This window comes from Dermochelys coriacea, chromosome 13 (assembly GCF_009764565.3).
Source record: "Dermochelys coriacea isolate rDerCor1 chromosome 13, rDerCor1.pri.v4, whole genome shotgun sequence".
Taxonomy (NCBI): Eukaryota; Metazoa; Chordata; order Testudines; family Dermochelyidae; genus Dermochelys; species Dermochelys coriacea.
Genome location: NC_050080.1, coordinates 2,288,819 through 2,531,953, shown reverse-complemented (window position 1 = coordinate 2,531,953; position 243,135 = coordinate 2,288,819). Strand labels below are relative to the sequence as shown.

The 243,135-nt window shown below is 50.9% G+C and overlaps 9 protein-coding genes across 18 annotated transcripts; 5 read left to right on the top strand and 4 right to left on the bottom strand.

Moving 5' to 3' along the window:
* Positions 1-6,953: 6,953 nt before the first annotated feature.
* On the top strand, positions 6,954-24,037 carry MYLK2 (myosin light chain kinase 2). 3 transcript variants are annotated; one of them, XM_043495815.1, is made up of 14 exons: positions 6,954-7,298; positions 8,548-8,762; positions 9,159-9,249; positions 10,304-10,685; positions 11,282-11,949; positions 12,996-13,101; positions 15,065-15,158; positions 15,489-15,598; positions 16,376-16,517; positions 17,644-17,714; positions 18,171-18,299; positions 19,009-19,161; positions 19,951-20,083; positions 21,418-24,037. In XM_043495815.1, the coding sequence occupies exons 3-14, from the start codon at positions 9,198-9,200 to the stop codon at positions 21,496-21,498; spliced, it is 2,121 nt and encodes a 706-aa protein (XP_043351750.1). In that variant the 5' UTR covers positions 6,954-7,298; positions 8,548-8,762; positions 9,159-9,197; the 3' UTR covers positions 21,499-24,037. The 3 variants fall into 3 exon arrangements, with proteins under 3 accessions (XP_043351750.1, XP_038226460.1, XP_043351751.1); XM_038370532.2 differs by lacking the exon at positions 6,954-7,298 and having other exon boundaries at positions 8,487-8,767; positions 9,163-9,249; XM_043495816.1 differs by lacking the exons at positions 6,954-7,298; positions 8,548-8,762; positions 9,159-9,249 and adding an exon at positions 9,804-10,011.
* A 15,415-nt stretch (positions 24,038-39,452) lies between these two features.
* FOXS1 (forkhead box S1) lies at positions 39,453-43,310 on the bottom strand. Its single transcript, XM_043495798.1, has 2 exons — positions 41,258-43,310; positions 39,453-41,217 (listed from the first exon to the last, which is right to left on the bottom strand). Exons 1-2 carry the CDS (start codon positions 41,274-41,276, stop codon positions 39,797-39,799), a joined length of 1,440 nt encoding a protein of 479 aa, XP_043351733.1. The 5' UTR covers positions 41,277-43,310; the 3' UTR covers positions 39,453-39,796.
* A 1,700-nt stretch (positions 43,311-45,010) lies between these two features.
* Positions 45,011-53,742, bottom strand: LOC119841974 (interferon regulatory factor 4-like). Of its 2 annotated transcripts, XM_038369830.2 has the most exons (8): positions 53,229-53,740; positions 52,577-52,763; positions 51,727-51,830; positions 51,198-51,309; positions 49,057-49,176; positions 47,454-47,849; positions 46,541-46,659; positions 45,011-45,759 (listed from the first exon to the last, which is right to left on the bottom strand). In XM_038369830.2, exons 1-8 carry the CDS (start codon positions 53,400-53,402, stop codon positions 45,619-45,621), a joined length of 1,353 nt encoding a protein of 450 aa, XP_038225758.1. In that variant the 5' UTR covers positions 53,403-53,740; the 3' UTR covers positions 45,011-45,618. The 2 variants fall into 2 exon arrangements, with proteins under 2 accessions (XP_038225758.1, XP_043351734.1); XM_043495799.1 differs by lacking the exon at positions 49,057-49,176 and having other exon boundaries at positions 53,229-53,742.
* An 11,475-nt stretch (positions 53,743-65,217) lies between these two features.
* Positions 65,218-84,741, bottom strand: DUSP15 (dual specificity phosphatase 15). 2 transcript variants are annotated; one of them, XM_043495679.1, is made up of 7 exons: positions 84,313-84,741; positions 77,885-77,918; positions 74,828-74,910; positions 74,213-74,262; positions 73,151-73,225; positions 72,389-72,560; positions 65,218-69,775 (listed from the first exon to the last, which is right to left on the bottom strand). In XM_043495679.1, exons 1-7 carry the CDS (start codon positions 84,331-84,333, stop codon positions 69,563-69,565), a joined length of 648 nt encoding a protein of 215 aa, XP_043351614.1. In that variant the 5' UTR covers positions 84,334-84,741; the 3' UTR covers positions 65,218-69,562. The 2 variants fall into 2 exon arrangements, with proteins under 2 accessions (XP_043351614.1, XP_043351615.1); XM_043495680.1 differs by lacking the exon at positions 73,151-73,225 and having other exon boundaries at positions 84,313-84,577.
* A 172-nt stretch (positions 84,742-84,913) lies between these two features.
* Positions 84,914-117,185, top strand: TTLL9 (tubulin tyrosine ligase like 9). The gene is given in 15 exon segments (XM_043495678.1): positions 84,914-85,159; positions 87,656-87,702; positions 89,775-89,867; positions 90,863-90,974; positions 91,870-92,055; positions 108,431-108,499; positions 109,267-109,357; positions 109,983-110,023; positions 110,116-110,203; positions 111,676-111,734; positions 112,683-112,879; positions 114,290-114,403; positions 115,019-115,029; positions 115,032-115,142; positions 115,764-117,185. Coding segments are annotated over 15 exon segments (1,536 nt in total). The 3' UTR covers positions 115,835-117,185.
* A 1,982-nt stretch (positions 117,186-119,167) lies between these two features.
* Positions 119,168-125,465, bottom strand: PDRG1 (p53 and DNA damage regulated 1). The gene is made up of 5 exons (XM_038369379.2): positions 125,318-125,465; positions 124,577-124,652; positions 124,041-124,115; positions 120,772-120,852; positions 119,168-120,173 (listed from the first exon to the last, which is right to left on the bottom strand). Exons 1-5 carry the CDS (start codon positions 125,399-125,401, stop codon positions 120,085-120,087), a joined length of 405 nt encoding a protein of 134 aa, XP_038225307.1. The 5' UTR covers positions 125,402-125,465; the 3' UTR covers positions 119,168-120,084.
* A 22,863-nt stretch (positions 125,466-148,328) lies between these two features.
* XKR7 (XK related 7) lies at positions 148,329-179,893 on the top strand. The gene is made up of 3 exons (XM_038369993.1): positions 148,329-148,891; positions 177,995-178,194; positions 178,779-179,893. Exons 1-3 carry the CDS (start codon positions 148,329-148,331, stop codon positions 179,705-179,707), a joined length of 1,692 nt encoding a protein of 563 aa, XP_038225921.1. The 3' UTR covers positions 179,708-179,893.
* An 11,778-nt stretch (positions 179,894-191,671) lies between these two features.
* CCM2L (CCM2 like scaffold protein) lies at positions 191,672-203,576 on the top strand. Of its 3 annotated transcripts, XM_038369875.2 has the most exons (10): positions 191,678-192,211; positions 193,607-193,774; positions 195,973-196,056; positions 196,456-196,639; positions 197,751-198,256; positions 198,351-198,486; positions 198,945-199,008; positions 199,613-199,745; positions 199,896-200,034; positions 202,491-203,568. In XM_038369875.2, the coding sequence occupies exons 1-10, from the start codon at positions 192,182-192,184 to the stop codon at positions 202,760-202,762; spliced, it is 1,716 nt and encodes a 571-aa protein (XP_038225803.1). In that variant the 5' UTR covers positions 191,678-192,181; the 3' UTR covers positions 202,763-203,568. The 3 variants fall into 3 exon arrangements, with proteins under 3 accessions (XP_043351741.1, XP_038225802.1, XP_038225803.1); XM_043495806.1 differs by having other exon boundaries at positions 191,672-192,211; positions 196,459-196,639; positions 199,613-200,034; positions 202,491-203,576; XM_038369874.2 differs by having other exon boundaries at positions 191,674-192,211; positions 199,613-200,034; positions 202,491-203,573.
* A 7,066-nt stretch (positions 203,577-210,642) lies between these two features.
* On the top strand, positions 210,643-242,154 carry HCK (HCK proto-oncogene, Src family tyrosine kinase). Of its 4 annotated transcripts, none has more exons than XM_038369708.2 (14): positions 210,643-211,836; positions 220,150-220,204; positions 226,720-226,837; positions 227,560-227,602; positions 228,407-228,506; positions 228,837-228,932; positions 229,962-230,065; positions 230,862-231,011; positions 231,847-231,999; positions 232,620-232,802; positions 233,446-233,522; positions 238,697-238,850; positions 239,199-239,330; positions 240,482-242,154. In XM_038369708.2, exons 3-14 carry the CDS (start codon positions 226,721-226,723, stop codon positions 240,682-240,684), a joined length of 1,512 nt encoding a protein of 503 aa, XP_038225636.1. In that variant the 5' UTR covers positions 210,643-211,836; positions 220,150-220,204; position 226,720; the 3' UTR covers positions 240,685-242,154. The 4 variants fall into 4 exon arrangements, with proteins under 4 accessions (XP_038225636.1, XP_043351980.1, XP_038225635.1 ...); XM_038369707.2 differs by lacking the exon at positions 210,643-211,836 and adding an exon at positions 218,964-219,189; XM_038369709.2 differs by lacking the exon at positions 210,643-211,836 and adding an exon at positions 219,559-219,819.
* The last annotated feature ends 981 nt before the right edge of the window (positions 242,155-243,135 follow it).

Below are 243,135 nucleotides of genomic sequence, written 5' to 3'. Positions count from 1 at the left end.
GTGGGGTTGAGCCATGCAAACTTTTCCAGCAAGAGCAAACTCTCTAACCTTATCTTGAGGCAGTGGTAAGAAGGAAACAACCATTTCTAATGATGCCATCATTGCAGAATTTTCCATCCTGGGTCTTCGCTCTCTAGCAGGAGACTGAGGGTATGTCTACACTACCCACCGGATTGGCGGGCAGCGATCGATCCAGCGGGGGTCGATTTATCATATCTATTCTAGATGCAATAAATCGACCCCCTGAGTGCTCTGCCATTGACTCCTGTACTCCACCGCTATGAGAGGTGCGGCCGGAGTCGACAGGGGAGCGGCAGCAGTCGACTCACCACTGTGAAGACACCATGGTAAGTCAATCTAAGTACGTTGACTTCAGTTACATTATTCATGTAGCTGAAGTTGCGTAACTTAGATCAATCACTCCCCCAGAGGACCTTTTCAGAGGAGCCTAACTCCTTTAGAATTTCAGCAAGTTTTGGGTGATCTTCAAAGGAGCGAAAGAGATGCTCTGGACAAATCCCCAACAGACATTTCCCTGTGCAAAGGGAGAATAAATAGAGGGCTGAAATACCAGAGTCATGGCTGTGTCATGCTTGGAAGTAAAGGCAAGAGTGAATCCTGTACGACAACATCTTCAGAAATGTAGAATTATAAGGTAGGTCTCTTCCTTCTGGTTTGCAGCTTCTTAACCTTGCTATTACTTTTACTTCAGTGACAGACCAAGTCCATATTGTGACTGAGTAGCTGAGAACTACTTAGTTTTAAAACTTGGTAAAACCTCTCCTTTCTGTTGCTAAAAGAGCTAGACTGTCAGCTGGCTGATAATTGGGCTGTTTAGTGTCTGTTTGCTTCCCTCCAGCCTTTCCGAATTGCATATTGGCTAGCTAATGCTGTGGCACTAACTTGGGCTGAAGTCAGACATGAGTCACTCTCTGGGAGAAGTCTTGGTACCTCTCTTGCTGGCAGTCCATTTAAATCTTGGCTATTGAATGTTCAGAGCATTTAGGATACATATCCTCATAATTCCATCTTCCCAATAACTTCAGATCAACACTTGGTATTGCCTAGTAGCATTGCGCAACTCCGGATGATTTCTACAATGCCTGGATTTTTTCCTTCTTTTCCCCATTCCCTTAACGGTATCCGTCACAATATGTTCATAGCTTGTCTGGGGAAATCCTTAGTGCTGATAGAAGCAGTTAAGAAGCTGTTGACTACATAGCTGAGTTTTTTCTCAGCCAAGTCAGGCAGACTATCTTAAGTTTCAGTGCAGCGGCTAGGATTCAGGTAGGGACGCTGTTCTCATTCTGAATTGACACCATCTGCCTCGCAGCCTGCTGCAACACTCAATTTAGACCAGGTATAAAGTTTCCTGGGGAACAGACAAGGTCTGGCTGTGTGGAGTTTCTCAAGCCTATGAAAAGAGCATAAAGGTTAAAGTGTGTGGTGCTTAGAGCTGTGACGCTTGTGTAGCTAGGGAACTGGCGTGCTTGATGCTTTGCCAAGTATCCCAGGACACTCTGTTTTCCAACAAGAGCCAATGTGGATGCTGGCTCAAGTTCCTAAGTGGAAAAACACTTGGCATTTTCTTGTTCATTTCCTGCTCTCAAGAGCAACCTGGAGCACTGTTATAAAAAGTCATTTTGAGGTGTGACTTTTTGTTCTTAACCTTGGACTCCTAAAGTGACAATTGGCCCAAGTGCCTGAGGAATCTGTATCTAAACAGAATCCAGCCAGCATTCCCATTCGTAGGTATTGACACACTTGCTCATGAGCGCTGGGGTAGGGAGAGTAAAAACACTGCCCCCAACTTTGCCTTATTCCCTCTCCACCCCCTCCAGTAACTACATTATATAAAAAAGTCTAAGCAGGGAGGGGGTGTTCCTCTAACTGTGCCAAAAACCTGGGCCATCCTAAAGAGAGCCCCTTTCACGTCTTATCTATGTAAACGATTTACGGACTCCATGCTACCCATTGGTACTTTCTAGCACAGTTTAGAGGCTCCATCCTGTAATGCTAATCCTGCCTGCCTGCACATCTTTGTCTGATACTGAAAGATGAAAACTATAACTGCATCGCCTGTTGTCTGTACTCCTGGCTCTCATAGTGTTTGTTTTCCCGGAGCCTCATTAGGCAATCTCACAACTCTGTCACTGGCTGTTGAGACAAGCTCAAAATGGAGAGGAAGAGTTGAATGAATAGCCTTGGACTGGTGTGTGTGCTATGCCATGAAAAGCAAAGTACCTCACTCTTCCAAAGGGGATTTGGTGCAGGGACAGAGCAGACAATTGGGAAAAGTTGCAGCAGTATGTGGTTGGAATGAGTCTTGAGAGGTGGCTTCTAGGTATCTTGGCTGCTGCTCTAAGGAAAGGAGAGAATTTCTAACAGCATATTGGTAAGAGGCTATAGTTGGCTTAGATGTCCCCTATAGCCATCCAGTCCCCTTGGCAAGTTTTCCTGCTTGCTTGCTGTCACAGCGTCCCCAGGCAATGCTCTGGAACTGCTCCCTATGAAGCCAGTCAGGACTCTGGGGAAGTCTCCTTTCTGGGAGCAGCCTGTCTGCAGGACACACAGCTCACCCGGCTTCCCCCTTCCTGGGTCTGACCTCGGAGCATTCAGCATCCTCTGCCCCTCCATGCACTTCCCACAGCGAGTCCACCCACGTGGGGTCCTGGGAAAGCCGGAGGGTCCTGCCGCCCAGCTCCACTCTCAGCCAGCCAGTAAAACAGAAGGTTTATTAGACGACAGGAACATGGTCTAACACAGAGCTTGTAGGCACAGAGAACAGGACCCCTCAGCTGGGTCCGTTTTGGGGGCAGTGAGCCAGACAACCACGTCTGCACTTCACTCCATGTCCCCAGCCAGCCCCAAACTGAAACTCTCTCTAACCCCTTCTCCTCTGGGCTTTGTCCCTTTCCTGGGCCAGGAGATCATCGGATTCCTTTGTTCTCCAACCCTTTAGCTCTCACCTTGCAGGAGGGAAGGGCCAGGCCATCAGTTGCCAGGAAACAGGGTGTCGGCCATTCTCTGTGACAAGACCCCTGCACATACCTGCCCTCTAGGGCTCTGCAACGATCATACACCCTTATCCCACCACCTAGATACTTAAGAACTGCATAGGGGAAACTGAGGCACCCCCACAATATTCAGAGGAAACATTAAGAACAGTCCCGCTTCGTCACACTTGCCCAAAGCCAATAAAGTAGTGCCCCTCTCTACATGCCTCTGGTGTGTGCTCTGAGTGAACTGGTCTTCTGGTCAATTGACAGCATAGCTATCATTCCTAGTCTCATACAAATTTAACTCTATAGTCCATGTGTGCAATGGAATCCATTGATGAAAGCTAAGCTTCTGCCTCATGTATAACTGAATTGCCACCTTGAGTAACCTTCTCCAAGTGGCAAGAGCTGGCCCTTCAGGAGCTTTAAACCAAGCTGCTCTCCAGGTCTCCTATGATTTCTGTTCTCTTCGGCAATACCCTTGTTTCTGCAATAAAGGATTTAGGTCCAGATCCTCAAACAGAGGTGGCTAGTTTCCACTTATTTCAGTAGAAGTTAGGAGCATAAATACCTTTTAAGGACTTGTGCCTTAGTCCTTAACCATGCTAGGCCAACCCTGTGCACTCTGCCTGCTTGGAAATGCAGCCAGGGATGCTGAAACAATAATGAAAATGTGAACTAACTGCACAAACTACTGTCATGTTAGCTTTTAAGCCTTATGATGCATCAAACTGTAATCACTATTAATCTTGTTCCAATCGCTTTGGAAGAGAAGTTCACCGAGTCTCCTTATCCACCCACCATTGATGTCAAAGCTGAGTCGTTGACCCCTTCCTTGCCACTGCAGGATTGTTCTTGCAGGCAATTCTCCAGATTCATTTTTTAAATGACTTCACCAATGGAGCTACCACTATCTCAATTGAGTCTCTCCCTTCCTCCCCCCAGCAAATGTTTTCTCATTCCCATCTTCTCCTGTTAGCCAAAACTTTCCTTAATTTCCACCCCATTCTACATGTGCTGCTGGGCTGCAAGTGAGTTACCAAGGGAGGGGCCAGAGAATCAGCAATCGGGTTAGGAAGCTGAGTCCAGCTGGTAACTAACAGCATGACTGTGAGGACATAAGATTACTTCCGCCTCCCCTTCCACTGAAAGGAATCAGTGCATCACAATAGTGGACAATACAGGAACGTGCTGGTATCGAACAGTTCATGGTCTTCAGTTCCTATGATGCCGTGTTATCATGTGAGTTGACCACCAGTTTTTAAAAAAATACATCTTTTGCTTTCTTCCTGCCAGAGCTGATCCAAATACTATAGCTAGACTGTTGCCTTGAAGCACTCAAGAAGCACCATGGAGTTAAATGGCTTTAGTGGTCAAGTTCAGTGTGTATGTTTGGTGTGATTGTAACAGCATCTCTCAGATATGGACCAGCCCTGCCTGTCACCTGGATATCAAAATGTGCTCTTGGAGTCTGCCTGTGCATGGCTTTTCCTTTTAAAACCTGATATTTTATTCACTGACAGGTTACAAAGATGATAAATTGCTGTCAAAGATGTTCTGGTCCCAGCAGCTCTCATGATGAGCCTTACTAGAAACCCAGTTGTTATGGGGCCATGTCCCATGCTAGGTTTGAATGCTGGCTGTGAGCAGAAGACTTAGGACAACAACGGGAACGGGGAATGAGGGTCGAGAGAACAAAGTGACGGAGTGTGGCATATTTCTTGACTTGCCTTAAGACTCATAGATGCACAGGGCTGGTCTCTAGACAGATATGCATCAAACTATCATGGTGTGAACTGAAGCTGACTTACCTATTTTGGTGCCAGTCTGTGTAAATGCATTAGTTTAGCATAAAACCCATCAAAAGGGTTTGACTTTAGCAAAGTTACTTGAGTCACATTTGGTCTGAAATATGCATCCCCACACAGACTTGGCCAAGGCCTAACTGACTAGGGCAGGTCTGGGCATAGCTCAGTCCTTCGGGCTTGATCCTGCAGGCACTTGCTTGGTCCCATTTGAAGGGAATGGTCCTCCTGAGCTGAGTAAGCCTTACTTATCAGAGGAAGGCTGTGCAAAATCATCTGCCAACAACCCCAAAACTGGCTTCCTTCTATCCCAGCTTTCTGAATTGAGCAGGGCTGACTTTTCCTTGCCCGGTGGCCCAACTAGCCAGGCAGCAAGCTGCCTCTGCCCTCTCTGGCTAGAAGCCAGGCAACTGCAGCAGCCTGTTGGATACTTAGCCAAACCCATGCAGGCTTTCCTTGCACAATCCTCTCGAGACTTTGCACACTGCTGCAATTCCCTCCCCCCCGCCAAAATCCTAACCTTGAGGCAGAGTAAAGGCCCCTGGATCTGCTGGATCCCTAACCTAAACAGAAAGGGTGGCGCACAAGTGGAAAGGGAACAATGTAAACTGCCCCCCATAAACAATGCTCTCGTCATTCAATACAGTCCGACCTGAATCCTGGCTTATCTGTTAGTTAAATCTTGACTCCCAGCACAAGAATTAGGGGACCTGCTGCCTACTTAGAAGCCTGCAGCATGGCAGAGCATAGTCACTTGGGCTCTGCATTATTCGCTTTGAGAATGTGAGGGCATAGGGTGCCTGGCACTGAATACTAGCCCTGTCTCCTGGGAAGCTCTTTGCTGGGTTGGGCCCCCTATAGCCTAGGGGCAAGAGAAGCTTTCGTGGCTGTGCGGAGGGCTGGCTGCAAACCTTGCCTCTCCGATATTAGGCACTGGGGCATCAGCTAGTTGTGTTGTAACTGAAAAGGTCATTCTTTAAGTTCCACTGCTTCCATTTTTCCAGTGCAGCTGATCAGGGAAGAGGGCAAGCCAGGGCAACACATCTCCTAACCAGTTCCTTTTAAAGACCCTACTCAGCGTCACCACCTCCCAGGGCTGGGGATGTTTCCAGGCCCCTTCTGGCAGTTGAGCTTCATGCCAGGATCAGGAGTGACTGTGCAAATGAGTGTCTTCCTCAGCAGGCTTTAACTGCTTGCCTGCTGGAGGCTGAGGGGCCAAAGCTGCCCAGGCTGCCTGAGCTGTGTTATCATGCTTCATTCAGCCCTGGGTGCTATTTGTACACCTCATCCCACTCCCTAGGAGGTAGAGCAGTGCAATAAGACTCATGGTACATAGCCTGGGCCTCAGTTTCCCCCTAACTGACTGGTCCTAGATCACACTGGAACTAGATGGCTAAGCAGGGAATTGAATCCAGGTCTCTTGTTCTAGGCCAGGCCCTAACTACTAGACCATCCTCACTCTCTTCCTCTGAGAACAGCCCTAGGGAAGGTTGCAGTAGGGCACAGCAGACTTCTGAGGGGCATCACTTACCACCCAAACACCTCTAAAGGCTGTGCCCTATCCCATGTGGTCCAGCAGTTTCTAGGTCTTTGGCGATCACTGGAAGCCCAGAGCATTGTGGGAGTGCTGACGGGGTGCTTGCTACCCTTGAAATAGAAAGGCACGGTCCTCCTTCAATGCTTCTAATCTAGCAGCAGACCCTACCTATCTTGGATCTCCAGTCTAGCCTGGTACATGCCGCATATTGTGGGCTGGCTCTGGCGAGGGGATCACCAAAGAGTTGGTGGCAAGGATGTGGTCTAAGGAGGGAGGGGAGGCTGTTTGGGATAGGAGAGGTATTTAACTAATCATATAACAGCTTAGAGTAGTGCCAACCTGCACCACCTACTGCAGCTTCTACTGAATCCACCTCTTCCTGCCCTCAGTGTTGTGTGCTACTTAACAGCTGGTACATTCCACCCCAGAAGTAGCTGCCTTCTTAGTGATAGAAGAGGGAAGTTGAGTGCACTAGGTGAGAGGTGCTAGACGACCCTGAGTCATGAGTTGTTATTGACGTTGGCTCAGAAGCAGGCAGTGGGCAGCACAGTTATGTCTTGAGTGTCCAGTGCTTTTGTGAGGAGGAGAGGAGGGAGAAGCTGGGGAGTGTTAACAGGGATGACTCAAAGCTTATGAACTCCAAGCAGTAGGAGGCTGGAGACCTATCAGAGGAAGACCGCAGCAGGCAAAGGCCAATGTGTGGGAAAGCCAGAGGTAATCCCAGAGCTCTGATGCCCAGCCTCCACTGGGAACCTTGCCAGCATTGCAACAGCTTGAATTGCACCTTCCTAGTTGCCTAAGTGAGCAACAAGGCTTCTGTCCTGGGAGACTCTAGCCTCTTGCCTTCTGAGGTACCCAAAGAGCTGCCACCCCTCCACAGCCACTGTCCTAATTGCAACTGCTGCACCTTCCCATCCACTGTCTCCATGCACTGGTGGAACCTGCCCCGCAAGGCAGGTAAGTGAATGCTGCCCCCTCCATTTTACAGATAGGAAAACTGAGGCACAATGTGACTTGCCTGAGGTCTCACAGCGAGTGTATCAGAGCTGCCAATAGAGCCTGGGGCTCCCACTTGCAGTCCAGAGCTGCAGCCGCTAGACCCTGCTCCCCAACTGATGCACCCACCCATAGCTCTTCTTTGCTTTATATCCAAAGGGTAAAAAGTCCAGGCCTCTGTGCTCCCCTTTGTTTTAAGGAGTGGAAGAAGCAGGCGTGACTTAGCCCCTTTCTTTACCCTGCACTTGCTGCCCTAGCATTCCTGGGGCCAGTGGGTGAGCAGTCAGCATGTCTCCAGTTATTAATACTGCACAATAAACCCAATAACCCTCTAGGGGTTAGACGCAAAGACTGGACACAAACCTCTAATTAAACTGCAAATTGTCTAGCTCCACCCACCCAGTCGATGATCCGTTCTCTCCAGGTGTAGGGGGGTGTGTGTGTGTGGGGGGGGTGTTAGTCTCTGGATCTTTGTTGAAAGGGAGCTGGAGCGTTTTACAAAACGGGAAGGGGAATATGGGCAGAGGTGGGGCTGCCCCCCACAGGGCCACACCCGCAGTGGGGTTTATTCTCTCCTAGCTCCGAGATTTTAAGGCTCGCTAGGCTGGGACATGACATGCGTTGGGTTCCCAAGTGAAGCTGGTTTCACTCCCGGTTTGCTGGGAGCACTGGAGGGTTCTCTTGGCTCTTGCCACGGGCCTGCTCCTGCCTTCAGCTGGTGCCCCTGTAACTGGAGCGCTCCCCGGACCTGCCCTGGGCAGCCCCGCGCCTTGGCTCGGGCTGGAGCTGGGCTGTGAACGCTCTGCCAGGCTGCCGTGTAATCGGGCTGCCCTGGGCCGAGCGGGTCCTTAACAAGCTGGGCCGGGACTGGCAGTGGCGGCCGCAGAGCGCGCAGCGGAGGGGCTCTCCGGGGCTGGTGCGGGGCTCCCGATGGGCTCCCCGGGTGTCTCGGAAGCACCGCGCCGGCCGTGCATGGGACAGTTCGAGTCCAGGCGTGAGATCGAAGCCCCCCTTCCTGCGTGTACCCGTTTCATGCTCAACGGGGCGCGGGGGCGCTGAACTTTAGCTGTCCACGCCCCCCGACCCCTCTAGTGAAGGATCGTTTCCTGAGCGGGGTGGGTGGGTGCCCCCTCAGGCGGGGCGGGTGGCAGAGTCAGGGGGCGGCTCTGGCATCTGTTCTCTGTTTGTTTGAATTCCCGTCTGCCCCAAGCAGGGGGGGCCGGGAGAAGAATGGAGCGTCCTTTGAACGCGCTCCAGCAGTGACAGGTGGCCTGAAAGGCGACGCGTAACGGTCTCACCCTGGTGTAAAGGATACTTCTCTCCCCACACTAATCCGGCTCCGTCCCACTCAGTATAGAAGGGGCCGGCTCCGTCCCAGCATTGGCACAGCTCGGACGCTGCTCTGAGTGCTGGCTGCAACGGGGACCCAGGTAAGCGGGCCCTCTGCCCCCCAAGGGACACTGCTTTTGGGCAGCCCAGGTCCGGCTCAGCGGTGGCTAGGGGCTGCACTCTGCTGTGCCCGCCGCTCTCCGCTCCTCTCTGGCTGGCCAGGGAGTTCTCCGTGGCAACCCAGTGCCCAGCCCCGGGGGGAAGGAAGGGCTGGCGGGCTGCAGCCGCTGCCCCGGGGCTCGCCCTGCTCTCGGTGCTAAGCAGCCCTGGCTCCCTGGCTGGCGGGCGGGACGTGCTCTCCCAGCCAGAGGCTCCGTTCCGCGGGTGTCTGGATTCCTGGCCCGGGGGGCCAGGCACGGACAGTCCGCCCGGGGAGGGGTGTTGCCAGGGACGCCCCGGTGCATTTGGCCGTTGACATTCCTGCCCCTCTCTCCAGGGCATGGCGGGGGGGTGCTAGGACTCGCGCTCCTGATGGCCGCGGCAGAAGGAAGCGCCGAGCACTTGCTGCGGAGCATGGAAGCAGGTAACTGGTCCCGCGAGCTGGCCGGGGAGGGCGGCTGGTCCCCCCAGGACACCGGGGAATCCGAAGCCGGGAACCTGCCGCGACAGGTGCTGCCTGCACCGCGGAGTTTCCTTGGCAGGGTGCTGCGGGGGGGAGGGGGGTCTCGCTATGCTGCCTGGTGCGGCTCTGGCTGCTGCTTCCTCCACCCGGGGGCTCAGTCCTGCGAGTTAAGCCTCGGACACCAAAGGTTGCGCTGCCGCCTCCCCAGGGCGCACGGGAAACCGCCCCATCGGAGACCTCAGAGCAGCGGCTGCCCGGTACGGGAGGTTGGATTCCCCGCTGCAGGGAGCGCGGCCATGCCCCGCGTCTGGCCCTTGGGCTGTCCTGGGCCCCCCACCTGCGGGTCTGCACGCTCCTGCTGGGACCCCCCCGCAGCCTCGGAATTGCTGAGTCCCCACCTGGTGCCAGCGCGAGAGCGGCCAGGCTGCGGGGCTTGCGAGCAAAACCCCGGGTGAAGGGCGCTGGGGAGCAGAGTGTAGCCAAGGCAATGGCGTGAGCCCCCCACTGAGCTCCTGGGCCCCAAGTGGGGGAGGGCTCAGCCCACCTGCCCGGCAGCCTGAGGCTTCGGGGCAGCAGCGGGTCCCCACTCTCCAGGCAGCTCAGCTCCCTTCCTGCAGAGCAGCTTCCTCTTGTGCTGATCCGGCCAGGAGCCTGGGGGGAGCGGCTCTGGCCTTCAGCCTCTTGGGCTCTGTCTCCCAGTGAGCGCCAGGGGCCCCGCTCCCGGTGCGTGACGGGGGGCGCCCCTTCGCCCTGCCAAGGTGCCATCGACCCCTTGTTGCAGGCCAAAGGCAGCCGGAAGGGCAGGAGGCAGCCCTATGGGATGCCCTCTGGAGCCAGGGGGTCGGGAGTGAGAAGGGAGAGCAGGCCTGTCTGGCCGTCTAGCATGGGGTCTGAACCGAGGGACCTGCCTATGTAACAAAGGGTAGCTGAGACCTAGGATCTGTGTTTGTGGGTCTCTTCCCTGGGGGTGGATCAGCCCCCTCTGGGGAGCTATTGACTTTCTTCTCTTGTACAGAAGCCTCACCAAAGCCTGCAGAGATGCCCCAGGCTTTGGAGGGCCCCACAGGGCAGCCAGCTGCTGTCACGGCTCCTTCCGAGGGGGCGCCAGTGGGCCAGAACGCCAGGCCTTGCACCAGCGTGGGGGAGGGCACGGCCCCCGGAGGAGCAGAGAGCCACACTTGCCAGTCGGCCCCAGCAACCTTGCAGCCAATGGAGAGAGAAGGAGAAAAGGCAGAGCCTGGAGAGAAGGGCGTCCCCATGGCTGGGAAGGGGATGAAGGCCAGTGAGAAGAAAGCAGTGGCCAAGGAGGGGGCAGAAAGCCAGAGCCAGCCTACGATTTCCAAGCATGAGCCCCCAGCTCCCCAGCGGAGCCTGAGCTGCCCAGTCAGCAGCCAGAGGTAACATCTCACTTCTCTCTCTAGGAATCTGATCCCCCAGGCAGCTTGGGAGGCTGGCCCTGCTGGTTTGGTGGAGTGGGGAGCCCCTAGCTTGTCTCCTAATGCCAGGGTCCCCTCCCTTCATCCTTCCTCCCTGCTCTGCACCCCAGTCCTCCATGTGTGCCTGGTTTGCAGCGTTCGCACCAGGATGGGCTCCCTAGAGAACCACATGCCAAAGGGAAGTCACCGGGTGGGGCAGAGACTCCTCTCTGGGGAGGTGCAGCCTGTGCTCCCCGGTTGGATGCTCTTCTGAGATCCTAGCCTCCCTGGGACTGTCTCCTCTTGGGCCCCACCCTGCAACTGGAGTCAGCCTGTTCCTGGGCACAGAACATCCCTGACGGGACCCAGTCTCTGGGATCCCCTTCCGCTCACATGCTTGACCTTCTGAGGGGCTTCCCTCACCTCCCCCCCGGGCATGGGACCTTTCCGTGGCGGGGATGTTTCCTTACACGCAATGAGGTGCAGACCAGGGCGAGCAGCTCGGCTCCCTCTTCGGGGACGTTAATGGCGGGTTGGATCAGGTGTGCCAGGCCCACACTGCTACGTCTCCCTTTCAGACCAGGGGAGGAACCCCCAGCTGTGAAGATGGGAGCCGAAGGGAAGACCCCGCAGGGTAGAGCAACTCCTGCCAAAGGAGTCAGCGCTTTGCCAGCAGAACCCAGTCTAGCGGAGGTGCCTGGCCCTGCTTCGGATTCCCCCAGAGACCAGACTTGTCCAGAGAAACCCACCCTAAGTGAGGTGTCCAGCCCAGCTAGCAGCAGTGGGAACCTGAGCCCTGCAGAGCCCCCCAGCTTGGTGGGGCTACCCCACCCGGCTTCAGATGAGACCCCTGCAGAGCTCCCCAGCTCAGTGGTGCTACCCCACCTGGCTTCAGATGAGACCCCTGCAGAGCCCCCCAGCTCAGTGGTGCTACCCCACCCGGCTTCAGACAAGACCCCTGCAGAGCCCCCCAGCTCAGTGGTGCTACCCCACCCGGCTTCATACAAGACCCCTGCAGAGCCCCCCAGCTCAGTGGTGCTACCCCACCCGGCTTCAGACAAGACCCCTGCAGAGCCCAGCTCAGTGGAGCAGCCTCCTCCAGCTTTGGACAGCCCTGGAAATGTGGGGAAAACAGGCCCTGTAGCTGGGGAACAGCCACCTTCACCAGAGGAGGAGGAAGTGGAGCCCCCGCCCGGCCCCTACCTAACGCCAGACTTCGGGAAAGAGGACCCTTTCCAGATACTGGGTAAGGCTGTGCCGTCTCTTAGGCATGTAGGGTGGACGGACTCTGTCCAGCAGAACCGGGGTGCCGGTGTCTCTGATTCACCGCCCACCAATGGCGCTCCAGCTGCGGGTTCGCTTTAAAGAAAGGTGACCTGTCCCCGAGCCAGGCTGCTGCTGCTGCTGCGATGGGAGCCTTGCGCCCGCTCTGCGTCTGGCATGTTCTTGCAGCTCTCCTTTGACACATAGTGCGAGACCCAGAGAGAGCCTCTCCCTGTGATATCTAAGAGCTCCCTGGGACGTGTCACTCAGATCTTTGCACCATCAGCATTGCCTGCCTAGGACAGCGTGTCCTGGAGCTGGGCAGAGTGACAGTGCAGGCGGTGCAGGCATGTTCAGGGGGAGGGCAGGCTGGGGCCCGAGCTGTGCGCGGTGGGGAAGGCAGGGTTGGACCATGGGGATCGGAGGGCCGGGAGCGAAGGGCTAGCTCTCCAGAACTGAAGTGTGGGTGGCCCAGCATGGAAATGCCCTGGGGCTGGGCAGTGGGCCCAGGATCAGCAGAGCGGGAGGGACAGTGCAGGGTGGAAATGTGGGGTGTGCACAGGGCTGGGGGAATGCAGGCTGTGGCTTGAGGGGAGCTTGGCGGTCAGCGTGGAATCAGGGGTCTGTGACTGCAGATGCGGCTGTGAGGATCTTTCAGGGGCTGTCAAGGAGCCTGCTGGGGTCCAAAGGGGTCTAACAGGGTTATGGAACGAAACTGGAGCTGCTGATGGGCTCGTGATTTATTGTCAGGCTCCGGGGTGGTCTGCGGCATCCTTTGCTATTTATAAAGAGGGGGCCACATACTGTGACCCACAGCGAAGTGACAGGAGTGGGAGGCGAGGAGGGGCTGGCTGCAGGCTGTACCCGGCTTTGCCACTAGGTGCCGGCATCGCCCCAGGAGTGGCTGAAGCTCTGGTTCCACCAGCCGGGGGGGGAGGGGGGCTGCTTCCTGAGGGTCTCCCCAGCCCCATAGGCTCAGCTGAGAAAGATGGAAGCAGCTGGGTGGTCCCATGTATCTTGTCTCCGCAGACGATATTCCTCCACCGCCCGCTCCCTTCGCCCATCGCATTGTCTCCCTGAAATCCGGCACCGTGAACAGCATGTTCAACATCAACACCAAGGAGATGCTGGGCGGGTAAGAGCCAGCTGCCCAGGGAGATGTCATGGGGCTGGGAGATGGCCCGGGGTGCACAGGCAGGCCCTAGCCGTGTTTTCTGTTTTGTGAGAAACTCCGTGATTTTGAAAATTTTGTTCCATTTAGAAATAGGGAGGGGAAGCTCCCAAACGTCGACATTTCCTGCAAAATGAAGTTTCCCAAACTCTCCTTTGGACCCATTGAAATAGTTTGTTCTGACGTCATTTTTTGAACCTTAAAAAATGCTTGTAAAACAATGGGGTTGGGTTTTTTTCATTTCAAAAAGCCATATAAAGACCAAATCAAACCGCTGTGCTCAGAAAACAGCGATCTGGGACATTTAGACGCTTTCAAAATGTTTCCTTTGTCTTTTTTGAAAATAACCCAACTTTGTCCCCGTTGCCCTGTCTTTACAAACCTTCAGACCTCGTCTGGCGATTTCAATGAAACGTTTCCACCAGAGCTGCTCCTGGTGGTGGCCCTGGCTTGCCACCACTCCCCTTCTCCCTCTCTGCCCACTTTAAGCCCACCCCCCAGGGAAGGTGACATGCACAGGGCAAATGCACGTTACTCAGGGTGAAGGTCTGGGCCAAACACAAGGGTGATAAAGTCAGGGAAGCTCAGCAGTGAGTGCCAAACATGTTATGTGTGTGGTACCCCCCAGGGGCCCTCTAGTGGTGCAGGAGAACAGGGTGGCACTACCCCATTCGGCATGGGCTGGTGCAGTCACTCCCAGCCAGGCAGCATGTCTGCACCCTCCAGGCATGGTCCCAGGCCTGCCCTGTCCAGCAGCAGCATTGCTGGTTCCATTCAGGAGGGAGACTTGTGCTCAGGCTGCCTGGTAGCCCAGCTAGCAGAAGGCACTGATGGGGCAGATGTTCTGCATTTGGTACTTGGCATCTCACAGGGACAAAGTGCCCCTCGCTTGGCAGACTGGAGAGACCAGGTGTTCAGCTGAAGTTTCATCCCAGCTCAGTATAGTGGGTACAGTCCCGTCTCTGCTACCCCTCTAGTGCCTGTCCAGGACCCTGTATGCCCCTTTCATTCCTATAACAGAGGGAGAACCAGAGGTCACCAAATGAAATTAATAGGCAGCAGGTTTAAAACAAATAAAAGGAAGTATGTCTTCATACAACATACCATCAACCTATGGAACTCTTTGCCAGAGGATGTTGTGAAGGCCAAGACCATAACAGGGTTCACAAAAGAACTAGATAAGTTCATGGAGGATAGGGCCATCAATGGGTATTAGCCAGGGTGGGCAGGGATGGTGTCCCTAGCCTCTGTTTGCCAGAAGCAGGGAATGAGCAATGGGGATGGATCACTTGATGGTTACCTGTTCTGTTCATTCCCTCTGGGGCACCTGGCATTGGCCACTGTCGGAAGACAGGATACTGGGCTAGATGGACCTTTGGTCTGACCCAGTAGGGCCGTTCTTATGTTCCTATTAGCCCACTGTCTAGTGCCCTGCCCTGCCATGTGGGAGAGCTGGACTGGATCTGTAGAGTCCTGCCCTGTGTTAGCAAGGGCTGGGCATGCTGCAGAGTCCTCCTCCCTGGAACGGAAGTGCTGCTTCTTGGTCATCGGTGCCCTCTTGGAGGAAGGAAATCTATGGGTCAGCTCTGAGGGGAGGCTTGCCCAGGGCTTCTGGGCTAAAACCAAGCTTTTCAGCTTAGGAACACGCCTTCTCCAGGCTTGGAAACCCCAAGAATCCAGTGACCCCCTGGGACTGAGCTCATGTGAGTTCATGTGACTGGTCAGTTACCCTGAGAACTGGTAACTCACCCCCCTGCCCACTCCTTTCTATGGGGATGTCAGAAACGGGCATTATAACCACTTATGTCCCCGCTAAGTTTGGTCCCTCTGCAGCTAGCCTCTGAGCTTGCCCTCTTGCCTCTGGCTAGATCATGGCCCTGGGTGGGGGGGGATTGCAGCCTCTACTATCTGCTTTTCTTTGCCCTAGGGGGAAGTTTGGTGAAGTTCGCACGTGCACCGAGAGAGGGACAGGACTCAAACTCGCAGCCAAAATCATTAGGAAACAGGGCTCGAAGGACAAGGTGTGTCCTGTGTGTTCTCCTGAGTCTGCCTGTGCACGTGTCTCTGTGTGGCTGTCTGCGTAGCCATGCATTAGCCTGGACAGAGACAGGTGTACATTTGTGCACCTGGGGCTGCGTCACTGGGTGTGTACGTCCGTCAGTCCGCATGCACATGAACCAGCATGTGACGGTGTGCGCCTGCGGCTGTGTGTGTTGGCCAACCACCGGAGGGGGGTGCCACCTGACCTGTGCTTGAGCCGGTGACTTGGCGTGTTGACTCTGTGGGCGGTGGCTGCCAACTCCCCTGGCCCTGCCTGCGCTCCATGCGTTGACCCGCTGTATGTCCCACAGGAGATGGCCTTGGTTGAAATCGAGGTGATGAACCAGCTGAACCATAGGAACCTGATCCAACTCTACGACGCCATCGAGACGCCACGGGAAATCGTCCTCTTCATGGAGTTGTGAGTAGCACCCATCGGCGTCGCGTTGTGGGGCTGCGGCTGGCCGGCATCCTGGGCAGCTTGACACGGGAGCTTCCTGACGGTGCCGTGCTTGTTCGCCGAGGGTGGGGAACCTCCTTCCTCCTGGGCAGATTTGCTCAGCCACTGTCCCCTGGCGCGAGTTACGGTGCAGTGACAGGTCCCAGCAAGGGCTCTTGCACCCCCCGTCCCCTGTGTTCTGGCTAGGGGATTCACTGCCCAGGTAGTGCTTGTCTCTGCTTACATCCCAGTTCCTGGTACCCTGCCTGGAAGAGACGGTCTGTAGCCCATACCCCTGAAATCAAGGCAATCTCACTAACCTCCCTATCACTCTGCCAGGATCTTGGCTAGGATAGTCTCTCCACTAACCTGCCTGGAACTAGGATGGGGAGCTGCCTGCCCCCGCCTCCAGCTTCCCTCTGACTGTTCCCTGTTTGGGGTCTCCCTGCAGAATTCCCCTTCTCTCGCCCACCTGTACCCAGAACGAGTGGCCTCCTGCGCTACCCAGTTCCTCTGCCACGCAACCTTGGCCAGGGGTCTCCTCAGTAACCCACCCTCTGCCCCCCATGCCTCAGGAGAGGGGCACCCTCTGTAACCAGCACCCCGCTCTGTCTGTGCTCAGGCCAGGGGGAGATCCTGGACTCGCGTAGGGGAGCGTCTCTACGCAGGGCAGGGCGGCTCGGCTGTAACTTGCCCGGGCCACGGTGGCTAGGGTCTGCTTGGCGCAGTCTGGTGACGCTGTGGCTGGTCTGTGTGCAGCGTGGAGGGCGGGGAGCTCTTTGAGCGCATCATCGACGAGGATTACCACCTGACGGAAGTGGACTGCATGGTGTTCGTGAGGCAGATCTGCGACGGGATCACCTTCATGCATCAGATGCATGTCCTGCACTTGGACCTCAAGGTGCCGTGTGCGGAGGGAGAAAGGGGGTACAGCAAAGCTACGCTCCTGGGCTGGGGGGCTAGAGGGGAAACCTTTGTAGGGTTCTGAAGCTGGGCTGAAGGGCTCCTCTCGGTGAGAAGAGAGCCCCTGGCTGTGGGGCCTGGGTGCGAGGAGGGCGCACGCTGCCTGGGGGGAGCTCAGTACATGAGAGGGTGACAAGCCCAGCCTGGATCGTCTCTGGGGAGAGGACGAGGCCTCCAGAAGCAGAAACTTCCAACTCTTGCGCACAGGGAGTCTCGCTGTTAAGTGGTGGTGGCAGCACTGGGCTTTCCTTCGCTTGCCCACGATACCGTCACCCTGGGCTTTGTCCCGCAGGCCGGCGAGGCTGGAGTCTTGGCTTTGCAGACCAGCCTGGGCCAGGTCATTGTGGATTGTATGCAGGTAGAGCCTTGGGCTCCGTTCAGACCCGGGGTCCGTTCCAGGTTCCAAGCTATTGGAAGGGCAGATCTCAGCATGTGAACCGGGAGCAGGGCTCTAGGGGCCTGGGGAACACTGGGGGGATCTGTGTGCACATTGCTGCGGCTGATCTGGGTGGGTCTAGGAGCAGGGTTAGCAAGGGTGACCGTCTCTCGTTCAGTGCCTACAAACCGCAATCCGTGCGTCCGCCGACATACTCTGATGTCAGGGGGCTGGCAGGGGCTGCCCAAGGAACAGTTTGGGAGAGGCGATTCTCTCTGACTTGCTCCAGTCACAGCATGGCCCGGGAGACACTGGCAGTCAGAACTAGTGACGCGATGGCCTTGGTGGGACTGAGTGTTTGGGAAGGTCGTGGATTTTAACTCCTCTGGGGTTCTAAGCCTCTACGTCACTCCAGTGCCTAGTAGGAGCTTGGGGCAAGGATGTTAAAGGTGCAATGGCCTCCACTGAGGTGCAAGGACTGGCCCTGTATATGTTCTGGGAACCAGGCAGACTACATCCCTGACCCTTCTAGGGACAGAGGGGGAAAACTGTCCAAGCCTCCAGCCGGCCTTTCTCCGTCAAGTGTCTCAAACTCCTCAGCGGGTGGCCTGTAACCGCACCCTGGGCTGGGGTAGGCAGGCGCGTAGCCACGAGTTGGGTTCTAATCTCAGGAACTTCATCCCTGCAGCCTGAGAACATCCTGTGTGTCACCTCCACAGGGCACATGGTGAAGATCATCGACTTTGGGCTGGCACGAAGGTAACTCCCCTCCCTCCGGGACTGGGCTCGCTCCTTCTCGCTTCCTGATTTTCTCCCTGCCCGACATCCTCTGTTCTCCCTTCCCATGTCCCCTGGAGATGGGCAAAGGCCACGCTCAGGGACCAGCTGCACTGGCCTTACGCCTGACCCTCCTGCGGGCCTTAGGGAAGGTCAGGAAGGAATCCCAGCAGGGTGGGGTGGAATCTGCAGTCTGGACTTGGCAGCAGCTCTGCCGAGTCAGCCGTGCCCCACAGGGGATAATGGTTTGGGGCCGTTATAATAACCAGCTTGGTTCTGGCTCAGGCTGGGGCCAAGCCAGGATGTTTCTTTCCTGGGTTGGAGCAGCATAGAGCCAGGGTGACGTGTGGGCGGACGTGGTGAATGTGAACGGGCGGGGGTGCTGGCACCGGGACCAGTGCCAGGTGCTCTCACTGACCTGGCTCTTCCTGCCCATAGATACAACCCCCGGGAGAAGCTGAAAGTGAACTTTGGGACCCCCGAGTTCCTGTCCCCGGAGGTGGTGAACTATGACCAAGTCTCCTATTCGACAGACATGTGGAGTCTGGGCGTGATCACCTACATGTTGTAAGCGTGGTGGGCACAGGTTGGGTGGCATTAAGGCTGGGGTAGTGTGAGAACCATTCTGAGCTTTAACTGTAGATGTGGGCCAGGCTGGCGGCAGAGCTGTGTGGGAGAGGAGTATGAGGCAGCTGTCGAGCCAAGGGCTGGCAAGAGAACTCCTGGGTTCCATTCCCAGCTCTGCCACTGAGTCGGTAGGTGACCTTGGGCCAGTCTCTGAACCTCCGTGCCTCAGTTTCTCCATCTGTAAAATAAGGCAGGCCCTACCTCCTTGAGTGCCTGAGGCAATGTGGCTAGAGGGCACCAGCTTTCAGGGCTGACCCTGCCCTTTGGCACCGCTCCCCAGCACTGACTGCCCTTTCTCAAAGGGAGTGGAAAGCCGTCCAGCGGCTGCTCGGAGCTGGGTGGCTGGAACATCTGGGAGGGGCAGGCTGTGCGCGTGGACAGGAAATGGCTCACCTCTCCAGCTGAGACAGGATGGGAACGCAGCAAGATGCCAGCTGGGAACACACTGGTTCCTTTCTAAGAGCACTGACCGCTGGCTTCCCTGCCTCTCTCCTCATGATCCCAGGCAGAGGGAGGGAGGGAGCGAGTGGCTTTGTGCAGAAGGAATTGGGAACCCGCTGAGGAAACAGGGCCTGCGTCTTGTCCCTTCCTGAGGCGGTCCGAGCACAGCTTGAGACCTGTGATGGCTCCCTCCCTCCTCTCTTCCCAGGCTAAGTGGCCTCTCCCCTTTCCTGGGAGACGACGATGCGGAAACCCTGAACAATGTCCTGGCAGCCAAGTGGTACTTCGACGAGGAAGCCTTTGAGGGCATCTCGGATGAAGCCAAGGACTTTGTCTCGAATCTGATTATCAAGCAGAAGAGGTTTGAGTCGAGCCGAGGGTGGCCCAGAGCGATTGGGTCCGGCCAGCGCAGCTGGCACCAGGCGCACAGGCCTGAGGCCAACCTACGGCAGCAAGCCCCCTGCTGTGCAGTCCATCACCTCCCACCCGGGCCAAGCGCCCCGCTCCTTGCCAGTGGGAGCACTCCCGGGGCCTGGCCTAGGGCAACGGCTGGATGCTGCTGTCTGAGCCTTGCCAAGCTCGCTGGGGGTGCAGAGACAAACAGCCCCAAGAGGACAACACGGATCCCTGCCCCCATGTTGATTGATGACCCGGCCAGCCTCCTCTTGCCCGTTCCCCTGGCTGCACCCCGTGGTCACAGCAGGGGCCATGCAGCATTGACTGCTCAGCCGGATCCTGGCCCTGGGGAAGGCTTCTCATAAGCAGGGCTCTTGGAAAGAGGGAGGGGACTGGAGGCCTTTCCAAGCAGGGAAGGGAGGAGAGATCAGGCTCTGGTGCCTGGCCCCTGCCTCCACGGGGGATCTCCGGGTCAGAGGAGACTGACCCTGCCCCGAGGAGGCAGCCAAGGCGCTAGGCTCACATGGGCAGCAGCAGCCTCAGGCCCTGTGCAGGAATGTGACTGCACCCTCGTTCCCCCCAGTGTGTTCTTGGGGTAAATTAACACAGGCCTGGGCCCAGCTACAAAGGGCAGGTGGCAGCACCCATGGGTTTCGGATGTGGAGTGGAAAGCAGGAGCAATGCGGGGGGGGCTCCTTGGGACGATTGAACCCCACTAGGAGACAGGTGTCACCTACATTCCTCTCCCCCGCAGCGGCCGGATGAGTGCGGCCAGGTGCCTTCAGCACCCCTGGCTGAACGACCTGGCTGAGAAGGCCAAGCGCTGCAACCGGCGCCTGAAATCCCAGGTCCTGCTCCGGAAGTACGTCATGCGGCGGCGCTGGAAGGTATGAAGGAGGCTCCCCCTTGATCGCTGTGTGCAATGGGGACAGTCTGTGTGGGGGGTGAGCTCCCTGTGCTGGGAGCAGGGGGTCACCGAGCAGGGCCAGCCCATGGGGTGGGTAGAAGAGCGGGCTGGGGCACTGGCTCCCTGAAGGGAATGTGGGACAGGAGCACCCAGAGCGAGCACTCTGCCCCCACTCGAGTGCACAGAAGAGGAAGCAGAGAGCCATGGTAGGACTCCTGGGGGAGAGGAGGATGGGGCAGGGTGGTTTCTCTGTGCCCTACCTCTGTCAACAGTATGGGGCAAGGAGGGAGAGGAGGGAGAGCTTGAGGGCGTTTGCGTTTCCTACGGCCTGGGGGAGCCACTGCCCCGACTCTCACTGCCCCCGATCCCTGATTTCATGGATTTGTCCCTCAGGGTGACCCCCCATCCCTGATATTAAAACGATGCTGGGGACCATTTTAAACATGACATTGAAGTGTGTGGTAATTGCGTGGCGTACTCGAAATGGTCTCTGCAGTGAGGAATCATGCTGTGCTAAGGGATGTGGAGTTTTCTGAAACATCTCTTATTCCTCATGTAGTTCTTCCCTTTCTTCCGTCCCCCAGGTCCTGTGGAAGGGGCACCCTGTGCGTGCACCTCACATCAGGGATTGCTCCTTACGTACGGGATCCTCTAGGATCTCTGCCCCTGATTCCGTGCCTGCCCCAGGGCTTGGCCACAGGGAGGAATCGATGTCACGATAGAGCGACTGTGATGGGGGGAGCCACTCCCTTTGCTTGCAGCCTCACCCCTAGCCTGGATCTGTGCTGTTGGTTTCCTCTCGGTGGGGGTTGGGCTTCGCTGCCAGCAGCCCCCACCAGTCTCCTCTCTCCAGGGTGCTCTGTACTTTGCTTCTGTCTCTGATTCAATCCTGGCTGAGTGGGTGCCGGGAAGCCATGCAGGGGCACAAGGATGTCTGTGGGTGTCCAGCTTATTTGGGCTAAGAAATTTCTGAAAACCTTCCAGGCTTCTGAGCATGGGTGGCAGGCAGCTGGAAGAGTCACTGCTCAAAGACTGGCAGATGGTCAAGAGAAGCATCTCTGTGGCCTGGTGGAAAGAGATCAATAGATCCCCAGTGGCCCATAAGGGGATCCCCAGTGATCCTCTGGCTTTGAGAATCATTGCTGTCTACCACTTCCTAGCGCACTTGCGATGTCCTGTGCTGGGAGAGTTAGGGACTGGAGTATCTGAAGTCCCCACCGCCAGGGGTCCTACACCATCCCCAAAAAAGGCCTCTTTAACAACTGCTGTCCAACCTTCAAATGGGGAATAACTTCTTTCTTGTTTCCCTAACAGAAAAACTTTATTGGTGTGTGTGCTGCCAACCGATTCAAGAAGATCAGCAGCTCAGGATCCCTGACGGCGCTGGGTGTCTGAGTGTGGGGCTGAGCTGGGTGGGATTTGAGCAAAGTGTGAGTCAAGGACAAAGGGCAATCCCCTGAAATCTGAGCTGTGCACTGAAGGCCTGCTCCCTGGGGCCTGCACAGGAAAGTGGCATGTAGTCCCTGCTTTTGGAGGCAGGAGCATCTCCACTTGGGTTCGGAATCAATCCGCTTCCCAAACACAAGGAGTTCACTGCTGGGGCAATGAATTGAGATATCCCAGTCCTGTACAGATGTGAAATTCCTGCTCCCACTGCGGTGAGATTACTACTGGATCCCATCCTGCTGAGAGTCCTGCTCTAAATTCTGTCTCTGCCATGAGATTCCTGCTCTAGATCCTATCCCGCACTGTCACTGCTCTAGGGTCCAGGCCACCGGGATAATGCAGCTCTGGATCCTGAACTGCTGTGAGCTGACTCCTCTCGGTCCTGTGCCCTGTGTGAGGCTCCTGCCCCGGATCCCAAGCTGCTGCAAAGCTGCCTTTGTGGATCTCCTTCCGGTTCAATACCACCACCCTGGAATTCTCGTTCTCTGTGATGAGGTGCCTGGATCCTGTACCACTAGGACATACTACTCCTTTGATCCCCTTTGAGATTACTGGTCTGGAGCTCACACAAGTGTGGTGTTGCCATCTTAGCACCCTGTATCCCTGCTACAGATTCTGTACTGCTGTGACAGCTACCACTCTGCATCCCATAGGCTCCTGCTCCTAACCAACTGTGCAATTACCAGTCCCGGTCTCTTCTGCATCCCCTAGTACATCTGGATTGTTACTCTGAGTCCCACCCTCCCTGTGCTGCGATTAGCCTGGATCCTTTGCTGTCGTGAGACGACTGCGCTGAACTCGCTGAGCTATGGAATTGCCAACTGGAATCCCAGTGCACAGTGCGACCAGAGGTGCAGAGAGCACCTTCCAAATCCTAGACTGCAGCATCCTTAGACTCCACATTGCAATTCCCCGTGTTCTGCTGTTTGTGTTCAACTTCCATTCTGTGACTTGCAATGGGACACGCAGACCAGCCTACTGAGGGGGCAAGGTCCGTGCACCACACACCAGTCTCTACCTGAGAACCAAGATTCCTGCTCTCTGCCTCTGAGTGCAATAGGAGACACACCATGGCTATGTCACAGGACTGCTGGTCACAGCCTCAGAATGCAATGAAATCTGTGTACTGCTGTCTGGATCTGTGCTCCCAGCTCCTGAGTGCAGGAGGAGTAATGTAACTGTGTGCTAGTGTCAGGATTTGCACTCCAAGCCCTCTGAGTGCAGAGTGTACTCCCCGGCCTGCTGGTAGGATGCCTACTGCCAGCCTCTGGATCTGCTCACCGCTGGACTAGCATGCGAGACTGCTGCTTGAGCAGAAACCCTCCTCTTCCCATGATCGGGGTCCTAGAAGCCGGCGTGCAGGGCTGAGTTCCTGTCAGTGCCGGGAGGCTCCACGCACAGGAAAGGAGGAAGTGCAGAGCACAGATTCCAGGCGCGTTCCCCAGATGGAGGCCAGGGAAGAAAGAAGGAGGCTTTGTGCTAGTTCCTAACCTCCCTGCCCTTCTGAGCTGCTAGCGGGGGGGAGAACACAACCTTCCCTTCACACGTCCCCCAGAAGATAAAGGCAAGAGAGCATCCTAATGCAGACCAGCTGGGCTCGCCGCTCCCCCTCGCACATATGAAAGGACTGCTTCAGCATTGACCACCAACGCACAGGAACTACCCTTTGCTCGCTGGGCCCAGGGACCCCCGATGGGAGGAGAGTGTGGGAGCTCCCTCAGGTTCTGGAGTTTCCTTTGTGTTCCATTTTGAGCCTGAACCATTGTGCTCAACAGCGGGCAGGGCTTGGTCCGAGGGAAACCCCCTGCAGACCTGCCATCAATGTCTGAGCTGCCCGGGGGGATCTAGGCCCCTCTAGGGTGGGGTGTAATGATGAGAGTTGCCTCCCTTGGTGATGCGGGAGCTCCTGTGTGGCCCAGTGTACTGACGTAGTAGCTAGGGGAGGGGTGGGAGGATCCTCCATGGAGTCTGAGGGCTCGTGCCTCTCTTGGGAGGGGGTTTGCAGAACGAGTCTGAGGCCACGCCCCTCTCTGCCCAACTGAACCCCGGGCTTGGTGTCGTCCACGGGCGATTCGTTATGAAAAAGCAGGGTGCTAGCTAACGGGCAGCATGTATCTGTTAGGCACAGAAACAACCAGACAGCACTTGACCCAGCCCAAAAGTGCCTCACACAGAGCATGTGCACTGAGCCACACCCTCAGTTGGGGTACATTGGTGGGACTCCATTGACCTCAGAGGATCTGCACCAGTTTACCCCAGCTGAGGTCTGTATCTTTTCGCTAAAACTCTTCTCCCTCTGCCCCATTTTCACCCTGGGTCCACTGGATTTCCTCTGCCCAGCAGAGCACAAAGCCCGATGTTGCACTCTGGCCCCTGTGTGTGTACCCTCCCTAGCAGCAGTCCCCCATAGTGCGGAAAGATGTACGTTCTCTTGAGAGACGCCAGAGCTCTCGGCTTAATGTAAATACATGTACAGGTCCGACGCCAAGCGCTCGTAGTGGATTGTGTTGTACGAGGTGGGAGGGGCTGGCTTTGAGCCCCAGGCTGCCTCATGCTAAGGTCTTCATGTCCCAGTCAGGAGCAGGCCCTGAGATCAACGAGTGGGTTAAATCTTTTCACCTCCCTCAGCATTTCCTCCCTGCCCATGTGAAATGAGCAAGTGATGCTGGGCCTTTATGGAACCCTTCTGCATTAGCTGGGCCTCCCCCAGCTTCTCTGGAGTGACCTGACCTATCTCCCCAGCTTTCCACTCGCTCGCTGCCTTAGACTGAAAACGGCTTCCTGGCTACCAGCCAGCTGCGGTACCAGCCTGGGGCCTGAACCTTTGAGTTCCTCTTCCCTGCAGATGCTAGGAGAGCTGAGGATTGATCCCCAGCTCTCTGTAGATGCTCAGGATTCAGTGTCTCAGGTCCCTGGCTCCTGTCCACAGGGTGCCCTGGGCCTTCGTGCTGGGTGGGTGAGAAGCTAGGTGTTGAAGTGACTCTTGCATTTATTCTTAGGCCCTAGCCCTTAGAGCAGGATCCTTCCACTGCAGCTTTGTGTCCCCCTTCTCAGGGCCCCAGCTCCCCCCATCATTCCCTGCCCTGCTCCCTCAGTTCTGTCTGGGCTGCTGGCTGTCATCTCCCCTCTCCAGACACTCGGGGCACGAGGGGCCGGCGCTCCATCTCTCCGGTGCTGAGTGCGGGATAAGAATTTATATCCAATGAAATTGGGTCCCCAAGCTGCTAGGAGGGGGGTGGGGTACTCTGTATGCTGGGATGGGGGACTACGCGGGCACTGAAACTGCTCTCTGCTTAGCTGGAGAGTGGGGGCTTGGGGGAAATAGCAAGGGCCAGGCTCGTTACCATCTACCTGTAGGGGGCCTGCGTCAAATGAGCCTGGGTCTCACTCCAGCTACCAGTGGGGTGGTGTCCACAGCCCAAACCCCACCACCTAACTGGCATCCCCAGCTGCGAGGACAGGGCTGCCTGAGCAGGGGGCTCGCTCCCCCTTGGCTCCCTGCAGGTTGGAACAGAGGCTAGTGGCAGGGCAAGGTGGGCTGTTCCAGCACCGCTGTCTGTGCTGTAGCTATTCTGTGGTGGAGCAGAGGGCTGAGGGTCCAGGCCTGCCACCCTCGCCTATTCTTGCAGCCGTTATATTTACACACCAACAACCTAGCTGCCCATGGGGCTTTCTCCCCAAGCGTCCCTTGTCCCCATATGCCACGGTGAGGCTGTGAAGGGCAGGGAGCCCGCCAGGGGCTGAGTAGTGGGCTGTCCCTTTCCAGCCAGGGGCTGAGCCGGTAACGTGCCAGGGCCGGCTGGCCAGGACTGGGGCTGCAGGCTGGCCTCACGGTTTGGTGGAATATGCCCCCCGAGGCACTGTCTGACGGGGATGTTGGATGCTGCTGTTTGAACGGGGCTGAGACAAAAGGGGATGGTGCAGTTGGGGGCTGGGGCTCAGGGATGGGGGTGGGGGTGTTATAGTGCTGGGGGGAGGGGGCTGGGCCGCGGAGCCTCAGTTACAGTACTCTGCTGACAGCTGCCCTGGATGAGGTGTTTCCCTTGAACGCGGCAGTGGGGTCAGAGGGCCCTGCCTGCCCCAGGCTTTGCCCCCACCCCGGCTGGCTCTTTGCTCTCTGATCTCGCCCGCTTCCCCCGCTTGCTGGCAGTCTCTCTTTCTCAGAGATGGGAGCAAGGCCCCGCTCTGTGAGAGACCAAAATGCACCTCTCTCCTTGCCACCTCGGCACTGGAAGCTGGCCGCTCAGGGCTTGGCAGCTCCACGTTCCCTGTCACTTTCACCACATCTCTCCCTCTGGCTAATGGAGCGGGAAAGGGGGAGAGGCTGTTTCCCACAGCTGGAATCAGACCGAGGAAGGAGAGTGAGTCAGGCCGGAGGCTTGGCCTTTCCAAGCATCACCTCCCTGGCAGCACTCCCCTGCGAGACCAGACGCGGGTCTCCCTCCCCTTCCCCCTCATGCTCTGCACTGCCCTGCTGCTTGAGAGGTGGCTGGGTTGTAGGCGGAGACGAGGGGCCGTGCGGCACAGGGTCAGGCACTGCTGCCCTTTTAGCCAATATGGACTGGGCTCCAGTTCCACCGCTGGGAGCTTCCCTGCAGCAGTGCCCAGCTGTGCCTCCAGCATGAGCTTTTTCCTGTGGGGGTCCAGTTCTTCTCTTGCGGGGAGTCTCTGTGTTCTCTTTAGCCAGGGTTTGTCTCACACCTTCGCCCCGGCCCTGCTACAGGGCTGGCTGCACCAGGTGGCCAAACCTCCAGCTGCCCTAACTCAGGGTGTGAGGCCAGAGCTGGCCAGGCAGCGTGGGTGGGCCAGAGTTCTGCCCCTTGTGGGGGCCCCAGCTGTATTTCCACACCCTTCTTCCCAGGCCCCGGGTGCTTAGTAAAAGGGAGGGCAGCGTTTGAGGCCCCTGTGTGGGCGGTTTGAACAGAGCTGGGTCGAGCAGTGGTGGTAAGTACCAGTGGCACTGAAGTGGTTAAAGCTGCCTGTGAACTAAATTCCATCTCCCCTCCGGCCTAGGGAGTTTCCTCCCAGACCATTTCCTGCTGACAGCCTTTGACCAGTTCCTGTTGTGACCACCCTGCGGTCCTGGCAAACATAACAGCCCCATCTGCTTTGAGTTACACTCGGGGTTGGTGACGTCTCTTTCCTGTCTGGTCCCTGGCAGCTGAGCTTTGCCTGGGATTCTATCAGCCACCTTGGGGCCGGGCTGGAGGGACCGGGGAGAGCGATAAAGCTCCTACCCTGGCAGACAGAGACCTGGACAGATGGACAAATAGACATTAAACACCAGAGGGCAGGGAACATGCAGACAGATGGCTGGATGGACAGACCAGAGCCTGCCCTGTGTCCTTTATCTTCCAGCATGGCATGGGGCTGCTTTCGTTAGCCTTTCCATCCTGAGCCTCCCCCGGGACCTTCCCAGCCCAGTAAGTGGCTTTGGGTTATTGATTCCCATCTCTCAGATGCAGAGTAACCCCAATTGCCAACCCTGCTCGGCTCCAGGCTAAAAACAGCCCGGCCCTGAGCCATGGCCTGCCCAGGCAGAGAGGCAAAGCCACTGTCCCCCAAGGGCTGAGCCAGTGCACTCCCTTGCAGTGACTCGGTCTCTGGGCCCAGAGAAAAGGGGAAGAGTGGGGAGCACGTACTGGAGGTGAGCTCCTGTGGTGCCTGGAACTGGGTGGTGGGGTGGGTGTCTGCTTCTTCCATGTATAAAGCACATGTACAGTGACATCTTGTCCGCGAAGCCATGGTGGGTGAGGAGGGATGGGGGGCTGCTGCTGTGCAGTGCAGTCTCCCCCCCCAGGGGCCAAAACATTATTGGCCCCTTAAGAAAGCAACCTGGACTCTGGCTTGTGAACTGTCTGCTGGCGGCGTTAATCCTACTTGCCAGGAGCCCCTGGCCCTGGGACCATCCCAGCCCGAGGAGATGTGACAGCAGAGGGGGAATTTCACGCTGTCACCACTTTGGGCTCCTAGCTGAGCTCCAGCAGCCCCCCACCCTGACCAGCTCCTGGGGCTCTGCACATCTGACTCCCCGTGATGGGTGCCCCCGCAGTGTAGCCCGAGGGCTCGGATCACTGGGGTGCTGCCGTAGTTCCAGCTCTCCCTGTCTTCTGATGGCCCGGGCGGGGATTGGTTTTCACGCAGCAAGCCCAGGCTAGGCCAGAAAGGCCAAGAGATGGGGGTGGAGGGTCAGGTGACACTCTGGGGAGCAGCTTGCTGCAGCAGTGTGGGCCTTGGCACTACAGCGAGAGCCAGTGAGCACGCTCCAAAATGAGCGTTCTGCTCCCCACAGCTGCAGCTGGCCCGGCGCGCTCCAAGCCCGTTGATGCTGTGGTCCGCGGTTTCTTGGATGCTTCTCCCACCCCTGGGACAAAGTGGTGGCGGTGGCAGTTTGGACTTTGGCTGACTTTGCCCTGCTGAAAGATGGTGGCAACTCAAGCCTTCTCTAGCCAGAGAACAGTCCCTGTCTGCATGGTGCCGGGGCAAGAAGGCACCGCTCCCACCTTGGAGACTCTCACCAGCCAATTTGTGGCATGGACCCCTAGATACAAGATTAACAGTCTCTTCTCTTTCCCCCCCGGGCCCCCAAAATCCACAGCTCACCAAAACTGTCAGCTGGGAAAGACATTGAGCGATGGGGGCCCGACGCTGGATTTGACCCAGCAACCTTGGACGAAAGGTTCCCTAGCGCATCACCACTGCCCTGAGCCAACCTGGCCCTGCTCCTTCGACGTGGTTCCCCTTAATCGAATGCACTCTGAACAGCCTGAGGCATGAGCTGCACAACTGGCTGCTAAGGGCCCTACTGTCTCATCGGGCGGGCAAATCTGCCCCACCAGCAGCAGGGCCAAAAGCAAGGCAAGCAAACGTGCTGGCCCCTCCTCACCAATCGGGGCTTGTCTGCTTGGGCGGCTAGTGCAAGATAAGCTAGGGGGTGACCTTCAAGCACAAGGACCGTTCTGCAAGAGCCCTACTTGGGCACTGAGGGCTTGTCTAAACATGGAGCTGTTCCTGGTTAACTCCCTATGAGGACACGATTATTGCGGACCAAGAGAGCCTGATTCCTGATTAGCTGAACTCACTTTGGCTGTGTGTGGACAATCAGGAATAGCTATTGCACACTACATTCACACCCCACCTTAATCCACCTTAATTTGCAAGTGTAGACAAGGCTGAAGAGTGCCTTTGTGCAGTTTAGCTGAATCCATCTGGGAAGTGGATTGAGCTAAAAGCCCCTCCTAGCTGCCCCACTGGGGATTCTTATTTTGCACTCTCTTTGCACTTCGGCTATTTCCCTGTGTAGCTGAGCCGGCTGCCTGCTCCCTACACTGAACCCATCAGAAGGACAGAGGCTATTGAGGTTAGCCCTGACCCCATCACTACAGCTCCCACCTGAAATTCAGCCCTGCCTCCCTACTTTGTTTCATGCTGTGGTACTTTCCAAACCCTTGAAGGAGGCCGTCCCTGGAATCCCGCTACATCAGAGTCTAACTATCTTAAACTATCTTAGCTGGGGGGGGCTGTAAACACCCCCATTCCTCACCTCTGCCCCACTGGCTTGCTTTCCCCCTTTGCCCTGTGGGGCCTCTGAGCCTGGCTGCAGGGTCTGACAGCCCCAAGGGGAGCAACACAGAAATGGGAGGTTTCAGAGTAGCAGCCGTGTTAGTCTGTATTCGCAAAAAGAAAAGGAGTACTTGTGGCACCTTAGAGACTAACAAATTTATTAGAGCATAAGCTTTCGTGAGCTACAGCTCACTTCAAAGCTTATGCTCTAATAAATTTGTTAGTCTCTAAGGTGCCACAAGTACTCCTTTTCTTTTTACAGAAATGGGAGGAATTTGTGCAAAGAACCGTCCAGCGACTAGCCTGCGGGGCAGGAAATGGCTGGCTGGGGACTCGCCGCTTCCTGGGAGGCAGTGAGGAGGAGGAGGGTGGGTAAGGCAGGCAGTGGGAGGGGCTGGTGCAATGGAGGCTGATCCGGTTCCTAAGCAGGGCCGCACGTGCCATGTCAGTGCTGGCGGCTAGGTCACTCCTGCAGCTGCCCTAGTGCCCCTTTGGGCCACGCTGCTGTGCGAGTGTTTCTCCTGCCCTGCCCTGCCCTGCCCTGTACGCAGTAAAAACGTGCCATTGTCTCTTCATCAGCTCTGCCCTCATCACTCTCAGGGCCTCGGCGGTGGCGGAGGGACCGTCACGGGGCATCTGCCTCAGCTCCAGGCTGGCCTAGGCCCATCAGGTCGCCCCAGCCACGGTACTGAGGACCCCTGAGTGAGAGCGTCAAGCCGCCCTGACCCCCAGTGTTGGCAGTGCTAGGTGGATATGAGGGGGGGAGGATATGGCAGGGGCCCCTGGGCTGCTGGTTTCATTGTTTCCCCTACTTTGGTTGGTTTTTAACCTTTTCCCCGTCACTATGGTGCAAGCCTGTTACTCCCTGGCTCCTCCTCCTCCACATCCTTGGAGCCAGGAGGAGACCTCTCTACCCAGCCCCCTCCTCGGCTTGCTCACAACGCTGGTGCGAGCAAGTTTAACCGTGGTTTGGCCTGGTCCATGCCCACACTTAGCCTCCGTTCAGCAGCAGCGGCATGGTAGCCTAGGGGCATCATTTCCCTAGAGGAAGCTGTAGACCAGGGTGGCACTGCCACTTTCTCCTGGTGATGCCGGGAGGGAGCCAAGAACAGGACCAGAGGGCAGTGATGGTGCCAGCACCCGTCTCTCCCATCCTGGGCTCTGAGCAAGAACGTGAGGGACGGCCCATGCTCTAGCCAGCAGCCCATGGCCCAGCGCCTTCCTCTGTCTCACCTCAGCCAGCTGGAGCGTTGATCCTCCCCATGAGAAAAGGGGGAGAGGCCTCCTCAGCTGCCCCGCCCTTGACCCCAGTGGGGCTAGGCCACCTAACGCCAGCCCAGAACTCTGGCCCAGAGCTTTGCCCCTCCAGAAAGTCAGGAGGGGCTAGAGTCAGGCTCGCATGCCAGGGCCAATCTGGAGAGGGGCTCAGCCAGGGCTCCCAGGACCTGCCATTCGCTCTGACCGGTGACACCAGAACATGCACACGCACGTAGAGAAATCCCAGCTCCCCTCCAAGCAACGCAAACCCCAGCAGTGCCCAGCATCTCTCCAACACGCTGCCTGCTCCCACTCCCTCGCTTCTCTCCTTCCTCCTTGCTGCTGCTCTGCGCTCGCTCGGTGGGTGGGCTGGACAGATGCCTGCGTTCTCCTATGCAGCCCCAGCTCCCAGGATGATTCTCGCCTCATCCGGAAGGTAGAACTGTCTGGGTGGGAGGAGGAATTGCTCTGTGCTGAGCGCTGGCTGGTCGGGAGTGACAAGAGAGCAGGGTGCGAGCGGCAGGTGTTTGAACCAGGAGCTGCAAGCACAACAGCTGGGATCAAAGCGTTCAACTCTCGAGCCTCAGCTCCTGGAAGCGCTGCTCCTGGGAAAGGGACGTGAGGCCTGCATGGTCGCTAATGAACGAAGGTGGAAAAGGAATTCCCCCTCCCCCTAGGAGAGAGCAGCCCCACTCCTGCTCAAAGCTGGGCCTGTTGTGGAAGCTAAGTGAGAGAACAGAGCCCTGAACTAAACAGAGAATGACTTCCCACCCCACTCCACCGCACCCCAGGCTGAGCTTCTGGGGGCTGCATTGGCAGGGTAGCACCAGAAGTCACTTCCCGCCAGCATGGCCTTGTTACGAGACAAGGTCTGGGTCTACTCCCAAGGCTGCTGCGAAACAAACCATCATTATTCCCCTTGAATTAAGCTCTCCCTTGGAAAAAAGAAAAGGAGGACTTGTGGCACCTTAGAGACTAACAAATTTATTTGAGCATAAGCTTTCGTGAGTTACAGCTCACTTCATCGGATGCATTCAGTGGAATGCATTTTTCACTGAATGCATCCGATGAAGTGAGCTGTTGCTCACGAAAGCTTATGCTCAAATAAATTTGTTAGTCGCTAAGGTGCCACAAGTACTCCTTTTCTTTTTGCGAATACAGACTAACACGGCTGCTACTCTGAAACCGGTCTCCCTAGGGAGGTTTAAGAACAACTGTCATGACGTTCTAGTGAGGATCTTGCCTGATGCACGACTGGCTGTAGAGCAGCCGTAGTGCGGGCGGGACTCAGTGTGGAGGTTGCTGGATGCCACGCTGCAATGCAGCACAGACGCTGCTGGCTCAGTGCCCAGGGGGTGTTGGTGCTGGAGTGGAATCAGACAGAGGTGACATAGGTGTGGTTGCCCACGGCAGGTTGCCGTGTCCTATGCTGTAGAGGGTGACTGAGGCAGTCACAAGAATGCAGCTCTGGCCAATAGTGCAGGATTCCCCGAGTTTTGCTGTAATACCATGAGCATAAGACCTATGCCCAGAAACCCAGCCCCAAGTGAGGACATTCTGTCTGTATGAGGTAATGACAAACCGTCTCCCCAGGGTACCGGCTGAATGGAGAGCAGCCCTGGCCCCTGCACACAGAGGCTCTGGGAGCTCTAGCAGGATGTTTTCCTTTCTTCGTGGCCTTGATGGGGCTTTCAAGGGTTTGAATCATTTGTGGGTTTTATGGTGACTTGAGCAAGTAGCAAGGCTCTGAGGAGCCGAGTGCAGCATGCATTCACGCTTGCTCAGACTGGACTAGCCAAAGCACCAGAGACTAACATAGGAGGGAACAAGCTTGGCAGAGGGGTGGACTGTACCAGTAGCTTCCAAGTACTGACCCAGGTACCAGTTCTGATCCTGAAAACTTCTGCTCCCTCCTAGCCACCCTCCCTTGCCTAGAGATTCCACTTCCTAGCGCTATCCTGCCCCGCCTTAGAGATGAACATAGTGGCCAGCCCCTACCTCGCGATCTCTGCCTCCTCCAAGCCCAGGGCTGCTCCAAGGTCAGACCCAAGACCGGAGCAGTCCTTGGCTTTCCCAGGCATGGACTTATTGGGCAGCTCTTGTGAATTTAGTCACTCAACAGAGAAAACGAGCCAGGAGGCAGCTGGATCTTGGGGCTCAGCAGAGAGGGTGGGTGTTCACCATTACTCGAGACTGTGGAGTGCATGGAAAGGGGACTGAGAGGAAACTGATGACCAAAGAAGGAGGATGAAATCTCTGGCCACAGGGGAGGAGGTGGCAAGCCATCGGAGAAAGGGGGAGGGCTGGTGAAGGCCTTGGCTACAAAGGATTAATAGTTCCTCTGAGCTGTGGTCTTTCAGGCCGAGCACCTATCAGCGTCCTCCAGGCTGGGGAAGGCAAAGGGCCTGGTGCCGCTCTCATGCTGGGAAAGGAGGGTCTGGCTAAGGGGTGAACCCTGGCATCTCAGTCCAGGTTCCTGTTCTCAGTAAAATGCATTCCAACGCCCATGGCAACACTAGAGCTGAATCTCTGCCCCAGCCCGGCTCGCCCGCCGGTGGGTGGGCACCATCTCTGCCCCATTCACTGCAGGAGGTTGGGAGTGCCCTGGCCCTGCCCTGTGTCTGCCCCAGCCCCACTCATGGCGCTGATTGGGTTTCACAGCCGTTTGCCTCTGCTGTGTGATCTCACAGGGACTGGAGGTCAGACGTTCCCCGGCAGGAATGAGACACACACGGGAACAGCTCCAAACTGATGTGCAAAGCCCCAGCCCACCATGGACGCTGTACCAATCAGATAAGCAGCACTCACAGCCCGTACCACACGCATGCAGACAAAGCCCATGGCTCAGCTTTTGGGGTCCCGCCGAAAACTCACTCATCCACCCCCACAAGCCTGCGGCCTGCGGTGCCTGGAGCTCCCGCTTCTCGCTTATCTTGTGCTGCTCGAGATTTCAGCCTCTGGTGGAAACTGTGGGGGAGGAGGGTGGGAGAGAGAGAGGCAGCTGCCGGGTGGAAAGCACATTCCCAGCGACGATGCTGGAACCCCTCAGCTCGGGTGAAAGGCCTGGCCTGGATCTGTGGGAACCAGACGGCCCCTGGGCACAGCTCAGCAGGGCTTGTTTCCTCCAGTGCCCCCGGGGAATGTGAGAAGGAGGGAGCTGAGGTCAGACGTTCCCTTCACAGACAGCTTTTCAGACGCCAACATGATCTATGGCCCAAAATATTGTTTTTCACTGGGAAAAAAAAATAAAAGGGAGAAAATAAAACCTGGACCCAAGTCCCATCCTGCTCCTTGGATGACGAATTGCACCCCCTCGCTGCCTCTGCCCCTGGGCACAGCCAGGATCTGGGGGGTGTTTGGGCTTATTCACAGGGGGTGACGCAGCTTGAAATGCATTTGGTCTCTGAGTGATGCCAGTCCCTCCCCTCCCCCACTAAGCCAAGTGTATGTTCTCTCTGGTTTCGGCTCTTCTTGGTGAGAAACTGAGGAACAGCCGGGGCCGATCACCTGGCTGGGCCCCTCACCCAGCCAGACCCTGCCTCGTGGCTTTCTGGAGGAGCCAGGGTGAAACGCAGACACGCCATGCTAGGCTCCTCACTATTTATGATTCGAGTCGGCCCAGTGGGCCCTTGGAGCTTGGCTTGTTTCCTCTGGTTCCGTTTCGTTTGCAGAATGGGTGAGGAGCGGCAGGGCAGGTGTATGGGGACAAATGGAGGGTGAAGCGCGTTTGTAGGGAGCCCCACACACTCCCCCAAACACACACACGCTTCCCCAGTGTTGGACCCGTGGGACAAAGTCCCACCCCGCGCAGAATCCCAGCCTGGCAGTGCTGGCCACAGGCATCGCTGGGACATAGGACCCAGCACATCTTGTACAGACATGGGACGTTCGGCACCCCGTGTGGGAAAACCCTGTGAGAGAAAGGTGACTGCTCACCCTATTCACGCAGCCTATGGGGCTGGCTGCTGAACAGGTGCACCGGGCACTCCAGGCCTGCAGGATTGAGCCCTATATGTGGTTGTCTCCCCTTTTCTGCCCAGCTCCCTGTCTAGCCCCGATGCTGCCAGCCCTCTGGGCCTGGGGCTGCCACTGGGTTTGTTCAGCGTTGGGTCTCCTCCCCCACCCTCACGCTCCTTTGCTTGCTCTCCTCAGACCTCCCACCCTCATCTGTCATCCCTCCGTTCACCACGCTGTCTCTTTGCCCTTCTCTTCCGATCGCTTCTCCGTTCCGTCCTTTCCAGTGCCGCTCTCTGCTCTTCCCTTGCCTAGGTGCCATAAACCTCTGCCCTGCCCCATGTATGGCCTAGGGGGCATTTAGAGAGGTCACAGGCTCTGACATTTCTGGATTTAGGAAAACAGGGGAGCAAACGTTTCTCTCCTCAGTTTGTGGCTTGGAAAATAAGGCTTCTTGGGCTTGCCAGCCCTGTGTGTCTGCCTGTCCTGCCTTTCCCAAAGGCACCAAACATAGACTGGGGAAGAGGCACTGATGCTGTGCTCAGCATCTAACCTGTGGAATTCACTGCTAGAAGATATTGTCAAGGCAAATGCTTGGTGTGGGGAAAAATCCTAAAATTGCATGTCTATCTTAGGCCATTGCTATGTCGTTCAGACAGGATTATACAGCAGCTGGTCATGGTTCTATTCACCCACTTTATGGTTCAGTTATCGTCGGTGATCATGGGAAAGGTCAGTGAAGAACTGTCTTTGCCTCGGCAGGTACATTTTGATTGTTTTTCAAAGCTGTTGATACACACTCCTTGTAAGTTTCAGAGTAGCAGCCGTGTTAGTCTGTATTCGCAAAAAGAGCTGTAGCTCACGAAAGCTTATGCTCAAATAAATTTGTTAGTCTCTAAGGTGCCACAAGTCTTCCTGTTCTTTTTACTCCTTGTAAGTGCGCAGCCAGCTAGTTCGAGGGGCGGGCCTATGCAGACACATTAGCGAGACTGACAGGCGGATTAGCTAGCTTGCTTTGGGACATCAGGGGGGCACTGCCTGACATTTCGCATCCTGGCATTATTAGGTGAGATTCTGGGGGTTCGCTGGCCTCTGAGGAAGGCTCTGGATGGACTCTGGGTATGGCCTGGCACAGAGATGCTAATTTCTCAGGTGCTGAGCAGAATCTGTGGTCTTGTCTACACAGCAAGTTACTGTGCAGCAAGGCAGGGTGTGAATGTGCATCACACCAACATGCCCCTGCTGAAAAAAATACATGCTGGGCTTTTCATTGCATTGTAGCACTGTCCACACATGGCGGGGCTGTGCGGCAAGCTAGTTCGCTGTAGTCACGCCCTTGTGTGCCACTCAGTAACACACCATGTGGACAAGCCTTGTGTCTGGTTAGACACTGATTCAAACACATATATGGTGACTATTGAGGAGGACACAAGACACTCGTCAGTGGTGCCAATGCTCATTTTATTGACAGTCTTGCAATATTTTGTGTTTTTTCTTAAAACCCCAGCTCTTGGGGTCAGGTTATTACAGGAGACTCTCCGCTTTCATTTTAAAAGAGTAAATTTCTAGCCCTCACGCTTGCGGAGAAAAGCTTTAAATGTAGCCCCTCAAGGCTCAAACCCTAGAAGGCAAAGACCCCACAATGTGCTGCTGTATAAAATCTGCTGATTTGCAAGTGTATCTCTGATTTTGTTGGGCCTGGCTCTTGGGTTATGAATGCCAGGGGTTGGGGCAAACGTGAGACCACCTGCTCCGAGCAGCCTGGCAGGTGTTGCTGCGTTCGCCTGGCATTTCCTGGGGGCTGCGGCTCCAGGCTGGGGTGGCCCTGGCACGGTGTTTCTCGCAGCAGCAGGCTGGGTTTTTGGAGCTTTCCTTTCCACACCGCGGTGAAGGAGGAAGGAATTGTCCTGCCATCTGCCATGGAGGCGCAAAACGGGGCTCAGCCAGCACTTGGCTTTGCCATGTGGCCCTGCCAGGGAGAGGCCAGAATAACTAGCCCTGTTTTCATTCAGGCCCAGGAGTGTTAGAAGATCATCCCTGGATGCCCCAGAAAGGCCCTGGGGCTGTTCTTTCTCAGCCAATGCCTGTGGGGGGGGGGCGGGGGATGGCTCTGGCAACAGGATCCCCTCTTAGTCTCTAAGGTGCCACAAGTACTCCTTTTCTTTTTTCTGTCCACTGGGTAATTCCAGCTTCCTTTCCTGGTTCGTGGCCAGGAGCTCAGCGGTTTCAGCATTTCCCTGTTTGGCAGGTGAGGAGAGGGACCAGCGTCTCAGCCGGAGCAACAGAGAGGTCCATTCCTGCCTGCTGCTCATGAAGGGGGCACCCTGGCTAACCTCACGCCCTGTGTGCCATTCCCTAGGGCCCCGAGCCGAGGGGGTGACTTGTTCAACCACTCTCTTGTTCACCCCCATCCCACCCTGAAAGTCTGGAGACTTCTCCACAAATGCATCTCATCCCTGCACCCTGGCATTGGGGGGGAGGGAGGTAGGATGTGGGCTCAGACTTGGCACGGACTCTTCCTCAGTGCAGGCCTGTCCCCCCAGACTCCCGCCTTCCACGTGTGGCTGGGAGCTGCTCTGGGCCCATCTGACATGGGGTGTCCAGACAGTGCTGCAAAGAAAAGCCAGGCAGCCTCTCGGAAGGGGCCGGTGCGAGGGGCCGTGCTGCAGCCCAGGATGTGTATTGGTGCTGCTGAGACATCAGCCCAGATACTGGTGACCAGACAGCGAGCTTGGCTGGGACCTGCTCGCACCCCCAGCAAGGAACCATGTCTAAGAACAGCCCGCCGCTCCGGGGCGGCACCGTCTGGGGAGGGGTGGGATGCTGCACACCCTCAGTGCGGGGAGAGGGAGGGGATTAGCCTGGCAAACACTTCTCAAGGAACTGGGGGCTCCCTTGCCCCCCAGAGTTTAGCTACAGCTGCAGCCAGAACAACTTTCTTTTTCTCTGACTCAGCTGGCAACTCGTGATTTGGGCCTCGGCCTCCCCACAGAAACCCTCAGACATTGTATCCCAGCCCAGCTCCTGCCCTGCTACTTGCAACCTTCAGCCCGGTACAAATATTGTCCTGCTGCCCACACGTCCACCCAGCACCTCTCCTGTGGAGTCCCACAGCGCGCAGTGAGTCAGACCTGTGTGTCACGAGTAAAGCTGGAAGAATGCTGCAAACCCACATTCACTTTCCCCTCTCCTGCTGCTGCTTTCCTCTCTGCTCTGAGCTGTGCCAAGGGCTGCTCCGGGGCTGTCCCGCGCCGCATCCTGTCGAACGCTTAGCCTGGAAGCTCTTTGGGTTAGGTCTGGGCCTTTCCGAGCGGGTTTGCAAAGAGCTTAGCAAGGTAGACTAGATCTGGGATGTGGTTTCTGCACACTCTCCCTACCTAGGGGGGCTACGAACATGATACAACCCCCACCCCACCCCAGTCCCTGCCAAGGGTACTACTCTCCCTGCTACCTGGAGGGTTTGGAGTTCTATTAACCCTGCCTGCCGGGTGCCCCACGACCTGCAGGATTCCTTACGCTCACAGCTGGCTGTTGCTCTGGGGCTCAGGCCGTGGTACAGAAACGCCCCGTTCCCAGCGTGTTGACAAAGCTCCATCACACATTGGGCCCGCTGGCTCAGAGGGGACTGAACTGTGCTCAGGCCTGCGGCAGGCTGCAGTTAACACTCACACTGATCCCAAGGCAGAAGATGAGGCTCAGTCGTGTTCTGCGCCAGGTGCTCACCTGGCCGCCAGCACCGCACAATCTCCCCCGGTGGGGCGGGGCACGGCTCTTATCTCCAGTGGCTAGCACGGGATCAGATGAGCCTAACGCACGGGGAATCTGAAGCAGAGCAGCCAGCTGCACCAGGGTCTCCCAAGTCCCAGACTTGCAGCCTATCCTCTCTGCGCCAGCCTTCCCCAAGATGGCTCAGGGCACTGGCCTGCTGGAACTGCAGCTGGGCACTCGGGAATGCAGCTGGGCGCAATCTCTCTTCCTCCACCCCACCCCTGTGTCCTGATAAATGGAGATCAGGACATACGTTCACTAGGGGCCTTTTTGGAGACAGGTGAGCAAGCCCCACCCAGGGGATGGGGTGGTTGTGGCCCCTCCCAACAGCCCTGCCCAGGAGGAAGGGGCACCATGGCTCCTGCCAGCTGAAAGTGGAACCAGCTAAAGGAAGTAGGATTCCTCCCCACTATCCCCCGGGTGCAGAGGAAGCCATATGCTGCCTCAGAAAGCGCTGTTGCCATAAGGGGCACTGCCAGGTGGGTGGCTGCAGCAAGCTCTGCCCTTCATGGTTTAGTTCATTATTTGATTCAAAATCATTGTTAGGATGCCCTTTCTGCCCCCCGGCAAGTGCAACACAAACACCAGCCTGCTCTGCCTGTCTCTGGGGTGGGCACGGCCACAGCGCTGGGCCTCGCAGGTCCCCGGGACGCACGTGTCCGTGTCCCTGTTTTACAGAGGTGGTCTCAGCCATGCCGAGTTGGGCAGGCACATTTCCAAAGGTGCCCATTGATTTTGCATCTCATCATCACTGGGTGCCCAGCTTGAGCCACCTCGCAGGTGCCTGGTTTCCTGGAGATGCCGAGCACCCGCCACCCTCTGAACATCGGCCTCTTTACAACGTCTCCATTTAGGCCCTCAACAGCACTAGTCATGCTGGAAAATCTGGGCCACGGGCCTTAGCGCTGGGCCTAGACTCCTCAGTGGCGAGCTGGGATTTGAATTCAGCAACTCATGACCTAGGTTTTACCCAGGAGCCTGCACTCCTCCCTCTAAGGAACAACCGCCCGAGGCCCCATGTGACTCTGAGATGTCTACTCTGGTGTGGAAGCCCCACTGCAGCGCAGAGAGCTGACGGCAGAAACCTTCTTACAATACAAACCACGTGGGTCCCTTTAACACTCTGCTTTAGAGAGGCCAGTAAAGCCCCAGGGGCTGGGTCCCCATGCCATGCTCCCGCAGGGGTGAGTGGAGAACACCTGTGGTGCCAAGAGGTGTAAATGACAAGTCAAGGTGCAGGGCATGGGAGTACCAGCTGACTCCAAGCAGCACCTTCTCCCCCCCACCTCCACCTCTTCAGTCCCACCTGCCCTTCGCACGATGCTCCCAGGCCGCCGAGGCAGAGACACCGAGGCGAGACGCAGTTGGGGGATGTGTTTTATTCCACAAGCCAGGACACAGTTCCATTCAGCCCCTGTCTCCCATGCAGCGTTCTAGTTTTGTGGGATAACAGCCATGGCAAAAGAATGCTGGCAGTGGGTGGTACGGTACCCAAAGTGATTTCTCCTGGGAGCCAGGGTCCCTCTTAGCTCCATCAGGCAGTCACCACTGGGCAGGAAGCAGTAGGAGAGAATAACTTACATGGAGAGTCCCTTCCTTGGCATCAGCTCTCCGAAGGGCAAGTGGAATGGCCAGGGATGTCCTGGGCACAGCGGTGGGCAGCAAGAGAGGCTGTGAGGGCACAGTCTGTCCTGGGCGGGGCCTGTCACTCAAAGAAGAACATGCCAGGTGTCCTGTAAAGACAGTGGGGGAGTCCCAGCTGGTAACCATTCCCTCCTGGCAGGGAGAACGGGCTCCCAGCCCACGACTCCTTCTGCTCCCCCTGCAGCTGGACGGCAGGTCTGAAGGGGGGCGGCTGGATGGGAGTCACGGGAGCTGCGCTCGGTGACGATGTCAAGAGGTGCTCCAGGGCCGAGTTGCATGCCCTCTCGTTCATGCAGAAGCTCAGTGCCTGCACCCGGCACTGGTAGTTCCCGCCCAATGTGTCAGAGCCCGAGCAGCCGAAGGAGCTGAAGACGGGCAGTGTCGGCTTGATATAGCTGTCGCCTTCGAAGGAGGGGAAGCAGGCTGGCGAAGGCTGCCGGCTGCAGGGCAGCGAGGGCTTGCTGGGCCCCAGCAGGGCTGGGAACACGGGGGCCACCTGGCTGAATGGCTGGGACAGCCCAATGGTGCATGTCCCAGACTCCTTACCCTCCTGTTCACTGTCGGGAGACACGGTCAGGGCTGGTGTGGCTTGAGGCGGTTCCTTGATGTCCCTGGTCAGCTGGGGGTGCTGCGGGGTCACTCGCTCCCCCGGGGCAGTGTAAGGGGGTTGAGCTATCTGGATGGGGGGCTGAAGCCCCCCAAAGACAGTCTCCTTCAGCCGGGGGCTCTCTTGCCCCTGGGTCTCCAGCAGGCGCCCCTCGAGGCCTGGGTAGCAGGGCTGCTTCTCAAAGAGCTGGGGTTTGGGCTCCGGCCCCTCCAACGGGTACAGGCACGCCTGCCTGGGTTTCTGCAGGTACTTCCTAGGGGTCAGCAGGCTGGCCTGGCCTGGCTGCTCTGGGCAATGGATGCTGGGCTCCTTGCTGCCCTGGCCACACTCCTTGGTACCCATTTGAACCTCCAAGGTCAGCGCCTGTCTCACTCCCGTCTGCCCCCCGCACGAGCTGAGCAGCTGGCTGGCGGGAGCAGGTGAGGAGTAGTTGCTCTCTGTCTTGATCTCCTCGGCCAAGAGGGCCAAGGGCTGGGGGTGCTGCCGGGCCCGGTACTTGGGCTGTTTCTTCCGCGCCCCCTCCGCCCCTCCCTCCGGCACCTCCCGTAGGCTACTCTTACGGGTGAAGCGGCGCCGCCGGCGCAGGAAGCTGCCGTTCTCAAACATGTTGTAGCAGTCGGGGTCCAGGGTCCAGTAATTGCCCTTGCCGGGTTTCTTGTCATCCCGGGGCACCTTGACGAAACACTCGTTGAGCGACAGGTTGTGGCGGATGCTGTTCTGCCAGCCCTGCTTGTTGTCCCGGTAGAAGGTGAAGCGGCCCATGATGTACCGGTAGATGCCGTTCAGGGTGATCCTCTTCTCCGGGGTGCTCTGGATGGCCATGGTGATGAGTGCAATGTAGCTGTAGGGAGGCTTGGTCACCTCGCCCATCTGGGGGGGGGGCCCGCTGCCCGCACTCGGCCCACTGCTCTGGGTTGGCTCTGAGCTGGGGCATGGAGCTAGCACCATCCCCAGGTTGCCGCAGCCTCCTTGGTCGCTGACGGGAGGCAGGCTGCGCAGAGAGGAGGCAGGGATGGGATACTCCAATTGCATCCTTCCCGGGCAGGGATCCCTCCCGTCCTGTCCCGTCCAGAGCAGCTGGCCGCTGCGAACTCCCAGCTCTGACTCCTGTGAAAACCTGGTTCCAACTCGGTTAAAACTCCACTGCAGCCCAGCCTCTCGCCTCTGAAAAAGGCGAAAGGGGGCGGAAAGTCCCTCCTCTTGCCCAGAGCAGCATGGGGGCCACCTAGGGCGGAGCGAGGGGCAGTGAGAGCTGATAATCCATCTCCTGTTCGTTCTCCGAGGTTCCTGAGCCAGGCGGCTGGGAGGAAATACAACCAGGCTCCTGGCCGATCCGGCGCACTCAGCATTGCTGTTCCCAGACAGAGTGGGTGGGAAGCAAGGGGGGTTGAAGGGACAGGGAGGGAGGGAGGTGGGGTTCAGTACCAGGCTTTCTGTCCTCAGGGGAGCTCTGGGGCAAGATAGCCTGGGTTTTGTGCCCGTGTTCTGTCTGGGCATCCCAGTCTCTGACCCTCACTCATGCTCCCTCTTTCGAGGGATCTTTCCTCTTTATCTCCCCTCACCCCGTCTTTTCTGGGTGTCTCAGATCTGCTGGGAATCTGCTCACCCATTTGCTCTCCCGAGCTACGTGCACTGGCTTTGTTAGCGAATGTTTAATGTCCAGTGCCCCCTGCCTGCTCCCCCCAGCAAGGGAGACTGGGGGAGGGAAGAGAATGGTGTGGGGAGACTTTGGGTTTTTTAGGGGATCCCCAAGGGGAGGAGGAAGGGGGTGCAGAGCTGGCAGTCACCTGGCTGGTTTTTTGACCAGCCTGGCTGTTTTTTCTGTGCCCATGCCGCTTGCCAGTTGGGGGACGTGGCATGCCAGGTTTTTTGTTACTCACAGAGGTAACTTGGCAGCTGGCCACGTGCATTGCAGCAGTGGGCACACCCGGGTCCAGTGGCTGGGGACCAGTTTGGGGTGAGGTAGACCCATTGCCCATGGGTGGGGCTTGTGGACAGTGGGGTGAGGTTTCTGGAGAAGTGCTGTGGGGGGGAGGGAAGATCAGCTTGGGTGTGAGGGGGCATGGCCAGTGGCCTGATTTTCTGTGTTTTGGAGGTGGCACCTGAGAGTCAAGGCAAGGCAGGGTAGGGGGAGGCTGCAGGTGTGGGGTAGGCAGAGTGTCACCATGCACTGGGCTGCTGGGGTCACTGGCACCCTTGGTAAGAAGTAGCTAGTTTGTCCTGGCAGAATAAACTCCTCTAGGCTCCTGGCTCCCTCTGGCGGAGATCTGGGATGTTAATAACAGTAACATTGAGCCCTTCTCTAGGTAGACTTTACAAAGGATTACTACTGAAGTATCATTATCCCCATTTTACAGATGGAGTGGAGAAACTGACACATTGGGCAGTGCAGTGATTTGCCCAAGGGAACCCAGCAGGCCAGTGGCAGAGCCAGGACTTGACCCTAGACTGGGACTCAGTTGTGCTCAATCCACTAGGCCACGCTGCCTCCCAATCCCTGTTTCTGAGGCCTGGCTCCCTCCCACCTCACTAACCCAAGTGGCTGCTCTCTGCAGCCAGTCCCTGCCTCCCTCTGTGCCAGGTGCTGGCCCCAGGGCAGTCTGGTTCTCGTGTCCTATAGCCCAGGCCCTGGCTTTGGAGCCCTTCGGGGGAGCATGCCCACTGCCCAGAGACCCCCTTTGCATGGAGCGCTGGTGATTTAACAGCAGGGAGTCAGTACCAGGGATGCTCCCGGCTGGCACTGGGCACCCTGGTGCAGTGGGTTTTCTCTCTCCGTTGCTCACTCAGCTGTTTCCTGAGGTTTATGCTTCTTGTTTTCCCTGATTTACTCTCCACGGGGGTCTCCTTGCTGTGCTCACCATGAGGCTCTACCCGTGGAGTAGCATCTGGGGGCCTCCCACCCTCTGACAGGCTCGGCCCTGCAAGCACAGCTGTGCCCATCTCTGGGCACTCCTGTGGAAAGAGTCAGTGACAGCCTCTCCCAGGGAGTGAATCTCAGGGCAAGCTCTTGCGGCCACACATTCCTGACTTTTCCAGCATTTTCCTGGTGTTGGGCCAGGTCCCGTCCAGGGCCCAGCTAACCCCTCCGCTGTGCGGCTGGTGCCTGGCAGTCAAAGGAGAAGGGCTGGGGGAACGAGTGCCGTGCCTTGTGGGTAGGCTGGAGACTGAGCGAGTGGCAGGACGGAGAGGTGGGAGGGGAGGCGTGTGGAGGCCCCATGAGTAGGACAGCAGGTGATGCGTGGCTGAAGCGAAGGCGAGCGGGAGCCAGGATGGAGAGGGAGGCCAGGTGTGCAGGACAGGGATGAGGGCTGCCCCACAAGCAGCGTGTTAAGACTTGGCCTGGAATGCAACGAGCCCAGCAAGCCGCTGCTCTGCCTCCGGGTTGTACGGCAGGGCCAGGGGCCAAGGCGCCTTCGCTCCCCTGGGAAAGGACACGAGCAATCCAGGGCAGAGCCAGGTGCCCGCAGAGCTTCCTCAGGGTTGAAGTTGATGAAAACAGGAGGGGGGCGCTCTAACCGCGGAGGGGGTGAGTGCTGCTTACCCAAGGCAGGAGGAGGAAGGGGTGCTCCCCTGCGAGCTGCTCGTCACCCCCACTGCCTGCCCCCTCCCCAGAAAGTCTCCCCAAGGCCCTGTGGGGGAGGGGGGAGGACCCTTCTTTGCGAACCTCCGCTCTCAAATTCACGTGCTGGCTGCTGCAAGCCAACAGGCGCTGGTGAGGCGAAGCCAAGCGTGCTACCTATGTTGCACTCAGGCTTGAGCCAGCGCACCCAGCCTGGGCCCAGCAAAGAGCCCCCTCCCCTGTCTAGTCCCCGCTCTGTGCCCCTCTTGGCCAAGCCGAGAGCAAAGCTGAAATACATTGCGGGGGTGGGAACTGGCTCCTCTGGTGCTGTCCTTGGGCTTGCAGCTGGGGCTTTGACATGCCTGTGACCTTTCCTGGGAGGAGGAGTCCCTGCAGCAGGCTCAGCCAGTAAAGATCCTGTGCCCGTTTTCAAAGCACTTTGCAAAGGGCGTCCAATCAGCCCAGTGATCGGGGCGGCAGTTATGTTCCCTTGTTACGGGGGGAAACTGAGGCATGGAGCGGGGCTGTGACACCCTCAAGGGCACACAGTCACTACCAGGCCTGGGGTTAGACATCAGGAATTCACGGCTCCCAGGCCCAATCCATGCGCCCACACCAGCCTCTCACCACAGAGGATGTAGCCATCCCAGGAGCTGGGCACTGAACCACCCAACTCGGCACAGGGCACCTCAGAAAGTTTCTTCAGGCCATGTCTCCAGGTGGCAAAGAGGAGCCCTAGGCCACCCCAGCATTGATCCCAGGAGCCTGGCAGAGGCAGGCCAAGGGAGCGCACTCATCTCCCAGCTGGGAGAGCCAAGCCTGTGATCCCCTGGGGAATGAGCCCTCGCTTTAACCTCTCCTCAGACCCTGAGCTAATGGCTGCTGTGGCCCAGCCACTCCTGCCTGCTCTCCGCTAGATGGCACCGGCCGGCCGCAAAGCCACTGCGGGGAACTCCCTCTCCTGAGCAGCCAGTGCCTTCAGCCGGGAATTTCAGTGCAGCTGCTCGGGGCTGAACGCACCTTCCCCGTGGCACCAGCAGGGGCTACTGGGCCCTAGATTCAGTTTGGAGCTATTGCTCCCCAGCCCGGGGTGGGGGAATAGAGGTAAGTTTTACTGTCTCTGTTTGACTTTATTGTCATCAGCTGCTCTGAACCCACTGCCCTGCCCTGAGCTCTGTGCTTCTGACCCAGAGCAGTTTTATTCACAGCCATTTCGGAAGGGCAGGTTTCTAGGGCCACAGAACTAACCATCACCCTGCTGCAGCCAGAGACATAAAATCACATAAAATCAGGGTACAAAAATCAACACTTCTTCTGTATCAGCGTAACCTGCCATGTCCCAAATCCCGTGCCGTATTCCAGCAGAGCAATGTCACAGCTATCCTGCCACGCATTAGTCTGGGATGAAGTCCCCATGCCTGAGCTCCGGATAAAGATCATGCTCCCCCCCAGAGAGGGGCTAATGCCAATAGCTCTACAGGGCCGATTCCAGGATTACCCCTGTCGATCTATCCCAGGCTTTAGTCCTTATGTGCAGAGGCTGGCTGGGTAACTCCATGCTGTGTTATGCAAGGCTACTCCTGAGTTATAGGGCCTCTGTTAGAGACAGGGCTAGTGGGATGTGTGCGAGGTGGGCACGATCTTTTCCATGCTACAAAAGCTCGAGTGTGAGTGGGGTCGAGGCACCTTGCTGGCTCCGTCTTCCTCTACCAGGGGCTCAGGGCTGGCACAGCTGCTTCAGGATCTGGGTGATGTGGCTGGAAGCATCAGTGGCATGCAGCTGTGAGGAGTCGCGCTGTGACAGTGGCCCCATGCGCTGGGCATGAAGGAAGAGCTCCCGCGCAAACACGGGCTCAACCTGCAGGGCAAGAGCACAGTCGGGTCATTGCAGGCAGACAGGCCCTGCAGCACACCCCGGTCACTTCCCTCACTCCACGGCACTCAGTGGCTGACTTTTTCTAGCACGCGCCGACCTGGCAAGCTGACTCTGTGCAATCCTGCGTGCCCAGCACAGGGTGTGCTGGGATCTACAAAACCTCTGGGCGGCCGGAACTCAGGCTTCCTCTCCAGCCTGCCAGCATGCCCTGCAGCAGCCTGTGTCAGAGCTGCCAGGTGCCCGCTGCTGTGCCCTGCTTTGTTCCAGGGCTCAGGAGCATGATTTACAAAGTAAAACTATTTCCTCATGTTTATTTCCCACTCCCTGCTGTTCCTCATACGTTCTTGTCAACAGCTGGAAATGGCCCACCTTGATTATCACTACAAAAGGTTTTTTTTCTCTCCTGCTGGTAATAGCTCACCTTACCTGATCACTCTCTTTACAGTGTGTACGGTAACACCCATTGTTTCATGTTCTCTATGTATTTCAAATCTCCCCACTGCATTTTCCACTGCATGCATCCGATGAAGTGAGCTGTAGCTCACGAAAGCTTATGCTCAATTAAATTTGTTAGTCTCTAAAGTGCCACAAGTCCTCCTTTTCGATTTACAACCTGTAGCTCAGGGCGATGCGGGACAGCCGCGGAGAAAACAAAAGTCAGCACTTGTGCCCCACCCCGGGGATCACAGGGGCCATGTGACAGACCCCGGAAAAACAGCCAGCCAAGTCCAGCAGAACCCCCATTGCTGCCCCAGATACTCACATGGGCCATGATGAGCTTCTGAAAGTTCTGACTTGGGGTAGGGGGATACTCCTCTCCGAAGCACAGGTGGATCTGATACTGGGGTGTGGGCTCCCCACGACTCAGGTAGCTCCGTAGTTCTGAAACCCACAAGCATTTCCAGCCATGACTTGGAGCACCCTCAATAGCCTGACGCACATGGCCGGGGGCTGGACAGACCCTGCCAAGGGGCTGATGGAGACACGACAGTCCAAAGGGTCTGCACCGGGGGAGGACCCTGCAAGGTCACTGGATCTTGGGGCACAGAGAGATTTCACTGGGTCATGCACAGTCCTCAGGAGGAAGGCATGGATCTCTTCGAGGGAGGGAGGGACACAGCAGCAGGGGTGGGTCTCATGCTAGTCCTCTCTCTGGGCCATAGAGCCAGCAGGCTCCTTACAACTCCCAAATGGGGGTCTCAGTGGGAAGAAACCTATGGGTCATACTGGTTCATCCTGTCCCAAAGCTTTGACCTCCCAGGTCACTACAGTGCATCGTAAGGCTACTCAGAACTCCCCGGCCCAGCACAGAGAGAGAACTCCTGCTCCTAAAACACGGGCTCTTAGCACTGGAGCCCAAGGAGAATTGCTGCTAGCAGTACAGGGCACATAACACACGGCTGAGTGGCTCTGATTCAACCCAGCACAGGCTAGCAGGGCACAGACATTCCAGCCAGTTCAGTCCCATATTCCCTATTCTGTAACGTACTAGAGAACAAGCGCCTCTCAGGCCCTGGTCACTGAGGCAAAGAGCAAGTGCCCAGTGACTAGGGCAGGACGAGATGGGCTGTATGCTCCTCTTCTCCCCATACCCTTTGCCCAGATCTCCCAGCCTCCCCGAGCACGTCACTGCCATGCCCTTGAGCTGCCCCCAGGCACGCTGAATGGGCACGTACGCTGCAAGAACTGCTGGGTGTCCAGGAGCTTGTAGGTTTTCTCCCTCTCCAGCTTGTTGGGTCGGTTGTTGTGAGGCGCCATGGGCCCATTCCAGTACACCCTGCCCTGGCACTGCCGTTTCATGAAGACGCCTTCGGGAGCCACCCACAAAAGGACGCCCCGGTCCAGGTGGGGAAGAAGCCGTTCCAAGATGCCCGTCACGCCTGCCATCCTGCTGTCGCCGGTCAGCAGGCGAGGGGAGGGGAACTGGATCTGCTCCATGGAGGATGGGCCGTAGAGCCGCTCGTTGTCAGCCGGCACCAGGCGGTAGGTGATGCGGCAGCCCTCGGCGGTGCGGGTGGTGAACTCCTTCACCAGCACGTTGCAGTAGTAGAGGCGGACGTGCAGCCAGCAATCTGGGGGAGTGGGGGAGGGAAGAGGGGTCAGGAAGTGGGGAAGCTCCCAGTGACAATGGATGAAAGTTGGGGGGCGGGTGGGTCGCAGGAACCCAGTATTTGGGTCACTGACACTCAGTCATAGCCAGGGCACTGAACGGGCCCCTCAGCCACTGATGGCCCTGGGCTCAGCTCCCCGGCTCAGACAGAGCCGAGCCACCTCCCGGCAGCAATCCCAGGGAACCACCTGGAGGCATGGATGGGGCTGGAAGGCAGCCCAGTGCTGCAGGGCTCTAGAGTGCAGGTTAACATCCCCTGCTCCATGCCGCTTCAGCAGCGAACCTCCCCAGCCCGCCGGAGGGGAGCGGTCAGTGCTACGAGGAGCAGGCGCCATGTGCTCAGCGCTGCCCTGAACCACAGAGCAGGTCGGGGCCCTGTCCCCAGCTGAGCTGGACGTTGCTCCTGGGGGTAGCTTGCAGCAGTGAAGGGTGGAGCTGGGGACCTGCTAGCTGCCTGCCTAGAGTTAGGCCAGGAGGTGTTGAGGAGAGGAGGAGGGATGTCAGCGCTGGGGCCAGCCCCTCCCAGACGTGGGCCAGGCCTGGGAGCTTAGGCACCGTTAGCTGGAATGGCAAGCACCTGGTGCTGTGAGGGGCAAGTTCCTTGGCAGAAAACCCAGCCGGGCCCAGCTTGCCCCGGATGTGAACACCCGCCCCCATAAGAAGGCAAAGCCAGGCAGAGCAGGATTTATACTCCCTTCCCGATTCTGGGCTGCTGCCGGGACGATCTGGTAAGTTAGAGCAGCCCCAGGGTTGCGAGCTGCTGCTCGGTGTTTGTGATGGGGGAAGGGGAAAATGAAGGGCCAACCCCTAATTCCCCTACGTGAACACGCTTAACTGAAAAACCAGAATGCGCCTCGGAAGGGACAGAAAGCCAGGGGTCAGCCCTTAATCCCATGTCCATGCTGGAGCCCTGGTAGGTGTGTGCGCATCTCTCCAGCCAGGACTGGGATCCCCATGGCAGAGCCCCGCAGAACCTCAGCACCCAAACTGCAGGAGGGCACTTCAGTTCCCGATGGTCTGGAGACCCCGAGCCCCAGAATCCCAGTGATGGATGAAATTCTGGCCTCATTGAAGTCAATGATTTCAATAGGGCCAGGGTCTCCCGCTCTGCCTCCCTCCCCTGTGCAACAGAGAGGGGGATCCCGGGCTGCCCCCCTCCAGTCCTCTACCTGAGTTGTTGATGTCTGCAGTGGGGATGTGATTGGAGTTGGGATCACCCAGCTGTGGGCTCTGCAGAAAGCGAGCATGTGTTGGGCTCCAGCCACAGAAAACCCCTTTCACCTGATACCCTAGGAACAAAACAGAAACCGAGCTTGCAAAGTTATCCACTCTCAGAGACGGGCCTGGGGCAGTCAGTCCAATGCCCTCTCTTTGCCTCCGGAGAGCGGGGGAGTTTCTCATGAGCACAGCACTTGTTATTGGGTGCCCAGGCTTCTCCCAAGGGCGGGGGCAGAGAGCCCGAGAACTGGTGAGCTCCTCTCTGGCAGTCTGTATGCCCTGCAGGAAAAAACATCTGGGGAGCAGCGGAGCAGTGCTCAGAATGGTCCATGTTTCCATAGATTCGTGGCAAATCTCTTCTCTCTCCCACCCATGCAGCCCCACAGAACAGAGTAAGTGTCTGGCTGGGAGAGGGAGAGCAGGACTTAGATGTTCGGTCTGTTAGGCAACTGGGCAACAAATGCCCTCACCTGTAACTCCCTCCCTGTTCTTCCTCTCCTACCCCTGCTGTACTTTCTTCAGCCATGTATGTTCCCGAGATCTACGGAGCATGGAGCTGCTCTGTCTGCATGCACCTGGCATTTCTGACAGCAGCCAGCAGGTTGATTATACGGCTCCCACAGGCAGCTGAAGGAGACTAACAACAGAAAATATTGTGCCCTTCATCCACGCAGCTCAAAGCACTTGCCAAACAGGGCTGGATCAGGGCCCTAAGTGCCCCATCACAAAGTCCAGTTGCACTCGTTATACGGAGGAGTGGAATGAGGCACCAAGAGGTGACTAAGTAACTTGGCCAAAGTCAAAGAGTGAGTTAGTGGCCGAGCTGGGAACAGAACCCAGGAGTCCTGCCCGTGCTCTGAGCTCCACTCATTAGACACACTCCCACAGCAGCTCTGAATCGGGAGCCAAAACCCAGCCAGGCTAACAGCCCTTTGCTCGCTGTTCAGGAAACTCTTAAAAGCCCCTTGAAGTAAACTGATCAAAAGCAGGTTTCCAGGTTCTGGCCAGCACATTACCCAGTTCCTTGTAACTCCGCTGCTCTTCACTGCAGAGCACTTGTGTCCTAGGCAGTGCCTGTCAGTGAGCGATGCCCTGCATACACTGTCAAAGTTGTCACCACAGCAAGCGTTACCCAGCATGTGCTGTAACTCAGTGGTTCTCAATCAGGGGTCGGAAGTACAGGGCCAGCATTAGGAGATAGCAAGCAGGGCAATTGCCTGGGGCCGCACAGCACTGGGGGGCCTGTGAAGCTAAGTTACATGCTTCAGCCCCAGGTAGTGGGGCTTGAGCTTCAGACAAGGTTCACAAGTGAAAAACAGGCTCAAGTATCACTGAATAAGTGAAATGTACGTACGGTATTTATATTCCAATTGATTTATTTTATAATTCTATGGCAACAATGAGAAAGTCAGCACTTTTTCAGTACTAGTGTGCTGTGACCCTTTCGTATTTTATGTCTGATTTTGTAAGAAAGTAGATTTAAGCGAGGTGAAACCTGGGGGTGTGCAAGACAAATCAGCCTCCTGAAAGGGGTACAGGAGTCTGGAAAGGCTGAGAACCACTGCTGTAACTAATAACCCAAGTCAGTGCAGGGACCAACCAAGGGTATGTTTCTTTCCCAGACTGCTGACAAGAAGCACTGAGTAAAGTGAACCAATTTAGCTCTGAGTTGGGGCATCATCTGTTAGTGTAGCTAGCATCCTGGCTGGAATATAGTTACAGAGATGGGCAGAGCTACCATGGTTTCAGAGCCGGACCCAAAGTGCAGGGGTACTTGGATCGCAGGTTCTAGTCTGTGCCCATTTCTCATAGTGACTGAACTCACTCAATTAAAGGGAACTCTGAAAAAGAGTAGGGGATTCCTGTAATCATTGGGGAACTAGAGGGTATCAGAAGCCACCTCAAGCCCTGGAGGATTTTGGGCCCAGACTTTAACGCTCAAGTCCATCCCTGGTCAGAAGCAGTGATGGGGGTGAATAAGAAATGAGTGAAACTAATCTTTAAAAAATCAAAAATAACATCTTTAGCAACTGCTCTCGTGGGTACTGGTAAGGAGATGAGAGGCTGGGAATGGACAAGTCCCCTTCCTTACCCCAATCTGCCGGATGGCTTGGTAAGTGGGAGACCAGTGGGACTGGAGAAGTCTGGCAGGTCTCCATCAGATCCTTCTTCCCATCCTCTTCCAAACCTGAGGACATGCTAGTCTGGGAGGAAGAGAACAGAACCCATGAGAACAGGACGAAGGGAGGAGTCAAGCAAAGACCTGGGAATCAGGTGACCTGAGTTCCATTCCAGGCTCTCTGGACAAATCACTTCCCTGCTGTCCATGCCTCAGTTTCCCATGTGTAAAATGAGGACAGTCCTTGCCTACCTCAAAGCAGTGCTGCAAGGCTCTCAGCTAGATGTTTGTAAAGCTTTTTGAGATCCTTGGATAAAGGGCACTAGACAGGTACAAAGTATCATGAAATGAAAGTAGCCAGAGACCTGCGTGGGACACCCGTAAAATACCAAGACTTGTTATCAAACCTGGAACCCATGTTCTCTGTGGGACAGACAAAAGGAGGAAAGAGGACTGGACAAGAGAAAGGTCAGTGCAGATGATAACCTCAACCCACTCGCACCTTGTCTGGCCCGCAGTTAACTCCCATCTCCGGGTCCCCGGGGGCTGGGGGCTGGCTTGCCTCCTGTTCTTCTGGGGAAGGGGACTCCAGGCTGCCTTCCTTCTCTGCAGAGAGAACATGAAATCTGTTACTCGCCTGAGAGCAACAGAGCTGCTGCGAGAATACTTGCCCTCCCTGGGATCGTTGCCCAGAAGAACACGACTTCATGCCCTTCCTTTCACTGAAAATTGTGGCTCCACAGTTGCCTAAGGAAATCAAACCCAGCACTTCCCCAGCTCCCAGCAACCTCGAATGAGCCCTGAAAAGCTGAGGGACGAAGCTTCCTGCAATGTGAACGTATTCTGCCTGCTAAGTGCTTGGCATTGCTGAGCTATGGGCATGCTCCTCGTAACCTGGACACGCTCCATCTTCCCACAGCCGGCTCCAGGGGATGCTGAGCAACTGGAAGAGCCGTGCAGTAGAATCAGGACACATTTCCTCTGCCAACGCCCACCCCGGTGGTAGGGAGGGTTTGCTGCTGGAGGTTATTTCCTTCCGAACATGGCCATGTGCCAGCATGGGCACTGCCCTGCCTACCTCCCTGGGGATAAGAATGTCCCACTTGGCATTTAACAGTTCCCATCCCTCAGGCCCAGACCTGCGTGCTATCTGGAAACGAACTAATTTCCGCAGGGCAGACTGGATCCTGGCAGAGGAGGATTACTGGGAAGGGACCAGCATAGGGAAGAGTGACTCTGGGTTTGTGAAACAGGAGGGATGGGAAATGCTTCCCGAAAAGGAACAACAGACTGTGGCTCCACCTCAAGTTGGAAGAGGCAACCTCCCTACTGAGGTCCCAGGGATGCCATACCGGAGTCTCTGGCTCCATCCGATAGGATCTGGTACACTTTGTACGGCTCTGAGATGTCCAGCTGGCTTCTTTCGGGGACCTCCTGAAAATCGGTGCTTTTGTTCAAGGCGCACCGGAGGCGGGTTTTCCAGGTGGAGGGGTCTGCCTTTGTACCTTCCTGGTACTTCCCCTTGTAGACAGCCCAGGCCTGCAATGGCAAGGAAACGGGCAAAAGCTGCCCCACACTTCACCCTGCAACCACGGGAGGTGCCACCCCCCCACACCCCCCGAGACTCTTCTGGGCAGGCCCACGACCAGGCAGGTCACAGCTTAGCAGGTGCCTTGCACAGCACAGGTGCATGCTGCCAGGCCTCTGGGAGAAGGGCACCAGCGCCCAGTCCGAGGGGCTGCGGTGGCGCCGGTCAGGGTGTGGACGGCAGGAGGGCTGGGGAGGTGGCGGAGAGCCGGGGCGGGGGGAGAGGCAGAGAAGGGAGGCGCTGGAGCTGACGATGGGAAGGGAGGAGGGGAGCAGGCGCTGGGCGCTGAAGTGTCTCACGCTACGATTCGCCCCAGAGCCTGGCTGCAGGCTCCGATCTCGTTCCCCGGGGACCTGCGGCGCGCCCCCCGCCGGCACCGGGGCTCCTGCCCGCCGCCCCACGTGCCCGCCCGCTACCTTGAAGAGCGCCGCGTCCTGCTGCTGCCGATAGTCCTGCTTGGCGGCGTGTTTCCAGGGGATGCGGAAGATGGTTTTCTCGCGGTTCTCCCAGCGCAGCCCCGGGTACCTGCCGCTGTCGATCTGGGCGATGAGCCATTCCTTGAGCCGCATGTGGCTCCCTGCCTCCGCCATGTGCGCGGCCCTCGCCAGCCGGACCCTGCCTAGCGCCGGGGCCCTGCGCCTCTCCCCGCCAGGGCGCTGCGCCCGGGGCTCTCCGCGGGACCCCAAAGCGCCCGGCCTGGACACCAGCTCCGAGCCCTGCTGTCTGCTTGCGCGGCTCTCCCCGCGATCAGCCGGCGGCCCGAGGGCTGCTCGGCTGCCCCAGGCCCTGCCCTGCGCGCTGGCCGATCCCCGCGGGAGCTGCGGAGCCAGGCGGGCGTGGGATGAAGGGTCCACGGGGTGCAGGCACAAGCTGTGTCCCCGGAGAAGGTGCTGGAGCAGGCAGGACGAAAGCGAAAGAGCGGCGCAGGAGCGATTTCACTTTCTCTTTCCTGCGCTGGCTGCTTTCACTTTTGTGTAAGGACCAAGGGGCTGGAGCCCTACGGCTCAGGGGATAAGGGGCTGGACCCCCCTATCCCCAAGTAACATGGGTCAAGGAGCACCCCACTTTCCCGGGATCATGGAACAGGGGCCCCCATCCTCCAGGGGACTGGGATGGGGATTGTTCTCCCCCAGGTGGCATGGGGCTGGCCAGGGCTGGATTACCCACTAGGCAGACTAAGCACCAAACAAGCATTGAAGTAGTCATCATGGGAAAAATCAGAACTTTGTTAGATTTCCTTACACTGCACTACACACTCCTCCCCCGTTTTTCTGTTCTTTTTTACCACACAAGTCAAGCTCTCCAAGAAAAGAATTGGATTTGAAAACGTGTGCAGACCTCTGTCAATCATTAGGAGACCACTTACACACTTTGAGGAATTCAGAGTAGCAGCCGTGTTAGTCTGTATTCGCAAAAAGAACAGGAGGACTTGTGGCACCTTAGAGACTAACAAATTGATTTGAGCATAAGCTTTCCTGAGCTACAGCTCACTTCATCGGATGCATTTGAGGAATGATTTTGAAAGATTTGAAGACATATCTAAAGATATCTTGCCTGATACTAACTACAAAGAAGCCCAGTCCCGCAAGCGAATCAGGAAAAAACAAGCAAATGATAGCAGTGCAACAGAAACAGCATTGAATCCTAGAGACAAATTTCACGTATCTACTTACTACACTATAATTGATAAACTTGAAGCTCATATGAAGGGGAGAGGTGAAGTGTACAAAGAAGTATCAAGTAGATTTTCTTTTCTAAACAATATGGACTTATCTGACAAACAATATTCGCAAGGTTACCAAAAGCTAGTTGACTCGTACCCTGCTGACTTGAACATGAATCTCTGTGGAGAAGTACAGCAGTTCCACTGTTATATGTGCGCAAAGTTTAATGAAACAGGAAAAATGAAATTCAGTCACATTGATCTTCATGACACAATACTGAAAGACGGAATACAATGTGTATTTCCAAATATAGAGATTGCATTACATGTTTTTCTAACATTGATGATTACTAACTGCAGAATGCTCTTTTTCTCAGCTGAAAAGAATAAAAAACCCTCAGAGAACAACGTGTCAGGACAGACTTGATTCACTTTCCCTATTGTGTATGGAAGCGGACATGCTTCGTCGAGTCACCTTCGATGAACTTATCCAGAATTTCGCAATCAGAAAATCTAGAAAGAAGCTGTTTTAATTTCAGCATACATGTAAGTTTTGTGTCATTTCAAAAATAAAATTTTATTTTACAGTATAGTATTGTTTTTATTTTGAATTATATATGAGGGGGGCACCCTAATCTTTTCAGTGCTTAGGGCCTCTAAAGGTCTTAATCTGGCCCTGGGGCTGTCACTAGCCAGACGGCGACCCCTGGGTCAGGGCCTAGGTTCTAGTGCCCACGATGTTAGCTCAGTCCATACTTGTGTGGATGGGACCAGGACAGGGCTCAGTTACTGCTTCCTGCCGCCTGTAGAGCTCAGGGGGGTTGGGAGCATGGGTAGAACAGCACTGTCTATGCAGGGAATATCACGGCCTGTGACAGCTCTTGTGGAAGAGCCTGTTCTAACCCCATCCGCCAGCCTGAGTAGAGCCTGGCAGTGTAGCAGTCTCTCCAGGGGCTACCAACAATTGGTTGCCTGCTAGCTGTGGGTCTTTAAGAACAGGTGGGAGGACATTGCATGGCAAACATATGGAAACCTGGACCCCGACCTGGTTGTTGCCTGGGTCCAGCTTTCCCTGTATTTCTCACAGCTCCTTGCTGTGGCTGAAAGCCAGAGATGCAGGGTTATTATTGGTCTTCTCCTCTGAACAATCAACTTTTTCGTTTTTTTCATTTTCTGTGCAGTAAGGAAAATGCAGCTAGTTTGGCCCTGTGTCAGTCACCAGCTGCTTATTGTAAAGCTACCGTTCATCCCTGTCATCTTTGGGGTTGTCTTGCTGCCCCGCCCCACAGCCTGAGGCTGCAACTGCAGTTTTATAATGGGAAACAATGGAGCAAAATCTATAAATAAAAAGGTGACCGTGTCACTGTCAAGCAAGTTACCGAGAGACGGGTGCATTTGGGGCTATAGCTGGTAATTCGCTGAAATGAATCATTGAGCCATTTCCAGCTAGTAACTGGATAATAATGGAAGGAGCCTCTCACTGAACCATGGACATGGACAACCTTCGAAGGTCAGGCCTGTTTGCCCATTACTAATGTGTTGATAATGGAAATACGTTCAGGAGCTGGAAGATGACCAGTTTGGGCCGGGCCAGCGTATGGCATTGGCTGTGTCTTAACGGCCAGAAGCAGAACATTGCACAGCGAGAGAGCCCTGTAGTTTTTAGCTCGATGTAGCTAGTGTGATACTGCCATGCCCAGGTGAGTATATTGCCCCATGTCCAGACATCTTCTAAATATTCCACCCAATGGAGGACATGTGGGGTCTCTGCTGCAAGCGAAGTCCTGGGCATTGCAAGAGGTTTGCTAGAGGGAAACAGTTTGAGAGCCATATAACAAGTAGAATATTATGTTCCAAATCCACTGGGAATGCAACCTGACGAGTGGGAGGCTGAGAGCTGACCCAATCAACATGGGAACAGTGAGCACTCGTGGAGACAGCCTGTATTTACTGTCTCAGCAAGATGCAGGCTGGAAGGTTTACAAAGACAAATGAACCCCACGAGAGTTCTGGCGGGAGGGAGGCTACCTGGGTTAAGCGACAATAGTTGTGATTGTTTAAGAGCACAGGAAACGGCCCAAGTGGTTTCAGTTACAGAGGAGTGACTTGACCAGCTGGCGCTGTCTCATGAAAGTTGAGTCCTAGCTTCTGGAACTAGAACAGTGCTGCGAGAAATGACCAGTGGGTGAGAAATACCTTGTCAGACAGGAAGGTAATTTGTTATGAAGTACTGGCTACAGCTTGCAGTTTATGTTGTTCTTGCCCTGTACCCTCATGTTTCCAAGTCCTTCTCCTTGCTTTCAGCTGCATCTCTATTTTCAATTCTGTTAAATAAACTTCAGTTTGGTTTTACTATAAATCGGTCTAAGTGTCTTGCCCTAAGAAGAGTGTTGAACGCAGGTGAAACCAGTGAACTGGGGAGCACTGCTTCCACGGATGGTTGTGCCCAGCGGGGGTCCACAAGATAAGGGACTGAGCACTCAAGTGTAATAAAGTGTAAAGAACTAACACAGAGCCCAGAGCAGAGCGCTTGTGTCTCCAGTAGCCAGTGGCTGGGGAGAGTTTGCCCTGGTGGGCACGGACAGGGCTCTGTCCCACTGTAAGCAGGTGGTAGTACTTTGCCATGGACACCTGGGCCAACCTCCAAAAACGTCACAACTAGTCAATGTCAAGCCTATACCTCCCACCTGGGGTTAATCTCAGCTGGCTGCACTAAAGTTGAAACTACCTTTGAGTATGTCTTCACTGCAAGAAAAGGTGTATTCTGAATGGAGTTAGCTAGTGAATTAGCTAACCCGGGTTAAAATAACAGTGAAGACACGGCAACTCACCTCTTAACGCAGGTTAGCAGCTCAGGGTGAAGCTGCAGAGGAGCCTGCGAACTGCTAACCCCACTTTAAAGCTGAGTTTCCATGTCTTCTTCACTGCTGCTTTAACCTGAGTTAGCTGACCCAAGTTAAAAATACACCTTTTCTGCAGTGAAGACAAACCTTCAGTCTTGTCTCCGCTAGGGTTTTACCCTGAGAGAACTATCCCAAGTTAGCTCTCTAGATATACAAACACACTGCCCTTTGCAGTGAAAACAAACCTGCTGAGGATCAATGCAGGCACCTGCTGGTAAGTACATCTTCATGCCGTGACTAACCCTGGCCAAAAAATGAAAGCCAACATTGTGAAACATTTCTAAGCTGTTCCTGGTCTGCAGGGTTGAGAACAGCCCCTTTCCTGTGTTTTGCCAACTTTCGTGCCACATTTTTGACAAAAAGTTCAACCAATATTTGTATCCATGTTTTGATTAAAATCATTTAAAGACAATGTGGTGACCAAAAGCCTGGTGTTTAGTCAGAAACTGAGGCTTCTTGTAACTAAAGAATGTGAATAACACTTTTCAGAGTAGCAGCCGTGTTAGTCTGTATTCACAAAAAGAAAAGGAGTACTTGTGGCACCTTAGAGACTAACCAATTTATTTGAGCATAAGCTTTCGTAGCTCACGAAAGCTTATGCTCAAATAAATTTGTTAGTCTCTAAGGTGCCACAAGTACTCCTTTTCTTTTTGTGAATAACACTTTTGAAAGTGATTTCATTTTTCAACCAAAACCTTTTAATGCAAAATATTTTGGCCAGGTCTAGTTTTAATTTCATGGTCTTCTCCTTGCCCTGCTTGTGCCAGCAAAACCCTCTCATGCTGGGGGCGGGGCTGATTTCAATGAGAGCGATAAACATGGGGTCCAGCTTGCTGCAACAATATTGTTTGCAAATCATTTTCCTGGGCAGCCACCAATATGCACCCCCCTCTGCATTCTCACCACGAGGTGGTTTGTTGTTTGGTGGTCTGCTCAGAGGGGCACTTGTGTGCTTTGTGTCTATGGAGCACACGCTGTCCAACAGCTTTCATATACATTTCTGCTCTTCTCCATCTCACATCCAGATCTTTCCTCCCTCCAGGGCTGGACTGTTTTGTAGTGAGGTGAATGCTGGTGAAAGGTGCCAGATTAGCAGCCGGGGTAAAAATCATTTATCCATAGACCAGTGAGAGCGTGGGTCAGAGCAGGACAAGATCCCCCAGGCTGCCCTGCCAGTGTCTCTCAACCCTGGTCCAAGGAGGTCTGTCTGCCCCGGCACTTCACAGCCCTCATCATTCTCGGTAAGACTCACTGGCCCATTCAGTCCTTGAGCAGCACCATCACCACTTAGTGCTGGTTCTGATGCTGGTTTATGTGAGGTGGACACTTTGGCCCATAGAAATTTGTCAGAGCCCCGCCAGACTCATTTGGCACAGCCCCGTGACAGGGTGCGCTGACCCCTGCTGGAGCAGGGAAACAAGGGGTTAATTCCCAGCAGGACCTGGCCTGGAACCTGTTTCTTGCCATTTGGTGTGAGAAAGCTTTCAGCTGGTGGGCATTTAACCAGGAACAGGATGGAAGTGAGGGAATAGCTTGCTCAGAGGGGAAGGGGACTGGACAGGAACAAAGCCAAGAGACCTGGCATGCCCCAGGACTGAACTCTCCCTGGAGAGGCTGCAGGTGAGAGGCTCAATCGTGGGTTCTGTTTGTTGGAAAGGCTGGAAGGAGCCTGCCAGAGCTGTTGCTGCCCTGACTCAGGGCCCAGAGAGCCTTGCCTTTGGGGGCTGGGGCTGTAGTTTTCCTTGGGGTGTTTGTTCTGTCCTTACTGGGGAGCCGGATGCTGCCGCTCCAGGGAGCCCTGCTCCAGCCCTCAGAGTGGCACATTTTAGTCATCACCAGTAACTGAGAGGCCAAAGGCTCGTGTCCCGTGTCCTGTTGGTGCCCAGCAGGTAGGTGCCATTGCTCATCTCTGCCTGCCCCAGGCCTGGCTAGATGCTTTTCAGTTCTGAGTAAGAGAAAGCAGCCTGAAGTCTGAGGGGGCAGGTGTGGGGCTCCTGAAACCCAACCAGCTCAATTCAATGGAAATCATTGAAATGAATAAGCCATGGCATGCCCAGGCTGACTGACACCCTTGTGTTCCCCCATCTGTCCCCATGTGCCGTAGACTCCAGGACTCTGTTAGTCTGGCTTTGGGGGTGCTATAGAGACCATTGGTTTCTGGAGACACAGAGACCTGCCCAGCTTGCTCTCCGGGGCCCCTGTGCATAGCTATGGGTGCTAATTGTGCTTGGGTTAGCAATGGGCCTCCCCATGCTGTTTAACTGAGCCTGACCCTGTGCAGTGTTGAGAAGGGGCAATGAGCCTCTCTGCAATGGACCATGCGGATAGACCAGCAAGAGACACCCCCACCCCCGGACTTTCAGTAGGCTTCAGTGCTTCTTTGAAACATCTTTAAGTGCCTGGGGACCTGTTCAATCAGCCTTGCCTGTGCCATCATTAGCTGTCTCCCCTAAGGGAGCGAGACTTCTCCTGGGTCAGGTGGCAGCATGATGAACTCCTGGGCCTCACAGAAGGGCCAAGAACTCAGGGTGGGGCAGGAACCCCAGAGAGCAAGTTTAGCCTGGGAGTCAGCGTTTTCTCCAGAACAGAGAGACTTCATGGGAGCCCAGGAGGCTGGGTAGCAGGGGGAAGTACTTTGTGTGGTCTGGGCTCCTGTTACATGGAAGGAGTTGGCTGAAGGGCTGAGCCATGGCAGCAAATCAAGCCTGCGTGGGGAAAGCTGAAGGGCCCCACCTGGGAGGAGAAAGCTGAGGCAGGGAGCGCCTGCAGCAGCTCTACAAGGCAGGTGGGCCCTAGGACTAGGATGACCAGATGTCCCGATTTTATAGGAACAGTCCTGATTTTTGGGTCTTTTTCTTATATAGGCTCCTATTACCCCCGACCCCTGTCCCGACTTTTCACACTTGCTGTCTGGTCACCCTACCTAGGATGGATGCCCTTGCAGACGGGATATGTTTCTGGAGCCCTTGCAACCTGTCTGGCAAGCTGGAGTGTTTCTGATCTGTTCCAGCAGGGACATGGGACACTGCTGAGCCAGAGTGATCACTCTCCTTATGCAATGGGCCTGATCTGGCACCTCCATCCAATTCCACTGAGAGTCAGCTGTACCCCCGCCTGCCCCCCGGGCCTGCTCCAGCTCCTCTATTCAGCAAAAGCCAGGGGAGCTTTCTATTAATTTCAATGGGACTGGGCTCTACATTGCCAGTGGGTTTGGATGGGTGTACCTGTGGGCAGAGCTGAGACCAAAAGATTTCCTGAAGGATTTGCCTGGCATTGAGGCAACTGCCCTGCAAGTGTCACAGGCCAGGATGCGTCAAACACCCTATGAGTCACAAAAATGGGGCACTAGGAAAAGCAAATAATAATAATGTGACAGATTTCAGAGTAGCAGCCATGTTAGTCTGTATTCGCAAAAAGAAAAGGAGGACTTGTGGCACCTTAGAGAGTAACAAATTTATTTGAGCATAAGCTTTCGTGAGCTACATCTCACTTCATCAGATGCATTCGGTGGAAAATACAGTGGGGAGATTTATATACACACACACACAGAGAACATGAAACAATGGGTTTTATCATCCACACTGTAAGGAGAGTGATCACTTAAGATGAGCTATTACCAGCAGGAAGGAGAGAGGGGGAAAGAGGAAAACCTTTTATGGTGGTAATCAAGGTGGGCCATTTCCAGCAGTTAACAAGAACATCTGAGGAACAGTGGGGGGTGAAGTGGGGGGGAGAAATAACATGGGAAAATAGTTTTACTTTGTGTAATGACTCATCCACTCCCAGTCTCTATTCAAGCCTAAATTAGTTGTATCCAGTTTGCAAATTAATTCCAATTCAGCAGTCTCTCGTTGGAGTCTGTTTTTGAAGCTTTTTTGTTGAAGGATAGCCACTCTCAGGTCTGTAATCGAGTGACCGGAGAGATTGAAGTGTTCTCCAACTGGTTTTTGAATGTTATAATTCTTGACATCTGATTTGTGTCCATTTATTCTTTTACGTAGAGACTGTCCAGTTTGACCAACCTTCCACACAAATTTCCTCGTGGCTGGACTTTACAAAAACTACACAAGCCATCTACAACACACAGTTTGCTTCTCTACAAAAGAAAAAGGACACTAAACTATCTAAACTACTACATGCCACAAGGGGCCACAGCAGTGGTTCCCTTAACCCACCCAGCAATATTGTTAATCTATCCAACTATACTCTTAGCCCAGCAGAAGAATCTGTCCTGTCTCGGGGCCTCTCCTTTTGCCCCTCCACCCCCACGAACATGATACAGTTCTGTGGTGATCCAGAATCCTATTTTCAACATCTCCGACTCAAGGAATATTTCCAACACATCTCTGACCAACATATTAACCCACAGAGACCTTCCTACCAACACTACAAAAAGGATTCTGGGTGGACTCCTCCTGAAGGTCGAAACAGCAGACTGGACTTCTACATAGAGTGCTTCTGTCGATGTGCACGGGCTGAACTTGTGGAAAAGCAGCATCACTTGCCCCATAACCTCAGCCGTGCAGAACACAATGCCATCCACAGCCTCAGAAACAACTCTGACATCATAATAAAAAAGGCTGACAAAGGAGGTGCTGTCGTCATCATGAATAGGTCGGAATATGAACAAGAGGCTACTAGGAAGCTCTCCAACACCACTTTCTACAAGCCATTACCCTCTGATCCCACTGAGGGTTACCAAAAGAAACTACACCATTTGCTCAAGAAACTCCCTGAAAAAGGACAAGAACAAATCCGCACAGACACACCCCTAGAGCCCCGACCTGGGGTATTCTATCTGCTACCCAAGATCCATAAACCTGGAAATCCTGGACGCCCCATCATCTCAGGCATTGGCACCCTGACAGCAGGATTGACTGGCTATGTAGACTCCTTCCGCAGGCCCTACGCTACCAGCACTCCCAGCTATCTTCGAGACACCACTGACTTCCTGAGGAAACTACAATCCATCGGTGATCTTCCTAAAAACACCATCCTAGCCACTATGGATGTAGAAGCCTCTACACCGACATTCCACACCAAGATGGACTACAAGCCATCAGTAACAGTATCCCCGATAATGTCACAGCTAACCTGGTGGCTGAACTTTGACTTTGTCCTCACCCATAACTATTTCACATTTGGGGACAATGTATACCTTCAAATCAGCGGCACTGCGACGGGTACCCGCATGGCCCCACAGTATGCCAACATTTTTATGGCTGACTTAGAACAACGCTTCCTCAGCTCTCGTCCCCTAATGCCCCTACTCTACTTGGGCTACATTGATGACATCTTCATCATCTGGACCCATGGAAAAGAAGCCCTTGAGGAATTCCACTCTGATTTCAACAATTTCCATCCCACCATCAACCTCAGCCTGGACCAGTCCACACAAGAGATCCACTTCCTGGACACTACGGTGTTAATAAGCGATGGTCACATAAACACCACCCTATATCGGAAACCTACTGACCACTATTCCTACCTACATGCCTCTAGCTTTCATCCAGATCACACCACATGATCCATTGTCTACAGCCAAGCTCTACAATATAACCGCATTCGCTCCAACCCCTCAGACAGAGACAAACACCTACAAGATCTCTATCATGCATTCTTACAACTACAATACCCACCTCTGAAGTGAAGAAACAGATTGACAGAGCCTGAAGAGTACCCAGAAGTCACCTACTGCAGGACAGGCCCAACAAAGAAAACAACAGAACGCCACTAGCCATCACCTTCAGCCCCCAACTAAAACCTCTCCAACGCATCATCAAAGATCTACAACCTATCCTGAAGGACGACCCATCACTCTCACAGATCTTGGGAGACAGGCCAGTCCTTGCTTACAGACAGCCCCCCAACCTGAAGCAAATACTCACCAGCAACCACACACCACACAACAGAACCTCTAACCCAGGAACCTATCCTTGCAACAAAGCCCGTTGCCAACTCTGTCCACATATTTATTCAGGGGACACCATCATAGGGCCTAATCACATTAGCCACACTATCAGAGGCTCGTTCACCTGCGCATCTACCAATGTGATATATGCCATCATGTGCCAGCAATGCCCCTCTGCCATGTACCTTGGTCAAACTGGACAGTCTCTACGTAAAAGAATAAATGGACGCAAATCAGACGTCAAGAATTATAACATTCAAAAACCAGTTGGAGAACACTTCAATCTCCCCGGTCACTTGATTACAGACCTGAGAGTGGCTATCCTTCAACAAAAAAACTTCAAAAACAGACTCCAACGAGAGACTGCTGAATTGGAATTAATTTGCAAACTGGATACAATTAACTTAGGCCTGAATAGAGACTGGGAGTGGATGGGTCATTACACAAAGTAAAACTATTTCCCCATGTTATTTCTCCCCCCACCTCACCCCCCACTGTTCCTCAGATGTTCTTGTTAACTGCTGGAAATGGCCCACCTTGATTATCACCATAAAAGGTTTTCCTCCTTCCCCTCTCCTCCCCCGCTGGTGATGGCTCATCTTAAGTGATCACTCTCCTTACAGTATGTATGATAAAACACATTGTTTCATGTTCTCTGTGTGTGTGTATATAAATCTCCCCACTGTATTTTCCACCGAATACAACTGATGAAGTGAGCTGTAGCTCACGAAAGCTTATGCTCAAATAAATTTTTTAGTCTCTAAGGTGCCACAAGTACTCCTTTTCTTTTAGCCACTGTACAGAGACTGAACTGTGGTTAGTGACAGAATAAAGGCAACACTTTGGAGCCTGAATGGTTTGCCCTGCAGAACTTGCTGCTGCCATGGTGCTGCCCCCTAGGGATGTGGCAGATGTGCATTTCAGGGGGCTTGTGGATGAAACTTCAGGTTAGGATCAATCCATTGTCACAGAGGATAAATGTTCGCAGGCAAAGCTTGCGCTAGTGACGGCAGGCAGGGGCCTCCTCACTGTTAATCTCTGCCTGCACGCTCAATCTGTGTCACACAGCACATGGGGAAGCTTTCGCTTGCATGAATTGGTTTCGAGGCGGTTGGGTGCGGAAACTCGAGCAGCACAGGAAATCACTCTTCTTACCGCACTCACTACAGAGGGGAATTCCACCAGGCTGGTCTCTCTCTGACACAGAGAAATCTCAGTGTGACTCAGGCTAGAAGCCAGTGTCCCGACCAATTTCCAAGAAAGGAAGAACAGGCTAAAAGGGAGGTGACGGTGATGTGTATGGGTGGTGGGCAAGGATGGCTTTTGACTCCAGCATGGTAACACTTTACCCAGGTAGCTGGCATGACGCACTGCTCTCTCCTCGACAAGGGCAATTCAGACCACTTCATTCCATCGAATTTATCATGTCTATTTCACTGAAGAAGCACTTACGTCTCTCCACCTCTCCTGTGAAGTGTATTATGAAGACCCCAAGGCATTAAACACCCCATTCCAGTAGCCTCCATAGATCAAATCCAGAGGCCAGGGGATAATCTGAGCTCATTAACTTGTCATCCAGCCACATATAAATTGGGGAGCGTTTCATACTGTACATTCTTATCAGCCAGGGATTTCATGTGTTCTCCTAATAGCTGAGGCAGTGACATACTGAACAGGAGAGATCTAATTATCCCCTGTCTGGATTCCTAGGCAGCATTGCTCTATTCACTGCAGGAGGAAAGTGGGGCTGCGTAATAACCCTTATACTTTGTATGCTAATGAACGAGTGTTGCAAAAACGGAGTTAAATATTAACCCACAATTAATCCTGCCCTCAGTTGCACTTCAAATACACAAAATCACATCTACAAATATAAACACATTTCTGCTTTACCAGCAAGGGCTGGATTTTAATAGTTTAGGTGAATACTGCCTGCACAAAATGTGCCTAATTGGTAACTGTGTTTGACACTTTTGCATGCAAACTAGGAAAGTGCATATGTAAATACATCTGCTTAGTTATATGTGTGCAACAACCTGATCCAGGTGTGCAGCTGCATTATGCACAAGTGAGGTGTGCAATTGCATATGCACCTCTGTGTCTTCACTGGCTGAAAATCAGGGCCTGAAACTCTATAACTGGCCAAGTAAAGCAAGTTCTACACTCATCTCAGCAGCATTTCTGCATCTGTAACATGAGAACTCCTGACAACTGCATCTGATCAATTCCAAAATTCCAGGGAAAGTTCTAGGCATCCATGGGCAGAACCCTATTGATTTTAGTGACAGTCGGAAAACCAGGGGAAATGGTGAACACGCTGCACCCTTTGCATCAGGTTAGCACACCCATCAGCTTCAAATAAGTCTGTTAATCGACTATAGAGCAAAGTACTAGGTGATAGTAGCCATTGACACCTTCTAGCACGATGCCCCCCATCTCTAGTTATACTCTAGCTCAATCCGAAATTAATTCAGGGAAGTCCAGTGTTGCCAACTCTCAAGATTTTGTCATGAGTCTCCTGGTAATTATTGTTTTCCTTAAAGCCCCAGCTCCTGGAGTCAAGTGGATCTGGGATGACCTCAGCCTTCATTCTTAAAGAAAAAGTAAGTTTCTAGCCTTTGTGGCTGTGGAGTAAGCTCCAAAATATGACCCCCAGTGCACCCCACAGGCTCAAAAAGCAGAAGGCAAATAATAAGAACACCATATCTATTATGTTTACATAATCTCATGATTTTTGGTGAGCCCGAATCATGATTTTTGAACATGTGGGGCTGGCAATCCTGGAAGTCCTATGGCCTGTGTTATACAGAAGGTTAGACTAGATGATCAGAGTGATCCCTTAGGACCTTATAATTTATGCATTTCAGCTCAGCCCATCATCCCAATGGGATTTAACATGTTGACACCCTGAATGACTCCTCTCCCTGCCAGAAAGAAACTAAATAATAATGGGGAACATGCAATGGCTCGCCTGGGAGGAGAGAGTGTGGGACCCTGGCATGAGGAACATACCACCACAGGCATGGGGAAATCTCTGTATGTACAAGTAATGAATTCTGGTTGATGCTTTGAAATTGCTGTAACATTGGATGCCTCCGTGCAAGTGGAATACATTGGATGCCTCCATGCAAGTGGAATCCTCCATGTGCTGTCAGGGCTGTGCCACAATATCTCCTAGTCCAGGGACAATGGAGGCCCGTTACGCCTGGATCGCTCCCATTCCAGTGGGAGCACTTCAGAACAATGGGATGGCTGAAGTCAGAGAAACCAGCCGGCCACGTTTATCTGTGGAGCTGGAGTTTGAAGCCATGGAATTTTCCCAGAAAGGGAAACCAGGGAACCAAGAAACCACAACCATTAACCACAACCCCCAAAGGCTGAGGAATTGAAGAGGGGAACTCAGAGGAACCCGCAGAGACACAGGAAGTTTGGGTCAGTGGCTAGGAAGGAAGAACAGAGGGACATGTTGAAGCAGAGGGGTCCCATGCAATTGCATGACCTGCTATGGAAGAAGGAAACTCTCTGCACATGGAGAGGACAGTGACTCGGAGGAGATGCGGTGTGCAGGAGGGACTGTTTTGGGAACTGTCTGCTTTCACTAGAACATGTCCCAAAAGAGATGAACGGTAAACCCGGAGTGCCTACATGGCTGGAGACTTGGGAGAGGGTGGGCTTAAACTGGGCAGTCAGCACAGGGCTTGGGGCAGTTGGGCTGCGGGTCCCATTTCTGTGAGTGGGGAACAGATGGAGATTGCAGCCTACTCACACCAAGAGCAGACGCCGGGCCCAGTGCGGTGGGACCTGAACACTGTAGCCTGGGGACTGTCCAGCAAAGTGAGGGTTGGATGCCAGGGGCACGTCTGGTTTTCAGAATGTAACACTGCCTCAGGCGGGCTCTGAGCTGTTATCCAGCCTCTGCCGAGCATAAGAACAGGGCTGCTGAACAAGGGTGCAGTGTGTGCAACACAGAGCCTTTGCCTAGCACAGGTGCTCAGACTATGGCTATGTCTACAATACGAGCATGGGGCGTGATTAGCCCCGCTCAGATACACAGACTCACACTGGAGCTAGTGTGAGAACCAACAGCAGCGCAGACACGGTTGCACAGGGGCAGCAGCAAGCACCTATCCACTGGTCTCAGGAGAGTTTGCACGTGGCACTGCTCAGCCATGCCTCTGCTGTCGCTCCCTGTGCTGTCCTGGCTATGAGGCCCAGCACTGGTGTGTGTGCACAAGCAGGGGAATCACGCTCGTAGCTCACAGTGTGGGCATAGCCAAGGGCAACACCCGTAGGAAAATGCTTGGCACTGAAGCATAGAAACCCAGCATGCTTATGGAGCACGTCAAGATGACTGGTATTCCATTCGTCTGCTGTAACGCTGAGGGAGGGTTAAGGCACCAGAGTCCTCGGTGCTGCACAGACATATAGGAAGAGAGAGCCCATGTCCTGAAGAGCCTGAGGCTATGAATCCCACCAGTTTCATGTGTCCCGCCAAAGAGCTCCTTGCACAGGAATCTCCTGGGTGTCACGCAGCAGCCGCCGTTCTGATGATGTTCTGTCATCTGATTTTACTGGATGATGTAGAGGCAGGACTATGGGGCCCAAGGTGCAGGTTTGTTGGGTATTTAACTCCAGTGTGGCAGGGATAAAGTCAACGTCCTTTTGCTATCCAGGCGCATGGGGCGCTTGCCAGGTATGTCCAATTGCTTTGTCAGTCTGCACTCGGGGACACAGCTGTACGAGTTCTTTATTCCACTCTTTTTTAAAATTGCACTTTCACGCATGGGCCTCCGAGCTCTCGTCACCCAGGACTGGGACATTGCTGCCATGGGAGGTGCAGTACTAGAGGTCAGGACAGAGGGTGAAGGGGGACACTCCTAAATAGAGTTGTTTTTACACTAGTTTATTAACTTTAATGTCCAAAACAGCTGGAATGATGCCTGGCTCTGATCCCGAGCTCTGTGCAGACAGAGCCCCATGTCTGCATTGTCTCCTCTAATGTCCATAGAGCTCTCTGCAGATGCAGAGGTTCTCGTGGGTGAAGCTCCCTGCGGGCCTGGGGCCATGGGCTGTGTAAGGTCTTCAAGGCAGAGAGTTTGTCTCTTTATTTGCTCTGCAAAGAACCTGGTGCACATTAGACACTGTGTAAATAAATTAGCAGTAAGCATTAATAATTAATGTCCTAGTCCACTCTGCTGCAACCACACGGGAGCGTTCGTGGCAGGGATGTTACATACTCCCAAAGGCTTTCTGGCTCCAGAGAGCCTGCTCACTCCCAGCCTTCCCCAGTTGTCACACCCCCTTTTTCCGATTGAACTCTGCCCTGTGCTGAAATGTACATAAAATTCTGCACTGAGAAGAAGTTTATTAGGAAATAAGTATGTAAAAAGTCTTCAAACAAAATGGCTTAATATTCAGCTCTAGCAATACCCGGCCCTGTGTTAAATATTATTTGCCCCCTGTGGGAGACCACACCAGGATCAGAGGAAATGTAGTGCAACTCTGTTAACACATAATTCACTCTTGATTTCTACTTAGCCTGTTGCTTACAGCTGGGACCTTTGCCTGCATGAGAGCTGTCTCCTGGCTGGTGTACTGGGTCTAATGGAAAACACACACACTTCTTATCAATCCCCCTGGACAGTGGAAACCACTTGCTGATGAAAAAGTCTCGTCTATAAAGAGACATCCCCCCCACGCTTTATTTTATTTTTATGGGTTCAGTGCAGCATTTATTGAAGTATTACAACCTGCTGCCAAAGTCCATCCCTGGCTGCTACTTTCCAACACAGTCTCTTAGCAGCAGGAAAATCCCCTCCTGCACAGCTGTTCTGATCTGTAGCACTCAGTAAGCTGGGGCTCAGTGCAGTGTGCTCAAGGCCCTTCTGTTTACTGATGATGATAGTCAGCACATCTAACCCTCCCAGTGCCCTTTGTATATTTACTAACCAATCCTCACAGCAGCCTGGGAAATAGAAACCCCCCCACACCCCCCATTAATTAATTAATTAAACCCCCACACGTTAGATGTGGAAACTGAGGCAGATGTTTGGTGACTTGCCCAAAGCCACAGAGGAAGACTACAGAGGTTGGATGGGAACCCAGGAGTTCCTGGCTCCCAGGCCTGTGCTTGCTCCACTGGACCATACCTCTCCCCGACACACAATAGCAGGGATGTCCCTTTCCAGGCCTTGGTGTTTGCCAGTCTGATATGTTAGGCTATGCACTTTCCCAGAATGCCTTGCTTCCCTCCCCTCTGTGCCTCAGCTGGACTCACTTCAAACAGATGGGGATGCAGGAGAATGTCTGCTTCACCCGCAGCAGAAACGGGACTGTGTTCTTGATGTCTCTGCTCCTTGGCACCAGTCCCTGCAGAGGTCCATCTGTTCTGGATGTGCCTTCTCTGTCTGCTGGAAGCAGGAGTCTTATCTCCTCCTCGTCATTGAAAATGTCGGCTCCATATCTCTGCTCCAGGTGTCTGTGAATCTGCAGGGTGCAAGGAGAACATCAGAACAGCCAGGCTGGGTCAGACCAAGGGTCCATCTAGCCCAGTATCCTGTCTCCTGACAGTGGCCAATGCCAGGTGCTTCAGAGGTTTGTGATGGCCCAGTTCAGCTGGGTCACAAAGTGCGGAACGCCTGAGGCTGAACATGTGCTGTAATATATTGGGGCCTATTCTCCTCTCACGGAGCTCCTAGACCCCTCTCCTGTCTCTCTCTTGCACTGAGCTACATGTTATGGGCCAGATCCTCATTGGGTATAAATCTGGGTAGCTCAATGGAAACCAATAGCGATACTGATTTGCACCACTGAGGAACTGGCCCCAGTTAAGGGAAACGTATTGGCTCAGTATTTAGATAGGTGACCTCTGGGATATATTGCGGTGTAACAGGTGTTGATGGCTCTGTAGGTGGTGCTTTTCCTTTGCCATCAGGAGCAAACCAATAACCCAGCTTGGGCTGCTGCAGGTGCCGTATTTCAAATGGACAGAAATCCAAGGTCCTGGGAATTAGTGATCCTGCCACGTTTGATACAAGGGAGGCCTGGAGGCGATATGCACGGTACTGGAGGAGTGGGAGAGTGTACCGCTCCACAGAATTGATTAGAATTCGGTCTCTCCTGCTTTGCTTTCTCTTTTCCTACTGACCCTCTCCAAGATGCTGGTGATGTGGGAGCTCCATGTGTCCCTGCTGGCCCCACCCCTGCTTCAGTTAGTCCAAGTATTGGGCCTCCTTGATCTTCCTGCCTCCCTCAGAGAGCAGGGAGCTAAGTGCCACTCGGAGGAGTGCCCAGATGTTGATAGGTTCACAGATTGCAAGGCCAGAAGGGACCATTGTGATCATCTAGTCTGACCTTCTACATGAAATGTCCCCCAAATCATTCCCAGAGCAGATCTTTTAGAAAAACATCCAATCATGATTTTAAAATGATCAGAGATGGAAAATCCACCATGAGCCTTGGTAAATTGTTCCAATGGTTAACTACCCTCACTGTCAAAAATCTACACCTTCTTTCCAGTCTGAATGTGTCCAGCTTCCACTTCCAGCCATTGGATCATGTTAGAGCGTTCTCTGCTGGACTGAAAAGAGCATTATTAAATATTTGTTCCCTATGTAGGTACTTGTAGACTGTAGTCAAGCCCCCCCTTAACCTTCCCTTTCTTAAACTAAGTAGACTGAGCTCCTTCAATCTATCACTCTAAGGTGTGTTTTCTAATCCTTGAAACATTTTCATGGCTCTTCTCTGAACCGCCTCTAATTTATCAACAGCCTTCTTGAATTGTGGGCACCAGAACTGGACACAGGATTCCAGCAGCAGTTACATCCGTGCCAAACACAGAGGTAAAATAACCCCTCTGCTCCTGCTCAAGATTCCCCTGTTTATGCATCCCAGATCCACTCTTTTGGCCACAGCTCTGGGAGCTCATGTTCAGCTGATTATCCACCATCAGAGTCACTACTTCTAAGGATAGAGTCCTCCATCCTGGCAGTGTGGCCAGTGTTCCTTGTTCCTAGATGAATACATATCCATTTAGCCATCTTAAAATGTGTATTGTTTGCTTGCATCCAGTTTACCAAGTGATCCAGATTGCTCTGAATGGGTGACTTCTTGTTCTCCATTATTTATCACTCCCCCAATTTTTGTGTCATCTGCAAACTTTATCAGTGATGATTTTATGTTTTCTTCCAGGTCACTGATAAAAATGTTAAATAGCATAGGGCCAAGAACCGATCCCTGTGGGACCCCACTGTAAACATACCAACTAGATGACTATTCATTACATTTTGAGACCGATCACTTAGCCAGTTTTTAATCCATTTAATGGGTGCCATGTTAATTTTATATCATTATAGTTTTTTAATCAAAACATCATTTGATACCAAGTCAAATGCCTTATAGAAGTATATATATTAGTTTGACGGAATCTATTTTCCATAAACCCATGTTGCTTGCATTAATTACAATACCCTCCTTTAATTCTTTATTAATCGAGTCCTGTACCAGCCGCTCCATTACCTTGCCTGGGATTGATGTCAGGCTAGCAGGCCTGTAATTACCTAGGTTGTCCCGTTAAATGGGGCAAGGAACATGCCCTTGGTTTGTGCTTGTGGTCATGTGAGTGACCAATAGGAATAAAGTGGCAGGGCAGTGCAGAATGGTCAAGCAGGCGATGAGTGCTACAGTGACCTGCCTGGGACCTGGTCCAAGCTGCAGGCTGCGCTACTACAGGCAGGAGTCTGGGTCCTATCGGCCTGGCGAGGTGCTAGCCCTGGTGGCCTGGCCATATGCTGTGTTTGGAAGGAGGGTGCATTGTGTAGCTCTCTCATTGGGAATCTCTCTCAGGACAGCCTCTCTCTTTCTGTGGGGGATTATAGATTTCTCTGATGTCTTCGGCCACCATTGGATCCCACGTCTTGATCTGTCTCTTTCTAATGACCACCTTTTCTCTCTCTTGTTCCAAGCTCTCCCTTGCTCTTTGGGGATCCAAGTCCCTCTCTGGATTCTGAGTCCTTCTCTCCCTGGGCTTGTGCAATGCCTGGGAAGCTATATAAGGACTGACCATAGTTACCATGGCTATACGCAGCCTTCTGCTCTCACCTTTTGTGCAGGGCCGTGGCCGAACTCCTCCAGCTGCTGCTTGAAGCCGGGGTTGGGATTGGCAATCGGTCGCACTGCTCTTACCGCCTGCAATACCTCTTGCCAGCTTAGCTCCGTCACTGCCATGACATAGGCAACAACAATGGTGGTGCTCCGGGAGATCCCCGCAAGGCTGGAGTCAGAAGGGGGGAAAATCAGGGCCTTGATTTTGCTGTTTCTTCCTCATCCCCACCCCCACTCACAGCCATCCTCCTTCGAGCCCATGGGCACCCCCACCACCATGCCCCCCTTCTTTCTTCATGGCTACTTCAGTTCCTCCTTAGAGAATTTCTTCTCCTGGAGATGGGACACTTCCACCATGACCTCAATTAGATCTATATACACATTACAGCCCCTAGAAGAAGTGAAAACATGAGCCACTTCCTGAAGTCCTGCCCCCAAATCAGTTCCTCTTCCTCTCCATTACAACTGAAGCTAATGCTGCCCTATTGGCTTGGTAAACAGTCCCCTAACCCAATGGCATCCTTAAATCAAGCTGGGCTGGGGAGACACTTGCATGATCTCTGTCTCCAGGCATCACTCCAGTCCTAACAAGCAGAGCCCATCAGCACACACTTGCTGTGTTTAGTAAGCTGAGCCCAGCATGTGCAATCTGTTTTCTACAAAGCCTGGGCCTTCTGGGGACTCTGCTGCCCAGTCCAGCTTCCCACAGCACTGTACTTGGGAGAATGCTGCACGAGGGTCATTGGAAGGGAGCATTACCAGTGAACAAGGCAGTTCCCTCCATGCAGGCGACAGTAGTGGATAAAACTGATACATTCTTTAAAGTGCTTCTTGCTAGCAGGAAAAATAAAATAGAATGAAGACTCCAGGCTAGGGTGACCAGATGTCCCGATTTTATAGGGAAAGTCCAGATTTTTGGGTCTTTTTCTTATATAGTCTCCTATTACCCCCCACCCCGTCCTGATTTTTCACATTTGCTGTCTGGTCACCCTACTCCAGGTTGTGAAATAGGATTTTACCAGGAGCCGCAGGTGCCCCATGGCACGCAGGGCAAAGCGAGCAAACTAAAATAGTGATCATTGTTTCTCTTCTAGGCACCATTCACAGCTGCTGATTTAACAGCGTGGTTCATCAGTGCTTCCAGAAGAAGTAGTCATGCCAGGGGGCTGATGCTCCAGGCTATTCAGCGAACCCTGCAGCAGAGGGCTCCAAAGCAGCAGCTGCCAGGCTTCCGGAGGGCACCCGTGCTCTACGCAAGAGTCCAGGCACAACCGAGGACTGAGGGACACTTTCCAGGAGTTAATGAAAATGAGCCAATGTCTGGTCTCAGGCAGCTTGTCTGCTTGAGCCCTCGGTTAGTGCTCGCATACCTCAGTGCTGGGTGCATCGCACACAACTCCACAGCCCTGCTCTTTTATTCATACCTCCAAAGTAGGACCTTTTTACCCTCCTCCATCCCCCCCTTATTCAGCTAAGCATGCTACCCCTCCCTCGCAGTGGTCTGTGGCCACTGGATTCTCTAGTGGTGCTGTAACCGGGCTGCCACCCATCCTGATTTTAAGGAGCCTGTAACTAGCTTGTGACACCTCTCAAACTAAGCTCAGGCAGGGTGTTGCATTGTGACTGTGACACCGTCCCAGTGGCATGGTATGATTGTTTCATCCTACGGGTCTCTCTGGCAAGGTGCCATCCTGAGTGTCCACTTGAGACAGCTGGTTTGAGGCCTCAGCAGTGCAGTTAGTGCCTATCCCCCAGTTTGTCCTGCAAGCTCCATGGTTCCCCGTGACTCTGATTCTGGAGCAGCCTTGGCTTGGCACTTACATGTTGGCCTCAGGTGTATCTGGCAGAGGAATGCGAAGATACGTCATTTCCTGAAATGCACAAAATGCACAGGTCAAGCTGAGGACCCGCGAGAGATCTGAAGGTCTTATTTTCCAAAGGGCGGCCCCCAGAGCTGTTCACTCTACAAAGACACCTCTCCTTTAGCCTTTAGTTACTACTTCCCTATCCCAACCCCAACTTTCCCATGACAGCAAAGCAAGTACCACCTCCTTCTGCTCCTGAAAATACTTCCAGAGTCCAAGGAGCAATGTCCACTATCCACCTGGGAATGCAGACCATGGAATGAGTGATCAGGGAAGGAAACCAGTGACTTTGGATAGCGACTGGATAAAGAGAGAGGAGGACACAGTGATCTCTAACTAAGGCCAAGGGCAGACAGTCCCTGATCATTTTGCTTTCTGAGCATATCTTTGGGACTCTTGGATTTGGGGGCTATAGTCACAGGAAGGCCGAAGGAGCAACCCAGTTCCTTTGAAACTGTAGAAGGGTGGGTAGCTATCACTGTGGCTTTTCTTCTTGAGAGAGAAGGAGGATGTTAGGGGCAAGTGGGTGAGCAGAAGGCAGAGGGGTGATGTTAGGGGCTTAGGTACCTACCTGCAGTAGTGGCTGGGGAGATTCATGGATTGAAATAATGTGGGTGATCTTATTCCTGCTCAGTTGTTCCAAATCTTTGGCATCTGAAAGAAGGAAAAACACAATGAAATTGCAGTATGTACTTAATTCTTACACGTCCCACGAGCATGCACACTCCTGCAGACAAATAAGCATGCATACACCTTGCTGCAGAGAAACACATAGCTGCATTATACACACACGCACACAGAGGTGCCAATACACACTGCAGGTGAGCAAATGCTGCCACAGCTAAAAACAACCTATAAATCCCTATGTGCGTGCACACATATAATGAACACATGCTTGGAAAAATGTGTGCAAACACACATGCAAATACATTCGCATACCTGCTTGCAGCATGCACACATCCAAATGCTCCCATATGAAGGAACACACTCTTCCCCAACATGCAAACGTACCATAAATACTAGCAGCTTGTATTGCTACATATGCAATTTACCCCATCCATTAACAGCAGCAGTGGAGCTGCACCCACTTACAACATGTCTGAGAATGGCCCTGTCTGCCTGAACTCTTTAATGTTTGAACTTATCTCAACGGACGATTGTTCCCCAATTCTCCTGACATACGCTCAACTAGCTTTGTTGCATTTGTCATCTTTCGAATTGTACCTACCTGAATGAGGATTCCTAGATGTCCTCCCCTTTCCTACAGAACAGTGACCTAGCTTCTCTAACAGGTCTCAGTATTTTCTGGTTCTGGTCATTAGTTCAGGACCTTGGGTCAATCTTCTAGAAGATGAGCATGCTGTTCTGGCCAACTAAGCATCTTTGCAGCAGGTTTTTCTCTTATGATTTTAGCAACTGTTAGTTTGCAAGCTGCTAGTTAGGCACTGCTTTTTCCCATCTCAAAGCGTTGGGATTCTAAATGTTCAAGTGGTATAAAGCATTGGCTTGTAGTTCTAAAGCACCGTATGCTAATGCCACTATATAAATATTTAATACAACAGAGAATCTAAGAGAGCCGTTCCATGTCAGAATTCAAGGGGGGTGGAAGGAAGAGCAAGAACTACCCATCCCTTTATCTGTTTGTATTACCTTAGTATGGGGGTCTGGCATGATGGTACTTAGACTGACATGATTTTAATGTCCAGTGTTTTGTGACCTACCAGGACAGAGGATGCTTTCAGTTGGAAAACATGTCTCTAGCTCTGGCAGTTCACAAGATATTGAACTTTAAATCTATGCCATGACTCACAATTTCTTGGTTGAGCAGTGCTCTTGTGGCACCAGTCCAAGACTGAATGTAGCAGGCCTTGGACTTGTTTTAACCCTTCTGGTTAACCTGGAGTCTGAGTATTCTGGATGCTGTATACTGTAGATATTGGGCTCAGTACAGGATAAATGGGTGAAATACTCTAGTCTGTGATATACAGAGGGTCTCACTGCCTTTTGGAGTCTTGGTCCAAACTACTTTCGAATCCCCTGTGCATTGGACAAAGCTTCTGAGAAGGCTTTTCAGTCAATGAACTGCCTGTCTTAATACACAGAAACAAAGTCAATGGCCTTCTTGAGACAATTGAGTGTCCTATCAGATGCATCCTCCATTGAGGGGATTGTATCATAGAAGATTAGGGTTGGAAGAGACCTCAGGAGGTCATCTAGTCCAACCTGCTGCTCAAAGCAGGACCAACCCCAACTAAATCATCCCAGCCAGGGCTTAAAAACCTCTATGGATGGAGATTCCACTGTATCCTCTCCTGGCAGGGGCATGGCCTCACTCATTGACTAGGCCTCTTCCACCTGTAAATCCTGAGATCCTATGAGTTACTGAGGCCCCTAAGGGGGAACAAGAGGAAGAATTGTCTTGTTTTCCTTTCCCAGATCTCCTGCTCTGAGCCGGTGGAAATAAATGGTTACACTCTGCTGCTCATGTGCCATTGTCATTGTAGAGAATCACAATGCCTGCAAACACCACACAGTGAGATTTTGCAGCAGGCGGCCAGCTGGGTTTCTGACACCATTCGCCAGAGGGGAAGCAGGTGACCACTGGTACACTGCATGAGCTAACAAGTTTCCCTGTCTACTGCTAGTTGTCTGTAGGGCTGAAGAATTGCCATCCCCAGTGCTGTGATATTTATAGCCGGTATCAAGATGTTGTGTCAGAGTGGGAGAGGCAGAGTCATGGTGTTGGAACAAAAACACTTGGAGTCACACATGGGTGGTGCCACTTCATGATGCCCAGAGTCAGTATGGCGCTCTTTAACCCTTTGTGTGCTTGTCCTGACTGTCACCTTGCTCCCCAACATCCTCACAGCTGTGGTTCACATCCCTGAATTGAACGAGAGCCCCTCCTACCTGTCTAGCTTTTTACTCCTCTCTCTGGGCACCACAGTTTCATGTCCCACCCCTGCATCGGGCTGAGAACACTGATCACACTGGGGAATAAAGCAGGTGAGAGGAGAGAGCCTTGAGTGGACAAGGGGGAGAGCGCCTCTCCCAAGAACCAGGGGAAGAGTGACAGATGGAGAAAAGGGAAGGGGGAGAGGAGAGCAGAGGTAGGTAGGAGAGTAGGCAGGGCCTTGCAGGTGAGGATGTGGCACTTGAGTTAAATGCAAGAATCAGGAAGTGAGAGGAAGGGATTTTTGCAGGGGTGCTGACATCTCTCTGCCTGCCATGATGGAGACAATGCCTATGACAGAGTGACCCAGGAGCACAGGAAGCTTAACGAGATATGATGGTGCTTCTTAATCATGACCAAGCCAGGGAGAAATCTCTCTCCCTCGTCCATGCAGCACAAAACAATCCCTGAACGTCCCTGTCTTCTGTAGGACAAGTTGTGTGGTTGAGCATCTCTAGCTCCTATGGATGTCACCTCTCAGGATATTAATCACTTTGATACCAGTGCTTCTGGTCTAAATAAGCACACACATTGTTGTCAGGGCCTAGAGAGAACAAGGCTCCCTTGTAATGGGGGACAGTGGGGCAGAGGACTACATGCATGTCATGCAACACAGACTATCGGTAACTTCCCAGCTCAGACAGTTCTCTGGGTGCTCTCAGCAGTGCTGCTCACCTATGAAGTTCCCAAGGTAAAGTCCAGGGAGAACCTGCAGGACACAAAAGAGAAGATTCAGCCTGAAAGAGGGTGACCCCTGGTGTGTTGCATCCCTTCCCCCCCCCATCCAGCATTCAGACAGAGAGGAAGCATGTAGCATGCTTGCCTCCGTGAGAACAAGCCAAGAAGAACCAAAACAAAGGAAACCACCACTCTGCACCACCAACCCTCCCCCTTCCTGGACCCCTGCCAGTGAAGTCACTAACGCTAGTCCTGTGATGAGGGAGAGTGCGCATGGTGGCTCAAATATCGTGAGGGTCCTGACTCTGGCTGCGTCCGTGGATCCCAGTGAGATGGGTCTCCTGTGTAAGGAGGGCTAGCAGCCCGTCCCGTCCCTGGGGATCAGAGCACATCTCACAACTTGCTAATTCCATAATGTGGCGCTCAGAGAACGGGCTCCTCAGTGCCTGGAAAGATCAGCTCCAGTAAAAACAATGGCATGAATCACGTCAACAAGCCCCATAAATGGGAAGTAGAAAAACTTCTGTTCCCTATGGTCTGTCTTAGCTCTCTAACTGGTCACTTAAAGAACACCAACGTCCCTTGGCCTGCACCACTTCCCGCAGCCCCCATTGGCCTGGAGCGGTGAACCGCGGCCAGTGGGAGCCGCGATTGGCTGAACCTGCGGACGCGGCAGGTAAACAAACTGATCCGGCCCGGCAGGGGCTTTCTCTCCACAAGCAGCGGACCGGCTTTGAGAACCACTGAACTAGAGTGCCTCGTGTTCAAGGAGGATATTGATATAATAGGCATCACAGAAACCTGGTGGAGTGAGGACAATCAATGGGACACAGTCATTCCGGGGTACAAAATATATCGGAAGGACAGAACAGGTCGTGCGGGGTGGGGGAATGGCACTATATGTGAAAGAAAATGTAGAATCAAATGAAATAAAAATCTTAAATGAATCCAGATGTTCCATAGAATCCCTATGGATAGTAATTGCAGGCTCTAATAAGAATATAACAGTAGGGATCTCTTATCGACCACCTGACCAGGACAGTGATGGTGACAATGAAATGCTAAGAGAGATTAGAGAGGCTATCAAAATAAAGAACTCAATAATAGTGGGGGATTTCAATTATCCCCATATTGACTGGTTACATGTCACCTCAGGACGAAATGCAGAGACAAGATTTCTCGATACTTTAAATGACTGCTTCTTGGAGCAGCTGGTATAGGAACCCACGAGGGGAGAGGCAATTCTCGATCTAGTCCTGAGTGGAGTGCAGGATCTGGTCCAAGAGATAACTATAACAGGACTGCTCGGAAATAGTGACCATAATATAATAACATTTAACATTCCTGTGATGGGAAGAACACCTCAACAGCCCAACACTGTGGCATTTCATTTCAGAAAGGGGAACTATGCAAAAATGAGGAGGTTAGTTAAACAGAAATTAAAAGGTACAGTGATTAGAATGAAATCCCTACAAGTTGCATGGACACTTTTCAAAGACACCAAAATAGAGGCTCAACTTAAATTAAAACCCAAATTAAAAAACACAGTAAAAGAACTAAAAAAGAGCCACCGTGGCTTAACAACCATGTAAAAGAAGCAGTGAGAGATAAAAAGGCATCTTTTTAAAAAGTGGAAGTCAAATCCTAGTGAGGTAAATAGAAAGGAGCATAAACACTGCCAAATTAAGTGTAAAAATGTAATAAGAAAAGCCAAAAAGGAGTTTGAAGAACAGCTAGCCAAAAACTCAAAAGGTAATAACAAAATGTTTTTTAAGTACATCAGAAGCAGGAAGCCTGCTAAACAACCAGTGGGGCCCCTGGACAATCGAGATACAAAAGGAGCACTTAAAGATGATAAAGACAATGTGGAGAAACTAAATGAATTCTTTGCTTCAGTTTTCACGGCTCAGGATGTTAGGGAGATTTCCAAACCTGAGCCGTCTTTTGTAGGTGACAAATCTGAGAAATTGTCACAGACTGAAGTGTCACTAGAGGAGGTTTTGGAATTAATTGAGAAACTTAACAGTAACAAGTCACCGGGACCAGATGGCATTCACCCAAGAGTTCTGAAAGAAATCAAATGTGAAATTGCGGAACTGTTAACTATGGTTTGTAACCTGTCCTTTAAATCAGCTTCTGTACCCAATGACTGGAAGATAGCTAATGTAATGCCAAAATTTAAAAAGGCCTCTAGAGGTGATCCCGGCAATTACAGACAGGTAAGTCTAACATCAGTACCAGGCAAATTAGTTGAAACAATAGTAAAGAATAAAATTGTCAGACACACAGAAGAACATAAATTGTTGGGCAAAAGTCAACATGGGTTATGTAAAGGGAGATCATGTCTTACTAATCTATTAGAGTGCTTTGAGGGGGTCAACAAACATGTGGACAAGGGGGTTCCAGTGGACACAGTGTACTTAGATTTCCAGAAAGCCTTTGACAAGGTCCCTCACCAAAGGCTCTTATGTAAATTAAGTAGTCATGGGATAAGTGGGAAGATCCTTTCATGGATTGAGAACTGGTTAAAAGACAGGGAACAAAGGGTAGGAATAAATGGTAAATTTTCATAATGGAGAGGGGTAATTAGGGGTGTTCCCCAAGGGTCAGTCCTAGGACCAATCCTATTCAACCTATTCATAAATGATCTGGAGAAAGGGGTAAACAGTGAGGTGGCAGTTTGCAGATGATACTAAACTGCTCAAGATAGTTAAGACCAAAACAGGCTGTGAAGAACTTCAAAAAGATCTCACAAAACTAAGTTATTGGGTAACAAAATGGCAAATGAAATTTAATGTGTATAAATGTAAAGTAATGCACATTGGAAAAAATAACCCCAACTATACATACAAATATAATGGGGGCTAATTTAGCTACAACTAATCAGGAAAGAGAACTTGGAGTCATCGTGGATAGTTCTCTGAAGACGTCCATGCAGTGTGCACCGGCAGTCAAAAAGGCAAACAGGATGTTAGGAATCATTAAAAAAGGGATAGAGAATAAGAAGGAGAATATCTTATTGCCCTAATATAAATCCATGGTACGCCCACATCTTGAATACTGCATATAGATGTGGTCCCTTCATCTCAAAAAAGATATACTGGCATTAGAAAAGGTTCAGAAAATGGCAACTAAAATGATGAGGGATTTGGAACAGGTCCCATTTGAGGAGAGATTAAAGAGGCTAGGTCTTTTCAGCTTGGAAAAGAGGAGACTAAGGGGGGATATGATAGAGGTATATAAAATCATGAGTGGTGTGGAGAAAGTGAATAAGGAAGTTATTTACTTGTTCTCATAATATAAGAACTAGGGGCCACCGAATGAAATTAATGGGCACCAGGTTTAAAACAAATAAAAGGAAGTTCTTCTTTACACAGGACACAGTCAATCTGTGGAACTCCTTGCCTGAGGTGGTTGTGAAGGCTAAGACTATAACAGGGTTTAAAAGAGAACTGGATAAATTCATGGAGGTTAAGTCCATTAATGGCTATTAGCCAGGATGGGTAAGGAATGGTGTCCCTAGCCTCTGTTTGTCAGAGGATGGAGATGGATGGCAGGAGAGAGATCACTTGATGATTACCTGTTCTGTTCACTCCCTCTGGGGCACCTGGCATTGGCCACTGTCAGTAGACAGGCTACTGGGCTGGATGGACCTTTGGTCTGACCCAGTATGGCCGTTCTTATGTTTTTAAGGTTGTGACTCTGGGAAACTGCTGTTGCTTTTTAAAATAATCATTAATAATTAACAACAATTTGCATGTTGCTAGTGCTTTTCATCCGAGAACCTCAAAAGTCATTTATCAATTAAGTCTCAGACCTCAGGGAATTAGGACATAGTTTCCCCATCTCTAAAATGGGGATATAATAAGGCACAGAAGTTACAAGACTTGCCCAAGGCCAACTATGAAGTCAGTGGCACAATCAGGTACAGAGCCCAGCAGTCCCCTACTCGGACCACTAGATCACACTCCCTCCTCCATTTAGCCAAATAGTGCCAGTCCTATAAGAAATCCTTCCTTTTCTTTCTTTTTCTTCTGAAGAAAACTTGTTCCCAGCACAAGAATAGCAGGCCAGTTTGTCACAGAATTTAGGAACACAACTGCATGTCTGATCTGTGCATGCAATCGTGGTAATTGTGCATTCAAATGAGGTGCACATTTTGCACATGTAATTGTGCACCTAAACTATCTCAAAATCTAAAGTTTTAAATACTTTAATTCCCACAATTACTCAGTTCCAGTAATCCACCTACTGTATTTCCCATAGTGAGAAGACATCTGTTGCAGACTTAATTTTTTTAGGGACAGAATGAACTTCCAAACCGTAGGTTGGAAACAAACATTTCTTTACCTCCCTTACTAATAGCACCTTAGGCTATTAGAAGTGAGATGTTTAAAATTCAGTGTACTCATAACTTCTTTGTTTATATTTTTACATTTCTCTCAGCCTGGACAATGAAAACTAAAGGAGTCGTTTTCACTTTTCATAGAAATGTAAGGTTGGATAAGACCTTGAAGCCATTGAGTCCAGCCCCCTGTGCTGTGGAAGGACCAAATAAAGCTAGACCATCCCTGACAGGTGTTTGTCCAACTTGTTTTTAAAAGCTTCCAATGATCTTCCATGACCTCCCTTAGAAGCCTGTTCCAGAGCTTAACTATCCTTACAGTTAGAAAGTTTTTCCTAATGTCTAACCTAAAATGTCCCTTTCTGCAGATTAAGCCCATTACTTCTTGTCCGACCTTCAGTGGTCGTGGAGAACAACTGATCCCCATCCTCTTTAAAATGCCTCTTAACATATGGAAGACACTGATCAGATTGTCCTTCAGTTGTCTTTTCTCAAGACTAAAGATTCCCAGGTTTTTTAACCTTTTCTCATAGTTCAGGTTTTCTAAGCCTTTGATCCTTTTTAATGCTCTCCTCTGGACTCTTTCCAATTTGTCCACATCCTCCCTAAATTGTGGTGCCCCAGAATTGGACACAGTACTCCAGCTAGGGCCTCACCAGTGCTGAGTACAGTGAGACAATTACCTCCTGTGTGTTGCATACAATGCTCCTGCTAATACACACCAGAATCATATTAGCCTTTTTTTGCAGCTGCATCACATTGACAACTCCTATTCAGTTTGTGGTCCACTATAACCTCCAGATCCTTTTCAGCAGTATGACCACCTAGCCAGTTATTCCCCATTTTGTAGTTGAGCATTTGACTTTTTTTTATCTTCAGTTTAAAGTTCTTGATGCTTCAGTGGTTGGTTTGCAAACACTGCAGGGGAAAGCTTAAAACTACAGTTTTACTTTTTTTAAAAAAAGTAAATTTGGAAATGTTTCTATTGACCTCATTGTTCATAAGAGTTTTTTTTTAATATTTAAAATTTGGATCAAATTTATATAGACAATGTGCCTTTAACAAACTAACTTTCAGCTATCATAGAAATTAGATGCTAAGAGATTGCTGTAGTGAAAGGACACATCCAAAGGGGAAACTGCAATAGCTATGTATCCAGGAATGTCCTTATTATACAATAACGTGTCTCATTCAGTCCTACTCCTCCATGAAATGCAATAGCTTGATATATTGCATATATATTGGATATATTCATCCAAATTATCACAAAACTCTTTGCTGTGCAGTGATAGCGCAGAGAGGGAGACTGCTTTAAACAAAGGGTTAAGAATGGAGGTTCTTTCACGGGCAAGTCACTTCCTTGCAACTTGGGAAAACTTCACTGAAGGGGAAGCAGTGGCTGCCCTCTCCGATAAGCTATGCCTTGGATATTGTATACAGCAAAGCCTGTAGTGTTAGAGCAGCTGCTACTGGGAACGCTGAATAGCCGAGTGGCGCAGTACAAAGGTCACGCCTTACAGATCTCTTGTCATGTGCTTATCTCATCTAGTTCTCTGAGGTAGTGTAAAACTTTTCTTTCACCTTCACAGGGTAATGTCCTGGGCCGTGCACTGACCTTCTGGCCTCATTGGTGGCACTGCTGTAATCTCCTGGGGAGGAATCCCAGGATCACCATTGATCAGCTCTGATGTCCATCTACTTATTGCTGTCTTCCTAGGGTAATAGCACAGCTGCTTAGAACCCTTACTGACACTCTGGACCTGTACTAAGGACCTCGCCTACTGACTTACATGACCTCTAAAGAATCCCCATGTGGTTTCTTGTCCACCTTTGCTCAACCTGTAGTTAAGACCCACTTCTACTAGAGAAGCTGGTTTTTGCTGGTCCCTTAAAGTAGATATCACAGTAAAATTAAGCATACATGAGGATGCTTTGAAATCTAACATGAAGTGGCGCCAGGCTCTTGCTTTCCAAGAAACGGAGTCCAATAAAGAGAGCTAGCACCCTAAAAGCTCTGAAAAGCCTGTCTCAGAGGGAACAGAGATCCACAAAACTAGTGTCTCAGAGTGTTTATCTTTACCTTGTTCATGCCATTTCCCATGGTGCAAAGCAATTACTGTGGAAGGCAAGGGGGGCGCAGGTGTTGTCTCTTGATGCTGTGGCACGGCGTTTCCCCAGTTGAAATCTTAGCTGCCTCTCTGAAATGTTCAATGACAGGATGTCAGTGTTGGTCATGAAGAGATTTACACCTCCAAAGTCACTGGTTTTTGTGGGAGTTTGTTTGTTTGTTGTAATAGTGGCGGCTTGCTTGTTTTTTCTCTTCACTGGCACCAAAACGGATCTCCTGGCAGCAGCTGCACATCTCAGGGGACAGAATAAATCTTCACTGAATCCCACGGCCAGCTCCTTCAGAAGCTCTTCTCTGTGGATCTGCCTCCCTCCCAGATGGTGAAGCTACTCTTAAAGTGCCTTGTACCAGTTGTTCTCTTGCCCAGGGCAGAGACAATAGAGGAGAACCTCCACCCCTCAGCACTCGTGGGAGTGCTAAGGCCATGCTGTCTGCTGACTTAGTGCTGCTGCTTTCCAAGCAAATCTGAACAAAGCCTCAGTGTTGGAGAAATAACAAAACCCTTTGTCCCCCTTGCTCTCTAGAAGGAAGGTCTGTTAAGCCATGCAGCTGAATGCTCAAAGGGATGCCCACTCCTGCCTGTACCCCCCAGGGCAGTCAGTACTATGAGACCAGAACTCCTGCCTCTCAAGAGAAACTTGCAGCTTGGCAGCAATTCCAGCTCTTGCTACTCACTCACACACAGGCAAAATTTCCCTTCCTCTTGGGTAATTTCTTGCTTTGTACTGCCAGGCGTGATAATGCAGCCGCTGTAGAGTGGAATGCAAGGTCAAGGGATCAGAGAGAAAGTGGCGATCAGGTACTGTCCACCAATGCCAGGGTGTCTGAGAACATACTACAAACTATGTTCATGAGTACATACTACATTCATCACTACACTCCTTATTTACAGACATACCTCCATCAACGCACTCCCCAGGGCATGCCAGCTGACAGCAGTAACCACCTGCCCTGTTTGCTACATGCTCATGCTCAGCATTGAGAGGCATTCAGGCAAAACTCCTGATCCAAACATTTCTGAACTTTGGAGGACTTTTGATCCGGTTGGGTGCTAGCCTGGAACTGAGACAATTGCGGTTTGATTTTCGCCACAGGTACTGCCTGTGTGACCTTGGGCAAATCCCTTAGTCTCTCTGTGCCTCAGTTCCCCATCTGTGCAACAGAGATAACAGCCGTAAGTCATGCTGTGAAGTCGAATCCATTAAATACTGTGAGGTGCTTGGCACGATAGTAAGGGGGGGACATGCTTAGATCCGTGTGACTGTTACGTTATACCGTACTGTATCCACTGTGCCTTGAGGACTCTGGGGCAGGGATCCTGTTCGCCAAGTTTCATGCACACGGAACATTGCACATAACCCGCCGGCCGGCCCCAGACAATGGCGTCGAAAGAAGGGAGCGGGCACTTGAAAACTGGCTGCAGGTAGGTTCCCCTTCAGTCCTTTTAGTACAGAAATAAGGTTGCGTCTCTCTAGCACCCAGCAGCTGCGGCTGTCAAAGCGCCTCCTGACACCGCTGTGCCGCGGGGAAGACACGTGATCTGCCTTGGGAAGGTGGGGAAACTGAGGCAGAAAGCGCCATTGACGGGACAACGGTCTGACCATCCGCGGCAGAGGCAGGAAGAGAACCCGTGACCCTGCGGTTCTTCCTCAGGCAAGGCGCCCAGTGCAGTCAATGGGGATTTGTCTGGACTCTGGCGCTCCCCCCGGAGCCCCCGGCCGCCCGGGCACGAGCCGCGGCACCTGGCCCCGCCCGCAGCGCGGTGGGCGGGGGAAGAGGTTGGTTGCTATGGGGACGAGGCGCGCAAGATGGCGGCCGCGCGGGGGTGACCCCAACCGCGGGGAGGCGGCGCCATGGCGATGAGTAAGGTGAGGGCCGCGTGGCCCCCACCCCTCCCCTCGGGGTCACGCGGACGGGGGGCCCCCGGCTCCCCCCGCCCCTCGGGGTCACGCGGACGGGGGGCCCCCGGCTCCCCCCGCCCCTCGGGGTCACGCGGACGGGGGGCCCCCGGCTCCCCCCTCCCCTCGGGGTCACGCGGACGGGGGGCCCCCGGCTCCCCCCGCCCCTCGGGGTCACGCGGATGGGGGGCCCCCGGCTCCCCCCGCCCCTCGGGGTCACGCGGACGGGGGGCCCCCGGCTCCCCCCGCCCCTCGGGGTCACGCGGACGGGGCGGCCCGGGGGCCCCCGGCTCCCCCCTCCCCTCGGGGTCACGCGGACGGGGGGCCCCCGGCTCCCCCTGCCCCTCGGGGTCACGCGGACGGGGGGCCCCCGGCTCCCCCTGCCCCTCGGGGTCACGCGGACGGGGGGCCCCCGGCTCCCCCCGCCCCTCGGGGTCACGCGGACGGGGGGCCCCCGGCTCCCCCCGCCCCTCGGGGTCACGCGGACGGGGCGGCCCGGGGTGCCCCCGGCTCCCCCCTCCCCTCGGGGTCACGCGGACGGGGGGCCCCCGGCTCCCCCCGCACCTCGGGGTCACGCGGACGGGGCGGCCCGGGGGACCCCCGGCTCCCCCCGCCCCTCGGGGTCACGCGGACGGGGGGCCCCCGGCTCCCCCCGCCCCTCGGGGTCACGCGGACGGGGCGGCCCGGGGTGCCCCGGCCCCTCTGCAGCTGGGCAGGCCGCCCCACGGGCTGGGTACACGCGCTGTGCCCCCCGGAAGCGCTCTCCAGCCTGGCTAGCCCCCAGACCCCCTAATAGCAGCCAGGCCTGTACAAATCTAGTGTTCCTGGCACTTGTCATTGGGGCCCTGCGCGGATACAGAATGTGTGTCTGCATCCAACCCGCCATCCCCAAACATGGGCTGCGGGTATAAAGCAGATCTCCACCGATTTGCCGGGCTCTGTTTGTAATAGTTGGTGTGTGCCTTAAAGCCCCATCTCCTGGAGGCAAGTGATTACAGGAAAATCACAGCTTTCCTTTTTATTTTAAGGTAAGTCTCTAGCTCTTGTGGTTGCAGGGAAAAGCCTGGAAATGGGAACCCTAATAGGCTGAAATCCAGAAGGCAAATCAAAAGAACACCAAATGCATTTTAAAAAAATCTCATGAAGTGTTGGCATGGTTGTTATTTAAATGCCAACAGTGTGCTTGAAAACAGTCCTTGCTCTAAAAAATTTGGGTCAGGTTCAGCCCTCATTGGCAAGTGCTGTATATGCCAGCATCCTAGTGAAAACTGTAAAGATACTGGTGAAATTGGACAGGACAAAGTGCCCTCCAAGGGGCTGTCCACAACTTATTCTGCACCAGCCTTATTCTCACCATTTAATTGTTATAAATTATTTTTCTACTTGTCTTGTTGCAGAATGCAGGCCATAAAGGGTTTTATGGCTACCAGAAGCTGAAAGAACGGTGAGTGATTCTTTTTCTGAAGGGTAGATTGAATGACATGTTTGCATGTGGACATGAAGAGGGTGGGTATATGCTGTGTATTACTTCACATTTGTTTCTCATTGCAAGAATTGGTCAGTGGCCTTTGTGCAATCACTGTTCCCTCCACAACTATTCTGATAAACAGGGTTTTGCCTGCCTTTGATGGTCATGCTTCTTTTCAAATAGGAATTGGTATTGTCACTTCAGTCATAGATCCTTGGGCTTGTATATTCCTTACTAATATATCTTTGTGATAATGATTTGAGTTGGTTGGAAAAATTCTGACAAAACATTTTTTTGTCATAACTTAAATATTTTGTGGAATCAGTGCAATTTTGACATAGTTCCTCCGGCAACTAGACAGGTCTCAAATATTTCCATCAGAAACTTGCCTGTTTTTTTGCCAGCTTGCCTGCCCAGATCCTTGGCAGGCTGCTGGGAAGGATGGGTTTCCAGCGTCCATGGCTCTGGGGTAGCCCTCTAGGGGGATTATCTCAGAGTCTAGGACTTCAGGGCTCCAGGGTCTGCAGTTCCAAGCAGACTACCCCAGAGCCAGGGCTCCAGAATTTCAAAATGTTGGGGTTTTGTTCCAAATTGGAACGAAACTAAAATTTCAAAATCCCCCTGAAATGAGATCTGTTTCTCTGCCCAACACTAATCATGATCTTGCATCATCCCAAAGAATCCCAAATGTAATAAACTGATGTTCAAACTGTGTAGGGAATCATTTCATGCAGCACTAAAATGCAGCTACCTCTGGGGTGAAGTACGGCAAATAGTTAACAGTACTTGGTAACAGTGCATAACAATTTAGCACAAGAAATAGACAGTATCAGTTGAATCAGCAAGGGTAATTCTAGGAAGGCAAAATAATTACTTGAGATGGAACTTGACCAGGACACTGAAATTAACCCAAAGTTTTGTGGTGTTTTTAATGACCACAGGTGGTCAGTACCTTGTTTTTATATTTATTTGAAAAAAAGTACCTCCAGCACCATAGCACTTCATAATACAATTAGGGGCATTGATTATTTACAGACTTAGAGGAAAGAATCAGAAGGACCATTTCTTGCAGCACACAGGTGTTCCTTGGTAGCTTACATCCAGTAGTGCATCACTGACCAACCTTTTACTTAATCTGCAGGGTTGGATGGGATCATAATACAAGGTGGTATGGCTGAAATGTAATTTTATCTAATATGTAGGCTATCTTATTGATTAGAGCAGCAGTTCTCAACCAGGGGTCTGAGGCCTTCTGGGGGTCCATGAGACATTTCAGGGGGTCCCTAAGCCACGGCGGGCAGAAGATCCCAGCACCCTGTGGGGATAAAGCCGGGAGCCCCGAACCCTGGAGTCCTGTGGAGATAAAGCGCCAATCCCCCCCTTTCCACTCCGCAGAGCTAAAGCTGGGAGCCCCAGTGGGCAGAGGCCCTGAGCCTCCAGCCCCACAGGGCTAAAGCCCAGCATCCTATGGGGCAGAAGCTCTGAGCCCCCCATCTTCTCCCCCTCATACCCCCACAGCTGAAGCTTGGAGCCCCTCACCCTTTCCGGAGTCTGCTGGGCCCTGGAAATTTTAGAGCATGTTGGGGGGAGCCTCAGAAAGAAAAAGGTTGAGAACCCCTGGATTAGAGGCTAACTAGAAGATCTGAACTATCAACATAAAAAGGGGAGTGAGATGCTCTGCACTTCAGGAGATTACATTATATTTACATATACTGATTAAGGTGTACATGAAAATGATTTGGGTTGTCTCAACATAGTTCATTTTAAAATTAATTTTCTTTATAGGCTTCCCTATGATGCTTGTCACTTTAGTATATAAACGCCTTGCTTATATTAATGAATTTATCTTCTCAACACTTCCGTGAGATAGGGAAGTATTATTATCATTATTGTACAGAGCCTGAGGCACAAGAGATTAAGTGAGTTTCCTAAAGTCATACAAGGAGTCTGTGGCAGAACAAGGCACAGAATCCAGATCTGCATTTGTGGCAGGCTTGCTCTTGGACTTCACAGAGTGTATGGTGTCTTTTCTCTCACCCCCCCCACAGAGAACCAAGAGCTTGCATCCGATTCAAATGTGCGCTCACAAACACCATCTTAGATATCCTGCGCCAGAGACCAGGATGGGTTGAAGTAAAAGAGTAAGCTCTAGATTCTTTCCCTTTGCAACTGGTTAGCCTTCCCTATTCTTTTGTCATGTTCAACTCTGGCTCCACTAGAATTTTCAACCATGTTTGCAAATGTGTGTCTAACATAACTCCTTGTCAGTTCATGCTGAATTTTGTTGTATCACTGCTGTGGACCAGGTCATATGAGTTCAGCATCCTTTCAACAAAGTGTGCTCAACCCTTTTTAGAATGAAGGCTGGTTGATTGGTTTGTTGAAGCTGAGTGACACTGTGCACATCAGCAGAACAATTGATCTCAATGCTGCTTCAATGAGGGAAAAAGAAGCTGTGTTTGACCACTATTGTTAAATGTGGCTGAAAATTACAGTGCAGTACAGTCTCTTTTCTCTGCCAGTCTCTCTCATTCCTGCTTAATTTATCCTGTTTCTAGCTTTTTCTTTCTTTCACTGATTTGTTGTGTTTGAAGACTAGGAACTGCTGACTATAGTTTTTCAGTTTCAGTTCTGTTGCTATTGATCTGTTATCCCTTAAATAGGATCTTATAAATACAATTAAATAATGTAGTACTGACTCAGGGGGAAGACTGCCACACGTTGAATTTGTGGGAACTGACTTCAGTGGAGTTGCCTGGTTGTAGATGACTCTATTCTAAGTCCTGCTTCTGCTTTTCTAACTAATTGGATGATTTCAGTTGAACTCCTGGTAGTCAAGAATCAATATGATAACTGTTTTTTTTTTATATCTAATACATTGGTATGTTCAGACCAAACCAGGCTTGGTTATAATGGGAACCATTAAAATTCAGAGCCTAAACTTTTAAAGAACAAAATAAACAAAAACATTGATTAATCATGCGTACCAAGACTTTTTATTGGTCTGTAAAAACTGCAAGGAGAGAAGGAAGCAGTGGTGGTGATGACAGGTGGTGGCTGTCAAGAAGAGTGGGTGTGGTGATGACCTAGAACTTAGTGCTTGCCGTACTGGCTGTCTCTCTGCCCCTTTCTATAGGGAGGGTGAGTGGGATTTTTACTGGTGTGATGTCAGCTGGCTTCGGGAGAATTTTGACCATACCTACATGGATGAACATGTTCGTATCTGCCACTTTCGGAACCACTACGAGGTAAGAAACCACTATGAGCGAAACATATGGGTCAGGATGGTTTGGGGAAATAGTTTTGGGGAAATAGTCAGTAAACTTCCATGGGAAAAGCTTGTTGATGGAAAATACCTTGGAATATTCCCTGCCATGAAACCTAATACCCTCCTGACTGCTGTGCTAACTCCTCCTCAGAATTTATCAACCTCTGTCACTCCAGGAAACAGAAGAGTGGCTTTGCCCAGGAACATTACACTAGATTTATTGTATTCCACATCTGATTAATCTCATGAAGGCTGAGCTGGACCATCTCAGGAATCCAGGACCAACGCTACACTACAAGGACAACTGTGTTGTAGCAAGTTCTTCCTTGGGACAGTTCTAGCATAGTTCCAGAATGTAGCATGTTCAGGGCTTTAGCAGAAGCAGAAAGGCATATAAAGTCCCATGTGCACTACAAAATGGAACTGTGTTTTAAATATATCTGAGAACAATTGCATTACAACCAGGTCATTTGAGATGGTTGTATTTTCCGTATAGACAGGCCCTAAAACTTGGTGTTTACCTTGGAAATCAACATAGCAGCTACACCTAAAGGCTTTAGACCAGAAATAATGCACTGGGGATTGCTACAGCTTCCCCTTGCTCCTCCTGAGAACTAAAGAACAAAAACAAAAACCCAAACCAAAACCCATGCACACACCAACCATGCAGGCTCCTCCACAAAGAAGGAAAGAATCCCTAACTTTACCCATTGTTTTTCTCAGTTAGTTAACCTCCTGTGGCATCACTGCTGAGATCTATTACCAGATATCACCAGAAACATCTCATCTCCTGGACAATTCCAGTGAAAGAAGAGTGATGATTAATTTGTGTTAACATTTGCAGAGTCTGCTCTTGTATTTCTCTTTCCACTCAGCTGACTCGTAAGAATTACATAGTGAAGAACCTGAAGAGGTTTCGGAAGCAGATAGAAAGAGAGGCAGGAAAGCTGGAGGCAACAAAATGTGACTTTTTCCCCAAGACCTTTGAGATGCCATCAGAGTACCACTTGTTTGTGGAAGAATTTCGCAAGAATCCTGGCATCACCTGGATTATGAAACCAGTAAGTATGGTCCTGTCCGAGAGGACAATTCAGAGGAGACATTGGTCACTTGGGTGTTCTGTGGAGAGAGAAGAGTATGCACACGCATCCATATCAGGCATTGCTTAGCCAGGTGGTCATAGGTGCCGACTTTTATTTTTCCTGGTGGGTGTTCCACCCCCACTCCGCCCCCTCCCTGAGGTAAGTGGGAAAGCGGGATACCGGGAGGAAGCACAGGCAGGAATGTCTGTGAGGGGAGGGCTCCTGCCTCATACTGGGAATGAGGGGCGATCAACAGGTTATCTCAAGTGCTTATATACAAATGCACAAAGCCTTGGAAACAAGCAGGGAGAACTGGAGGTCCTGGTGATGTCAAAGAATTATGACGTGATTGGAATAACAGAGACTTGGTGGGATAACTCACATGACTGGAGTACAGTCATGGATGGTTATAAACTGTTCAGGAAGGACAGGCAGGGCAGAAAAGGTGGGGAGTAGCACTGTATGTAAGGGAGCAGTATGACTGCTCAGAGCTCCGGTACGAAACTGTGGAAAAACCTGAGTGTCTCTGGATTAAGTTTAGAAGTGTGCAACAAGAGTGATGTCATGGTGGGAGTCTGCTATAGACCACCGGACCAGGGGGATGAGGTGGATGAGGCTTTCTTCCGGCAACTCACGGAAGCTACTAGATCGCATGCCCTGATTCTCATGGGTGACTTTAATTTTCCTGATATCTGCTGGGAGAGCAATACAGCGGTGCATAGACAATCCAGGAAGTTTTTGGAAAGCGTAGGGGACAATTTCCTGGTGCAAGTGCTAGGGGAGCCAACTAGGGGGAGCGCTTTTCTTGACCTGCTGCTCACAAACCGGGTAGAATTAGTGGGGGAAGCAAAAGTGGATGGGAATCTGGGAGGCAGTGACCATGAGTTGGTTGAGTTCAGGATCCTGACGCAGGGAAGAAAGGTAAGCAGCAGGATACGGACCCTGGACTTCAGGAAAGCAGACTTTGACTCCCTCAGGGAACAGATGGCCAGGATCCCCTGGGGGACTAACATGAAAGGGAAGGGAGTCCAGGAGAGCTGGCTGTATTCAAGGAATCCCTGTTGAGGTTACAGGGACAAACCATCCCGATGAGTCGAAAGAATAGTAAATATGGCAGGCGACCAGCTTGGCTTAATGGTGAAATCTTAGCGGATCTTAAACATAAAAAAGAAGCTTACAAGAAGTGGAAGGTTGGACATATGACCAGGGAAGAGTATAAAAATATTGCTCGGGCACGTAGGAAAGATATCAGGAGGGCCAAATCGCACCTGGAGCTGCAGCTAGCAAGAGATGTCAAGAGTAACAAGAAGGGTTTCTTCAGGTATGTTGGCAACAAGAAGAAAGCCAAGGAAAGTGTGGGCCCCTTACTGAATGAGGGAGGCAAGCTAGTGACAGAGGATGTGGAAAAAGCTAATGTACTCAATGCTTTTTTTGCCTCTGTTTTCACTAACAAGGTCAGCTCCCAGACTGCTGTGCTGGGCATCACAAAATGGGGAAGAGATGGCCAGCCCTCTGTAGAGATAGAGGTGGTTAGGGACTATTTAGAAAAGCTGGACGTGCACAAGTCCATGGGGCCGGACGAATTGCATCCGAGAGTGCTGAGGGAATTGGCGGCTGTGATTGCAGAGCCCTTGGCCATTATCTTTGAAAACTCGTGGCGAACGGGGGAAGTCCCGGATGACTGGAAAAAGGCTAATGTAGTGCCCATCTTTAAAAAAGGGAAGAAGGAGGATCCTGGGAACTACAGGCCGGTCAGCCTCACCTCAGTCCCTGGAAAAATCATGGAGCAGGTCCTCAAAGAATCAATCCTGAAGCACTTAGAGGAGAGGAAAGTGATCAGGAACAGTCAGCATGGATTCACCAAGGGAAGGTCATGCCTGACTAATCTAATCGCCTTTTATGATGAGATTACTGGTTCTGTGGATGAAGGGAAAGCAGTGGATGTATTGTTTCTTGACTTTAGCAAAGCTTTTGACACGGTCTCCCACAGCATTCTTGTCAGCAAGTTAAGGAAGTATGGGCTGGATGAATGCACTATAAGGTGGGTAGAAAGCTGGCTAGATTGTCGGGCTCAACGGGTAGTGATCAATGGCTCCATGTCTAGTTGGCAGCCGGTGTCAAGTGGAGTGCCCCAGGGGTCGGTCCTGGGGCCCGTTTTGTTCAATATCTTCATAAATGATCTGGAGGATGGTGTGGATTGCACTCTCAGCAAATTTGCGGATGATACTAAACTGGGAGGAGTGGTAGATACGCTGGAGGGGAGGGATAGGATACAGAAGGACCTAGACAAATTGGAAGATTGGGCCAAAAGAAATCTAATGAGGTTCAATAAGGATAAGTGCAGGGTCCTGCACTTAGGATGGAAGAATCCAATGCACCGCTACAAACTAGGGACCGAATGGCTCGGCAGCAGTTCTGCGGAAAAGGACCTAGGGGTGACAGTGGACGAGAAGCTGGATATGAGTCAGCAGTGTGCCCTTGTTGCCAAGAAGGCCAATGGCATTTTGGGATGTATAAGTAGGGCATAGCGAGCAGATCGAGGGACGTGATCGTTCCCCTCTATTCGACACTGGTGAGGCCTCATCTGGAGTACTGTGTCCAGTTTTGGGCCCCACACTACAAGAAGGATGTGGATAAATTGGAAAGAGTACAGCGAAGGGCAACAAAAATGATTAGGGGTCTAGAGCACATGACTTATGAGGAGAGGCTGAGGGAGCTGGGATTGTTTAGTCTGCAGAAGAGAAGAATGAGGGGGGATTTGATAGCTGCTTTCAACTACCTGAAAGGGGGTTTCAAAGAGGATGGCTCTAGACTGTTCTCAGTGGTAGCAGATGACAGAACGAGGAGTAATGGTCTCAAGTTGCAATGGGGGAGGTTTAGATTGGATATTAGGAAAAACTTTTTCACTAAGAGGGTGGTGAAACACTGGAATGCGTTACCTAGGGAGGTGGTAGAATCTCCTTCCTTAGAGGTTTTTAAGGTCAGGCTTGACAAAGCCCTGGCTAGGATGATTTAACTGGCACTTGGTCCTGCTTTGAGCAGGGGGTTGGACTAGATGACCTTCTGGGGTCCCTTCCAACCCTGATATTCTATGATTCTATGATTCCCTTGAGGCCCCACCCTCACTCCGCCACTTCCTGTCCCCTCTCCCCCGAGGCCCCATGCCAGCTGTAGAACAGCTGAACAGCTGTGGCTGGTGGGTGTTGACCACCCCAACTATTTTTTTCCAGGGGTGTTTGAGCCCCGGAGCACCCTGGAGTCTGTGCCTGATTCTCTCCTCACTTGCAGCAGTGTAAATCAGGAGCAACCCCAGTGAAATCAGTGGACTTACACTGGTATAAAATTAATGAGCCATAGGTGGTTCACCAGCCCAGGAAGTAGTCTAATGAGTGACACTGTGATTCAGCAGCAGATATAAACCCAATCTGACAAGCCAGAGAAGGCACGTCAGACTGGCAGTGCCAGCAGGAATCTGAAACGCACTTCTTGAATTGAAGAGGGTACTACGAAGGGGTAAGTCTAGCTGGCATAGCTATACTGGCAGAAGCACTATAAACAAGACCTGCATTAACCATGTTTTGGGGCAGTTAATTTCACTTGTTTCTTGAGGAAGAGGAGCTAATGAGGGGGCATGATTGGAGGGCACCTGTGGGAGGGGAATGATCTACCACTTTAGCTACCAGCTCTGCCCTCCTCCTGGCCCCACCATGCCTCCGGTAGGGCTGAAAGGGCCATGGGAAGAAAGGAGGATGGTAACTGATGGGCTGAGGAGCACATCCACTAGCTGGAGGCAGCAAGAGGAATAGCAGGGAGCCCCAAACTTTGTATCTACTTCAGGGAGCTAGTGCAATGGAACGGGCTCTGCACAGCCCTCTGCAGTACAGGAGTACTGTTGATGTGTGGAATGGCCCTCAGTAGGGTGTGCTCAGATGAATTAGGATGCTCCAAAGAATAATCTGACATAATAACAACAAGGAGTCTGGTGGCACCTTAAAGACTAACAAATTTATTTGGGCATAAGCTTTCGTGGTAAAAAACCCACTTCTTGAGATGCATGGAGTGAAAATTCCAGATGCAGGCATTATTGAAGAGAAGGGAGTTACCTGACACGTGGAGAACCAGTGCTGACAAGGCCAATTCAATCAGGTTGGATGTGGTCCACTCCCAATAATTGATGAGGAGGTGTCAAGACCAAGAGAGGGAAAGTTGCTTTTGTAGTGAGCCAGCTACTCCCAGTCCCTATTCAAGTCCAAATTAATGGTGTTAAATTTGCAAATTAATTTTAGTTCTACAGTTTCTCTTTGAAGTCTGTTTTTGTAGTTTTTTTGTTTCATTTCGCACAATAGCTCTGAGTGGTGTGAAATGACCCATTCATCTCAATGGGAGTTCGCCTCTACTTCAGTTTCAGTTGTGGAATACCATTGTTCAAGGCAATCTCACCATGCAGGTCAGTTTTAGAGCAACTGGAATATTAAAAAAATTTCTTATTGAGGAGGACAGTATCTGCGGAATGCCTGAACCAAATTATTCCAAATTTGCACCATTGCCCCCTGTTGAGGCATACTAGTATCCTAGATAATCTCATTATGCGTGTCGATTTTAGAGTACTTTGCAAATTAGAAGAATGCAGGGGAAGGACATATATTGGGAACCTCTAAATCAAATGACCTAAATTTGCACCACAAATTCTACCCCAGTCCCTGAATAGCTTTTTAATTATTGCTTCCCCAAAAGGGAAGTGGGTGGTGGAAATTATCCATCAGAGCCATAATTTGAGCCCCAAGTATGTGTAAAAAAATGTTATAGGTATAAAATCTGGATGTCACAGTCCCACTAAAATGATCATAAAAAGAAAAGCAGTACTTGTGGCACCTTAGAGACTAACAAATTTATTAGAGCATAAGCTTATGCTCTAATAAATTTTAGTCTCTAAGGTGCCACAAGTACTGCTTTTCTTTTTGCGAATACAGACTAACACGGCTGCTACTCTGAAACCTGTTAAAATGATCATGTATCTCACTTAAACGTTACAAACCAACCCTGTGGCTATATTCAAGACAAGATTTTTTTTGAGGGCCTCTTTCCCCTAAACAGCTTTCTCATACCCTAACCCATTCTGTTGTGCTCCCAGCACTCTGTTCTATATGTATGTGCAACGGTAGAAAGGGACCAATTTTCACACCCAGATCCAGTCTTTCAGCCCCACAAAGTCAGCAGTTACCCTGATTTGGAGGAATTAGGAATGTAAAGGATAATTTCATTTTTAAAGGTGTTCTGTAAAGGGGCAAAAAAGAAAAGGAGTACTTGTGGCATCTTAGAGACTAACAAATTTATTTGAGCATAAGCTTTCGTGAGCTACAGCTAAGTGAGCTGTAGCTCACGAAAGCTTATGCTCAAATAAATTTGTTAGTCTCTAAGGTGCCACAAGTACTCCTTTTCTTTTTTGCGAATACAGACTAACACGCTGCTACTCTGAAACCTGTAAAGGGGTAATAACTGAGACTGCCTTTGATTTTCTTCTGATGTGTAAAGAAGGCATGAAGATTTGGGGGCTTAGGTGGTTTTGTTTGTTTGTTTGTATGTTTGTTTGTTTTAGGGAAGGAAGATACGTTTATGTTGCCTCCTTTTATGTTAAAAATCCAGGTCTTGTCTAGCCTGGGGGACTCATGCTTTGGCTTTGTCTAGACTAGAGTTGGTGGCCCTGTTATAATTTGATCTAATTGATTGTAAATGCTAATTGTGTTGATAACTGAGTCTCTCCGCAAATGTTTGTTCTGGGGCACAAATTTTGTGGTTTGCCAGAGGTTGAGCCACCATGTCCTGATAGGTTTCAGAGTAGCAGCCGTGTTAGTCTGTATTCGCAAAAAGAAAAGAAGTACTTGTGGCACCTTAGAGACTAACAAATTTATTTGCGCATAAGTTTTTGTGAGCATTCAGTGGAAAATACAGTCCTGATACGTTGCAAATGCTTGCTTCTAGATTAGAATTTACAGCCACTTAACAAGCAATTGGCAAACAATTACAATAGGCGAACAAATGGTAGTCCAAAGCCTATAAGGCTGTGTCTGCACTGCCACTTTCAGCGCTAAAACTTTAGTCGTTCAGGGGTGTGAAAAAACACACACACACCTGGAGTGAGAAAGCTTTTAGTGCTGAAAAGTGCCAGTATAGACAGCACTTTATTGATGGGAGCTGCGTGCTCTGGTGATAAAGCTATTTGGGGTGGTTACTTTTTATTCCCAGGAGAGTTCTCCCCTGGCGATAAAGCGTGACTACGCTGCCCATGTCACAGTGCTGCGGTGGCCAGTGTAGACATACCCACAGATAACAGGAGAACTAGTGAAATGATAACATGTCAAGAGACAGACAATTGAGCAATGGAGAGGGGAAGGGATTTTAAATCCCTCTTTGAAAAACTTTGGTCTGATTTTGTTAACACCTATTTAACTTCAGTGCCAAATGAGTATTTTGGATAAAGGATGCATGGGTGCAAAGGAGGGATGAGAGAGACAAATATGCCCCCAGATTTTTACTATCCTAGGGGCCAGGACAGTCTCCCAACCCTTCCTCCCCTAAATGACACCCCTGAGGACAGACACTTCCCCACCTAGGCAGAGCAGAGCAGCGTGGCACTGGTAGAAATGGTGGAAGGCAGTGGCAGTGACTCTGTATGTCCCCGCACTCCCAAACTGCGCCAATGGTGGACTCTCCTCTCCTTGTCCTGACACTGCAGCAGGCTCCCCCGGCTCCCTCTGCTTGAAACAGGACTCACGTAGTGCTTCCTGCAGTTGGAGCCTGTTGGGAGCTGGAGCCTGCCCAGGAGATCTAGGTAGGAGGTTGGGCCACCCGACCCAGGTGAGCAAGATCTCATCTCTGCTGATCAGGCTGGGTTTCTCCTCCCCCCCCCCCCCCAGCAGTGGAGCAGCTCCCTGAGGCTGCTGGAGGAGGGGCCCCATGGGGGGGGGAGGGGCTGAAGTAGGTCCGCCTCTGCTTTAGCAAGCCCAGCAGCTACAAAAGCTGAGCAGCTTTTAGGCAATTAACACAGCCAGCTGATCAGTGGGGGACAGGCTGCAAAGGAACTACTGATCCCTGGCTGAGGCTGCAGTTCTATTGCTGGTGGGTGTTAAGCACCCGCTAATTTTTTTCTATTGGTGCTCCAGCCCTGGAGCACCCACTGAGTCGACGTCTATAGTCATTGGTCAGAAGTGCTGTTTCTCCTATCTTCTGGTTGATGTTCCTTCTTTTGTAATAACTTATTTCAAAAATTGAAAAATAACCCCATTTATTTGCAGAGCCAAAGTAACCTAACTGTAAAAATAATGTGTGGATATTGGTGGGGAGAGTCTGTGAACATAAGAAGTTGCTATGTTAAGATACAGGTTTCAGAGTAGCAGCCGTGTTAGTCTATATTCTCAAAAAGAAAAGGAGTACTTGTGGCACCTTAGAGACTAACAAATTTATTAGAGCATAAGCTTTCGGATGCATCCGATGAGTGAGCTGTAACTCACGAAAGCTTATGCTCTAATAAATTTGTTAGTCTCTAAGGTGCCACAAGTACTCCTTTTCTTTTTATGTTAAGATACAGATTGTGCTGATTTGCTGAAGCAACAGGGAAATCCCCAGGGGCTCTCACTGTGAGGGGTATGGCCAAATTCATCCCTAGCAGAACTCTTCTGAAGTCAGTCAGTTAAACCCTGTGTGTGCACAGATGTGAGTGCACAAAGTATAACTGATTAACTGCACCTTTGTGTTAACCAAGTCTATTGTGACCCCTGAAGTAATACTGGAGAAGAAAGCCAGTAGCTTTAAAGGAAACACTGCATCTAATGTAACCCTTTTAAATCCAGCCAGTTTAAAAAGCTGATTTGCATTCTGTTCACTGCATTCTGGGATGAGGGACCCCTTGCGTGTAACCTTAGCAAAGCCAGCTAGTCTGTATCTGGCTGGCATTTCTTCCTCATTGTGCTTTAGGGTTGAGGAACAAGAACCTTTTCTGAATCCAGTGGCTGGCTCCTCCTGCCTTCTGAAACCCCATTTCTCCCCTGAGACCCAGAGATAAACGGAGTTATGCTGTCTGCAGTAAATTCCACTTGAATGTGTATCCTTGGGACCAAGAAAACATGTGCTTCTTTTAGAAATTGCCAGTGTAGTGAATGGAGCCTAGAAATGCCATCCTGCTGCCAGATGACTCAAACCATTTAACATCATGAACATTGTACCATCGTGCATAATTAAATGTACATCCATCTGTGAGTCTCACAACATGGGTAGTGATAAAATAGGTATCACAGAAACTTGGTGGAACGATGATAATCATGGGACATGGTAATACCAGGGTGCAAAATATATAAGAATGACAAAGTAGGTTATGCTGGTGAGGGAGTGGCATTATATGCAAACGAAAGCATAAAGGCAAATATAGTAAAAATCTGAAATGAATCAAACAATATAATAGAAACTCTACAGTAGAGATTCCATGCTTGACTAGTTTCAGAGTAGCAGCCGTGTTAGTCTGTATTCGCAAAAAGAAAAGGAGTACTTGTGGCACCTTAGAGACTAACAAATTTATTAGAGCATAAGCTTTCGTGAGCTACAGCATCCGATGAAGTGAGCTGTAGCTCACGAAAGCTTATGCTCTAATAAATTTGTTAGTCTCTAAGGTGCCACAAGTACTCCTTTTCTTCATGCTTGACTAGTAAGAGTACAGGAGAAGAATATATTACTGACCACCTAACTCGATGACTGTAACATGCTAGGGAGAATAGAGAGGCTACAAAAATAGAAAAACCAATAATAATGGGAGATTTCAGCTACCCCATGTTGACTGGGAACATATCACTCAGGATGGGATACAAAAATAAAATTGCTAGACACCATTCATGACTGCTTCTTGGAGCAGCTAGTCTTGGAATCTGCAAGGGGAGACACAGTTCTTGATTTAGTCCTAAATGGTGCATAGGATCTAGTCTAAGAGGTGCATATAGCTGAATCGCTTGGTAATAGCAACCATAATCTAATTAAATAGAACATCCTTGTAGGGAGGAAAATACCAAAGAAACCCACCACAGTAGCTTTTAACTTAAAAAAGAGGAACTACACAAAAATGAGGAGGCTAGTTACATGGAAATTAAAAGGAACTGTCACAAGAGTGAAATGCCTGCATGCTGCATGGAAACTTTTTAATGATACCATAATAGAGGCTCAAACTACATGTATACCCCCAAATAAAAAAGAAACAGTAAGAGGACCAAAAATGCCACTGGGACTAAACAACAGTAAAAGAGGTGGCTGGAGACAAAAAGACATCTTTTAAAAACTGGAAGTCAAACCCTACTGTGGAAAACAAAGGAACATAAACTTGGGCAGTCAAGTATAAAAGTATAATTGGGCAGTCCAAAAAAGAATTTGAAGAGCAACTAGCAAAAGACACACAAACTAACGGTTTCAGAGTAGCAGCCATGTTAGTCTGAATCTGCAAAAGAAAAGGAGGACTTGTGGCACCTTAAAGACTAACAAATTTATTTGAGCATAAGCTTTCGTGAGCTACAGCTCACTTCATTGGATGCATGTAGTGAAAAATACACAGAGAGCGTGAAACCATGTTACCATACACACTGTAATAAGAGTAATCAGGTAAGGTGAGCTATTACTGGTGGGAGAGGGGGAACACGGACCTTTTGTAGTGAGAATCAAGGTGGGCACTTCCAGCAATTGACAAGAACGTGTGAGGAACAGTGGGGGGAGGGAATAAACATGGGGAAATAGTTTTATTTTGTGTAATGACCCATCCACTCCCAGTCTTTATTCAAGCCTAAGTTAATTGTATCCAGTTTGCAAATTAATTTCAATTCAGCAGTCTCTCATTGGAGTCTGTTTTTGAAGGTTTTTTGTTGAAGAATTACCACTTTTCAGTCTGTAATCGAGTGACCAGAGAGATTTAAGTGTTCTCCGACTGGTTTTTGAATGTTATAATTCTTGACATCTGATTTGCGTCCATTTATTCTTTTACGTAGAGAGTGTCCAGTTTGGCCAATGTACATGTACAAACTAACAGCTACATTTTGTTTAAGCACCTCAGAAGCAGGAAGCCTGCCAAAATATCAGTGGAGCCACCAGACAATCGAGGTGCTAAAGGAGCACTCAAGGAAGCAAAGGCTTTTGCAGAGAAGCTAAATCAGTCCTTTGCATCAGTCTTCACTGCAGCAGATGTGAGGGAGATTCCCAAGTCACTCTTTTTAGGTGACAAATCTGAGGAACTGTCCTAGGTGGATGTGTCAATAGAGGAGGTTTTGGAACAAACTGATAAACAGTAATAAGTCTCTAGGCCCAGATGGTATTCACCTAAGAGTTCTGACGGAACTACTAATTGTGTTACTTTACCTATTGCTTAAAATCATCCTCTATACCAGATGACTGGTGGATAGCTAACGTAACGCCAATTTTTAAAATAGGCTCCTGCAGCAATCCTGGCAATTACAGGCCAGTAAGCCTAACTTAATACTAGGCAACCTGCTTAAAACTGTAGTAAAGAACAGAATTATCAGACACATAGATGAGCACAATATATTGGGGAAGAGTCAATATGGCTTTTGTTAAGGGAAATCTTGCTTCATCAGTCTATTAAAATTATTTGAGGATATCTATAAACATGGATGAGTAATCCCATAGATAGAGTATACTTGGACTTTCAGAAACCTTTGGCAAGGTCCCTCACCAAAGGCTCTTAAGGAAAGTAGGTAGTCATGGAATCAGAGGGAAGGTCCTCTCATGGATTAAAAATTGGTTAAAAGATAGGGAAAAAAGGGTAGGAATAAATGGTCAGTTTTCACAGTGGAGAGAGGTAAATAGCAGGATACCCCAAGGTTCTGTACTGGGACCAGTGCTGTTCAATGTATTCATAAATGATCTGGAAAAAGGAGTAAACATTGAGGTAGCAAATTTTGCAGACAATACAAAATTTCTCAGATAGTTAATTCCAAAGCTGACTGCAAAGAGTTACAAAGGGATCTCACTAAACTGGACGACGAGAACTGAGGAGGATAGACGAGTTACCTGAGGACTGGAAAAGGGCAAATACAGTACATAGCTTTAAAACAGGGAATAAGGACAACCAAGGGAATTATAGACAAGTCATCTTAACTTCAGCACCTGGAAAAATAATGGAGCGAACAGTCAAACAATTTGTAAGCATCTAGAAGAAAATAAAGTGATAAGTAACATTCAACATGGATTTGTCAAGAACAAATTGTGTCAAAGTAACTTTATATGCTTATTTGACAGGGTAACAAGCTTATGAATAGTAGGAAAGAAGTAGATGTGATATATTTTGACTTTAATAAGGCTTTTGATACTTTTCAGAATAGCAGCTGTGTTAGTCTGTATTCGCAAAAAGAAAAGGAGTACTTGTGGCACCTTAGAGACTAACAAATTTATTTTTGATACTGCCTCACATAAACAAACTGTCTCATAAACAAACTAGAGAAATATAGCCTAGATGAACCTAAAGGTGGGTGCACAACTGGTTGGAAAACCATACTCAGAGTATAGGTTTCAGAGTGGTAGCCATGTTAGTCTGTATCAGCAAAAATAATGAGGAGTCCTTGTGGCACTTTAGAGACTAACAAATTTATTTGGGCACAAGCTTTCGTGGGTTCATCAGATGCATGGAGTGAAAATACAGAAGCAGGTATAAATACATGAAAGGATGGGGGTTGCTTTACCAAGTGTGAGGGGCTGTCTGTAAGCAAAGACTGGCCTGTCTCCCAGGGTCTGTGAGAGTGAGGGATCATCCTTCAGGATAGGTTGTAGATCCTTGATGATGCGCTGGAGAGATTTTAGTTAGGGGCTGAAGGTGACGGCTAGTGGCGTTCTGTTATTTTCTTTGTTCGGCCTGTCTTGTAGTAGGTGACTTCTTGGTACCCATCTGGCTATGTCAGTCTGTTTCTTCACTTCACCAGGTGGGTATTGCAGTTTTAAGAACGCTTGATAGAGATCTTGTAGGTGTTTGTCTCTGTCTGAGGGTTCGGAGCAAATGCGGTTGTATCTTAGAGCTTGGCTGTAGTCAGTGGATCGTGTGATGTGGTCTGGATGAAAGCTGGAGGCATGTAGGTAAGTATAGTGGTCAGTAGGTTTCCGGTATAGGGTGGTGTTTATGTGACCTTCGCTTATTAGCACAGTAGTGTCTAGGAAGTGGACCTCTTGTGTAGACTGGTCCAGGCTGAAGTTGATGGTAGGGTGGAAATCGTTGACATTTTGGTGGAATTCCTCAAGGGCCTCCTTCCCATGGGTCCAGATGATGAAGATGTCATCAATGTAGTGCAAGCAGAGTAGTTGTGTAAGGGGACAAGAGCTGAGGAAGCGCTGTTCTAAGTCAGCCATAAAAATGTTGGCATACTGAGGGGCCATGAGGGTACCCATAGCAGTCCCGCTGACTTGAAGATATAAATTGTCCCCAAATCTGAAATAGTTGTGGGTGAAGACAAAGTCACAAAGTTCAGTTGCCAGGTTTGCCTTGATGGTATCGGGGATGCTATTCTCAGAGAATATCAATAGTTCTCAGTCAAGCTTGAAGGGCATATTGAGTGGGGTCCTGCAGGGATCTGTCCTGAGTCTGGTTCTACTCAATGTCTTCATAAATGATTTGGATAATGGAATAGAGAGTACACTTATGAAGTTTGCATATGATACCAAGCTGGGAGGGGTTGCAAGTGCTTTGGAGGATAGGATTAGAATTCAAAATGATTTTGACAAACTGGAGAAATTATCTGAATTAAATACGATGAAATTCAATAAGGACAAATAAAATACTATGTTTAGGAAGGAATAATCAGTTGCTAGGAAGTACTCCTAGGAAAGAGTACTGCAGAAAAGAATGCACTAGTTATAGTGGATCACAAATTAAATGAGTCAACAATGTCATACTGTTGCAAAAAAAATGAATGTCATTCTGGGATGTATTAGCAGATGTGTTGTAAGCAAGACATAAGTAGTAATTCTTCCTCTCTACTCAGCACTGATAAGGCCTCAACTAGAGTATTTTGTCCAGTTCTGGGCACCACACTTTGGGAAAGATGTAGACAAATTAGAGAAAGTCCAGAGGAGAGCAGCAAGAACAATTAAAGGTGTAGAAAACATGACCAATGAGGAAAGGTTGAAAGAATTGGCTTTGTTTAGTCTGGAGAGAGAAGACTGAGGGAGCACATGAGAACAGCTTTCAAGTACATAAAAGGTTGTTACAAGGAAGAGGGTGATAAACTGTTCTCCTTAACCACTGAGGACAGGACAAGAAATAATGGGCTTGCATTACAGCAAGAGAGATTTAGGTTCGATTTAGATGTTAGGAAAAACTTCCTAACTGTAAGGATAGTTAAGCACTGGAACAAATGACCTAGAGAGGTTGTGGAATCTCCATCACTGGAGCTTTTAAGAGCAGGTTAGACAAACACCTGTCAGGGATGGTCTAGATAATACTTAGTCCTGCCTCAGTGCAGAGGACTAAAATAGATGACCTATCGAGGTCCCTTCCAATCCTACATTTCTATGATTCTATGATTGAGCAACAAAATGGCAGATGAAATTCAATGTTGATAAATGCAAAGTACTGCACGTTGGAAAACATAATCCCAACTATACATACAAAATGATGGCATCCAAATTAGCTGTTACCACTCACAACAGAGATGTTGGAGACACTGTGGATAGTTCTTTGAAAACATCTGCTCAATGTGCAGTGGCCATCAAAATAGCTAATAGAATGTTAGGAACCATTAGGAAAGGGATAGATAAGAAGACAGAAAATGTCATAATGCCACAATATAAATCTATGGTACACCTACACCTTGAATACTGTGTGCAGATCTGGTCACCCCATCTCCAAAAAGGTGTATTAAAACTGGAAAAAATACAGAGAGGGACAACAAAAAATATTAGGGGTATGGAACAGCTTTCCATGTGAACAGAGATTGAAAAGACTGGGACTGTTGATCTTAGAGAAGAGACTGCGGAGGTGGGACATGAGAGGTCTATAAAATCATGACTGGTGTGGAGAGAGTGAATAAAGACGTGTTAGTTACCCCTTTACGTAACACAAGAACTAGGGGTCACCAAGTGAAATTAATAGGCAGCAGATTTAAAACAAACATAAAGTAGGACTTCTTCACATAACATACCGTCAACCTGTGCAACTTGTTGCCAGGGGATGTTGTGAAGGCCAAAAGGATAACTGGATTAAAAAGAATTAGGTACGTTCATGGAGGTTAAGGAAGTGGGGACTGGATGACAAGGGATGGGGTCACTAGATAAATTGTCCTGTTCTGATCATTCTCTGAAGCACCTGGCACTGACCACTGTTGGAAGATGGGACACTGGGCTAGGTCTGAAGCAGTATGGCCAGTCTTAGGTTCTTAACAGCACAGTCACTTTGCTCTGCACAGCAGGTCTGGTAGGAGGGGACAAGACAGTTTGTCTCACTCTGCAGATCAGGCCTATCAATAAGAGTGGGCTTTATGAGTAGTGAATGGGAGGCAATTATGCAAACTAACAGTTTAATTACAGCCATGAGGATAACAGCTAGTGATTATCCAAGTCTACAAATGTTAATTTGGGTTAATCAGCAACAAGAAACCTTATATTAAGCTTATATTTTGTGCCCACAACCTCAATTATCATTGGAAATAACCTGAATACAATAAATGAGAATATATTAAAAGATTGTGGTCACAAAAATTATACCAACAACTGAAATGAAGTAGTTTGTGGCTGACCTCAAAACACACAAATAAAGATAAATTTTGCGTTACTTCTCACGGTCACTCTGTGCTCTTGAAAGGACCTAGATCTTGGAGTCTCAGATAGACCCTGCGTGTGTTGCAGTTGTGTTTAGAGGGGGTGTGCGCAATTCTGGTCCCAGGCCACTTTACTACTTTTCCCACAAATGTGCAGCAGGGAAAATGAGAACTTAAACGTGGAGAGATGATACATTGTCTTGGCTCAGTGGCAGTTTGAAGCTAGAAACACTTGTTTTATCACATTGGAGAACTGGGATTCCAGGATTTCCAATGGTGTAAAGCAGGTTGTTTCTATCCTTGGCCTATCTTCCTAAGGTCTTGAAGGATTGGATCTTAAAATCATGTCATCCTGGATTTATAGAAAATTGCTTCATTTTTAGAGGTTTTTAAAATTTAACTTTACTGTCACTCCAAGGCCTGTCGCTAGTAACTAAGGCAACCTGGCTTTACACATAGACAGATGTGAAAAATAGTCCCAATAAAAACTTTTTAAACTACTTACAAAATCTAAGGTAACTATTGACTAAAATGTGGAATAACCAAAACCCATGATGGCATGTAGTGATGTAAAGGTTTTATTGCCTCTCCTTTGGAATGGCTTGTATAACTCACAGCATTCCCACTCATGAATACTGTCACCATCCCATTAAAACCCTTATATCACCACACACCATAAAATATTTGCTTTTTATAGCTTTACATAAAATAGCATCTTCAGCCTTTTTAAACACAATATGGAAAAGCACTGACTTATTCTTCTGAACTGGAATTGTGTGGGTTTTTGGCTGACTTTTTATATAATTAATATTATAGCTCCTTTCATCCAAGGAGCTCAAAGTGCTTTACAAAACTTTAAGCCTCACAATATGCCTGCATAAATATAAGGACCAGTTCACTCACCACTCAAATAGCAGCATTTAAGGTCCTGATTCTGAGATCCTTGGCCTCTTAGGATTAGGTCCAAGCAGCACAACACAACAGTTCAGGACAGGAAGTGAAATAGGATACAATTACCTATGTGAAACTGCCGGGAGAACTTAGTTATCTGAGTAGGAATTTGGTTAAGACTGGGGTTGACACTCTTATTCTTACAGCTGTTAAATGATGTTAAGTGGCTAGAACCCTGGTTTTGTCTTTTACCCAAAAGACAGTCCTTCGAATAGATCCATGACTAGGGCTCTTGGGTGTTAAGGTAACACAAATTAATAATAATAAATGCTGTAACAGTGCCACAGTATGGTGTTACTGACCTCCTGCGGAGTCTCCTGTTTTTAACTTTTTGTACAGCACCCACCATGCCAAATGGGTGCTTAATAAATAAATGATGAATCAGGGTGTGCAACAGATGCTTCCATAATCACCTTTTAGAGAATAGCAGCTGTTCAGAAAGGGAATGCTAACTGCTGTGTGTGAGAGTTGCCAACAACTATAAAAAGGGCAGCAACCTGGATCTTCTGTTAGCTGCCATGGTGCTACAAAAATAAGATTTCTTTCAGTTCCCAGCTGGAGGCGAGTGAGAAAACTTAAGAATAAAGCGACTAACACTTTCCTTCTCCTTTATGCTACAGGTTGCCAGGTCACAAGGGAGAGGCATTTTTCTGTTCCGAAAACTCAAGGATGTCATTGACTGGAGGAAGGTGAAATGTGTACTTTCTCTTCTCACGCCACCACATTTTTTTTTTTTTGGGAAGGTCCACCTAGAGCCACCCTACTGGGAGGTGGAGGACCATCCAGAGGAGCGTGGCGGGTCCCAGGCCAGTCCCCACAGGGGCAGAGAGGGAGTGCAACCAGTCTGTCCCCACCCCCAGCTCTGCTACAGTCTAGCCCCCAGCCGCATCCCCAGCTCCCGGCCCCATGTGTGTGTGGCCTCAGCCTTGGCCACGGCTCTGTTCCTGGCCCAGGGCCAAGGCTGGGAGCAGAGCACCTGTTCGTTGGTCCGGCTGCTGGCTCCCACCGCAGCCCGGCTGTGGCTCCACTCTGGCCCCAGACCCACCCCCAGCTGTGGCCCCAGCCTCCTTACCCCGTCCACGTACCCCAGCCATGGTCCCGCTCCCGGCCCCAGCTCAGAGGGACACAAACAGGGGTAAGGGGGGCACGACCCTCAAAAGTTTGGGGACTGCTGACTTAGAGCTTTGGTCTTCCAACTGTAATTTTATCTTCATACCTTTACTAATCACTTACTGTCCCCATCTACAGCTTTCACATGTAACACATATCACCATCCACCAGGATTAGAACAGATTTTCTCACTGTGCAACAAAACAAAAGGGGGGATGTTTTGTCATTGATCTGAAATCTAAAACTGGGACGGATTGACTGGAGAATCCTGTGAGTGCTTGTGATTTGATTTTTCTCCTCGTTCAGTCTTGTCCATGAATAAGAAATAACTTGTTTTATTTTGCAGGATGGGGTCCGTACAGATGATCAGAAAGATGAAACTCAAGTAGAGAATTATGTAGCTCAGTGTTATATTGAAAACCCATATTTAATAGGAGGTAAGATGCTTGTTTCAGTCTGTATCTGCCTGACATGTGGAGAGAGACACTCCCCCTATGATGTTCCTGTCACATAGGGAGAGAGATCCCCAGAACACCTCTCTGATGAAGGTTAAGACTTTATATGGTCAGTTCTTGCCTGAAATTAGCTACTTATGGATTTAAATGTAAATGCAGTCAGTGCTGCTGGTGCAGTAGTTCAGTGGTCCTGCCCCAAAAGATTTTGAGAATAGAGGTGATCCAATGAACAAAAATTAGACCTAATACAAGCCACACACATTAAAGATAAGCCCAGCCCCATATGGTAGCAGGTTCCTCTCTAAGAGCTTCTTTTCATACAGTCAGACACGAAAAGGTTTTAGCGCAAATCTTGTTTTGGTGCAAGTCTGTATGTGGCCACTTATTTGGATCAAGAGCATCCTATTGATTTAAATTGTCTTAATCCGAAATTCATGTCCACACACAGATTTGTACCAAAATAACAAAAGGTGTGACTTAAGACCAATCTAGTTATTTTGGTGCATGGCTGTGTGTAGATAAGTTCTAATTTGGGTTTTTGTAACACTAGGTATGACTAGCACAAACTTCACTATTATATTGCTATATATTTCTCTTTGATTCACAGGTCGAAAGTTTGACTTGAGAGTTTATGTTCTAGTGATGTCTGTAAGTGCAGAAGTCCATTTTATTTTTATTGCAGTGACTGGATTGGATTTTCTTGCTATTCACCCTCAGCTTCTCTCTCCCCTTTCTCTCAGTACATCCCACTGAAGGCCTGGTTATACCGGGACGGCTTTGCTCGCTTCTCCAACACACGCTTCACTCTGAGTAGCATAGATGATAATTGTATCCTGACCTGTCCTTGTGCGATACCGGGCAGTTGCTAAGGAATGGAATCTATCATTTTAGTATATTTTGGGAGGTGGGGAGTGAAGAAGGGATCCAGAAGAACAAGTTTCCTTATATCTTGTCTCCTGCCTTCTGGATACTTACAGAATACTCATCCTTTGCTATTGTTTCTCACTGGCTGTTCCGCTGTCATCTTGTTTCACTCTCACCCTCTGTCATTGGAATACTGGTGTCAGTGGATCTCCAGAAACGTCAGTCAGCTAGGACCAAACGTGGGAGATCAGTCCCACTTTAGTAGTACAGGTGCACTTATTGCAGCCTGCTTTTTCAATGGATTCATGGAGTTTAAGGCCAGAAGGGTCATCTAATCTGGCCTCCTGTAAATCATAGCTAGGGCTCCATGTCTGTCACAGAGGTCATGGATTCTGTGACTTTCCGCAACCTCTGTGACTTCTGCAGCAGCCAGTGTGGCTGACTCCAGGGCTGACCAAGCAGCTGACTCCAGGGCTAGCTGCTCTGGTGACCCCGGGGAAAGCCACACCGGCTGCTGCTGGAATGGCTCTGAAGCCAGCTATTTGGCCCAGGGGCCAGCCGCACCAGCCGCTGCTCAGGCAGCCGGCCCTGAGAACTGCCTGAGCAGTAGTCCTGGGGGCGGGAGCAGCCGCTGCTTGGCAGTCCCAGGTGCAGCTGGTGCTGCTGCCCCCCCAGTAGCGGCTGCCCCCCCAGTAGCGGCTCCCCGGGGTGCCTGCCCCCAGTAGTGACCCCCACCCCCAAGATTTAGTCCGGGGTATTTATAGTATAAGTCATAGAGAGGTCATGGGCTGTGAATTTTTATTTATTGCCCATGACCTGTCCATGACTTTTTTATTAAAAATACCCATGACTAAATCATAGCCTTAATTACAGCCCATTAAATGTCACCCAGTTACCCCAGTACTAAGCCCAATAACTTGTGTTTAACTAAAGCATAATTTGTATTTGGCTAAAATTAAGCGTATTCTTCCAGAAAGGCATCCAGTCTTAACTTGAAGACATCGAGAGAATCCACCACTTTCCTTAGTAAAGTATTTAGTAACTTGCTCATTCTTGCTTAGTCTGATCAAAAGGTAGGTTGCTTTAATGAGGCAATCCAGAGTGGGTGTACATCCAAGGTTCTTGGCACCGGTGCTCTGCATGGCAGTTGGGTTGCGTTCCCAGGAGAAGAGCTTCCATGTAAGTCCATCACAAGAGCCAATGAGGGCTAAAACTTGCTCTGGGCTTTACTAGTTGTTCCAGATTTCCACTTTTATCTGTATTTATTTTCTCTTAATTTTTCACTAAGATGTCTCCCTGCAGTGGTGGGTATAAGCTCCACAATTAGGGAAGGGAGGAGAGATTCATTGGCATAAGGAGCACAGGAGGCTGGTTTAGGACCCAAATTCAATTTCTCATTTTCTGTCTCCATGATCCTTACCTCCTTCTCGTGCCAGATGTGCATCTCACCAATGTAGCAGTGCAGAAGACTGCACCTGACTACGATCCAGAGAAGGTGAGTGAAAACTTACTGGCTACTTTAGCTGACCCAGCCTGTGTCCAAGCGCAAACACTATGCTGGGTAGTTCAGGGAATGCAAGCAAGTAGCTGTTCTGGCTTCATTGTTCCAGCTACTGTGCAATATATATGGCAGGTTTGTAGTCCCTGAGGATGTGCTGTATGGATGCTCTGCCTTGGCTGTCCTCTGATACCCCATGAATGTGTTCATTGATGGATGTTTCAGGAGATCCAGGAAGCAAGAGCTCTGCTCTAACTGTTCCATTACAACTGTGCACTACTTTGTGGGGTTGAGCATTCTGACTCCACAAGTAATTCATTTTTGGATAATGCTTGTCAGAGACCCAGACTTGTAGTGCTTAGCATTCACTGCTATTACCACATCTATAATATGAGCTTAGCATCTTCAGAGATCATCTGTGATTGCTACCCCCCTTTTCTGAGGGACCTGCAGTTGCAACAAAGAAAAAATCTTAAACAAATGAGATCAGCTTTAAATATTCTTTGTGAATCTGAGATAGTTAAAAGTTCACAAACAAAGGTTTGCATTGAACTTTCCATTTTATATGCTTTTCCTCTAAATCTCTAGCCTAATATTTCTTGGTCCTTTGAAAAGGGAAGTCCTAGATGTGTATCTTGTGAAACTATGATGGAAAGAGAAGGTGGGATGGGGATCACTATTAGGATATCACTCCCAGTTTTGAGGTTAAGTATTGGTTTTACTCCACTTTCCAAGCAGAGACTGCAGTTTCTCTCTAGACTAAGGTTAAATTACTCCTTTCCAAGATGCACTGAGGTGAGTAACATCTGATTCTGGATGTTTGGCTTCTTATTCAGAATTGTCCTTTGATGGTAGAGAATATTGAGTGATTATTTCAGGTAGGCAAGGAAATGCATGGTCACATATGTAGGAACAGCTTGTTATCGTTGTCTTTGTATGTGTTAGGGCTGTAAGTGGATGATTCAGCGGTTCCGACAGTACATGACTGCCAAGCATGGGGAAGAAGTGGTGGAGACTCTCTTTGCAGAAATGGACAACATTTTCATCAAGAGCCTACAGAGTGTTCAGAAAGTGATCATCAGCGACAAACACTGTTTTGAACTGTATGGATACGACATCCTGATAGACCAGGATCTCAAGCCGTAAGGATGTTAGTGAGCATACAGGTGGCATACAGTGAATGGAAGGCTGTCTAAACAGCTTAGCAATGGCCAGTGAAGGGAGGCTCACTGGAAACCCGCTGCTACTAACTCCTCCAGTAACTATGTATTACAGCAGTACACCCATGAACACTGAGATTCAGCCAAGCACCACTATTAGACTGATAGGACTAGATATTAAGTACACTTGCCATAACCTAAAAAGTAATCTATGTGAAGTGTTGGCTAAGAGGTAGCCTTCATTACAGAATTTTAGACTGTGGTGGGGTACTTCTCCTATTGAAGACTATGGGAAACAGACTCCACAGGAATCTAAGATTGTAACAAGAAATCATACATTCAAATTTGGTTCAACTTAGATTTTTATAAAAACAAACTTTCGCACAATGTGACTACTACAAACAATTCAGTTGTTTTTTAAATATACATCAATTAAAATGTGCCTTTAAACATATAAACCACCTTCTGCAGTGTTTGCAACCACAATATTGCAACATTGGGAACCTGAAAATAGAACCGATTTTCACTGCAAAAGTAAACAAAGAGCAGCAAAAGCAACAAAATTAGATTTAAGATTTTCAGTTTTAATCACATAAAGAGCTATTAGTAACATTGATAAGGAAATTTGTATAACATATGATTTAAGTTGACAGTGCCACTTTAAGTGTCCTCGCATTTCTTCCTCTTCCTCCCTCTAACAATGTGTGGTAGCCGGTGTTCCAGTTACAACCTTCAATGACTGGTCAGCATCAGTCTGATGTCTCTGCAGTGCCACTGGGGACAGCTTTATTTGAAGTGAGCTAATAAACGCTGCTTAACTGTGGTCTTGGGTAACAACCCAAATTTGTACAAGCTAGTCTGCTGTAGTCATAGCTTCAAACCAAACTACTGCTTCTGCAGTGACAATCTGCACAGAAAGAGCTTGTGTAACTTCTACTGATCAAGAAACAAATCAAGTTGAGGTGAACTGGACTGAACCACTGTGATGTAACTATAATACTATAGTTTGCTGCTGTCATATGAGCAATGTATTGGGTACTTCCAGATCCACGTAGTCATATTGCACAGTTTGTTAGGAAACTACTTCAAAGACACATTCGAATCCCTGCACTGAGGAAAGGGTTAAAACTTACCCTGTGATGTAATGGGGTAAGGTGGGGGAGAGTTTCATCTAGCCTTTAGTTTTACTTGTATGCTTTTTAGGGTGCTGGAGGGGCTCTCTCTTTATTACAGTTGAGCTCAGAATGTTCTTTGTGTACAGGATGATGTTTGGGGTTTGATTCCCTGTCACTTACTCCCTCCTGCCAGCTCTGCAGCCATGCAATGAGGGTTCTATAGACAGTCATTTGTTAGGTGGACAGATTGCTTAGCTGTCTGCTGTTCTCTCTACAGCTGGCTTCTGGAGGTTAATGCTTCTCCCTCACTCACTGCCAGTAGTCAGGAGGACTATGAGCTCAAATGTTGCCTTCTCAAGGACACATTGCATATTGTGGACATGGAGGGCAGGTGGGTGAAAAACGAGTTTACTGCTCTCCATGAATCTTACCAAAGCATGTGAAATGTATCTGAGCTAGTCCTCTAGCTTCTGTAGACAAAAGATCGGACTCAAGGCTGCAGGTTTGTCATGCTGGCATTTGCCTCTCCCACTTAGTGTCACTGCCCTGTGACATATCTAGAACCTTCCAGTGATCCACTGGTGGGTCAGGATCCACTGTTTGGAAAACAGGTTATATAAATTTCTATTTTACACATCAGGAAACTTAACCACTGAGAACACTGTCCCAGTGGCCTTTTCTGAGGGCCACAGATGAAGGTGGTGTGAGAGCTGGGTCTTGAACTGAATTCCTGGCTTCCAGTCTAATGCTCAGACCACGTGTCTCTCCTTTCATGCCTCATGTCTCCAGCCTCCTGTTCCAGGAACCTTGCCTTGCATCATTTTATGATTGACTGTGCAATTGTGCTAACCCAAGATATTAATAGTAAATAGCTACCCATTGGAGCTCTCAGCTGTTTGGTTTTCTCCCTGATCTGCACAGGTTTCCAGCCAATGTGCAGACAGTGAATCAGATAGCTACACAGCCATTGCACATGTACTTTAATACCTTGTATTTGATATTGCAGGCTGACTGGGAAGGGAAGCGTATTGGGGGCTTTGACCTGATGTGGAATGATGGTCCAGTCAGTAGAGCAGAAGGGAACGTGGATACACCAGTAAATGGAAGCTTCATGGCAAACACACATTTAGGTACTTCACTCATACGCAGATGGCAGGGCATCCCACTCAAGGTCCTTAACTGTTTGGACATCACCAAAAGTGCAAAACATATTTTTCCCTCAAGAGTAGAAGGACCAGCTGTGAATTATCACATAGTGCTAGTAGAGTGTAGTACCCATGTGAGGCTAAGTGTGAGGGGGTGAACATTTTCCAATTGTGGATGTAAATGATCAAACAATAGGAGTGTTAAAAGCTGATGTGGTGGCAGTAGTTAGATTTTTGGAACTCCTTACCGCGTGAGCCAGCACAGGTCTTCTTCACCTGCCAGTTCCTTTTAAAAACTAATTCCCAATTAGCCCAAAGTCCATAATAAAATTGTGACAGCTGTTTATTGTGCACCTTTCTAACGTTGGTTGCATATTCTTGTTTTAGTAGCCCATAATAATGTCCACTTCAAATCAGGCAGAAAGTGCCTATTGCAGGTTTTCACATAGCACTAAGTAGCTGAATATGCCTTCAGTATTTTCTCTGGTTGTAGCTTCATGCTAACTGATTGGAGCATGGCTTTGTCTGAAAGCAGGCGATTATCTCTACTCTTCACTCTTTGGAGGGACTAAGTCGTATGTCACTTTGTTAATGCTTTCATTTCAGGCTACAATAATGACAGGAAAAAACAACTGAAACAGCTCTTCAAACGTCTTCATACCCAGCAGAAAGCTTAATGCTGATCCAGAGCATCAGGCAAGAGAAGTCACTGAGGCCAGAGCTCTTTCACTCCCTCTTCCTCATATTGTGGAGCTGCAGTTCTCATTTGTCTCTGGACAGTTTTGCTGCCTCAGCATAGGACTGCTGGCCATTTCTTGGTTCCCTAAGATTTTCCCTGCATGGGAACCTTAGTTAACAAATGAATCCTGTTCATAAGCCAGAGCAACAATAGATGTGGGTTGCTTTTACCTTGGACATGATGCAATCAGGTATTTTGGTTATGTTCCGTTGTGGCTGACCAGTTCTTCAGTAAAGAATTAATCTGTTTTGTTCCACAGTGCAGGCTGTTGCAAGGCTGTCAACTGGCTACTGCATATGACTATAGATAGCCGTACACTCCACATTGCAGACAAAAAGCACTCCTATCTATCACTTTGACTCTGTATACATTGCAATGGGTATGAATAAAATATTCAATACCTCAGTGCTGTTAGAAATCCAGAAGAAGTGCTCCTTCACTGGTCCTCAATTTGAGGTTGACGACTTCAGTAGTTTTCCTTTGAAGTGTAAGCTATAAAAGAGGCTATACAGACTCTACTCAGTAAAATGGAAGCTTTTAAGAAGAGTGGGTATTTGAGCCTCATGCTGCTACTACTATAGAAACGTGTCAGATCGAAAGACCTGTTGCCATGATACGGTAACAATAACCTTACCGTTAGATTTTATGAAGGCACTGAGAGTGGCTCCACTATGCTGGTTACATGAAGAGGGCTGTTATAATGAAGGGGTTTAGTACCTTTGAGACAGGAAAAGTAACTTTACCACCCTTTTACAGAAGAGATGTAATTTTCTGGGAAGCTACAAGTGAGGCTATTCGCTAATGGGAATTATTTTTAACTTAGAAATGTGGAATTTAAGCGTTAAGCCTAGAGTGCATAGATTTGCATTTAGCAGTTGGAAGCTTGTGGCTATAGCTCTAAACCCTACACACTTGCTAGTTAAATACAGCCAACTTCTTAAAAGAGCAATCAAGCAAAGCTGACAGATTTATCAAAACAGCCTCTGTCTTTAAGGAGAGTGGAACAGGCCTATTCTGGTGCAAACCCACTCCTCCTGAGCTCCATATAAATGTTATACTTGTGCAAAACTGAACAGGGCAGTGGATAGTGGTGTGTATGTGTCTGCCTAGCTGGCTGGGAGACTGGCTGAGGAGCTAACAATTACAGTTCTGTTTAAAGTGTAAACGCCTGGTGCTCAAAGCTGTTTACCCAATACAGCAGGAGGCTGAGTGCTAGACAAAGATGAAGGGTCAGTTACAGTTCTCTAAAAAGAAAAGGAGTACTTGTGGCACCTTAGAGACTAACAAATTTATTAGAGCATAAGCTTTCGTGAGCTACAGCTCACTTCATCGGATGCATTTGGTGGAAAAAACAGAGGCTTCAACAAAAAGCTTCAAAAACAGACTCCAATGAGAGAGACTGCTGAATTGGAATTAATTTGCAAACTGGATTCAATTAACTTAGGCTTGAATAGAGACTGGGAATGGATGAGTCATTACACAAAGTAAAACTTTCCCCATGGTATTTCTCCCTCCCACCACCCCCCACTGTTCCTCTGATATTCTTGTTAACTGCTGGAATTAGCCTACCTTGCTTGTCACCATGAAAGGTTTTCCTCCTTCCCCCCCCACTGCTGGTGATGGCTTATCTTAAGTGATCACTCTCCTTACAGTGTATATGATAAACCCATTGTTTCATGTTCTCTGTGTGTGTGTATATAAATCTCCCCTCTGTTTTTCCACCAAATGCATCCGATGAAGTGAGCTGTAGCTCACGAAAGCTTATGCTCTATAAATTTGTTAGTCTCTAAGGTGCCACAAGTACTCCTTTTCTTTTTGCGAATACAGACTAACACGGCTGCTACTCTGAAACCTGTGATTACAGTTCTCTGTGCTGAGTGTACAAAATTTCCCCAAACAGATGCAGTTGTTTCACTGGCTTACTAGCTATGCCTACTCTCCAGCCCTTAAATTTAAACCAGTGTTTTAAACTAAAATTCCACACCCAAAACCCTAATTTTGGGTTTCACTAAAATTCACTAATTTAGGGCACACTTTCAAGCAATACAAACACTAACAGTGGAAAAAAGAGTGAAAATGATTCTTCTAGGCCCCAAACTCCCTTTGCTGTATTCAGAGTGAATCAAGTCAGTTTCAACAGGTTTCAGAGCAGCAGCCGTGTAGTGTGTATTCACAAAAGAAAAGGAGTACTTGTGGCACCTTAGAGACTAACAAATTTATTAGAGCATAAGCTTTCATGAGCTACAGCTCACGAAAGCTTATGCTCAAATAAATTTGTTAGTCTCTAAGGTGCCACAAGTACTCCTTTTCAAGTTTCAACCTTATCTCTGACTTTTTCAAAATTAAATAGCAATTACAAGACATAACACACCTACCACTGTCTGCACTATTGAAGCAGTGGAATATGAAGGAGAGCTGCTCAGGGTGGAATCACTAATTCTTTTCCTTTAGTTTTTGCATTAACTGAAAAGTTGTGTTTTGTAGAGGATATTAATATATGATTAATATTTACTAAAGTTTACCTGAGCTAGTGTGGGGAAGAAAATCTTCATTTCTAGAGAGAGGACAGCAGGCTTTTCTTGTCACTTATTGTTCCTCTTCCCCCGGCCCGTCCAAACATAAGCAGTCATATTTACCATTTCATTAGAGCAATTAGGAACAAAGGAATTACTAGACATGGGATTTATCTAGTCCACTATCCTGTTGCCAGTAGCAGCTGCTTCCAACCACTTCAGAAAGGTTCAAGAAACCTCCTGTAGGCAGTTACGGGATAATCTACCCCCAGGGAAGTTCCTCCTAATTCCCCATCATACACACTCCTCCGTCTCCACTCCAAATAGTTAGAATTTGTCTAAAACCATGAAACAAGGGTGTAATTTTTTAAACACTACTATGGCTCTGGCGAGTCTTGTTATCCACCAGTGTTTAATCCTTTTTTGAACCCTGCGGTTAGTCTCAATGGTATATTGTAGCAATGGATTCCATGTGCTAATTGTGTGAAGAAAGAAAAGCAGTACTTGTGGCACCTTAGGGACTAACAAATTTATTAGAGCATAAGCTTTCGTGAGCTACAGCTCACTTCATCGGATGCATCCAATGAAGTGAGCTGTAGCTCACGAAAGCTTATGCTCTAATAAATTTGTTAGTCCCTAAGGTGCCACAAGTACTGCTTTTCTTTTTGCGAATACAGACTAACACGGCTGCTACTCTGAAACCTGTGTGAAGAAAGTATTTCCTCCTTTATCAGTTCTGAATTAATCATTTATCGGCGTCATTGAATAGCCCCTTATTCTTGTATCGAAACAGGATGAGTAGAGACACCTAATCTCTCCTCTGAACCATTCATTGGTTTGCATACTTATGTCCCCTTCCCTAATGTAAACAATCCTACTTCTTCCAGATCTCTTCTTACAAGTTTAGACACAGGATCCTAGCTTAGAAGTAGACCCTTCAGATTAACAGGCACTCAAGTATCTATTAAAAAGAACAGGAGTACTTGTGGCACTTTAGAGACTAACAGATTTATTAGAGCATAAGCTTTCGTGGCTACAGTCCACTTCAAAGCTTATGCTCTAATACATTTGTTAGTCTCTAAAGTGCCACAAGTACTCCTGTTCTTTTTGCGGATACAGACAAACATGGCTGCTACTCTGAAACCTGTCAAGTATCTATTGTACACTTAAAAAAAATCCAGGAATTTTCTTAAGCGTACAGTTTAATTGATTCACAATTTCCTACCACCACAAGCTTACACAACTCAAAGTTATTTATTCTTTGAAGACGCTATGGATTCACAGTTCTTCCCTCCTACTCCCTTTCTTGCCAATAGAATGCACTAGTTACAGAAGTTCTTACATAAAGAGATGCAGTTAGGAATGTCCTGCTCCTCTGATTCCAATAATCCCACTCCCACCCCAGTGATGGCAGACTGTCAAATAACTAAAAGGGCCAGTGTTCTAGCAAGTCTCTGCAAACTGCAGTGTTTAATCCATAACCAACACTGGACCCGAATGATTCCTACCGTGAAAAGATTTCAGAAGCCAAATACTTCTTAGGAAATTTACCACTCGAGAGATACCAGGAATAAATATGTCTTCAAGAAATCTGGAGATTGTCCACAGATTTTGTACTGTGAGTGACAGTCTGAATGCACCTTATCAGCAACGTTGACGTCTCCGTGATGAAGGTCTAGTTTCGTCCTTCCAATATCTGATTGATTACTCTCATTTCCTCATGGGTCATGGAGTTCAAGTTAAATCCTTTCAACTCAGGTTTACCTGAGGAAGAAGAACAAGCAGGAAATAAAGATATTGTTAAAAAGCATGCTCGCTGGCGCCTGGTAAAAGAATTCTCTAAACAACTGCCAGAACAAGTAGGCTGGAGAAGACACTGCTGTATTTGGCTGCAGAATTGTTCCCATAGTCATCCCTGACTGAACGACCAGCAATGAGAAACAACTGATAACATAGGTTTCAGAGTAGCAGCCGTGTTAGTCTGTATTCGCAAAAGAAAAGGAGTACTGTGGCACCTTAGAGACTAACAAATTATTAGAGCATTTTTTTTCCACCAAATGCATCCGATGAAGTGAGCTGTAGCTCACGAAAGCTTATGCTCTAATAAATTTGTTAGTCTCTAAGGTGCCACCAGTACTCCTTTTCTTTTAACTGATAACATGTTAGTGGTGCACAGTGGGGTCTGCAACTGAACTGTCCCAGGCACATGCCCACAAAACTGGGCACATATGTGGCTTTTGCTGTAAAGAGAATGGAGGGGAGTTACTCTTGGAATATAGTTCATGGATTTTTGGACCTCTTCCCTCCACCCCTCACCTGATTTGTGCTCACAACCAAATGTTTCCTGACCCTTTTCAAATACCTTGAGCTTCAAAGAGACGGCTGACCTTCACTCTCAGCTCTTTCCGAAGTTGGTTTATTTCCTCGTCTAAGTGCTCCTGATCTGAGAAGATAGTGATGATGGTGATAATGAAGCATCCTGGAGTACAGTGAGTTACAGCAACATCAACTCTGAGTGAGGGGGAACGCTTCCCTGCTGCCTATTCCTTGGATTCTCACTCTCATTAAACTTGCTGCATTTTTTTTGTCATATAAAAAAAACTAGGTATACAGTTTTCTTTCTACAGAATATACTCATGCCAGATAATCCCTTCCAGCTAAGTATAATGAATTGAATGGTAAGAGAAATGAGGTTCTGGAGCCCAAACAGGCTCATCTGTAACTGCATTACAGCCTGTCAGAAAAGATATGTGAATACAGGGAGCCAAACCGACTGTTTCTTAAAAGTAACCGCAAGCTATCTGGGACAGGTATTGTCTTTTGTTTGGGTGGGGAGGTGTGGGGGAATGTACGTAACTAATTATCAGGGCCTCTGGGTACTACCACAATACAAACAATTAATACTTCTAAACCCACCCATTTTCATAAATTTTTAAGGACAGAAGGGCCCATTATGATTTTTCCAGGCTGACCTCCTGCATAATATACTCCTGGGGGGATTCTGTGCCAAAAAAATTAAAATTCTACAAAATTATGCATATTTTGTCAAAATAATACAATATAATCACACCAGTTTCAACTGTTTTCTTAATTTATTCAAACTAAAATAAAGAAAAAAAGTCTCAGTAACTATTCAGCATTTCCTAAACAAATGAAAGTTAAGTTACAAGCACTTGGTAACTAATCCCCTGCATTTCAGTTATAATCCTGGAATTTCATTTAAAGTACATGACAGAACACCAACAGAAGAAAGAAGAAAAAAAAAAAGTAGAATATCATTTTAAATTGTTCAGACTTTCACACATGAAAGTCATACAGTTTTGCTAATCATTGTCCTGGACCTGGCTGGTACTTTGGAAAGTGCTTGGTTCTTATTGTCCGGCCTTTTTATTGACTGGTTGGTAAATGTTTTATTTGCCCTCAAAGTCTTTTTTCTTTATAGGTAAGTAAAATAAATCCTGAGCTGTAATCTAACCCCATGGTGCCACTCTGACACAGGAAAAAAAGTGAGAAAGCACATAGATCTTCTTAGCTGAGGATTCCCTTACTGTCGTTTATAAAAAGAAAAGGAGTACTTGTGGCACCTTAGAGACTAACAAATTTATTAGAGCAAAAAGCTTTCGTGAGCTACAGCTCACTTCATCGGATGCATTTGGTGGAAAAAACCACCAAATGCATCCGATGAAGTGAGCTGTAGCTCACGAAAGCTTATGCTCTAATAAATTTGTTAGTCTCTAAGGTGCCACAAGTACTCCTTTTCTTTTTGCGAATACAGACTAACAGGGCTGCTACTATGAAACCAGTCGTTTATAAGACTCCTTTACATCACTCTGGCAGTGTAGGGGCCTTAAAACTTTCACAGATTTTCATGCTCCTGGGGGAACTGACTGAGAATGGGAACAGTTAACTAACAATAGGCATGCGGCTACATTTCTGCCTCAGAGAATGAGATCAATTAACTCAGGCAGGCCGCTTCATTTGCGCCTCTAGCCTGCCTCATCCATAATAAAAAGCCTTACACTTACACACCAGGGAATTGCAGTCACGAGGGACAGAGTCTCTCTCTCTCTCTCTCTCTCTCTCTCTCTCTCTCGTTGGCACGCACTTATGCCCAGCCCCGCACCCCTCCCCCCCGATGGTGATCACCAGGCACGCACCCAGCCCCCCCCCCCCAATCTCTGATGCAGGTTCAGGCACGCTGGAACAGATGCGCTGCCTGGGCTGCCACGGAAGAGACACGTGTCCCCCAGCAGATTTTTTTTGTGTTTTTCTGCACGGGGGGGAGGGGGGGGCACAGAAAAATGCAGACCATATGAATTCTGTGCCGCCGCATGGCGCAGAATCCCCCAGGAGTACAGGCCAGACCATTTCACCCAGTTACCCCTGTATTGAGTCCAGTTTTAAAATGTGCCACCTTTCAATTTCATTGAATGCCGCTTTGTTCCTCGTATTGTAGAGGCAAACTGAATACAAGTTCCCGATCCATCAAAAAAAGGAAGGGCGAGAAAGATATACTTTTATCACATCCCCTCTCTACCAAGGTGGAGAACTAACTCATCTTCCTTTCATAGCAGAGATTTTCTTGTCACTCATCTTTGAAGCCACTCTAATTCTGCTGCATCCCCTTTGATATGGGGTGGCCCATACCGCACACAGTATCAAAGGGAAGGTGCCCCATTGATTTATAGAATGGTATTCAGATATGTTCCATATTATTCTCCAGCCCGTTCCTTATGCATCCTAACATTGTTTGTCTTCCTCACAGTTGCTGCACAGGACTTATAGAACAATACCCAGTGATGCCCAGGTTTTCTTCCTGAGGGGTGACAATTAATGTACACCCCAGTGAAATGTATGAGGGGTTCAAATTATCCCCTCTAATGTGTATTTGTCACCACTGAATTCCACCTGCCATTTTGCTGCCCATTTACCTAGCTTGGCTGGGTCCCTCTGAAGTTCCTCATCAGCACTACTCCCTCACTTCGACCTAATTTGTTCCTGTACAATTTATATCCAAGTATTAAAATATTAATTTAGTTTTTTACATTTAATCTCCTAATTCCTTAGTAAAAAGTGTAAAGCCTGCACTGTTAAACACTCAGCACAACCTGGACAGAGGCCACCTCACTTCACAGGCAAGTTAAGTGCTTCTTGCTCTGAATTGCACTCAAGGAAAGTTGTGGGGCACTTTGGAAAGTGTATGCAGGGTACATGGCTCACAAAGCAGGTTGACGAGGTAAAGCACTGAACTGGGTGTCAGGAAATTCCAGTTCTACTCCTTGCTCTGCCACTGACAAGCTACTCCCCTTCTCAGTGCCTCAATTTCCCCATGTGTAAAACACAGGTACTGGTACTTAACCTTCTCTAGAAAGCACTCTGAGGCCTAGGGATGAGAAGTGCTATCTAGGAACTAAGCTTCCAGGCAGTGGTGAGAATAAAAGTTCTAGATGTAAAAGCTCTAAGTCAGTAAAGACAGAATGGCTCAGCAACCAAATTAGCGCAAGTACCATACTTGTGACACAAGACACCAGTATATATGTCCAAGGGTACGCAAAAAAAAAAAACTTGTTCAATCCTGGCTGAAACTTGAGAGTTTACAAGCAGGTTTTAGAAATCTGGCATCTGTCTTACCTTTCTGAATCATTTCCTTCGTTTTTGAATTTGGAAGCTGAATAAACATGTTTCCAAAGCAAACCATTGCTTTATCTGAAACAGAAAGACAGCCTGTTTAGATATTTTCATAATGAAACATGCTCCTCTGCATCCTGCTGGGTACAAAATAAATGCAAAATCTAACCAGCAGGCTAGTTTTTGTAGACCCTTCTGTGCTCCACAACTGTCTGCAGAATCGTTTAGGTGTGTGTCTAAGAGCAATTAAGCAAGATTCAGTCTCATGGAACCTGTGCAAGAAGAGTGAGTTAGTCACAACAAACACTGTAATTGGCCTTTCACTGAATCTACCTCCACTCTGAGACACAAACTCGCACAATTACATCCGTAGCTGCAACTGTGTTTAATCTGCATGTGCCGTTTTGGAAATGTGGCCCTCCATCACTTTGCAGGCAGGGTGTCAATTAGAAAGATAACCCAGCAACTTTGTGTCAGGCGTGTCAGATAGCTGAAAGTTTCACAGATGTGAATAGCAGCGCGAACACTGGATCCCTCACCAGAAGGGTCCGGGTCCTTCTGCAGAGCCCTGAGAGCTTCTCGGTTCTGATTCCGCTTTAGATCCAGGTCCACAATCTGGAAAAGAAACACCAACATTCAGATTTCTCCAGCCTGAGGTGAAATCATAACTGTTAAGAGCTGGGTGAAGCCTTGTTTCGGGTTGAGTTAAAATCCCACTGAGAGCCATAGGTCTGGACTCACCCTGCAATTACCATAACTGCAAGTGCAAGCCCCTGCCCAGGATAACAGGTGAGGGTGAGTCCCCTGGGACTTTCTGGCTGAGCATGGTTTTGGGGAGGAGTGTGGGATGAGCAGTTGGACAAACGCCTGTCAGGGATGGTCTAGAGAATACTTTGCTCTGCCATGAGTGCAGGGGCCTGGACTAGGGGACCTCTCCGGGTCCCTTCCAGTCCTAGGAGGGAACACGGGGAAAGGGGGAACAGCCCAGGGCAGAGGACGAGGCAGAATCAAGCGGCGGCCGGGCGCCCAGCAGAGCCCTGGGAGAGCCGGCGAGCGGGCCGGCGAGCTTGGGGCTCTGGTGGCTAAAGAGGCCGGGGGCTGCGGCCCGGTTCCCGGTTCCTCCTGCGCTGGGGCGCGCCGGGGCTTCCTACCGGCCTGTAAATCGCCCGTTCTCCCGCCAGCCGGGGCCCCGCCCTGGGCCAGCTCAGCTCCCCCAGGGGCAGCCCCAGGGCCGCTCGGCCTGGCTGGCTGGGGCTCCCCCGGGGCGCCGCCCGCGGTACCTGCCGCCGCCCCGCCAGCACCTCCTCCGCCAGCTCCTCCACCTCGGCCAGGCAGCGCAGCACGAACGCGGGCTCCCGCGCCATGGCGCCCGGCCGGTCCGCCCGCAAACCCGCCCGGCCGGGAACCGCGGCCCGCAGGCGCCAGGGGGCCGGAGCCGGGCCCGCCCCCGCGGCCCATCGGGTCCCCGGCCGGAGCCCGGCGCCCCGTCGGCCGAGCGGGCGCTTCCCCTGCTCCTCCCCGGGGGCCCTGTTGCTGAGGGCTCCTGCCTGGGGCACCCCCACTCTGCGGGGCTCGCCGGCCAGGGGCTCCCCCCCCGGTGGGGGTCTCTTGGGGAAGGCGGCCCTGTGCTCTGTCCCAGGAGGGGCCGTTGCCTGCCCCCGGGTGACCAGCCCGCCGGTGTGGAAGATCGGGACGGGGATGAGGGGGCATCGGCGCCGATATCTGGGGGGGAAAGAAAAAAAAAGTCCTGAATATCGGGGCTCTCCCTATAAAATCCCTACATCTGGCCACCCTCGGCCACGGGCGCCGACCCCTCCTCCCCTGTGCTTGGAAATCACTTACAATATTAAGTGGGAAATATGTCTGGCTGGGAGGGTGGGAAATGTGTCTGCAAGCTGCATGGAAACTTTTTAAAGACACCATAATAGAGCTTCAACTTAAATGTGCACCCCAAATTAAAAAAAAACATTGCCGGGCGCGTCCCACTGCCCAGGGAGCCTTTCACCCGCCGCTGCCATGCGTCTGCCTCTGGGGTGGGCGGTAGCTATTGTGTAAGGGCAGGCCCAGGCCCTGGCCCTGCAGAGCCGCCTCGGGCAGGAGCCTGTCACCGGCGGGGACGTCCAGGGGGCTTGAATACAGTTCCCCGAGTCATGACTGACCTGGGCACTGGGGCTAAGGACACAACACTTAAAAGCGCCATGGAATGGCTAACGACCACCAAGTTACGGATTTCCTGCTCCCTAAGTCCCACTCAGAGACCACAGAGGTGCACCTGGTCAAAACAGATGCCAGAGGTCTGTAGATTATTGATACCCCTAGATGCTATGCACTTGCATAATTCTTCCTTCTAATTCTGAATACAGCAGTATTAGGGATAACTTCAGCTGTCAGCCTAGATATGTGAACTGACTTCTTTACCTTTGGTCCTTGTTACAAGAACTGAATGTTTCTCTGTGGAGAATGGAGACATGCTGAATGGAACGGAGGCATTCTGAGTGCGTTTGCGGGGGGCGTTCGTGCACGTGTGTGTGTGTGAGAGAGAAGCAAAAAATCTTCGGTCAAGATGAAGTCGTGTTTATATGGCAAAAACCACTTGAAATTAAACAAATATGTTTTAGAGACTTTCCAGTCAAAAAGAGGATGGCTTGAGTAAATAGCCTCTGAGTTTGAAATAATTGTGAGAAAGGACAAAGGTTTTGTTTGCAGTATAAGAGCAAAAAGTGATGTCAAATACTTGGTAAGGGGTAGGGACTTGGTAGCATCCCCCTCCATGCCCCTTCTGCTGGGTCATTGCCTGAACACTCTTTGTTGCCAAAATACTCTATAAGGGTCTTCTTTACTGCAGCAGTGACAGCTGAATATTTAGCAACTCAGGATAGGGAGAGGTTTCTATGGAAGTGAGTCAGCACCACTCTTGATGAAGCAGCAACTCTGCTGCGTGAAAGAGTAAATTACATTAATGTAATTAAACAGGGGCACTCAATTCATGAAGAGCATCTGTTTAATGCACAACAGCAATAAAAGTCAGGGATCATGGCTTTTCCAAGACTGGTCCCTGCCAAGTCACTGAGCAGTTGTCATTAAAGTATTGAAGGCTCTTCCTGGCGTTAAGAACCACTTCAGCTGCTGCTGAAATCCCTGGAATAATGCAACTTCATGTAACTTTGGAGTCCAGTTCTGGATTGCATAAGTGAAAAGATTTTGCCAAAGAAATATGTAGGGAAACCTCACAGAATCTGGATGTAAACTAATATTAATGATTGATTTGCATTAAAAGTTTTTTTGCTGTGCTTGGAAATCACTTACAATATTAAGTGGGAAATATGTCTGGCTGGGAGGGTGGGAAATGTGTCTGCAAGCTGCATGGAAACTTTTTAAAGACACCATAATAGAGCTTCAACTTAAATGTACACCCCAAATTAAAAAAAACATAGTAAGAGAACCAAAAAAAGAGACACTGTGACTAAACAACAAAGTAAAAGAAGCAGTGAGAGGCAAAAAGGCATCCTGTAAAAAGTGGAAGTTAAATCCTAGTGAGGAAAATAGAAAGCATAAACACTGGCAAATGAAGTGTAAAAATACAATTAGGAAAGCCAAAAAAAGAATTTGAGGAACAGTTAGCCAAAGACTCAAAAAGTAATAGCAATTTTTCTTTTAAGTACATCAGAAGCAGGAAGCCTGCTAAACAACCAGTGGGGCCATTGGACGATCCAGGTGCTAAAGGAGCACTCAAAGACGATAAAGCCATTGCGGAGAAACTAAATTAATTCTTTGCATTGGTTTTCACGGCTGAGGATGTGAGGGAGATTCCCAAACCTGAGCCATTCTTTTTAGGTGACACATCTGAGGAACTGTCCCAGACTGAGGTATCATTAGAGGAGGTTTTGGAACAAATTGATAAACAGCAATAAGTCACCAGGACCAGATCATATTCACCCAAGAGTTCTGAAGGAACTCAAACGTGAAATTGCAGAACTGCTAACTGTAGTCTGTAACCTATCATTTAAATCAGCTTATGTACCAAATGACTGGAGGATAGCTAATGTGATGCCAGTTTTTAAAAAGGGCTCCAGAGGTGATCCCGGCTATTACAGGCCTGTAGGCCTGACTTCAGTACTGGGCAAACTGGTTGAAACTATAAAGAAGAACAATATGTTCATCTGTATGTCTGACAATAATTTGTTGAGGGAGAGTCAACATGGTTTTAGTAAAAGGAAATCATGCCTCACCAATCTACTAGAATTCTTTGAGTGGGTCAACAAGTATGTGGACTAGGGGGATCCAGTGGATATAGTGTATTTAGATTTTCAGAAAGCCTTTGACAGTGTCCCACACCAAAGGGTCTTACGCAAAGTAAACTGCCACGGGATAAGAGGGAAGGTCCTCTCATGGATTGGTAACTGGTTGAAAGATAGGAAACAAAGGGTAGGTATAAATGGTCAGTTTTCAGAATGGAGAGGAGTAAATAGTGGTGTCCCCCAGGGTTCTATTCTTGAACCAGTCCTATTCAACATATTCATAAATTATCTGGAAAAAGGGGTAAACAGTGAGGTGGCAAAATTTGCAGATGATACAAAATTACTCAAGATAGTTAAGACCCAGGCAGACTACAAAAGGATCTCTCAAAACTGAGTGACTGGGCAAAAAATGGCAGATGAAATTTAATGTTGATAAATGCAAAATAATGCACATTGGAAAGCATAATCCCAACTATACATATAAAATGATGGGGTCTAAATTAGCTGTTACTACTCAAGAAAGAGATCTTGGAGTCATTGTGGATAGTTCTCTGAAAACATCCACTCAATGTGCAGCAGCAGTCAAAAAAGCGAACAGAATGCTGGGAATAATTAAGAAAGAGATAGATAATAGGACAGAAAATATCATGTTGTCTTTATATAAATCCATGGTACGCCCACATCTTGAATACTGTATGCAGCTGTGGTTGCCCCATCTCAGAAAAGATTTATACCGGAATTGGAAAAGGTTCAGAAAAGGGCAACAAAAATTATTAGGGGTATGGAACAGCTTCCATATGAGGGGAGATTGATAAGACTTGGACTTTTCAGCTTGGAAAAGAGACGGCTAAGGGGAGATCTGATTGAGGTCTATAAAATCATGACTGGTATAGAGAAAGTATATAAGGAAGTGTTGTTTACTACTTCTCATAACACAAGAACTAGGGGTCACCCAATGAAATTAATAGGCAGCAGGTTTAAAACAAATAAAAGGAAGTATGTCTTCACACAACGCACAATCAACCTGTGGAACTTCTTGCCAGACGATGTTGTGAAGGCCAAGACTATAACAGGGTTCAAAAAATAACTAGATAAATTTATGGAGGATAGGTGCACCAATGGTTATTAGCCAGGATGGACAGGGATGGTGTCCCTAGCCTCTGTTTGCCAGAAGCTGGGAATGAGTGACAGGGGATGGATCACTTGATGACTCACTGTTCTGTTCATTCCCTCTGGGGCACCTGGCATTGGCCACTGTTGGAAGGCAGGATATTGGATTAGATGGACCTTTGGTCTGACCCAGTAGGGCTTTTCTTATTAAATAAGCTGAGGTGAAAGGGCACAAAGCAGACAAACAGTGGTACCCCTGTGTCCACAAGCCCTCTAGAACACCAAGGAGTTAGTAGGGTAATTAAAGGAGATGAAGCAGTTGGAGAGAAGGTAAATGAATTCCTTGCAGCAGCCTTCCTAAAGCAGAGGAATTTCCTGTCTCAAGGGCATTCTTTACAGGAAATCATAGTATGGCATGAACAGAGCAAGAAGTCTCTGAGGAAGAGATTATGGAACAGCTCAAGTAACTTGAGTGCAGGGAGTCCCTAGAACCAGATGGCATTCACACAAGAGTTCTTAAGGAACTGATAGGTGAGGCTGCCCTAAGGTTCTGTGACAGATCCCTAACCATGCTACTGAACCTGAAGAATGGAAATTCACCACTGTGATTATCTTCTTCCAAAGAGGAGCCAGGGTGACAATGAGAATTACAGATTAGCAAACCTCATGTCAGTGCTGGGAAAACTGACTGAATGTAATTTCCAAATAATACACCATGTAGAAAAATGTTAAATGAATACAGTAAAACCAGCACAGGTGCTGCAAGGGTAAATATTGCTGCTCTGACCTGCTAGAAATTTTTGGCAGAGCTATTAAAATAATGGAGGAAGGGGGAATTGAGCAGATATAGTTTACTTGGATTTTCCAAAGCATTTGCCAAGGTCATTCCAAGATGCTGTTAAAGAAAATAAATAGCCATGGAGTAAAGAGGCAAAATCCTGTATGGATCTGAAAAGTAGTTAAGTGATAGGAAATAGTGTCATAATTAACAGCTGCTTTTCATAGAGATAAAATGTTTAATAGTGGGAAACCATGGTGATCAGGGTTGGAATCAGTCTTAAATGTGTATGAAAGATTTGGTAGAAAGTGGGAAATGTGGAGTGATATTTTCTGATGACTGAAACCTATGTAGATCATTAACAATTATCAAGGATTGTGAGACTCTTCGGAAGGAGTAACATTGGTGTTTGGGCATCACAGTGGCAATGACATTTGCTCATCTCCCCTCTCTTTAATTCAGATAAAGGGGGGACTTTTTAATTGAGGTGTATGAAATATCAAAGGGTCTATTGAGATCCTTCTGGTTTCAGACACTCATTTTCTTGCTGAACACTGGATGTGAGAACACAATGGTACTCAGAGCTGAAAGGCAGTACATCTAAAATAATGGGGGTTTTCTTCTTAACTCATTGTGCAATCAACCTACAGAACTCCTTGCAGCAAGAAGTGACAGTTGGTTACACCTAGTGACAGTTGTGGAAAGAATGGACTAATTTCCTTGGAGGATTTCAACAAATCCATCACAAACTGAGTCTGACTAAACAGATTTCAGAGTAGCAGCCGTGTTAGTCTGTATTCGCAAAAAGAAAAGCAGTACTTGTGGCACCTTAGTCTCTAAGGTGCCACAAGTACTGCTTTTCTTTTTGACTAAACAGAATGAATGAATGAATGGAGTCTCATATCAGTGCATCCGATGAAGTGAGCTGTAGCTCACGAAAGCTTATGCTCTAATAAATTTGTTAGTCTCTAAGGTGCCACAAGTACTCCTTTTCTTCTCATATCAGTGAGCATCTTGCAAGAGAATGGCTTCCATGTAAATTTTGGAGAGGAGGGAACTCTCTAGGAAGCAATTCTTGACTGGGCTTTCAGTAACAGAGCTGAAATGAGTGGACCTGTACAGGTGTAGTAGCAATCACGGGCCAGATTCTGCTGTTGGTCACACTGGAGTAAATGTAGAGTAATTCCACAGAAATCAATGGATTTAGGCCACATCAACACCATTGTAACAGAGCATAATCTGCCCCAGGAAGACACGAATCTAGACAGACTGGTAGTGAGGTCTGAAATGATGCCAAAGACAGGAGAATAACTGTTTAATTTCAGTAGGATACATTCTGAGAGACTCCATTAAGATATGGGCAAAATTGAGAAGAAAAAGCAATGGAGGAAAAGGACACAAAGAGGAAATGGAAAGAATTGAAGATAAATTACTGTATCCCCAAGTGTTCTCCATGCATCATACAGCTCAATAAATACCCTAGGAGCAGAAAAAGGCAATGAGAATGAACAAGGAAGTACAGAAAGTAGAGAGAGAAATGCCCTCAAGGTCTAAAACATCAGGTTTTGGAGGAGGATGGGAGGGGTGTCAGCAAAGGTAAGAGTAAATCCATGGTAGGAAAAGAGAGGATGACGGATGAAGGGAAAGCTGTAGTGTTTTAGTGTAAAAGGTAAAGGTGACTAAAACAAGGAAATGAATCCTTGATTATAGATTTCACAAAGCAGGGTGAAAAGGGAGCATTTCTGGCATGTTCATGTTCCCATCCGGAACGCAGGGTGCAGCTGGGTTGATGCTGAAATTACAAGGGAATCAGGTTTCAGAGTAGCAGCTGTGTTAGTCTGTATCCGCAAAAAGAAAAGTAGGACTTGTGGCACCTTAGAGACTAACAAATTTATTTGAGCATAAGCTTTCGTGAGCTACAGCTCACTTCATGCTCACTTCATCGGATGCATCCGATGAAGTGAGCTATAGTTCACGAAAGCTTATGCTCATATAAATTTGTTAGTCTCTAAGGTGCCACAAGTCCTTTTTTTTTTTTTTTTTAAGGAAATCAGAGACATTGAGGGGGGAATGAGCAGCTTGTATAAGAGTCCAGTCCTGCAAGCAACTACTCAAGTAAGTAATCCTATTGAAGGCAATGCCACTGCTCACATCGGTAAGGTCTGCTCCTGTGAAAGTGGATTTGCAGATTGAGATGCTTATCTTGGAGCACAGCTATTTGGCCCTTCAGTGTTGCTTCAGGCTTTCCAAAACCAGAGCTAGGTAAGTGAATTTAACACAACCAGAGACAATAGGCTTGTGCTTGTTCACATCAAAGCTGAATTTTGCTCTTTATTTTTGCGAATAAGACCCCCCCCCATGGAGGCTATAGATCTGAAATAATTAGACAGGAGGGATGAGCTATGTGAGTAAGAGGGAGGAAGCCGGGGGCAGGTGAATGTAATATAGCAAGGGATACACCAGTGAGGTTAAGCGGAACTTCTGTGACTAGTCATTGTATGGAAATGTTTACCAGGAAGAACCACTTGTGTATTTAGAACAAAAAGAAATTGTAGGGTAAAGGTTGCTTCCGTGAGACAAGAGCACACATGAAGATGGACTTTCTAGCATCTTATGGAAACATAGCTTTGTGTGGCCGAACAATCATCTCACCGAAATCCTCTGTAATATAGGCAAAAACCTGCCCTCATGTATAACCATGCGCCCCCATTTAGGTCATGGGTGCATGTAAATTTGATCCATGATTTTGAACACAGTGAAGACCCAACTAGGACCTTAGAAGGAAGACCCTGCTCCCATGGCATTCAGATTCACTGTGCAAACTATGCATCTATCATGCATTCCTACAACTACAATACCCACCTGCTGAAGTGAAGAAACAGATTGACAGAGCCAGAAGAGTACCCAGAAGTCACCGACTACAGGACAGGCCCAACAAAGAAAATAACAGAACGCCACTAGCCATCACCTTCAGCCCCCAACTAAAACCTCTCCAACGCATCATCAAGGATCTACAACCTATCCTGAAGGACGACCCATCACTCTCACAGATCTTGGGAGACAGACCAGTCCTTGCTTACAGACAGCCCCCCAATCTGAAGCAAATACTCATCAGCAACCACACACCACACAACAGAACCACCAACCCAGGAACCTATCCTTGCAACAAAGCCCGTTGTCAACTCTGTCCACATATCTATTCAGGGGACACCATCATAGGGCCTAATCACATCAGCCACACTATCAGAGGCTCGTTCACCTGCGCATCTACCAATGTGATATATGCCATCATGTGCCAGCAATGCCCCTCTGCCATGTACATTGGTCAAACTGGACAATCTCTACGTAAAAGAATGAATGGACACAAATCAGACATCAAGAATTATAACGTTCAAAAACCAGTTGGAGAACACTTCAATCTCTCCGGTCACTCGATTACAGACCTAAGAGTGGCTATACTTCAACAAAAAAGCTTCAAAAACAGACTCCAATGAGAGACTGCTGAATTGGAATTAATTTGCAAACTGGATACAATTAACTTAGGCTTGAATAGAGACTGGGAATGGATGAGTCATTACACAAAGTAAAACTATTTCCCCATGTTATTTCTCCCCCCCACCCCACCCCCCACTGTTCCTCAGATATTCTTGTTAACTGCTGGAAATAGCCTACCTTGCTTGTCACCATGAAAGGTTTTCCTCCTCTTCCCCCCCCCCCCCCCCCGCTGCTGGTGATGGCTTATCTTAAGTGATCACTCTCCTTACAGTGTGTATGATAAACCCATTGTTTCATGTTCTCTGTGTGTGTGTATATAAATCTCCCCTCTGTTTTTTCCACCAAATGCATCCGATGAAGTGAGCTGTAGCTCACAAAAGCTTATGCTCTAATAAATTTGTTAGTCTCTAAGGTGCCACAAGTACTCCTTTTCTTTTTGCGAATACAGACTAACACGGCTGCTACTCTGAAACATGCACAGCCAAGACTCAGCGCTTATCTCTAAAGGACCCTCTTTCAGTTGAGCAGAGGGACAAGAATACTCTGTCCAGAGCTGGGCCAATCTGTTGCACCATCACCTCTGCCACAGAGCTGTTATCAGTGGCAACACACACCAGCCACTGGTCATTTGCAGCTGATCTGTGAGGACATGAAGAGGAGGGACTGATCCATGCTCATGATTTGCCCCTGCTTCCCCCCACATCAGGCCTTAGTTTGTGCTTGTGCTCACACACACACACACAGTAACTTTTTAGATGAAAGCCAATTGCTTTTCCACATGTCTCTGCAGCTGTAAATAATTTATGCTTTGTCATAAATAATCCCCCTTTCTCTCTACCCCCAAGCAGTGCTCACTGGGCTTTGCTTATTCTTGCTGCTTTCTAACAATACATCCATGTCAGGCAGATGGGCTCATTAATAGCAGAGTGTTGACTGTTGTGAGGTTTTTTTAACAATACGTAATAAAGCGAGCATTAGAAGACACAGTCGATGAGATCAAATTTCATTCACTGCAGCTAGGCTGCTCTTTCAGAGCTCAGTCGGTTATCTGCTCCTGACAGTTCCCTGGGGAAGGGGATCTATCTGTGAAACAGGGCAGCGCCCACCAATAATACAGAACCCACATTAATCAAAGACGCAGTAATCTGCACTAGGAACTAGGCTTCATTCACTGTAAAACCTGCCTGATTACAGACATTTAGTGAGTCAGTGGCAACAAATCTAGCAATGAGCAGAGAAGTCCGAGGTGGGTGCCCAACCATTGCACCTATGGACCACACTGGTAGCTTGCCAGGACCTTGAGAACATTATAGGACGTGTATTTAAATCTTCAGACATTTTAAAATGAGAACTACATTCACATGCTCGTACTGTTCCTTTGTACTAGTGTTTGAAACATCACTAGCAATTGCTGCTTGTTTGAGTTCACTGAGATTAAAATTCCACTGATGATCAATTTTGTGGTCATCCTTCTCTTACAAGCGGAGCGCGACTAGGGGCTAGATTCAGGATGCTATAGCTCTTCAAGCTGCTCTTTCTGTGCCGTTGTTCTGAGGCATCCCATTTGTGGGAATTGGGAGGGATCTCAGAAATCAGAAGCGTTTTGGTTCCCATTTTTCCTAGTCCACCTGATTTATGACAACCTGGTTATCTCCACTCTGCTGGGCTCCTATGATTGTAATTAGTTGTGCACGGACTGCACCTAGAGCTGTACAAAATGTGCAGCATGCAGGGCCTCTGCCACACGGATCTTTGGAGGCTAATAAAATTAACGAAAAGCAATAAATCCATCGCACAGCATTTCTTCTGTATATAACTGAGAACTAGCCATGCTAGGTGTTTGGCTAGTGTGATGATGGGCATGGAGTAAATATGACAGATTAGAGGGATGGGTTATCCCAGATAGGTGGCATGGTAGAAATTTATTTTGAAGGAGAGATTTGGGGCATCATGGAAGAATGCACAAAGAAGAGAAGAATACAGAGGGAGGGAGGTGTTGGTGGAAGAGGGGGAGTGGTATGACAGGAAACCAGAGATGATGGCCAGAATAGAGCCACTTTCATAGAAACATTAAAAATACAGATAAATTCCCATAAACATGCATCCCACTTCAGACAGTGCAGGATTGATGTTAAATGCCACAAATGATGGTGCTTTTTCTTTTGGAAGACTATTCCGCCTCTTAATAGTTTGCAAAGTTAACAAATTGTCCTCAGTGTTCATCCCAAATATTTTTCTTGCTTTCATACCAATTACCATTTATTGATAACAAAACTTAACATTTAAATAGTGTTTTTCAAACATGAACTCATTGATCTTTAACCAGTTTAGTGCTTGAACCATCCTTCAGAGTGCCTTTCTCCCTAACCCTGATCTGTTCTCCAGATTAGGATTCATTTTAATCCCTAATAGTTATGGGTTCTTTTAGCCACTGAAGCATTTCTTCCAAGTTTTCTTAGCATTAACTATAATTGTGAATATTCTTGTTATCCATGTCAATGTCCACACTTTAATTCCTTTTCCTTTCAGTAGAATACTGTTCAGTCTTGGCTTCTTAGGTACAGTCTTTCCAGTTGAAGGCAAGGGATTCATTACAGCTACCCCATCCCCAGCTCAGTGGAAATAAAATCATTTCTGTTCATTTTAATTTCATTTTTATTCCTTGCAGTAAGTTTGATGCTGGTGCCACATTGACAGCTGTGGAGACTGGCCCGCTCTTCAGAGACTAGGGGAGGGAGTAGCAAGACCAGTGTAAGCTGCCCCACACCACCTAGCCAGTGCCTTGGAAGACAACTCTAGGGATGAGGGGGAAGGTCACCCTCCATGGCCCATTCAGTCCTTGGCCCTTCTGCTGAGACTGCCGGTAAGGAGGCCAATTAATGCCAGTTGTAATGGTAGTTTTAATTATGTAGGTATCTGTCCCGGACTCAGGACAAGCAACTCCATTCACATTCATCATCAACTAAGTGTCAAGAAATACCAAGTGTAGACTGGACCATTTCTAGCGATGACAGGCTAGTGAGCTTGTCCTTAGTGAGCCACCCAGTCCCACTTCTATTCGTTTTTAGGAGCCGCTGGCTGCTCTGCAATTCAGCAAGCACATTTTAAAATTCAAAAAGTGCCTTGTGAGTCTTTAAACATTAAAATGCTTCAGAGTGGTCATTATACCCTCCCCTTGCAATTCTAGCTCAGTGTCTCATGATTACAGTCATCCCATTCTGTCACCCACAGATTGCTGAGGGTCAGGGGGAGAGAGTGGGAAGAAGCCAGGAGGATAAACAGGTGCATTCCAAGAATATTCTCTCCAATCATCAGTCCTCTTTGGTATGATAAGTACAGGAAATGGGAAACAAAACAAGGCATGTCCCAGCTGCTGTTGATCTGTGAGGTTTGTTTGGCAGAAAACATTTGAATCCTAAACTCAGAAATGGGATCCTTTCCAGAGAGCTTTAGCATTTTATGTCAGGAAACGAAACAGCTCCTGTGGTCTTGGAGCAAAACACTTCTCTCTTCCTCCATGGAGCTAGCAAGCCGTCCAATCCTGAACGTGTCCTAAATGGAGTCAAGAAGGTCCGTTATTTGCATTCTGTCAGGAGAAGCTGTTGTTTCCCTTTGAAGAGCTGGTGTCTGAGATACTGTAGGGAGCCCTAAGAAAAATGGGAGTGATTGTGAATGTGCAAGATTAGCACTTTATATTGCGGGGGAAACTGAGACTCCAGCAGCAGGGATCATACTAAGCCAGAGATGTCCTTGGGGCCTTGAGGAATGGTTCGAGAAGGGTGTGATAGCTAGTCAGGCAGGGATGGGCCATATTCACACCTGAATTAATTCCAGGGGTTACAGTGGGGTTAAATGTGTAGGGAACCTGGCGAGCTCAGAGCCCAGCGGGAGTTGAGGGAAAGTTTCAGAAGTGTGTGATAGTTGGAAGCGATGGGCAGGGGAGTCAAGAGAAGACTTCTTCCTGGGTTCAGTAGGCTTCTGACATGGTATGTTTACATGATTGACCACTCGCTTTTAACTGAACAAGAATCCCAGAAGCTGAGTTTCCTGAATGGAAGCAGTGAGAGTGTGCATTTCTTCTGGTGTCTGTTTCTGATTCTTTTATGAAGCTAAAGTTGAGAACTGTGAAGCTAACTATTGTAGGTGCTTATCTGGCCTCTATTGCCTCAGTGCTTCACAGTCTTTACTGTATTTATCCTCACAACACCCCTATGCGGTAGAGCAGAGCTGTTATCCCCAACCCTCATTACAGCTGGGGAACAGACCTGAGAGACTATGGATATGTCTACACTGCACACTAAGCCCAGGCTGTGACTCAGGTTTGAACCCAAGCCCCACTTCTGTCCACACACAATCAGTCTGAGCTGGGTCAGCAAGCATTAAGGACCCATGAACCTGTTAGGGGGGAGGGTCAGAGCCTGAGTCCTGCTGTGACTTGGGGACAAGCCCTGTAATTTTGCAGTGTGGACATAGCTCAAGCTGCAGAGCTAAGTCAGATGATCTGTGTAGTGCAGTATGGATGCATTCAGAGGTGCCGACTTTCTAATTTCCCTGGGGGTACTCAACCCCACCCCGCCACAGCCCCCCCCACTCCACCCCTTCCCCCAAGACATCATCCTGCCCTGCCTCTTCCTGCCCCATTCCTCCCCCTCCCCACAGCGCACCCCATCCTCGCTCTGCCTCTTCCTGCCCCCGCTCCTCCCAGCGTCGCCTGCACACCTCTGAACAGCTGATCACCAGCGGGGGGGAGGTGCTGGCGGGGCGGAGGAGAGCTGATCAGCAGGGCTACCAGTGGGTGCTGAGCACCCACTTTTTTTTTCCCATGGGTGCTCAGCGCACAGGAGTTGGCGCCTGTGTATCATTAGACCTGCTCTAGCAATTGTAAAACCCAGTGTTGTATGGATACTTAAGCATAGAGTTGGAAACACAGTTTCCACAAGCATGGGGTCCCACAGACCTGGGTTTATAGTGCAGTGTAGACATACCTGAAGTGACTCATCCAGGATGGATGCCACACAGCAGAGAAGGGAAATAAACCTGGATCTCCTGAGTCCCATGCTATTGTCCTAACCACTGGGCCATCCTTCTCTCAAGCAATGTTGTAAAACCTCCCACTTATACTCTGTCCTACGAATGTGGATATTAGGCATGAAGTCAGCCCAGTGTAGTGCAAGAAACAAGATGGGAAAAGGCAACAAGCTGACTGGCTTGCTGGTAATCATCATACTTTTGTTTGCAGATAATCTCTTAAAAAAGATTACACATAGATTGGAAGATTACTGATCTTAATCACATAAGGCTATTTGCTCTAGTTAACTTGAGATATATTTCTGGCCTGCAGCAATGTGTGCTAAAGCAAGAATGGTTCAAGTGAACATAGTATTATTAAAATATGCACTTTCCCACAGTGATGTTGGCCAGAATAAGACTGAATCTAACTTCTTAGATTTTTTTTTAATGCTGGCTAAAAAGAACCAGAAGATTGAAATGAAATCTTCTCCTTTTCCCAACAGGGGTCATGCCATTGGACCAATCTTTTCCAGGCTTGCAGGTCCGACACTCTATATCCACTCCGGCCTTCCATGCACATTCTAGCCATTGTTTTCTTGGCTCTCCTCTTGTTCTCCTCCTGTGAACGCTAGTCTCAAGTGCTTCCCTGACAGGATTCCATTCATCCATCCTTCATCCATGCCCACACCATGTCAGCCTCCTCTCTAGCCACTTCTCTCTGGTACTGCAGACCTTGGTCTTACTCCTGATGGTATCATTCCACATGTGGTCCAGCAATGGCTCCCCTCTTGCTGCCCTGAAGCATCTAATTTCAATGGCTGCAAGTCTTCTCAAGTGGCTCTCTTTGGTCGCCCATGTCTCTGATCCACACAGGAGAGTTGGTCTTACCCAGGGTAGTCCTTACCCATACACAAAGTACACAGCTGCATAGGGCACCAGGAAATTTGGGGCATCAAGTTTCCTGGGGCCCTATGCAGCTGCATGCTGCTCCAGCCCATGCTCCGCCTCTTTCCCATGCCCCCATCTCTGCTCTGCACCAGCCCTGCCTCTGCCTCACCCCAGCCCTGCCCCCACTCCACCCCTTCCCCTGAGGACCGCAGCAGGAGTCAGGCACCCTGCACTCAGGGGGTGGCGGTAAGTGGAGCAACCCGACCCCAGCCCACTCTGCACCTCCGGCTCACAGCCGCACCACTAGTGAGTGCTGGGGGGCAGTTCCCCTCCCTACCCCCCAAGCCTCAAGGCTGGGAGTCAGGGGAGCAGAGCGGAGCGGACTGGGGCCTGGTCACTCCACTTCCTGCCGCCCAGTGAGTGCGGGATCGAGCCCACCCTGCACTCAGCAAGCAGCAGGAAGTGGAGCAACATGGCTCCAACCCGCTCCACTCTGCCAGTGAGTGCTGGGGGGCGGTTTCCACCCTGCCCCCCTAAGCCTCCCCCCACCTATGGAGGCCTGGGCCAGCCTCCGCCCTGCAAAGATCTGGAGCCACCAAAATGGCTAGGAACGGTCCTGGTCTTACCATACTTTTGTAGAGTTGTCCCTTAAGTATCCTGGGCATCTGTTTATCATAAATCATTCAACTTATCTGGTGCCATGCAGTTCTCTGTCAACTTCTCCATTTGCCACTAACCACCCCCCAACGTACTTAAAGCAGGAACCTAATTTAGTTGCTGGCTCTCAGTTTTGATATTAATCTGTTTTGCTTCCGCTCGAGTCACCCACGTAGCTTCAGACTTTTCTTTACTCATTTTGAGAATATAGTTTGTTAATTCCCTGTTCCAGGAATCAGTTGTCTGGCCCAAATTTCCTCTCTAGCTCGGAACAAAATACCGAGAATAAACTTAGTCTGAAAAATACTTCCATTTTTGTTTGAGGAGAGCTGATTAAATCCAAACTCTGAATTGAGCCTGTTGCTTCTACTCTGGAACACTGTTTTTAACTTCATTAGAGTTACTCTGGCATAAAAGTGGTACAATAGAGTGAAGAATCAGGACTCAAGGCCTGTCCCACTTGACTGGACATGGTAAATCCTGTCAACAGTTGCACTCTTGGTGCCTGAGAATGCCAGATTTTGACAAACATGACCTGACTTCAGCTTTCATTCTGGCTTTACAGCACTGCTCGATCCTATTGCTTAGAGGTGCTCAGAAGATAGAACCCCTCATTGTAAAAATAAATACTAGGATCAGTATCAAATCTGGAATATATGTGGCCCTTTGCTTATGAGGACACTAATTGTTCATTTTAGTTTTCAAATCAATGACCAAAAGCCTTATGGGTAATAAAATCCTTGGATGTCTGGCCTTTTCCAGCAGACATGAATACAGAGCTTGAAATAGCCTTTTGAAATAATGGCTCAGCAGTGAAGAGGAGAGAATCCAACAACAGCTTTACCATTGATGGGATAGAATCAGAAAATATAGGGGCCCTTCTGGCTCTTCTAGTCCAGCTCTTACCTCTGTTATCCAGGCTCCTTTTGAACACCTCTTATGATGGTGCTTCAGTGAGTTCCCTTCTCAAATGATTCCATTGTCTAAGTGGCCTCATGGTTAGAAGTCTTTTCCTGATGTCTAACTTCATAAGAACATCAGAACTGCCATACTGGGTCAGATCAAAGGTCCATCTAGCCCAGTATCCTGTCTTCTGACAGTGACCAATGCCAGGTGCCCCAGAGGGAATGAACAGAACAGGTAACCATCAAGTGATCCATCCCCTGTCGCCCATTCCCAGCCTTTGGCAAACAGAGGCTAGGGACACCAGCCCTGCCCATCCTGACTAATAGTCATTGATGGATCTATCCTCCATGAACTTATCTAGTTCATTTTGAATACTGTTATACTCTTGGCCTTCACAATGTCCTCTGGCAAGGAGTTCCACAGGTTGACTGTGTGTTGTGTGAAAAAATACTTCCTTTTGTTTGTTTTAAACCTGCTGCCTATTAATTTCATTGGGTGGCCCCTAGTTCTTGTGTTATGAGAAGGAGTAAATAACACGTCCTTATTTACTTTCTCCACACCAGGCATGATTTTATAGACCTCAATCATCTCTCCCCTTAGTCATCTCTTTTTGAAGCTGAAAAGTCCCAGTCTTATTCATCACTTCTCATACGGAAGCCGTTCTATCCCCCTAATCCGTTTTTGTTGCCCTTTTCTGAACCTTGTCCAATTCCAACATATCTGTTTTGAGATGGGGTGACCACATCTACACACAGTATTCAAGATTCACGGTCCCTTTCTCTGATTTGAAGCCATTACTTGCCCATGATCTACATGTTACCTACTTTGGATAATCCCTTCCTCTTTTATGCTTTTACCTCACAAGCACTTGTAGACATGCATAGGCTCCCTTTGTCCTTGCTTCTCTGAGCAGCACATATTAAGACCCCCTAACTCTATCATCCTGACTGAAATTGGCACTCTGTTTTAAAAGAAGCTAGATGACAATAGAGTTTTTTCTAGAAATAGTAATACTGATCATGAACTTTGCCTTATATACGGGGATAAATTCATGTTGCCCATTTAACACCACTTCTATAAGCCAGGCAACTACCATGTCAGCCAGAGTTCTTACAGTTTTGATGGGGTTTCAGAGTAGCAGCCGTGTTAGTCTGTATTTGCAAAAAAGAAAAGGAGTACTTGTGGCACCTTAGAGACTAACAAATTTATTTGAGCATAAGCTTTCGTGAGCTACAGCTCACTTCATCGGATGCTCAAATAAATAAATAAATAATAAAGCTTATGCTCAAATAAATTTGTTAGTCTCTAAGGTGCCACAAGTCCTCCTTTTCTTTTTTGATGGGGTTTGAGAGCCATGCTGCAGTAGCTGTATAAGAGAACATTACAGCAGGAATTTGTGCTGTGCTGTGTCTATTTAAATCCTGATAATCAAACTTGGCAGTGTGTCTGAAACCGAAAGGTTCAGAGAATTTTTTTTGCACAGTGTCTCAGTGTGGCCAGAGCTGGCATCATTAGTTTAAGCCCAGGCCTGCCTGCAGCATTAGAAGTGCATAAAAGGAGCAATCATTTCCTCTGCTTGTAAGCAATGCTCAGAGAATAAGGTGCAAATCTCTGCCTCTGCCTTTCCAGCATCTCCAAGGGAATGATGAGCCTGGTAGGGCTGGGAGCCCAAATTGCACAGGTGCACCTCCGAGTGCCTCTGACTGGCTGCATCAGAGAGTGCTTCTCTCAGCATATCAATGAGGTTCTCAAGGAGAGTCAGAGCAAGTGGACCCATTCCTCTGAAGGAGCCAATGCTCTTGAAAAGACCAGCTGATGAAAAGGCTCCTTTCTTTTGGCTGAGGAATGATTTTCAGTCAGAGAAGAGAGTCCCCTCCCCCAGTCAGTAGTTTGTCGAAAGGATCTGTGAGGAGCTTCTCAAGGTTAGGGATTAAAGTCACATTATCCATGCTAATGTATGCAGCACTCAAAGCCTCACACCGGGCCTGATTCCGCCACTCTTACTCACACTGAGTAGCATGTTACTCCACAAATTGTTTCATTGATTTCCTGGAGTAGGAGTCTGATCCAGAGATAGTAATGGTTTAAACTGATCTCATTCTGTGGTGTTGTGCAAGAAAGAGTTTTAAAAGTTAATCAGAATGTCTGGTCCACTCCCATTAAGGGCACTCCCACTCTCCATGTCCCTCAACACCCACTCAGGGCCAGCGGGCATTTGGACATTCAGCTTCTCAGCAGACAGAGACACCAGGACAAATCTCAGAGGTAAGGTGCAGCGAGAACAGTGCATTTTTGCTGTTAAATCCACACAGCAGCTGCTCAGAGTGAGTGATGTCACTCACAAACAGGGTTGCGGCCTGTGGATCTATGCACAACATAGATCAAGGAGGGCCTGAAACCCATGTCAAGGAGCAGCAGCAGGCCCTATTTGCTAGCAGTAGTGCTAGCTATGTAGGTGACTTGACCCTATTCTGTACCAGGGGACGGGAGTGAGGATTTCTTCTCTGTGCACCTCCCTGTGCATGCAACTTCTTCATGAGAGCAAAGCTCTTTTGCTAGAGCTTTGTTCTAATAAACCCCTTGTAGGTATTCACTCACATTGATGATACATACACTGCCAGTGCATTTGTACCTCCGGTGAGCACCCTCTTGAATGCATATCCTCCTACATTTACATCCAGGCTCAGAGGCCTAACAAACTCCCTGCACACCCATGGGCACTTTCCATGGATGCATGCATGTCAGTCCGTGTCATGTTGATTATTAATCTAACAGCAATACAGTATTTATATAGAACCTTTTATTCTAAAGGATCCCAAAGCGAGTATTAAATTACATATCTTGGGATCATTCTCACATTCCTGAAATGCAGCCACCTATGTGGTGGGGAATGGGGCAACTAGTCTGTGTGAGAATCCCTGTGTAACAGCTTGTGTGGAGGGGAAATAGAGAATGGGCTCTGTTGTAGACTATTCACATCTAGCGTCAGTACGCCTGACATGCAGTATGAGCACTTTCACACTATGATGACATTGATAGACTCCTGATCCTCCCTGGAAATATCCTCCATCTCCTCACCAGCTACTGCCATTAACTCCTCGGCTTGGCACTGCCACTCCTGTTGGAAAGGCACTCCTGTGTCACACACATCCCCAGGCTTAACCAGCCAGGTGTGTTATCCCTGTGTCCTGCCATCCTGAAGGGGGTTGTCTTACGGTCTGTGCCGAAAGCTACGAACTAGCTGATGGGGTGGTTATCGCACGATGTTTGTATGGGAAATCATTTTCGAGTTATGTAACATAGTGGATACTGGCTTTCCAAGTTGTTGATGTGAAGCTTGTCACCTTGAGGTCTCAAGGCTAACTCAATCACCACTGAGAACAATGGACATGCATGGAGCCAGTCCTGCATTTGCTCTCTCGACCTGGTGCAGAGTTGTGGATTTACAAAGACAAATGAACCCCAAGAAAAGTCTCTGAATAGTGGACCCCCTGGGTAAGAGACAGAGTCTGTGACTGTATAAAAGAAGAGGAAAAGACACAACATTTTATCCATTACAGAGAAGAGACTCTACCGGCTGTGTTCTCTCATGACAGGCGGATCTCAGCTTTCTGGACCGGAGAAGAACTGACGATGGTTGAGAAATATCTTATTAGACAGGAAAGGAAGAATAGGCTATAGATAGCAGTTTATGTTTTCCTTTATTTGTGACCTTATGTTTCCAAACTTACACTATCTTTTATTTGAAAATCTATCTCAAGCTCTGTTGAATAAACTTCAAACTGGTTTCGCTGTAGACACATCTCTGTGTCTTGCTCTAAGGAGAGTGTTGCACCTCAGTTCCCTGGTTTTACCTCAGTTCACTGCTTCCCTGGAAGCAGCGGATTGGTATGCATTGCAGGTATCAGGAAGATAGGGGACTGGGCACTTGAGTGTAACCAAGTGGGGTGTGTAAATTCCTAGCTTGCACTGGGAATGAGCAGAGCCTGTGGAGCCTGTGGAGAGTGCTTATCTTTCCACCAGCTGGGAGGGAGCGAGGGAGGGCTTCCCCAGGTGGGCACAGACAAGGCTCTCTCCTTGAAAGCTGGTGGTAGTGATTCACCCTGGACACCTTGGGGTAACCCTAAAAAGTGCCACAACTACCTCAAAGGCTCCTGCCTGCAGGCAACAGCTAAGTTTTGAGCATGTCCAGCTTTGACAGCAATGAGTCAGGCCCTACTTGAATTGTGGGAGGATTGTAAAACATTGCGGTTGAGTGGCAAACAAGCCGTAGAAAATTGTGGAAAAGTAATAATGGACCTTATGGTAAATAAAGTCCATTAGTATTTTTCCGTTATGTTCTGCTGTCGGCTGCCTGGGGATGACAACTGGAAAAGGGGGCTGACAGCGGGGGCTCCCTCTCAGCCCCAGGGTGGCTGGGGCTTCCACTGTCAGCCCTGTACATGTGGGGATCTTGTTGTGAAACCTGCAGTGATAGTCTAGTATTGCAGAATCTGCTGCTTCTGAAATATGACATGTTAAGTGGGGCACATTAAGTGCGGCCTTATCAATGAGGTATTTTTATTTAAAACCCCACCCCCAGGCAGCCCTGCTGCTTCTGCTGTCTCCTCCACACCTAACTTTCCTCGTGCATGAACCAACAGCTCAGTTCCAAACCAAAATATCAGGTCACCTGAGCCCCTCACCTTTTCCTTTCATCTATTGTCTCCTCCCTCCCCTGTCAAAAGGCCCCGCGTGGCTCCTGATAAAACCCTTGTGCAGAAGGGAAATGATCTACAGCGATCCTGTCACATCCCACAGTGACTTTAAACTGGGGAAGAAATGAGGAGATGGAGTATAGCCATGGTGAGCTTTCTGTTCTCAGTCCAGGAAAGCTGATGGCTGTGGCGCAGGAGGGAAATGAACATAGAAGGTATGTGTCCAGTTGGATTCTTGTATTTTTAGGGGCGTTAACTAACCATTGTAAATTCCAGTATAGACATGTATCCCCCACATTGGTTCTCAGCCAAGGGTTAAACAAAAATGGAAAGGAACATTCATGTTTTGTCAACACATATTTAGCACATTAAAACATGACAAAGAATTTGAGCATGGACCTCCCCATAGGAGACTTGGGTTAAGGGTGGCCATGGGCCCAGTGTGAGATTCCTGGAAAGGTTCCCCATCTTGATTTGCTGCCTCTGGGAGGGGGCACCTAGCTGGCCAGTACACTAATCCTAATGAGAGATGGCTCCTCACCAGGCCCCCTCAGTCAACCTTTCCCCCAATGCTGGAGAGGTGCACATGTACTAGAACTGATACTCTACTCAAATTGAGCAGAACCTGGTTCATGACTAGCCCCTTTGAATCTAGGGGGAGTAAAGTATTATTTGAGGGGAGTAAAGCTTTCAGAATCCGGACCTTCTTTCTAGAAGGGATCCCACCACCCTCTGCGCTGGAGGGGAGCTTGGAACTACATCCCAGTTTGGCAGCTTGGGACACCTCCAAACAGTCCTAATGGCCCCTCTGAGGAGCGGGCCTTTAACAGCAGCGGGGTGAGAGGAGAGGGAACGTTGCTGCGTCCAGACGCCCCGTGAAGTGTGAGCTTGTGGCTGAGGAGGGAAGGAGAAGGCAGGGGAAAGCAGGCGCGCAGAGCTCCTGGCAGGACCTGGAGCAGAGCCAGCCACGGCCCAGCCAGCAGCCCAGCGGAGGTTCCGCCGGCGGCCGGCCTCGCAGGACAGAGCTCTGCGTCCCGAGAGGAGCCGGCAGCCCACGGGAGAGAAGCAAGAGAAGGAGCGAGCTGGGTGTGGAGCGGAGACCCGTGCGCCCTAGGCGCACACCGTGGGGATGCGGTGAATTCCTTGGGGAGACGACAGGAGGGCGCAAGGGAGTCTGCCCTCGGAGATGCTCCGCACTCCCCTGCCAGGTGGGCCCCTTTCTCCTGGCCCCCTGCTCCCGAAGGGGAAAGCAGAGGGGGCCGCCCTCAGCCTCGCTTCCCCGTTGAAGGGCAGAAATGGGGCGGGGACTGCTCTTCCTTCTTCCCTGGCCTCTAGCGTCGTCTCAGTCCTTCCCTTGGAGAACAGCGGGGCAGGGCCTGGCCCCTTCCCCTACTCCTCCCCGAGCAGCCTGTGCCAGCCCAGTGCCCCCTTCCTGACAGCGCAGGAGGGGCAATGTCCCCCTACCCCGACCCCGGGGTTTCCCAAACGGTTCTTTCCCTTCAGGACCTGGGAGCAGCCTGGCTCAGACCCGCCTGGCTCCCCCAGAGCCAAGGCCCACGCCTCGCACTCCGTAGCTGGGACCCCCCCAGTAGCCCGCAGACTGAGCCGGGGCTGACCTGGGGGGTACGCGTAGAGTCCAGCGGGGCGCAGCGCGCCCTGCCCAGGCTGCAGGGGGTCGGGGCGGGAGTCGAGCGCCCAAGGAGCGGGAGCTGCGAGCGGAGTAATCCGAGGAGGCAGCAACAAGTATGCGGGAGACGCAGAGAGCAGGGCAGGGGCTTCGAGCCCCAGCCTCCTGCCAGCCCGGACCAGAGGGGCCGGGGCCTCGGAGCGTCGGCTCCCCCTTAGCAGCGCCCTGCTCCCTGCCCGCCGGGGAGGGATGGAGACGATCTGCCGTCGACAGGAGCAGGAGGTGGGGAAGCGTTCATGCAAACGCAGCGCCCGTGGGGTGAGGCTTAAAAGCCACGACAACCGGGCCTGAACACGCGGGTGAGCCTGGGTGGGGTCAGGGCAGCCCTCGGGGCGCTCTGGTCCGCTGATGGGCGAAGTCCCCAAACTGGGAGAGCGCCCCCAGCCTCCAGCCCTGCCACGGCGTCTGCCCCTCGGCCCCGGGACCGGCGGGGCGTGTGGGGGGGGGGGGGGAAGCGGGCAGACGAAGGAGCGGGGAAGGGGGGATGCAGGAGGAACGAATGAATAACCGCCTGCCCGAGTGGGGCGGGACCCCAGCTCTTCCCCGCCCGCCTCTGCCTGCTCCTCGCCCGGCTGCCCCTTCCGGACAGGCTCCGGCTGCGGCTGCCGTGGGGGTGGGGGGTAACTCGAAGAGGGGAGGTGGGTTTGGAGAGGGGACGTCCAGCACGGGGTTCTCCCCTCCTCTAGCCCCCTCCATTCCACCTCCTCCCCTCCTCTAGCCCCGCCCCTCTCCCAGCCCCCCTCCATCGCTCCCCCCTCCCCGCCCCAGCCCGCCCTCCCTCCGGAAGTCTCTCCCTCTCCCTCCTTTCTCCTCCTCTCCTCCAACATGGCCGCGAAGTCGGATGGAGCCGGGGCCGCCTCGGCCGTGCGCATGGAGCCGGGCGCGGAGAGCGGCGGCGGGGGCACCCTGCCGGGCGGGGCGGGCCGAGGGGGCGCGGGGCCCGGGCCGGCCGCCCCGCCGGCGCCCCGCGCCTACAGCCTGCTGGACTGCTGCTGGGTGCTGGGCGCCCTGCTCGTCTTCTTCTCGGACGGGGCCAGCGACCTGTGGCTGGCGGCCGATTACTACCTGCGGCGCCAGCGCTGGTGGTTCGGCCTCACGCTGCTCTTCGCGCTGCTGCCCTCGCTCGTGGTGCAGCTGCTCAGCTTCAGGTGGTTCGTGTACGACCACACGGCGCCCCGATCCCCCGCCGCCGCCCCGGCCGCCGGCCCCCCGGCCCCGGCCGCCAGCACCAAGGACAGCGGCGGCACCAAGGACAGCGGCCGGCCCGGCTCCGCGCTCCTCTCGCCCGCCTCGGCCCCCAGCGCCCACCGGACCCGGGGCTGCTGCCGCCTCTGCATCTGGATCCTGCAGTCCCTCATCCACCTCCTGCAGCTGGGACAGGTCTGGAGGTAGGGGCGGGCCCTGGGGGGCGGGGGGGAGGCTGGCTCCGGGCCCCGAGGGGGCGGGGAGGGGCTGGCTCCGGGGGTCGGGGGGGGCCTGGCTCCGGGCCCCGGGGGGCGGAGGACGAGGCGGTGGGCCTGGTTCCGGGGGCGCGGAGGGGGGGGGTCTGGCTCCGGGCCCCGCTCCCCTGCAGAGCCAGGGGAATTCCGCTGGGGCAGAGCCGGAGCCGGATGGGGAGCTGGGGGGTGGAAGGGGAGCCCGGGCTCCCGCCCCCTTTCCGGAGGCAGCTCGGCCAGTTCAGCCGGGAGCGCGGAGTCCGGGGGAGCATGGATGGATCTGCCCCTTGGCCCGGCGAATTCACCTAGGACAACCCCGGAGCCGTGCCTAGAGCTGCAGCACAGACGGGGTCTGCCCAGCCCAACCCAGGCCTGGGGCTTTAGCCAGTCTCTTTCTCCACCCTGCCGCTGGAAATGGCGGGGGAAGGGGGTCCAGGACACAGGGATCTATCCCAGCCTTGCTCCCCGCACCCCTTGCGCTGCCCCTGGAATTCAGCAGCCGAGCCGGGGGGTAGGAGCGCTCCAGAGGCTCTGGGGAGCAGTGGAAGGGAGCTGGGTGTAGCCTGAATTTCCCTGCGGATCTGGCAGGAGGGTCTGCCCCCACCAGCTGCTCTGTCCAGATGGGGAGTTTGCAGTCTGCCTTTGGACTTGTCCTTTGAACTGTTCCGCAGCTGGACATCAGCCAGCAAGTGGGGTGAGGTCCCCTCCCTGCCCCTCAGGCCCAGCAGCCCACCTTCCCCTAGGACGTGCCCACTCCAAGCCCTCACCCCCAGCTCTCATGCTTCTAATTTCCAAAGCATTAGAGGCAGTCCTGTCCTCAGCTACACACATTCCTGCCCCCCCTCCCGGGTGGGATGTGGCCCCAGCTGCTTATCTGGAACAGATGGGCTAGAGCAGGAAAGGGTCTCTTCTGTAATCAGATCCCTGAGATCAACAGTTCATGAGCTGCGAGTAGGGGGTGTCTGGTCCCCTGAGGCTGAAGCACATGGCCAGCGTGGAGTGGGGAAGGTGACGGAGACTGGGGCTGCTTCCCCTTGGGTGTGTGTCTTGGGGTTATTATATAAACTCCCTCCAGTGAGCCCCACCCATTCAGGAAGAGAGGAGAGTCCTGGGCAAACTGGAGCTGGGAGGAAGGGAAAGTTCTGGGCTGAGACAGGCTTTGAGGTCTAAATGTAACTGATGTGCCATGGGGGCGCTTTACCTAAACCCCAGGGACGGGGGAGGCAGCACCTGGGCTGGAGGCTGTTTTGAAATATTACATTTATGGAGCATTTTCATGGCATGAGGAAACAGGTACCAGATAAAAAGGCACCAGACAGCTGACAGGATCACCCCTACCCAGCAAACCCCAGCCCCGCACCCAGTTTATAATGCATATGTGTGGATGTGAGCCAAGCTGCTAGCCCCTCGTGAAGGGGTGAACGTGGTGTCCTTCTGGTCCCTATAACAAGGGACCACACCGAGCAGTCCACGGCTAAAGTGCTGCACCGTTCTAATCCACTTACCACTTCAGTCAGAAACTGAACAGCTCAGCCTTGGTTCCCTGCAGGGCCTGATCCTGTGAGGTGCTGAGAGCATCTGCCAGGGTGCTGGATGCCTTTGGCTCAGATCAGGGTCCCATTCTGTGCCCACACCCATGGAAGTCAGTGGTGTCACATAGAACATGCAGGAGTGGGGTACCATTGGAGCCATACCACATCCAGCCTCTCCCCTTCCTTTATCCCTTTCCTCTGGCATTTCATTCATCTGCTCCCCACCAAGACAGCTGGGACCAGGTCCATGTGAGCAGGATGAGAGACAGCACAGACAGGCACTCAACAGAGGTCAGCTCCACTGCCTGCATCTCCACTGGCTCTCCAGGGATCTGAGCTGATCATTTACTGGCATGTCTCTTTCCCAGGGACAGGCTATTGAGCTTCCCTTTCTCTTCTCCACCCCAGACAGCCTGCAACACTCTCATTCAGAGTCAGAGTTACAGGCAGCACAGTGCGAAGGAGCTAGGCCTCTGCAATAGAGCTGATTTCTAGAGAAGTTAATGCTGGGAAAGAAAGGGGAGACCATGGCAAATTTCAGAAAAAAATGCAACTAGCAACTGAGGAGTTTGGATCAGGTTTTGACGCTATTCCCACCTTGTATTTCTGTTTTCTGTGGCCTTGATTGTCCCAGCATATCTGTGTGGAGGTATTTGTCTATTACTCTTCCAATGATCAGGTAGCATAAGGGTTCTCAAACTTTTTCGCAGTATGGAACGCATCTTAATAGTGAGATTGCCTGTCCCATCTCATTCATGACTGTATAGCCTGGCTGCTACTCTGAAACCTGCCTTCCTGCCCATTCTGATCCCAGCCCCATGGTATCTGCAGCAAGTGCTTACAAGGAAAAGTGATATTAGGGAAATCTGTTGTGTAAAAACTGTCTTTAATGTGCTGTAGCAGCTGGAAATGTGGAGGAGAGCCAGCACCTTGGGACCAGCCAGCTGTCTACAGACTGTTAGCAAGTGGACCGTGGCCCACCAGTGCTCCATGGGTCACAGTTTGAGAATGGCTCAGCTACAATTACATTGTAGTCATTGGTTAATTTTTATTTATTTTTATTTTTTTTTGCTCCTGGTTCTATAAATAATCTGACCCCCTGATCGGTTATGGTGTGGTAGGGTTTTAAGCCAATTAAAGCCTCAGAACAGATCTCCTGGATGTGTTGGGCTCAAATTGCAAATCAATCTCTTTCTAAGCTTGGGATTTGTTACTTGCGCCTGTGACCAGTTACATGCAGTTTACTAAACTCATTAGTGAGGCTGGATTTGGTGTAGGTGGATGTGACAGTTTCTAGGGGTTGAATTATTGCTGTGTTAACTGTGCATGTGAAGAGAAGACTTTTCCTTGAGCTTCTTTGTCAGTAGGGGCCTGGCCCTGGCCCTGACCCTGGCCCTGGCCCTATTGGACTGGGGCCTTTTGTGTATCACAACTTACATTCAATCAATGTATTTACAAGCCTGAGGCCCAGCTTCACTTTTGTGAGAACAATTTGCACCTACAGAATTTGCTCCTGCATTTTTGGCACCTGCAAAATGAATTTCAGCACAAGCCTAGATCTGCAGTTGGGTACTTAGAGCTGCTAATGCTGCACTTTGTCCCGCAGCTGAACTGTAGGCATAAAAGTGAAGGCACAAGTTTTGTGGGTGCAAACTGTATCTGCCGATGTGCCTAATGATGTATCCTTGCTATAGAGCACTAGTGTCTCTGTTACCTTGATTTAAAGCTACTGTAGCAATCCATTAAAGTCCACTGTAATTAGCCCATTCACAATAAACATGCAAAATCATTCTTGTGGTATCCCATAGAGACGGTATCAGTTGCATGAGAGTGAACATGTGTAATCTATTCTGACTACCCGCAGGCGAGTGTACAAATGCTGGGAAATGTGCCTTAACATTGGACCAGTTCTGGGCCTCCATAATTACGAATTGTCAGAAGAGGGACAGTTCCTTGCATGCAGATTTCCAGCCCAGTCTTAAATGCTCTTCCTAGCCAATAAAGCACAGACATGCTCAGTTTGGGGATAGTCAGATGCAATCAGCACACCATTAGCAGCCCAGATCAGGCTGTGTTTCATCGTGTGTCTCATGCTGATGAGATTTCTCAGTTTACAAATTCCTACCCACTTTGCTTGCAAAAGGTCAAAACTATCTTCTCTAAATGGAGAAATATCAAAGAGAAAGAAAGTCCTTTGGGGACTGTTCTCCCTTTGACACGCTTGCCTGCCTCCCATTAGCGTTAATAGGAGCGTGTGCACATGCCAAGGGGACAGCCTTCTCCAGTCTGTGCACATCACGCAATGTATTTGCATTTGGTATTCATTCATCTCTGTCTTGTAATGTCTTTGCTCAGAAAAGCTCAGCTTGGATGTGGCATCTGTTTGCCCAGTCATGTTCTGCTTCCACCCAGTTTCACATCTGGTTTGGTCGAGGCACAGCGAGGCCACATGATTTCCCAGAGGTCACACAATAGCTCAGAGGTCATTCGCTGGCTCTACCTGAATGATTAATATTAACTCTACTTGGCATTTCTATATCACCTTCCATCCAAGGATCTCAGTGCCTTTTGGAGACATTTCATTAGGCCTCCATGTGCATCCGATCATATCATTATCCCCGTTTAAATTGGGGGATAGCAAGGAGAAATGACTTGCTGTCATAATACAGAAAAGCAAGGTCCCTGTTCCTGAAACTGGATCCACATGGCCCCCAGCAGGGCCCCATTGACTTCTGCAGACTGCTGTTTGGTGCAAGAGTCTGCCTGGGTGGATCCAGTTGCATAGTTATGGTCTGAGTTTGTGGCGGAGCTGGATACAGAATGGAGATTGGCTGATTTCTAATCCTGTGTCTTTAGCCACAGGATTCCCCTTGGAACACATGGCCCTTCCGTTTGCCAGGCCTTTGCTCTAACCACTCAAACAAGCAGGGATTCCTTTGATTCCCTAATTACACCATTTTCTTGGATATAAACTGGGCCTATTAAAGAACAACTTGTATTGAAATCAGCCAGTTCCCCTGTTGTCTCTTTTGGGTCCCACCTGTTTCTCCTTGGCAGTGCACTGGGCTTTTCAGGGTATGATCCAGTGTTTTTCAGAGCATGAGCGAGAACACCCAGTGGCTGTGGGTCCTCACTTGGGATTTGAAGAAGCGTTGGGGGTGGGTGGGAAAGGAAGGACTTCAAGCCTTTAATCAATGCGTTGATGTGACATCATTCAGACTGTGCCACATGGAGCTCTTTCTAATTATTTCACTTTGCAAGATGTATAATGGATTAAAATGGCTGCAACTGAAAAGCAATTTTCTCCTTGTTTAAATAAAGGATTACGGAATAATATCCCAAATTACCTTTTAGGAAAATTGTACTCTGTATCAATTACTTTTAGATCAGTGAGTCTCTCTTGTTTTTTCATCTCAGGATAATGATTAATGAATTTAGTTATAACTGGGGCTAGGGTTTTTTTTGTTTTTTTTTATTTCAACACTTGAATATTGGAGTCAGTAATTAGAACAAGTTAAGGACAGAGCTGGCTGGCAAAGGAGCGGAGGAGATGCTGGTATTGTTTTGGATTATTTATATCACTCTGAACCAGGTTAATAATGAGGGTCTTTAGCTGGCCACTTGCTGTGCGGCTTGTCTCTGGGTGATCCTTGCAAATGAGAATGTGCATTTCAACAGGTTTATTCTGGAGGCACGAGGTTTAACATGACACACCAACAATTGAAGGGCTAACTGTGCTTGTAACAATAAACCAAGCCTTTCAACATACTCTTCAGAGAAGAGCTGCTGTCCAAACCCTTTCTATTAATTTTTACACTGGTGTTCCTTGGATTTTTTTTAATCTGAAGAAGGCAGTAATTAGCTCTAATAGCCTTCTCTGTAGATTTTTGCTTGATCATCAGTTTTTGAAAATTAAATGTTTTTTTGTAACTGATTTCTTATTTCTCATGCAGCTGCAACTGTGTTTGGTTCATAAAATCTAGCCATGCCCTGTCAGTGCAAGAGAGAATATTTTTCTGAGTTGAAACATAAACTGTATGATCAAATGCATAACAAATAAGAATCAGCATTCTCACAAGTTGATGGGAGATGAAATCTTGTTTTAATGAGATCCATGGAACTGACAGAATGATGGGACAATAATTGTGCCCTGCAATGAAAACAGAGGGCTGGGGAGGGAGGGTCACTTGTTGAATCCTTGAAGAGTTGGAGATTGTATTAGCAGATGTGCGTATTTTGTGCTTCCTTATCCCTCCCCTTTCCCTTTGTTCCAGTAATGAACTGTGCACAGCAGCTGCTGGCTGCACGGAGGGGAAGGCACTGCCATAGGGTTTGTGTGCATGTCGGGCCATTGTGCATTGCAGACAGCAGTATCATTGCAATGACAAGCCCAATTAGTGAGTTTGATTACATCAAGAGGATAAGGTCACTGGTGTCTGGGCTCCCTTGCACAGATCTGGGAGGGGGACTCCCTATGGATCCAGACTGCCTATGCCCTAAGGACAAGGGGAGCAGAGAGCTCTGAAATGCTTCAGCTGAGTGGGCTTCTGGAAACCTGTGGCTCGCATCACAGCAATTGTGGGCTGTGCTTTCGCTGCCTAGTATGTAGCCCCACAGTTGGGGGCTTTGCTTTGTTCACCCCTCCTCCTAGTACTTGACAGCTACCTCTCCTCCCTTCTGGGATCCTCCCACTTGAGGGCTCAGCCCTCCGTAGCCCCACAAAGGCAAGCACCCCAGTGCAAGGGATTATGAATTTACTATATTTGTACAGCTCCTACCACAGCAGGCCCTGGGCTCTGACTAACAGAGGCTGGTGGACACTATGGTTATCCCACACCCCCTGCCAGCTGCTCACACCTCTTACCTATGCCCCTCTCATCCCAAAGCGCAAAGGACAAAGCACACGCTGGCCCAGCACTTGTCCATTCACCAAGGCCAGCTCCGAGGGCAGCCTCGGAGGCTGAGAGTCTGTCTGTGTGTCTGTCCATCCCATCCACTCCTCTCACTCCTTAGTATGCGAGGACTGATAGCGGGGTGCAGTGCCACACTGGACAGACAAATGGGCATGGTCCCTGTTCCAAAGAGATGAGTCTGTCTGGGGAGCTTAGAGAGCAAGTCTGCCCTGGGTGGGTTATGACCTGCTAGGTCTTTTTCATCGCTAGCCTCTGTGATGCTGTGAGCGCTGGCGCTAATTAGGCCTGGTCTAAACTAAGCAGGTTGACATAAGTCTTCCATCAACGTACTTGTGCCCATGTCTACACCCGTGTCACCCGCTGTCCTACGCGCTCCATTAGGGCCGTGCAGCAAACCCTGACCCACCTGCTGAGGTCCTCGCAGTACGAGTGTAGACACTGCTTGACCTGTGTCAACCTAGCAGTTCTCCAACAGCTGTCCCACAATGCCCCATTCCCTGCATCAGTGACCGCTCTGGTCACAATGGTGAACTCCACTGCTCAGCGGTCACAGAAAGTAGACGCCACCCCCCAGATCTCCCCCAAGTATTTTTGAAATGCCGTTTCCTGATTGTCCAGCGTGGCGAGCACACTTAGCAGCTCTCCCTGGCCACGTGCAACTGCCCGTGCCAGCTCTGCGCCCCAGCCACGCTCCTGCCTGGCCTGGACAGGAGGTATTGGATCTCCTGGCCCCGGGGTGCATGGGAGAAGAGGCTGTGCGACGGAGCAGCCACAGAAACATGGACATCTATGAACAGCTTGCACCAGCGATGCAGGCAAAAGGGGTCCGACAAGGATCAGCAGCAGTGCCACAGGATAGCAAAGGAACTGAGACAGGCATACCACCGGGCCAGGGCGGCCAACAACTGATCTGATGCTGAGCCTCAGACCTGCCACTTTTACAGCGAGGTGCAGGCCATACTTGGCAGAGACCCCACCAGCACCTGGCAGGCCATTGTGGATACCTCTCAAGACCCTGAGACACAGACCCCTGCCTGGAACAGTGAGGAGCAGGAGGATGGAGATGTGGCAGGTGGTCCAGCCATGCCACAAGCCAAGACCTGTTCGAGACTCCACCAGTCTCCAACCAGTCCCGCCAGCGGAGGACGGATGAGACTGATGAAGGGGAAGAGACCAGGGTAAATGACTGCATGCATTTTTCCTTACAGTGTTTAAATTTAAAGATGGTGCCTGGCCTGTTCCCAAGCTAACAAGACCCAGGAATCAACTTCTCATGGTTTTACTCATGTGTGAGAAGAGACAGAAGCACAACAGACAGAGGCCGAGCTGCCATGTGCTTTTCATTCACCTGTGGGGTTAGGTTAGGGGGCCACGTGGAGCAGTTTGTTTGTGCACATACGGCCCTTGTATCCTCCCGAGAGATCTCAATGAAACTTTCCTGGAGATATTCTGCAATCATAACGCGAAGGCTTCTAGGGACAGCTGCCTTATTTCTTCCTTTGCAGTATCCAGTAGGACACTTTCCCATGCCACTCTGCCATGAGTTTGGCTAGCACGATTGCAGTAAATAGGCAGTGGCCTCTGGGTCTGTCCAGCTTCGGGACGCCAGTAGCAGCTGAGCTCTCTGGGCTTTTGTTATCCTTCAGAGTGAGATATCAGCTAAAATCCCCACCACCTGTGGAAAATAGTGCCAATATTCAGTGCCAGGGCCCTGTACTCCTACCCATAGAATAGGGGCTGAAATTTGATTGTTTCATGCAACCACCAAAAGCTGAAGTGGCAATAAGTGGCATGTCTTATTACAAGCTTGTCTGAGAACAAGGGAAGGGAGTTTAAAACTTCTCTTTCCCTTTCCACAGTGACTGTAAATCCTGTGATGCATCTGTCAGTTTTTATCAGCTGCTGCAGGCTTGAGGGGTGCCCCCTCCACACCCACAGAATGCCTGGCCCTAAAGAGGAGGATCAAGAAGACGACTAAGGAGGATGTGTTCAGTGAGATCCTGCATCAGACCACAAACAAAGGGCCTGGAGGGCCACCATAGCGGACATCATGGAGAAGGAAAGAGCAGACAGGAGAAAGGGCCAGGAATCCCAGCAATGAAAGGAGATGCAGATGCACCAGGACATCAGAGGTCTTCTCGGGCAGCAAACCCAAATGCTGAAGACCCTGGCTGGCCTACAGGTCCAGCCATCCCTGACTCCCTACCTTTTGCGGTCCCTGGAGAACTCCCTGGTAGCAGGTCCTTACACCCTCCGACATTCCATGTGGCATCACGGGTTGCATCCTTATTCTGACCGCTCCACATGGTGGGAAAGCAAAGAAAACCCCAGTGACACATTCACTGGCCTGTGGGAACCACAGCTGGCATATGCCTGGCCACAATGGGCTACATGTGAGCATTGAAATGGACAGAAATGTTTGTTTGCTGCCTTTCTAAATATAAAGTTCCTGTCCATCAGTTTACATGAGAGGTTTCTAGTGCATCCCCTGTGAGGTTTGGCTCTTTTTCTTTCGTTTGTTCGTTCATTCGTTCTTGACGTTTGATCACTCAGTAAAGTTCCATTGTTGAAGAAAGTGATGGAGTCTACAGATGGCGCTAACCCAGGGCAAGGAAGGGGGGGCCTGTCCCTGAGCAGCTGCAGGACATGCTCCAGGTGGAGGAACAGATTGAAAGGCCACTGGCAGGCCAGGGGACGGAGCTACAGGCTGCACTAGGAGGTGAGGCTGACACTGAGAGGTGGAGCTGCGAGAGGAGGGATTACAGTTTTGTTAAGCCTACAGTGGACACCGTGATCCAGATCTCCCCTCTGCTCCTCCCCTTTGGGAGTTGGAAATTCACAAGAGCCTGTGAAGAACAGGACATTGTCCTACAGGCAGATGAAGTGGATACACCTAAATCTCTGACCAGGCCCCAGATGAGGGAGCCACAGCCTGGTAGAAAGTGACCCGGGGGAGTATAATTTGTGGGGCTGGGCAAAAACTGGTCCAGACACTGTAATGCCCCTCTAGGGCCCTGGTTCAGGACCTGGTGAGGTGGGTGGGCCTGGGTCCCCCTACCTTGCTCCGCTGCACCTACCCCATGACAGACCCCTCAGGGGAGTGGAAGGGACACTCAGGGAGATTGAGGCCCATCACACACAACCCAGCCAGGACCCCCTCTAGAAGCACCAGGCCGAAAAAATCTGTGCAGCCACTTCTTGACCACTAGGCCAGCTGGCTATCAGACTGACTCCCCTTCCCCCTCCAGAGAACAGAATTATCTTTATTCATTCCCAGGCCATATTGCAGAATGCACGGCAGCATGCGAAGCGCCCAGTGCTTGGAAATGTACAGCAAGCACCACGCGCCAGCTTGTATAAATGCACAGCAAGCACTGCAAGGTTCCTAGCAGCCCCCGGAGCTTCAGCCCCAGACAACGCTCCAGCACAGAACACGACCGAGGCTGACCGTCCAAATGCTTCTTCCGAGCCTCCTGGACCGTTAGCCCATGTATGAGCCTGAGCACCTGTCCCCATTGCAGTCAGTGGGAGTTTTGCCATTGATTATAATAGGGTCAGTTGGCTCAGAGGCTGCCGCAGACACCATCACCTCTGTACATGGTCTGGTCACTAGGCGTGGCTAAGCATTTGGATTATGTTCAGCCCCCGACGGCTCTGAGCCTGTCTGACCTGCTCACCCTTAGGCCGGACATGCGGGTCAGTTGTTCAGTCCCAAAGCAGTAACGTTATAGAGTGACAGGTTTCAGAGTAGCAGCCATGTTAGTCTGTATTGGCAAAAAGAAAAGGAGTACTTGTGGCACCTTAGAGATTAACAAATTTATTTGAGCATAAGCTTTCGTGAGCTACAGCTCACTTCAAAGCTTATGCTCAGATAAATTTGTTAGTCTCTAAGGTTCCACAAGTACTCCTTTTCTTTTTGTTATAGAGTGACTTTCTTTCCTGTCCATTTATTTGGTGGTGGAAGGCAAAGGGCCAGACCCTCAGGCCCTGTTGGAGCCACAGAATACATCAGAACTGGGGTGGCTCTGCGGCCCACTGGGCTAAGAATGGAGGGGTCTCCACCACAGAACTGTGTTCCAGGGGGTCTCCCCATATCTGAGCAGGGAGCATGCCTGGGGGCATGGCAGTGGCAGAGCAGGGGAGGGGCAAGGACACCTGTTTTGTCCGTCTATGTATTTATACCATGTCCCTCACAATGAGAGCTGAACTCCTGCAGAATGCCTGTTAGATCTGTGGCTCCGTGGATCTACTGGGAAACACCCCCACCTCCCCTGGGGGAGAAGAGGAGGGAGGAATCACAAAGTACGAAGTGAGCCATTCCTCTAGGCCCCCCCCTCGTACAAGCCCCAAGAGTCGGGCAGCATGCTGGGCAGATGCAGATGCGGCTCGCAGCCGTGACAAACTTCAGCCACAGGCAGTGGGTGATTGATACACCTGTGTTGGTTGCACCATTCATCTCCAAGCAGCAGCTGGAGCAGCTTCTCCCTCTGCTCTTAACAAGGTTGTGAGTGACGTGGACAATGGATGCAGAAGGGATTTCACCTCTGATCCAGAGAAGGAAGTACTCAGCTCCCTCCTGTCTGCTGGATTGCAGTGTGGTGTGCCCTGCCCAGTGCTCGGTGAGCAGCTTTTAAAAGATTTATTTGGGACCCCAAACCTGATCCTGCTTTGGATCAAGTCACTGGCTCCTCCAGCCTCACCATCCTTCCAGCCCTTACCTCTGTCACCAGCGCTCGGAATACTGCCTGAAGCAGAACTGCAACAAGCCGTTTTGGTGCAAGGTGACAAATAACACAACAGAGCTGGAGTGCTGGGGCTTGGGCTGGTGGCTCTACCTGAAAAGCCAAGGGCCTGAGTCTGATCTCGTGTCAGCTACTTTTACACCAGCATCACTTCATTGCAGTTACTCCTGATTTACACCTGAGCGAGTGAGACTAGAGGTCAGTCCTGAGTCTTCTCAGGAGGCTTTGTTGCAGTTGTTCTGACTGAAGATCGGGGGAAAGGAGCTGGCACAGGAAGTAGGAGCTGGGAACGGTGCAGCCTGGTAGCCAGTGTTCACAGTTGTACTGCGCATTACAATGGGCTGAGTAGATTTGGAACAGATGGTATCCAGCTCCTTGTCCTTGCCAGAGCCCAGTGCAGTGAGGTGAGCTCATGCCCTGTCAGCCCTCTCCTGCTCTGCCAGCTGCCCCAGGCTTCCCTCTTCACTCCTCAGATTGCGCAGGAGAGAGCTGGGCAACGGGAGGCAAAAGAGCAGTGGGGCTTCCCCGTGCTGAGCTTTCAGATCCTGAAACAGCAGATTGTGTAGCTGGCACTCGCAGAGAGAGAGGTGTGGACTGAAGCAGGAATTCCTGGCACGGTCTCCCTCTGTGGCCTTGGGAAAGGCCGGACAGTGCTTTGTGCCTCAGGTTTCAGAGTAGCAGCCGTGTTAGTCTGTATTCGCAAAAAGAAAAGGAGTACTTGTGGCACCTTAGAGAGTAACAAATTTATTTGAGCATAAGCTTTCATGTGATCCGATGAAGTGAGCTGTAGCTCATGAAAGCTTATGCTCAAATAAATTTGTTAGTCTCTAAGGTGCCACAAGTACTCCTTTTCTTTGTGCCTCAGTTTCCCCAGCTGCAGAACAGGGGTAATCCTACCTTGAGGCGGGGGGGACTTAGGGTTAGGAAAGTGCTGTGAAGAGGAAAAATGCTAAATGCCATTAAAGGTGGGTTGAGTGTTATGTTATTTGTATTTTATGGTTAGAACCCCCCAGTTCTCCATCAGGACAGGAGGGTCAGGGATTTTCAGAAGCGTGCAGCAAACACATTCACACTTGGCTCAAAAATGGGCCCTTGCTTTTCCTCAGAGGAAAAGCCACCGTTGTGGCTGGGTGTTCAAATCCCTTTGGTGCTGTGAGCTGAACTTGGACTCCTTACTAGAGAGGGGATCTCAGGAAATACAAGAGGACTTTGCCCTGTTTTCTCCCTTGTCCAGACACACCGTGGGCCCTGAGATCCTAGGACTTGCACATGTGCTTAACTATTGCAGGTGGCTAAGGCTTTGCCAGGCTGGGGCCTGGTGGCGGAAGCATCTCCTGTCTGCGAGTGAGTTGTGAGTGGCACAAAATGCTAGAATTAGCAGCTCCTTCAGCGCTGCATATTAAGGCGCTCCTTTTTACACTAATGCAAACAAACAAATTGGTGCCGGGGAGCCTGGCTGCAGGGTCCCAGGCTGGCATACAGCAGTAATTGGCACATAATGAAACTGGAATTGAACTATTAAAATCACATTATTTGCTGACACTAATGTTTTGTTCGGTTGCCAATGCTCTGAAGGTCCTTTTGTGACTCTCAGCAGGAGAGACTCGTAACTATCTCACAAAGAGAGGGGGGCTGGGAAATAAGAAAATTAGGCCATTAAAGCAATTCCTAAGGGGCTATCCCGAGCCACCACTTGAGAATGAGACTGAGCTGGAAAAACGGCCTTTTGTCCTCGCACTCCGTTGAGAGGCTTCACTGTCTGCAGGACTCGCTGCTAAGAGCTTTTCTCCACCGGCCACGGGGCTGGGAGCTCGGAGTCCAAGCCAGCGAGCGAGAGATTTTGGCATCTTTTCAGGACCTTCTGCAGGGCACTGCGTAACCGTCTATGTGTTGCACTGGGAATTAACCCTTTCACGCAGGAGATGCCAGCCACTGGTGGAGATCAAGAATTGTTCATCTCCCCAGCTGATGCTTAAGCTTTCCCTTTGCCACCTCAGGGCCTGATCCTGCCAGGTGCTGAATGTCCTGAGGGCCTAATGACTTCAAGAAGAGATGAGAATATTCAGCCCCACATGGGGACACAGCCTTTATGCTGAGCCTCTCTGATGGGATCCAGCCTGTCGCTGCTCCTCAGGTCCTGGCCATCTGTGCTAGCTTTAACTTCCTGGCCTAGGATGACTGGCCCCTTTAAGGGGAGATGGGGCTAGCCCCACCTGTGCCACAATTAATTAGCTGCTTCCCAGCCTCAGAGGGTGGGGCTAAAGGGAGTCAGCTGGTACGTTAATAAACACTTGGTTCTTATAAAAGGACTGAGCGTGAGCTCAGTGTGGGGATGGAGCCACAGGAAGTAGGCAGCAGGCTGGTGCTCCCTTGTTCCTGTAAGAGGCCCTGAGCCAGGGCTCAGGAGAAGGTGATCCAGGGGAACCAGCCTGTAGAGTGAGTGCTCAATAGAGGAGAGACTGAGAGGTGGCCCAGAAGGGAGCTGGGAACGCTGCCCAGAGGGTGGGCTGAAGAAAAGCCCATGCAGGACAGTAGACTGTTTTGTTTGTTGGTCCATTTTAGGTGGACTCCTGTTACCCTGAAAGGGGTTAACTTCATTTTGTGACTTTCTTGGAGTGCCAAGCCATGTGTCCAGCACTGACCTGGCTGTGTGGAGTTTCTTTATCAGGGCTGCTTAATAGGGAAACTGAGGCAGTGCTGCAGAGCCATCCCTGGTCATGAGGGGTGCTTGGGAAGCAGCTGACCTTGTTGCAGACTGGGATGCTGAGGCTGGGGTTAGGGTCAGGTTGGGAGGGGCCTGTGCTCCTGAGGAGGCTAGAGCAAGCACAATTGAATGGCAGGAGGTGAACGCTGGCTGGTGCTGATGAAATCTTCACGGGGTAGCTGACTGCAAAGACTGGGGCCATTGATGTAAAGCCCAAGACACCACAATCTCAAGGCCAGTCCTGCATCTCCTTAATTGCCTCCTTCTTTACCTTGGCAGGGAGTCCTGCTGCTTTATCTTCAGCTCGTGCATCCACTCAATGCTGGTTGTGGCCACTTGTCTCTGAGCCCAGGCTCCCTGTGCCATGCGGGAGGAAGGCACCTGTCTGGAGAGCCTGGCTGCTCTCTCCCCAGGTCTCCTTGTTGATCTCCTTTCCCAGCCATGGGCAAAGCCTCTCTCAGGTGAGGAGCTGCTTGGGCAGGCTCTTCTCCACAGCAGGGTGGGAAGACTTTGGGATAAACCCCCTCTGCTCTTCTGCTTTCATTCACTCCCAGGAGCTGCCTGCTGCAGCCCCATCTCTCCAGCAGCCTCCACAGGTGCATCTGACTCTGGGGGTGCTGTTGGGGAGCTAGTGAGCAGGGTTAGCAATAAGGACTCCAAGGGACCAGTTCTCCTCCTGCAAAATGCAAGTTAATCCCAATGAAGTCAGCAGGCAGTTTGTATCCTGCAGGGTGCTGATCAGACCCTGTGGTTCTGTGTGACCTTGGGCAAAGCCATCCCCCCACTTTCTGGACCTCCATTTCCCCACCTATAAAATGGGGCCATTATCTTTGAAAACTCATGGCGATCGGGGGAGGTCCTGGATGACTGGAAAAAGGCTAATGTAGTGCCCATCTTTAGAAAAGGGAAGGAGGATCCTGGGAACTACAGGCCAGTCAGCCTCACCTCAGTCCCTGGAAAAATCATGGAGCAGGTCCTCAAGGAATCAATTCTGAAGCACTTAGAGGAGAGGAAAGTGATCAGGAACAGTCAGCATGGATTCACCAAGGGCAAGTTATGCCTGACTAATCTAATTGCCTTCTATGATGAGATAAAACTGGCTCTGTAGATGGGGGGAAAGCAGTGGATGTGGTATTCCTTGACTTTAGCAAAGCTTTTGACATGGTCTCCTACAGTATTCTTGCCAGCAAGTTAAAGAAGTATGGGCTGGATGAATGGACTATAAGGTGGATAGAAAGCTGGCTAGATTGTCTGGCTCAATGGGTAGCGATCAATGGTTCCATGTCTAGTTGGCAGCTGGTATCAAGTGGAGTGCCCCAAGGGTCGGTCCTTGGGCTGTTTTGTTCAATATCTTCATTAATGATCTGGAGGATGGTGTGGATTGCACCCTCAGCAAGTTTGCAGATGATACTAAACTGGGAGGAGAGGTAGATATGTTGGAGGGTAGGGATAGGATACAGAGGGCCCTAGACAAATTAAAGGATTGGGCCAAAAGAAATCTGAGGTTCAACAAGGACAAGTGCAGAGTCCTGCACTTAGGACGGAAGAATCCCATGCACCGCTACAGACTAGGGACCAAATGGCTCGGCAGCAGTTCTGCAGAAAAGGACCTAGGGGTTACAGTGGAAGAGAAGCTGGATATAAGTCAGCAGTGTGCCCTTGTTGCCAAGAAGGCCAATGGCATTTTGGGATGTATAAGTAGGGGCATTGCCAGCAGATCGAGGGACGTGATCGTTCCCCCTCTATTTGACATTGGTGAGGCCTCATCTGGAGTACTGTGTACAGTTTTGGGCCCCCCACTACAAGAAAGATATGAAAAAATTGGAAAACATCCAGCAGAGGGCAACGAAAATGATTGGGGACTGGAACACATGGCATATGAGGAGAGGCTGAGGGAACTGGGATTGTTTAGTCTGTGGAAGAGAAGAAAGCAACTATCGCATCCCCCCTCATTCAACTACCTGAAAGGGGGCTCCAAAGAGGATGGATCTAGACTGTTCTCAGTGGTAGCAGATGACAGAATGAGGAGTAATGGTCTCAAGTTGCAGTAGGGGAGGTTTGGGTTGGATATTAGGAAAACCTTTTTCACTAGGAGGGTGGTGAAGCACTGGAATGGGTTACCTAGGGAGGTGGTAGAATCTCCTTCCTTTGAGGTTTTTAAGGTCAGGCTTGACAAAACCCTGGCTGGGATGATTTAGTTGGGGATTGGTCCTGCTCTGAGCAGTGGGTTGGACTAGATGACCTCCTGAGGTCCCTTCCAACCCTGATATTCTATGACAGTGATGCTGGCTTTGTCGATGTGTACTGAGGCTCCATTAATCTCTCGAGTGCTTGGAGATCCCCAGATGGAAGGGGCTGGTGCAGAGCTGATGGTGTAAATAGGCTAAATACTGCTGTCCTCTTACTCAAGCCCCTTTTGACCCCAGCAAAGCTCCCCTGACTGCGATGAGAGTTGTGCCAAGTAAAAACTCAGTGAGGGCCTCAGGCTGTGGCTGGTTCTTATGAGCTGGTACATGGGGTGGGGAAGTAGAGCAGGTACTCTGTTCTTTCACCAGGTGCACACGTGCTCTCCTGCATATCATGGGGGATCTCACTAGCAGCTCCCATTGCTTAATACATGACTGGAGGGTGCTCGGCTGAGCATGGTGTAAGAACCTATGTAGAGCCGAGCCGAGTTACTGGGCAGCCCCTAGGTTTCCCCAGTGCAGAGCAGTCCCAAAGAGCAGGGACACCTGAGAGGTCAGGGTGGGGATGACTCCTCCTGACTTTGCAAGTTCCCTCATGTGGCTTGCCAAGAGCGGCGCTAGTTCTTCTGTGCAAACCCCCACAATCGCTTTCCAGGTGCCCAAAGGGGCTGATCTTTGAGGAAAAGCCAGGGTGCAGCCTCAAGGATTCACTGGGGTAGCCTGTAGGTCTCCCTGAGAAATCCACATGTGGATCCCCACTCCAATGAGACAGGGCCCCGATGCCCAAGGTTGAAGTTCCTAGTGGGCAATGTTGGGAGACGGGCCTGTCCCTGCCCCTCACCTCTGGATCCTGAGAGTATAAGGGGTGGGGTAGCCTCTAGTGCCTGTGGTGAGTCTGTTGGGGTTCTGCTGCAAGCCCCCCCTCCCTTGACTTGGCCTCTGGCTCTGCTGCTCAGTGTGGGGGAGCTACCCCCCAGTCACTTTTCAGCCAATGCCCCCCAGGGCTGGACGCAGTGCGGGTGCTCAGGGTGACTGCCAGGAATGGAGATCCTGGGCCGAGATGCACAAGTTCGAGGGTTAGTTACTTACGCAGCTTCTATGAGCCTGGCTATAAACAGAAAGCCAGCGTGGCGCGAGGCTGGGCGGGCGCAGGGGTGGCTTGCTGGGTGGCAGAGTTTCTCCGCACAGGGATACAGCTCTCGTCATCCTGGCCCTTCCCACAGTGCTTGATGAAGACTTCTGCCATTAAGAGCCATTGCTGAGCATCCTGGCCCTTCCGAGTGGCTGGAAAATTATCAAGAGCCCAGTAAATCCCCCGCACTGCTGAATATTGAAAGCACAGGATTAACAATCACTGTCGCATGTCTGTGGCCTTGGTAAGATAGCTAGCCAGAGAGCTGTCAGCTCAGTGACAGCAGAAGGGCTCCTCTCTGTCTGTGCTGATACACCCCTAGCCCCAGCTCTCCTCCTTCCAGGCTCCACCGCCCAGCCCAGCCTTGCCCCGCTCTGCTGTCCCCTCCCGGTCCCTCGGGTGGCTGGCTGGCTCACTCAGGCTGCTTTACTTCCCCTCGGCTCCCACCCCGCCACCCCCATTTTTCATTCAGCTCCCTGGTGTCTGCTGTCCCACGGACCAGATGCCCCTTTCCAGTGCACCAGCTGCCGGGGGGTTTCACCCACCACTGAGGGGATTTCCAGCAGGGCTCCAGTTCTGCAGGGTCCCAGGCTTTCATGGGCAGGTGTCTCTGCCATGCTTCAGCTCTGCAAGCCACAGAGGCACTGCATAGTTGGTTAAGTCCAGCAGGGGCACATATTCCCACCAGAGCATTGGCAGGGAAGGGTGGGCATCTGTCTGGCAAGGGCAGCCGGGCTCTGGTGCAGCAAGACAGTTGGCCGGCAGTGCTCTGGCACTGCGGGATGGGGCTCCCTTGGGCAGTGCGGCTTCCATCGCACCAGCATCCCCGGCAGAGCGCTGGCATAGCAGCCTGGCAGGTTCTGGGGGAGGGAGGGGCAAGGCCTCCATCCCTTGCAGGCTCTGGATTTACTCTCAAGTGGCCGTGCCTGCATACACAGGCCCAGTGCTCTGCGGCTCTCCTGGGCAGTCCTGCTGATTTCTGGCCCTGTCTCTCCTCTCTGGGCCCAGCTGCCACACGCTCTTTCTGGCTCATTATCCATATCTCCTTTGTCTCTAGGGGTGTCTCTCCCTCCTCTGCGCTCCCTGGTTCCAGGGCCCAGGCGCATGCCCAGCCACCCCTGTCCATGCACCCCTCCACATTACCCCACGTTGCTGTTTCTTCTGTCAAACCAATTGTCACTTTTCAGCTGCTCTGGAACCTTCAGGCTCCAAGAGTCCATCTGCCTCTCCCAGCAAACTTCTCTCCCTGCTGTCTCCTGAGCATCCTTCAAGGCCGGGCTCCCTTCCCTGGGGGTTTCCGTTGCCAGTGTGTGCAAGAGGCAAAGGAAAGTCTCCTTCACAGGATGCTGAGGGAAGCCGCTTCGCCGGTTCTGCCATCCAGCTCCTCCTCCACGCACCAAGCAGCAGCCGCGAGGGTGGCCCAGTGCCCAGGACAGTCACGACCTGCAGCACCCAGCTCAGCGTGTGGATAAGGAAAAGGTGGTTTCAGGGGCGAGTGGTGCATACTTCACTGGAGAAGGGTTGTGCAGTTTGTTTGCCGAGAAGGCTCGGCTATTGGGCTGCAGTGAGAGACACAGAAAAACCCAAGATCTCTAGGAGCTTCCCCCTCCCCACCCATCCCTACCTGAGCACCGGTGCCACCAGCTCTCCCGCATCTTCCCACCCTCTGGGGTAAATTCATTTGACTGCTTTGATATACAAATGACTGCCCCTTTTAGAGCTCTTGCCTTAGCAAAAAGCAGCCACTATTCCCAGGGCAGGATCAAATATCTTCCGCCTGCCCCTGGCTTCCTGCTCCTTTACTCCCAGTTCCTGGTGGGGGTCTGAGAATGAGCTCTATTTCAGGTCCCAGCGGCTCTGCCCTGGCCCCCCAGACGCCAGCTGCTACATGCTCTCATCTGCTCTCCTTCCCTCGCTGTGTCTTACACTTTCCCCCTCTCTTCTTCCTCCTTCACAAAGCCCTGCTGCCATGCTCTGGAAGCAGTGGGTCTCTGCAGATCACTGCGTGCCTGGTGGGCTGCATGATGAGTGGGGGTACCTGTGGCACCCCAGGTCTTGCCTGAGGGGCAGTCTGGAAGGGGGCTAGTCCTGTGGGTCCAGACTTGAATGTGAAGCACTGCTGCGATGGTACATCCCTGTGGGGAACCGAGCTGCAGCTTTCAGGGGGCTGTTAACCTGCCCTAGGGAGAGGATGTGGCAGCAGCTTGGGCTGGAGCGCTGTCTGGGCCGGAGGGTGAGGTGGAATGTGTGGGTCTGGGCTGAGGAGAGCTGCCTGAGGGAGCACTACCTGGCAGTGATGCCTTTCTCTTTGCACACTCTCCATAAGCCAGTGACTGAGAAACCATGGGACCAAGTCCAGGGCTCGTGTAATCAGGCAAAACACCACTGAAACCAATGGCGAAGCACCAGTTTGCACCAGGCTTGAATTTGGTCCAATAAGAGGAATGATCCCCGTCTGGGTGTGTTCAAAGGTGCATATGGGTGCGCCCGCCTGTGCCAGCTGCACCATGATAGGAATTGCTCCACTGCTCCCTCTTGTCTTGCACATCTGTCCTAGCTGCAGCTTTGCACCTTGCGCTCTCTCTCCTTTATCCCTCTTGGGGTGATTCTGTCGTGCAGAACCGTGCTTGGCCTCAAGACTGACACAGACATTGCTTGGATCCCTGCATTCTGCATGGTCTAGATACTCCACATCCTGATGAACCTGCTGCTGGCCACCTGCCACCGCTGGATGACCCTCAGCCTGTCACGGATACAACCCTAACCCTAAAGCTTATGCTCAAATAAATTAGTTAGTCTTTAAGGTGCCACAAGTACTCCTTTTCTTTTTCCTAACCCTAAAGTTACTCCTAGCATGAGTGAGCACTAGCTAGCTCTGGCTGGTAAATAGACCCTGCCTTGTTCACTCCTGGTTGCCCCCAGGCTCCCTGTTATGGGCTCCCTCTCTTCATGCCCCCTGAGCAGAGCTGGGTGAAACATTTTTGGCACATAGGAAATTTGCTGAGAAATGCATTTTTCAGGACCCCTACACTGTCCATGAATTCAGAGTGAATTTGGCAAATGCCTCTATCTGACAACAAAAATATCAAAAATCTGGAAGCGTTTTGCTTTAAAAAAAATTGAAATGAACCATTTTAAAATGTCTGGTTTGATTTGACATTTGAACATAAGAGTGGCCATACTGGGTCAGACCAAAGATCCATCTAGCCCAGTATCCTCTCTTCCATCAATGGCCAATGCCAGGTGCCCCACAGGGAATGAACAGAACAGGAAATCATCAAGTGATCGATCCCCTGTCGCCATTCCTAGCTTCTGGCAAACAGAGGCTAGGGCTATGTGTAATTGGAAATATTTCATGTTGACCCCCACGTATTTTCTTCTGTATTTTATTCCACCAAGACACCCAAAAGTCAGTTTGGCTCGAAACAAACCAGTTTTCCCCTGGGATTTTTCAGTTCAGCCACCAAACTGACAAATCAGGTATTTCTTCAGCTCTGCTCCTGAGCTCTGGTTTCTCAGCTCTGGCCCAGCATTAGCTTTTCTCCCTGGGAATTATAGCAGGGCCATGGAAATAGAAACTTTGATTCCTAATCCCTGGAATGCCAGCAGACTCCAATATCTGAGAGCTTCCTCACAGCCAGGGACTCCAAAAGAATCTAAGCGGAAAGCCAACCCCACATCCGAAAGCAGATGCCCGGGCCACTCCATACCAGACTTTTGGCTTTGCAAAGTTGATCTTTTCAAGAGCAGAACTTTCTAGCACAGGTGGCACCCTACCCCTTTGAGAACATTTGCTGGGCAGTTCACCCCCTCTGGTCCCACAGCCTCCCATAGCCCCAACCTGAGTAAAGAGGCCTCCTAGCACAAGGCAGCCAGAAGGAGCTGGGGCTGAGTGTGAGAAGCTGTTATGGAAAAGGACTCTAGACTCGTCCTCTGCCATCCTTCCCCTGCACATCGCCTCTGCCCAGGATTTTCGCTGCAGCATGTTCTTCCTTTCTTTCCCTACTCGAAGATCACTGGGGCTTTGCACAGGCTGGGAGGTAGCCCAGCTTAGGAACACCAGACCCTGTTGCTTGACATCCACAGGGCCTTGCTTGGAGCTACGTTATTCAGGGGAAATCACACCCAGAGACTCCTGCTGCAAGTCCCGCAGGGGTCAGTGGGACCATTCTTCCCTTCCCTTCTCCATGCACTGAAATCTTCCAAGAGATCTGCTCCGTATGTGTTGGGCCAACGCTTCCTGCACTAAGAATGGGGAGGAGGCGACCACTGAACTAGGAGGAACTCACAGCTGGAACAGATGGCAGCTGCAGCTGAGTGCTTGCGCGGGCTGTGTGTGGGGGGCTTTGCTCCTTGGGAAAGGCGTATGCGTTGAAGGTGCCAGCGGAGTGTAATTTGTCTGTTCACTGGCTAAATATAGTCCTGTCTCCGCTCAGCCTTTTATCACACGCCCCACAGCAAGGAGCCCATTTCCCAGGAATAGTCACTCAGGAGCATTGACTTATTGCAGCTGAGAAAATGAACTTTGCTCAGGCTCGCCCGAGGCAGCCAGCACATTCCTGGCTGCACCACAGGGGGGGTGCCAGGCCTTGATGTCTTCCAGCAGCCAGAGCGGGGCCAGCCCCACCTCCTTGGAGCTGATATATGGGCTTAAAGTGCTGGGATAAGGCTTTCTCCTGGCACTCACCAGCTAATGGAGTCGACTGACAGCATTTTATGGATCTGATACAAAGGCCATCAGTTTGCATGACAGTTTTACTAGGTTGGGAGGGAGCTTTATAGTCCAACTTCCTTTTGCTTAATCTTTCTGTTTTCCCAATCATTTGTCTCCTGCCTTCCAGCACCTACATGAGGTGGTTTCAGTAGCAGAGCAGCGTGGAGCACAGACCAGCAACCAGCTCCTCAGCCCTGCTCCACCACTGGGGCTCAGCCATGCCCTCTCGGGACACCCTTTCCCCAGGGATCCAGCTCCCTAGCTGGCACAGTTCTCCTCCTTCCTGGGCGAGGAGGGAGAGAGAGGACTTGAATGTCTAGTGTATAATTCAGAGGATGTAATTAACTGTGAGCATCGAGGCTGTTTGTCCTCAGTGCCCTGGTGAGAGCCACAGGCAGCAGGGGAGAGCCTCTGGCGATGAATACCTGGCCCTTGAGCTGGGTAAGGCAGGAGCTCCAGCACTGACCGGCTGTGACTCAAGCTGCATTGCAGCTCCCTTCACTTGTGGTTAGTTTTCCTTGAGCACCTGTGAATGTGGGATAATGAACAGCAAGGGTGAGACCATGAGATGACAGGGCACTGCTGTAGAGAACCTCAGATCTCTGGGGACCTTAAGGCCTGGGTCAGGCAGGGCACTCTGCAGGGAATCATAAAATCATAGGAGATTAGGGTTGGAAGAGACCTCAGGATGTTATGCAGATAAAACTACACAGGATCGTTTCAGGAGACAAGACAAGATGTCATGTTTATTATAATATAATTTGAGTTATGAGCAATAACTAATATCTAATACCTATGTATATATATACACCCACCCCTCCCAAATGTTCTGCAGCTGCTATATAATTACCAGTCCTGAATGTAGCTTGAGTTCGTGGCTTGGGTTCGTAGCTTGTGGCGGCTAACTGGCCAGGAAAGCCGGGCGCAAGGAAGAGCTGGGTCTCTGTTGGGCATGCACCAATGCCCTTCCATGTTGGCCACAGAATGTTACCCTCCAAAGTCTTCCATCTCACCCATCCTTTTTGTAGGCTTTAGTTTGAATCCAGAGTCTATAGGTCTTGCTGTATCACGCTGCCTCTGGGTTCGGTGTGATTGATTGTCCGTCAATTGCAGACATGACTTTCAGCCTGGGACCTGGCTTTGATGTTTCTTCAATTGTACTTTTGTTCTTTTCTTTTTAGGGTGGACTCTTCTTGCTTTGTCAGGGCTGTTGTCTGCATCTTCAGCCGTTGCTGTTTACACTTTAATTTTATCAGGACCGTCTGGGGCTGGATGTTGATTCCATCATCCATACATACCTCATTCACACATGTAAACTACACTAATAAGATTACATCAGGGTTTTGCAAAATGAAGATTGCAGCAGGGTTTACAAAATGGAGTGAGCATTTTAAAATGGGGTTTGGGACAAGTCGAAATGGAGTTTGAGTTACAATATGGACAGGTGTAAGGAATGACAAACAGTGAGCAGAAGTTACAATGTTGAAACTGTGTAAGTTTCAGTGATTTAAGCAGCAATTGGATTGAAAGTGAAACTCAATTAGCCAGTTAGTGGGGTAACCGGTTTTATGAATGAATGTTGTTTCATTCATAAAACTTTGCTTATGAAGTTATATTAATAAAGTGAACAATTAAAAACAATTTCATTGATTAGTTCTACAAGGAGCTCATCTAGTCCAGTGGTTCTCAAACTTGTGCACTAGTGACCCCTTTCACATAGCAAGCTGCTGAGTGCGACCCCCCCTTATAAATTAAAAACACTTTTGTATATATTTAACACCATTATAAATGCTGGAGGCAAAGCGGGGCTTGGGGTGGAGGCTGACAGTTCGCGACCCCCCATGTACTAACCTCATGACCCCCTGAGGGGTTCCAACCCCCAGTTTGAGAACACCTAATCTAGTCCAATCCCCTGCTCAAAGCAGGACAAACCTCAACTAAATCATCCCAGCCAGGCTTTTGTCAAGCTGGGCCTTAAAAACCTCTAAGGATGGAGATTCCACCACTTCCCTAGAGAACCTGTTCCAGTGCTTCACCACCCTCCTAGTGTAATAGTGTTTCCAGATATCCTACCTAGACCTCCCCCGCTGCAACTTGAGACCATTGTTCCTTGTTCTGTCATCTGCCACTGCTGAGAACAGCCGAGCTCCATCCTCTTTGGAACCCCCCTTCAGGTAGTTGAAGGCTGCTATCAAAACTCTCCCCACCCCCCTTCTCTTCTGTAGGCGAAATAAGCCCAGTTCCCTCAGCCTCTTCTCGTAAGTCATGTGCCCCAGCCCCCTGGTCATTCTCGTTGCCCTCCGCTGGACTCTCTCCAATTTGTCCACATCCCTTCTGTAGTGGGGGTCCCAAAACTGGACACAATACTCCAGGTGTGGCCTCACCAGTGCCGAATAGAGGGGAATAATCACTTCCCTCGATTTGCTGGCAATGCCCCTACTAATGCAGCCCAATATGCCGTTAGTCTTCTTGGCAACAAGGGCACACTGTTGACTCATATCCAGCTTCTCATCCACTGTAATCCCCAGGTCCTTTTCTGCAGAACTGCTGCTTAACCAGTCGGTCCCCAGCCTGTAGCAGTACATGGGATTCTTCCGTCCTAAGTGCAGGACTCTGCACTTGTCCTTGTTAAACTTCATCAGATTTCTTTTGGCCCAATCCTCCAATTTGTCTAGGTCACTCTGGACCCTATCCCTACCCTCCACAGTATCTACCTCTGCCTCCAGCTTAGTGTCATCCATGAATTTGCTGAGGGTGCAATCCATCCCATCTTCCAGATCATTAATGAAGATGTTGAACAAAACTGGCCCTAGGACTAACTTCTGGGGCACTCTGCTTGATACCAGCTGCCAACTAGACACGGAGCCATTGATCACTACCCTTTGAGCCTGACGATCTAGCCAGCTTTCTATCCACCTTATAGTCCATACATCCAGCTCATACTTCTTTAACTTGCTGGCAAGAATATTGTGGGAGACAGTATCAAAAGCTTTGCTAAAGTCAAGGAACAACACGTCCACTGCTTTCCCCATATCCACAGAGCCAATTATCTCATCACAGAAGACAATCAGGTTGGTCAGGCACGACTTGCCCTTGGTGAATCCATGTTGACTGTTCCTGATCACCTTCCTCTTCTCCGAGTGCTTCACAATGGAGTCCTTGGGGACCTGCTCCATGGTTTTCCAGGGACTTAGGTGAAGCTGACTGGTCTGTAGTTCCCAGGGTCCTCCTTCTTCCCATTTTTAAAGATAGGCACGATATTTGCCTCGTTCCAGTCATCCGGGACCTTCCCCGATCACCGTGAGTTTTCAAAGATAACGGCCAATGGCTCTGCAATCACATCTGCCAACTCCCTCAGCACCATCGGCTGCATTAGCTCTGGCCCCATGGACTCGTGCATGTCCAGCTTTTCTAAACAGTCCTGAACCTGTTCTTTCACCGCTGAGGACTGCTCACCTCCTCCCCATGCTGTGCTGCCCAGTGCAGCAGTGTGGGAGCTGACCTTGTCTGTGAAGACCGAGGCAAAAAGAGCATTGAGTCCTTCAGCTTTTTCTACATCATCTGTCACTAGATTGCCTCCCTCATTCAGTAAGGGTTCCACACTTTCCCTGACCTCCTTGTTGCCAACATACCTGTAGAAGTCCTACTTGTTACCCTTCACATCCCTTGCTAGCTACAACTCCAATTGTGCTTTGGCCTTCCTGATTACTCTATCCCTGCATGCTCGAGCAATATTTTTATACTCCTCCCTATTCATCTGTCCAAGTTTCCAATTCTTGTAAGCTTCCTTTTTGTGTTTAAGCTCACACGGCTGGAGCCATTGCTCACTGATGTGCATGGCTGTGGGTAATTCCCACAGACTAGTCACCCTGCATAAGACCTGGGGGCAGGGCTATAAGACAGAAGGGAATTTGCAGCTTGAATTGTGCTCACCCTAAGGCTCTGTCTACACTGCAGTCAGGGGTGTGACCGCAGCATGTGTAGACGTACCCAAGTTAGCTCTGGTACCAATAGCAGGGAAGCTGTGATAGCAGAGACAACAGCAGGGCTGCACACACTGGCCTTGGGGGTGTACTTGAGGGCTAGCTTCGCTGCTGCTGTTACTGGAGATGGTGAGATGAAAGGCAGGTTGGGAGTGTGTACACATGCCATAGTCACACCTCAGATTGTCGTGTTGACAGGATTCCTGTGGCCCAGTGGCTGCATAGGAGCTGCCTGCTTCACTGGAGCAGAGGGCAGTGTAAAAGCACAAAAGCCTCTTCCTTGGCCTCTGGCAATGGCTCACCACAGACCCAGAGCAGCTGGTCAGTCCTGGGCTTGTTGCTGGGGAGGGGGAAGGGAGTCCAGTCCCTGTTTGCAAGGTAAAAGCCGACCTGTTTGTAAATCACAATCAGGTGTCCACACAAACACCTCGGCTGACCCCACACTGGCTACCATATGGCAGGCACAAGCCATGTGATGGCAGCAGCCAGAGCCAGGGAAGGCTCCGTCATCAAAACCCTGTGAGTTTCCTGCATATAGCTCCTGAGGTCTCAGTCAGAGCAGCTGTTCCCTTTATCCTGTCTGATCAGCATGGCAGGGGAAGAGGGGCAGGCCTCCGTCGGGTTATGGAAAAAATAGATATCCGCTTCCAAAAGCCAAGGTGCCCTGTTCTCCCTCTGAGATCAGTGCTGCCAAACTGCACCCCCCAGGTCAGCGTGCAACCCAGCGAGATAGACCAGGGATCTCACGCTGGAGGGGAGAATGGGTGTGATCCCAGTGAAATAGACCAGAACTCCGCGTTCACAAGGTGAAAGGTACGGTGATACTCCAGGGAAAGATACTGGGACTCAGTATACAAAGAGGCCAGGCTCTGTGGCATGAGCAACCGTGGGGATGTGCAGACTAGCCAGACTCCGTACCCACTGGCACCCTGCATATCCTGAGAGGGGATCCCCCTCAGGGGCAGCTGGGTATGCCCAGTTCCTGCCCCGCCCGAGCCCACCATGCCCAGCCTCTCCTGGATCCCTGTGAGGGTGGGTATGGGTTACTCTTTTGCTGATTGGCAGTCAGGCTGACCAGTCCTCTACCTCTCCCCCACTCTCCCCCAGCCACAAAAGCCTCCTGTACAAGGCTGCAGGGAGTCTGCACAGGGCTCTGTTTCATGGCACACAACACGGGATCCCTGCATGGACCCCGGCATCCTCCTGCCCCACCAGGCACCAATCTGGCTGCCTTTGGGGCCCTCTGCACCCAGGAGGAAGAGCTCAGCACTTGCCTCACGGCCAGTAAGAGCTATTAACATGCAGAGCCAGAGGGGAAAATATTATACTTATAAGAAGTACATGGGATCTTTATAGGGGAGAAGGATGCACGCCACATTTATTGAGAATACAACAGGTAGCATATGCTTTTCAATCACACACCCCATGCACACAGTCCTGCCAGTTGATGTTTATAGTTACCAGTCCAGAGTCTGGATCAATCTAGTGGCCAGCCAGATTGGCCGCAAAGGGAAGCAGAGCTCTGTTGGTTGTGATCCGATGCTCCCAGAGTGTGGCAAGATGAACCCAAAGTCCCATGGCCAAGCACCCTGTTCTTATAGTCTTTTTTCTCTGTTGAAGTCTATGGATTTTGCTGTGTCAGTTTGTGACCAGTTATTTCTTAATTGGTGTATCTTTTGATGTAAACATTCCAATACACCTCCGAGAGGGTCATCCTGTCCTGGTTCCAATTTAATCAATTGTCCTGACTTTAGGGGTGCCAGCCTTCACCTCAGGGTTGTCAATCTGCCCTTCCTTCATTATGGATGCACGTTGATGGTTCTCTGGTGTCCTTAAGTCTCTTCACTCCTTCTTCCTTGACCATCTGGCTATAACAGTGGCCTTCACACCTTATCTTTTCCTGATGAAAACATTCCTCATTCACACAAACAGTCTTTCACAAAGACCTTTGAGAATACAAACAATGTCAGTTTATTTTGAGGGAAAGACATTGTAAATTAAGCCTTCCTCTAATCTTCTTAACATAGACACAATACAAGAGCCTGTCTCTTACTTACTAAACCTTAAAACAAAGAAATGTATATTTAACTAGAGTGCCTAATTTGTAATACATATAGGAAACCATAGTAGACATTATAATTTATCCTAAAACAAAACGGTGACTGTAATCAGGCATAAGGATTGTGCTGGTCTGTCCCTGCCTTAACATCAGTACAGGCACTGGCAGTCTGTCAGATGCGTTTCTACCAATGTCCCAGAGGGTCATTCCTTTCTGCTATTCAAAAAGGGTGGGTGGCAGGATGAAATCAAATCATACATTAATTCTCATAGTACAATCATAAAATCCTGCTCCTACACAGACTTCAAGCAGGCAGAGCACAGGAAAGCATCTGCTAGTGGACCCACTTGTCCTGTCACACGTCTCCTTGCCCAGCGAAGGCGTTGACAGAACGGGGTCAGCCCCAGGGGGGAGCATGGGACTTTAGACCCAAGTGGGAGTTTTACGAGTTCCTTTGGCACCCCAGGGATCTCAAAGGGCATCACAAAGCAGTGAGTTAAACACTCAGGGCAGGCAAGAGCTCAAGGAGGAAGATCCTGAGCCCCATGCATTAGCAGCTGCTTCACTGAGAGAGGGCACTGGCCTGGACAGCTGTTCTCCCCTGCCACCGGAATACCTCGTTACCCCGAGGCAGCCACCAAGGAGAGTGAGAAAGGACCTCGCTTCAGTGTCTCGTCCCAATGGCGGGGTATCCAACCGGGCAGCCCCCTGCCCCTCTGCTCCACTGCAGGGCCAGAGGGGAGCGCGATGCCAGCTGGCCTATTTGCTGCAAAGGGAAGGAGGATACTCATCTCCCCCATCCCGGGGTTATGTGGCCAGCTATGAACATGCTTGGGATGAATCTGAACATACTTGGAAGGATCCTTGAGTCTCCCAAACTTCGGTGCCCTACCCTGGCCCCACAATGCAGGATTCTGCGGCCTTGCTCTTATCCCCCGGACCAGCCGCTGCCTGCCTGCCCCAAGCCTAGACTGCATGGCTGGGCCGGGCAGCAATGCTGCGTGCCAGTCTCTGACAGTAAGGGGTCGAGCGAGTGGGGAGCATGGGCTTACTCCGGTCTCACCTGCTGTCTTCCCTGCCTTCTGCACAGGTACCTCCGGACCCTGTACCTCGGCCTCCAGAGCCGCTGGCAGTCAGAGCACAGGCAGCGCCACTTCTACTGGAGGATGATGTTTGAGAGCGCTGACATCAGCATGCTGCGGCTGCTGGAGACCTTCCTGAAGAGCGCCCCCCAGCTGGTGCTGCAGCTGAGCATCATGGTGCAACAGAACAACATCGAGCCTCTGCAGGGTAATGGGTGCCCCCCGCCTACCCAGTCCCCATCCCAGCCCTCCATCTGCCTTCCTGCCCCCTCTCATCACCTGTCGCTGCAGGGGATGTGCCACAAAATTAAAAGGTGGCAAATTCAAAACTGAGAGACAGAAAGTGTTTCTCACACAATGGGGGAAGAGACCGTGGAACTCTCTGCCCCAGGGAGTTGTTGAGGCCAAGAATTTAGCAAGAGTTGAAAAGGGATTGGACACTTGTACGGATAACAAAAACAACCAGAGCTGTCAGTAGTTAATGATCAAATTCTGGAAGGGACATAAAACCTCCTGCTTTGGGGCTGAAGCCAGTGTCTCTAATTGAGGGACCGGGAGGAGACCTAATGTGGTGGCAGATTATTGCATATCTGCTCCTGCGGATTCTTACCCCTTCCCCTGCAGCATCTGATGTTGGGCCCTGGCACAGACAGGACACTGGGCTAGAGGGAGCTGGGATCTGATCCATCTTCTGTCTTCCCTTCCTCTTCCTCCCATCTCATACCATCCCCTCCTACTGTTCCTCTCCTTCCTCTCCCCTCGAACTCCCTGACTCATTCTGTGTCTCCACAGGTCTCTCGGCCTCGGCCTCCCTGGTGTCCCTGGCGTGGATGATTGCCTCCTACCAGAAGGTGCTGCGGGACTCGCGTGAGGACAAGATGCCCATGTCCTACAAGGGGGTAGTGGTGCAGATCCTCTGGCACCTGTTCACCATCGCTGCCCGCGCCATTGCCTTCGCCCTCTTTGCCTCCGTGTTCCAGCTCTACTTTGGCATCTTCATCATCACGCATTGGTGCATCATGACCTTCTGGATCATCCAGGGGGAGACGGACTTCTGCATGTCCAAATGGGAGGAGATCATCTACAACATGGTGGTGGGTATCATCTACATCTTCTGCTGGTTCAACGTGAAGGAGGGCCGGAGCCGCTGCCGCATGGCCATCTACTACACCATTACGCTGGCGGAGAACGCGGCCCTCACCGGGCTCTGGTACATGTACTATGACCGCCAGGCCACCGCCGACTTCGACGCCTTAATCATCGTCTGCGTGGTCTCCTCCAGCTTCGCCCTGGGCATCTTCTTCATGTTCATCTACTACTGCCTCTTGCACCCCAACGGGCCAGTGTTCGGCCCCCAGACCAGTGGCTGCATTTTCAAAAAGGCACCGGCCGCCTGCGTGGGACCCCCGGAGGACGTAATCACCAGCCCCCCACGCTCCTTGCCACGGACTACAGGGGGGGAGAGGGAAGGGGTGCCAGGGGACAGGGACAGCTGCGTGCCTGTTTTTCAGGTCAGACCAAGCGCCCCCCGGACAGAAGGGCCCGTCATCCGAATAGATCTGCCCAGGAAGAAGTACCCTGCCTGGGATGCCCATTTCATTGACAGGCGGCTCCGGAAGACGATCCTAGCGCTGGAGTATTCTTCTCCGGCTACCCCGCGCCTGCAGTACCGCAGCATAGGGGCCTCGCAAGAGGTGCTGGAGTATGAGACCACGGTGTAGGCCACCGCGGGAGCCATGTAACTGCCTAGCATGCCCCCCCACCCCCACCGTGGGGCTAACACAATGGTGCATTTCCAGAGCCCAACGGAGCCGCTGGTCAGAGCCCACTGGCTGCCAGCCAAGCCTGGCCTTCTGCTGCCCTGGAGAGTGGCTGTCCAGTATCTTCTTAGCATTTTGCCTTTGTGTTCATTCGCACTGATGGCCCTCCACCTCCCTGCTCTACCCCCCATCTCAGAGGGGTTGGCGAGGTCAGCTGGTGCTACCTGCCCCGCTCTGCCTTGACAAGCTCTCCCTCTAGGCAATGCCATGGCAAAATTTTACTCCCTGTGCCCCTGTTGCATCTAGGCTGCCTCCCTAGCACCCCCACAGATGGGCCCAGAGAAGTCCATCCTCCCGTCCAGGCGGGAGTCTTTGTTGGTGCTGAAATACCTCACCTGTACCTGAGCTCAAACAGCCTGGAGCTGCCCCATGGTGTGGCCTCTAGCCACCAGCAAAGGGGCAAGGCACCTGGTGCGGGGGGGGAGGGGGGTTGCACAGAGCCCAGCTGGAGAGGGTGGGAAGCAGCTTCCTTGTGTGTGTGAGGACTGGCCAGAGCTGGGGAGCAGGGTGTGTGAGGGGCCATGGAGTGGGGGAGGAGGAATCGGGGCAGGCTGAGCGCCCTGGGTACAGAAGTGCACCACAACCCCCAATTGCTCTGGGCACAGGGGGGCACTGGAAAGTGGGCTGAAGCATGTGGAGCTCTGGGGGAAAGGTGGGGCCCTGGTTGCTGGAACACACACTAGGTGCTGGGGCGTGCCGGGGGTGCTGGGGTAAGGTGGAGCATGGCAAGATGACAGGTGCAATCCTTTATCATACCTGTGTGAAGTCTGTTTCCGCGATTCCCTGGGCCTTGGAATTAAGGGAATGGTCTTGGGCCCCCTCCCCCTTGTTCCCCCTCTCCCCCACACATACCCTGAGATGCCTACCACAGCTGTGCCAGTCCATGGGGGCAGATGCACTTCGGCCTCTGAGTAAAGGGGACATAGGAAGGTTAATAATCCCAGCATCCCATGGGGTGAATATGGCAGGGGATTCTCCCTAGAGCGTTGGGGTCATGACAGAGAGAGCCCCTGGGATCCCAAGGAGCACGTCGGCGAAGCTGGGCCGACAGGAGCTGGAGACAACAGGGAGAAAGCTGGAGCAGAATGAGGTGTTTGCTTGAGGCCAGGCCAAGTCAGTGGCAACAGCCCTGGCAGGATAAACGCCAGTTTCGTACCAGTGTCAATGGCCAAACTCCCTAGGACTTCAGTGTCGTCAGGATGCAAGAGCCCCAGGGCTGCAGCAATGCCAGGCACCAGCACACACCCAGCGTTTGCCACTCTGCAGTGCCTGCTATGCCATTCCGTCTCCTGTGCAAGGAACACAGCGGGGCCGTGCTTGATTCTAGGGCCTTGGGTGGTAAATACTGAGTCTGCAGGGGCTGGGTGGGCCCTGTTGGTGCAGGGATCGGTGTCCCGTCACAGCTCTGTAGGCATGCCCCGAACCCAGGCCAGATCTCTCACTGGGGTAGCTGTTTCAGTTTTTTTGTGAACCAGCTGGTGTGTGGGGAGGGGCTTTATCACCAGCATGCCATGAAATTAACAAAGGCTCCCTCGCTGTTCAGGCCAGGCCAGCAGGCAGGACAAACCCCGTTTGTCAGATCCATGGCCCAGATACCCCCACCACTGAAGGACAATGATCTGAACAAGGCCTTTTCAAGCCAGACTCGTGCAGCTTTGCAGAGGGTTGTGGCAGATCTGCCACTGGAAGCTGGGGGTGTTTTGGTTGCTACTTCATATATTTTCCTGCTTGTGTGTTTCCACATCTGGAAAACCTGCAGCCTTTCAAATGATTGTAGGGGAAGGTCAGGGATGGGGTGTCTTTCACCATGAAGATTAACAGGTCACAAAGAAAGCCGCGTGCGCACACCCCTGGCCCCGCAGAGGGCCAGCCCCACCTCTGTTCTGACCTGACTTCACTGCGCACACAGGTGTGAGGGAGGGCAGGGTGAGGCCTGGCATGCATAGGTGCACGCACAGATCTCAAGGGATAGGTTTGAAAAACGTGTGAAGTGCCCAGGTGCTCCCTGATGCCTGCGGTTGTGTGCGCAAACCAGTTCATTGCACATGCAAAAGGCTGATCAGGCACATTTTCCGATTGGCCTGGGCAGATGCATTAATCAAGAGCAGAAATTAGCTGCCCCTTTTTCACCTGCAATGAAGAGCTGAAGCTTGCTGAATTCCTGGCCCACAGAGAGGAGGCAGCTGGATCTCACAGTGCCACCTCACTGATCCCAAATGCCCTTCAGTCTCACACGCAGAGCTCCAGCTCCTACTATGAGCCCCATGATCCCAAGGGGGTTGCAACCACAAGGAAGGGAGATGATGCCCTGAGAGCTAACAGCCTTGGCTCAGGGCTATGCCTGAAACCCCAGACCTGCTTCAGCTGCTGGGGGAGCCCAGTTTGGTCAGGCCCAAGGTCACCTTCCAGGCTGAAATGGAGGAAACTCAAGAGTTACATGACATGTAGAAAGAAAGCAAGAGCATGTGGAGCTGGGAGGAAGGCAAAGCCCCTCTCCACATTTTAAGCCTAGCTGTAGGGTTTCAGGGGGACGCTCTCTACACAGCCTCCCCATCCCCCACCACATGCAGGCTACTCACACTTCCCATGGTCAAAGCCCCACCAGCTGAGTCCCTCCATCTACATAAGCAAGGGGCTGTAGCAGCGCTGGGCCCTGCCCTGGTGCTCACCGCTCTGCCTGGCTGGGGTTGAGGTTGGGGTGGGAGAAGGGGGGTAGTTCTCTGCTGTCTGAGTTGGGCACCTTATGGGAGAGTCTGAAATATCCAGTTTCCTGTTTCTTTTTGCCCTCACCCTTGGATTTAACCCTTTGGCCCCTGCAGCTGTTGGCTCTCCCGACTGGTCCCTGTGTTCATTCCAGTGATTCTGCAGCCTGCTTCCTCTGTGTCCTCTTACACAGCTGAGCAGCCTGTGACTGGCACCTGACTGGGGCACAGGGAGAACTGGGTCACTGCTCACCCAGGGGGATACCTGAGTCTCCTCTCCGGTAGCTGGGCTGCACTGACTCTGGGCAGGGAGGGTTAAAATGTAACTGAGCCAGAGAACAAACCAGCTGCCTCTGCGTCTCCTCCTGAGACTTAAACGCCCTGGGCTAGGTCTGCCCAGGGCAGCCTCCGCTCCTTTTAGGGGTCAGTCAGGACAGGGAGCAAGGGGGAAGGTGTCTGGTGCCCAAGGCTGGTAGCTCTGCTGGGCCCTTGCCCCGGCCCATGGGTGTCCCTGCCAGGCTGAGTTTGCCTGAGCCAGGCACCATTGGTTTGTCTGATTTGCGAGAACTGTTTTTTCTGATTTGTTTTATTTGAAGTGAAATGATCTACCTCAGCAACGCTTGCTGGATTCCATTGCTACAGCTGGCCTGCCGGCAGGGGTTGCTGAGGGGGTGGCGTCCCGGGTGCTGGGGTGCTCATCACCAGGCCAGAAAACCATAGATTCATTGCGCCAAACATCACGCAGGCACATGAGATTTGGGTGGGGAGCTTCCCAGGCAGTACAGGCCCACTTGCGACTCTGAGGCTCCATGAGGAGGCACCCACACAGCGGAGAGCAGAATCTGTCCTTTGTCATCTGTGGCCAGGTCCTGAGGGCCCTTTCTAAGTTTTTATCCAGTCCTCACTCAGACAAGCTCCTGATGTCAGCCTCTGGCTAAGGATTTATCCCACACTTAGCATTGGTGTGTGCAAGTCAGCAGGGTGGAGCTGAGCAAGGCCTCGTGATCTGGCCCGCTCTTTCCCATTTCCACCTGCCTCTACAGCCACCTGTGTGTTGGTAAAACTCGCGTTTCCCTGGGGCCTCGTGGTGTATTCCCCCAGAGCACCGCTTCTGTGCTGACAGTCCCATGCAGCGAGCGGAGCAGCGTGCACCTTGGACAGGGCTTGGACGTGCTGGCTGGCCCACATGTACCGTGACCTGAGTAGCCTGCGAGCACCAAGCACGGGGCATCCCATCTGCTGCATGCATTGAATGTACCCCCTCCCTATGCACAGATGTGTGCACGCGTCTGACTACAGCAGGTGCTGTGTATCCCCTAACTGCATCATGTGCTGGGTACGCTGACTGCACGGCTTGCACTGGCACCTACAGGAAGCACCGTATTCACCCGCTGTTGCACTGATCTCTCCCAGGGACAGAGTGTCCTGTGCACACTGATTACACCACCCGCACACACTGTACACCAGAAACTGAGCAGCGCGTCTCCCATGCACCGTCTGGCACGAGTCCCACAAGCAGGACTTACAGGGCAGGGAGTCACAAGAACACCCTCAAGTCTCACTCATGACTCCACAGTCCCTTGTGGTCACACGCCCAGTGCCAGTTACAACAAGCTGTGCATGGCTCTGGTGAAACTACGGGGCAGAGTAGGGGCAGTCCAGCTCCCCCTCTCAGCTGGTGCAGTAGAACCTCTCCCACCCCCCCCCCCCGACTCTTGTTTCAATCTACTTTAATTCCAGTGCTTGATTGTCAGTGCACTGACTGTACCATGTGTTGTACCTTATTATTCCCCTGGCATCTGCATTACCACACTCTGACTGCAATATGTGCCTTTTACACACAATGCTCTCACTCACCCTGGCTCCTTGTACTGTATGGTAATAGTGAGCTCCATATAACTGTGCAGACCTCACACTGTAACTGCACCATCACTACTGACTACACCAGGTGTATTACACCTCTCAATCTGACTGTATTTTGCACACTTACTACCACACTCTTGTCCCATACACCACACTACACATTGATAGTAGCATACTATATAGAAATTGTCCCTTTGCACCATATGTCCATTGTCCTTTTCAGGCAACTATGGTCCTGTTGTACCATGGACTGGCCCAGATTATGATCTCAGGTTAGTGGCATCAATCCAGAGTAATGCCACAGCCAGCCGAGTCACTCTGGATTTCTGTCAGTGTAAAGTGAGAGCAAACGCTGACCCACCACCTGAAGAAGACTGCGCCCACATGGTGCTGCTACACGGCATGCTGGTCATCCCGCCACCTCCACCCTGGCGCAGCCTGCCCCAGGATGCTGCATGCATTCTGCACCAGTGATGCACAGTGTCTGCTGTTACACCAAGCACTGTCTGCAGCATGGACAGTTAGCATAATTAGCAGAAAGTTCACATCTTCCGAGGCAGATTGTAACCACGGCTATCTGAGGCTTGCCTGATGGCAAGTGGATTGCAGCTGGAGGCTGATTCGTGAAGGAGGGTTTGAAATAGATTGCAGAGAGAGAGCTGGGAGAAAGAAATAGACACAGCTGGACAGAAGATGTCTGTGCATAGTCTGCAAATGACTGTCCACATGGGTGTCAGGGTTATACCCACCTGGATGCTGCAATCTGAAGAAACAGGGCTAAGCCCATAGCAAGGGCATAGAGGCAGCCAAAAAGCTAGTCACTGCCTCAGCGGCTATAACCTGGGCTTCAGATTTAGCCCTTTGCTTATTTTGGTCGCTGTTTTGCAAGCAGCCTGTTGCCGAAAAGCCTTGTAGCTTTACCTGGTGTTTCTCAAAGTGTCATACAGTAGCCAGAGCTAGTGCCCCCCGCAGTACCCAGGGTCTCCCCTAAGTGTCGCTGGGTTGCGGTTCTGTGCAAGGTACGGAAGTGGACACATGCCTGGTGTGTTGTATTCTTTGTAATCTGAAGAGTTGGGCCAAAGCTGGTGGCTGGGATGTTTTTATACCTTTCCGTATTGAATGGCAGCCGCAGAAATCCTTGCTGTATGCATTTCCGCTGGATCCAGGTTACAGCTGGAGCATGGAGTCCAGACCTACACACTCATATGCATGGAGCAAATTTACTCTAATGGAAGGGCAGAGAAGTGTTTTGCTTTAGTAGGTCCTCTGGATCCCCAGGTCTGACAGGAACTCCAGCCCCTCCAAGTTCAGCATTAACTGGCCTGGCATTGGCACAGCATCTGGGTGTGAATTAGGGCCCTGTAGGACAATCTGAGCTTGGGGGTCGGGTTTGGGTTTCTCTTTTGCCTCAGGGAACCATTTATGGGTCAGGAATACTATGACATCTGGTCCACGTGGGTCATGTGAAAGGAGCAATGAGGAGTATTGTGTCGTGGCCAGAACATGGGACTGGCAGTGCGGAGTTCAGAGTTCTGGCCATGGCTCTGATTCTGAGTGACTGCGTGACCCTGGGCAAGCTCACTTAATCTTTTCTGAGCCTCGTTCCGTGCCTCGGTGTCCCATTCTGTAAGACTGGGGTAGTGAGTTTGCAATCAATATTTGTCAGGGGTTTTGAGATGCTCAGAAGAAAGGTGCTAGAGAAGTGAGAACTGATTAATATTATTAGCTCCCCCGTCCGTGGTCTGCCATACCATGAGGTCATTTTTTTGGCCCTATAAATGGCTACTGGAGAGACAAGGTGGCTGAGATAATGCCTTTTATTGGACCCTTTCTGACGATGGCTGACAGTTACAAACACTGGAGCCTGCCTTCCCCACTGTTTGGGCTCTAATCTGGCTCTGGTGGTTAGTTCTAGGAGACTGTGATGGCTGCGGGCACGCTGTTACTTTATAAATGTAAGGAAAGAGTTTCGTAGCGAGTGTGGAAGCGTCGTGTTCATGTCACTCGGGCTGCAGAGAGACAGGCCGTTGTTTGGCCAACCCCAGCTGTTATGAAGGGGCAAATACATGCTTAAGCCTCACAGTCTGGGGCCTGCTACTGTGGGGTGGCCAGGGGGACAGTTAAAGGGGCAGGAACTGCGAGGTGGTGGGAGGGTCCCAGAGTTTGGGCTGCGGCCCCAGTGGGAATGTCTACATGGTACCTGGCAATGGAACTGCCTGGCAGCCTGAGCCCTGCGAGGGAGTCAGCTGGCACAGGCCAGCCGCCGGTGTCTGATGGTGAACTTTCCAAGCCCCACACTGCATAGTAATCCTGGGTTTGCAACTGCTGGACCTGGGTGTCACAGCCCTGCTAACGTGGCCGTACCTCGCCATGCAGACCGTCCGACTTGGGTCTGCAGTTTGAGCTGCGTCCACACTGCAAAGTGACAGGGCTTAGACCAGAGTCACAGGGGAACTCGGTCTCTGACTCAGGGTCCTAGGATCTAGGTCCTGAGTATTTGCTCACCCAAGTCAGACTGATTTGTGTGTGGACAGAAGGGGGGCTTTGGTAAACCTAAGTCAGAACCTGGGCCTAGTGTGTGGTGTAGACACAACCACGGAGCTTTAAAGCTCATAACCCACCCCTTAAACTTCACCAGGAGCCAGCTGGCAGCCAGTTCAGACCCCAGAGCTCCAGGGCGCACCCCTGGGGGACATTCTGCTTGTTGCCTGGCAGCAGCACTGAGGAAAAGTCTGAGGCAGGCTAAGTGAATCACTGGTTGGATCCACAGGCCAGCAAGATGCTCAGTGACCCCATTGCTGCTACAGCCCCTGGGGCATCATGCCACCAGAGTGGGGGGAAGAGGCTTCTTCCACACCCCTGCTCCAGTCTCCTGCACAGATCCCGTTAGCCTGGGTTTTGTGGGAGAGGCGAGAAGAGCGGCATGTGCCCCTTAGACTACAGAAGCTTGTCAGGTCCTGGGTTTGCTTCAGTTTTGGTTGGTATTCAGCATTGTTAGCCAGAGGGTGCCTGTCAGCATTCAGCGTATCACCATCCTCATGGTCCTCCACTGATACCCATGCTGGGGACCTCTGCAGGAAGAGTGACGTCTTCATCTTGGGCAGTGATGCCCTAGCTCTTCTGGGGTAACAAGCTGGGCTTGTCACAGGATCCTTGCTGCAGCCCTAGGGAGGAGCAGCGAATCTGCATCACCTCCTCCTTAGAGCCCCTGTCCTACCCCAGCCCCATGGCATGAGCGCAGAGAGGGCAGTTGTTGGAGAGCGGGTTCTTTAGTGGCTCCAGGGGACTCTGTGGGATATTCCCCTTCGGTTTGCTCAGCAGTTTGCTCCGAGGTATAAAGAAGCTGGACCGTCAGCTGCCATCGTCTGCGTCAGACGATTACCCCAGCCCCAGTGTAGCATAAACCCAGCTGCCTCCACAGTTATTTTCAGCCACTTGCTGGGACCCAGTAAAAAGACTTTCCGGGACCCTGGCTGGCAGGCAGATGCCAGGAGGGTGTTGTGTGCGAAGGGAGGACTCTGGAGCTCTGCTGGGTATTTATACTGTCCGTAAAGATGTGTAGATCTGCTATAGTGCTCCTGACTGTGTCCAGGGTCTCATTTGGGGGACGGTGGTGTGGGGGGATGGGTTTTCCTGTGTTCTGCTCTGTGTCGCTGTGTCTACGTGTGTTTGTGGGCACTCCGTGACGTGATCTTGTCCAGCGCACATGACCTGAGGCCTCCAACCTGTGTTTCCAGCCCAGCACTTGGGGCCAGGTGGGAAGGAGGGGATCAGGGGGGTCTCTGGGCTCCTGCTGCAGGGACTGGACATGGACTGGCCACACTCCCCTGTGAGATGGGCATGGGCCCTGCCAGCAGGTAGAAGGGTGTCGCCTGAGGTGGCCACAGCTTGCTACAGACACGCAAGAATCCCCCATTCTGTGGGCTGGGCTGTGAAATATTCACCTCCTCCCACAGGGCTGTAGTCATCTGGGGAGGGCTTGGAGGCCGGCATGTTGCCATGTGGGAAACCAACTTTGGCTCAGCAGTGACCTAGAGGTGGTCGCTGTCTCCTTGGGCTGGTGGGGGGCTGGGAGCCCTGAAGGGAGGGCTGTGAGGAAAGGGCAGGTTTTTCTGTGCACCGAGCCATGGGCGTTGGACCCGCTGGAGGAACCTTCCCAGAACAAGTGCTGGGAACGGGAAGCCCACTGACAAAAGGGCCAGTTTTCTATGCACTCTAGCCACGGTATCCCCACCCTCTCCACTGCTCTTGGGAGAGGGGGATGCTCCCTAGCCCCTGCAATCACCTCAGAGCAGATCAGCAGCTGGGCTCCTGCAGCCAGTGCACCATGTGGCGTGCCAGTGGGGTGGGGAGGCAGACCCGGGAAGGATGGCTGGGCGTGGGAGAAGGGCCCTGCAGCAGGGGAACTAACGGAGCCCCTGCGAGGCTCATCTCTCGTCTCCTGGGGGATGATCCCGCCAATGCAGCCTCTTGCCCTTCTGCCTCTAGCTGCTCATTCCTGCTGGTCAGGGGCAAGGCCACGTGTGGGTAGGGAGGGCAGAGGAAGCCTGGCCCACCTGTGCCGTCTCTAAGGCAGGGCTCCAAACAGGAAGTCCCTGAGCGTTGGGACCTTGGGACCAAGGGGCCTTGGTAGTCCGGGCGCATCCCCACCCACCCAGAAACAAGCCCGTTCCCTGCAACTTTATGACTATCATGAAATTCTCAATAGGGCTGAAAAAAGACCCAAACCAAGCGGAAAAACTGACCTCAGCCGCTGGGAAATGGGCTTCCCAACATTCTCCTCGCTAGGTCCCATGCAAGGCCGGCGCAGGACTGCACCCCAACAACACCGTAACATGGCAACTCCCAGAACGGGCCCTTCCGTGAGGGGAGAGGAGGATGCCAGCTTGAAATCTGGAGTCGGAGGTGGATTTTGAACACTCCTGCCCCTTCCGCTCAAAATCCCAAACCAAGAATTTGGTCCAGCCAAAGGGACACCTGTAAAATGTGGGTCTAGGGTCAGGTTTGGATTCTGCCTCCTGCTTTAAGGGCGGGGGGAGCTTGGTTCAGATTAGGGACTGGGTTCTGCCCACTAAATGACACAGACCCCACTGGTGCCGGGGGGTTAGAGCAGGGGGGCGTTGAATCCTAGCACTCTCCCCTCCAGAATTCAGGGAGCTGGAGCTGGGGTTTACCTGGGTCCAGCTCTAGTTTTAAACAGCCAGTGGGTACAAAGTGCCCACTCTGGTTATGGATTTGTTGGGTGCACTAGCCACATGGCTGGTTGGTTTGCTGGCTACTTCCCCTCGCCTGGCGCAGATCTCTCAGAGCGGTTTGTTTCTCCCTTCTCCTTCTCATCCAGCATCTGGAAGCACTTCCATCATGTACTGTAAATACTCTGTGTGCCACCTTCTTCTTACTTCCCTTGGGAGGTGGGCAGGTCCAGGGGTGGGGGGGAAGGAGACCGAGGTTCTGTACTAAGACTTTTTTGTATACCACAAACTTTTTGTATATTTTTAATTTTGCTGCAACATGAGATATTAAATTCCTTTCAATACACCTGGCCTGCAGGCCTTTCTTTGCTCTGTCCTCATTCCCCTCTAGGGGTGCCAATTCCCGCAGCAGCCTGATGGGTGCAACGCAGCGGGCTCAATGGGGCTATGCTTGTGCTGAGCTGGGAGAACCAGACGTGCAGCCCCCCAGGGACCTCCTAGCAATGCTCCTCAGTAGCCCTGTGGCAGGGCAGAGGCCAGGTCACTGCACACCACAGCTAGGAGCAGGTCTCCCACAGGGCAGGGCAGCAGAGACTGGCAGCAGAGTTGGTGCTGAGACTTTGCATCGCTTGGTTGTGGCTGAGTTGGGATTGTCTGTTGGCCAGAGCACGAGGACAGGGAGCCAGGACTCCTGGGTTCTGTTTCCAGCTCTGCCACTAATTTGGGGGAGTTGCCTCAGTTTCCCCAGTTGTAAAATGAAGATAATGACTCTGCTGTCCCTCTCGAGGGGTGGCACTAATTCACTGATGCGAGTGACGTACTGTGAGACCATCGGGGCGGGAGCTGCTTAAGAGTGGAGTGTTATTCTGAGTGGGTTGGTGGGACAGGGCAGCAAGGAGGCTGTGATCCCCTTCCACATATCTCATAGACCAGCCGGGAGAGGGAGGGATACATGCTCTGCCGTGCAGTAATGTAGCCAATGCAGAGCTGGACTGTTGTGTAGCGGGCGTTCATATTTCCATAGCCTGTCTCCTGGGGGCAGGCTGTGCTAGGTCCAGACACACAGGCTTGGGGGGGGGGGGGATTCAGTAAAAGGAATCCAAGAGGCAGGAGCCCCCCCGGAAGGGAAGTTACGATACCCACAGCAGATGCTGATCAGCTCCTGCAAGAGGCTCCTGCATGATGCCAGCTCCCTTCTGCTCCTGCCACTTGCTATGTGGCTGGGTATTTGGCATCAGGGACATTGCAGGAAACAACAGCCCGGGTGGGGTTTGGTAACTATGTGAAGCACGTGGGAGCATCCCTGGAGACACTCCACTGCCCGAATGCACCATGCAGGAAATGGAACACACCCACTCCGGGGCAAACCCAACCAAGGAGATTGTCTGGGGCATAAATCAGGCTGATGGGAACGCATTGCACGTGTTAGCATACTGGGAGGGTCAGGGTCATCCCTGAGTTCAGTGGACCTGCCCCAGGGAGGAGATTAGCCAGGGAGAGCGGTGGTGGCTCTTTGGAGAAAACCCGCATCATGGCACCAAGTGACCTTCACCCTGGGGCTCAGGGGCTCACGCAGGAGAAAAAGTGGAGTTTAGCAGCCCCCGGGAGACTCCTGACTCCAGAGATTTACAAGCTCCTGCATGTGTCAGCTCCTGAGTGTCTGTCCCCTTCCTGTCTATCCCTCGCTGCTGCTCGGGAAGAGGAAGTCTCTGCAGCTGCTGGGGCAGGATGCAGTGCACAAGAGGGAAGGAACATCCCTTTTACTTTGGAATTTCTCTTCCCACCGGCTCTCCCCCACTCTAGAGCGGGGCCCAAGCCGCAGTCTGAGCTCCCCACAGGCCCCGGGGGGTTAAGGTTTGTGCCTCACGTGCACTTCTCAAGAGCTGGGGCTCCTTAGCGATGATGATTTGGGTCCCTGCTGATAGTTTATGAAGCCCCAGAGCCTTGGTGCCTCTCAGGCTTTCAGCCCCCACCATGGCTACCATTTCAGGTCCCCTGCTCTAGTCACTGTCCCAGGGCCAGCTCTGGTTCCTGCCTAGCCTTACAACTGCATTGCATGCCCCATGTTTGCACCTAGCTGATCCTCCATCTATGCCCCAGGCCTTCTACTCTTGCATGGGAGTGAGTCAGGGACAGGGGAGCCCCCTGAGGAGCTGCCAGGAGCTCCTGCTGTGGAAGAGACCCAGAAGAGCCTTGCAGAACGTCCCTTCGAAGACGGCACTAGCAGAACCACCGAGATCTCCCTGTTGGGTTATTAGCGCCATGAGAGAGACAGGGTGTGTGAGACAGATGGACGGCGTGTATGAGAGAGACAGACAGACAGCAACAGTGCACAGAGACAATGTGTGCTAGGCACTGGGCAGCGGGCAAGGGGGTGGGCGTAAGTGCATTGGGAACGAGCGTTTCCCCTTGGGGTGTGAGCCGAGCCCAGCAGCCCCAGAGCCCCGTCTGCTCGGCCAGAGCACAACTCCATGCACTTATCCCTCCCCGGAGGGGCAGGAACTCAGCGAGTTCACATCAGAGCCGTTGCTGGTGGAGTTTCCGACACAGGAAAAAAACAAAGGAATAGCACGTAGCGGAAAGAGCTGCCTTTGCCGTGACAGGAGCAGAGCAGGGACATGGAGTACGAGGCCAAGAAGGGGAAGAAGGTACGTACGGGCCGAGCTGGCTTTGCAGGGTGCAGGTGCGTGTGTGTGTGGCGGTTCCTGAGGGTGTCACTGCACGGGGCACTGAGTACTGCATGGGTGTGAGATAAAGGCCAAGTTCTCCCCTCCCTTAGGCAGCATGCAGGGTAGCAGGTGAGTGGAATTCATGGGGAGCAGGCCCTACAGAGGAGAATGGCAGCCCATGTTTCCTCCCCCCACCCCCAAACTGGGGCTGAAAAGAGGGACGTGGCCTAGCAGAAAGGGGCGGAGTCACCAAACAGCCTGCGCCCCACCCAGAGCAGCGTAAATTGCATTGAGCCCTTAGGCAATTCGATGTACAAGGTGACCCCTTGGCGGTGGGGAATCAATGGTAGCATAGCCCCAGAGCCAGCTGTGCTGCCGCTGGGGCTGCTGGGGTGCAGGGAGCTGCATGCAGGATCCATAGGGGGCTGGGCCGTCTCTCCATATGCACACAGCTGGCTATGCTCTCTGTCCTGCATGGCCCATGGGACAAGATGGTGCAAATGTGGCTCTCAGAGGCCAGCAAGGTGCTTTCCCTTCAGGGACTCTGTACAGAGGGGAATCCACAGCCTGACTCCGGGGTCTTTTATTCCCCTCTCCCCCCTATGACTGACCCAGCACAGTTAAAGGCCCCAGGGCAGAGGTCCGGCAGAGACCAGCTGGTGGCTCAGAGTCCTGGCTGGGTTTTTCGCGAGGCAGGGACTGGCTGTCCATCAGTTCTGTGCCCGGAACGTAACTCAGCTGCGATTGTGCACATGGCATTCTGATCTGCTCGGCCTGCCACCTTGGCCTGGCCCGATCCCGGGGTCCGTGGGGAGAGACGCACGGCTCCATTCTTTCTGGCTGGAAATTCCAGCTCTGATTCATCCATTTCTCTCCCACTAGGGTGTTTCTGGTTCATTTGTCATGTCCTTGCTTCCCGAGGGTTGTACACGGCTTGTTTGCTCCATCGCCTGCCCTCCCCCCAATAATGGCATCCCCAAACTCCTCCATGAGCTCTTCATCCAAACCCCTCTGCCTGTCCTGTTCTGTGCAGGACAGCCGCCTAGGACCAGGGCCTTTGTTCATTGGATTTATTTACAAGGTGCCATTAGAGCCGACCCCTGAGGGAGCTCACTCTCTGTGTCTCTAGGAATAGATTCTCTCTCTCTCTCTCTCTCATAGCATTTCTAACTCACCCTTTACTGCACATGGTCTGGCACTCCTCTGGGGGATGCTGGCTTCCTCTCATTGTGGGATTGCTGTTGAACCCATATCACACTTGAGGGGCATATTCAGGCACATATGATCCTACCAGGTTGCACAGCAAACACCAGCCCCTCTGCGGTTGGAGCAGATGAGAGATGCCAGCTTCTCAGCTCTCTTGTTTGTTCTCAGGGGTTTGTGTCTCCCATCAAACGGCTGGTTTTCCCCAAGGCGGCTCGCAGGCAGGCACTCAGGAGCAGTGTCTACCGGAGGCCTTTGCATTCGGTCCCTCTCTACCCTCCTGATTATCTCATAGATCCCCAAATACTGCTGCACGACTACGTGGAGAAGGAGGTGAAGGTAAGGAGGGGTGGTCGGAGGGCCAGGTACTATCCCAGAAGCTCAGATCTTCTTGGTTGCTGGCAGGAGTGGAGGTCACAGGCCTGGCTTCCTTAACCCTGTGAGAGTTCCCCATTGCTGTGCTCCAGGGAAGGTGGATCACCTCTCACTGTAATGCACCCTCCAGGTAAACCCCAGTGGTGTGAGAGTCACCACCTGGTGGTGTGAAGTGAGCTCTCCCAGGGAAACAGGCTGCCACCAGACCAAACTGAATAGCTGAGCTGAGTGTCTGCCCAGAAGAAGACCTGGCCCCTGGTTCTTCCATCCACCACTGGCCTCTAACTCCGGCAGGAAAACGCCTATTTGGCCTTTGGTAACTGTGGGCCCAGCAAAAACCCAGGGGAAGAACGTGCTGGAGGAGTTCTTCAAACTGTAAAGTGACCAAAGATTGCAGTTTCAGAGCTACATGCACGGCAGGGCCCTTTTGCATGTGCAGGGTGCAGAGGTGAAAGTAAGCTGGTACGGTACGGTACGGTGTACCGGCAAGAGCCAGTAGACAGCCGACCATACTGGCAGGGGGCAGCTTCCCCAGGCAGGGAATTGAAAAGGGCCCTGAGCTCCCAGCAGTGGCCGAAGGCCCTGGCCCTTTAAATTACCACTAGAGCCCCAGGGCTCCTGGCTGCCATGGCAGCTACAGCTACTGTGGAGATCTGGTGGTAATTTAAGGGTCCCAGTGCTCCCGGTTGCCACTACCACAGCTGGAGCCCCGGGCCCTTTAAATCGCTGCCAGAGCCCTGGGTAGTGGCGGCAATTTAAAGGGCCCAGGGATTTAAAGGCCCCGCCCCTTCTACCCGAGGCCCTGCCCCCTGCTCAGGACCCCGGCCCTGAGTACCGGTAAGTCCTTTAAGTTACTTTTACCCCTAGCAGGGTGGGGCCCAGGCAGCTGGGAACCCTTTACCCAGAGGCTGGCCCCGAGTCTCAAGGGTTCCCGTGGACACAGGATTTACAGTGAGTTTCTTTTCCTCAGTTCAGGGAGGTCTCCATTCCACATTTTGCAGGGTGCTCTGGTGTCTTCGGGCCAGGCCCATGGAGATGGGCATCACCAGGTGCCCGAATACCCACTGCCCTTGGCCAGGATCAGCACCCACCCCTTGTCCTTGTTTGAGGACGAAGCTAATTGCTTCCTCTCCAGTGCTGCTGCTGCAGGTTCTCTCTGAACTCTGAGACCTTAGCCAGGCGGGTCACAGAGAGGAGACCACTTCTCCTCGTGTCCTGCAGAGATATAGAAATACACTGTGTGCTGTGGTGTGCACCCCACACAGACCCTGAACGGCTTCATGTGGGCCTAAGAGGTCATGTATGCGCTCTGGCTGCACCTGCAGGGTGGGCCTGACAGGAGTCCCAGCTGGAGAAGCAGCCAGGTGGTTACTCTAAACAGAGAATGTGCAGGGCAGAAGGGGGCTCCAGATAAGGAAAAACTCTGGTCCGTCTCTGGGAAGAGATAGCAGAGAGTCCAGCAGGGTCAAGGAAAAAAGCCCCCAGAGGAGAGGAGGTGGGGAGAAGAGCAGGCAGGCTACCCTGGGGGCGAGCTGGGGCCTGCCGGACCCCTGAGGAAGGGGGGAGTGGGCCAGCCCTGGACTGTGGGATAGGTTAGGCACCGAAGGACAGTGTGACCCAGCAGAGGCAGAAGGTTTGATTTTTGTATCGCTCCTGAAGAACTTTGGTAAGGGCTCTGGAGGGGGCTGGCTGTAGGGCCAGGCCCCTCTGACAGCTGGACTTGGCAAAGCACAGGATGGGGAAACTGGCAGAAGTTGGTGTAGCAGCAGAGCCAGCCAGAGGGGTGTGTTGGGACAGCTCCTCAGCCAAAGGGGAGCAGCCCCTGCCTTGCCCCAGACACTGCATCTACGGCTACTGGGCTCCAGCCCCTGTCACCCCAGAGGCTGATCAATGCCCCTGCGCAGCGAGGGAGCAAGTGGCCCCGCCAACAGAGGCCAACCAGCGAGATCCTGAGACTTGCCAAGGCCACCCGGGATGTCTGTGGCAGGGAATTGAACCCAAGTCTCCAGCTAGCGCCCTACCCACTGGGCCATCCATCCTCTCTGAAGGCACATCCCTGGGAACAGAGATCGCCCCCGGGGCTCCCCGCAGGGCTTTTCGGACAGCAGAAATCTCCACCACCTGTCACTCACAGGAGTCACCTGCAGTATTTTTCTCTCTAGTTTTTAGGCCACCTGACCTGGGTGACGTCCTCCTTGAACCCCTCCAGCCGGGATGAGCTGCTGCAGCTCCTGGACACAGCCCGGGTAAGAGAGGGAGTCCACAGCCCGGGGAGGGAGCTGCCACCCCAAAGCACCTCCACTCAGCACCTGGTTTAGAAGGGAAGCCATGCATAGTGTTCAGTGCCAGCTGCCAGCTTCCCCATGCTGCAGAGGGGGCGGACAGGGAGCCCGGCTCAGGCTGCTTCCATTTTGGATAGGGCTGGCTTCCTGTGGAGAGAGGGGCCAGGGTGACCTTCCTCGCAGTCGCAGCAGTGCCCTGGCAATGCCCGTCCTGACTCAGAAACTATTCTCTGTGCCTCGGCCCTGCCCAGCCGAGGAGAGCTGGGACTGCCACAGGGTGGGCTCCCACAGAGCAGAGCCCCAGCACCGCCCGCTGGGCTGCCTCCGTTCTGCCTCTAACCATGTTCCTTTGCCCATCTGCAGCAGCTGAAGGAACTGCCCCTTCAGACAACGCCGGAGCAGGACAGCATCCTGAGCCTGTCAGCCCGCTGCCTCCTCCTCACCTGGAGAGACAATGAGGAGCTCATCCTGAGGATCCCCACCCATGAGATCGCTGCCGCCTCCTACCTGCGGGATGACGCCCTGCACCTCCTGGTGCTGAAAACAGGTGCGGAGACTCACCTGGGCCCAGCACCTGTGGGGGTTTTTCCCTGCAAATCTGTCTGCCCCGCTCTGTGCATACGGGACTCCACCAGCCTGATTCCCTGCTGCTTGGGACTGCATGTCATCACTTGCACCCATGCCGGCGGGATGCCCGGGTGATTGTGATGAATAAGCGAGGCGTGTGGTTATATCCCTAGTGAGACAAGCACAGAGAAGTGGCATTGGCTGGGTGCAGCTCCCTGCAGCACCCTGGGGCTCCGGGGCGATACAGAGGCATGCAGTGTCACCAGGTCCAGCCACGTCCTTAGAGAGCTCTCCTGCCTCAGGGAGTCTCCAGAGTCAGGCTCGCTGGCACGATAGATGAGCAGCCCAGCAGGGCTCGGCTTGGTCTGGCAGTTCACTCCAGACTCCCCTCTGCCTTACAGCACTTCCCCATGGCCAAGGGGGAAAGAAGCAGAGAGCAGCGACAGGCCATACTCTGCAGTGCTCTGATGCTCCCAGCCCTGCGTTTCCTGGCTGCAGTGGAGGGGCTGGTTTCTTTCCCCTCACCCTCCATATGCCAGGACCCAGGCTAAGGAGAAGAGGGTCTGGACACTTCTAACAAAAAACCCCAGCCTCAGTCAGTAACTGCAGAGGGATCTCCAGGGGCAGGGGTGTCATGAACCACTTGTCCACAGTCCGTGGCAGGGCTGCTACTAGCTGGTCAGGCGTTTGTCCCAGATGTGACCTGACCACAGAGCACCCACCCCGAGGTAGGCACAAGACATGGGGTCTGGCTACCAGATACCTTCGTGCCCTTCTGGGCTATCTCCAGCTGTTAGCAGCTAAGGGAAGAGGTGTGACGCGTGGCGCCACCTGGTGGCTGTCCATTGCAACGGTTTTAGGGTTCCATTACAGGGGCAGCCCTGCACCCTACCTACCCTGACTTGCAGGCACCGGGGCGAGTGGGGAGGCAGGAGACTCACCGAGTGAACCCCAGCGGAGGGTGTGAGACAGGGGCAAGGAGCAGCATCAGGCTGGGTACCAATCCCCCCACAGAGTGGGAGGCGGCACCTCCTCGTGCCAGCTGGGGATGGAGCTTTCTGAGCACAGATCTCTTCTCTTGTCTATTCCAGGCCTAGGAGTTGACCCCGTTCCTGCAGGGGGCAACCTGGACATGTACCCAGGGGGCAATCTGGAGAAAAAGCTCCCTGGAGGAGCAGCTGAGAAGAGGCAGGCTGGGATCTGCCTGGAGCCCAAGCAGCTGGGGGGTACCATGGAGCGCCGGCACACCATCTGCAGCCTGGACTGGAAGATGGCCCGGGGCGGGCAGGAGGGCAGACAGGGCGGGGGAGGGAGCCTGGAGAGGAAGCAGGCCAGTGGCAGCTGGGAGAAGAGACACAGCAGCCGGGCGGGCGGGAGCTGGGAGCGGAGACAGACCTATAGTGGCAGCTGGGAGCGGAGGCAGCTGGGCAAGGCTGGGGGCAGCTGGGAGCGGAGACAGACCTACAGTGGCAGCTGGGAGAGGGGTAAAACCTATGGCAGCTGGGAGAGGAGGCATACAGGGAATAACCCACTGGATCCCAAGGAACCCAGCCCTGAGGCATATTGCAACCTCATCATCCTGGCCGTGGCCAACAGGGTAAGTAGCCAAGTGTGCTGTCCCATTGCCAACCCACCCAGCGTTTGACCCGCTCCAGATCACCATGACAGCTGTTTTCTCTCACTGGGTGCAGGATGCCGCTGAAGAATCCTGTGCTCTCATCTGCCAGGTCTTCCAGATTATCTATGGGGACCAGACCATTGAGTGTGTAGACCGGGCTGGCTTCCACTACACCTCCACCCCCGAGCGCCCCTGGCTCTCCAGCAGAAGTGAGTGCTGGGCATGCCAGGCTTAGTGTGATGACGGGACACGGGTCCCTCCCACTGCAGGGTGTTTATCCTGGAGCTCTGAGGTGGGGAGGCCCACACGTGATGTCAGGATAGTGAGGTCCGGCAGTGTGGGGAGCTGGCAGTGCGGTGAGGAGGCGGCATTTGGGCTGGCAAAGCCCTGAGGCAAGATTCCCTGTCTCCTCCGACAGAGGGCAGAGTCTCCTCGGTTCGTGGCACAGTGTGTAGTGTTGGGGATAGTGGGATTCTGCCTGTGATGCCTTGAATTCTGGGGTGGTGCTTTGGGAGTCATTGCTGGGGCTGCACGTAGTGGATGGGAGTGGGAGGTGGTGTCCCTTGCTCCTGGGGGTGGTTATAGAGGCAGTGGGACTCTGACATGGGGTGAAGCGAGCACTGTTGGACAGTTCCCTAATCTTGCCCCTGGGGTTTCCTTTTTCCAGGTGAGAGCTGCCGCACTGATGGGACGTATGGATATGATGCTGATTTCAGCTGCTGCAGCTCATTGTATGTCCTGTTCCCCGAAAATCTGAATGACCCTCCCCCCTTATTCCTGTGTATGCTCTGTGTAGCCCTACACAGCCGGTTCGCCCCTTGTGCAAGGGACCTGAGCCCAGTGAGGGGGACTCAGAGCAGACAGAGTTAGAAATAGGAGGATATATTTATCTGCCCTTAAAGTGCCTGCATCTGTGCAAGGGGCTGGGAGCTGACAGCCAGGGCCCAGCGCAGGGAACATAAAACAAAATCTCCCCGTTCCAAAGAAAAACTGGGAAAATACAGACAAGAAACAGGAACAAGCTCAGCCTGGTCCCAGGAGTTATCCTTTCTCCCAGCGGGCGAGGGGCAGCCAGGCTCCACCTGCAGCCAGCAGGGCCTGAACCCTGCCGAGAAACGTCCCAGCTGGTTGTTCGTAACGCAGATGGCGTTATGTCCCCTTCTAGTGCCTGGTCCCTCAGGCGATAACAGCCACAAGAAGCAATCCCACCACTGCCTGGAAAATGGGGTGGCAGGTGTGGGATGAGCAGGGTCAACATTTAGAGTAGGGCTCAGACGATGATCTGAACGAGGCTGTCTGGACAGCCCAGCTGATCGCCTTCCCTTCTGCCTGCAGCAATGGCTCCCACGAGACCTTTGAAGCGTATTACAGTGGGACGTCTTCCCCTTCCTTTCGGGAGTCACGTGACAGCCTGGCCAGTGACCAGAGCAGCGTGGGACTGGAGCAGTTGCAGGACTACATGATCACAGTACTCTCCTTGCTACTGCATCATGGGGGAGTCTTCATTTCCCCTGGCCTCATTCCATCCTTCCAACCCCGAGTCCTACTGCATCACTGCCAGGGACCTGCGGGAGGCTGGAGCTGGTCTAACCTTGCTCTCTCTTTCTCTGCTCTGCAGCTGAGGAACAAGCTTTCCCCCCAGGAGATCCAGCAGTTTGCTTTGCTGCTCAGGGAGTACCGGATGGGAAGGTCAGTCCCGGAATACTGTTCTGATCTCCTGCAGCTCTATGGGGACAAGAGGAAGTTTCTCCTTCTGGGTAAATGGCTTGTTACTGAATGCTATCCCCACTCTGGCTTAGCTGGCTAGTGAACACGGCATCTTGGGTGGGAGACCTGGTGGTGTTGACGGGTATTAATTTGAACTTTTCTAAGATGTGCAGAGACAGGCATCTCTCTTCAGGGAGTTGAGGTTTGTGTTCATCAGACCAGCACTGTTCGATTAGAGATGGAGCCCAACCCGAAAAGTCCAGGTCCAGATTCTGAACACCGTGATCCAAGCACTCCTGAATGCTGGATTCAGATTCTGCAAACTTGGTTTTGCTCATAACCAACCGTCCACTGCAAAAATATTAGGGTCCAGAAGGATGCAACGTTCTGGTTTGGGCCGATGAGTAAAGAAGGGATTGGAAAGCGAAGGCTTCAGGATATAAAGGTTCTGATCTGACAGGGGTGACTCTGCCAGCTTCAGTGGCCATCTCCTCGATTTACACTGATGTGAGATCAGGATCAGGCCTTTGATTCTGAGAATATGACCCAGAATGAGGGACTGAAGGAACTACGTGTGGGAGGCGGCATCTCTAAGGGCGGGTGGGGGGTGAGGCGGCATCTCTAAGGGCGGGTGGGGGGTGAGGCAGCGTCTCTAAAGGCAGGTGGGGGTGTGAGGTGGCGTCTCTAAGGAGGGGTGGGGGGGTGAGGTGGCGTCTCTAAAGGCAGGTGGGGGGGTGAGGTGGCGTCTATAAGGACGGGTGGGGGGGTGAGGTGACGTCTCTAAGGAGGGGTGGGGGGAGAGGTGGTGTCTCTAAAGGCAGGTGGGGGGGTGAGTCAGTGTCTATAAGGGTGGAGGGGGGGCGGGTGAATAGGTTTTCCATCTGTCTAATCACACAAACTGCCCCTACCCTGCCCCTTCTCCAAGGCCCGACCCCACTCACTCCATCCCCCCCCCCGTTGCTCGCTCTCCCCCACCCTCACTTACTTTCACCAGGCTGGGGCATTTGATTGGAGTGTGGGAGGGGGTGCGACTCTAGGCTGGGGCTGAGGGGTTCGGTGTGTGGGAGGAGGCTCTGGGCTGAGCCTGGGGCAGGGTGTTGGAGTGAAGGAGGGGATACTGGATGCAAGCTCTGGGAGGGAGTTTGAGTGCTGGATGGGGGCTCAGGGGTGGGGTAGGGGATTGGCGTGTGGGAGGGGGTGAAGGATGCAGGCTCTGGTAGGGAGTTTGTGTGCAGGAGGCGGCTCCGGGCTGGGGCAGGGACTTGGGGTGTAGGAGGGGATGCGGGCTCTCAGAGGGAGTTTGGGTGCAGGAGGGGACTCAGGGCAGGGGTTTGAGGTGTAGGAGAGGGCTTGGAGTGCTGGCTCCAGGAGGGGGGTCAGGACTGAGGCAGGGGGTTGGGGAGCAGGAGGTGGTGCAGGCTCTGGGAGGAAGTTTGGGTGGGATGGGGTGCAGGGTCCTGGCTTGGGAGGGGGCTGAGGGCTGGGGCAGGGGTTTGGGGTGTTGGAGGTGGTGAGGGATGCAGGCTCTGGCCAGGTGGCAGTCACCTCGGGCAGCTCCCGTTTGGTGGTGCAGTGGGGCTAAGGCAGGCTCCCTACCTGCCCTGGCCCCGCACTGCTCCTGTAAGCGGCCGGCACATCCCTGAGGCCCCTGTGGGGGGCAGGGGGACTCTCTGCACTGCCCCTGCCTACAGCTCCCATTGGCCGCAATTCCCAGCCAATGGAATGCGGAGTCAGCGCTCAGGGCGGGGGCAGCGTACAGAGTCCCCCTGGCCCTCCTCCCAGGGGCCGCAGGTATGTGCCAGCTACTTACAGGAGCAGTGCAGGGCCAGGGCAGGTAGGGAGCCTGCCGTAGCCCCATTGCGCCGCCGGACTTTTAGCACCTAAAATGTCCCGGATTGGCTTCAGTAGCCTGCAGGAGATAGAGCCCCATTCCTGGAAACTCCCGGGGAAACTGGGATGGTTACCAACCCTAGGTGTGAGGCGGTGTCTATAAGGGCTGGGGAGGCAGCATCTATAAGGGCAGGGCACGTCTTTGTTAGATCTTATTTTGTGTAAGGAGCCTGGTGCGTGGAAGATGCTGTCAGGATCCTGAAAGCAGTGACAGGGCCCCATGCTTCCTAAAGCCAACTCGTGTGACTTTGGGAAGTCTCTGGGTTTCCGTTCCCGCTCTGTACGATGGAGGGGACAGCCCTGCCCTCCCAGATGGGGTGTGTGGATAAATCCGTTAAGGAGTGCTAGGTGCATGGATGCTGTGGTAAGGAGGGCCCAGGTCAGTCCTAGTGATGGACACGTGCCTGGGAGTCTAAGGCAGATCAGGGAGTAGCAGCTGGATTTCCTGACAGCCCTTCCCCTCCTGTACCTGCTAGGCCAGCCTGTCGGTAGGGAGCTGCTTTTAAACATGCAGACCAAGGGAGTGGCCTGTGGGCTCCCCTGACCCCTCTGGCCCCTGGGGCAGTAAGCGCCTACCGGCTCCTGGCCCACACCTCACGGCTGTGTGTCCCCTCAGGAATGCGGCCCTTCATCCCAGATCAGGACATCGGCTACTTCGAGAGCTTCCTGGAGAGCATCGGCATCCGGGAAGGGGGGATCCTGACCGACAGCTTCGGGCGGATAAAGCGCAGCATGAGCAACACCTCAGCCTCCGCTGTGCGCAGCTACGACAGCTGGTCCCTCCGCTCCGAGTCGGAATCATTCAACCGCATGATCACGGACATCACCCATGACATCGAGGCCCTGGCTCGCGATGAGGAGGAGGAGGAGGAAGACAACTATCTGTGAGGGACTCCCACCTGCTCCCCCAAAGGGTGCTCGGTGATTCACTCTGCGGCCAGGAGATTCCTTGAGACCCTGAAACCTCTTGGCTGAACTCAAATGGTGCCAGCCCCACCACGTTTCAGCTGAGCTGGGGCTGGCGCTAGCCTGCAGGCTTTTTAACCCTCATTGCTCCAGCACTGCCTCCTCCTCTCCTCAGTGGTCTTGAACTCTGCAAGGGGCCTGATGGGGGGGAGACTGAGCTGTTGCCACTTGCTGGATCTTGGCTTCACACACCCCTGTGAGGCTCTGTATGCACCTTGCCACCGGTTTGAGCGGCTTGGATTGTAGCACCACTAACGGAAGGAGGGGACTGAGACCTGCCTTACTTGATGGTGGATTTCTGGAGCAGCAATTTACTGTTAAACATTTGGGATCAAATTCTTCTCTCGGTGAGGCCAGTCCCCCCGTCCAGGTCTGGGGAGGCTCCACGGGGGGGAACTGCGAGCAGAACTTGTCTCCTCTCATTAACAATCATCCAGCAGGATGAGGGTAGCCGCTGCCCTCCACATGCACTAGCGATTCGTCAGCCTTCATGGGATTCCCACATCGGCACCCAGGGGAGCAGAGACCCTGTGGGGCAGGCGCGGGCGTGTGTTCTGAGTAATTTGGAACAGAATTAAACTCCGGGGCTGGCGCTTGTTGTGTGTTATTGCCCAAGGCACCAGTCATGCTAGGCCATCAGGGGAATCCAGTGGGCCCCAAGCCTGGGAAGGGAATGGCTGAGTCCCAGGCTGGGCGTGTGAGGGTGAGGAAGAGAGCCAGGGCTCCATAGTGACACCCCTTCCAGGAAGAGGGGCGGGGTCCGGTTTTCTGTGCAGAGCATGGATGTGACGGGCCAGATCCAAAACGGGGAGGGCTGTAATGAACATGCTCGAGTTCATGAGGTAAGGGGGTGAGACGCTCCTGAGATCGGGCTTGCTCCCAGTTACACCAGGGCTGAGCTGGCCCCTGGAATTGCTCTCTAAGGACTGAGCTCTGGCCCTGCTCAGGGCCGTGGGTGAGGGCTGCCCCACAGAGGTGTCTTTAGAGGAGGGAGGGGTTTAAAGGAGAACCGCAGAAAGGCGATTGACCGATTAATGAGCGCCCAGGGCGGCACATGTGGAGCCCAACTCTGGGTGCTGAGGGCAGCTGGGATTTGTGCTTCTCATCTCTAACAGCAGCCACCTGACGGGAATGCTCCACTGCTGGCCAAGGAGGGGGTGGGGGAGTGTCTCTGTCATGAGGCCTGGGGACTCCTTCCCCCCAACTGCCCAGCTGGGATCTGCATAGCTTGACCTGACAGAATTAAACCCGCTGAGAGCCAGCCCAGGCCCCGAGTGGGCGAGAGAGCAGAGCATTTGCTCCGTGAGGAGGAGCAAAGGAGCAGTTTTTGCACAGCGGTCTGCGGGTAAGCCACAAACGGGACAGGTGATGGGAGAGCAGCATATCCTGGCATGGACTATGGCCATTCCTTTGCACTCCTTTGCACTCTGCTTGCCTGGGACCGGGCCTGGTCCCTTGTGTCACGGCATTGGCTCAATGGCAGGAGTGACATCGGCGATGCCAGTTCGGGGGTCTAGTGGAAGGGCTTGCTGCTCAGGCCCCGGCAGGATTCTTCCTTTCAATAGTCGCCGCACTGAAGGCTTCCAGGTTAACAAGCCCTCGGCTGGTGGGACAGAGCCCAGCAACAGGGCCCTGCCTGCACAGGGCCAGCAGCCCACAGCCATGGCAGTAAATGGCATCCAAAGCAAATATTCCTATCCCAGACCACCTGGGGAGATGGGCATGGTCTGCACTAGGGGTGGAAGCCCTGATGCTGTGGCTTCACTTCTTTGCCATGAGAGAGGAATTGGGTTTGTCCCTTGAGAGAGAATCCGCCAGGATAGTGACCCAGCTGTAGCAGACTCAAACCGGCAGGTTGAAATGGTGCATACTTGCCGCCTGCTGGCCTCCTGGAGACTAGCCAGAGGCCTGGTTGCAGGGAGCCCACAGACCTGGTGCTGGCAGGCAATGCTGTGCAGCCCCTTGCTGTGTGGGCAGTTAGCTGTGTGCTAACCACGCTCTCCCTTTCCAAGGAACCCAGCAGCATGAGAGAGCATGTGGTCGGGATGGCAGGAAATGCAAAGATGGGCTCAAGCAGCAAAGCCCAGAGCCAGTTTTTGAACAGTCCCTTCCCGAGCTCTGGTTCTGGTCCCACAGCATCTGCTCACCCGCTCTGCCAGTGCAGGGCTTAATCTGCCGACCTGAACTCTTACTGCCTGGGCAGGAAGAGAAGCAAAGGAGGGTCTGCTGCTCAGCATCGTGACTCCTAGGCATCTGAATCCAGGAGCCGCCCCAGAGACGGAGTCATTCAGGAGAGAAATGTGGCTATTCCAATAAGCTGCTCTGGCTTGTGTTGTTAATGCTTCAGAAAGCCACTTGAGGGCATTGTTCCCTCTCTTGGCTTGTCTGCATGAGAGCATTGCACGGGCATCACCTGAAGGAATAGTTACACCAGTGTAAAAGGCTGTGGGCATTTTTGTATTGTGGTGTGGGAGTGAAGTAATTTGTTATAGCTCCATCTTTTACAAGCAGGCTGAACTAAGCCACAATAAGCCACTCATAGGCTTGTCCCTCGGGCTTTTGGTGTTGGTTTAACTCCATTGATTTAAATTAACACCTAGTTCTACCCTGTAGCTATCATGGAGACAAGTTCTCAGCCAGCCACCCTCCCACACACCCCGTTTTTGTATTGGCAAGTGTCCCTTTGTGGGCTGCCCTGGCCGCTCGAAGGCTGCATGCTGAGCTGCCATAGGGAAGACCCAGATAGCTGGCCTTGGGACCCACGGCCTACACATGCTCTGAGTGCCCTATGTCACTCCAGAGTGGTTCTAGTTGGCCAGCGCCCAGTGCAATGTGGGTGAGTTCTGGAGGGAGCCTCAGCCAAAGGAAGGATCTCTGTAACATGGTGCCTTCGAGGTGGTGGTGGGGGAAGTAAAGGGGATTCCCCCATGTGAGTGAGTAATTTTCCAGTGCTGGACCCAACACTCCAGTAACAACTCTCATTGGTCAGTGTGCAGTGAAGACATCCTGTTTCCCATTTCACCCCAAAGCACATGGTGGGTGGCAGGGATAGAATCATAGGATGGGAAGGGATCTCGAGAGGTCATCTAGTCCAGTCCCCTGCACTCATGGCAGGACTAAGTATTATCTAGACCATCCCTGACAGGTATTTGTCCAACCTGCTCTTAAAAATCCCCAATGATGGAGATTCTATAACCTCCGTAGGCAATTTATTCCAGTGCCTAACCAGTGCCTCTGACAGTTAAGAAGTTTTTCCTAATGTCCAACCTAAACCTCCCTTTCTGCAATTTAAGCCCATTGCTTCTTGTCCTAGCCTCAGAGGTTAAGAAGAACAATTTTTCTCCTTCCTCCTGGTAACAACCTTTTATGTACTTGAGAACTGTTATCATGTCCACACTCAGTCTTCTCTTTTCCAGATTAAACAAACCCAGTTTTCTCAATCTTCCTTCATAAGTCATGTTTTCTAGACCTTGAATAATTTTTGTTGCTCTTCTCTGGACTTTCTCCAATTTGTCCACATCTTTCCTGAAATGTGGCGCCCAGAACTGGACACAATACTCCAGTTGAGGCCTAATTAGCATGGAGTAGAGCAGAAAAATTACTTCTCGTGTCTTGCTTACAACATTCCTGCTAATACATCCTAGAATGACATTCAGTTTTTTTGCAATAGCGTTACACTGTTGATTCATATTTAGCTTGTGATCCACTATGACCCCCAGATCCCTTTCTGCAGTACTCCTTCCTAGGCAGTCATTTCCCATTTTGTATGTGTGCAACCAGTTGTTCCTTCCTAAGTGGAGTACTTTGCATTTGTCCTTATTGAATTTCATCCTATTGACTTCAGACCATTTCTCCAGTTTGTCCAGGTCATTTTGAATTTTAATCCTATCCTCCAAAGCACTTGCAACCCCTCCCAACTTGGTATCATCTGCAAACTTTATAAGTGTACTCTGTATGCTATTATTGAAATCATTGATGAAGATATAGAACAGAACCGGACCCAAAACTGATCCTTGCGGGACCCCACTTGTTATGCCCTTCCAGCATAACTGTGAACTTCTGATAACTATTCTCTGGGAACGATTTTCCAACCAGTTTTGCATCCACCTAATACTAGCTCTATTTAGGTTGCATTTCCCTACTTTGTTTATGAGAAGGTCAAGCAAGACAGTATCAAAAGCTTTACTAAAGTCAAGATATACCACATCTACTGCTACCCCCCTATCCACAAGGCTTGTTACCCTGTCAAAGAAACCTATCAGGTTGTCAGGGATAGGGGTTTCTGCTGCTCTGGGCCTGGTGGGAATCAGGGACTCTACTGATCTGAAATGAATTATTGCTGTGCCAGAGGGACCCTCCCACTTAAGTTAACAAGTCAGGGAGGTAAGCAGCCGGCCATCTCCTCTCCCCGGGCTGAGGTCTCCCATGGTGGCTGATAAGCAAAGAGCTCATTACATCAGAGCCAAGATGTGGAATAATTTGCATTTCACAAAAGGAAGTTCCCACCCTGCAAATCAACTTCCTGCTCAGCAAAGAGCCAGAGCTGTCAACCATTTGCAGAGGGGTTTCTCATGCCAGACCCTGTGGGCCTGCTCCTGCTCCCACTGAATTCAGTGGCAAAAGCTCCTGTGGGAACAGGGTTGGGCACTTCATCAGAAGAGTTCACTCACTCTTGGTCAATGGAATCTGTGTGAGGCAGCATGGTCCAGTGGTTGGATCTGGGAGGTTGGGCCCAAGCAGCTGTCAGCATTTCCAGTACAGTGTGGGCTCCGTGGGGGGATAGACCACACCATAGCTAAAACACCTGGAGCCTATACGCTCGTGCTCCCACTGTTGGGGCTCCCCTGGCACTAGTGCGCGGCTGGGAAACTTTCAGCCCAAGCTCCATGCAGCCCTGGCGTGACCCTGCAGTTCTCCCACACTTCGGGTGCGGAGTGGGCTGCTGGTTGTCCCTGGCTCTCGCACCCCTCGGACCAGCCTCCTGGTAGCTCTTGCACCCTGCTTCCACGTGTGAGCAAAGGGAAACCAGGGCAAGTGCAATCAGCAATTGGCCATTCTGCTTCCCCTTCCTCCCCCTCTCCTACAACAGAGGCAGCACATCACAGCTGCGTCCCACAAGTTACGCTCCAGTCTGCAAGTGCAACGTTCACTCACACCGCAGCTGACCAGGATGTGGTCTGTTTGGTGTTATTGACTGTGCGTCTTGCTGGAGCACCTTGAGGCCCCCGTCAGGGATCGGGGCCCCACTGGGCCAGGTATTGGACACACACGTAACAAAAATGTTGGCCTTGCTGCAAGGAGCTTCCAATCAGCATCTCTGTCCCTTTGTGCCTTTAGCTGCTTTAGTTCTTACAGTCCTGCCTGTCAGTGCACAGAGCCCTGCCCCAGGGCGTGGGGATCCCCTGGCCAGGTGAACACGGGAGGGGCATCCATGTTTCAGCTCTCCTGTTTGTACCATTTCCTCCAGCAGCCCAAGGGGTTAATGTGGAGCATGGCTCAGACAGTTCCCTTTTCTAATCTTGGTGCATTTACAAAAAACATGTGTGAGAATAACAGGAAAAATGTTTCTCTAGCTGCCCCAGCACTCACCGCCCGGAGCTCAGCATGGCAGAGGGGAAGTCCTTGATGTTGACTTGGTCCCTTCTTTGCCACTGCGCTAAAAGTCCCTGGCTTGCTCCTGCCTGTTCGCTGGAGACAAGTTCTGTTACCAACATCCAGGGCAGGAAGAGATGGCTGGGCTAGTCTAAGAACTCCTACGGCTGCATTTAACTGGCCTAATTTCCAACTCACTCAAACACTGTAAAGCTGAAAATATGACTTGAGCGTGGCTGCTCTTGGGTTCATGTCCCACACAGGAGAGAGTTTAGCGACAAGGTGGAGTGGGGGTAGAGAGAGAAATCCTAATGAAAGCAAAAGCCAGCTCCCAGACCATACACCAGGAACCCCGTGAAGCAGTCTAGGTTAGAGGGGCTTCTCTCTCCCTCAGACATAGCTCATGCTGTCTAGTAGCTAGGAGATAGGGTTGTTTTTATTGGAATCATGGTTGGGAACATAAAAACACATGGGTTTAAATTACAAGGTGAAGAAAGGATTTGTAAATACACAGGAACCTTAAAAAGCTCCCGAGGAGGTTGCTGACCCACCGAGGGTCACCCATTCCCTGAACAGCATCATATTAGCTTTCCGTGGGTCAGATCAGTGACACAAGCACAACGGTCCAAATAATCTGAAGAAGTGGGGTTTTTTTGCATCTGAAGAAGTGGGGTTTTTACCCACCAAACCTTATGCCCAAATAAATCTGTTAGTTCCTAAGGTGCCACCGGACTCCTTGTTGTTTTTGTGGCTACAGACTAACACAGCTGCCTCCTGATATTCGGTCCAAATAATCGTGCACTTTGGAAAGTTGTGCACAGCGTGTCGGCCTTGGCAAATGTGGACACTAGAGCTCTGAAAGGCGGCCCTGCCTCCTAGCCACACTTTCCCTGAGGACTGCTGGATGAGCCTGCAGCTTTGTGCTCCTGTTGAGCGCTAACAGTCAGCGATCTGTATCACCAGCAAGGCACAGGAACATACAAGGAAATGCTTGGTGGCATCTAGTTATTTATTTAAAACAAAAAAGAAATATGCAAATGTATATGCAAATTAGGTGTCATTCTCAGGACTCCTAGGAAGCTTCCAGTAAAGCCCTCAGCATCATGACTTTGAGCAAGCCCCAATCTAAGATTAGTGTGTGTCCCTCCCTACTTGTCTGTCTTGGAGGTTGTGCTCTCACCTCTGGCCTCTGCAAATTGTATTACACTAGAGCTGCTCCACACCCCCAGCCAGTGTCCCACACACTAGACCAGTGACAGTCAGACCTCAATGGCTCAGGAGCCAAATTAGTGATCAACAGTATCCAAAAGAGCCATAGGAGCGTGAATTCATTATTTCATTTACTCTTTCTCTCTCTCTCTATATATATATATATTCTCACAGCAAAATGGCTGACCAAGTATTATTTTATCAACTACAACTGATTAATAACATAGTAAAAGCACCCTGATTGGTTAATAAGTAAATCAGTCACAGTTTTAAGATCATGTGCTGCAAAGTTCTGCAGCAGACACATTTAAGAGCCACTTGTGTATTGCAAGCCTCAGGCTGAGTATTGCTGCACCAGACCATACTGCCTCCCTGGTCAGAGGTTTCCGATTCTGGTTTTACTGCTAAAAGATCATCTTCCTTCTCCATGACGTCTCAGGCAGTGCTGTCGAAGGGCACAGACAACCAGGCTTCTGGTTCTAAGCGTTTGAGCACCAAGCTTGGCATGGTTCTAGCTTTCTAAAGCCTAGACATGAAACTTGCCTTCAGTACAAGAAGTCAAGAGATGGGAGCGGAGTGAGAAGCTTGGTCGTTTGACTGGCTGGGAACCGGGTGGGGGGACCATCCTGCCTGCCAGTGCCAAAGAAAACCAAAGCCAAGAGAGGCTTACTGGCCTTAGCAATAGGCAGAGGGGAATGACCCTTTCTGACTTGCAGTTTCCTGCTCTGCTGAACTCAGATACCCTCCTCCAGCTGCTGCCCCTCCTACCACTTCCTCCTAGGCTGCAGCCTCCACTGCACTGAGTTAGCCACCTGCTCTGAGATGCTACCCCTTCAGGTTTTACTCAAGGTAGCTCAGAATGAAGGTCCTGTATCCATCAAATTACGCTTCCTGGTGAAAAACCACAGCCGCAAGGCCACCAGAATATTCTGAGAGGGGTCTTCCTGCCAGCAGGACCCTGACCTTGCCCATTCCCTGTAGGTACGAGCAGGCTGATGCTTCGCAGTCTGAAAGGAAGAGTGAGGAATTCAGATGGGAGAGAGATGGCCCGTCAGTGTTGTTCTAAGGAAGGGAATGAGGATGGAGAATCCTGGCAATGGGCAAACACTTCCCAGATCAGCTACTTGCTAACAAGGAGGAGGAAGGAGGTGCTGAGAGTTCACTAAGCGCTTGATCCAGTCTGGCTCTAATGGAGCAGCTCCAGTACTGCTACGGGAAATGCTCCTTAGTCATTTCCGAGCAGGGAACAGATCCTAAGGAGGCACAAACTGGGATGGGAAGCCATTTCAGGAAACAGCGCCTCATGGCAGTGACACCATCGGAACTTCTAAACTTTCTCCTGCCGACTCTCTGAATGTTATAAGGACTGACAAATGCAGATCTGGACCACTTTTTCCAGGTCCAGCACTTCACCCCTGTGCTGGTATGGCAGCCCCAAGTCTGAGCAACTCTACTTACCTCACCTTTAACCAGGGGAACTGTGGAACTGGTCCCTGTGGATACTGGTGAAGGAAGGCTCCAACCACTATTTGCTATGTAAATATCAGACAGAGAAGAAAAACAGCCAAAACCCTCCACCCCAAGCCCCCAGCACCTGAGCAACATCTGGGCTGTATGGCCTAATGCAGGCGTCATGGCTTGGAGAGCAGGGAGGGGAAGTTGAGGGGTATTTCCTCTTTTCTCCTCCCCAGAGACTGAGTGCTAGTTTGTGCTTTAGACGAGTGACCTCCCCTTGTCCCCACCTCTTCCACCCCTGTGACTGCCCCAGTGATGAGAAGGGTGTTAGCTGGGCATTCCAGTGCAGCTAAGCAAGAAAAAACAGTCTCTGAGCAGTTTCTGTGGCATTTCTGTCCATTTCAGGACATCCTCCGCAGGGTTGTGTGCTTCTCTTGTTGCTTTTCTGATTCCTTCACCCAGACTCTCTGCACTCTGCCTCGCCAGGGGATGGGGAGCCACGGAGGTGCAAATTAACAGATGGAAAGGAATATTTTTATGTCCTGTGTTAAAAAGTGAATATTGTGCCCTAAGATCTAAGTCTGCCGGGGACCTCGTCAACCCACTAGGAGTCTGCTAAAATCCCAGAACATGGTCTAGCAGCTTCACCTAACCTCTGGAGGGAGCTTGACCACAAAACACTGGATCGTACTAATAATACTTAGCACCTGCCATCAGAGGATCTCAGAGCATTTTCTAAGGTGAGTAATGTCATTATCCCCATCTTACTGAAGCCAAGGTACCAAGGTGAAACGATGGGGCTGAGGCTCCACAGAAAGTCACTAACAGAACAGAAGCCAGTGCCCTGTTCTCAGACCCAGCAGGGCATAGACGCTGGAGCTGGCAAAGACAGGTCAGGGAATTCATTGACCTACCCGTGCAGGATGCAGCCCCCTGTTAGAGGACACATGGGATATTAAATTCATGCTGCCCTTGATTTGAGGACAAGCCCAGACTGGCTTATGAAACTTGATCTGATCTGAGGTCCTTTCATAAAACTGGGATTCTTTAGACAAAGTTTACTTCCATTTAATATGTAAATCAACTATCATTTTATTCATATTACTGTGCACTTGCTAGTGTATATGTGTGCCATTTGCCTCTTCTGGAGAGAATCACAACTGCTTAGTTGTGTGTCATATCACCTATAGTGCTAATGGAGAGTCTTCTGTGGCTAAGGTAGCAGGGATCTGTGATGTTGGAGCAGAAGCAGCTGAGTTCTTTCCATATCATTGCTGTGATACTCCAAAGGGTTGGGGTGTGCAGTACAGTGACAGCTGTGAAGTCCCAGCTGGCTACAGCGGGGATACAATGTGCAGTGAGATAAAGAAAGTTGGTAGGTGGGCCTGGACCCGGCTTCTGGGATGGAGAGAAATCAATCATTGCACTTACCATCTGGTGTCATTCTCCCTTTGGGGATTTTATTCCTCACCATCTCTTCCTATTACCTCTGCCCATTCGTAATTCACCCCCTCTCCTCTCATGAACCAGGTTTATCCCCTGGACCCACTGGGAGGAAGGAGGTGAGCCTGGGGATTTATACAGTACAGGATCCAAACCAGCACATTGCAACATGTCTGATATGTCACAAATACCTGACCCCAATTTGTGTGGCTAATTACCAGCTAGAAATACATGGAGGAGTCTGGAAATAGCAATGGGATGTCAGCTACACATATTTGTATAACGAAGCCCAGAACTGCGTGTGATTTATATAGACCCTGATCATAAAAAGAGGAGTGCATGATGGTCTTCAAAGGCTCAGGATGCTGAAATGCCACAACTCCAATGTCTATATTAGATCTCACACACACACAAATTAAGGTTGCAAAGTCAAGCCCTCAAAATTTAGGAAATGCCAGAATTAAGGATGCTAGTGCAAACTTAATTTGCCCCCCCCCCCCCGGTACATATGCAGTACAATACAGTCTTTAATTATGTGATGACATGCTATTTTTTTCCACAGGCCCTCTGCTTCATTCAGTACCCAGGCCAGTTAATGAGCAACAGTTCAACATTTTATTTTATTGTCATTTTTCAGTGTGTGCCTCAGCCCTTATCTACCATACCCTATTCAAACCCCACTCTGAAGATGGAATTATTAATTTCCTCATAGACCTTTTCTATGGTGCTCATCACTATAGTGTGTGAGTGCTTCACAAATACCAGTTTATCGTCACATGAGATGAAGGGGTGGTGTGGCCCCCCTTTCTCCAGATGGAGAACTGAGGCACAGAGAGATTGTGAAAAGTTTCCAGTAATTTTGGATGCCCAAATTCAGAGGCCTCGGATCTGATTTTTAGTGTATTTAGCATTGCAGAACACTGTGTATGTTCAAAGCCCAGCTCCCATTGACCTCAGTGCAGCTGTGAGTGCTCAGCACTTCTGCAAATCAGACACCAGGGTCTCAAGTGGTGCACCAAGAAAATGGGGAACACACAATTAGTGACCACCTGGGAAATTCTTGGTTTAAGTAAGCGTCACAGTTTCAGGATAACTCCATTCCCCTACTGCAGTCCCTTGAGGGCACTCATTTAAAGGTTTCTGTTTTCCATCTATCACTTCTCTTGAGCAGAGACCCACGTCTCTCTCTTCCTTCTGGCTAAAGATTTTAAGGCTGCACAGCTCCCTGCCTTCACTGTGCTATCCCCAGCAAGCCAGGCTGCCTGAACAGGCCGGTGTCTGTGCTTTGCTTTCTCTCTGAGGGCTATGAATGAAGTCACAGCTGTGACTGTGCTGCATACTGCCACCATTTAGAGCTTTACAGCAATTATGGGGAGAACACTCAGCTGTTTCCGCTCCAACATCACAGATTCCTGCTCCCTTAGCCACAGAAGACTCTCCATTAGCACTATAGGTGATATGACACGCAGCTGAGCAGTTGTGATTCGCTCCAGAAGAGCCAAGTGGCACACACATACACTAGCCAGAGGATTGTAATATGAATAACATGATAATAGATTTACATATTAAATTCAAGTGCCCCAGTGAAGTGCCTGCCATTATGTCACCACACAGCTCCTTCTAGGCCAGCACAATTATTCTTACGATAAAAGTGTTACAGAGGAAACATATTAAACAATAAAAGAATCTACATGCATGCTAAAAATCTTACCAGACGTCACCCATCAGTCTTATGGGGCACTAGTAGATAAAATCCTTCCAACCCTTCCCCAAGGATTGGGACTCCCCTTGGGACAGAAGGTCCTGTCCATTTGCTGGATCAGAAAGCAGGCCATGAGCCAGTTTACACTCAGGCTATTTATCCAAAAGTCACTTCTTTGTCTAGTGGTGTCTGGAGAATCCAGTGTGAACTAGTATATGCAAGCATCCCCAAGAAGCAGTACCTGGTGTGTGTGTGTGTGTGTGTGTGGGCGGGGGGGTTACAACCTGGCTGATTTGCCTTAGTCACCACCTATAGTGCTTAGTTCTTGAGGAGCTGTGGCAGCCCGTCCCCATGGAGAAGAACACAATTGGACATCATCCATTTGTTTAAAACAATGGACCCCAAAGATACTGCAGGAAGTTGTTCTGTCACCCAGCATCACACAGCAGATCTGGGGCAGAGTCTGGGTTAAAATCCAGTTCTCCAAGGCAGCAGTCATCTGCCTTAGCCATGAGACCATCCTTTCCCTTCCTTCAAACCCCTGCCTCATTCACTGCACCGCCCTGATTAAACCCTTATGCAGGTTCATGTTGTGCACCAAATGAGACAGTGGTTCTGTCAAAAAATAGGATGTGATCATGTAATTAAAGGCTGTATCATCATGCAGATACACACAAGGGGCTGAAGTAAGGGTGCCTGGGCAACCTGAATTCCAGCATTTCCTTACTTTTGAGTGCTTGACTTTGGCACCTTAATACTGTTCTTTTAACATAGTTACTAGGAGTAATTTCCTAGATTTCTAATAGCAAAGCAAAAAAAAAAAAAACCAAACAAACAAACGAAACAAAACAAAACCACTTCAGAAATTCCATCATGTAGCATCATAATGACACCAGCATGGTTCATTGGGAAGGTTGGAACCTTTAGATCAAGCCACTCAGACCTCTGCCCCTTGACGTAATGGAGTAACTGTTATCAGTAGTAGGCTGCATCCTTTAGGTAGACCAGCACTAGAGGGGAATAAGCCACACACTTTGCCAGGGGGGTTTCACAGTTATTTGCTGACAGCCAAGGAATGGACTCTGGAATCTTGGGTTCCATTCCAGGTTCTGGAGCGGGTTGTGCTCGAGTGCACACAGATGCTTCTGTCCATTCCCCCAGGCTTGATCCCTTCTGCCTCATCCCTCCAACATGTGTGTCTCCCAATCCTGTCTCTTTCTCCGGGCTTAGGCTTCTCATCCAAGTCTCTTTGCCCAGCAAGTCCTGACCCAGTTCACCCCTCCCGGCTCCTTGTCCAACTCATCTCTCCCCTCCCAGCCCCATCTCCCACTCCTCGTCTCCCTCCCTAGACTCCTCACCCAAGCTCAGTCTCCGCCCTCCCTCCCTGACTCTTTGCTCCAGTCTCCCCATTCCATGACTTCTTGTCTAAGTTTCAGCCCCAGCTCTCTCTCCTGACCCACAACTCCTCATCAGATCTGCCTCCTGTGGCCTGGCCCCCTGTACTAGTTCCTGGTCCTAGTCTCCTTGTCCAGCCAATCCCAGTTTCCCCCACCCTCCAGCTCCTTCTCCTTCTCCAAGATCAATGTATCCCCTCCCAACTCGATCCCAGTCTCCCACCTTTCCCTCACTGGCTCCAAGTCCCCAGCACCCGATCTCCTGGCCCAACCAGCTGCACCTTCCCCACCTGATTCCCCATCCCAGAGTCTTTATCCAACTAGTAGGAGCCTTCCAACCCACCCCTGGCTCCCAGCCCCTACCAGCCTTTTTGCTTAGCTTGTCCCTGTCCCAATTTCTCTCCCCCTTCCAGTCCCAGTCTCCCCAGAACTCCCCATCCCAATCCACTCCTTTCCCTCCCCTGTAGTCTGGTTTTTGTCCCCTCTGCATTCGAATCAGATGGCTTCCTCTCTATGCTGCCTGGGTGCCCTGAGTGTGGTTACTGAGAGCACAGAAGAGACACGTTCCCTGCTCTGAGTACTGGTGCCCAGCCCTACCCCAGCAGACAGCAGCCATTACAGGGAAAGACCAGCTTCTCCCCTGTCGCCTTGGGCTATAGAAACCATGTTCTGTGGGGATAGTGCATACACAGTCTGGTCACCCCGGAAGCTCTGAGAAGATGGCGTGTGCTCAGTGAGGATGGACTCTTCCAAGCTTTTAGTTGCTAAAACTGAAGATGGCTCTACCAAGCATGTGCAAACTGCAGTTTTTACAAGGCTTATAGCCTGGCCAAATTTGGGCAGATTTTCATGGGGATAGTAAAAGGGACATCCCTGACACAAAATCTACCCCTGCCCAATTTCAAGTCCCTGTTCCAATGCACGGAGGTGCTAGGGCCATTCAAAGAAAAACTCACCAGAATTTTTTAACAAGCATTTTCCCCTCAGCCAGTCTCATTCTCAGAAATGGCCAAACTGTTTTGGCAGATATTTAAAAAAAAAAAAAAAAAGTCAGACATCCAGAATGGAAAATTTCAGCCTGGCCAGTTAAAGTTTGGCAAAGTTGTAAGCAACTGAAAACAGGGTTTTGTAGTGGGAAGTGTCAGGCAGCCTTATAATAGGCAGTGCTATCAGTTGCTGCTAAGAACCCCAAAGAGAGAGAGAGAGAGAGAGTTTTCAGAGTAGCAGCCGTGTTAGTCTGTATTTGCAAAAAGAAAAGGAGGACTTGTGGCACCTTAGAGACTAACAAATTTATTTGAGCTGTTAACAGAAAGCTGTTATACTTAGAGAGGCAGGGGGCTTGTCTCTTTCACTAAAAGTTCATCCAATAAAAGACATTACCTCTCCCAACTAGTCTCGCTTGTATTTAGAGAGACAGAAAGGTAGAGAGCAAAACAGATGCTTAGGGAGAGATGCTGGGGCTCTCAGAGACATAGAATAGCCTGTTTCTGTCCTTCTTCCTTATGTGTTAATTGCATTCCGGGTCAGTTCCAATAACTAAAGAAGGAACTTGAAGTGTTGTCATACAACAAGTTCCTTAATTTTGCTCAGAAGAACCAATCTACTGGCAGCCATCATTGTTCTATCTCTAGAAACAGCCCCAGTGAAATGCTGCTGACCTTTGATGTCAAGAAATAATGTTTTTTTCTGATAATGCAAAAGGGGTTTTCATCAAAGTGGACTTTAGGTCAGATTCTGATCTCTGTTGCACTGGTGTAAATCCAGAGTAACTCCATGGACAGTGCACGTATTGGAGAGTCTGATGCCCCATTGCCAGAGCAGAATGGTAACATTTTAAATCCACTTTCACAGATGTCGGTGACAACACAGGGAGAAAGGCAATGGAGAGTCAAGCCCTGGATGATGATCTTGCACAAAATGAATACCTTTGCCCAAGACTCTGGTGATAGTGGACTGACACAACAGTTTTGGAGTTGATATGGTGATGCCCAGGCGCTTGGGCTCACCATGAGATTCACATCTGATGTGGCCGCGAGAGTTGTGCGGACATTCTGATCAGAGTCAGATTTGGGAAAAGGGGCCAAATCAGCTTAATTAAGGTAACAAAGGGAGAGTGAGCAGCGGGGAGGAGACCCCTGCAGGAGTGAGCAGAGATATTTCTCTCCATTGTGTTTGCCTTGTGTAGTTACAATCCAAGGAAGCCCATGAGAATTCCTAGTATATCCACGCAAATTATATTGTGACTATGTCATAAATATGAAAATACGTTCTCTAAAGAACTGGTTACGGGGACAGCTTCTGCAATGTGCTGATCCTGGCTAACTCCATTCTTCCAGGTCCAGTTCAGACCATAGGGCTTGGCTCCCTTTAGCTAGATGGGAACTCAGGTTGGGAGCAGGATGTTATGACATTCCCCAATAAATCCGACAGGGACAGATGGGAAGGAGTTTCTCCTGTTCTGCATTTATTATTCTCTGATTCTGTGAGTGATTAGGAATGCCTCCAGCTCCAGACGAGCTCCCTGAGTGTGGGCCTGGAGATGGTTTCTTCTTGGAACAGTTTGTGTGTGTGTGTGAGTTAATAGCCAAAGTGAAGGCCACACGGAGCTGCCAAGTGTCATTCACTTGGGATTTGTTTTTAAGGTAATTTTTAAAGCCTCTCACTGAACTCATTGAGGTTTGTAGAGCACAGCAAGCTCCTGAGATGATGGAAGCTAGAGAAGGGCAAAGTCTTGCTGGAACAGCTGGTGGTGTCATTACTAGGGTGCTGGGTGTTGCAGTATTTTCTTAAATCTCACTCAGGAGTTTTTTGTCTGAAATTTCTCTTATCAAAATTGTGTATCACAGTGTGAGAGGTCTGCAGAGTCTGACACTATGCCCTCCGCCTCCTCCCGCCAGCCTACCGTGCACCATGCCCTCCTCCCAGCATGGCACAAATTCTCCTGCGGCTGCTCAGCCTAGACATGAGGCCGTTACACCGGTTCTACCCTGAGGTCCTTCTATTGACTTCAGTGGCATTATACTGGCATAAATCTTGTATCAGGGAGCGGGGAGCCAGGCCCAGTGTCTTTGAGGGCTAGTGACAACCAGCTCCCCGAGGGGAAGGGGCCAAAGTCCCCCGGAGAAGAACCAGAATCTTTACTGGTAAGAGATGATGGCTGTAGGAACAGGGGCCCTGCCTGAGGCAGAGACCGGTGGCTGGAATGGAATCGGAGTAGGAGGGTAGGGTCGGGTAGAACCATATAGGTGCCGAACTGACAGTGGGCAGGGTTAGAAGTCGGGGGGGGGGGGAATGTGGTGGTGGTGGTGGTGGGCGGGGCCTCAGTCGTGTGGGCGGGGCATGTGCTGGAGGGCTCAGAACCGGCTCCGGGATGGTTTGCGGTCCAATTAGCAGCCGGTTCAGGGCAGAGCGGCCCCGGCCTGGCCGGGGAGCCGGATCTCCCGGGACCCAGAGCCGGGTAGCAGGAAAGTGGCAGCTGCACCCCGGGCAGCGGGGAGACATGCAGCCAAGATAAGGGGGCTGAGCCCTAGGTGGACCCGCGGCTGCAAGCGCCGGTGAGATCGCGGGGCCGCCGGGGCCGGAGCCAGGGCCGGGGCCGGGGCCGGCGAGCTGAGCTGAGCTGAGCTGAGGAGCCCGGGAGCCCGCCCCGGCGGGCGGCCAGCAGCGCTCGCTGGGGCCCCGGGGAAGGAGCAGGGGGCCGGCCTCCGTGGGGAGGGGGCCGGGGTCTCTGGAGGGTTCGTCCCGGCCCCAGAGCCCGGGTACCACGCTCCGGAGTTGCCGTGGGGGACCCGGACAGGGCGCCCCGGCTGGCGGGGCTGCGGTGCACGATCCCCGGCTCCACCAGCGAGCCCCAGCCGGGCTGGGAGGCGCGTCCCGGTCCCACCCGCCGCGTGGGCAGGCGGCTCGCTCTGCTGGGCGAGCTTTGCGCGGCGCTCGGGGAGCCGGTGCACCGCGGTGCGTCGCCCTGTGGGCTGCAGGGGCTCCCCGGGCAGGCGGGGCTCCGCGCGCTGCAGTGCTGAGCCCGGGGAACGTGGCTCCCGAAGTCACCCAAGTGCCTGGCCGGGCCGCGGTGCAGAGTCATTACTGAAAGTTTGGAAAGTGCTGTGGAGACGAAACGCAGCTGTCTGCCCGCCAAGCGGTTGAGTGGGAGCTGTGGCTGGCTCCCAGCGCGGGTCTTTGCAAAGGTTAGTGGGGCAGGGACAGAGGGATTGCCAGAGCGGAGCAGGTAAGGGCTGGTCTAACTTTATCCTGTCTCTGCTGCTGACTAGTACCAGCTTCGTCGACGTAAGGTGCAAGTAGTGGTTCAGGGCAATGATGGGATAACCTGTCCTCAGGGCAAACTCCCATCTCATTCCCTTTAATCCGTTTAAGTAAAGATTGTAGCCGGGAGTGTGCAGACACAGACACTGTATATTTGGATGCCTGCAAATAGACCATCTGGAGCGTGTTGGAAGGTTATTTATGAATTCAAGAACTGAAGGTTGACTTTTCATACCCTGTGGTCCTTTTTTCAGGAACTGAAGGTAATTGCCAGGTTGCGGAGAAGGAACTGACGTTATCAGCATTGAGGTATGGGTTTTTGTTTGTTTGTTTTTTTTATGTGAGAAATAAAATAGCTGAAATGTTGACACATGGGTTTAGGTCCCCTTAAAAATTGCTGTTGTGCGTGCAGCCCCTGAGAGTTAGGTACTGGCAACTCTTAATCACCCCCCTCCCCCCCCTTACAACCAGCTACACTCCTCCAGTGTGCAGTGCCCTAAATCTACAACTGGAGCTGGGTTTCCTGCACTCTGAGGTAGGCAATGTCATTACATCACACAGGGTTTCTGTTATTACTACAGGTCTGGGGATAATTTCGTCCTTGCTGGTGCAAGTCCTGACTTCAGTTCAGTGACACGACAATGAATTTGGCTCTGGCGTTTCACACGTTGTGGTGACTTTGAAAAATAAATGTTTTCTTTCCCTCTCCTCCTCCAGAAAGAAATGTAATTAGAACGTATCTTCTATCCTCTCCCTCTCAGACCCCTGCTCATGGTGAAGGCAGCATCTCAGGCTGGAGCCGGAGCTGGACTTCCAGTACAATGACTATCAATTCCAGCAGTGATAGCTGTCCCAGACCTTGGCCTCTTCTTCACATAACCATACAAAATTAAGCCCCAAATTTACAGCAGGGTTTCAACCTGGCCTCCCTATTCGGAGGTGGAATTTTCATCTGAAAAACTGCATTCCAATTCCCCCCCCCCCAGGTTAGTGAATGTCATGTGCAGAAGTTAGCAGCTAGACAGCTAACTACAGGGTTTGCGAGCCATCCATCTCCAAATATTTGCTCTCACAATTTTGAGCATGCAGAAAGTGGAGGCTGAGCTTTCAAAAATGTAATGTTAACTCATAGTACTGAATCATAACATCCCTGCTTCTAGATAGCAATATGGAGAATAGGCACCTTTAAATACCCCTCCTTTATTATGAAAATTGACACAGAGAAAAGTCACACCATGGTAAAATGAAGTGAAGGAAGCTCTCAGTCCAATTCCTAGTAGTTATATCTCGTCACGGAAGTGTTGTACTGAACAGGCCTGTTGAGCAGTGTATGGGGGAAGCTTGCATGGTACCTCCTCGCATGCTGGACTTGTCCTATGGGTAGAGGACTCCTTCCATCTCCGGGCCTGTTAATTTGGACCCTTTTGCTGACACTAAATGCACTCAAACAAGTTGAGAGTGGAGATGAAAGAAAACAGTAAAGTAAAAATAGAGTCTCTAGTAAGCAGATTTCTAGCCCAGGGGTTTTCAATCTTTTCTCATTTGCCGACCCCTAAAACATTTCAAATGCAGGTGCGGAAGCCGTTGGAAATCTTAGACATAGTCTGTGGACCTGCAAGGGTCTGCGGACCACAGGTTGAAAACCACATCCTAGGGCTATCGGGAAGATGCCATCCATGCTACTACTGAGAGTTACAAAGCAAACATTTAGTACTTTCTAACTGCATAAAACTCACAGGGCCAAACCCACCGGTTGGGGTATCCCAGAAAGCTCCCACTGACTCCTTGAGTAAGGACTTCAGAAGCTGGCTTGCAGACACGCAGTCAGAATGAGCCATCAAGGCCGGGACTCTGCCCTGTGTTCTAAGTCCCTCTGCTGGGACTTAATTTTCCCTTTATAGAAGGCTGTTGCTGCTCAGGGCTTTGTCCCCAGCCCAATGTAGGGGGCCCAAAGGGGTCTTCATAAAGATTGTGCCAAGTGCCTATCAGTCTGGTAGCTTCACCTGAGAAATGAGGTGCATGGCAGCTCATTGGAGGGGGTCTTTGCAGCTCCTTGGTAGGAGACCTGTGTTACAAGGGAGCAGTGTAGAGCAGTGGAGGGGAGCATCTATTGTGGGCAGGGGGCTGGAACAATTTTTATAGTGGGGGGTGCTGATGATGGAAACCATGTATTTGGTGTTTGTTATTACTAATTCCACCTACGAGGTGCAGCAGCACCCCCAGTTCCAGCACCACTGATTAGAGAGGGGTGCATTCTCCTGGATTCTGAGGAGGCTGGTACTGGCAGAGTAGAGGTGCCCTAGAACAGATTCTGGGGAGGGAGGAAGGGCCTGATTCTCTCTGGTGTTTGGAGAAATGCAGTTATATCTTTGGGCAGGCTACAAGGTTCCTTCCAAAATGAAGAACTGGTTTCAAACGTCTCTTAGTTTGCTGTTCACTGCTTCACCTGCGACTCAGGTACCGGCCCCATCCTGAGAGGTGCTGGGTGTCCTCAGCTCCTGCTGGGAGCCAAGGGAGTTCTTGCAGGATGGGGCCCAAGCTGTACTTCTCTGTTGGTGAAAGAATCCCCTGTCGTGTTGCTCACCACCTCCTGGTCTCCATCATGGCAGGAGGAGTGCAGTGTGTGCTGTCAGTTACATGGCATCTCTTGCTTTTGCTGTGGTTCTCTTCCCTTTCTGTCTGCAGCACTAAGCACTTCTTTCTCTCTTCTGAGTGAGGTCTCCACAGGACACCAGGAAGCTGCTTTTTCCCCTGTCTCTGCTTCTTGTGGCCCGTTCACAGCTGACGCTTTAAAGATTCACTGACCTTTCGCAGGGAACTTTGAAAAGCCCAGAGTTTACAAAAGCTGGGTGAGGGATGGCAGCTGCCAAACTTAACTCAGTAAGTAAGAGGATGATGAGGAACCCAGAAACTGGGTTGGAGAGGGTGCCGTGGGGCAGAACAAAAGACTAGAACGAGGAGTAATGGGGTGAGATTTAGAGAGGTTAAGTTAAGGTGAATGTTAGGAATTGCTCCCTGGGACAGTGGAATAGTCTCCCAAGGAAGGTGGCGGACACGCCGTCACTTGGAATGTTCCAAACTACAGACAGGGGCAAAGCCCTAGAGAATGTGCAATTGGGGACAATCCCACATTGGCACCAGGAGGGACTGGTCTCTCTTTTCCATCTTGCTTCTGTGATTTTTCTCCAGAAGTCCTTCACCTCTGGCAAATTCAGATCAGGTGATGAGCTCCCCCAACCTGCATCTCCCATCAACCCCACACTGAACTCCCTCAGCCCTGGGAGTACTCCATATACCCTCCCCCCCTGTTCACCCATTCCTTTTTTCTTTTAATTCCTTGTATGGTATTTCACAGGTCATGGGAGGGAGAGGGAGGAGGGCCTGCACATAAAAGCAGATACTACATGTGCCAGTGTAAGGGATTTCTGTGTCTACGTTATAATTTGCCCTTAGTTCCACCCCTTATGCCAGGTGGCTGCTGTTCCCATAATTCTCAGGGCCTCAGTCACCAATGTGCCCGTATTGTTTTGTGTCGCTCTGGCAGTGCCATGGGCAGGGGTATGCTGGGAATCTTGTTCTGGGTGCATACGACATCTCCCAACAGAGGGAACTGCAATGGGCAGCTATCGCCAGAGTAGCTGGCTGTTGGAGTGACTTTCTCCCTTCTGGTGTCTGTTTTTTTTTTTCCAAAGCAATTGTCTCCTATTGTACTAATTTTGATGGAATAAATGGGCCCAGAGAGTCAAAGGTGTTTACATGATACCGTTGCTGTACAATGCTACACAGTTAAACATGGCTTGAGTGACCTCAGGCTGCTTGGCCCCAAGACAAACACACCGTTAAAAATCTTTATAGTCTTTTATTAAGGATACAGAAAAGCAGAGAAAACAAAGCATTTGACATGTAAAGTATTCAGTAATGTTTCATTTTAACAATATCCCTTCTTTCCATTAGCTGTAGAGAGTTTTCACAAGGAAACCCCCATTTGACAGCTGTTTTTTTGTTTAGCGATGGTGTTAAAGATGGTAATAACAGTCCTTTCTGGAAAAACAACAAGGGGTCCTTGTGGCACCTTAGAGACTAACAAATTTATTTGGGCACAAGTCTCTAAGGTGCCACAAGGACTCCTCGTTGTTTTTGCTGATAAAGAATAACATGGCTACCACTGAGTTCTTTCTGGGGAAAAGAGCAACAGAGAGTTGAACTGGTCTGGAGCTGCTGCTCCTTTAAAGTCCGGTCCCGTTTCCTGAAAGATAAAACAAGATACACACACAAGAGTGGAGAGAACAGAACAGCAAAGACAGAAAATGCAACGTCTGACTCCAGTGCAGACTCTCACTTGCAGTCTCACGGCTAGAGAACACTGGCCCAGCACGTGGTCTTAACAGCCACTTGGAGACCTGGCAAACTTGTACCAATGCCAGGCTGTGGAGGGCACTGCTTTTAGCTCTACTGGTCCCAACCTCACAGCAGTGTTGCAAAAGATGCAGTTGTCTTGGCTGGACTGAGCCAGATTCCCATTAAACAGAAGGCAAAAGGAGAGAGAGAGGAAGGAGAAGAAATAAAGTGGGGAAGGAAAAGTCCACAGGAGGGAGGGGTGGCAGCAAGAACCCAAGTATCACATTCCATGCTACAGTCTTAAAACAATAAATAAGTGCTCCAATACAGGGCAGCAGGAAGCCCTGGGAGGGAGCAGAGAGGATCTGGGGATGGTGTGCTGCTCTCGGAGTGGTCCTGCCACCTGGCTCCCAACATGTCCGGGCTTGTGGTGGCTCCAGCCCCCTTGCTCCCCTGCTGGGGCGGGGAAAGGAGCTGCCTGGCCCAGGACCAGCAGAAGTACCAGAATGCCATTCCGGCTCTTAAAGAAAAAAATGGTGCTGGAACAGCCTTCTGGCTTGACACGAGTGGTGCTCGCGTTCCAAGTGGTGGACAGGATTTATTGGGAGCTGGGGGAGGTGGCAATGTCGTTGGAGGATTCTGGGGTCCCAGGAGATTGTGAGGGTAGTAGCCAGGATGGTGCCTTCAGTCAGTCTACCCTTCTCATTTTGGTCCTCCCCAAAGTGTCTTTTTACAGCCCCCAGAAGAGAGTGATGCGTGGAATAGCCCATCCCCTCGTTATTTTGTCCCCCAATTAGGACTAATGTCTGATGCACTAGTTTTGGGCCATTGATTTCCTGTTCCGTTCTTCTCTTTACCAGTCATGACCTCAACATAGTGCTTGCATGGTATCAGGAGACCTTTTTGTTAGAACTAATCTCCTGTTTGCACCCCTTCTGTTTACAGTCATCGTGACAGCTTAGAAACCTTCACCCACTTTCCAACTATTGAGCTCACAGTTGGGGTAGACTTTAAGGCCACAACGCGGCTGTCTTTGATGAAATATGATTCAAAATAGTGTGCAGTTCAAGCGAGATGAAGACTCTGAGCATACAGCAGTGAGCCTGGAGTAAGGCAGTACAGTCACGGGGATAGCTTCGATGAACAAGAGACAGGGAATACAGTTTTGACTTCCCCGGACTCTGAGGCCCAGAAAGTACCATGCAGTTTGCTGAGCTGTGGAGTGGGAGAAGCAGGGTCGAGCCCAGGCACTGCTGCAAGGGGCATGTGTGTGGCAGAGCAGGTGACTTGCAGACTAATTTTCCAGAGTGCTGAGCACCTGTTACTCTTGTGGGTGTTGGAGTGTTCACCAGGCCATCCATGTGCGTTCCTTCCCTCCCACACAGGGGTGCAGATTAACTAGTGTTTGGAGGGTACTTTGGCCACCACAAAGACTTTTTTCTTTTTTTTAAAAAGGATTATCATTATCTGGCCAAGTCCTGCCACCCTCACTGCAGGAAACTCGCGCTGAATTCAAAGGGCTGCATCCGCAGCGGTGCTGTGCGATTGCAATTCCCACTGAAAGCTGATAGGCACTGCGGCTGCTCAGCACTACTCAGGATCTGGGCCGTGGGGGTTTTGTCTGAGTACAGGCCTTGGTGTTTGGTTTGTTGGTATCTCAGTCCCCAAAGGTCCTCCCAAGTGGGTAGTGCCAGTGGCCATGTCCGGGAGCACGCTGCTAGGGCTGTGATTGTGGCTGTTTGAGGAGTGGTCTCTCCGCTCTGTGAGCCAGGGTGTCCTCACTCCCCGCCTCCCCTGCGCTGCCAGTGGTGCTGGCCTCCATATGCCATTTGTCACTTCTCCCCCAGCTGTCTCCGGGTGCCTTCTGTGCTCCCTAGGCATGGCACGCTTGGTCTGCAAGGCCCCCAATTCTCCTCAATCATGTCCTTCCTTTAGGCCCTTCTCCGCTGTAATGCCCTCGTGAAATTCACCAACTCAGACCTCTCTTTTCTCTGAATAAAACAAATTTAAAAACATCTCCTAGTTTCATCATGATGTTCTAGCCCTTCCTGAGTAACCACAATATCTTCCTGCTGAGACCCCTCACGCCTCCCCCTTCCTCTCTTTGAGTCCTGTCTAATGTTATTTTGTAAGCTCCTTAGGGTCAGGATTCCTTCCTTTCTGGGAAGTTTCTATCATGTCTTTGGGCTCCTTTGGAAGTAGTCATGATAATAATCCTGCTGTATGATGTAAGCCAACCACAAACTGCCAGGGGTTAGGGAGGGATTTTCCTCTGGGCTGGTTTTTCTGCCATTGTTCATTTTGGGGTTCCAGCCCTTGGTACTGGCTGCTGCTGGTGACCGAGCAGGCTAGATGAGTGGGGGTCTAACAGGGCGTGCTGATGGCTATGTAGGCGTGAACATGGGTTTGTCAGTGTTAAAGTTATTTCCTTTCTGTGCAGCACTGAGCCAGAGAAACTATCTTTCTTTCTCTTCTTTCCACTGCAGGATGGGCTGTGTGAAATCCAAGGATGCCAGAGTGCATGGCAAGGACTTCAAAGCTGATTCTAGCCCTAATATCCTGCAGCCCCGCTATGTGAAAGACCCCACATCCACTAACAAAAAAGTAAGTGGGAATGTCAGTGGAAATTCCTTTCTGAGTGCTAGGGAAGGTCACTGCTGCTGTTGTATTTACCGATGGATCAAGACCAGGGGCAAAGGGAAATGAGGTGCAAGATCCAGCCATTAAAGGAGAGAAAAGGGAGCTATGGAACCTCTTTCCCCACCACCAGCCAATGTTTCTGTTTGGATTTGATCTAGGCAGTAGGATAACCTGCTCTTGGGGCATCTGGGACCAGCACACCAGAAGGAGTCTACTTGTCACTGGTCACGGTGCCTGTGGCTTGGGGGGTAATGCTAGTTTATTCTGGGTTGGGAATGCAAATGTATTGCAATCCTTCCCAGGGTCAGACAAGAGGGTAAGCTGATGGAAATGAAGAAGCTAATGGAGAATGAAAAAGAGAGGAAGGGTCAGAGAAGGAGGAAGACACTTGAGAGGGAGGAAGAGAGAAAATAAATATTGCAGGAATTCGTCATCCATAATGGGCTGTCCTGCAGGGGGTGATGGCTGTGGCACCCCACAGGAGCATGTGCTCCATCCCACTGTCCAGCCAGACTTTCATGGTGCAACTCCCTGCTCTGCAGAGCCCAGTCTCCCTGAGTATGCCCTCTCCAAGTGGTCTCCAGCGCCGTCACTGGCCCATCTCCATTCCGAAGGGGAGGGATTGGTCTGTGTGACGTCTGGGGACTTCGTACTCTAACCGTTCCCCTCCCTGTCTTGCTTTCCAGAGCAATAATGCCTCCAGCACTTCTCAGCCCCACACAGCGGATGGTATGTATAAAATATGATCTGCAGGCAGCTGTGTTAGAGTCAGCGTAGGAGATGAATGTGAGCTGCAGGCTTCAGATCTGGTTCAAATTCCCCGAGAGCAGAGGATCTGTTCCGGTGCCCTGGTTGGACCCCTCCCTGATACAAGGTGTCTGAGTGTTGTGTGTAATACACCAGTCTTTCACCTTTGAGAACCTGGGTTCGGATTCCACTTGGGTCCTGGGTGCCAGCGACTGTAATAGTCTCAGTGTTGTGCCTCTAGATGCTCAGGCATATCCCAAGCTCATCAAAACTTGAAAACAGACAAGTACATAAATCCTTATCCCCCCATGGGACTTCCCCTAGGTCTGCAATCCCTGCCCCTGCTGTGCACGAGTGTGTTTGTGTGTGGGGAGGGAAGGCGTGTGTGTACGTTACTGTGAGGGAGACGAGCGTTTTGCTGTTGGCTTTGTGTTTTCTATTCGAGTGGAGGGGACTCCGCTGTTATAATGGGGTTGGCTGGGTGAATATGGAAGGACCCACCAGAGGGGCCTGATCCTGGCTAGTCAGGGTTGGAATCCATCAGGGGAAACAGGGTGGGGTCAGCCAGGACCGAATGTGCATGGAAGCTGAATTCCCAGGGGTCACAGCCAGTTGCCCCTCCAGGTGAAGGATCCACTGGAATAATGGAGGGGTCCCCATGACCTGTGGATAGAGAGGGGTGAGGGTTTCTTGTGTCTGAGTCAACTGCTTCCCCCCACCTCTGCCTGTGCCCAGGAGAAGCTCTTCTGCCATTCTGAGGGACGGGGTGTGTGTTCCTCCCTGCAGGCTCCGATGACTACATTGTCTTGGCCCTGTATGACTATGAAGCGATACACAGTGATGACCTGAGCTTTCAAAAAGGAGACCAGCTGAAGGTCCTGGAGAAGTAAGTGCAGCCCCAGCTCCCTGGCTGCAGGAGTGGAAGGCATTGAGGCTCAATGAGTGACGGCGTAAGACTAGCCTGTTTTTCTTGAGCGCCTGGCAGCTGGCTCTATGGGTCCTGGGGAGCCTTGAAGGCTTATTCCCTGTGATTACTCTTCTCTAGGCTTATGGCTCTGTAGAGTTTCCTCTGCTACAAGGCTGCCTGGCCTGGGGTGAAGCATCAGAGATGCCTTAGAAGTGCTGCCTTTGGGGGCTAGGGAGGACTGGAAATGCACTTCAGACTCCCATTGCAATGTCGGGTGATGGGAGCAATGTCATGTCTGTCTCTCCTCAGGTCAGGAGAGTGGTGGAGAGCAAAGGCGCTGACTGGGCAAGAAGGCTACATCCCTAGTAACTACGTTGCCAGGGTAAACTCCCTGGAGACAGAAGAGTGAGTCTGCCATTCATTTGGGTGGAGCAGGATCTCTGTGCAGGGATAACCTCACAGATCCCTCTTTAGCTGAATAACCTGCACTCCGCTGCCCATCATGTCTGCCATTCGCTGCCTTTTCAGGCATAACCTTCTTATTTCTGTTCTGCTGATCTTCTGCTTCCGCTTGCTGCATCTCCAGGAAGGTTAAACTCTTCTCCTGCCTAGAGACAGACCTGGGGCTGGCCATCAGAGTCTCTGCTTCCCACTTCCCCACAGGTTTCAGAGTAGCAGCCATGTTAGTCTGTATTCGCAAAAAGAACAGGAGTAATTGTGGCACCTTAGAGACTAACAAATTTATTTGAGCATAAGCTTTCGTGAGCTACAGCTCACTTCATCACGAAAGCCTATGCTCAAATAAATTTGTTAGCCTCTAAGGTGCCACAAGTACTCCTTTTCTTATCACTTCCCCACAGACTCCTCCTCCTTCATGGGAACCATAAGTTTTCCTTGCCCTTCCCCATACACCCCAGAGAATGAGTTGCCCTAATTCTGCCCTGGTCTCTCTCCACCATGCACTCCTTCAGGGGGCTGGGAATGCCTGGAGTGCCGAAGGGATGGTTAAATATGGGCTCCAGCCTCCCAACCCTTTGTGCCCCTGACCTGGCTGTTCAGAGTCCAGAGGAGAAAGTAAGGCCAGGGGGAGAGATCACCCAGGAAGCCTCCTTCCTGTTCCTGTGTGCCAGGGAGATCCATGTGAAAGGCATGACAGAGACGCCATGGTGAGTCCCCAGAGCATAGGTAATGGGGGGTTGGGTCTTTGCAGCCCAGTGATGGAGACATGGGAGCTGTAATTGCCATGTCACATGAATGACCATGGCAAAGCAGGCTGCTTGTCCAGCAGTCTCCCCTGACTCACCGTCACCCTCAGCTGGAGTCTGTCCTAGAAAGGCTTAAATGGGCAGAGTTTCAGGAATGTCTGAGAAGCAGAAAAACTTGGAACCCGCCTGTGTGCTCGGCGCGGGGGTCAGCTCTGGTTTCGCTCTACAGGTGGTTTTTCAAAGGAGTCAGCCGGAAAGATGCAGAGCGTCACCTCCTCACTCCGGGGAATATGATTGGGTCCTTCATGATCCGGGACAGCGAGACGACCCGAGGTAACAAAGGGGGCAGCAGAGGGGGAGCTGCCCCTTGTGGAATTGAAGGCCTCTGCTGTTTGGGACAGGGCAGGAGGAGGTTGGGTGGGGGTGGGTGATCCTGATCCAGACAAAGCAGCAGTTATCAGACGGGGAAAGAACAACGGTCTGAAAGTTCCCCCTTGCCAGTCCCTTCCCTGCTCTGGGCGTCTAACTCGGTTCCTCTTGCTACAAGAACATACAGTTCTGAGACAGTATCGCTGTCACCCACAATGTTGCAAAATAACCTAATCCATGTGGGAGGGGTGGGCTTGCAGGAAATGACACCATTTGACACTCCCCTTGAGGTTAGGAGGAGCAGATGATCAGGGAGGGCAGAGTTTATCCGCTTCTCAGCTCAGTGCTTCAATAAACAAGCCCATTGCAAACTCTTCCTTGTGTAAGGGGTTGAGTGTCAGTCTAGAAATCCCACCGCCATGCTTCTGGAAATCCCTACAACAGATAAAGGGATGCGGGCACTTACGGGAGAAGGGAGGAGCGGTTAGCAGAGCTGCTTTCCCTTGGGCACAGCTGCAGGCTGTTGAACTAGCTGCCCTTGGAAGCAATGAGCTGGGTTGCATAGTGAGGAGGTTGCTGTGGCATGGGCAGTCCACACTAGGAGGCAGTGGTGTTGTGGAGGGGAGCTCAGGCTGGCGTTACTGGGGTAACCTGTGCAAGTGTGGAAGCTCTACAGAACAGGAGCCTGTAGCTACCCGCTTTCAACAGGGCCTGCCGATACCCCTGGAGTCTCCATTTGCATATCTGTCTCTTGAATCAGGGAGCTACTCCTTGTCTGTGAGAGACTTTGATCCCCAAAATGGAGACACAGTGAAGCACTATAAGATCCGGACATTGGACAGCGGTGGCTTCTACATCTCCCCTCGGAACAGCTTTGCCACACTTCAGGATCTGGTCAGCCACTATCAGAGTGAGTCCTATGTTACCCGTGCTGGGTCCTTCATGGAGGAGGGGCTGCTTGTGCACGCTGCCACCTCCGGGCTGCCTTGCTATCACCATGGGTAGGCGGCTTCCCTAGAGGCTTGTCTCTCTGCAGCATCTCCTCACTCCTGCTACCTCAGTCCCTCTCTCTGCCCATCAAGGCTCTGTTCCTGGTTTCTTTCCTTCGTTTTAGGGGCTGTCTGTCAGTTACAGATTCTTCTACCTCTAGGTTACTGCTTTGAATCCAGCCCTGGTTATTGGTGCCTGCAAATTATTCATGCTTGACAGCCAGTTGGATGCTCTAGGACATAATTTTGCTGGCTGTAGTCCAGTTCTTAGCAGCAGGTATCCACATCACCAAACTACCCCCATACCTAGCAATCTGCACGCAGGAGCAGAGGATTGGAGAGCTGCACAGTTGGAAACTTTCCCACGCTCCAGAAGTGGCTTGTGCTCCCCGGACTCCAAAATCCCAGGATGCCGGGCACTGTGGGGAAGCTTCCTGACCTGTTCTTACTTAGTGCATAGAGGGGACTTCACACTGGAGGTCACATGCCATGCGGATGAACGTTTATCTCATTAAAGCAAAACCGGTCCTTAGGACTGGATTGAATTGCATTATTTATGTGGCCGGCTGCTATGTGAGTCGTGAAATCCTGCGTGTGGTGAAAACACCTGCATCTATACTGGCCCTTATGCTATTGCTAGCCTGAGAGGAGCTGCTCACGTGCTGAAGCGCTGGCACAGAGCTTTGTAGCCCAGACTCCTCCTGCCTGGCAGAAAAGACTGATCCTGATTGGTAGGTCTTGTTCCTCTTTTTTCAGACCAAAGTGATGGATTGTGCCAGAAGCTTACTTTCCCCTGCACTGCGCCAACGCCACAGAAACCCTGGGAGAAAGATGCCTGGGAAATCCCCCGGGAATCCCTGAAGCTGGAGAAGAAGCTGGGAGCTGGGCAATTTGGAGAAGTCTGGATGGGTAAGAGCAAGGATTGGGGGTCAAGGGGAAAGGGAAGACAGAAGAGGTAATGATGAAGGTGCTCTGAGGGCAAGAGGTGAGGGATATAGTAGGCAATGAGGAAGAGAGGCCACTGGAAGGAGGCAGGTAAATAAATGATCTCTCCAGCTGCAGAGAAGGGAGGATTTGAATAATTGGATATATGAAACCAAATTTTGCTTTTCTTTCTCCTATGATTTGCCTCTCAGGGCTGGGCCAGGTGCAGGTGGAAGAGCACTGAAGGATATGTCTAGCCACCAGCCTTCATGTAGCAACTGTGTCCATACAAACCAGGGTCATGCCTCTGAAATCTAATGATCTCCCAGAGCAGAGAAGCCTTGGTGCGAATTGAGAGGGGTTGAGTCACTGTGGGTGGAGGAAGAGAGATGTGCAGCCTCAGGGGTGCTAGAACCTTCATCAGGTTCCTGAGCTGTAACTAGAACAGGACTGATCTGTAACTGTGCAGAGTGGGATAGGGCCATGGCCACTGGAAGAGAGGAAGCCCTGTACAGTTTTGCTCTCAAAGCAGCTAGTGATGTCAGCAGCCCCAGGCTGGTTGGGAATGGCCTTGAAGCATCCTTGTGTCCTCCTATCCCTTCCAGCCACCTACAACAAACACACCAAAGTAGCGGTGAAGACCATGAAGCCAGGGAGCATGTCAGTGGAAGCTTTCCTGGCAGAAGCAAACCTAATGAAGAGCCTGCAGCACGACAAGCTGGTGAAGTTGCACGCAGTGGTGACCAAGGAAGAGCCTATCTACATCATCACTGAATTTATGGAGAAAGGTAACTTCCCCCTCAGCTGACCTGCCTCTGGGGAAGAGGGAGAGGTGGAGCCCCGAGTGCACTAATACCAGGTGGTAACACTGTTCAGGGCCCTCCCGGGGGTAGGCCAGGTATGCTCCTTGGCAGCTCAAGGCAGACACGGTTTGCCCATACCCCTCCACACGTGCTGTCCCTTAGTCTGGGAGGAGTGCATTGCCCACATGCAGTTGGCCAGGATATGGTTCATGGCTGGAAGTATGTGATAACAGTTGTTGCCAGGAAAGAGGGAAGGAGCATAGGAAATGACAGGAAGAGAACAAAGAAAAAGGCAAGAAGCATGAGAAACCAATGGAGTCGAGCTAGCACCCTTCCTCCCCCCAGACTAACCCCACTCCACGGGCATGCAGAAAGGAGACAGGAGACACATCTCGCGGATCAGAGCATGAGATGTCCCATCTTCTGCCTGAATCCTTCTGGCTGCAGCACTGGGGATGTGCAGGATTGAGAAATCGCTCCTGGGAGGCTGGTTCTGTAGTGGTCCCCTCTGTGTTTCCCTGAGCAGACGTGGGCAGCGCGCTAAGTTTTCAGGCCATGACCCAGGACTTGGCGACGGACAGAACATGCTGGCCAGGCCCTGACCACTTTCCTGTCATGCCCTTTGCAGGCAGTTTGCTGGATTTCCTGAAAAGCGACGAAGGCAACAAGCAGCCTCTCCCGAAGCTGATTGATTTCTCTGCCCAGGTGAGGAGAGAGCACGGTGAGGGCATAAGGGAGGCCAGAGAACTTCTGCTCCTACTTTGGGCATGAGCCACAGAGGAGGAATGGAATTGTGCTCAGTGGCCAGTGGTGAGAGAGAAGCCAGGCCAGCTTGAGCTGAAGGTCTTTGTGCTAAGGCCTCAAGTTCCTGCAGCAATTGACCTTTTGGGGTCAAAACAACTGGTCTCTTGGCATGTTTGTGAGCCCTGTGTGAGCTGAAGAGGCCAGACCGCAGATTGGGGTGGTTACAAGAAGGGCCCTTGACCTCAAAGGCAATGTGCTCTAGAGTACTGAGCAGGGGACTGGGTACCAGGAACCCTGGAGTGCCACTTAACTCAGTGTGGCCTGGAGCAAGCCCCCGAACTCGAGGCCTGCCTCTTCTCTTGCTGAGGGCAGAGTAAAGTACTGAAGTGTAAGTACTGGGAGATGAGGGCCAGGCTGCCTGTCTAGCTGAGTTTCCCTGTCTTTAAAAGGCAAAGAGCAATACTTCTCTTACCTCTGTCGGGGCTGTGAGTTGGAACAGCTGAGTGTTTGGGAAGCAATTGGGAGGCATAAAGGGCCAAATTGTGTCACTGGAAGGAAGTGTGTTAGACTCAAAAGCTGAAACGATCAGGAGTAATATTTGGCCTGTAGGTCACTATCTGCTGGGAGCAAACCCCTGCCTGGGATGTTCCTTCCTGGTAAAAGCTGATGATGAGGGAGGGGGTAGAGACCAGCTAGGTTCTGTGAAGAATCCAACTGTTCAGGATCTACCAATGGAGAGTTGTGAGTCTGATTTGAATATGCAAATAGGCCTTGTATGCCCCAGGAAAACATGCAGGTGTTGGGGACGACCTGGTGCTTTTTCTGCTTTGGGAGAGGAAACATGGAAATAATTCAGTGAGTTTCCTTTCTCTGCGTCGTCTCTGATGCGTTGGTGTTCTCACTCTGCTCTCTGGAACAACTGGCCACTTGTTCACAACTGTCCCTGGGCCCCACAGTACAGCTGTGCGAAGCTTAGGAGAAGCAGGTGTGTGGTGGTGGCTGAAGGGGAAGTAGTTTGTTCTTTGATGATTAAACCCTTAACTAGAGAATTTGGCAGTGGCAGTTAGAGGTCTGGGGACTGTGCAGCTGGTTAGTGTTGTGAAGGATCCTGTTGGTCAGCTATCTGGCAGAGAACCAGTCCCAGCCTTTCTCATGTCATGATCTGAGGAGCTGTGTCTATTAAAAAGAAAAGGAGGACTTGTGGCACCTTAGAGACTAACAAATTAGTCCTCCTTTTCTTTTTGCGGATACAGACTAACATGGCTGCTACTCTGAAATGTGTCTATTAAGGCCCTCGGTTTTATGCTCTCCAGTGGCCACAGAATTTACTACAGATTCTGGTGACTTTTCTTTGTGGGAGTCTAGATGGTGAAAGAAAAGAGTACTTGTGGCACCTTAGAGACTAACAAATTTATTTGAGCATAAGCGATGAAGTGAGCTGTAGCTCACGAAAGCTTATGCTCAAATAAATTTGTTAGTCTCTAAGGTGCCACAAGTACTCCTTTTCTTTTTGCGAATACAGACTAACATGGCTACTACTCTGAAACCTGTCATTATAGCTGGGGAAAGTTTTCATTTTATTTCTGGTCACCCAGACTTGCTCTCTCCTGTCTCCAGGATACAACAGTTATGGCTGAAGTCAGCTAATTGCCAGGTGTGTAACTCAAAGAGGAGCAGCAGAAATAACTCGGTGTATTGGTGATCTGGTTTACAAGCCACAGGCCACCTGGTGGTTCCATCTCTGACACCTTTCTGCCAGACACCACAGTACTCAGGCAGGGCCATGCAGCTTTCCAGTCAGGGCATTCTTTACTCAGTCAAAAATTCATGCTTTGAACCACCAGGCACTTTCTCCAGCTCCCCAAGGCTCCAACTGTTTTCCATGGTTTTTTTTACCCCATGTTGGGAAACCATTTTAAACATGAGACTAGTGTAGTCTTGGGCAAGGCTCCTGGAAAGGGGCATAATGAACATTTGCTCCATACGCCCTGCCCGGCACAAGTGTGTTACCAGAAACCATGTCTAAAAGTAGTTTCCTAGCAGAGGGGAAAGTGGGTTGAAGATAAGGCTAAGGAAAGTAAAAGATTTCACAGGAGTCCCTGAAAATAGCTTTTGAAATAACATTTTCAGTACCAGATCTTCAGAGAAGTTGGATGTGCAGTGGTGCATCTAATTTGTGTGTGAAGTGATCTGATTGAGTATCGAAATGTATTATTATTTCTATTTCAATAGCAGCTAGAAAAGCCAGCCAAGGTCACGGTCCCAGGGTCGTAGGCACAGTACATATACACAGGCCAGGTTTACACTACTAAATTTTGCCAGCATAGCTATGTCAGTCAGGCATGTTAAAAAGCCACACCCCTTCTCCAGCATAGCTGTCAGTAAAACCCCAGTGTAAACACAGCTATGCTGACAGAAGGGTGGTTCTGTCAGCATAGCTAATGTGCTTCAGGGAGGTGGTGGTGTTATGCTGGAAGAAAAACCTTCTTCTGTCAGCATGCACTGTGTCTATGCAAGGAAGCTCTGCTGTGTAGCTATGCTGGTATAGCTGTATCAGCAAAGCCTCTGAAGTGCAGACTCGCCCCTGGTAAGGACTTGTCTGCACTTCAGATGATACAGTGACACAGCTGCGCTGCTGTAGCACTTCAGTGTAGACACTAACTATACTGACGGAAGGATTCTCTCTTTAGTATAGGGACTCCACCTCCCGAGAGGTAATAGTAGATTGGTCAATGGAGGAATTCTTCCATCGACCTAGTACTGTCTATAGAGGGACTTAGGTCAGCATAACTACACTGGGCAGGGGATTTTTCACACCCTTGACTGAGTTAGTTAAACAGACCTCATTTTCTAGTGCAGACCAGGGCTTTTGGACTGTTTCTGAGGCATGGAGAGATGACCCTCGAAATGACAAGCTAAAGGTGGGAGGCGTAGAAATATGACAGGGCTTGCACAAGGTCATGCCCAAGCTGATGGCAAAGCTGGGAATAGAACTCAGGTCTCCTAGTTCAGTCCCTATCCACTAGGACTAGCGCAGTGATTCTCAAACTTTTCTTTTCGTGGACCACTTGAAAATTGCTGAGGGTCTCGGCGGACCACTTAATGATCTTTCCAAATGTTGTTTGTATTGTTAGCTAACTATTGGAAAACACTTTGGATAAAAGCGTTATATAAAAAAAGTCATAATAATTAAAAAAAGTGTTCTCCAAATAAAAACACACAACTCATATTTTAATATCAGTAGTCTTACCTTTCTAATGCGATGGATGTGCCCTCTCTTCCCTGTCGCGGCAGCCTCCGAGCTGGGGCTGGGAAGGAGGGGGGGGTCTCTCCCCCACCACAGAGCTGAGGCTGGGAAGGAGGGCTGTGTCCCCGGAAGCCACAGCCCTGAAGCTGGGGAAAGTCGCTTCTTTCTCTGGCCACCGCCCTGCACATCCCAAATTCTTCCCATCCCCTCTTCTCATCCCACTGGCCCCTCCCACCTACCCCGAAGGCCACCACCTCACCTTACATGTGCATGTTCTCCAGGGTCCAGGCACCCAATTAGCGGAGCCATGCCTGTGCAGCTCCACTAATTAGGTGGGTGGCCCTTCATGCTCTCGCGTGTGGCCGCCCAGGCACGCATCTTGGAGGGAACTATCCGTGGATCATCTGAATGGAGCTTGCAGACTACTGGTGATCTGTGGACCACAGTTTGAAAACCTCTGCACTAGAGCACGCTGCCTCAGGTAAATGCCTCTGTAAATTAGATATGCACTTGTGCACATCATTTTTCTGGCTCATTAGAGCCTTCACAAAGGGCCTAGCTAGAACCTTTAATGCAAATACATTAGTATTTCCTCCAGCTTTCCCAGAGACGGGCAGCAATACCATGCAAATAGCTCCTGGGTAGCTGAGTGAGCAGCATGTTTGCACATTCAGAATGAGTAATTGTGGGTGCAAATAGGTTCCTGAGTGTGAAATTACCCTCTTGTGTCTGTGGCACTTGTTTTTTGCATAAATAGCACAGGTGCAAGTATTTGAAAATTTAGGACCCCAAATTCTATGGGCCAGATTCTCCACATGGGTAAGCAAGTGCAGTATGCATACTTCATCCCCATGGATTCTTTCCTTTCCAGCTCCATAGTCTATCCCTAGTGTCCCATTCTCTGTTGCCTCCTGCTCCCATTGCTCTGTCTTAGTGCCTCTTGATGAGCGTTCTGTATTTGAGGCGAGTGCCATCTACTGGGCCCTCCCACATATGAGCATGGTCAGATAACAAGGGAGTGTTATTTAGATATAATATTCAGTGCTACTATGCGCAAGTCTGAATTTAAAATTCCCACTCTTCAGTTAGACATCTCAGGCACCATATCCACTGAACTCCATGAGAGAGATGTCTGAGGAGAACTGTGCTCATATATGTTTAGGCTCTGGGAAAGTTGCTCTCAGTTCTATAGAGTTTATCCATCCTAATGGGAGATCTGTATATGTTCTCACTTACATTCTTCTTCATGTACTGGGGCAGGGGGTCAGCAGAGATGGTTCCACGTGTGCAGTTATAGTGAGATTTGGAAAAAGATTATCGCTGAGGCAGCTTAAAAGCAGACATGGGCCTAGTATAGTCCCACAGGTCGTGATAGTAGAGTTGAGGGCCTGTGGCAGCAGATTTGGGTTATGATCATGTGCGCACTAGCTCGTGTGCGAATGCTGGCAAATTCATGGGTGTTTGTGTGAGTCCATGTGCATGACGGTTGGTGAACAGGTTAGATCCCAGCTTCCAGTTCATGGAAATTTCCAAAGTCTGGTTCTGATACTTCAATTCATCAGCCACTGTCCTCTGCCATCTCCCCACAATGGGTGTAAGTGGTGCATAAGCCTCGTGTTGACCTTTTGCAGAGGGCTGAATGCCACCCAGAATCCTGGACTTTGCCTTAATTGACCCCTGTCTTGAAGCTCAATGAACAACCCTTTCCTTAGGGGACAGGGATTTAGTCTGTCACCGCACTTCGTCCCAGAGAAAGAGGATTCACTGTGCACTCATTGTTCTAGTCCTTGATTTCCAGGTGCTTGTTAATGATCAGCTAATATCTTTCATGGTGCCCACGGATGGGTCTGTTTCTGTGGCTCACAAACACTTTCTCCCCTTTCTAAAGATTGCGGAAGGAATGGCTTTCATCGAGCAGAGAAACTACATCCACAGGGACTTGAGAGCTGCCAATATCCTGGTGTCAGCCACCCTGGTGTGCAAGATTGCAGATTTTGGACTGGCCAGAATCATTGAGGATAACGAGTACACGGCCCGGGAAGGTAGAGAGAGCTGCTGTGGATGCCATGCACAAATGCCACCTGCATAACCTAATAGGCATGACAAAATGCACATGGACAGCCAAATTCAGAGGTGATGTGTAAGATGGTGTAACTTGGACTCCCTTAGGCCTGCTTACACCTACTTACCCATGTACTCGGGAGTCTGAGTTGGTGTAATTTGCATGTCGAGGACATGTGAAAGAAGTTACCACATAGGTTAATGTAGCATGGAGGCTACTTAACTTGCATCTCCATACAGCCTTATGTTAGTTACTTATCTTGCTATGTGCCTCACTTCTGACCACTTGGCATGTGAGTTACACCTGACAATTTTGATCTATTTGCCAGGTGCCAAGTTTCCCATTAAATGGACTTCACCAGAAGCCATCAATTTTGGATCTTTCACCATAAAATCAGATGTCTGGTCCTTTGGAATCCTCTTGATGGAGATAGTTACCTATGGGCGGACCCCATACCCAGGTAGGAAGTTGAAATGTCTCCATATGCTATTCTTGGCTTGTCCATATAATCTACTTCTAGCTGAAGTTAGAACGATACCAGGGAAGGAAGGGTGCATTGAGAACTTTGAACCACAAAAGTTGGGGAGTAGTGTCTGAAGACAGGATTATGAGCACAGAGTTCCAGGTGACAAAGCCTTGGAACAAGAAGTAAAAGGCAGAGTACCCTGGGCATGGTGTGGTCACATCTCTGACCAACATGTATTATTCATTCATCCACATTTGCTGTTTGGGCAGGTACCAGCCCAGTCTGGATGGTGTGCAAGATTGAAACCCAGCTGGTGCTCTTAATTTAACCTTGATTACTCACTGTCTATAGCCTAAAAATACACCCCAGTTGAAACTGGCAGACATCAAAGTGCACAGAGCCCAAAGCAGAAGCTGCAGCAGCCCCAGTTTTAGAGACTGAGAAAGGGACATGAAATTAAGGTCTGTAGTTTCAAAGGTGTCCACTAAACTTAGGTGATTCCACTTCTGGGTACCCAGCTTGAGACACGGCTTGATTTCAGAGATGCTTAGCACCACTAACTGTGGACGGTCAGCATCTTTGAAACTCAGGGCCAATGCCAGGTGCTTCAGAGGGAATGAACAGAACATGTGATCCTCAAATGACCCATCCCCTGTTGCCCATTCCCAGCTTCTGGCAGTTGGAGGCTAGGGACACCATCGATGGACCTATCCTTCATGAACTTATCTGCTTCTTTTTTGAACCCTGTTATAGTTTTGGCTTTCACAACATCCCCTGGCAACAAGTTCCAAAAGTTGACTGTGTGTTGTATTAAGAAATACTACCTTTTGTTTGTTTTAAACCTGCTGCCTATTAAATTAAGAGTATGGTATTAATTTTTGGAGTGTTATGCAGAATTGGACTTCATAATTGATCTCTCTTATTGGGATAAAAAATGATTGTTAATACTGCTTTGAATGTCATTGTTTCTTATTGCTGTACCTTTCCCAGGTAGTCAGATAGGGGCTCATCCCCACCCCCTCTTCCTATGTTTTCTTCCTGTCCCTGTGTCTGGGGATCACACTTCCTAAAGGGGTTGTTAAAAATCAAAATGAAAACACCTGTTTTAATACTCTGTTTCCCTCCTGCCTATTGTTGTGTTATAGGGATGTCTAATCCAGAAGTGATCCGTGCCCTGGAGCGTGGATACCGAATGCCACGCACAGAAAACTGCCCAGAAGAGCTGTATGATATGATGATGAGATGCTGGAAGACCAAACCAGAAGATCGTCCTACCTTTGAGTACACACAGAGTGTTCTGGAGGACTTCTTTACTGCAACAGAGAGCCAGTACCAGCATCAGCCTTAATGTAGAAAATCCAGCGACAGCAATGAATATCCATAACTGTGCATACTATAGTACCTATAATAGACGCATCCAGCCTGTTCTTCTCCTGTCCCATCCCTCCCTTAGTATTCCTTTGTACATATTGCCCACTTCCATCCACCTCTTCTTAGACACCAAAGATTTCCTGACACTGACTTGATTGAAGTTGAGAGGCAGAAGGCAGTAGCATTACATTTCAGCCTCCTTGGGCTGTGAACTCCCTGGATAAGCTAAGCACTGTTAGGCCTTGTTAGTACTTAGGTGTGAGACTGCTATGGAAAATCCATTGCTGCAGCAAGTCTTCAGCAGATGGCTCCATTCCCTTTAAATCCATATAGAACTATTGCCCTAGCATAGTTCAAGAAGGGACTGTGATGTAGAAGGTGCCATCTTTCCAATGAGAGAGAAAACTGTGGGCTTGACTCTATAAAGATCCAATGATGCTTGTTTGCTTTATGCAGATAGGATAACAGAGCAAATTACATTATGAATAACTACATTCTGACTAAAATCTCCCCATGCAGTTTCAAATGAATATAGTTTTCACTCCTCATCACAGTCATGTGCTGGAGTTGTGTACTGTTAAACAGCTGCTACATTTCACCCCAGAAGTGGTTGCTTGTAAAGTGATTGGTAAAAAGCTTTAGGATCTCTGGATGAAAGGTGCCATGTAAAGTCTCTTTCAAACCCATTTCTCTTTTGTGATCGTTTCCTGCATGGATCTGATCTGCATCTTCTTGTGGGTGAACTATTGGCAAGTGCATTAATTGAACTAGATATTGAGCTCCTTGGAGCAGGAACCTCATCTTTTTAGAAGACATGTAAAATGCCTTGCATGTATATGGTAGTTTATAAATAACAGACATTGGCCTGATTTCCCCTCCCCCCTGCCCCAATTGCTCTGGCGTAACAACAGCAGAATTTTGATTTTTCAACTCTTTTCTTGAGCTGTTTCTGCAGATTTTATAGTGGCACCTTTATGATTGTCTGAGAATTACAGGGGTGTTTTCTAAAAAACATGTTAGGAACACGATGCTCGGGACTGATATATTCTCATGCATTTTACAATGTAGAGTAGGTGGCACTGGAAATCTGAAGAGAAAGTAGTTAACTTCAGTGATTCCATCCAATTTGTTTTTCTGGACAGGGGAGGATAGGACAATTTGCAGTTTAATAACTTGCATTTCTACTAAGGAACCCTGCATTTCTTGCACACTTATTTCAGGTTTTTTAGTATTTAAAGATAGATTATTGGGGGGGGGAGTGGGAGGGGTGGAAGGAGTGAGGATAAAGATTTTTGACATGTTTAAGTCTCTCTCTTTTTCCTAATGAATTTTTGAGATAGTTAGGTGACTTTCCTGGATAACAATAACAGGAAAGAGACAGTGGAGGATGTGCTTCTATCTCAGCTTTGATTTTCAGTCAATAAATATTAAAACATTTTGCATTGTTTGTGGCTTTCTTTTAACATTGTATATGTGGAGCAGGTCCTCAAGGAATCAATTCTGAAGCACTTAGAGGAGAGGAGAGTGATCAGGAACAGTCAGCATGGATTCACCAAGGGCAAGTCATGCCTGATTAATCAAATTGCCTTCTATAATGAGATAACTGGCTCTGTGGATGATGGGAAAGCAGTGGATGTGTTATTCCTTGACTTTAGCAAAGCTTTTGTCACGGTCTCCCACAGTATTCTTGCCAGCAAGTTAAAGTAGTATGGGCTGGATGAATGGACTACAAGGTGGATAGAAAGCTAGCTAGATTGTCGGGCTCAATGGGTAGTGATCAATGGCTCCATGTCTAGTTGGCAGCCGGTATCAAGTGGAGTGCCCCAAGAATCGGTGCTGGGGCCGGTTTTGTTCAATATCTTCATTAATGATCTGGAGGATGGTGTGGATTGCCACTAAACTGGGACGAGAGGTAGATATGCTGGAGGGTAGGGATAGGATACAGAGGGCCCTAGACAAATTAAAGGATTGAGCCAAAAGAAATCTGATGAGGTTCAACAAGGACAAGTGCAGAGTCCTGAACTTAGGACGGAAGAATCCCATGCACTGCTACAGATTAGGGACCGAATGGCTAGGCAACAGTTGTGCAGAAAAGGGGTTACAGTGGATGAGAAGCTGGATACGAGTCAACAGTGTGCCCTTGTTGCCAAGAAGGCTAATGGCATTTTGGGCTGTATAAGTAGGGGCATAGCCAGCAGATCGAGGGACGTGATTGTTCCCCTCTATTCGACAGTGGTGAGGCCTCATCTGGAATGTTTTAGGCCCCACGCTACAAGAAGGATGTGGAAAAATTGGAAAGCGTCCAGCAGAGGGCAACAAAAATGATTGGGGGTCTAGAGCACATGACTTATGAGGAGAGGCTGAGGGAGCTGGGATTGTTTAGTCTGCAGAAGAGAAGAATGAGGGGGGATTTGATAGCTGCTTTCAA

Excerpts from the sequence above, each read along its gene's own strand:
- CCM2L (XM_038369874.2), top strand. The coding sequence starts at position 192,182 with ATGGAGTACGAGGCCAAGAAGGGGAAGAAG. Across the intron at positions 196,057-196,455 it reads AGCTCCTGGACACAGCCCGG|CAGCTGAAGGAACTGCCCCT; the intron begins GTAAGAGAGGGA and ends GCCCATCTGCAG. Across the intron at positions 198,257-198,350 it reads TCCTGGCCGTGGCCAACAGG|GATGCCGCTGAAGAATCCTG; the intron begins GTAAGTAGCCAA and ends CACTGGGTGCAG.
- DUSP15 (XM_043495679.1), bottom strand. The coding sequence starts at position 84,333 with ATGGGAAATGGCATGAACAAG. Across the intron at positions 73,226-74,212 it reads GATACACCTGAGGCCAACAT|CAAGAAGCACTTTAAAGAAT; the intron begins GTAAGTGCCAAG and ends TTTTCCTGCTAG. Across the intron at positions 72,561-73,150 it reads GGGAACTGCCTTGTTCACTG|CCTTGCGGGGATCTCCCGGA; the intron begins GTAATGCTCCCT and ends TTCTGACTCCAG.
- LOC119841974 (XM_038369830.2), bottom strand. The coding sequence starts at position 53,402 with ATGGCGGAGGCAGGGAGCCACATGCGGCTCAAGGAATGGCTCATCGCC. Across the intron at positions 49,177-51,197 it reads AAGCCATCCGGCAGATTGGG|GGTATCAGGTGAAAGGGGTT; the intron begins GTAAGGAAGGGG and ends TTTTGTTCCTAG. Across the intron at positions 47,850-49,056 it reads TGCAGACATCAACAACTCAG|ATTGCTGGCTGCACGTCCGC; the intron begins GTAGAGGACTGG and ends CCACTCCCCCAG.
- HCK (XM_043496045.1), top strand. The coding sequence starts at position 226,721 with ATGGGCTGTGTGAAATCCAAGGATGCCAGAGTGCATGGCAAGGACTTC. Across the intron at positions 230,066-230,861 it reads GGACAGCGAGACGACCCGAG|GGAGCTACTCCTTGTCTGTG; the intron begins GTAACAAAGGGG and ends CTCTTGAATCAG. Across the intron at positions 232,803-233,445 it reads CACTGAATTTATGGAGAAAG|GCAGTTTGCTGGATTTCCTG; the intron begins GTAACTTCCCCC and ends TGCCCTTTGCAG.
- MYLK2 (XM_043495815.1), top strand. The coding sequence starts at position 9,198 with ATGGCCGCGGCAGAAGGAAGCGCCGAGCACTTGCTGCGGAGCATGGAA. Across the intron at positions 10,686-11,281 it reads TGCCCAGTCAGCAGCCAGAG|ACCAGGGGAGGAACCCCCAG; the intron begins GTAACATCTCAC and ends TCTCCCTTTCAG. Across the intron at positions 20,084-21,417 it reads TCATGCGGCGGCGCTGGAAG|AAAAACTTTATTGGTGTGTG; the intron begins GTATGAAGGAGG and ends TTTCCCTAACAG.
- PDRG1 (XM_038369379.2), bottom strand. The coding sequence starts at position 125,401 with ATGGCGCGGGAGCCCGCGTTCGTGCTGCGCTGCCTGGCCGAGGTGGAG. Across the intron at positions 124,653-125,317 it reads TGCTGGCGGGGCGGCGGCAG|ATTGTGGACCTGGATCTAAA; the intron begins GTACCGCGGGCG and ends TTTCTTTTCCAG. Across the intron at positions 124,116-124,576 it reads GAAGGACCCGGACCCTTCTG|ATAAAGCAATGGTTTGCTTT; the intron begins GTGAGGGATCCA and ends TTTCTGTTTCAG.
- XKR7 (XM_038369993.1), top strand. The coding sequence starts at position 148,329 with ATGGCCGCGAAGTCGGATGGAGCCGGGGCCGCCTCGGCCGTGCGCATG. Across the intron at positions 148,892-177,994 it reads CAGCTGGGACAGGTCTGGAG|GTACCTCCGGACCCTGTACC; the intron begins GTAGGGGCGGGC and ends CCTTCTGCACAG. Across the intron at positions 178,195-178,778 it reads CAACATCGAGCCTCTGCAGG|GTCTCTCGGCCTCGGCCTCC; the intron begins GTAATGGGTGCC and ends GTGTCTCCACAG.